General features: G+C 44.6%; 13 protein-coding genes across 29 annotated transcripts in view; 6 read left to right on the top strand and 7 right to left on the bottom strand.

Moving 5' to 3' along the window:
- UBFD1 (ubiquitin family domain containing 1) overlaps positions 1-6,975 on the bottom strand; it is an 11,814-nt gene extending 4,839 nt beyond the window's left edge. Inside the window, exons 1-4 of one of the 3 annotated variants that reach the window (XM_077274638.1) lie at positions 6,838-6,975; positions 4,130-4,393; positions 3,452-3,660; positions 3,131-3,196 (exon numbers count right to left, since the gene is read on the bottom strand). In XM_077274638.1, coding sequence (XP_077130753.1) covers positions 3,131-3,196; positions 3,452-3,660; positions 4,130-4,376 — 522 coding nt within the window. In that variant the 5' untranslated portion in view covers positions 4,377-4,393; positions 6,838-6,975. Of the gene's footprint in view, positions 1-3,130; positions 3,197-3,451; positions 3,661-4,129; positions 4,394-6,570 lie in introns of all 3 variants that reach the window. The other 2 variants (XM_077274637.1, XM_077274639.1) reach the window with 2 other exon arrangements.
- Positions 6,976-7,016: 41 nt separating this feature from the next.
- EARS2 (glutamyl-tRNA synthetase 2, mitochondrial) lies at positions 7,017-15,025 on the top strand. Of its 2 annotated transcripts, none has more exons than XR_013218027.1 (9): positions 7,017-7,293; positions 8,612-8,767; positions 8,854-9,043; positions 10,997-11,469; positions 12,766-12,874; positions 12,971-13,109; positions 13,575-13,668; positions 13,901-14,036; positions 14,686-14,824. XR_013218027.1 is itself a non-coding variant. In XM_077274635.1 (9 exons), exons 1-9 carry the CDS (start codon positions 7,086-7,088, stop codon positions 14,767-14,769), a joined length of 1,626 nt encoding a protein of 541 aa, XP_077130750.1. In that variant the 5' UTR covers positions 7,020-7,085; the 3' UTR covers positions 14,770-15,025. The 2 variants fall into 2 exon arrangements, 1 of the variants encoding a protein (XP_077130750.1); XM_077274635.1 differs by having other exon boundaries at positions 7,020-7,293; positions 13,538-13,668; positions 14,686-15,025.
- A 1,810-nt stretch (positions 15,026-16,835) lies between these two features.
- Positions 16,836-38,775, top strand: TELO2 (telomere maintenance 2). Of its 2 annotated transcripts, XM_077274633.1 has the most exons (21): positions 16,836-17,065; positions 17,690-18,037; positions 18,890-19,170; positions 19,439-19,507; positions 20,003-20,150; positions 20,643-20,745; positions 20,846-20,914; positions 21,163-21,304; positions 21,379-21,515; positions 22,674-22,774; positions 22,854-22,943; positions 27,514-27,602; positions 28,046-28,134; positions 28,235-28,351; positions 28,492-28,563; positions 28,884-29,048; positions 30,815-30,906; positions 31,273-31,372; positions 31,468-31,532; positions 31,619-31,734; positions 37,590-38,775. In XM_077274633.1, the coding sequence occupies exons 2-21, from the start codon at positions 17,709-17,711 to the stop codon at positions 37,694-37,696; spliced, it is 2,481 nt and encodes an 826-aa protein (XP_077130748.1). In that variant the 5' UTR covers positions 16,836-17,065; positions 17,690-17,708; the 3' UTR covers positions 37,697-38,775. The 2 variants fall into 2 exon arrangements, with proteins under 2 accessions (XP_077130748.1, XP_077130749.1); XM_077274634.1 differs by lacking the exons at positions 31,273-31,372; positions 31,468-31,532; positions 31,619-31,734; positions 37,590-38,775 and adding an exon at positions 30,988-31,024 and having other exon boundaries at positions 16,926-17,065.
- A 193-nt stretch (positions 38,776-38,968) lies between these two features.
- LOC143785616 (nuclear factor 7, brain-like) lies at positions 38,969-42,052 on the top strand. The gene has a single exon (XM_077274632.1). It carries the CDS (start codon positions 39,076-39,078, stop codon positions 40,339-40,341), a length of 1,266 nt encoding a protein of 421 aa, XP_077130747.1. The 5' UTR covers positions 38,969-39,075; the 3' UTR covers positions 40,342-42,052.
- A 6,872-nt stretch (positions 42,053-48,924) lies between these two features.
- On the top strand, positions 48,925-57,488 carry LOC143784712 (forkhead box protein J1.2-like). The gene is made up of 3 exons (XM_077273251.1): positions 48,925-49,008; positions 54,227-54,713; positions 56,274-57,488. Exons 2-3 carry the CDS (start codon positions 54,255-54,257, stop codon positions 56,925-56,927), a joined length of 1,113 nt encoding a protein of 370 aa, XP_077129366.1. The 5' UTR covers positions 48,925-49,008; positions 54,227-54,254; the 3' UTR covers positions 56,928-57,488.
- Positions 57,489-65,744: 8,256 nt separating this feature from the next.
- NAA60 (N-alpha-acetyltransferase 60, NatF catalytic subunit) lies at positions 65,745-74,881 on the bottom strand. The gene is made up of 8 exons (XM_077274631.1): positions 74,719-74,881; positions 71,978-72,061; positions 71,461-71,576; positions 71,245-71,374; positions 71,066-71,162; positions 70,758-70,992; positions 69,818-69,980; positions 65,745-68,814 (listed from the first exon to the last, which is right to left on the bottom strand). Exons 3-7 carry the CDS (start codon positions 71,568-71,570, stop codon positions 69,824-69,826), a joined length of 729 nt encoding a protein of 242 aa, XP_077130746.1. The 5' UTR covers positions 71,571-71,576; positions 71,978-72,061; positions 74,719-74,881; the 3' UTR covers positions 65,745-68,814; positions 69,818-69,823.
- A 2,059-nt stretch (positions 74,882-76,940) lies between these two features.
- INTS15 (integrator complex subunit 15) lies at positions 76,941-84,211 on the bottom strand. Of its 3 annotated transcripts, none has more exons than XM_077274629.1 (7): positions 84,071-84,211; positions 83,585-83,780; positions 80,602-80,823; positions 80,313-80,478; positions 79,751-80,236; positions 79,344-79,383; positions 76,941-77,790 (listed from the first exon to the last, which is right to left on the bottom strand). In XM_077274629.1, exons 2-7 carry the CDS (start codon positions 83,771-83,773, stop codon positions 77,475-77,477), a joined length of 1,419 nt encoding a protein of 472 aa, XP_077130744.1. In that variant the 5' UTR covers positions 83,774-83,780; positions 84,071-84,211; the 3' UTR covers positions 76,941-77,474. The 3 variants fall into 3 exon arrangements, with proteins under 3 accessions (XP_077130744.1, XP_077130743.1, XP_077130745.1); XM_077274628.1 differs by having other exon boundaries at positions 84,049-84,162; XM_077274630.1 differs by having other exon boundaries at positions 83,889-84,118.
- Positions 84,212-98,637: 14,426 nt separating this feature from the next.
- Positions 98,638-118,672, top strand: LOC143785613 (deoxyribonuclease-1-like). Its single transcript, XM_077274627.1, has 9 exons — positions 98,638-98,741; positions 102,916-103,049; positions 103,271-103,359; positions 105,170-105,256; positions 107,549-107,664; positions 108,947-109,059; positions 110,127-110,281; positions 117,661-117,757; positions 117,887-118,672. The coding sequence occupies exons 2-9, from the start codon at positions 102,918-102,920 to the stop codon at positions 117,938-117,940; spliced, it is 843 nt and encodes a 280-aa protein (XP_077130742.1). The 5' UTR covers positions 98,638-98,741; positions 102,916-102,917; the 3' UTR covers positions 117,941-118,672.
- A 4,694-nt stretch (positions 118,673-123,366) lies between these two features.
- Positions 123,367-144,594, bottom strand: ECI1 (enoyl-CoA delta isomerase 1). Its single transcript, XM_077274626.1, has 7 exons — positions 144,448-144,594; positions 139,408-139,512; positions 139,037-139,164; positions 137,187-137,333; positions 136,706-136,827; positions 124,598-124,776; positions 123,367-124,021 (listed from the first exon to the last, which is right to left on the bottom strand). The coding sequence occupies exons 1-7, from the start codon at positions 144,497-144,499 to the stop codon at positions 123,858-123,860; spliced, it is 897 nt and encodes a 298-aa protein (XP_077130741.1). The 5' UTR covers positions 144,500-144,594; the 3' UTR covers positions 123,367-123,857.
- Positions 144,595-147,832: 3,238 nt separating this feature from the next.
- Positions 147,833-157,658, bottom strand: DNAJA3 (DnaJ heat shock protein family (Hsp40) member A3). 3 transcript variants are annotated; one of them, XM_077274622.1, is made up of 12 exons: positions 157,428-157,613; positions 156,492-156,613; positions 154,837-154,920; positions 154,129-154,329; positions 153,885-154,037; positions 153,588-153,735; positions 153,027-153,091; positions 152,459-152,587; positions 152,237-152,352; positions 152,056-152,153; positions 150,947-151,058; positions 147,833-148,406 (listed from the first exon to the last, which is right to left on the bottom strand). In XM_077274622.1, the coding sequence occupies exons 1-11, from the start codon at positions 157,603-157,605 to the stop codon at positions 150,949-150,951; spliced, it is 1,404 nt and encodes a 467-aa protein (XP_077130737.1). In that variant the 5' UTR covers positions 157,606-157,613; the 3' UTR covers positions 147,833-148,406; positions 150,947-150,948. The 3 variants fall into 3 exon arrangements, with proteins under 3 accessions (XP_077130737.1, XP_077130739.1, XP_077130738.1); XM_077274624.1 differs by lacking the exon at positions 150,947-151,058 and having other exon boundaries at positions 157,428-157,658; XM_077274623.1 differs by lacking the exon at positions 150,947-151,058 and having other exon boundaries at positions 152,010-152,153.
- Positions 157,659-160,388: 2,730 nt separating this feature from the next.
- On the top strand, positions 160,389-274,844 carry PAM16 (presequence translocase associated motor 16). 6 transcript variants are annotated; one of them, XM_077274617.1, is made up of 31 exons: positions 160,618-160,800; positions 172,533-172,629; positions 173,853-173,927; positions 174,294-174,364; positions 175,231-175,408; positions 182,128-182,204; positions 183,468-183,518; positions 198,013-198,099; positions 201,265-201,347; positions 246,296-246,350; positions 246,645-246,702; positions 246,831-246,976; positions 248,125-248,223; positions 248,583-248,693; positions 250,329-250,425; positions 250,794-250,969; positions 251,531-251,636; positions 251,880-251,966; positions 257,414-257,556; positions 258,079-258,183; positions 258,282-258,367; positions 258,447-258,588; positions 261,871-261,960; positions 262,054-262,170; positions 262,252-262,387; positions 263,227-263,318; positions 263,787-263,873; positions 271,944-272,028; positions 272,113-272,252; positions 272,479-272,544; positions 274,281-274,509. In XM_077274617.1, the coding sequence occupies exons 1-31, from the start codon at positions 160,741-160,743 to the stop codon at positions 274,365-274,367; spliced, it is 3,090 nt and encodes a 1,029-aa protein (XP_077130732.1). In that variant the 5' UTR covers positions 160,618-160,740; the 3' UTR covers positions 274,368-274,509. The 6 variants fall into 6 exon arrangements, 5 of the variants coding, with proteins under 5 accessions (XP_077130729.1, XP_077130728.1, XP_077130732.1 ...); XM_077274614.1 differs by lacking the exons at positions 271,944-272,028; positions 272,113-272,252; positions 272,479-272,544; positions 274,281-274,509 and adding exons at positions 160,389-160,548; positions 265,611-266,426 and having other exon boundaries at positions 160,718-160,800; XM_077274613.1 differs by lacking the exons at positions 271,944-272,028; positions 272,113-272,252; positions 272,479-272,544; positions 274,281-274,509 and adding an exon at positions 265,611-266,426 and having other exon boundaries at positions 160,570-160,636; positions 160,720-160,800.
- On the bottom strand, positions 212,506-233,879 carry VASN (vasorin). Of its 3 annotated transcripts, none has more exons than XR_013218026.1 (2): positions 233,392-233,525; positions 212,506-212,643 (listed from the first exon to the last, which is right to left on the bottom strand). XR_013218026.1 is itself a non-coding variant. In XM_077274618.1 (2 exons), the coding sequence occupies exon 2, from the start codon at positions 219,936-219,938 to the stop codon at positions 217,968-217,970; it is 1,971 nt and encodes a 656-aa protein (XP_077130733.1). In that variant the 5' UTR covers positions 219,939-219,948; positions 233,392-233,879; the 3' UTR covers positions 217,417-217,967. The 3 variants fall into 3 exon arrangements, 2 of the variants coding, with proteins under 2 accessions (XP_077130733.1, XP_077130734.1); XM_077274618.1 differs by lacking the exon at positions 212,506-212,643 and adding an exon at positions 217,417-219,948 and having other exon boundaries at positions 233,392-233,879; XM_077274619.1 differs by lacking the exon at positions 212,506-212,643 and adding an exon at positions 217,423-219,948 and having other exon boundaries at positions 233,397-233,530.
- A 4,897-nt stretch (positions 274,845-279,741) lies between the features above and the next one.
- Positions 279,742-288,005, bottom strand: GLIS2 (GLIS family zinc finger 2). Of its 2 annotated transcripts, XM_077274621.1 has the most exons (7): positions 287,843-288,005; positions 287,404-287,616; positions 287,128-287,276; positions 286,717-286,890; positions 283,461-283,594; positions 282,632-282,750; positions 279,742-281,967 (listed from the first exon to the last, which is right to left on the bottom strand). In XM_077274621.1, exons 2-7 carry the CDS (start codon positions 287,579-287,581, stop codon positions 281,234-281,236), a joined length of 1,488 nt encoding a protein of 495 aa, XP_077130736.1. In that variant the 5' UTR covers positions 287,582-287,616; positions 287,843-288,005; the 3' UTR covers positions 279,742-281,233. The 2 variants fall into 2 exon arrangements, with proteins under 2 accessions (XP_077130736.1, XP_077130735.1); XM_077274620.1 differs by lacking the exon at positions 287,843-288,005 and having other exon boundaries at positions 287,404-287,638.
- Between the last annotated feature and the right edge of the window lie 353 nt (positions 288,006-288,358).

Genomic DNA, 288,358 nt, shown 5'->3' with positions numbered 1-288,358 from the left:
CCCCACAAGTGACCCCATTTTGGAAACTAGACCCCCAAGGAACTTATGTAGATGCATAGTGAGCACTTTAAAACCCCCAGGTGCTTCACAGAAGTTTATAACGCAGAGCCGTGAAAATAATAAATACATTTTCTTTCCTCAAAAATATTTTTTTAGCCCAGAATTTTTTATTTTCCCAAGGGTAACAGGAGAAATTTGACCCCAAAAGTTGTTGTCCAGTTTCTCCTGAGTACGCTGATACCCCATATGTGGGGGTAAACCACTGTTTGGGCACATGCCGGGGCTCGGAAGTGAAGTAGTGACGTTTTGAAATGCAGACTTTGATGGAGTGCTCTGCGGGCATCACGTTGCGTTTGCAGAGCCCCTGATGTGCGTAAACAGTAGAAACCCCCCACAAGTGACCCCATTTTGGAAACTAGACCCCCAAAGGAACTTTTCTAGATGTGTGGTGAGCACTTTGAACCCCCAAGTGCTTCACAGAAGTTTATAACCGTGAAAATAAAAAATAATTTTTCTTTCCTCAAAAATAATTTTTTAGCCCACAATTTTTTATTTTCCCAAGGGTTACAGGGGGTAAACCACTGTTTGGACGCACGTTGGGGCTCGGAAGGGAGGGAGCACCATTTGACTTTTTCAACGCAAGATTGGCTGGAATCAATGGTGGCGCCATGTCGCGTTTGGAGACCCCCTGATGTGCCTAAACAGTGGAAACCCCTCAATTCTAACTCCAACACTAACCCCAACACACCCCTAACCCTAATCCCAACCCTAACCGCAACACACCCCTAACCCTAGTCTTAACCCTAATTCCAACCCTAACCCTAAGGCTATGTGCCCACGTTGCGGATTTGTGTGCGGATTTTTCCGCACCGTTTTTGAAAAATCTGCAGCTAAAACGCACTGCGCTTTACCTGCGGATTTACCGCGGATTTCCAGTGTTTTTTGTGTGGATTTCACCTGCGGATTCCTATTATGGAGCAGGTGTAAAACACTGCGGAATCCGCACAAAGAATTGACATGCTGCGGAAAATACAACGCAGCGTTTCCGGGCTGTATTTTCCACACCATGGGCACAGCGGATTTGGTTTTCCATAGGTTTACTTGGTACTGTAAACGTGATGGAAAACTGCTACGAATCCGCAGTGACCAATCCGCTGCGGATCCGCAGCCAAATCTGCACCGTGTGCACATAGCCTAATTCTAACCCTAATTCCAACCCGAACCCTAATTCTAGCCCTAGCCCTAAGTGCAACCCTAGCCCTAAGTGCAACCCTAGCCCTAAGTGCAACCCTAGCCCTAAGTGCAACCCTAGCCCTAAGTGCAACCCTAGCCCTAAGTGCAACCCTAGCCCTAAGTGCATCCCTAGCCCTAAGTGCAACCCTAGCCCTACCCCTAATGGAAAAACAAAAATAAATATTTTTTCTGTATTTTATTATTGTCCCTACCTATGGGGGTGATAAAGGGGGGGGGGGGGGGTATTTACTATTTTTTTATTTTGATCGCTGTGATAGAACCTATCACTGCGATCAAAATGTACAGGGAATGAATCTGCCGATTCGGCGGGCGCACTGCGCATGCGCCCGCCATTTTCCAAAATGGCGGCACCCATGTGAGAAGACCGAGGACACCGGGACTAGGTAAGTATGGGGGGGGGGGGGTGCAATCGGACAGCGGGGGGGGGGGCGGAGGGGAGAGGAAGGCGCTTAGGACAGGATGGAGGGGTAGGGAACAATGACGGCGGCTGCAGATCGCCGCCATCAGTCGGTGGGGGGGCCAGATCGGGGTCTCCAGCCATGGCCGATGCTATTGCAGCATCAGCCATGGCTGGATTGTAATATTTCACCAATTTTCATAGGTGAAATATTACAGATTGCTCTGATTGGCTGTTGAAAGTGAAACAGCCAATCAGAGCGATCGTAGCCACGGGGGGGCGAAGCCACCCCCCCTTCCCGGGCTGTAGTACCACTCCCCCTGTCCCTGCAGGTCGGGTGAAATTGGAGTTAACCCCTTTCATCCGGCCTGCAGGGACGCGATCATTCTGTGACACAGCATATGCGTCACAGGTCGGATTGGCACCAACTTTCATGACGCATACGCTGTGTCACAGGTAGGGAAGGGGTTAAAGCTGAAAACCATCTGCAAAGAAACAAGGCCCTCTCTACTTGCTAATAGGGCACCCATTTCATCTACCACCTCCTGGAGGACCCTCAGACATCTTCTCACAATAAAACGCCATTAGAGAGATGGAGATGTTACACTAAGACATGACAGGCTTCGTGATGATGGGTCTCATGTCCTGATTTTTCCACTGAAGTTCAGAAAAAGAGATTGCAACATTAAGATCTAAAGTGATGCCTAAATGTCTCCTACTCTGTGTTCTTCCCCACCAGGCTACAGGTCGTTTCTTGGGGTAAAACACATCTTCAATGTCAACCGATATTGAAGGATTTGGCCGTCAGTCTAATGTGTATGGGGATATACTCACAAACATTCTTAATTGGTTTCTTAATTAAAAAAAAAAAAATAATAATGGGTAACACTTGAGAAGGTTGACCACTGTAAGGTTTCTTTGGATGACCCCTTTACAGCAACCTCCTATACCATCTTCTCTCCCAGTTGCCCCCACAGTGCTGAGGTTCTGGGACAGGCATTCGGCCCTTTTAGGTTGATGTTCTAACCCTAATAAACCTGTTGTAAATAACCCGACTTTCTCTTAAAGGAGGAGATGGTCGCACATTCTGTTTTTTTTTCTGAATTAGAGGCTCCAATATTCAGACACAGAGGGAGATAGGATGATGCCTCTTGACGGAAAATCCAAGGGAGCTTGGCTCCTACACCCTCAACTCTCTAAATTATCCCCACGGTTCTCTCTTTCCCTCTCAGATGCCTCATGTTATTTGAAGAAAGGTCTAATGTGTTTAGTTATCCCATGCCATTAGAAGACCTCACAGGTTCCCATTCGTGGAGTGGCTGGATACCTACCTGGACATGTCTGGGATGGGGATCTCCTTGTCTGGGAGCGTCCCCTCCAGTCTGGCTCAGAGGTGGGGTCCTAGGTAGACAACACCCCTGATGGATCATGCCAGCCTATGCCGGGTGCCACAGGTCACCAGAATAAGAGGATCCTTACCTGCACGCCTTTCAGGGATGGCATGATATCTTCCGGTTTGCCCTTGTCCAGTACCTTTCTGTGTTGCTTAAAAATATAAAAACAAAAAGTAGTAAGAAAACGAGTCTTGAAGGAAGCATGCAAAATACAAATAAGTGAACACCAATAAAAAAAAATTAAAAATACTATACTGGAAGGCATAGTTTCTTTTTTGCTATGGCCCTGTGTACAGGAGAATAGTAGAGTAACTGACACAGATCAGTCAGATGGAAGTAAAGAGAACACTAGTTTGGCCTCGGTCTGGTGAAAGCGGGCTATGAACCACCAGACTTGTATCATTACCTTCTGCCGACACAACGGCTCCTTCTTGTTTTCCTCCTCCTTCACCTCTTGCTGGATGGTTTCTTTGGGGGTGGTAACAGCCAGTACGTCATTGATGGTGGAACCTACTACCATGACTTTTGCTCCATTGGTAACTTTGATTTCCCGTAGTGTTTTGTCCTCGGGAAGCAGCCCTTTAAACATGACTTTCTGCATAGCTGGTGGAAGACCTGAAGGAAACACGGATGTGCAGGTATTTAATATTTTGAGTTGCGTTCTACAGTGCAAATATTTGGTCACTGAGGTCTTAAAAAAGGGGTTATCCAACATCATTACATATTTTTACCAAACAGCGAACATTGCTATGTGACACCTAACTGATCCTGGAAAAATGCTTCCCTCGTTACACACCAGTCTCTGTTTTTATGGCTTCACCTCAAAAGTCCTAATTCTGTTTTTCCTGACCTTAAAGGGGTTGTAAATGGACAAACCCTTGAAGTGCTGATGTTATTCATACACACAGTAAGCAAGCGTGTCACATGCGGATCCACAAGAAAGTGAGCAGAATATGTACGCCAGAGCTTGGGATTTACATGGCAGACATAACTCTCTCGGGCCAATGCTTACTAAATCCTTTTCCCCAGAGTTCCGCTTTAAAGGGTCAACCACTGATGCCCTTTAAATCGTTGGAGGCCTTACCTGTGAGTGTATGAATCTTCTGTTTAAGGCTTGCTCCTGTACTGTCCAATGGAAGCTTTACGTCGTACTTGTTCTTATTCCAAATAATCTTAAACTCTACAAGCTCTTTTTCGGACTCAGAGTCCCCTCCGTTACTGAAGGCGCCGTCCTCTTCCGGTTGTCCTGCACTGCTGTCCTGAGAGGCCTGAGGATCGCCGTCTGCAACTTCTTCACAGCTCAGCTGTGCCTTCGGTCCATCCGCCTCCATTCCCAGCTCTTCCACTTCTATAGGGGACAGGGACGAGAGCGGGTTAGTTCAGCCACACACAAAACAGATCATTCCACACGAGTCGGATGATCGCGTCAGCAGAATGAAAGTAGCGGGTCCCGTAGCCATTGCTGAGCTTACGCCAAGGGCAAACGAGCTCATTGCCTGCTACAAAGTGATTTCATGGTAGACGTCCTATATGTACACTTTCAAAGGTTAATTACAAGGTGGAATTAATATCAGAGGATTTCCCAATAGATGCAGTTCTAGAAACTGTCTGTTGAATATATGTGTGCACAGATGAATGGTATACTACAGAAATCAACCTTCATGGCAGAGGCTGGCACCAGTGTCATCGGTCACATGGATGGGTCGGTGACATGGCGTGCAGCAGAGGAGGAGACGTGCCACACTACATCACAGGGAGGCAGCTTCTGGGGGTCAGATGATATCCCAAACACTGGACTAGTGATATAGGACAGCGTCCTCTTCATCAGGTGCCACTCAGGGGATTCGTGGCACATTATGTCACATGCCAAAAGATATAAAATATAAAAGGAACAAAAATATCAGGAGAGCTGTAACGTGTGCACTGATCATAGCAGGAGAATCAAAAAGCCAAAAGGCTCACAGCCTCTTCTGGACACGTCTGCATTACCGGCATCCTATTATTGTGTGCGTCTATTTTGGAGAAATTGCAACATAACGTTAAAAAAATAAATAAATAAACACCTTTTCCTACATTTGAAGCTCTGATCGGTGGAGGCGCCGCCTAACTTTTGTTACAAAGGACTTTAATGTAATACCAAGTGCAACTCTTCTGTTGGCTTCATGCTAGAGAGATGAGGATGGGTCTGATTGTAATAAATAAAGCCAATAGGGGCCAAGAGCAGGCGAAGGGACGCAGGGCTGACAATAGTATTAGTACCCCTTCGTTCTAATAATTGGGGAAAAGGAAGTTCTGCTGAGTCTCCATGGCAGTGGTGACTAACCATTTGTGCTTTAGTTTTTGAAAAACTACAACCCCCCAGCATGCCCCGACAACCTGCCATTGCAGAACCACAACCCCCAGCATGCCCCGACAACCTGCCCTTGAAAAACAACCTCCCAGCATGCCCCAACAACCTGCCATTGAAAAACTACAACCCCCAGCATGCCCCGACAACCTGCCATTGAAAAACTACAACCTCCAGCATGCCCCGACAACCTGCCATTGAAAATCTACAACCCCCAGCATGCCCCGACAACCTGCCATGGAAAAACTACAGCCCACAGCATGCCCCCCGACAAGCTTCCATTGCAAGACAACATCCCTCAACAACCTGCCATTACAAAACTACAACTCCCAATATGCCCAGACAGCTACATGCTGGGTGTTCTAATTTTTCAACAGCTGGAGAGCCACAATTTTGGCACCACTGCTTTCTATTACTTATGGGAGTGTCCAGGCATTAATTCCATTGTTTGCTGCCCTGGTCCGCTCCTCTATGACATAAGGTCTTCACTTTTAAGCCTGCCACTCTACACCCTGCGATGTGACTAGGCTTCACGCAAAGTAATTTAGCCGTTGGGACTGTTTGCTAGAGGTGCCCAGATGGGAGCAAAAGGGAAAACCGCCTGCCATGAAGAAGCAGTCTGGACGCCGGAGCAGGTTAGGGCGAATGGAATTGCTCAGCTCTACCAGGCACACTCTCCTAGAGGCGCTGCGACTGACTGATGCCCGGTTTGCACAGGGCGCATTAATAATAGGTTACATGCACAATACCCACTGGGGGGCAAACAGCTGCCGCACTGCCCCGATTACTACACATACAGGCTTGTCTCTCCACACACTGCAGATACCCGGCACACGTGGTGCGATGAGAACCGTTTGGTGCCGAGGTGAACTCTGCTGTACTGGGATTTCTCGCAGGAGGGCGACACGCGTCATGGGGCACACTGGAGCGGCCGCCTAGGGGACGTGGCGCCTCCGCCATCAGGTGGAGAAACTTTTATGCGACCGGTTTTACTCAAAATGGAAAGAAAAGTTGCAGCAAAGTGTAAGTTGTGAGCAGCGGGCACATGGCCGTCGCCCTGGCGGGGAAGGTGACCTCGGGCACAGGGCATGGCACTGCCCAAGGCACACAATGGGGGGCTACGCCTGGCATATGGCACTAGGAGGGGCAGGGGGGCACAGCAGGCACACAGGACTCACAGATGGCACATGAGCTGCCCACAGAGTTAGGACGTGCTCCTATGAAGGAGGGCATGCCGGGCAGCAGCAGGGGCACCACAGCAGGGAATGGCTATAGCAGCTGGCACAACAGACTAAAGGACAGGGCACCAAACAGCCGCAACTCTCAGCACCGCACAGAGGAGGAGAACACACCGCTCTGCCCTCGGGGGAACCGGTACTAACCGTCCTGGGACGCCATGATGATTGTGTACAAGTCGCCAGCGCTAGTGCTGCCGGGAAACTCACAATCACAAGTTTTTGGTCCTCTTCGGCAACCGTAGGCCTAACCAGAAGCGGAAGAATAGCCGATACCATAGAAACAAGGCAGATGCTAGAATGTACGGGCTACAAGTAGGTATGACGTTGTGGTCACGTGGCCGTAGCTTCCGGTTTCTTCCAGAGCGCTGAGCCGGGATGTTGCAAGTGTTCACTGCTGTAGACGCCATTTTGTTGAAGACTAAAGTCATTGACACATCATATAAATCTACAATAAAATGGCTCCTGCAATGCGGACATTTTTATTTTGTTTTCTAACCAGGCCAGTAATGATGCTGAAGCCCAGGCTTATGAGAAGGACATCATTTGGGGAGATGAGGCTGCTGTTAGGCAGAGTTCTGCTTCCAGCGGTGCGCCGGGGAACCAGGGGGTGTGCAACAGGGCCACATAAAGAGATTCGGGTGCGATTTGCTCCCAGCCCCACAGGTAAATTTACTGACAGGACTTGTACATCACATTAGTATTAGCAGCTTTCACCCTATGAATGCAGGGCTAAACTACACACAGATGGTGTTGCAGTCTGTGTAACCATGGAAACACATAGGCCTGCTCAGGAGCTGTATACACAAAAAACATTCATGTTTTTAACCCCCTATCTGCGCTGTGACATGATTAGTGGTAACATTCACATGGAGGGGGAGGGTAACTATAGTGGCCAGGACCCTGGGGTTTAGATGGGAGGTCTCACTATTATACAGCTTGCATTGGGGCCCCTGAGCTTATGGCTGCACTGACCCCCTGTATCTCCTGCACTGCTGCTTCCTGCTGGGCTCTGATTCCGGGTCCTGTATGGACACGCTGGGAACGATCGCTCAGCCAGCGACTGGCCGCAGTGGTGACCAGCAGGGAAGCATCAGAATGGGAGCTGCATGGGGATTGGTGAGTGAGAGTATTAATGCTTCATTTATTATGTATTTAACCAGTCTTAGCCCATTTACTCCATTACATGCCAATATCCATAGTGCAACTGAAAGAAATTGTAAAAAAAAAAAATTGATAAAGTTTTTTTTTAAACAAAAATGTAAAAAGTTTACAAAGTTTTAGGTCTCTTTCCGACGACCGTGATCATTGGTCCAATCTCAGTGCGTCTCCCAACCAACATATATTTCTGTAAGGCGGGCGGGCAGTCCGTGCATTGTGCTCCGAGATCGGACCGATGATCACCGGCATCTGAAAAATGAAAATGCGCCTGTACTCACCACGTCTGCAACAACACAAAGTATCGTTCCTATCTGCCCCCACTCTGTAGTGTCGGATAGTGCTTATAAATACAAGCAATTTTGCAGTTTACTGATTATTAAAATTGTCATCTGTCCTTGAGATATTAACTCTTTTCTTTTGTTTAACGCTCGTTGCCTTGGAGACCGACCACCGCTGTTAGAATATGCTCTTTTTTTATTGAGCTTGTAAGCTCTGTACTGAAGCATGGCTAGGATCGCTGGAGAGCACTGATAAGCCTTCTTCCCGCAGTGCTTACAAGCTGAACAACAGCGGTGGTCGGTCTCCGAGACAACAACCGGAAAAGTGTTAACATCTCGAGAACGGCTGCAAATGTTAATAAGCAGTGAATTGCAAAAGTGCTTGTATTTACCGACTCTATCCAATAAAATATCCATCAATGAATATGGGAATAACCATTATTTAACCCACACATGGAAGCTACACTCCGCCATTCCTTCATTGCAGTTTTGTAGCTATGAGTACAGCGCCCCCTCTGGTCATTACCATTCCCTTGCCTCCTTAGGATTTCTTCATCTTGGCGGCCTGCGCACTGCCCTGTACAATTACCTGTTCGCTAAGAAACTCGGAGGAGTTTTTATTCTTCGCCTTGAAGACACCGATAGAAGCCGCCTGGTCCCAGGTTCGGCAGAGGGGATCGAGGACATGTTGGAGTGGGCAGGTTAGACCGTCACTTTGGGTAGACGGTATTTTTTTTTTTTATAATGAAAGGCAATCATGAAGACGTAGCTAACTTCTTCTCTCCAGGGATCCCACCAGATGAGAGTCCTCGACGAGGAGGCCCTTACGGACCCTACGAACAGTCGCGGCGTCTGAATTTATATCATGAGGCGGTGCAAACATTGCTGGAAAGCGGAGCGGCTTACCGCTGCTTCTGTACGCCGCAGAGGCTGGATCTGATGAAGAAAGAAGCGCTGAGGAGCAGACAGACGCCCCGGTAAGAGAGCGCGCACTCTAGAAAGCTGGGTGCCATCAAATGTGAGTATCATTAGAGCTCCTGTGTGTAACCCAGCTGTCCCAAACTCCTGAATGACACCTCTGCATAGTTGTGTAACTCATCATTGTTGTCATTCAGGAGCTAAGGACATCTCAAGTGTCAACCCCTAGAGCAGCCATATTGGCCAGGACCCAGATTTTCCTGTTTAACAGATACGACTAAGAAATAACTAAGCTTGTGATTTGCTTTTTCTGTGCTCTCGATATCTGAGACCGTTAAGGATGAGCCACTCATATCAGATTGGTCACTGTCCAGTTTCTAGCAATCCCACCATTCAGCTGATGAAAGGCACAGCGCCATGTGTTTGGTAGTGGCTCTGCCTCATATTACAGCTCAGTCCTATTCACTTGTATAGGAGCAACCTGCAGTACCAGGGACAAATGCACGGTGCAATGAAAAGGCCACCGCACTTGGCCGTAAGTCAACCTCCACCATTTTGCTAAGGAAAGACAAATGATATCGAAAACCACTTTAAACGGGTATTCTCATATGCAGAGAATGCACCATAGATGCCTGATACCTGCACATATGACCTTTACCTACTCAGACCATGGGGGGCAATGGTGTGACCCTTACCTACTCAGACCATGGGGGGCAATGGTGTGACCCTTACCTACTCAGACTATGGGGGGCAATGGTGTGACCCTTACCTACTCAGACCATGGGGGGGTAATGGTCACGTGCTGCTTCCTTCTCCATACACTTCAATGGAGAGCTGACCGTGCTTGTGTTCAGATCTCTTTATTGAAGTGTACCAGGGGTCACGAAAGAAATTGCATCCATGGTGCCTAAAATCTGCAGAGATCTTGGAAAACCCCTTTTAATTGATATCGTCGGAGCTTTGCAAGCAGCAGTGAATAGAGACTGCAAATAATCAGGACTATCCTTCCTACAGTATGTCCGCTGCTTCCACCATGGCTTGTGACATTGCACCTATTGAGGTATTATGCAATGAGGAAGGGGCTTATCCAAAATCCAGGTAGGAATCGGAAAAACCTTAATCTTGGAAGTATACTCACAGTCTAGGCTGATTGTGGCACCGCAGCTCGCTGCCTCCCTTGTTGTGGCAAGCCTTCCGTTTACGTTATTATGTCACATGAACGTGTGATGTGACATTTTTCAAAACTTAAGGATTTTTCATGCTTATTTAAAGGGGTTTTCCAAACTTTGCCCAGATCTTGGAAAACCCCTTAAAGTGATAACTTTTGCTGCACTCCCAAGTATTGCATGTAGATGTCTGAAACTTGCTGTGCCCATTAGAGATGAGCAAATAAATTCACAGGAGCCTAGTCCAGCCGCCATGACAGTAGCCCTGCTAACCACCTCTTGCCAGGCAGAATTGCCCGATTATATTGCCTGGCGCGACATCATCGTCACATGGTGGCGCACACACGACGCACGCCGGCTAATCAAGAGAGTAGCCGCGGATTCCACCAGGTAGGAGGCAGCGTACAGCGCCACCATTTGGAATAGCACCTGTTCATATCACATGTAGGTTTGCAGAAACGTTCGGACCATTCACTCTTTATAGTGATGTCCAGCTTTCCCCAACAGCAGATGTTGGGGGGAGCAGAATTGGGCAGGTTACATTTCAGCATGCCCAATCTTTTGTTCCTATGGAAAGTTGTCTGGCAGCGATATATTTGCTTCTACCTATTGAGAGCACATGCACGATTTGCCTAGACGAGTGTGTGTATAGTGGGAGGACTTGCTGGGAGTGAAGGCTGCCGTCAGCTGTCAGGTGCCCCGATCCTGGGATGGTGCCCACCTTTACAGTCCACTCTGGGCAATAAAAGGGGGTCCTGAGTGGAGCTCCTCCACCCCATCTAGGCGCAGCAGTTACACGGACCCTGATATATAAATGCCTCCATCTTTTATCTTTCTTTTCTAAAGCTACGACAATCGCTGCAGACATCTCACCTCGCGTCAAGTGCAGGAAAAGATGTCCAAGAATTTGCCTTTTGTGGTCCGGTTCCAGTTGCCGAGTGGCGCCCATTCCTTCCAGGACCTGGTTTACGGCTGGACACATCACGACGTGGCCAGTGTGGAAGGAGACCCAGTGATCCTGAAGGGGGACGGCTTTCCCACCTACCACTTGGCCAATGTGGTGGATGACTATAAGATGGCAGTGAGTCACGTCCTGAGGGGAGAAGAATGGCTGATCTCCACCACCAAACATCTGCTCCTGTACCGAGCCTTGGGCTGGCAACCTCCAGCGTACGCTCACCTGCCGCTCCTGCTCAACAAAGATGGCAGCAAACTCTCCAAACGCCAGGGGGATATATATATCCAGCACTTCGCCCAGAGAGGATTCCTGCCGGACGCCATACTGGACATCATTACCAACTGCGGATCAGGATTCGCTGGTAACAATGGAGCGCGAGCGCGGGCTCAATCCGTGCAGGCGAATCAGAGTCCAGGAAAGCTGGGTGACAACAATACGTAGCATTTTACCAGCAGCAATTTTGGGCTCACTTTTTCTTTCCAGCATTTACTTCCAGCAAACATTTGATTTTCTGAGTCTTTGCGTTTTTTTATTTTTTATTTTAGCTTTTTAATATCATTTTAATATTTTTAAAAGCTTTTTCAACTGCTTTATCTTTCTTTTTTGTGTCCCCCCCCCCTTTAGAGGTTACACAGTGTTCTGCAGTATATCCATCCATCTATTTATGCACTTATGTAGCCCTCTCTCTCCCTCCTCCCTCTCTCCCGCCATCGCTCTCTCTCCCTCTCTCCCTCCATCACTCTCTCTCCCTCCATCGCTGCTTTCTCCCTCCATCCCGCTCTCTCCCTCCATCCCTCTCTGTCTCCCTCCATCCCTCTCTGTCTCCCTCCATCCCTCTCTGTCTCCCTCCATCCCTCTCTGTCTCCCTCCATCCCTCTCTGTCTCCCTCCATCCCTCTCTGTCTCCCTCCATCCCTCTCTGTCTCCCTCCATCCCTCTCTGTCTCCCTCCATCTCTCTCTGTCTCCCTCCATCCCTCTGTCTCCCTCCATCGCTCTCTCTCCCTCCATCGCTCTGTCTCCCTCCATCCCTCTCTCCATCCCTCTCTCTCCCTCCATCCCTCTCTCTCCTTCTAAATTATTTATGTGTCCATCTACATTCGTACATATATACTGTACATATCCATCTTGTAGCCTGTAGATGGGTTTCATAGGAAGATGACTGGGTCCTTTTGCAGACTCCCAGCTAGCATGGCAACCTGTCACCAATCCCTTCATAGTTTGGGGGGAAGCAATGAGCTCTGTAATTTATGCCCCACCGGGAACGCGCCACTTATATTTAAGTAGTTAAGCAGCAGCGATCGGAGCAAGCTCCGATTGCTGCCGTTATAGAGACAGGTGCCGGCTGTATATCTTCTGACCCCTCTCCATAAACCGACTCCCTCCTTAGGACATAATGCTACATCCTGTGGAAAGAAATGTTTTGATCGGTGGGAGTCATGGTCCTGAGATGAATGAACAGAAGTTCTCAGATTGTGTTGAGTCTAAAGTCTTGGACCTGGATTTCCACTGATCAAAACTTTTTATTTTTTAAGTGATTAGCGCTGAACCCCAGTACCAGACGGAGCCCATGGAGAAGAGTCGCGCTGTTCTGGGGGGAAAAAAAGGAGCCATGTTTTTCTAATGTTATAGAGCTGTTGTATCTGTTCTTATCATGTAGGCAATCAGGTCGGCCGGACTCTGCCTGAACTCATCCGGCAGTACAACCTGCGGAGCACCAGCACTCACTCTGCTCTCCTGGATCTGGAGAAACTTCCCGAATTCAGCAGGTAAATGTTATCTGCGGCGAGTGTCCACTATGTAGTATTCCCGACCCTCCGTGCCAGTGGATATAGTCGCATACACCCCCACTCACTCTCTTGTAGGGTTCACCTCTCCCGGTGGATTGAGGGTGCTGACACCCGCGCGCAGTTGGTGGCACAGCTGCAGACACTACTGCAAGAGAAGTACAAGGATGTGACGCTCGATAAAGACTATATGGAGAGGATACTGGTGCTGAGGAAGGTAAGAGGGCGCTCCTCTCATCATACCATAAAGGGGTATGCCATCGAAAGCACTCCCGAAAAACAAGGGTCCAACTTTTCTAACAGTCGCAGCAGATGGACCCCCGTTTTCGTCGCATTGCCTAGGGGTAAAATCCTTTAGAGCAGAGTACTCCTTTAATCCGGAATTTGACAATACAACACAGACCTGTAATATAATGTGGAATTATTGGGCACCATTCACATGCAGCGACTTCGTTCCTGGCCGGTTTTATGTCCCCACATTGATCTCGGCTCTTCTGGGCTCCTTCGTTAGACTTCAGCAGCCTGATTGATTTCTGTTGCCAACGACACTACATTTCCTATGCGCCATTCATGAGCCATCCTCAGTGTCTCCAGTCCTTGTATTTTGTTGGTGTAATGAAGCTTTTCTCCCGTTTTATCTTCTAGGGACATTTGAACTTGCTGACTGATCTATTGTCCCCAGATTACTCGTTTCTGTGGATCCGGCCATCGGTGCCGCAGGAAGAACTGCAACGTCTGTCAAGTGAAGCCGGCGAGATCGGGAGTGTTGTGGTGCGGTGTGTATCACTGGCAGTGTTCAGTTTGGGGTTGTGCAGGCAAAATGTCCTGTCCGACCTGATATCGGGCACGGGGTGACGCCGCTGGTTGAAGCGACCTTTGGAAACCCAGAGGGAATCGTCTTATTGGAATGGCATGTGACTTGCTGGGGCGTCAGGTGGTTTCCTCTGCAGTAGTAGGATGTGTTGTCAGTTTCACTCACTTGTCCTCGTGTCATATTGATGTTTTTAGGATTCTGCAGAACAATCCCCAGGACACCAGCCTGGAACTGCTAAGTAAAGAGCTGAAGAGCCAACTGCAGCGGCTGGAAGCCACAAAGTACAGCACGTCCATGAAGCTTCTCCGGCTGGTGCTCAGCGGGCTCGAGGTGCTGTAAAAATCATTGCTGGCATAAACCAATTCATAGAATGCAAATAATCCTATACAATAGGTGCAATCTGTACAGCTCACAGGGGCCCAATAGGTAACGGCCCACTTTCATCTCCGAAGAAGGTAAAATTGGGCATTATGGTGACCGCAAAGGGCCCCTATACTGTTCCTGTGCAGGGTCCTCTTCTGTCTATGTCCGCTCCTACCCAAACTCATTGGCCAAGTGCATTAAATCTGCCCAATGTCGCATTAATACATCAATGTTTCACTGTCCGAGCACGGACCATGATGCCTGGACTGTCCGCTGGTCTACTGATCTACTATGAAGCTATCAAGTTCAGGTCGCGAGACCCTCGGATGGTCCGTACTCGGACGTGTAAATGTGACATTGTAGAAACCCCAACATCCAGCTTTACTTTCTAAACAGCTGCATAAAATGAATTCCGGTTGCTTTGATCTAAAAGGCCATGTTATTTTCTACTAGACCGTTGCTAACGAGGGTGCGGGATGGGGTCATACTGTACGATCGAACCAAGCGGCGCCCATAATGTATAATGCAGAATGATGAAGTATTGTTGTGCTGTAGATCGTTGGTAATTTCCACTTTTGTGTCCCTAATAATAGACATTTCCTTCCTTTTTCTCTAGACCGGACCCAGTGTGGCTGAGATGTTGATGTCGTTAGGACCGGAGGAGTCAATTATACGTTTGCAGAAAGCTTTGTCCGGCTGAATGTGGAAACCCGACTCGAATTCTCCATCCTGTAAAATAATGTATTGAATTATTACTGATCCGCGGCCTCAGGACACCAGTGGCCGGAGCAGTTGGCACATATGTGGCTTTTATTCCGCTGTTAATATGCACTTGGCTGTAATATTTTGTACAAATGGAAAAAAAAATGTAAATATCAGTCTTTAAAAAAAAAATTGCAGATTTTTTTTATATTGGGAGGAAGGGATGTTTCATATTTTATTAAAAGCTAAACTTTACCTTTTGAGGGTCCCACAAGACTGTACACTTGCCCCCTGCTTCTCCATACTAAGGCTATGGCACTAACAAACATAGTAGCGCAGAGCGGATGCACTCCACTGTCTTTGTATCTTCACCACTCCAGACTAAGAGCGGACGAGTAAGGCGCATGCATGACCAGCCGCTCTATTCATCTCCCAGACTTGGGGGAGCTGGAGACATAAGTCCCCCCATTCCGGCCATTAGTGGGGGGGGGTATGACTTATGCAGAGTGGAATAGCTTAGATTATTGTCCTCCAAACCCCCTAGTCTCAGCAGGACCAGTTGACTAATGTGTTGGGGGGGGGGGGGGGGTCTTGACTTTTCCTGATGGCAGATATCGGCAGAAGGATTAGGCTGTTAGATTTTTACATGCCTGATCCTTTGCTGTCAGGGAGGATAAACCAAAGGCTTACTCCGTTCTCGCCATTCAGGACACATGGCTGAGCTGAGCACTCATGTATGGGGGGGGTGTCGTGGGGCAAGCAATTGACCAGCAGCTCCATGGACTTGAATAGAGAGCGGCTTGCACATGCTCAACCACCAATCGAGTCTTTGCATTGACATGCGGTGGCGCTATTAGAGCAGGCGGATATGATGGCGAGGAAATCCTCCTACATTACAATATGGCTTCCATTTACACAGACGTCATTGACTTTCTTCCCAAGCCTCACATACAATGATTCCCCCACAGTACGATACATTGTGACACCCGCACAGACCCCCTATGCGTAATTTGACATCCCATAGTCCCCCATAAGGAGGCAAAAAAATCTCTAGGTCTCAATCCCCTCCGATCACGTCTCACCCTACTTCTTATGACCCCCAAAGCGTTTACCATGTCTCTTCCCGTCCCCTTATGTAATATTGATGCCACCACATCCAGCTTTCCCGGCGATGTCGGCAGCACCTGGGAGAGTTACAGTCTCCTCTCGGGGTCCGGGAGATGTGCCTTTTTTCCCGGCAGAGTTGGCAGGTATGGCGTCGGCTCTCGGACTGACTGGAGGCTGCAAAGTGTGACCACAAGGAGGGAGGCCATTCACAATAGTACTTGTAGTATGTCCGGTCCGGGACTTGTCCCTCCATTACTGTAGTGCTCTGGTTCAGGGGCGGCTGCACAATTTGCAAAATTCTTAGATTCAGAATATTTAAGAAGAGCAAAAAAAAAAGCAGAAGTGGTGTCAATGGGGGATAATGGGGGCAGTGCTCATGCCCTGGGCCAGCGCCATTTTTACTGCGGAGAGCGTCGTATCCTGTGACAGCAGCAAACTACATACCTACGGCCTACAAGACCTCAGCGCACAAGTGGTACAATGATATTCCAGCCCACCCTTACAGGGGAAAAGACTTCTTTTTTTTTGTGGGTGCTGACATTATTACTTGTGGCGGGGGCGTCATTACTTTCTAAAGGGGCATAGTTAGTGGGCGCAATACCTGGCACCCCACTGCTGTACGGGAGCCTTATATTATGGCCCAAAGTGACAGTAGTCCTCTAAATCAGTACTGATGAGACCCCATGTGTCACCTTTCAGGCCCCTGGCACATGATAAAGCCATAGACGAGGCCCAATGATCAATTGCTACTATTTTTGCCAAGCAGGTGGTGCTGATTTTCCATATCTAGGGGGATCTATGCCTTATTCTTGGGAATATAAGGGTTTTGTGCAATGCTGATGGCATTCTCTGAACAAGGCTTTACAGCCCAGTGACTGGATCGGTTTACACACCATAGAAACGCTGCAGATATCACAGACCAGTAGTAATATACAGCGACCACAAGAGGGCGACAGAGTAGCGCTGCCCAACACAACACGGGATCAGGTTAGAGTGTGTCACGTGACTGGAACCTTTCTCCGCCTGCACTGGTTCAGCCCGTTGGGTGTACCAAGATGGCTGCTCATAGCTTCCTGTGAGAAGACCAAGATGGCCGCGCTCACGGTTTAAGCCTTGCAGAGCGATGGATAAGTGACATTTTCGCTTGGAAACGTCTCCCGAGTGTTGTCTGATTATTCCTAGGGCAGGTAAAATATCATTAATTCAGCATGTGACCTGTAATACTTATTACTATGAGGATGAGTGTCAGGTGTGCATGTCTTCTAATGTATGGGACTGGGGGGTTATAGCAGAAGAACAGTTTGGGGCCATTTTCAAGGGTCCCTGAGTGCATGTTTGTTGTTTATACTGGAAATCAGTGCTGGGACTTGTAGTTCCTCATACATTTAAAGGTGTCGTTCCTTCTAACGCTTGTTTCTGTGGAATCGGACTGTGTAGACTGTAAACTGTGTTTGGGCTACTTTTTACATATTCCTTCCTTTGCAGCCCAATATTATTCCTCCAAATTGGAAAAAAAAGCAATTTTTTCTACTGGTTTTAATTTAAAATCCCCTGCTGTTTTATGTACACAGCTCCCATGCGTTCTTATGTGTTTCCATACTATGTGTATCTGTCCTCTACTTCTCTATAACATGTGGTCTGTCAGGGCGGACGGCGGGATCAGACCACGTAGGGCAGTGGCCACCAGCATGCAGAACTACAACTCCCATCATGCCCTGCAGCTGTAGTTTTGCACCAGTTTGAGGGCCATGACACGGGGTTTGCTGTATGCGATCATTATTCTGATCCTTGTGACGCTTTCTGTTTTGTAGGGTTAAAGGTTCTCACACGATGGATCCGGACGTTCTTTCCGTGCGTTCTGCTCTCCAAGACATCATGGCCGAATTACCCAAGATCAGTGATGGAGACCGGCTGGTGGAGGTGCTGTCTGGTGCCAAGCGCTACCTTGGGGAAGGAGAGGACACAGCGTCTGCTCAGGAAATTTCCGAATTCAACAGAACACATTACACTCCTTTCCTTAGGTTTTTGGTGGCTCATATGGGACCCCAGTGGTTTGACCTTTTGACTTCTGACCGTTTGGATCTTTGGGATGTTTTTTTCTTAGGTGGTCCAGCGGACCAGGCTTTCCTAGTACTGATGGACAGCTTGGTAAGAACAGGGTGAGTATATACGAGGCGACTACAAAATGATCATTTTCACACGTCCGGCGTTCACCGCCCAAGTACGGACAATATTGTCCTGACCGTCCGCGGCTCTCCGGACCCCCGAACCAAACAGCCTTATATATGCCAGTGAGGCTGATAAGATCGGCAGACCCGCTGCCAGTCCTGACATTGTGATCCATACACAGCCGAGAACATCAGACATGCGAAACCTGCCCTAGGCCTTGGCCACATGTTACGTTTTTGCCGTGCAGTTTGGAAGGGTAAAAAAAAAAAATCGTATCAGAAAAGTGACATTTTCTAAATCACATGAACATGCTGCGTATTTTTTTTTTCCTGGTGGATTTTAACCATCAAATTTGCAGCGTCTCAATTCTTTCAACGTTTTTCACTAATTCAAATACATTGAAAAGAAAACAAAAGCGTCAAAATCATCCATATTTTACAATTTTTTTCCTCCTAAAACTCTGTTTTGTGGCACAGAAAAATCTGCTGCAAATACTCAACATGTTCACTTATATAGGTCACCTTCAGAGGAACATAAAATGCGTACAAGGAAGAGAATTCCCAGCATTTTCCCCTTTAATATCCCCCTCTGCTTTTGCTGTTATTTTGACTGTTCTGAGAAGAGGAACCATTTAGTTCCTCACAAATCTGTGCCTGGTTGTAAGACATCTGGCTGCACCAGGAGCCTCCCCCCTCTGCCCTTATCTCCAAGAACATAAAGGCCAGACTATTTACTTGTATTGCTCATTTTTTCCTCCTTTGATTCCCTTTTCGGACTGATTTCCATTCTGTCCATGCCATGTTCAGCTCCCTCCAGCACAACCCGCTCTGCTCTCATTCCAGGCCCTGCGTCCGCCTCGATCGCTGTATTCACGTGCTGGAGAAGTTCCTGCAGCGCGGAGCACTCGCCGACGTCATCTGGGAGGTTTGTCAGCAGCAGCTGGAGGCGACACCGACTCCGATTTTGCATGAAGCCGTCCTGACGAGGATCTGCAGCTTACCCGATCACCTGGCCAATTGTCTCCAGAAACACAATAAAGCCGCTTTCTACCCTAAAAACTATTACCCCCGCCTGGGGAACGCCATTCTGCGAGTACTACAGATGGTTTCTGTATCTCTAAGAGGTGAGGGGAGACGTAAAGAAAATATATAGGTGTGAGAGTTACCAAAACTGGTGCAAAGGGAAGGTGGAGCAGATCACTGCCGTCAGTTCCCACAGAGCTGGTACCTGATCGCCTGCACTAGTTTTGGCAAATCTCACCCCATCCCCCATTGTTTGGGCCTTATAGGACTTCTCCGACTGATGGAGCATATCGGGATGATCTGCTCTGCCGTGAAAATGAGGAATTGCTCTGTAACATCAGGAAGCTCACACTATTCTTTTTTTCTTAGACGGGAAAGGTTGCTCCATCTCTTTCGTATCTCAGGTCCTGGGTAAAGTCTGTATGCAGGGTCGGCAGCGTGAGTATCCTGGAGATGATTTCCTAACCACTGTAGTCCAAAAACAAAAAAGGGTGAAACAACCATTTTTCCATATGCCCTATTATGTGATCATCATTGGGGTGGGGCAGGGACTTATTCCTGGAAGTGGCAGCTGCAGTGGGAATGGACAGCTGTATGGTGGGGGTCCGATAATTGCACCAACTCTCATTTAAAGAGTTAACTGGGTCGTCCTATTTCTGTCATTTATTTTATACACATGGGATAGGTCACCGGTGGGACCCCCGCATCAGTCATGAGAACGACTGTCAGTGGAAAGTGGTCGGAGCTCCCATACAGATGAATGTAGAGAGCTGCACATGTGCGGCCACCTCTCCGCTGACATCGGACCATGATGGTGCCCACCCGTATCTGTCATACATTTCTAGTATGCCTTAGTGAATGAGATAAACTTTGCATAAAGGGGTATTTCTATGTCGGTATGTAAGAATTGTGAGGACTTGTATCTGATTGCAGGGGAGCTGTTTTCCGTACTGGTCCCTCGGCTGACCACACTGGTCCAGTCGGACTGCATCTGGCAGAGGATGTGCTGGAGGCTGATCGAGTCTGTCCCTGACAGGTGGATGGAGCCGGTGGTAACTGGGCTGGTTCAGACAGCAGATGGGTAAGTGCCGCATGATTAGTTAGATCTGACCTGATGATCTCCTTCTTTAATTAATGAAAATTATTTAGGTTCCTTAGGACTGTCTTATCACATCTCCTCTATGGGCATTACTATTAAAGGGTATGACCAACTTTGCAGCCATTTTTGTATGGCTTTGACACATCTTAAGGACTCACGCAGACGTCCATGAAATAGGGTCCAAGGACGGACGGATGGACTGTCTGACAACGAGTCTCCTGACCTGAACTCAGCAGCCTCTTATACGCCTAGGAGGCTGGTGAGATCAGATCAGAAGACCTGTGGCCAGTCCGTATTTCACGGACCACTGTATGAGCTCTAATTGGGGGGGAAGCATCTTTTCTATATCGTTTTGATGAAAAAAAAAATCTCCAACTGTGTTGTGTATGCAGCTCTAATGCAGACCATTGTGTTGCCGTGGTTCCAGACTACAAACAGTTCCTGCGTAGTCTGATCCTCCTTTGTCGTTCTCAGGTCGGCGTCTCTCTCGCAGTTACTGGGAGATCTGGTGCTGAAGAATAAGAAGACGCAGTTCTTACTCACGCAGAAGATGCTGTTCCTGCAGTACGGTGTCAAGGTGATGATCGCACTGCGCCCGCATCATTGCTCTGAGGAGGTCGCATCGTTTGGGTTTTAAAGGTGTTTTTTTTTATTTTAATTTTTAATGTCCTTGTTAGAAAGAAATGCTGCAGAGCGTCCTGGGCTACCTGTCCATGGAGAGCAGTCGCCGGCCGTTACTGACGAAGGTAGGTCTGAACAGGGGCGATAAGCAATGACTTTAAACTCCTTTCTACAAAATGTATCCGATCACCGCTGACCATGACGCCGGCGGCTCAAGCCGGGCACCTCTGTGTCCATCACATAGCCGGGACAGCCATGAGGTACCCATTGTAGGACAGCGAGCGGAGATCTTAAAAGTTTGATACAGAAATTAGAAAATTGTCGAACTTTCCATTACACTCAGAATATAACTTTATATATTGTACATTCCCAGATTGTGAAGCAGCTCCTGGACGTGTGGTCGTCGGGCAGCGTGGTCAAGCACTCGCCGTACCCCCAGCTCCTCCACCTCAGCCGCTCCATTTTTATCTGCTTGTTTCTTTTGAACAAAGAAGAAATTGCTGCCTGCAGACCGGGTACGAGCTCGTGAACCGCGGCCGCACTGTGTCCATATTGTTCTCCTTAGCGCTGACTTTCCCTTCTCCTCCAGAGTTGCTCCTGGCCCTGACTGCCGGGACTCGCCTGTATCTGGACAGCTCTGTTCCCCCCGTCAGATGTTTGGGCATGGTGGTCGCTGAGTGTCTGAGCCGGTACTTGGAGCCTGACGGTCCTACTCTAGCTTTCCAAGTGAGACTTTCTGTGGCTTTATTACCAAGGTCACTATCATAAAAAGCAGAGAGACGGGGATTATTCCCAGCATTACAGGGTGGGGTACTATTGTCTGCAACACTGGGGGTCCTGCTATTTGTTATGTCCCCCAATTAGCCAAAAATATATAGATATAAGACACATAAAACATTTACTCTCTGTGTACACACATTACTGATCCTGAGTTACATCCTGTATTATACCCCAGAGCTGCACTCACTATTCTGCTGGTGCAGTCACTGTGTACATACATTACATTACTGATCCTGAGTTACATCCTGTATTATACCCCAGAGCTGCACTCACTATTCTGCTGGTGCAGTCACTGTGTACATACATTACATTCCTGATCCTGTAGTTACATCCTGTATTATACCCCAGAGCTGCACTCACTATTCTGCTGGTGCAGTCACTGTGTACATACATTACATTCCTGATCCTGTAGTTACATCCTGTATTATACCCCAGAGCTGCACTCACTATTCTGCTGGTGCAGTCACTGTGTACGTACATTACATTACTGATCCTGAGTTACATCCTGTATTATACTCCAGAGCTGCACTCACTATTCTGCTGGTGAAGTCACTGTGTACATACATTACATTCCTGATCCTGTAGTTACATCCTGTATTATACCCCAGAGCTGCACTCACTATTCTGCTGGTGCAGTCACTGTGTACGTACATTACATTACTGATCCTGAGTTACATCCTGTATTATATCCCAGAGCTGCACTCACTATTCTGCTTTTGGAAGCATGCATGAGTCTAAGGGTATGTGCACACGTTGTGGATTTGGCTGCGGATCTGCAGCAGTTTTCCATGCGTTGTACAGTACCATGTAAACCTATGGAAAACCAAATCCGCAGTGCACATGCTACAGAAATTTCCGCGCAGAAACGCTGCGGTTTATTTTCCGCAGCATGTCAATTCTTGTGTTTTACACCTATTCCTTAATAGGAATCCACAGGTGTAAAAACGCAGGCAAATTCCGCACAAAATCCGCAGAAAACTTGCAGGTAAAACGCAGGGCGTTTTACCTGCGGATTCTGCAGAATCTGTACGGAAAAATCCGCAATGGAATCCGCAACGTGTGCACATACCCTAAACCTACAAATGTAAAATATTAATCTTATAGTATCAAGAAAATGAGGAAATCAAAGATCTGAAGTCTCTGCTGACTCCTCCATCCGTCTGTGCAGAGGATCCTGCGGTGGCTGTGACGGTCACATCTGAGAGGTAAATGGATGGCGTCCACCTTGTTGGTTCCCCAGACCTCCGCATCTTGTGCTCATGTCTGTATATTACGGCTTCACAGCTCCCGGTCCGCACATGATACGTTTAAGAATAAAGACAAACCGGATGGAGGGCCCAAAGTGGACACCGGAGCGGACTCTGAACTGGATAGGTGCGTGATCAGTGGTGTGCCAGTGTCGTAGTTCTGTGCATATAGCACAGCTGAAGAGGCGGTATTAATTACCGTATGTACCATATTTGACAATAATAGATATATATGAGTTTATGTAGATATTAGTGGTAGCAAACTGGGCAATTGCACTGGGCCCTTTTTTTCTGGTGGCTCTCAAAGACACGGAACCCGAGGCTCAAACTAAAACCAACCAACATCATGTAGCGTTGTATAGCAGTATTATTTAGGAATTTAATTGTAGTTTTATATGCAGCAATAACTACACCTAAACATATCAGGTAGGTGCTGCTTAGTCCTGCACATCGGCTTGAAGGAATTTTACAAAACAGCTTCAGCTTTGCTATGTTGGTTTGTTTTCTCCCATGGACTGTTCTCATCAAGTCCTCCAGCAATATTACGTACTTTACAGGACTTTCTCCTTGTAGTCCTGCCATGTACAATGGTGGACTCACTAAATATTAATATCTAATGTGAGAGAGACCTTTAGTTGTTTAGAAGTGACCTTGGGTTCCTTTGTGATCTCACCGACTACTATACGCTTTGCTCTTGGAGTGATCTTTGTTGTCCGACCACTCCTGGGGGAGGTAATAATGCTCTTCAATTTCTTCTATTCTTAAAAATCTCTTTTGTTCGGGCCGTGATACACTGGCACAAACGTGAAGATCAAACGGTGATAGATCCCGGTTTAATTTCACCTTCAACTCGGGACTAATCACGCTCCATAACGGGTGCCTGCCTCTATCAGCAGCGATCACTGATGGTGGCATTTAAGTGTACTGGTTTTCAGGGTGCACTTGTACTGGTTACCATCGCAAGAAGCAAATGGGCTGGACTTAATAGAAGTATCATTTTCCCTTTATATTGTCGCACAGTTTCGCAGGATACAGATCAAGCAATTTGTGCAAACACAGGTTTAAATCCCCTAAAGGGGACTAAAAAAAGTGAATGCATTTACGTCTGCAGCCGCGGTGCCTGTTTTTTTTGGCTTCCATAATTCTGAAACTGCAGGAAAATGGATCTGGTAGGCCCCATTGTTTCAATGGGTCGTCTCATCATAAATAGGTTACTTTTCAAAGTAACTTTGTGATGATTACAAATGGCACTTATTAAAAATCTGCTACTTTCTCCAGAACAAAGAGATTTTTTTATTTTATATTACTTCTTGCCAAGTTACCGGCCACCTTTACTGTCTAGCAGTGGTGGTCGTATTCGTAGGCTAGGAGAGCACAGTATTATGTGGACTGTATATGGCAGTATTATCCTGTCGGTGTATGGGGGTATTATGTGGACTGTATATGGCAGTATTATCCTGTCAATGTATGGAGGTATTATGTGGACTGTATATGGCAGTATTATCCTGTCAGTGTATGGGGGTATTATGTGGACTGTATATGGCAGTATTATCCTGTCAATGTATGGAGGTATTATGTGGACTGTATATGGCAGTATTATCCTGTCAGTGTATGGAGGTATTATGTGGACTGTATATGGCAGTATTATCCTGTCAGTGTATGGAGGTATTATGTGGACTGTATATGGCAGTATTATCCTGTCAATGTATGGGGGTATTATGCGGACTGTATATGGCAGTATTATCCTGTCAGTGTATGGAGGTATTATGTGGACTGTATATGGCAGTATTATCCTGTCAGTGTATGGAGGTATTATGTGGACTGTATATGGCAGTATTATCCTGTCAGTGTATGGAGGTATTATGTGGACTGTATATGGCAGTATTATCCTGTCAGTGTATGGAGGTATTATGTGGACTGTATATGGCAGTATTATCCTGTCGGTGTATGGAGGTATTATGTGGACTGTATATGGCAGTATTATCCTGTCGGTGTATGGAGGTATTATGTGGACTGTATATGGCAGTATTATCATGTCGGTGTATGGAGGTATTATGTGGACTGTATATGGCAGTATTATCCTGTCAATGTATGGGGGTATTATGCGGACTGTATATGGCAGTATTATCCTGTCAGTGTATGGAGGTATTATGTGGACTGTATATGGCAGTATTATCCTGTCAGTGTATGGAGGTATTATGTGGACTGTATATGGCAGTATTATCCTGTCAGTGTATGGAGGTATTATGTGGACTGTATATGGCAGTATTATCCTGTCGGTGTATGGAGGTATTATGTGGACTGTATATGGCAGTATTATCCTGTCGGTGTATGGAGGTATTATGTGGACTGTATATGGCAGTATTATCATGTCGGTGTATGGAGGTATTATGTGGACTGTATATGGCAGTATTATCCTGTCAATGTATGGAGGTATTATGTGGACTGTATATGGCAGTATTATCCTGTCAGTGTATGGAGGTATTATGTGGACTGTATATGGCAGTATTATCCTGTCAGTGTATGGAGGTATTATGTGGACTGTATATGGCAGTATTATCCTGTCGGTGTATGGGGGTATTATGTGGACTGTATGGCAGTATTATTTGGTCAGTGTAAGGGGGTATTATGTGCACTGTATGGCAGTATTATCCTGTCAATGTATGGGGGTATTATGTGCACTGTATGGCAGTATTATCCTGTCAGTGTATGGGGGTATTATGCGGACTGTATATGGCAGTATTATCCTGTCAGTGTATGGAGGTATTATGTGGACTGTATATGGCAGTATTATCCTGTCAGTGTATGGAGGTATTATGTGGACTGTATATGGCAGTATTATCCTGTCAGTGTATGGAGGTATTATGTGGACTGTATATGGCAGTATTATCCTGTCGGTGTATGGGGGTATTATGTGGACTGTATGGCAGTATTATTTGGTCAGTGTAAGGGGGTATTATGTGCACTGTATGGCAGTATTATCCTGTCAATGTATGGGGGTATTATGCGGACTGTATATGGCAGTATTATCCTGTCAGTGTATGGAGGTATTATGTGGACTGTATATGGCAGTATTATCCTGTCAGTGTATGGAGGTATTATGTGGACTGTATATGGCAGTATTATCCTGTCAGTGTATGGAGGTATTATGTGGACTGTATATGGCAGTATTATCCTGTCGGTGTATGGGGGTATTATGTGGACTGTATATGGCAGTATTATCCTGTCGGTGTATGGGGGTATTATGTGGACTGTATGGCAGTATTATTTGGTCAGTGTAAGGGGGTATTATGTGCACTGTATGGCAGTATTATCCTGTCAATGTATGGGGGTATTATGCGGACTGTATATGGCAGTATTATCCTGTCAGTGTATGGAGGTATTATGTGGACTGTATATGGCAGTATTATCCTGTCAGTGTATGGAGGTATTATGTGGACTGTATATGGCAGTATTATCCTGTCAGTGTATGGAGGTATTATGTGGACTGTATATGGCAGTATTATCCTGTCGGTGTATGGGGGTATTATGTGGACTGTATGGCAGTATTATTTGGTCAGTGTAAGGGGGTATTATGTGCACTGTATGGCAGTATTATCCTGTCAATGTATGGGGGTATTATGCGGACTGTATATGGCAGTATTATCCTGTCAATGTATGGGGGTATTATGCGGACTGTATATGGCAGTATTATCCTGTCAGTGTATGGGGGTATTATGTGGACTGTATATGGCAGTATTATCCTGTCAATGTAGGTAGGTATTATGTGGACTGTATGGCAGTATTATTCTGTTAATTTGAAAAAGAGCCCCAGAGACATATTAATATGGTATCATTACCATGCGTATAATCGCATGTATATGCTAAATTGCATAATATACAGAAGCAAAACGACTCAAACATGTAATAGAAAAAGAGGAGGACAAAAGAGTCTGATGCTAATAGATAGACGAATAGTCAATAAACTTTATTAAAATGTGAATAAATACAGATAAAAATAGTGTAATGAATACACACACATACAGTCCATGGAGCAATCAGGTTAAAGTAACACTATAAGGTACGTGACAGAATTCCAAATACTAGTGAGTGCCGGTATCACCTGCCGCACTGAATGGGTTAGTCAAATAGAGTAGAATATGCCCGCTGTGGAGTAGTGGCCAGTGTTGCATTCATATACGTACAGCTGACTCAGGATAAAGAGGCAGGGGACTATCAAGCTGTACAGCTCCCAAATGAATAGTAACCATACCGCAAAAGAGACAAGCCTAGCATAGCCGGACTACCAATCTAATGATGAAAGCAGCGTAAACCACAGCAAAGGACATCATGACAACCAATATTTACCCATATTAGGTGTGTCAGGCGTCCCGGATCTCACTCCCCAACGCACGTTTCGGTGCGAATCCACCTTCTTCAGGCGCCAAAATGTGGATTCGCACCGAAACGTGCGTTGGGGAGTGAGATCCGGGACGCCTGACACACCTAATATGGGTAAATATTGGTTGTCATGATGTCCTTTGCTGTGGTTATTCTGTAGTAGTATTATATTGGTAATCTTCCCTCATATCATTAGTGAGGACCATATTTTTTTGATATCCCAGCCTGCTACTGGCCTCCATATTTTTTTTTCTTCCATTGATTTTTGTGCTGTAGCTTTTATTTTCTGACCGTTGTCTCCTTATTCCCGTGGACAGTGACGATGACCTGTGTCCATATGACATGAGCACCGACACCGAGCTGAAGAAAGGCAAAATTCCAGCATATATCCGGGACTGTATGGAAGGTGGGTGATCAAACTGGAGAGTAGAAAAAAAATATTTTGCTATCCTCGAAAGTAATGTTATAATGCTATGATATGACATCACGTTCTCATTGGCGGGGTCCGACATCGGGGACCACTGACGCTTGGTCCCAGGAGACTGTTCCCCGCTGTTTAGAAAGTGCTGACGAGTGATGAGCAAATGGGCTGGGATAAGGTGTTATCTGAGCATGCTCTAGTGCTACCGAGTGACTTCGGCGTGCACGAAAAATATGTATGAGTCCCCGCACCTGTTAGACAGCCACAAGACATGCAGCCGCCAGGACTTGCCGAAGACGGTTGTCGACAGCAAACACGTGCTGAAGAATAGAAACACTTCCTAATAAAGTTCTAAAACTTTTTAATTAACGCCATGAATAAACTGGGTTTACCTATAATATTTTTTATAGAATTTTCTATTTTCTTAGTGCTGCTTTCGGAAGATTTGGAAAAACTAGAGGTGACCATGGCCTCAATATCCTGCTTGATTCGATCAAACCCTTCTGCAACCAAAGAGGTAAAAATGGAGACCACGTAAGAAGACGGGAAAGAATAATGAGCAACGCAGCCATGAGTGTGTGGTACGGGGTAAATAGTAATGGTTCTACCTCCGGTAGGTCAGCACCGAGCTTGTCAAAATCCTCCTGCACCTCGATGACCGCCCCGGCGTGGAGAATTGCCCACAGCTGAGATATGCAGCCATGGTGTCGGTCGCGGTTATTGATCCTGTACCCGTAAGTGTCTGCACTCGTTACTTATCCATTAATATGTGTTTTGAAGTTGGGAAACTTTGGTGCGGAAAATCCCCTCTAAGCCCCCTGCATCCAATACCGTTCTTCCATCACAACTAAACCTTCCTCTTTTTTTTCTACAGGTGTCTCAGTATCTCACCGGAGAATTCTACTCCTTAAACTACAGCCTGCGACAGCGGATGGATATATTAGATGTACGTCTGTCCGTCCTATGGTTTTCTGTTGCTGTGTCCCCAGCTGCTGTGCAGTCTGATGTGTCTCCATGGTGACAGACTACAAACAAACCCCCTGTGTTGTCAGATTCCGCAGTCACGCTCCCGTCCATTTGTCCCCTACACATGACGGCAGTGTGACTGCAGGATGGGTCTAACGTAGAGACACATGGAGGCGCCTGGATCTGCTGTGATTTGCAAACTTGCATGATATTTTCGATGCTTAGGGACAATGCAAAAGGGATTGGTTGCAGAGGTAGTGTGGCGGGATTTATACAGAGCGGCTTCTCCTCTTACATCAGGTTTTAGTGGCGGCAGCTAAGGAGCTGGCGGAGGCCCCAGAGGCAGCGACGGGGGAAATCCGGCCTTCAAGGAGCCCACAAAGGAATGTGAAAGATGACGCACCCGAGGACTGGAAGAAACTTGTAGAAGAGAGGATCGCAAACAAGACCAGACGCTTCGCCAAGGTGGATACAACATAAGTATTGTGCGGGATAGTTATCCTGAATGTCTGTATGCAGGGAGCTCCCCCTAGTGATGACAGCAGACAGGATATTATCATGTATCTCTATATGCAGGGAGCTCCCCCTAGTGGTGACAGCAGACAGGTATAATCTTATCCTGAATGTCTGTATGCAGGGAGCTCCCCCTAGTGGTGACAGCAGACAGAATCTTATCATGTATCTCAGTATACAGGGAGCTCCCCCTAGTGGTGACAGCAGACAGGTATAATCTTATCCTGAATCTCTATATGCAGAGAGCTCCCCCTAGTGGTGACTGCAGACAGGATCTTATCATGTATCTCAGTATACAGGGAGCTCCCCCTAGTGGTGGCTGCAGACAGGATCTTATCATGTATCTCTGTATACAGGGAGCTCCCCCTAGTGGTGACAGCAGACAGAATCTTATCATGTATCTCAGTATACAGGGAGCTCCCCCTAGTGGTGGCTGCAGACAGGATCTTATCATGTATCTCTGTATACAGGGAGCTCCCCCTAGTGGTGACAGCAGACAGAATCTTATCATGTATCTCAGTATACAGGGAGCTCCCCCTAGTGGTGGCTGCAGACAGGATCTTATCATGTATCTCAGTATACAGGGAGCTCCCCCTAGTGGTGGCTGCAGACAGGTATAATCTTATCCTGAATCTCTATATGCAGAGAGCTCCCCCTAGTGGTGACGGCAGACAGGATCTTATCATGTATCTCTGTATACAGGGAGCTCCCCCTAGTGGTGACAGCAGACAGGATCTTATCATGTATCTCAGTATACAGGGAGCTCCCCCTAGTGGTGGCTGCAGACAGGATCTTATCATGTATCTCTGTATACAGGGAGCTCCCCCTAGTGGTGGCTGCAGACAGGATCTTATCATGTATCTCTGTATACAGGGAGCTCCCCCTAGTGGTGGCTGCAGACAGGATCTTATCATGTATCTCTGTATACAGGGAGCTCCCCCTAGTGGTGGCTGCAGACAGGATCTTATGATGTATCTCTGTATACAGGGAGCTCCCCCTAGTGGTGGCTGCAGACAGAATCTTATCATGTATCTCTGTATACAGGGAGCTCCCCCTAGTGGTGACGGCAGACAGGATCTTATCATGTATCTCTGTATACAGGGAGCTCCTCCTAGTGGTGACTGCAGACAGAATCTTACCATGTATCTCTGTATACAGGGAGCTCCCCCGAGTGGGACTGCAGACAGACAGAATAATCTTATCCTAAATCTCTATATACAGAGCGCTCCCCCCTAGTGGTGACTGCAGGCAGACAGAATAATCTTACCCTGAATCTTTATATGCAGAGAGCTCCTCCTAGTGGTGACTGCAGACATGATCTTATCATGTATCTCTGTATACAGGGAGCTCCCCCTAGTGGTGACTGCAGACAGGTATAATCTTATCCTGAATCTCTATATGCAGAGAGCTCCCCCTAGTGGTGACGGCAGACAGGATCTCATCATGTATCTCTGTATACAGGGAGCTCCCCCTAGTGGTGACAGCAGACAGGTATAATCTTATCCTGAATCTCTATATGCAGAGAGCTCCCCCTAGTGGTGACGGCAGACAGGATCTCATCATGTATCTCTGTATACAGAGAGCTCCCCCTAGTGGTGATTGCAGACAGACGGATTCTTATCCTGCATGCAGCTTCTTCTAATGGTGGTTGCATAAAAAAGCTTAGAACTCGGTGTTGTGCAGTGTAATGTTGTGGTCGGTATATATTTTCACTGTAGGGTCAAAAAAGTACCACCCCAGCGTCCACACCAAACAGATTTCATGGAGTTGTTGGTCACTTCTTCTTTCCACTTATACAGAATTATGACAGGTACGTTATCCACATACATTTTATGGGTTTTTTTAATTCTTCCGCCAATAGTTAAGGAATTTTTTATTTCATTTGGTCCAGTGACAGAGGTGTGGTCAGATAAGTAAAAACTGGGCGCAAGGAAAAAGTTGATTACCACTGCAGCCAATCACATTGCTTCTTTAAGGTCTTGTAAAACAAGATCTGCAATTTGATTGGCGGCTACTTTTTGTCTTGCGCCATCTTTGATGCGGAGCTTCGCTATCTTGTCTCCCGAGCCTCACATGCGCATCTAGCATATGACCGTTAAGGCAAGTGATTGGCTGCAGCGGTATATGGTGCTTTCTTTTCTCTTTTTTGCCAATTTTTTTTTATACTTCTTTCAAGGCCCATCGTGACATTTGACCTCCTGGGGGAGGATCGTCTGATCCTTGGCCGACTAGTTCACACTCTGGGCATCCTGATGCATCTGGCATTAAATGCGACGGTAGTGTATACACGTGCGGGCTGCGGGAGTGACATGCGGCTTATATAGGTGTATACGGGGGGCTGATGCCCTCACTCTGCTCTTGTGTTTCCCAGATTGCTTCTCAGATAGGGAAGTCGTTGCTGGAGTTTGTCTGGGTCCTTCGCCTTCATACTGACCCGTAAGTGCGTAATAAGTCCATATATCGCCCACACGTAACGCAAACACATGTAAGTGACCGGCTTTATTTTATGTCTTGTTTTACAGCTTTGTGAGACAGGGTCTCCTCTTCTGTGTCTCCACCATCCTTCTAAGTGTCCCCTGGGAGCAACTCATGACCGACATGTCTGATGAGGTGGTGGAAATGAGGTGCTGGTTGGCAGGTGAGATGGATGAGAAAATATCATAAAGCATGGGCGAGTCTCAATGCGTCCTATACCCTGGTCAGGCGTTCAGTCCGATCCTCCATGACAGGTGGTCTTTACTTCTGCGCCAGTAATTCTGGCTGCTCCTTGGACTTAATAGACCCCATAAAGTCGTAATAAAACTCAGAAACCCCCATGATAACGGTGAAAGATTGACGGGCGCAGAAATAAAAATTGCCTGCCACAAAGGTCTGGACTGGGCCACAAATCGCTTTGCCCAACTCTAATCTTGTGTTGTTGCTTCCTCTCTATCAATACTATGTAGATACAGATCAAAATAAAATCTGTATACAGCCGGCTCCCCCTAGTGGCAGCAGCCGAAAGAGAGATTTTTTTTATATTACTCACCTCTACTGCTATGCAAATGGAAGCCAGTGGTATGGGAACTATGAAACAAACTTGGATGTACTCTCTTTTTTTTTTTTACTGCATGTGTGTGTGTATGTAAGTATGTATGTATATGTGTGTGTGTGTGTATATATATATATTATATATATATATATATATATATATATATATATATATATATATATATATATATATATATATATATATATATATATATATATAACATACACACATCCATATTTGTAATTTGTGTATAACCCCCACTGATGTACAGCACCATGGAATCAATGGTGCTATATAAATTAATGATGAAATATATACTGTGTGTATATATATATATATGTATATATATATGTATATATGTATATATATATATATATATATATATATATATATATATATATATATATATATATATATATATACTAGCTGTACTACCCGGCTTCGCCCGGGTTAATGACTGCTGTTAGCAAAATAGAATGTGTTAACAAAAATTTATTCTGCACACAAAAACCACAAAACAAATAGATAGAAATGTAATTATTAAAAGGCAAAAACTAAGCAAATAGAAGCATTTCACAACATATATTAGCTTTGTTATACTGAGAATGTCTTTGTTGCCTATATTAACCAATCAGAGCTCAGGTTAATTAACTGTAGCAAAATAGAAGCTGAGCTGTGATTGGTTGCTATTGGCAGCCTGATAAATCCCCAGCCAACAGGAAGCCCTCCCCCCTGGCAGTATATATTAGCTCACACATACACATAATAGACAGGTCATGTGACTGACAGCTGCCGTATTTCCTATATGGTACATTTGTTGCTCTTGTAGTTTGCTTATTAATCAGATTTTTATTTTTGAAGGACAATACCAGACTTGTGTGTGTTTTAGGGCGAGTTTTATGTGTCAAGTTGTGTGTGTTGAGTTGCGTGTGGCGACATGCATGTAGCGACTTTTGTGAGATGAGTTTTGTGTGGCGACATGCGTGTAGCAACATTTTGTGTGTTGAGTTGCATGTGACAGGTTAGTGTAGCAAGTTGTGTGCAGCAAGATTTGTGCATGGCGAGTTTTGCGCGTGGCGAGTTTTATGTGTGGTGCATTTTGAGTATGTGCAAGTTTTGTGTGAGGCAACTTTTGCATGTGGTGCAACTTTTGTACATGTGGCAATTTTTCTGTGTGTGCAAGTTTTGCATGAGGTGAGTTTTCCATGAGGTGAGTTTTGCACGTGTGGCGAGTTTTGCGTGAGCCTAGTTTTGCATATGGCGAGTTTTGCATGTAGCGAGTTTTGAGTGGTGACTTTTGTGTTTCGACTTTTATGTGGCGAGGTTGGTGTGTGTGTGTGGTGAAATGTGTGCTGAGGGTGGTATATGTGTTCAAGCACGTGGTAGTGTGTGGCGCATTTTGTGTTTGTGTTCATATCCCCGTGTGTGGTGAGTATCCCATGTCGGGGCCCCACCTTAGCAACTGTACGGTATATACTCTTTGTCGCCATCGCTCTCATTCTTTAAGTCCTCATTGTTCACATCTGGCAGCTGTCAATTTTCCTCCAACACTTTTCCCTTCACTTTTTCCCCATTATGTAGATAGGAGCAAAATTGTTTGGTGAATTGGAACGCGCGGGGTTAAAATTTCACCTCACAACATAGCCTATGACGCTCTCGGGGTCCAGACGTGTGACTGTGCAAAATTTTGTGGCTGTAGCTGCGACGGTACAGATGCCAATCCCGGACATACACACATACATACATACACACATTCAGCTTTATATATTAGATATACCTGTATGTAATCTCCTGTATATAGTATATACCTGTGTGTCATCTCACCTATATATAGTATATATCTGTGTGTCATCTCCTGTATATAGTATATACCTGTATGTCATCTCCTCCTATACATAGCATATACCTGTGTCATCTCCTCCTGTATATACTATATACCTGTAGGTAATCTGCTCCTGTATATAGTATATACCTGTGTGTCATCTCCTCCTGTATATAGTATATACCTGTATGTCATCTCCTCCTGTATGTAGTATGTACCTGTATGTCATCTCCTCCTCTATATAGTATATACCTGTGTGTCATCTCTCCTGTATATAGTATATATCTGTGTGTCATCTCCTCCTGTATATAGTATATACCTGTGTGTCATCTCCCCTGTAAATAGTATATACCTGTGTGTCATCTCCTGTATATAGTATATAGCTGTATGCCATCTCCTCCTGTATTAGCCCTCGTTCACACGTTATTTGGTCAGTATTTTTACCTCAGTATTTGTAAGCTAAAATGGCAGCCTGATAAATCCCCAGCCAACAGTAAGCCCACCCCCTGGCAGTATATATTAGCTCACACATACACATAATAGACTGGTCATGTGACTGACAGCTGCCGGATTCCTATATGGTACATTTGTTGCTCTTGTAGTTTGTCTGCTTATTAATCAGATTTTTATTTTTGAAGGATACCAGACTTGTGTGTGTTTTAGGGCGAGTTTCGTGTGTCAAGTTGTGTGTGTTGAGTTGCGTGTGGCGACATGCATGTAGGGACTTTTGTGAGATGAGTTTTGTGTGGCGACATGCGTGTAGCAACTTTTTGTGTGTCGAGTTGCATGTGACAGGTTAGTGTAGCAAGTTGTGTGCAGCAAGTTTTGCGCATGGCGAGTTTTGCGCGTGGCGAGTTTTATGTGTGGTGCCTTTTGAGTATGTGCAAGTTTTGTGTGAGGCAACTTTTGCATGTGTTGCAACTTTTGTGCATGTGGCAATTTTTCTGCGTGTGGCAATTTTTCTGCGTGTGCAAGTTTTGCGTGTGGCGAGTTTTGCACGTGTGGCGAGTTTTGCATGTGGAGAGTTTTGCGCGTGGCGAGTTTTGAGCGGCGACTTTTGTGTTTCTACTTTTATGTGGCGAGGTTGGTGTATGTGTGGTGAAATGTGCACTGAGGGTGGTATATGTGTTCGAGCACGTGGTAGTGTGTGGCGCATTTTGTGTGTGTGTTCATATCCCCGTGGTGGTGTGATTATCCCATGTTGGGGCCCCACCTTAGCAACTGTACAGTATATACTCTTTGGTGCCATCGCTGTCATTCTTTAAGTCCCCCTTGTTCACATCTGGCAGCTGTTAATTTGCCTCCAACACTTTTCCTTTCATTTTTTCCCCATTATGTAGATAGGGGCAAAATTGTTTGGTGACTTGGAAAGCGCGGGGTTAAAATTTCACCTCACAATATAGCTTTGACGCTCTCAGGGTCCAGACGTGTGACTGTGCAAAATTTTGTGCCTGTAGCTGCGACGCCTCCAACACTTTTCCTTTCACTTTTTCCCCATTATGTAGATAGGGGCAAAATTGTTTGGTGAATTGGAAAGCGCGGGGTTAAAATTTCACCTCACAACATAGCCTATGACGCTCTCGGGGTCCAGACGTGTGACTGTGCAAAATTTTGTGGCTGTAGCTGCTACGGTTCAGATGCCAATCCCGGACATACATACATACATACATACATACACACACACACACATTCAGCTTTATATATTAGATATACCTGTGTGTCATCTCTCCTGTATATAGTATATATCTGTGTGTCATCTCCTCCTGTATATAGTATATACCTGTGTGTCATCTCCCCTGTAAATAGTATATACCTGTGTGTCATCTCCTGTATATAGTATATAGCTGTATGCCATCTCCTCCTGTATATAGTATATACCTGTGTGTCATCTCACCTATATATAGTATATATCTGTGTGTCATCTCCTGTATATAGTATATACCTGTATGTCATCTCCTCCTATACATAGCATATACCTGTGTCATCTCCTCCTGTATATACTATATACCTGTAGGTAATCTGCTCCTGTATATAGTATATACCTGTGTGTCATCTCCTCCTGTATATAGTATATACCTGTATGTCATCTCCTCCTGTATGTAGTATGTACCTGTATGTCATCTCCTCCTCTATATAGTATATACCTGTGTGTCATCTCTCCTGTATATAGTATATATCTGTGTGTCATCTCCTCCTGTATATAGTATATACCTGTGTGTCATCTCCCCTGTAAATAGTATATACCTGTGTCATCTCCTCCTGTATATAGTATATATCTGTATGTCATCTCCTCCTGTATTAGCCCTCGTTCACACGTTATTTGGTCAGTATTTTTACCTCAGTATTTGTAAGCTAAAATGGCAGCCTGATAAATCCCCAGCCAACAGTAAGCCCACCCCCTGGCAGTATATATTAGCTCACACATACACATAATAGACTGGTCATGTGACTGACAGCTGCCGGATTCCTATATGGTACATTTGTTGCTCTTGTAGTTTGTCTGCTTATTAATCAGATTTTTATTTTTGAAGGATACCAGACTTGTGTGTGTTTTAGGGCGAGTTTCGTGTGTCAAGTTGTGTGTGTTGAGTTGCGTGTGGCGACATGCATGTAGGGACTTTTGTGAGATGAGTTTTGTGTGGCGACATGCGTGTAGCAACTTTTTGTGTGTCGAGTTGCATGTGACAGGTTAGTGTAGCAAGTTGTGTGCAGCAAGTTTTGCGCATGGCGAGTTTTGCGCGTGGCGAGTTTTATGTGTGGTGCCTTTTGAGTATGTGCAAGTTTTGTGTGAGGCAACTTTTGCATGTGTTGCAACTTTTGTGCATGTGGCAATTTTTCTGCGTGTGGCAATTTTTCTGCGTGTGCAAGTTTTGCGTGTGGCGAGTTTTGCACGTGTGGCGAGTTTTGCATGTGGAGAGTTTTGCGCGTGGCGAGTTTTGAGCGGCGACTTTTGTGTTTCTACTTTTATGTGGCGAGGTTGGTGTATGTGTGGTGAAATGTGCACTGAGGGTGGTATATGTGTTCGAGCACGTGGTAGTGTGTGGCGCATTTTGTGTGTGTGTTCATATCCCCGTGGTGGTGTGATTATCCCATGTCGGGGCCCCACCTTAGCAACTGTACAGTATATACTCTTTGGCGCCATCACTCTCATTCTTTAAGTCCCCCTTGTTCACATCTGGCAGCTGTTAATTTGCCTCCAACACTTTTCCTTTCATTTTTTCCCCATTATGTAGATAGGGGCAAAATTGTTTGGTGACTTGGAAAGTGCGGGGTTAAAATTTCACCTCACAATATAGCTTTGACGCTCTCAGGGTCCAGACGTGTGACTGTGCAAAATTTTGTGCCTGTAGCTGCGACGCCTCCAACACTTTTCCTTTCACTTTTTCCCCATTATGTAGATAGGGGCAAAATTGTTTGGTGAATTGGAAAGCGCGGGGTTAAAATTTCACCTCACAACATAGCCTATGACGCTCTCGGGGTCCAGACGTGTGACTGTGCAAAATTTTGTGGCTGTAGCTGCTACGGTTCAGATGCCAATCCCGGACATACATACATACATACATACATACACACACACACACATTCAGCTTTATATATTAGATACACAATTTACTTTTTTTATTCATTTATTTTTTTTTAGATATAGCAGAGACAGACGCTGATGAAGACTGTCGTCGTCTTGCCATGAGTGGCCTGCTGCTAATGGAGAAATTACAGAGTAACCTCCAGGCATCGCCCGACGTCTGACCCTCTGAGCGGATGTATGGCTGACATGGAGACCCTCATATGTTTGCATTATCCAATATCCGCTTCATACAATCTCCGATAATCCGGCACATGGGATGGGGTCGGTGTTGGATGCCAGATGAGCTGTAATCCCAGAGCTTTGCTATATAATATGTATCTTATTGGTTATGGATTAACCACAGGAGACGAGAGACGGATGAAACTGAGAACATGACGTTACCCGTATGATTATGTGAAATAAAGACATTTTCTACTAAATAAAGAAACATGTCATTTTTTTTTTCTAACTATTTTTGGGGGGTTACTATTACATAATCGTTGGTTGTCGCATGTTTCAGTTATCAAATGCTCATTTTAATACGTCTGACATGTTGTTTGCAAAGTAAGTACACCAGCCTCATCAGGTCCAAGAGATCTATCTAATAATAATGTACTAGCATTACTTTGTATTAGAGAAATCTGTTGATAGATCCATTCTTAAGGGGTAATCGCTTCTGCTTCAGGAGGTGAGCGGAGCCCTGGACTGGAGCCCTGAGATCCAACTCCTTTCTGTCCAAGTTTTTGTTTCACCAGATTTTTTTTTTTTTCATCTACATGCTGCCTTTTATTTTAAGGTCAAAATTTGATCTGTTTTTGCAGATTTTGCAATCCATGTCAATTTTGCCGATGTTTTTTGTGTGCGTCGTTTTCAATTTGCATATCTTACCTATAGACCTAAGTGGCTTAAGTTTGCAGGAAAAAATATCTGAGATTGTTACGGATCTGATGCAGATGTGAAGAAATATTTAAAAAAAAAAAAAAAAAATTTAAAAATATAGAATATAATCCACTTTGTGAGGGATTTCTACCCTCCTAGCAGGACTTCTGTGCTGGTTTCGCCACATTCTGCTACTCAGGGGCTCTAGGAATGTCACTTAAAGGGGTCGTGGTGGAAGTCGCTAATTTGCAACACGATTTTGTGTAGATTTGCTGCAGAAGTGTTTTGATTAAATCAACTAAGTGTGAACATACTGTTATAAAGAAAAGCTGCTCTAGATGTCTTATATTCATTGCTAATAAAAGCATTTATTAAAACAGACATGTCAGGTGAGATGAGCGGACTTCTTAAACACCCATGATGGTCAGAGGTGAATGTAATTTTGGCTGCATAATGTACCGCACATTAACGGAAGTAAAGGCAATAATCCTCGGCTGCATTTTCTGCTGCGTCATCACTTCTGCATATTTTGCTTTCATTTTTAACTGGTAGAACTGGAAATATGAGTCCTTGTTTCCTGGGTTTAATGGTTGACGCCTCTGGAGTGAGTGCAACAGGAGATCTGCGTTAGATCCGGTATTGCCAGCTGCTGTTATCGGGCTTTTGATTGATTTTTGCCACAATGGAGTCGCTGAGCGCCGAGCTGATCTGCCCCATCTGTCTGGACCTCTATGATGACCCCGTGATGCTGAGCTGTGGGCACAACTTCTGCCAGGAGTGCATTAATCGTGCCCTGGATTTTCCCAATGGATCTACAGACTTTAAATGTCCCGAGTGCAATGCAGTGTTTCTCCAACGTCCCGCCCTGCAGCGAAACCTGAAGCTGCGAAACATAGTGCAGCACCTACAAAGGGCTTCTCGCAACAAACTACAACGTTCTCTCTTGGAGCTAAGCAGGGAGCAAGATGCCACCGAAAAAAGGCTCCATGGCCTCAACGAACAGAAAAGTAAAATTCAGGAAAGCTCACAGGCTCTGGAAATCGTCTTAAACACATTTTTTACCATGATCGAAAAAGATATCAGGAGATCCCGGAAGATTGTTCTGGGGGAAATCTCTAGGAAAAAGGAGCACGCGCTGGTGCAGGTCTCCAAATTAATGGAGGAGCTGGAGTTAAGGAAGCACGAGCTGTCCAGGAGGGTACATGAGACGCAGGAGCGGCTCCTCGTGGGCGGTCCTCTAGTGATGTCACAGTTGGAGCCTGAAATAGAGGACGGGAAATTGCAAAGTGATAGCGCTGCAATGTTTTGGGATGAAACGCCCATCAGTTTGACTTTTAAGAAGTGCTTGTCCGGCATGGTTCATATGTTTTCGGAATTAATTCAAATAATGCCCGAGCCAAAGACCTTGGACATAATCCTGGACGTAAACACCGCCTGTAAGGATATACACGTATCGCCTGACCGCAGATCGGCCTCCAATATCGGCGCCCACCAGGGGCATCCGGACGGGCCGGAGCGCTTTACCGTCTGCCAGCTTCTGAGCGCCTGTAGCCTTTCAACGCAGAGTTATTGGAAAGTGGATGTCAGCAAAGCCGAGGAATGGATTATCGGAGTGGCTTACCATAGCATGGGCCGGAAAGCGCTGACCAGTGACGCCTACATAGGGTATAACGACAAGTCGTGGGGTCTGGAGTGCCGCCAAAGCCTTTCTGCTCTGCATAATAACGAGAGGCAAGAAGTGACTGTGAACTCTCCCGTCAAGCTGCTCGGGGTGTATGTGAACTATGAATCCGGACTAATATCGTTTTATCAGCTCAACGATCAATTCAGACACTTGTTTAGCTTCTCTGCCACCTTCACCGAGAGACTTCACGCTGCCTTCTGCGTGTTCCCAAATGGTTGCATAACAATCCGAAAAAGGAAGACGCGGGCAAAGAGGGGTCGTTAAATGTGTCTACGCCCAAAATTATACCCCCTTTCCAACTTTTCCTATGAATCTTTTGCATATGATGTGTCCCTGTAATAGTCCTGGTGGTCTAGAGTAGTTGACCATTGGTTCATAGGGGCTCTGTCTCCTTTATAGTAAGAGTCATATCATTTAACAACAGGGTCAGTGGGGGGGATTTTATGGCCAAACCAAGTTTTTATACCCCTTACACAAGATTTTTAAATGCTGTACCTATCTAATTTTTGTACAGAATAATCTCTCCTGTTCTGTGCACATATAGCACCGCCATTTTATGCACATAAATAGTGCTGCTATGCTCTGCAAATACTGTATATGCCACTGCTACCCTATATACACACTATTACATTATTGACAAAATGCTCATGCCCCGTATTTGCATAAATAATCCTGTTCTGACATACAAATCCTATAAATACTACTACGATGTTATATATACGATATAACATTACGAAAAGAATAATGTTGCCCTATGCATAAATAATGCTGCTATGCCATATACCAACTGTAAATATAACTGCTATACTGTACGTATACACATTACATTACCTAGCAAAAAAAATGTCTAATATATACATAAATAGCGCTGTTATGCCATACACATACTGTAAATACCACTGCTACACTATAAACACAGTATTATATTGCTTAAAAAATACTGTTGCCCCATATACTGTATACATAAATAATGCTGCTATGCCATACACATACTGTAAATACCACTGCTACGCTATACACACAATATTACATTGCTTAAAAAAATACAGTTGCCCTATACTGTATAAATGCTGCTATGCCATAATCCAACTATAAATACCACTGCTATACTGTATACACTATGACACTAGCACAAAACTTGCCCCATATATACATAAATAGTCCAGCTATGGCATACACATACTGTTACGCAATATACGCTATTACATTGCTGAAAAAATACTGCTGCTCTATATACTGTATATATAAATAATGCTGCCATGCCATAAACCAACTGTAAATACCACCGCTATGCTATAAACACAATATTTTATTATCTAAAAAAAACTTGCTCCACATATGCATAAATAATGCTGCTATGCCATACACAAACTGTAACTATCACTGCTACACTATATACACAATATTATATTACTTTAATACTTTTTCCCTCTTTATGCATACATAGTGCTGCTATATTGTGATTCTACTGACTTTTATGCCCTTTGGGAGATTTTGAGGTTATGAGAGGGTAAAAAATGATCTTACCGCAGCCATGTATGCATCATTATTCTGTCTCAGCCTTTGGTATAGGCAGTGTCTATATCAGTAACTTAGGACAAATACCAAGGAGAAATACGGAATAATATAATCATTATTAAATATTAAAATCAAACATTTCTCCATGGCCACTAATCATAATGCTGCCATAATGTACACAGAATGCCGTCATTTATGATATACATACTTTTGCCATATACTCCAATTTAGTAATACCATTATACAATGCAAATAGATAATGGCAGCACACAATAAATTAAGGTGAAACAATATAAAGCTGTCATATAATAAATGTAATTATAAATAATGCTGACATACAGTGCTCATAAATAATATGGTTGTATAGTACTGCTTTATATATATTCAATGTGAATTTATTTAAAAAAATATATATATATGTGTGTGTGTGTGTGTGTATGTATATATATATATATATATATATATATATATATATATATATATATATATATGTGTGTATGTATATGTATGTATGTATGTATGCATATGTATATATATAATTTTTTAATTATTTTTTTAAATAACTTTAGCCCCCTAGCACTAACCCTTCCCGCAATGCTAGAAAAAGTGTAAAAAAAAAAAACCTAAGAGCTGCCCTTATCATTGAATAAAGACCATATTGAATCATGCATTGCAATTTATTTCAGCTCAATTCATTATGCTGAGCTTTGTCATTTCTGCTGCTGCATATACAGAGTGCTGCAATCAAGGTGTGCTTGTCATCGGCTGCTGCGCTCTGCATAGGCAATGACCAAGATGACAAAGCTCAATTCATATGCTGCGCTTTATTTGGTTTGCTACCCCTATAGAGCGCAGAAGTCAAGATGAATATGTTATCAGCTGCTGCGCTCTGCATTAGCAGTGACCAACATGACAACGGTCAATATATTATACTGAGCTTTGTCATTTTGGTTGTTTCCTCTGCAGAGCGCACCCGCAGATGACAAAGTCATACCACCTTCCGGGCTCTGCATAACCTCAGTCGGTAACAAGATGTCATATATGATCACATATAAGCAGGTAACTGTCATCACACAACCGCACTTGCTGTTGTAATTAATAGCTCATTGCCTCTCCAACATGTTTCACCTAACCAGCTTCATCAGGGGTTTAAGATAAAATTGTGAGTGAGCCCCCTCTCTTGGATGAAGAGCCCCCACACCTGAATGGTCTCAAGATGCTTTACTGTTGGCAGACACAAGACTCATTGTAGAGTTCACCTTTTCTTCTCCGGACAATCATTTTTCCCAATGTCCCAGACAGTCTGAAGGGGTCTTCATCAGAGAAAATAACTTTGTACAGGGAATGAACTGCAGAGATATAGGGTTCTGGCATCTTGATTATTTTTCTGATTATGGCAATTACTGTAAGAGTTAATTAATTTTATATTTTGAAAGACCAGGCTTGATGCAGAGATATCAAATATGTTTATTTTTTTTACTTCTTTATTTTTTTAATGAAAGGGAAAAGGTGTTGCTAAAATCCTATTTATTTTTTCCACTTTTATTTTTTACTGTGTAGAGTGCAGCAGTCAAATCGTCACGGCTGCTGCACTCTGCACACTGACTCCGCTCTGCTCAGTAAAGGTGAGGCCTCATTCAGACATAACATTGCCTGTGCAAAGCGCATCAAAGATGGCTTTCACCAGTTACTGGGCTCTGTACATCAAATCTGAATGTGCTGAGCTCTGTAGCCAGTGACAATGTCATCCCTTGTCTGATGTGCTCTGCATAGGCAGAATTAAAGGCTCATTCGGAAGTCCGCGGTGCATCTTGTCTGAATGAGGCTTTACATTGATGGAGCGGAATCCGTGTTCAGAGCTCTGCAGTGTGAGGATTACTCGCCTAAATTCTGAACACTAGAAGTGACAGTGCTGGTGAGAACCCATTGGGCAGCCTGGTATTGTACTCCTAATGCCAGACTACCAACCTGTTCTCACCACTGTGAGAAGAAGTTACCGTTGAGGTGACGTCCTCCAGCTTGGTAGCCGGGTACTAGTACTACAATGTCAGGCTGCCCAACCTGTTCTCACCACTGTGAGAAGAAGTTACCGTTGAGGTGACGTCCTCCAGCTTAGTAGCCGGGTACTAGTACTACAATGTCAGGCTGCCCAATATGTTCTCACCACTGTGAGAAGAAGTTACCGTTGTGGTGACGTCCTCCAGCTTAGTAGCCGGGTACTAGTACTACAATGTCAGGCTGCCCAACATGTTCTCACCACTGTAAGAAGTTACCATTGGGGTGACATCTTCCAGCTTGGTAGCTGGGTACTAGTACTACAATGTCAGTCTGCCCAACCTGTTCTCACCACTGTAAGAAGAAGTTACCGTTGAGGTGACATCTTCCAGCTTGGTAGCCGGGTATTAGTACTACAATGTCAGGCTGCCCAACATGTTCTCACCACTGTAAGAAGAAGTTACCATTGAGGTGACGTCCTCCAGCTTAGTAGCCGGGTACTAGTACTACAATGTCAGGCTGCCCAACCTGTTCTCACCACTGTGAGAAGAAGTTACCGTTGAGGTGACGTCCTCCAGCTTGGTAGCCAGGTACTAGTACTACAATGTCAGGCTGCCCAACATGTTCTCACCACTGTAAGAAGAAGTTACCGTTGAGGTGACGTCCTCCAGCTTAGTAGCCGGGTACTAGTACTACAATGTCAGGCTGCCCAACATGTTCTCACCACTGTAAGAAGAAGTTACCATTGAGGTGACATCTTCCAGCTTGGTAGCTGGGTACTAGTACTACAATGTCAGGCTGCCCAACATGTTCTCACCACTGTAGGAAGGACTTACCATTGAGGTGACATCTTCCAGCTTGGTAGCCGGGTATTAGTACTACAATGTCAGGCTGCCCAACATGTTCTCACCACTGTAAGAAGAAGTTACCATTGAGGTGACGTGCTCCAGCTTGGTAGCCAGGTACTAGTACTACAATGTCAGGCTGCCCAACATGTTCTCACCACTGTAAGAAGAAGTTACCGTTGAGGTGATGTCCTCCAGCTTGGTAGCCGGGTACTAGTACTACAATGTCAGGCTGCCCAACATGTTCTCACCACTGTAAGAAGAAGTTACCGTTAAGGTGACGTCCTCCAGCTTGGTAGCCAGGTATTAGTACTACAATGTCAGGCTGCCCAACATGTTCTCACCACTGTAAGAAGTTACCGTTGAGGTGACGTCCTCCAGCTTGGTAGCCAGGTATTAGTACTACAATGTCAGGCTGCCCAATATGTTCTCACCACTGTAAGAAGAAGTTACCGTTGAGGTGACATCTTCCAGCTTGGTAGCCAGGTACTAGTACTACAATGTCAGGCTGCCCAACATGTTCTCACCACTGTAAGAAGTTACCGTTGAGGTGACGTCCTCCAGCTTGGTAGCCAGGTACTAGTACTACAATGTCAGGCTGCCCAACATGTTCTCACCACTGTAAGAAGTTACCGTTGAGGTGACGTCCTCCAGCTTGGTAGCTGGGTACTAGTACTACAATGTCAGGCTGCCCAACATGTTCTCACCACTGCTGCGCTGTGTGTATACCTCCTATCACTGCTCGCACCTTCTGCCACCGCTCTAAGTAGCAGTGACACATGATATTGTAGCTCAGTGCACAGCGCTGGGCTACGATAACATGGAGCCAGGAATGGGCACAGTTCACAGCTGGTAGGGCAACAGTATAGGAGATGTGGTCGGTGTCTAATTGCAGTCTCCTAACGCCTAGGTCTGTGACTATGGATGCTCAGTGATCGCCTTACAAGCCACCACCATGGACTTGTTCCAGCCAGCTGTACTGATCGACAATGGATCAGGGAACATCAAGATTGGAACATCAGGAGATCTAACACGGCTCTTCTCTTACCAAAATATATTGTCCGACCAGACTACAAGCCAGTACTGATCGGAGCCAGACACATAGATCGGTACTGGCAAAACTACTACCAGAGATATCCGTGTCCATGTGTACGTGTTGTGTTTCATACGTGTGCCATATGTGTGCTGCCTGTGTGCCGCATCAGTATCACATGTACCGGCGCCTAAGAAAAATCGGCCCAGTTTATGCTGTTCTTAGGAGCCGGGTGCTGAAGGCAGCTCACATCATTGTCCCCTGCTCTGCTGCGATCAGCACGAGCAGAGGACAATGCTGAGAGTTGTATTCAAGTGTAAAATTAAGAAGAAAAGAAGAAAAAAATCACATTATAGTCACCTTAACACCTAATCTCCTAAAGCCATAGTCCCGTGTAAAAAAAAAAAAGAAGACAATACCCTCATCTGTCCGAAGTTGAAAGAATCCATAGTGTCCCACGCCGTAATGCTTCTGTGCGGTGGCCAGAGCAGCATATGGGGGGTATGGAGAGTAGCAGTTTGGAGGGTAAATACTATGGAGGGGCATCTTGTGGGGGACAGTATGGAGAGGAGCAGCTTTGGGGGCACAGTCTGGAGAAGGGCAGCTTGTGAGGGACAGTATGGCGAGGAGATACTTGTGGGGAGCACACACGGTATGGAGAGCGGAAGCTTGTGGGGGACAGTATTGAGAAGGAACAGTGTGTGGGGGACAATATGGAGAGCAGCAGCTTGTGGCAGACTGAATGGAGAGGGGCATTGTGGTGTGTAGAGGACAGTATGAAGAGGGAGCAGTGTGGAGGTACAGCATGAGGATAAAAAGTGGAGAGAGGAAAGCATGAAGTGGGGATGGTGTGGAGGCCATAATTCATAAAGGGGCAGTATGGAGGTTATATTTCATAAGGGTGAAGGATATTGTTCATAAGGGCAGTTGGTGTAGTGGTTACTTAAGGGTTGACAGTGTGAACATTACAGCTCATAAGGGGGAATAGTGTGGTGCTCATAGCACTTAAGGAAAAACTGTATGGTGGTTATAGTTTATAAGGGGGGATGGTATGGAGACAATGTTTTAAAGGAGGACAGTGTGGATCTGGTGATGTGTTCATGTACTGCTGGTGGTTCTGGTGCTATTCTAATGTGCTAATGATGGTGCTGATGGTGTGTTCATGTACTGCTGGTGGTTCTGGTGCTATTCTAAGGTACTAATGATGGTTCTGATGGTGTGTTCATGTACTGCTGGTGGTTCTGGTGCTATTCTAAGGTACTAATGATTATTCTGATGGTGTGTTCATGTACTGATGGTGGTTCTGGTGATGCACTAATGATGATTCTGGTGCTATACTAATGTACTGATGATGGTTCTGATGGTGTGTTCATGTACTGATATGATGGTTCTGGTGTTGTACTGATGATGATTCTGGTGCTATACTAATGTAATGATGATGGTTCTGATGATGTGTTCATGTACTGGTGATGTTTCTGGTGCTGAATTCCCCCATTAGAAATAAATACATTAAAAATGGTATTATATATTTGATAAGGCCACATCCATAAATGTTTGATCTATCAAAACGTTAAAAATGTAAAATTGATTAGCTTGTATGGTAAGGGAGAAGAGAGATCAAAATACGAGAATGATTTTTTTTTTGTCACCTTTCCTCCCTAAAAAAAAGTGATCAAAATATCATACGTACCCCAAACTGGTATCAATAAAATCATCAGCTCACCATGCAAAAAAAAACAGAGCCCTTTTGCAGCACCATAAACAGAATAATAAAAAGGCGTTAGAAAATGGCATTACAAACCCAACTTTTTTTTTTTTTACAAAAAAAAAATATCTGAAAGTTTGATATTGCCGCAATCGCACTGACATGGAAAATCATATTCCCAGGTCACTTTTACCATACAATGAATACTTTAAAAGCAAACCCCCAAGAAACGATGACGTAATTGGATTTTTTCACTGCAGGTTTATATTGTACTGCGGGAAGGGGCGCCATTTCAATTTTTGCCTGAGGCAGCAGAGAAGTTACAGTCAGCCCTGTAGTACCACACAATGTCCAGCAAAGGGAGCTCTTGGCCTTCATATTACAGACCTGTCCAGTGTTCTCCCCATGGCACAGAATTCTAGAGTCGTGCACTCATATAGATATGTTCTGTGGGCATGAACTGAGAACACACAGATTTTATGCAAAATGTGCCCTAAATAAATATATTTGAGGAGTGCAGACAGCAGAATATATATATACACACAACGGGTGAAATAAGTGTTGATCACATCACTGATTTTTTAAGCAATCATATTTTTACAGGTGCTATTGACATGAAATTCTCACCAGGTGTCTGTAACAACCCATCCAATCTACACAGGCAAAGAAATCAAACCAGAGATGTCCATAAATTAAGTTATGTGCAATAATGAGAAATGACACAGGCAAAAAAAGGATAGAACACATCAAGAAAGAGAGGAACAAAAAGCCATGGAAAGTCCTGACACCAGCTGAAATCTATCAGTAATTACAAAGCAATCCTGCCACTTAGTGAAAAATAATATCACATGGTCAACTGATGGTCTGTAAAAAGGTGTCTCATTACCAAGGGGCAACACGAGAAACATCTCTTGTTGGGTAAAACCAGTGAGCTGTCTCAATACCTTTGCAACCTTATTGTTGCAAAACAGTGATGGAATTGGTTACAGAAGAATTTCAAAAGGTTCCAGTGATCACTGTTGGGGCCATAATCCAGAAGTGGAAAGAACATAATTTTACTATAAACAAGACTTATCACAAGACTTGTTCAAGAGCCAAGGACCACCTGTGGAGAGATATAGAAAGACATGGAGTCAGCAGGTACAATTGTTTCAAAGAACAACGCCATTGTCCCCAGAAGTTATGGTCAGAGCTGGGTCGTTTGTGGAGGGTGAAGAACCCTGGTGCAGAGCAGGATGGCTGGAAACACAACATAAAAGCCAGGACCATAAATGACAAGAATTAACCCGTACGTTAAACGCTGAAAGGGAATAAAATAGGAAAATGCCAGAATTGCAGTTTTTTGGTTGCTGGCAGCTGCACTTCCCCCAAAAAGATGCAATAAAAAACTTATTTTGCTTATAAACGTCCTGCAGAGATGAACATTTTTTAAAGTAAATTTTTCGATAATTTTTAATTTTTCATGTAACATTGTAGAAAACTTCAAAATTAAATATTATTGTGACATTTCCCAAAACTTTACTTTTAAAAATGTTCATGGAGAGGCTCAAGTTTCCATCCCCCTCCACCTGCAGAGGACACACCAGGCTGCTCTCCTGCGGCCGCCACAGAGGAGGGGTCTGTAGACAATACCTTTAAACGGTTGAAAAATCTCCGCAATCTGATTGGACGCTGCGAGAACAGGGTACCTGGCAACCGACAACCAATCAGATGTCAGAGTTCTGTTTAAAGGACTAAGCTCCCTGGGGAGGTAAGGTGGCAGAGGCTGCAGCTCAGTGTACAGAGGGATCATTTGTCAGAGAACATCGGCCCCAACCGGCTAGTCTCTCCCAGAGGTAAGATCTCCATATGCTCTACATGTCTTTTATGCAATTTTAGCTTTTCATCACTTTTAGATGCCTAGTGCAATGCTTCCTAGAGAAGTTAGAATGCTTCCATAACTGGGGAGGAACTACAAGTCTCAGCATGACGGACTAATAGTGCACACTTACGGTGATGCGAGCGTTAACCTTAAGGATGCAACACCGGCCCCCAAAAAATAATAAAATAAAATGACAAATTCAGCTCTGCTACATCTCTGTATAGATAAAAGTGCATAGAGGGTATAGGGGTGTTATAGGGCCAGGGTCGGGGGGCATCGTGGGTTCGGAGGAGCATTGGACACCTGTTTGCTGATTAGATTTTCAGGTGATTTGATCCTGTCACACACATCCCAGGGGAGCGTCACCTCCTGCACATCACCTGTTACAGGGAAGACCGCCGGACACAGGCGGATACGCATCTGCTATATCATCACCATTGATCCTCACATCAAAGGACAAAATCCTCAACTTTCCCCACTTTTCACGAGCGAGGCACCTTTTTACAGAAAGTATTATATATCTGTAGCTTTCTGTACTGTCCCAGTGCACGGAGGTAGCAGAGCTGAGCTTGTCATCTGGCACACAGCGTTGTGACACCGAGATGTGGCGTCTGTGATAAAGCACAGCAATGTCATGTATCTGTATACTCATTTATTACAATACTCTAATGAGCAGCCTGGAAGAAGTGCACAACACATTCAGCTCAGCTACATCTGAACACTACAAGTACCGTTCTCTTGTTACATTGGCTGTAATACAAACCGCTACGATACTGTACCCTGCCATCATAATATTATGTAACACATTGTGCTGCTATCACATGGACCATCACACTTTACTACTACTATATCACCCTGTAATACCACTACATCTTACTAGCATGTCACACCGTAATACTATATGTTACTAGTGTATAAAACCGTAATACCACTATATCACACTGTAATCCTATCATATGTTGTTAGTGTATAAAACCGTAATACCACTATATCACACTGTAATCCTATCATATGTTAATAGTGTATAAAACCGTAATACCACTACATCAACCATAATCCTATCATAAGTTACTAGTGTATAAAACCGTAATACCACTATATCACACTGTAATCCTATCATATGTTACTAGTGTATAAAACCGTAATACCACTACATCACACCATAATCCTATCATATGTTACTTGTGTATAAAGCCGTAATACCACTATATCACACCATAATGCTATCATATGTTACTAGTGTATAAAGCCGTAATACCACTATATCACACCATAATGCTATCATATGTTACTAGTGTATAAAACCGTAATACCACTATATCACACTGTAATCCTATCATATGTTACTAGTGTATAAAACCGTAATACCACTATATCACACTGTAATCCTATCATATGATACTAGTGTATAAAACCGTAATACCACTACATCAACCATAATCCTATCATATGTTACTAGTGTATAAAACCGTAATACCACTACATCAACCATAATCCTATCATATGTTACTAGTGTATAAAGCCGTAATATCACTACATCACAACATAATCCTATCATATGTTACTAGTGTATAAAACCGTAATACCACTACATCACACCATAATCCTATCATATGTACTAGTGTATAAAACCGTAATGCCACTACATCACAACATAATCCTATCATATGTTACTAGTGTATAAAACCGCAATACCACTACATCACACCGTAATCCTATCATATGTTACTAGTGTATAAAACCGTAATACCACTACATCAACCATAATCCTATCATATGTTACTAGTGTATAAAGCCGTAATATCACTACATCACAACATAATCCTATCATATGTTACTAGTGTATAAAGCCGTAATACCACTATATCACACCATAATGCTGTCATATGTTACTAGTGTATAAAGCCGTAATACCATTATATCACTCCATAATACTATCATATGTTACTAGTGTATAAAGCCGTAATACCACTATATCACTCCATAATGCTATCATATGTTACTAGTGTGTAAAGCCGTAATACTACTATATGACACTGTATGACTACCATATCACACTGTAATACTATCATATCACTCATAATACAATCATATTAAACCGTAATGCTACCATATCATACCTTAATACTATTATATTACTATGCAATGCTAACAATCACACTGTAATACTATCATATTGCACCATAATGCTATCATATCACACAGTAATGCTATCATATGGTGCATCACACTTTACAACTATGTCATCCTGTAATACCATTACATCTTACTAGCATGTCACACCGTAATACTATATGTTACCAGTGTATAAAACCGTAATACCACTACATCACACCAAAATGCTATCATATGTTAGTAGTATATAAAGCCGTAATACCACTATGACACTGTAATACTATCACATCACACTGTAATACTAACACATCACCCATAACATTATTATATTAAACTGTAATGCTACCATATCACACCTTAATACTATTATATTACTCTATAATGCTAACAATCACACTGTAATACTATCATCACATACCATAATACTATAATATTACACCGTAATGCTATCATATCACATCTTAATGCATGGTGCATCACACTTTACTACTTCTATGTCAACCTGTAATACCATTGCACCTTACTAGCATGTCACACCGTAATACTATCATATGTTAATGATTAAAACTGTAATACTAACATATCTTGTTAGTGTGTAAAACTCTAATACTGTATCAAACCATAACACTATGATATCACACCGGAATGCTACCATATCACACTGTAATACTATTATGGCACACCGTAATGCTACCATATCCTAACAATTTATAAAACCGTAATACTATCATATCACACCGTAATGCTATCATATGGTGCTCCACACTTTACTACAACTATGTCGACCTGTAATAACATTGTATCTTACTAGCAGGTCACACAGTAATACTGTCATATCTTACTAATGCATAAAACCGTAATACTAACAAATCTTATTAGTGTATAAACCTGTAATACTATCACATCACACTGTAATACGGTCACATCTCACTCGTGTATCCCACCTTAATGCCATCATATCTTACTATCACTGACGGACACACAGAAGAGGGCCCCTGAGCAGGAGTGATATATGGGCCCTTTGCAGTCCAATAGTTCATCATCCATCAGCCCCTGCTTATTACCGTATTACACCGTAATACTATAAAATCACACCGTAATCGTACCATATCCCATTATCATATCACATGATGCAACTATATCCAGCCAGTGTCAACGTTCTCATCTTACTACTATATCCCGCTATTATACCATACTATCATATCATGCCATTATGTCTTCATATCCATGGCGGACAATGCTGAGATAATGGTACGTGGGCCTCTATATTGTCAATAGCTCTTCATCAATTGCCACCTGTATATGCCAACAAGCATAAAATCCGTCAGTAAATGTGAGCTGTAAAATCCATGACCTCTGCCCCTTATACAGTGTCCTCCTTTATTAACTTCTAGTTTCCTGTGTATCTGCACATTACAAATAGGTTATATCCCGATCAGATCTTATCATCCCACCCTCTTACTTTCATGTCTTACTATTATGTCCGACCATTACCTCCGCCTGACGGGACCCTATAATAGGATATTCGACCCTTATAATTTAGCGATTGCTGGTTACAAGCTAGGAAAGGGTTTGCATTAGCGTGAATATGTAACGCCGCTCCCTGGGTGACCTGGGCACGCGCGCAGGCTGCAGGAACAAGCGCTATTTGTTCTGAGCACATTTGAACAAATAGTCCCTGGGGTGAGGTCTTGGGGGAGGTGGTGCCGCGGTGACTGTGCCCATTGCGGGATATTATCCGGCTATATTTACTGTCATTAGGGAAGAGGCAGCTAAATGGAGAGCAAACGGCAAACAAGTGGGAACAGAGGCTTGAACAAAAGGCCTGCAACCAGCCTGTTATATATGATGACAGCCTATAAATTAATCCGGTTTATGAACACCCTTCTGTAAATTGACCTAAGCTGCAATACCACATGCAACCTGCAGACAGGAGGGCGCTGTTTTTTTTGTTTGTTTGTTTTTTAATGGTGGAAAATCCTCTTTAATTAAATTTGTGACTATTGGTAACTATGCATATGCAACGTATAATACGAGACTCTCCCTCCAGTCTCTCCGGTACCAAGGCATGGATGCCACTGTGGCCCTATGGGGCCCCTCTGTGTTCTTATGACACATGAGCAAGTTGAGTTCATGATCACCATATCTCTGATATAAATAACTTAAATCGTCATCATGATAAAGAGATTAAGGAAATTATAATAATTCCTTAAAGGGATTGATCATGTGAGGAAAACATTTTTTGGTAAGAAGGATCACAGAAAGTGGTCATAGCGTTTAACACTACTTGGATCCCCCCAAAGAATATTGTAATCTACATGGTGCATCCATTCATCACCCACTTTATATCATTTAGAATATTCCTTAAAGGGGCTGTCCACTACCTACAAGAAAAAAAGGTTAAAAATGGCACTGGAAGAAAAAAATAGTAAAAATGATACTCACCTAACAATCCGCTGCTGGTCCCGTTCTGACAGTTACCACCGATCATGCAAGTCTTTACTTCCTGTTCCGTCTGGACAAACAGGAAATGACTGCTCAGCCAATCACTGGCCACAGCAGCTTTATGCCTCAGCTAGTGATTTGCTACCTCGGTCACATGTGCCTGTGTAATGATGTACATGCTGCGGCAAGAATTTAAAGAAAATAGGGGGTCGGACAGTGTCTGAATGGGGTGGGGAGGACAGTATATTTTTGTAACCCATTATGAAACTTAAAAAAAAAATAGTAGAAGTGGACATCCCCTTTAAAATATATGAAAGGAGCATCACTCAAGTATATGGACTGCAGTCGCATGGTACAGTGACCTGGGCATGCATGCAAGGAATTCAGGTTTGTTTTGGAAGTAATGATGATGGGAGTTGAAAGATGATTTCACACATCCCTGGTTTTCTTATACTCCATGACTCAGAAGAGTCATGTAACACTGTTCATCCTAAGCCACCTGGTTCATGCAGACCTACTGAGGTAGTTACACATATGGAACAAAAAAATCAAAATAAGGACCATAGATGAACGTAGATGGTCATATGCCAACAGCTAGGTCTTACTAAATAACTGTGATGCCTTTATTACAGATCTGCCATTGGCCCTCTCCAGGGGACCATGCCTGTTCTTTCTTCCAACCATCAAGCTTCTCACATGGAGAAGGACAATATTCGAGAAGATGACAGCTTAACCAACCTACAGTGGCTTCAAGACTTTTCCATTTGGAGCTCAGACTTGACTTCATTTGCTATTTCTTGTCCTCCTGCAACGAACAAGACCCAAGGTCCGTGTAGCCCTCCAGCTGGAGATACGGCCTCCTTCCAGGCTCCTCGTACAGGGAAACAAAGGTCCAACAACGGATCCAATGCCTGGCCGTCTTTACCGTCTTCTGGACCAAATCCTATTCAGGAAGTGGATTATAGAACAAATCCTAATGTTAAACCGCCATATTCGTATGCCACCCTCATATGCATGGCTATGGAGGCCAGCCAGCAGAGAAAACTGACCCTGTCCGCCATATACAACTGGATCACCCAGAACTTCTGTTACTATAGGCATGCTGACCCGAGCTGGCAGGTAAGATCTGTTCACTATCTAGTTGGAGGTCCTAGCAAGAGGGATAGCTTGAGCTGCCACCTACCTTGTCCCTACCTTATGTGGTCTCCAGAGTCACCACAGTCAGGTATGACTGCTACCCAAAGGTCTAGTAAACCATATTGTGGCCATCAAAAGTAAAGTAAGTCAAGGCCTACTTGGTTTTAGGACTGGTACCAGCTCAAGCTTTCCCACTATCAAGGATGATTGAAGTGTATATGTTGTAGATGTAGGTATGTGGCAGAAGACCAAGGGTAGTCCTGTAATCAGAAAGGTGTCCCCCATAAGAGCTTGTTCATACTATTTTTTGCTGAGTTTTTGGAATGGAAACTGAGCAGAAACTACAATTTTTTTTTTAGGAGTTTTGTGTTTCTGAGGAAAATTTGGAGAGTCACATCTCAGTTTCTGCTCCAAAATCTCTTTAGAAAGCTTAGTGTGAGCATACCGTAGCTGTTCCCTGAAATAAGCCCCCAATCTGTCCCTTATCATTTCGTCCACATACATTGCATAACTAGTTTTCTCCCAGACCTTCCAATTCAAAATTCTAGAAACTCAACGTAGAGTCCTCTAACGGGTCTCTTAAGGACTTATATATCTGGTTCATCTGTAGCATTTAATGGCGCTACATGTACAGGATCAAGGTTGGACCTGATTTGAAAACTTGAGGATCAGCAAATCTTAGCTATATGTCTAAATGAGAAGACGGAGATTGAGATGGTGATGATTGACATGAAGTCTAGGATATTGATGACCCGAAGTATCTGCATACAGAAGGTAATAGCTATAGGACAAAGGTAACTGAGCTTCGTCAGTGACAGGAGATGCAACGCAATAATTGAGAGTCATATCATGAGGTAAAGACACATTTTTGAAGCCCCTTCAGATGTGGTTGCTAATTCTGCATCCCCTATAATTACATCCCCATCGGGCAGCAATGTGGACATAGACTATCTTGCATAGCCTGAAGTTTTGGTTATGCTTCTTCCTAGAAACATATCCTAGGATATTATTACACCTGTCTTTTTATTTTGTTTTGGCCCAGAGAGCATCTGTTTCTACTCTTACGTATTGATAGGACATGAAAGCATGAAAGGACATCAGTGTAAAGGGCATAAGAGGAGTTTTGTATGGAGGAATCAATGACCTGCTCATGTTGAGATGGGAATCCTCCTGTGATTACGGCACATTGCATTATTCATGACTTGCCTCATCTTTTGGTGAGGTCCTTGCCAGGTGTCCTTCTGTAGTCAACAGTAGGCTACCAGCCTGGCTTTGAGAGGCAGCTGCATAATGGAGCACTTTGTCCTGCCGGTAAGGGACACCTGAGCAGGTATGGTGTGGGGGATGACAGAGATGATGGGATCATTCATCTAATTTTCAGTAGTCATACTCCATTAACCAGACCTGAGATAGGCAACGTGTTGCACAAATTGTGGTGGGTCTACACATCTTACTACGGAGTATGAATAGACCTGTACATTAGAGCGTCTGTCTCATCATTCTTTCCATCTTCCATACATTAGTTTTTTTTTCCCATTTCAGAATTCCATCCGGCACAACCTCTCTTTGAATAAATGCTTCATGAAAGTCCCCAGAGGAAAAGATGAACCTGGAAAAGGTGGATTTTGGCAGATGGATCCTCGTTACGCTGATATGTTCGTGAATGGAGTATTGAGAAGGAGAAGGATGCCAGCTTCTCATCTTGACCCTCCAAGGTGCAGCAACGTACCGATCCACCATCCCTACCAGTCATCTGTTCGACCAAATAACCGCCAAAACCCAAATTCTTCTTGCAGTTACAAGCAGCTAAGGAGGCAAGAGAAGCCCAGTCCTGTTTTGCCGGCCCTGAGGTCACAGGAACGACATGGGGACAACTTCTTGTCTTCTGAAAGTGATCATCTGCGTGGAAGCAACTTTGATGACCTTGATCTGCAGACAGCCTTAATATCAATGTGGTGGGAAGAAGACATAGGACCTTCTGGGGTCAATGCGTCAGTTGTGAACACTTCCAATTTGGAAGTGTCCCATCAGGAACCTGCCATAATGGATAGCCAATGGTTCCTGCCTACTGACCACCATCCAACTTGGCAAGAGTTGAAAGAGGAACCAGTGGCGAATCAGTGGTTCATAGACAATGGTTATGTCGAAGATGTTTTGTATGAGTGCCCACCATGGGAACGGGCTGAGACATTATGACCTGTCGACCGGAAACACAAGCCTTAAAGCAGCTTATGGTTGGATTTCAGATTGTAATGACTGATGTGAAAAAAAAACCTGGAACTGAGGAACTTTTCAGGCCTTTGGTCTCCTTGACCTTTCATGGTTGGAAAGTTGCATTTGAGGTGGGTCTTAGGGTCTAAATAAAGCTCACATTGTTAAGGATATGAGGCCATTTGGATCACCAAAAACTAAAGGACCTTAGCCATATGATGACACACAGATCTCTGCAGGTTTTTTTTGTATTCCAGGCCTGGACTTTAGGCCTTTTCTTCATCCTGCACTAATGCGATATCACTACTTCAGAGAACTTGAAGGTCACAGCCATTTTATTACATCAAGCAGAAATATATTTTTACAAATCCTTTAAAATGATAGGATATATATGAACAACGCGGAGATCTATATGGAGAGCAAATATCATAGACTTTATGTTGACAGTACATGGATTTCATATGTGATGTGAAGGATAGTCAGATCTAGATATGAGGCCTATGAATCGGGCCCGTCTGACATATGCAAAATAAATGAAGCATAATTAAACAGTGTCCTTTTGCTTTTTTTCTGGAGTGTTTAATGTTTGTTTGTTTGTTTTTGTTATCGTTTGGTAATAGGATTTTTTGTATAAAAAAAAAAATAGAAAAAAAAGGGCTGTTTTACTTTTATTTCCTGTCAGCAACAGCACCACTTTTGCCCACAGTCTGTATCTGGTACTGCAGCTCAGGCCTATTCAAGGAAATACTGCAATACCGCTCTCAACCCACCGACAAGAGTGGTGCTGTTTCTTGAAAATAACTTTTTTTGTTTTGTTTTGAATCGCATACAACTTTTTAAAGCTTTTATGCACCTGACTAAAACTTATTCTATCCTTGTGTTCCAACGGAGGGGGAATATGAAGGTGATTTATGATGGCTGAGGCTTATCTCTGGACACCAATGCATACTCTGTAATAGGACAACCCTGCACCTGCCATAAACGTATAATGCAAGTGAACGGGGTCACTTTGCAGTCGGTAACGTATCACCGCATGCAAGTCACAAAAAAGTTAGGAAAAGTTTGATTTTTCACAATGTATTTGTCGTGGTATTTTGTGTGTCGCTATACACCTGTACTATTCTGCATACAGCGTAGTTTGGCAGCGTGGCTTGTATCGCAGCAAAAATCAACATGGAAATATTGGTGTCTTTCTATGTGGCAGAGGGGCCATTGGGACCCCTCCAGCACGAAGACCAGGGTACCGCTGCTACCTTTGCACTTCCCCCTATACTTTCACCCCTAACTATTGTTGTTTCTGAATTTTTTATTAGAATCAGGGCCGGCTTTGTTGTTCGTTTATGCCTGGTATTGCAGTATTCACTTCAATAGGGCTGAGCTGCATTACCTAACACAACCTATAGATAATGGTGGCGCTAATGAAGGACAGCATACAAATTAAAGTTTTGTGGGGGGTTTTTTACTTTTTTGTTTTCAGACTGTTCTTCACTGCCGGTAGCTAATAGTCCCATATACCAAGGTCTGAGGACAAGGTATGGGAACCTCCCAGGCGAGCACAGTCCCATTTTATCAGGTTCCCTGTGTAATCCTAGATCTCTGTGTGATTAGCTCAGCAGATGACAGCTCATTATTTCCAGCAGGGGCTCAGTTTCCCGTGGTATAATTACACAGGAGGGAGGGAATGAGGTGTAGGAGTCAGAGCTGGATATAAGGCACCATGTCACCCCCGTGACCTCACATTTAATGAGACTATGTGGGAGTCAGATAAGGTTGGCAGACCCCAAGTATGCGAGTCTCTGAACCTATAGGTTATCGGTGGTCTTTATCTGCGTCTCAGTCCATGCACTTGACTATATTATCCATCAGTCTTAAAAAAAAAAAACTCCCTTCATGGTCAACAGGTCATGTCAGATCAGGGAAGAAATATGGACGTAAACACTTCACTTCTTCTATGTATGGGAAGATTTGACATATAATTCTCTTTATTCACAGATTAATTAATCATCCTGTATAGTATATTCCATGTGCCTTCACTATTAGGTCGATTTCACACATCCACGTTTCACGGCCCGAGTGCGGAACGCGATGTATGGACCGGCCGCCGATCTCCTGGCCTGAACTCAACAGCCTCATAGGCCTATATGTTTGGGTCAGGGTACCAGCGGCCATTTTGTACATGGTGGTCCGTAGTAGTCGGACCATAATATACAGAGATGTCTGAGGCTGCGAGAGATGGTCATGGCCATGTTGATTTCCAGGCCTTACTACATGGTTTCCTAGGTGACCCGCCACAGAGTGTTTCCTCAGGCAACTCGTCACCCACTCGTGACTCCACTCCACCAATTCTCCCACAACTGACAAGTCCAGGGCTAACAAATATATAGAACAAAACATTCTCCTCACACACCAGTACTAAAAACACTCCCATATTTACAGTTTCTTTTGCCCCTCTAAGCCATGTTGTCGCCCTGCACTTCAACACCACTACTTCTAAGTCAGCGCGAGGCCTTTTCTGGTCCCAAACAGACGTTTAGGTCAGGAGATCAGCGCTATTATGACAGAATGACTGCACTTCATGACCCCCCACTGCCTGAACCCTAGAAAAATGGTGGAATTACTGCAAAACAGTTTTGCAATGTGAATGAATTGTGACTTTTTCCCTCAAAAAAGGGAAAATTGAAGTAGTTTTTAAGTCACGCTAAGGTCGGCTGGACATATACCGTTTTTTTTTTTCCTTGTATGTGAAAATTTTTTCCTCATGCATCTTTTTTTTCAGTGTGCTGGGCCCATTTTTCGTCCATGTGTCAGTTTTTACAATCATTGTTGCATCAGTTTTTCACGTATATATATATAAAAAAATCTTAGCTTCCTCCTTAGCTTAGCTCCTACCCATTAAACTTCTGCATGTTATTGTTTTTTTTTTTTTCCTTGGTATATTGACTTGCATTGACGAGTTCAATAAACCAGACAAAAAAATAAAAAAACCTGATGTGTGAAAAAAGCCTAAAGCGGCAGTCTTAGGGTACTTTCCCACATCCGTTTTTCGCCGTCAGGCACAATCTGGCGAATTGTGAAAAAAACGGATCTGGTGAATTATACTGCCGGATCCGTTTTTTTCCCATAGACTTGTATTACCTCCAGATTGCACCTGATGGCCTTCCGTTTTGTCCGTTTTACAAAAATTGCCGGTCCGGAGGCCAGAGAAAACGTTCAGAGGAACGTTTTTTGTTCCGGCGAAAAACCTGACGACGCCAGAATCTATGTATAAATTTCTTAATTGCTATTTCTTATTTCCTGATTTGGTTTTGAATGATTTTTGAAGAGTTATTTTTCCCTGAAGCATTTTTTATTTCTGTAGTCTTTTGATTGGAGAATGCCTATATTGGAGTGAATTCCTTTAGCGCCGGCTTTAACGAACTGACATATACTGTTTTTTTTCCCCACCGGATGTTTTTCATAACCTTTTCAGGAAAATAATTGGCAATAAAATCCTCCTTATACGAATCGCAAAATGGATTTCCCATAGAAATGAATAGGAAAAGTTATCCAAGATTATCTTAAGCAGATTTTGGAAAGGATCCACTCTAAAAAGTCTTCAGAAAGCAAATCAGCTCCAAAATCTTCTTCAAATACTTTAAAAACTCTTTCTATTTATTTCTACAGGAATTCCACTGTTTTTGCTTATTGCATTTTTTAAGAGCATTTTTTGCATTAATTTTTATTGCATATTTTTCAGCTGCGTTTTTTTTGCCTCTTTTTAATATGTCTTGTTTAAAATAAAACTAATTTGTTTTGGAAACTTTCTGTTTGCTCAGTTATTAAACGTTATGTACGTATTACATGAGATTTGACTATGTTTCTGCTGCTGAAACACACTAAAAATATATAAGAAGTAGTGAGGAGCGTTATCCCAGAATGCTCGTGCTTAATTGAGTATTTTCGGTGTGCTCGAAAAATATGCTCGAGACGAAGTGGCTGCATGTCACGTGTTAGTTTGACACCCGCTACACATGCAGGGATTGCCTAACAAACAGGTAATCTATGAATGTGTAGTAGCTGTCGAACATTTGCGCAACATACGGCCGCAGGGACTTGAACATATTTTTCTAGCACGCCGAAATGCTCGATTATCATTCAAGCAAGCTCTCTCATCGCTCATTCAAGTCTATGGCGGAAATTTGCATATAAAGTGCATATTTACTACCAGATATATTGACATGCTTAGGATTTTGAAAACAATGCCCCACAGGTTAATTTCTGCAGCGTAAAAAAAAAGCACAGTGGCATGAAATTTATAAAAATCTGGAACTGTAATATGCTCCATTTTAGGTTTTTTTCATGCACAAAAAAAAAACCTGACCAAATACTCATTGTTTCAGGAATAGAAACCTTCTCCAAAAATTCTTGACAAAGACTTGCATTTCCTGAAGTGCTTTCCACTTGACTGTGGAGCACTTTTGATCGGATTCCAGTGTCACGGCCCAACCCTTACCAGTTGTTCCATACTGGTCTATAACTGGTATACCGGACACCATCTAATTTGAGACCAAGATAACTCACTCTGATGTAAGCAGGAACGCCTCCCCTGGTGAAATGGATCTCGCGGGCATGTGTGGCACCGCTCCCTCACTAACACACAAGCTGTGAGCAAACACAAGCTCGATAAATATTCCAAGACTGAGTGAATTATTAATGGGATCCCGTCACCTGTCAAGGACCTGTCACGCACCTGTCGGCCCCACACTCATCCCTCCGCTCTGTAATGTGCTCTCATCTAGACTTACCCCATAACATGGAGGATGACATAACAAACCCTTCACTGTGGGTAAATTAGCATAGTAGTAGGCCATCAGGTCCCACCGGTGGCTAATATCTAGGCTTCTCTTAAATTGGGTACAAGCCATGACACCAATGATTGTAGACAGGCCAAGATGTACCAGCTGTGGATGGCGTCATGTTAAGACATAGTATTCAGGCATTTTCATAATGGCAGGTGTAATTATTCAACATAAGCCCGGGGCCAATACGTGAGGCTTATATATAGTATTTGTTATATAAAGATTTTCAAACGCAAAAACAAATCCCCAAACTCTAGACTGCAAAATAAAACTTGTTATAGCATCCTATTAACAGTGAGGAACTAGAGTACAGTGAGGCATAAAAGAGTACCAATATTAACACATTATAACTCCACTATAGACCCATTCCCCTGAGGAAGCTGGTGAGGCGAAACATGTCGGGAGAAGATATAAGATTCTTTTAACACCATATGCAACTGTATCATGCATGACTAATAATCTAAGGCCAGGGTCACACTTGCGTGTGCAATACGAGAAACTCGCGCGAGTCTTTTGCATCAATGCCCAGCACTGCCGCCGGCACTTGGGACTGTAGGGTTCAGCTGCATAGAAATACATGCAGCCGCATGCTCCGGTCCTGAGTGCCAGCGGCAGTGCCGGGTATTGATGAGTTTCTCGCATTGCACATGCAAGTGTGACCCCGGCCTAAATGTGATACTGTTTAAGGACTGCAGTCATCCCTGTTATTGATATCATATTACCTCCTATCTTAATGTTCCGCCTAGCCAGCTCAGCGTCCTCAGGGGGTCTATAGCGTACATAATATTTAGCCATTTTCATAATGACGGGTGTGATTATTTAACATAAGCCCAGAGCCAATACGTGAGGTATATATATATATATATATATATATATATATATATATATATATATATATATATATATATATATATATATATACACACATAGTATATACATACATACATATATATATATATATATATACTGTATATACATACATATATATATATATATATATATATATATAGCATTTGTTATATACAGATTGTCAAATGCAAAAATACCTAAAAAGTAGACTGTAAAGCAAAACTTATTTTTTTGTATCCTATTAACAGTGAGGGACTAGAGTACAGTGAGGCATAAAAGTGTACTAGTATTAACATATTATATTATGACACTATTATAAACCCATGCCCCTGAGGACGCTGGTCAGGCGAAACATGCCAGAGAGGTTATGAATAGTGATGAGCGAATATACTCGTTACTCGAGATTTCCCGATCACCCTCGGGTGTCCTCCGAGTATTTTTTAGTGCTCGGAGATTTAGTTTTCTTCGCCGCAGCTGAATGATTTACAGCTATTAGCCAGCTGGATTACATGTGGGGATTCCCTAGCAACCAGGCAACCCCCACATGTACTTAGCCTGGCTAATAGCTGTAAATCATCCAGCTGAGGCGATGAAAACTAAATCTCCGAGCACTAAAAAATACTCGGGACACCTGAGCGTGCTCGGGAAATCTCGAGTAACAAGTATATTCGCTCATCACTAGTTATGAATAATTCTTTCAACAGCATATGAGACTGTATCAAGCATGACAAAAACAATCTAAATGTGATACTGTTATGGGCTGCAGTCATCACATTTATTTTATATTGTATTACCTCCTATCCTAATGTTTCGCCTGACCAGCGTCCTCAGGGGGATGAGTCTAGAAAGGATCTATAAGATCTTAATATTGGCACTCTTTTATGCCCTCCCGATTAATATAGTACTTATATTTACTGTCTAGACTTCAGGGCCTTTTTTGCCTGTTTATAACAAATGTTTTAGCTTACGCCCACCTAAACCTGCTATTATTATTTTACATATGGTAGACTGCCTCTGCCATATTACAGGTGGAGCAGAATGTATTGATACAGGCAGCACGCACCGTGTCCAACCCTTTAGGTCAGTCAGACAATATCGTGTGACGTGACCACGCGACGGTAATTTCCCGATCTCTTCCTTGTGTTACACGTAAAGAATAAAGCCACGTAACCTCATCTTTCAGTCGCGCGCAGATCGGGTGTCGGGAGGGTTAACCCTTTTACAGCCGAGCTGGGTGTAAGGAACTATCACTTGTGGTATTGGAATGAGTTTTTTTTTTGACTGGTAGAAGCTGCTGGGGTTTGTAGTCCCACAGAGAGACATTGACAATCCTTTATGGCCACTTTAATGGTTGTTAATGGTGGGTGCCCGGATTGGGGAAGCAAATTTTATGGTACTGGGTATAAAAAGGTGCACCATATGGTCCCATTAACCAGGTCCTTCCTGGCCGCCAATATTCCATAATACTGCTAATCCACTGGCAGCAAAGGGCTCGGCCATTCTGAACAGGTCCATCAAGTTTTTAACCCTTCATACCATCACCTAGGAATGTTCAGCATGATCGGACCTGCCCGGGTGGTGGACAGCCCCCCTCCGAGTCTTTCTTTGATACCTCCCAGGGCATTGTGACTGGCAGGGACACAACGTGCACTATCACCCGGGCCTGCCCAAACATGTCCCCTTGTGTCACCACATGCATTCCTCCACACATAGGCTTAACTGTTTGATGGCCAAAGAGGTCCAGGGTAAATGTTGTCGCAAATCTGTACAATTCTATGGGGGGGACTAAGGCTTTATTCAGACGGAAGCATCTTAGCTTCCATATTACAGCCGCAAATCCTGGCCTGACTGCGCGTTTACCAGAATCGCAAGATACTAGGAACTCGGATCATAAAACCAGAGATAACGCGGGGACCAGATTCAGATATTAGAATGCACAGTCATCTGAACGCGGCCATTATCTGGTTAAGGGCTCACTCACACGTACTATAACACCGATTATTCTGATCAGAGTTTGGTCCGAGTGTCATCTGTTTTTCTTATATGTGAATAACAAAGTTTCTCCACCTTCTTTCTGCCCATCCGTGAAAATCAGAGCGTACTTGGATGTCATCCAAGCGCAGTCCAATTTTTTCACAGACCCATTAACTTGCAATTTAGTTCTCCAGAGCAGCGGGACCGAGACAGGTTTACTTCTGCGCTGGTGATGCCCTATCTTGCATTCTGGGGTCCTCTGACACTTACTGGCCCCCTGCCACGTCATGGCGGCTGGTGACCATTGTGCCCCCAATACCAGGCAGAGGGAGTGTACACGGTCCAATTTTAATAAGCGCATCAGCTCAAAACAGGTCATGCAAGTCTATGGGTCCCTTAAAAAAAAAATTGGACTGCACTCGGATGACATCAGAGCGTGGTCCGATTTTCACAGATCGTCAATATGGAGAAGGTGCAGAAACTTTTATTTTTCTCTCCTTGTATGAGAAAAACCGATGACAATCAGACCACACTCTGGTCAGAATAATTGGTGCGTTTTTCTCCTACATGAAAAATACTGACAATGTAAATGAGCCCTGAATGAGATATCTGAAATCGCATGAACATTGCTTATTTTATTTCCTTCCAGATTTGTAGCAATTTCAGCCTCCTTCACCTATTTTAATAGGAAAAAAAACACATTAAAAAATACATCAAAATACAAGACGTGTTTTTCCTAACAACGCATAAGTATTTGCAACAGAAAAAAAAACTTAAAGTGGGCAAATACCCTTACACAGATGATCTTATCCCCAAAACAGTGCCACCTCTGTTCACAGGTTGTGTCTGGTATTGCAGATGAGCTGCAGTGCTACAAGATTGCTCCATATCTTCTCCTAAGCTGTAAAGTGTGCTCCCCCTCGTCTACAAAGGCATCGGTATAGGAGATACTCAGTGTGGAAGGGCGTTTGTTAGTATAGGGAAATTGCACAACTAGCAACTCCTTAAAGGCGCCGTATAAATTGAACAGAAATTGGAATGCAGCGCAGTCCTCAAAGGAGCGGTCATGATGCCTTGCAATGCTCCTAGGACGACTTTTTAGATGAGACCCCATCAATACCCAGGAAATCGGCCAGGAAACAATGGTTCTAATATATTTTATTATTTGTCAACACTTTTGTCATAAATAGAAAACATCCAAAGGGTTTCACAATGACTGGTGCAGCGATGGAGCAAAAAGCAACCCAAATGTTGTGTACGCACACTCGATCACACACGCACACTGTATAGGCTGACATACAAGACACATGTATTCATGTACAGCTAGGCGGGGGCAGAAATACCGGAGAAGTGTCTATAGCTCTCTAGATTTACAGAATGACAACTCATAGGATTCTTATATCATGTGCAATTAAAGTGTGCAATACACTACACACAAAACCATATAATGGAGTCCGTACACCCAGGACCGATGCAAAGCAGAACATACTGATATCCCGAGACATTGCTGAAAGTTTATCTGCACGTTCACGAAACATTGGACAGAAGTTGTGTTCTGGAAGCCAAAACGGAGGATCAGAAGTTCCCCGTCCAGTTCGGCTTTCATATACTTTCAATGAAGCCTCATTTTTCGAGTTGGAGGTCAGATGAGCTATTCTGTTCTTTCATTTATACGTGCAATCAATATATAGGACGTGTGAAAAAGTTTTGTGAAAGTGCAGAAACTTTAAAGTTAATTGTCCAGTTTTTTTTTATGGAGGACCCCTCCGTCCAATGTCAAATCGAGCACTAATGGGTGGTCTATTGACGGCGTCCCCGCTGTGGGTCAGCGAGGGAGAGGAAACAATAGATGACCTAATAAGAGATGTGCCCCCTTCTGTCCTCCTTTCTGCTGCTACAAGGAAAAGTGCAATAGGGTTAGATCAAGTGGAGAAGTCCCCAGATTATACTTCTTTTCCAGAGCCCGTTTTTAGGAGGTCATAATGCAAATATAAGACCCTTACACCCCCCCTAATCATTTTACTGAAGTGAGGTTGAATCATTATGGAACCCTATGGTGATCTATAGCTCTGTCCACATTGTGTTCTGTTCCGAGTCCGACCTATAAATGTTGGGCTTTGGCCTAACCCCCCCCCCCCCCATTATACTAGGAGGTCGACCTTTACATTTAATAGGACCCTATGCCTGACATTTGCTACCGTAGGCCTATACAGTGGCATACGTCGGACTCCGACATCAGAAAGCTTTCCAAAATATGCCGTCGATGAAAAGCTTCATGTAGTGTGGAAAGAGCCCAGGCTCGGATTAGGAAAGCCACAGGTTGGGGACGGGGGTCCGAATCTTACAAGGACGAGCAGATTTCTTTAATAAAACCTGGTTCACATATACCAGGAAGAACGGTAAGGTCCACCGTTTTGGCAATACGAAAAAAAACTTACCGTAAGTGTATATGGTAACATGACCATAGCCTTAAAGGGTGTGTCTGGTCCCTAACCATTGAAAGGTGTGTGGATAGGGGCGACTAATGAGAAGACGTCAGAAGATGCCTGCCTGGACAGTGCCACGAGTCCTGCCGCCTGTGAACGCGCCTACGTAACCTCACGACGTTATTGTCACCTGACACCCCCCCTTCACACATAACATGCCTACACTTTCTTTCTTTCTCCCAATCCTGGATCTGCCATGGTTCCAATTTCTGGTCAAACCCACAATACAGAGATGTCTGCATATCCCTCATTATACCTGCCAGTTATGAGCTGCGGCCCACGAGGTACGTTTGACAAAACATTGATCCGCCATCATTTGCCGTCTACGAATCAAAATGACAGCATTGAAGAAGTTAAAACCCGCAAGTGAATAGCACAAAAGTCTTCTGCAAAAGAAGAAAAAATGTTCTTTAAAAACATAAAAGCCGATATTGGGAAATGCAAACTGGAGGGCAATGGGCATACGTAGGTTATTATGGTGCCAGGTTTTGCCACTTTTAAGTGAAGGGCCTGCGATTTTTTTTTCCCCCTTCGCACTTGTTTATTGCCACCCAATTACATAGTATACAGGGTCATCTAGGGCCTTTACGGTATGTGCTGGCGAGATAAGAGCTTGATTTTCTGTAACAGACATTGTATAGATCTTACATTTAATTATGTACTAATATGAGCAAACGCATGTATGTGGACAAGTGCAAATTCAGTCCTAAAGGGAAAAAAATTAAAATAAATTAAAATTGGATGAGCCAAAAATAAAAAATAAAAAAATAAAAATCACAAAAAACATGCTGCAAATATGATACAGGCCATAAAAGGTACACAATATAAATCTATGGATTAGGAAACAACACAAATCTGATTAATAAGCCAGGCAGAGATGTGGCATGATGTGACGGCAGCTATTAAATGCATGAAGCTGAGGTGGGGGGCAGCCATACTTTACCATTATATTAATCAGGTATTTGCACGGTGTAGCATGAGGATAATGAGGGTGGTTTTGCACAAAAAAAAAAAAAAGGCTAACGCTAGGGTTAACAAAGAAAAAAAAAAATTGCATGACGCGATTACTTGGCATCTGCTTTGTCTCAGCTGATAGCAATTCTTGCCAGTTGGCATGTAGATAGGACCCCAATGTACACACCCTGCCTGAAAAGAGGGCGCCATTACTGTACGGGGATGGGTCCTCCGCTACGCTCTGTAGGATAATGTCAGTATTGGTCGGACCGCACACAACACATAAGGAAGACCTGAATGGGAAGGGCGACTGTGTCCTCTACATAGCAGAGGCCTCATAAACCGCTGCATAGTTCCGCACGGCCCCCACCCGTCCCATATATATAGATATATGTAAAACTCTGCAACCATGTAGACACCAACATCAACTGATTGTAAGGAAAAAATAGAAGTCATAAAAAAAAAAAAAAAAAAAAAATTAGACATGCAGCTCCAGGCTACAAAAATAGGGCAGAATGTAGGCTGCTTCCTGTGTCGCTGGAGAGAACGGGATCTTCTTTGAAAGTTTTCATTAGGAAACCATAAGGGTTATATAGCAGCAGCCAGAAAGTAATGAAGATCCCATTATCAGGTCCTGTACATAAAACGTTGGGGGCAGGACAGATCCTGGGCTGCCGAGAGCGTGGAAGGTAAGACCGACCCTGTATCCTATGACCGTGTCGCTCCTCTGGCAGCCGGCGTGCAGTCACGGAGATGTGCAGCCATGGGGATCTGCAGGAAAAGGGAGACATTAGTGTTAGGGTAGTGCCACCAGTGACAAGGTGTCCCACCAGCATAAGTGTATGATCGTTGGGTGCCCCAGCTGCCGAGACCCCCCCACAGGGGTCCTAAAGTCCCGTGTGTGAGCGAGCGTGTGCGACCACCACTTCTACACGGTGAATGGAGCAATGGTCGCACATGCTCATTCACACAAGTGACTTTGAGACCCCTGTTCTAGTGACGGTTGAGAGTCCCCCATGGGTTAACCCCTTTAATCCCGAGAACAAAGGTCTGGTGTCTCTTGTGTGAAATGAGCAGTAAAAGAGTTCATTGCAGGACCCTGGACCAACGGCCATCAAATCTACTAATCGCAGGCGGCTCTGGGGTTAGGAGGAAGATCGCAGGGCTACCGATGTGGCCAATGGACCAGTGTCCTGCAATTCTTTTTGCTCAACTCTGATGACCAATGCTCCACTGCATGTCATGTGCATTCACAGGGGGACCCCCGTTATCAGGATCAGTGATAACCATTAAAGCAGCAGTTTGCATAAAGCCCATAGATTAGAAGGGAAAAAGCTGTGGACACATGCAGCCAGGACTCCCACCAATCAAGGAAGGCTGTCCCCCAGTTCTCTCTATAGATAGGAGAAGGATTTTAAAATGTATGGTTACATCTAATAGGACAGCGCCTCCTGTGGCCATAGGAACATCCGGATTATACACAGCACAGGAGTACCCTTGTGTTTGGTGTTATGTCTAATAGGATTAATTGATGCTTGGAACAACATGACAAAAGAGAAAAAGAAGTAAATGAAATGAGACAGAAGCAAAAATTAGGAAACATGCAAATTGGCCGCAGAAATGTTTTTTCTTTATCATGTAGGCACTAGAGACTTCTCTGAAAATTCTTTAAGCTGTGCAATGGCTGTCCTAGTTTCTGGTAGCACATGATAGACATGAACAGCCATGTGAGTGACAGTGCGCTCGGCACTCCTGCAGTGTCAGTGTGCCATACCTGTTATCACATGGTGCGACTGTACTCGATGCCACTCTTTGCAGAGATGCCGGACCAGGGAAGTAAACTACGCAGCAGAGTGTGGGCCTGGCGGTAGATCCTCTGGGGCAGCGAGCATGGGCTGAGACCGGCCAGGGCAGAACCCAGGTGCTGCAGATAGTCCGTGAAGAAACATTAAGGAAGATAAAGAAAGTATGGCTGACCTCGACATGGTGTAAAAGAATAGCATTAATTCTCCAACTATCTAATGCCTAAAGCCAACTATACAGCTTTTAAAGGGGTCCCGAGTGCTGACATTGATGGCCTATCCTTAGAATATCAGATCGGAAGGGGTCCGACAGTCAGCACCCAACTGATCAGCTGTTTGCAGCTCCAGCGGCGGTAGGACGCATAGTGCACTGTGTAGTGGATGTTTTGGGGTACTGCAACTCAGCTCCCATTCACTTCAACACGAGCTGATCTGCAGTACTCGAGAACGGCCACTATACAGCGTATGAATCTGTGCTATTCTGGCTCCATATATCCAGCTGTCGAGGGAGCTGCAAAAAAAAAAAAAAAATCGGTGGAGTGCTGGGTGTTTGACTCCACCAATCTGATATTCTAAGGAAAGGCCAACAATATCTAAGTAGAGGAAAACCCCCTTTAAGGAGGCCAAACATGCTAATTTTGGTGGAAATGACTGACCAGTAAATGTGTTTGGGGAAGTCCCGACTCTTCTCTGACAGCAAATGTTTTTGGAGGATCAGGCATGTTGGATTTCAACATGCCCGATCCTTTGTTAACCCACTGACAGGGGTGTCCAGCAGCCATTTACATTCCTCTTCCTAGTCAGAACACATGCACGCACAGCCGAAGTGAGAGTGCATGTGTATATGGAGAGGGGAGAAAAACTGTTTGAAGGATCTTCTATCGTAAACCCCCATTAATCTGAGAAGGATATATCACAGTCCAGGGCGGGTGCCCTCCGTTGAGGTATAGCACATACGTGTAGGCATCCTGCAGCACCCCGCGGATGGAGTAGTAGTACGGCAGATAGTGGTGCTGATGGAAGTGTCGGTTCTCGTAAAAGCGAATGGCACTGCTGTTGGTGGTCAGCACGTGCAGGTACAGCGCCTTGCACAGGTCCTGGGCGGTACTGGAGATGTGACTCTTCAGACTTTCCAGCAGCAGGGACCCTGATAGTAAAAAAGCCCATTAGCAAGTGAGTGTGCACAGATGCCAATGTCGGTCTGCCGCCGCGGGTCTCACCAATGCCTTGTTTCCTGAACTCCTTCACCACGCCCAGGCTCAGTATGTATGCCACCTGTGTGTCGCTGGTGAAGCTGGACGCCAAGATGTCCCCATCCTACAAGGAGGGAAATCACAAATTAATTAAGGTGACGACGCCAACAAGGGCGATATAAGAAGATGGCGACGCTTCCACTCACCTCTTTGTGCACTTTGGTCCTGCTCTTTATTTCGGCTACAATCATGCCCACTATTTGCCCATTGTAGGTGGCAGCCAGGGAGAAGAATTTCTTGTTCGATGTGATGTCTCGGTACCAGGAATCCGGGTACCTGCGAGGGATTGTAATAAGGGATGACGTACATAGGATATTCAATACTGCTCGGGGCAATGGCCGCCCCCTCGGGAATAGACTTACTCGATGGGAAACCAGTCGGCACATAGTTCCTTCACCGTGTCTATGTCATCATGGCACAGGAAGCGCAGGACCGTGTCAGCGAGAGCAGCGGGGGAGCCCTCCTCGCTCATTCACACCTGGCAGCGACGGCAGAAAAAAAAAAAGAAAAGTTTCATGAGAAATTCTCCTCCAGGGGGCGGTATACTTTTACGTGAACAGACACTACCACCCCCAGCCTCCTCCGAAGAGGCGAGCTGAAGGATTATACTTCCCGTATCCTGTATCCAACCATTGTAACCCAAGAGCAGTCTCGGGTATCAGGTACCCAAGTCACAGCAGCCTCCTGTATGAAGTGCCAAGGATCGGCCGCCTTTGTCTGCCCAGACACTAAATCCTTGGAGTATGTGCCCAGAGACTGTGATTGTTGCACCCTGGCACAGCAGAGATTACAAGCACGCCCGATAGAGGACGTATCCTACACGCAGTACGGGCGAGGAGGCAGCGGATTATAGGGTGGCGTGAAGGTAAACAGCCTCACCTTGGTTCTGGAGCAGCGAGGCCTCCGATCAGCGCCTCCCGGCCGAGCCCCGAGCTCCTCCACCGTTTACAGAGACTCCATGAGCTGAAGACAAAAAGGAGACGAGAACACAGATTACTCCCGATGGTGCCGCAAAGCCCCCTCACTACTACCATCAGGTGGTGGGATCTCGTGGACCTGGGGTGCTCTAAAAACCCTGAAAGAAGGAAGACAATACTTCTTTATGGGGTCTTTAAAGGGTTGCTCTGGTGCGGTTCACTTTTGCATCAAGTGGGGATGACGTCCCATCGACCAGCGCCCGACAGGTTGCACACGTCCTGGCAGGCACCGGTCCACTGGACTCCATTAGCTGCCACTGAGGCTGTCAGTACTGGTCCAGGGCCGTGAACTGAAGCCATAACACAAAACACGACCTTAATTGCACAGAGGCCCCTTTTATAGGATAATTTCCAAAATTGTATGATATCTCCTTTGCATTGACTAATTGATGGTGGTCCGACTGCTGGGACCCTCAACAATTCCAAAGACAGGACTACAGTCTTCAATGGAGCTGAGGTGCACGTGCTCGACCTCTGGGTCTGCGGAAAATAGCAGAGCCATGTATACAGCTATGTCCTGCAATCCCATAAACAATGGATGGATGTCTCAGCGTTGGGACCCCCAGAGATCAGCAAGTGATCACCTATCCTGTGGATTGGACATAACTTGCTAAGATAAAATACCCCTTTAAGTGGAATTAAAAAGGTTACACAGGTGTTTATAAACTCAGACAAATTAAAGGAAGGTTCCCATAATCTTTCTTCAGAACCTCCTGATGATCATGACGAGGGTCCGAACTGTTCTTTTTCTTTTTGCAGAGACAGCTTTGTCTCTTCAGAATAAGAAGAAAGCAGGGGCACTGAATCTGGATGTATCCCGACAGCTTCAGAGCAGCACTTACAAGCTCTACATCAACAAGCTTGTAAGCCCTGCCCTCTTGCCTATGTTGCAAGTAAAGACAGCTTTGTTTCTGCAGCATAGGAAGACCGCAGCTTCAGAGCAGCGCTTACAAGCTCTACATCAACAAGCTTGTAAGCCCTGTGCTTTTTCCCTTGGAGACCAGCCACTGCTGATAAGATTGCAGCGGTGCACAGCACCCTCGCCAAGGAGCAAAAAGCTGTAAAAACTAAAAATCCTCCTTTCTTGGGAATAAAGAGGATTTTTTTAACCCCTTTCTGCCATCAAATGGAATAGTACATCCAATGTCAGAACCCCAGCTTTGATGCAGGCTCCGGTGGTAAGCCCGCATCAAAGCTGGGACATGTCAGATGTTTTCAACAGCTGACATGTGCCCGCAATAGGCGCACGCGGGATCGCGATCCGCCCACGCCTATTAACTAGTTAAATGCCGCTGTCAAACTCTGACAGCGGCATTTAACAAGCACTTCCTGCTGGATATGAGCGCACCGGTGACCCCGTCACGTGATCGGGGGTCAGCGGTGCATCTGCATGACAACCAGAGGTCTCCTGAAGACCTCTATGGTTGTTGATGCCGGATTACTGTGAGCACCACCCTGTGGTCGGCGCTCATAGCAATGCTGTAATTTAGCTACATAGAGGCGATCTAAGCATCGCCCCTATGTAGCAGAGCCAATTAGGCTATGCCAGCTTCTAGTCTCCCATGGAAGCTATTGAAGCATGGCAAAAGTAAAAAAAAAAATATTTTCAAAAATATGAAAAAAAATAAAAAAAATTATAAAAGTTTAAATCACTCCCCTTTAGCCCTGTTCAAATTAAAACTATTAAAAAAAAATACACATATTTGGTATCGCCACGTTCAGAATCGCCCGATCTATCAATAAAAAAGGATTAACCTGATCGCTAAACGGCGTAGTGAGAAGAGTTTTTGGTCGCCGCGACATTGCATTAAAATGCAATAACGAGCGATCAAACGAACGTATCTGCACAAAAATGGTATCATTAAAACCGTTAGCTCTGCGCGCAAAAAAGTAAGCCATCACCTGACCCCAGATTACGAAAAATGGAGACGCTACGGGCTATCGAAAAATGGCACAATTTTTTTTTTAGCAAAGTTTGGAATTTTTTTTTCACAACTTAGATAAAAAATAACCTAGACATGTTTGGTGTCTATGAACTTGTAATGACCTGGAGAATCATAATGGCAGGTCAGTTTTAGCATTTAGTGAACCTAGCAAAAAAGCCAAACAAAAAACAAGTGTGGGGTTGCACTTTTTTTGCAATTTCACCGCACTTGGAATTTTTTTCCCGTTTTCTAGTACACGACGTGGTAAAACCAATGGTGTCTTCAAAAGTACAACTCGTACAGAAAAAAAACAAGCCCTCACATGGCCATATTGACGGAAAAATAAAAAAGTTATGGCTCTGGGAAGGAGGGGAGCGGAAAACGAAAAAAGCTCCAGGGGTTAAAGGGTTAAAGAAGAAAATTGCCTGTTTACAAGCGCTTTGCAATTTTACCCATTTAAAGGGGGTCCTCTGATGATGTACAGATACACAGCTCAGCGGGGTCCTGCAGGGAATTAAAGATGTAAACAGATACCAACCAAAAGGAGCGTGCTGATTGAGTATTTGGATCCCTTTAATGCAATAGGACCCCTTTAATAAGGAGATGGCAGTTCTGGAGCATGACCTATATGGCAGGTGTATCCTGCAGCCCCCAGGATGGATCTGATCTCAGTGTATCCCTCCGCCTGGGGCCTCACACACTCTCTCGTCTGCATTACCCGTGTCTTCTCCGCGCTGCTCTCTCCTTCCTCCCGGTACTTCCGGTGTGGTGACGTCGCCGCCGGTCCCCCGGTTGTTTTGCTGTCAGCAGCACAGGAACAGGAAGGCGATCTTCCTCTCCAGCTCACGGGCACGCGCGTCACGCGGCAGTCCGCCTGCTGTGCGCAGGGTGCGTGCGTGTGCGCGGCGATCTCCATGGCAACAAAGGCCGCGAGTCCTTCCTCTGCGCGCAGGCGCGACCCGGCCACACTCACTGACACCGTGCACTCACTCTCACTCCCGTGTCCGCTGCGGATACTACAAACGCACCGTGTGAACTGACATAATGGTCTGAATAATACATGGCCACTCTGTGTATGGGAGAGGACATTTGCTTGTGCGCCGTCCATAGTTATTATGGAATCTGGAATAACGCTGGCGGATCAGTCACCGACTTATGGCGTCTGGACCCTCCGGATGCCGCCTGACGCGGGGACATGTGGGGTCCTCCGGTGAAAGACCCTTTGTAATCACTTAAAGGGAATGTGTCGGCCCAACCTGACAGTATAAGCTCAGCGCGCAGCCTTGTATGCATATAGCACCCTGTAATAATCACCCCTGTACTATTCTGATCGCTGCCTCCATTCTGCAGAAACCATGATTAATTATATGTTAATGAGGTTATCAGTGCACCCTGGGCGTGGCCAAGACGATCAGTGCACTATTCTGCCTGCAGGCTTTCGCTCCAGAGCTGTCAATCATCAATATCTGATTACACTTTAGTTTTGGCAGAAATATTGATGTCTAAAAGTGCAGTTTTTACAGGGGCGATGTCCCCTACAAGGCTGTGTGCTAATCCATAGGATGGGGATAACCCGCTGGGGACCGGACTGTCGGGAATCCCAGAGATCAGAGCTCCGTTACCCCATCCTCAGTGCAGTGGTGGCGCCTGTGCTCAATGCCTGCGCCGTTCATTGTCTATGGGACTGTGCTCCGTTATTTCTGGCAGTCCCATAGACAATTAATGGAGCGGAGGCTGAGCAGACAGATCGCCACTGCATCCAGGATGGGGCAACAGAGCCCTGACCTCTGGGGTTCCTAATGATCGCACCCCGGCAATCAGCAAGTTATCCCCTAACCTATGGACCGGCAATAAATGGTTATTCTCCATAAAGATTCCCTTAAAGCTCTGCAGATCGGTGGGGTCTGGAGACCCCTACTGATTGCAGACGAGAATTGTCAGAAGTGCACGGTTCCGCTCCTGCATAAGCGTCGCGCTCCCGCCTGCAGACTACTATTCTGAGTGACCAGCGGGGTAACTGCAGCCAGTCCCTTGCACATTACTGGTCAGGGAATATCATCCCTTTCTGCTCCGTCAGGTCAGACCTCCGAGAGTGCCGGGGCTGCAGCATCAATGTGTCCCCTGCGCAGCAGCCACCCGCCGTGCAGGGAACCGCAGCGCGACCTTGTGTAGGTGAATGGTGGGAGCACAGAAGCAGCCCCACATCTCCCAATGCTCAGGATCGGTGGGGGTCCCAGAGGTCAGACTCCCATCTGCTGGCGTCATATCTAGGGATCTGCTATAGATTGATAAGGCAGCTGAACGATTCCACGAGCTATTTTTTTCCCTCAAGGCAAGATATTTCATAGCCATCAAGAGAAAACAGCCCTAAGATGTAGGCAGGATGCCCAGTCTATATAGCAGTGGTCTTATTCTTGCATCTCTTCAGTACGACTCCCACCAGACCTTATTAGAGCATGTTGGGAGCGTTACTACTAGCAGAGATGAAGAGCGTACGTGCCGTGCAACAAGGAGCTAACACTTTAGATTAGGGAGCAACCAAAGTACAAGCCCACCGGGAAGGTTCTGTATGTGGATCCCCCCCAAATCCTGTGCACCGAGGCAAAGAATGAAGGCCAAGGGGGCCGGAAGTGTGGACACACTTGTTCGCTTTCATACTAACTCCTAAAAGTGAATGAAGACAGCTTTGCACATGCGACGTCCTTGTCCACCTGGCCAGGCAGGACAGGGGTCCGGGACCGCTCTTCCTTCTGGATAAGAGACTTGCATCTATATTAAATGTCTAAGGTTAGCCCACCCCTGTAACATCCATAAAAGACCCTCAATCTGGGGAGCGTAAGACGGGTTAACATTCAAGTCTTATTACACAGATGCAGGAGCAGCCTTACACTGCAGACCGGGCATTGAGAAAGCAGCAGCGCGGGGATCTGCTCAGCCATGTCTGATAATTATCATTTTATTTCTTCACTATATATATTTTATATTTACATAATAAAAAAAGATCCAACCCAATGGCCTCTATGCTCTCTCAATCCAGCTCCAACATGATCGAACCAGGTAAAATTGCCAGAAATCGATAGGGTACGGGATAACTTACTTATTGCTGAGGACCTAGTGATCAGGAAACCTCACTATGGGAGGGTGTGCTCTAGACAATGAATAGAGAGGAGGTGTCAGATCCAGAGCAATCAGTAAGTTTCCCCTACCCCACAGATGGGAGATAACCCCTTTAAAAGAATTGTCTCTTTTGTTTTTTTTCCACCAAAATGTGAATGATATTGACTTTTATTACAGTCCAGAGGGGGTGACTGTGATCCGATGGTGGACGTTTGTCCGTCCCCGGCCTACTGTAGCCTATATGTGATGCCATCCGGTTGTCCTGGAATATCAGTGGTCGACGCATCCCTGAAGACTTTCCGTGTACGTCTGTCCTTTATGACTATGAGTCCTTCTCCGGGAATATTATAGAGGTAATCAACGCATAGGTCGATAAGGAAAAGTCATGCCAGGCATGAACGTCTGCACAGGATGTCCTGGTAGTGTGGGGAGTGTTGGCAGCGCTGCATGGGCGGGCATTGCAGGATGTGTAGGTAGCGCTGCATGGCCGGGTAAAGCAGTGTGTGCTGGAAGAGCAGTATGAGCGGGCAATGCTGCATGTGCTGGTAACGCTGCATGAGCAGGGAGTGTGGGGTAAACCAGAGGTGGCGTATGGATGTGAGGATAGAACGCAGGGGTCAGAGTCGGATGAGCGGGCGGCTGCACAGGGCCGGATACCACCAACTGCATTAAGCTGGAAGAGAAAAAAAAAAATGGAAATATGGGGAAGAAATGGGGGGGTTAAATAAGAGTTGTCTAAATTTTGGGACATTTTTTTTTTACATCAATACATACATTTGCTGCTAAGAATTATTTTTGCAATTGCGTTACATTTACAATTTTGCACCGTTTGTTTGTTTCCAGGTTTAATAATGTGGTCTGAGAGGAGCTTAGAAAAAAAAAAAAAGACATAAAAGATTTACAAACTCCCTTTCAGACCGTCCTAGTGAGCTCACTAACCCAGTTAACTCATTCTGCAGCCAGCGATGGACAGTGCAACAAAGAGGTTATAGACTGCAAGCTGCGCAAAATGTTTAATGAAACCCAATTGTACAGATGATTTTTTTTTTTTAGACCAGAACGCATGCATTTCAGTAAAAAAATAAATAAATTGCAAACACTTTAAAACACAGAATATACAGGGTGGGCCATGTATATGGATACATCTAAATAAAATGGGAATGGTTGGTGATATCAGCTTCCTGTTTGTGGCACATTAGTATATGGGAGGGGGAAACTTTTCAAGATGTGTGGTGACCATTGCTGCCATTTTGAAGTCGGCCATTTTAGATCCAACTTTATTTTTTCCAATGGGAAGTGTCATGTGACACAAACTTATTGAGAATTTCACAAGAAAAACAATGGTGTGCTTGGTTTTAACGTAACTTTGTTCTTTCACGAGTTATTTAAAAGTTTATGACCACTTATAAAATGTGTTCAAAGTGCTGCTCATTTTGATGGATTGTCAATGTAACCATCTTCTCCCACTCTTGACACACTGATAGCAACACCGCAGAAGAAATGCTAGCACAGGCTGCCAGTATCCGTTGTTTCAGAGGCTGCGCATCTCGCATTGTAAGGCAATTGCCTATACTGTGAAGATACGAGATGTGTAGCCTCTGAAACAGATACTGGCAGCCTGTGCTAGCATTTCTTCTGCGGTGTTGCTATCAGTGTGTCAAGAGTGGGAGAAGAGGGTTGCATTGACAATCCATCACAATGGGCAGCACTTTGAACACATTTTATAAGTGGTCATAAACTTTTAAATAACTCGTGAAAGAACAAAGTTACGTTAAAACCAAGCACACCACTGTTTTTCTTGTGAAATTGTCAATAAGTTTGATGTGTCACATGACACTTCCCATTGGAAAAAATAAAGTTGGATCCAAAATGGCCAACTTCAAATTGGCCGCCATGGTCACCACCCATCTTAAAAAGTTTTCCCCCTCCCATATACTAATGTGCCACAAACAGGAAGTTGATATTACCAACCATTCCCATTTTATCTAGGTGTATCCATATACATGGCCCACCCTGTACATACTTATACAAGTATGTGGCCGGCTCCTGTCTAGTCCCATCCAGAGTATAGCTGGGATCCCTACATTTATATTTATTATGTATATGCACACTCCAAGGGTGGACTAAAAAACTATTTTAATGAAGTTAGGTGACAGGAGTTAATTTTTCTATTATTAGTCTAAAACATCAGTGCATGGTCGATAAAGGATACAGCGGGGTACTCACTTGTTATGGGGGAGTCGTGCACAGAGGGTCCTCAGGTCATCTGCAAGGGAAACAAAAGTAATTAACTGTTAAGGATTGTGGTCATACATCTAAGCCTGTAGGACGTGCACTGGGCAATTGAAGCTTCTCAGGTTTGCCATCTCATAAAGTGACGGCCTATTCCTAGGATATGTGATCAGTGGGGAGTGGAGCAAAAACGATTGGCAGGTTCCTGATCTAGCAGCCACGTCGGTAGTCAGTGGCCACCGGATAAGGGCACCGCGACCCTCCTGCAACCTGTGGTATTCCCGGCTCCTGGTAGTTCTCCTGCACAGTAGGCATCAACTCAAGAAGTAGCACCGTTGATTACAATGTGAGTCTCTGCCACGTAACCCATTAGTCCTGGATTTAGCGAATATAAAATTTACCCCGAGTGCAAAGTAACGCTCCGGTAGCCATCGAGACTTGTAACGCTTGCGCCAGCCGATCCAGTGCCAATTCCATCTCTTGCTCAGCATTCAGCGGGTTAAGCTCTTCGCAGAGTTGTCCCAATTCCTCCACAAGAGGCACAAGCTGCTCAAATAGGATCAGTGCTAATCGCCCATACAGGCTTTTCTCTGTCAGGTGAGTCTGGAGGATCATGAGACCTTGCAAGACACTCAAATGTAGCTTGGAGTAGAGGTTCTGATCTACCCCAATAGGACCACCACCAGCGGCCTTCTGTTTGTGTCTGTAGGCCAGAGGGGCTATCACACACCACCTCACCAGACCCATCAATGGGGAGAAGTCCAAGTAACCAATAGGCAGGTTGGCCGTAATAGGAGTGTTAAGGAAAGTGATCAAAATCAGACGAGGATCCTCGAAAATCCAAGAAACGATCATTTCCAGGAGGTCATGAGGAGGAATAAGTTCTTCTGCAAAAATAAAAAAATTGCTTTAGTAAAGGGATCATCCATGATGGCTTAACCCATATAGGATACAATCTCTTACCTGAAGACATATCATACAGTGTTGCAACCGCAGTGATGAACTGGCAGCAAAACCGTGGGCTGACATTAAAGATTTGCTTCAGGGTCTGCACAGAGCCAGGAACTAAGCCGCAGTAGTCACTGACCAGAGCCTTGGCCAAACGTACACAGTACACGGCAGGAGTGCGCTGCATCAGAGGACACAACAGAAGTGTAAGACAACGTGCAAAGTAAAAAAATAGGATTCTGCATTCACTGACAGCAAGCAGAGGTTGAGCATTGTGAGCATTTGATCGCAAATGACTTTGTACCTGGAGCCACGATGCAGCACATTCCAGCACTGGCAACCTGCATACCGCCACTGCCATGGACGTCAGCTTCCCCAGGAGCACCATTCGCTGCTCATCTGCCTTATTCCCCTGCGGGCTGAATAGCGAGGAGAAGATGACCTGGCGGACTGCCTCCTTGGATTGGTCTTGGAAGTAGTTGCAAAGAATCTCCAGCAGCTGCAGCTCTTGCAAGGCCGTGAATCGCTGAAGGGAGAAAAATCGGGTCAAAATTACGTATCAATTATTAGGGTCCATACGTTTCCTTTATGTACGATATAGAACAGTAATATTGGTGGTGGGGCACTGGCCACTAACAAATATTCCAAATGGGTCCTGGTACTTTGTCTACCCCCGGATTACACTAATTTTGGGACACTTACTGACTGAGCCACTTGTCAGTGAAGAGACGAGGTGAGTTGGTGTTAAATAATGCGAGGACAGGATAGACATCGTAGGTTTACTTGCAAGATTTTCATAGCGTGCAGAGTAACAAATTATTCCCTATCTGCATAATAGGGGATTCTTTACGGATCATTAGGGAAAAGCTGAACATGGCACTGGGCCATGTCCAACCGAAAATGAATGGAGCAAAGGTACAAAAAATGCGCACCACCGCTCCTTTCAAGAGGAGAACCATTTTCTCCGAATCACTAGAGGTCTCAGTCGTGGGACCCCCAACGATCAGGAAGAAAATCCCTACCTTATGGATATTAGAGCAAAAAGAAAAAAGTGCTTCATAGAGAAACAATGCTCATATTGGTAATATGGCAACAACGTAAGTGAAAACTCTCTCTTAAAAAAGTTATCAAGTTTTTTCAGGAACCAAAGTGATGATTGGCAGCCTCCTCTCCCTCTCGGATAGCCCATGTGGGTTCGGCCATAGTAAAACGTAAGCAGTATATTAAAAATGAGGGTATGGTAAGGGGCGCCGATGAAAAAAAGTAGATGAAGGAATATAATATTAAAAAATAATAATAATAATCTTTATTTTTATATAGCGCTATCATATTCCGCAGCGCTTTACAGTTTGCACAAAAATAGCTTATTTGAGTGGCAAAAAAACAACTTTTGATTTCGGGGCTTTCCTGTCTCCTTTATCAGGCAGACGCACTAATCAATGCTTGGTAAGCTTTTTTGATGAAGTGGCTGGAGTGCGCCTAAAGCGAATTATTTGAATCCGGTGGCAAAAAGTATCTTATTCCAGGGGCGAACTTGTCCCAATGAATATTTGGGAAGCTTGCTTGAAGTAGGGGGTCCATTCGCACCTTGCTTTCTGCCACCTGAATAAACCAACACGTTTTGGGGCATTCCAGCCCCTTTGTTAAAAAAATAAACACACTAAACAGTGATTGGTGTAGATGGTTTAGCCCCAAAACCCGTTGTTTTCTGCCACCCAAAATAAGCTATCTTTGGATTATATTCCTTCAGCTACTTTTTATTTATTTTTTTAAATTGGCGTTCCTCAGTATACCTTCTTTCTTAACATACCTCTTTAATTTTACTACCTTATGGATAGGAAATAACTTACTATTTTGGAAATACAATTATAATATATTAAATAAATAAAACATTTATCACCTGTCCATGTAATAGGAGATAAATCCTGATTATTTACTCCCTTTTATTAAGAGAGCAGATGTCCCAAATCTCCCTAAGCGGTCACACTTGCAGGCCACCGCTACATTCAGTTTCTTAGCAGTGTTCACACTGACATAGACAGCACTTATCCACCAGTCCATAAACTGTAAAAGACATAGTAGCGTGCATGCATGAAAATCGTTCTATTCAAAGGGCACATGGGATCCTTGTTCTTGTGACTGAGGGGACCCCCATCAATCAGCAAGCATGCTGTACATTTAAGTACTTTTACTCACTTGTAAGGGGTTGTCCCAGAAAAAAAATGTACATTTTAATTAATATATTTTGGAATAATAATATGTTTTACTTTTGGACGCGCTAAAAAAAAAATCTTCCTGTGCTGTGATAATTTTGTAAATGTGTTCCTACTGTGTCTGCTTCTGTTCTTGATCGGCACAACCACAGCTCCTGACCAGGGTAGGAAGCATAAATCACTTATGATAAGGGAGCATACAGACGACGCAGCAGGAGCTCGCAATTGCTTCTGTGAGGTAACACATTTCCCTGCCTGTTTTATCACAGGAGAGTTTCTGCAGTGTCTCCAACTTTCTGAGTCCATCATAAATCAAGCCAGTAACATACAAGTTCTGGTGGCTACTGAGCCAGGGAAATGTGTTACCTCACAGAAGCCCCCTCGCTATGTCATGTGTATGCTTCCTCCCCTGGCCAGGAGCTGTGGCATGATCAGATCAGTGGCCATCGGAGCTTGTATGTCATTGACTTGATATATGATTAGCTCAGAAGGCTGGAGACACAGCAGAAACACTCCTGTGATAAAACATGCAGGCAAATGTGTTACCTCACAGTAAGAAGCAATTGTGAGCTTTTGCAGTGTCATCTGTATGCTCCCTTATCTTAAGTGATTTATGATTGCTCCCCTGGCCAGGAGCTGTGGTATGATCAGACCATGTTCCTGTACGGCCAGACACAGGCTTTACACAGTACAGGGGCACACTTATAAGATTATCTCAGCACAGGAACATTTTTTTTAACGCTTCCAATTGTGAAACGTATTATGTTCATAGGACACCCCTTTAAAGGGCAGAAATCTGCAAAAACAGAAGACAGACAAGAGCAAAGCTGGAAGCAAAATAGGCTGCAGAGATTTTTGCTACTTTGCCTTTCATCTGAATGAGGCTGGCAGATAACCATGTGCTGACTACCCAAACAGTTATGAGCAGCAGAATTTCACACACACACTGTGATCATTTCCCTGTTCTATAACCTTAGATGACACAAATCCCACTGACGGGCTCATTCCCAGACACCAGGGGAGCAGAACCCGGACTTCCTGCAGGGTGATACAATGTAACAAACAGACAGAAACCTTGTGGGATCCTCGATCCTTGGGAACCTGGAAGATGAACTCTTCAAGTAAATCGATGGGCCCCTTCTCCACCATGGGCACGGGGGCGCTCTGGAGCTGGCTGCTAAAATAGATATCCAGGTGGTAGAGAACCTCCTTGGCTGCGCTAAGGGCATCCCGCCGCAGGAGAGAATGGCGGATGTCGCTCATCGCGGTCCTGTGGGAAGAAAACAGATACTTCAGCCTTTAATAAGTGCAGCAGCTACAGTACTACAAGTCCCAGCATACCCCATGCAGCACAATAAGAGTTGTAGTTCACAATTACCAATGTGCCTCCTCTTATATCAATAATACTGAAAACTGTTAAATCGTATATCACTGCCAGCAAGCAGAGGTAGTGAAACTGCAGCAAGTGCATGACATGGCCGCTGTCAGCTGGAGTTAGGGCGCCCCCCTCGGCACAAGCACATATCTCTAGTATTGACCTGCCCTGCTGCCTCTAGTCACCTCTCGCCTCTGACCTCGCTCTTCCAACTACCGTTTCCTTTGCTTTACAGGAACCACGGGCGCCGAAAAGGCTCAAATCGTATCCCTCTCGGCCACCGTAGCTGTGGATGGGCGTGGTTACAACCAAGCCTCGCTTTGGCCAGGTCGTAGAAAGACGGCTTCCTTTTTTTTTTTTTTTCAATTCAAAGATAACTTTATTTAAAGAGTACACTACGAGAAAATGCTCAAGTAATAGAAAGTCGGACCTCTTAACTGTGCTCTGATCTGTGCTCTGTCTTTATACAACGATGAGGTTTCAGTATTCAGTTCAGATTATAGATTTTAATTCTAAAAAATCATAAAGTGAACATACATACATGCTGTGTCGTCTTTTATCCAATTGTAAAAATAAAAATGGTGTTCAGACAATGTATATTATTCTATCAGTGTCTGGGAAAGCTGGGTGGTGGACAATATGGACCCTGAGGGGTGGTCAGTGGTTACCCAGCTTTCCCTAGGTCCTGCGGGCAATCTGGGATTTTGGAGGTGATTTTGCTCCAAAAATCGTAAAGAAAAGTACTAAAGGGCTTGTCCGGCTTTAGGGTAGAAGTCTGCAGTCACTGTGCATGGCGGTCAGGTGCGTGACCGCCAGTATATGATTTGCATACAGGAAATCACATGCCGACTAGACGTGTCCAGCATCGCTGTATGCAAGAGTATTGAGAGGTCGGACATGTCTAGTTGGAATGTGGCTGGAAGTATGCAAATCACATACCTGCGGTCACATGACATCTACTCACAGCGCCGGAGAATCCTCATGGTGTGCAGTGCGCACAATGTGAGGATTCACAAGTCTGTAGACACATAGAGTGAGAGCAGACTTGTAGCCAAAGGCCGGGCCACCCCTTTAACCTTTTCAGGACCGGACAATTTTTTCATTTTTGCACTTTTGTTTTTTTTTTGTTCCTTCCCACCGCCCCTCCAAAAGCCAAAACTTCACCTGGAGCGCCCTCTCTTTTGGTTTATTTTCGCAGGACAAGTTGTAGTCTTCAATGACACCATTCATTTTACCATGAGATATACCGGAAAATGAGAAGAAAATGCCAAATGGGATAAAATAGTGAAAAAAAATGTAATTCCACCATTGGTTTTTGGGGTTTCCTTTTTTTTATTCATTCAATGAAGGGAACAAAAAGTAACCTGATGACATGATGCGAAGATACCAAACTTGGAACAGCTTTTTTTTAAATTATTATAAAGGTAAAAAAAAAAAATCTGACGTTTGCGGAGAATAAATGTGCTTTGTGTCTCCATTTTTTTTTGTGTCGAGCCGTAGTTTTGATTTATACTATTTTTGGTAGGTTTTGATTGCATTTTGTAGCATTTTTGTATGGGGATGTGCAGTGACCTGTAATTGGCAAATCTGACATTTCGATTTTTTTTTTAATTTACGTGATTTACTGTATCAGCTAATTAATATCATATTTTCATAGATTCACTCTGTACATAATACGTTCATACATATTTTCTTTCTTTTCACAGGAGGAGAAGAAGGAAGATCAAGCTTTTAATTTTTTTTCTTTCTTTTTTTTAAAATGTAAACTTTTTTTTTTAAATACATTTTTACTTTATTTTTAGAATCTGATCACTTGTTCTGTATTGTGCAATACAAAAGTGTTGCAGTGGAAACTAAAAACACATTCTCCATTGTGGACTACCAAGATGGCTTAGAAGAGGTTCTTTAGCAGGACCCTCATTGCCATGTTAACTCATCGGCTCCCCATGATCGAGTCACCAGGAAACCTATAGGCACCAGAACAGAGCTTGTGCCAGGATCGGGCCCTTTAAATATGCCACTATAAGCAGCAATTGAGAGAACTGTCGAATTTGACCCAGATTTTAGCGTAGATGCTTTTAACCTGACTTGTTAACATAGCCTAAGCTACAGTAAGTTATTGGTGTGCAGCAGATCCATATGAAAACTAAAGGGTTGTTCCTATATTCACACTAAATGCATTGTCGGATAGATCTTGTAAATACAAGCAATTTTGCAAGTTACTGCTTATTAAAGTTTTCAGGAGTTCTTCAGATATTAAAACTTTTCTTTTGTGAACAAATTGTTTCCTTGGAGACCGACCACCTCTACTAGACAGAAGAACATGTACAGTGTTTACAAGCTCTTTTCTATTGAGCATGTAAGTGATATTCTGAAGCAGACCAGAATCACAGGAGTATGCCGCTACCTGCTAATCCCGGCCAGCTTCAGCGCAGCCTTTACAAGCTAGACAGCAGTGGTGGTCGGTCTCCTAGGCAACAAGCCGTAAACAATTGGTAATATTTGAAAACTATTTCAAATTTTAAGAAGCTTTTCAGTTGTTTCATAATCATAGAGATTTATGGTGGATCAGGTGATAACGAATCGATTAATCGTAAAATTGAATTGGTGTCGAATTTTTACAAATTTGTTGAACACGGCGAATCTGAACAATTTGCAATTCATCTCTGATGGTCAAGGCCATTTTTCACAAGACTTTCAAAAGACTGCATCAGCCATAGAAAGCTCACATGGCCTTGAGAACGGCCAGACCAGCTTCCTCATAATGCAGTTATTACTTCAGATAGTTTGGCACAGCCAATTGGTAGGGACTATCATAGCCTGCTGTATAAAAGCCGAGGCAGGGAAGGCAGACGCTATTTGTAGTGAGAGAACATCACAGTTCACATCACAGCTTAGCCAAAGAGATAGGGACGGAAAAATATAAAACACTGGATGTTCGATGTCTTGGGTTGTCATTATGATTTAAAAAGAGAAAACACAGTAGTTTGACAATAAATGGCTTCACCCAACCACTACCATGAGTGGAGAAAAATTTGTGGTGTTATCATTCATATTTTCTGAAAAAAAGGCCAAGAAAGCCAACATTCTGCCGGGGTATGTAAAATTTTGAGCACAACTGTATATAATGGGGTTGTGTGCAGGCTCAAGCTGTATATCAGGGGTATCACCATACTTAATTCTGCTCATTATTAACCCATTAGTGACAGAGACAATTTGCAGCTTAATGACCAAGCCAATTTTTACAATTCTGACCACTGTCACTTTATGAGGTTATAACTCTGGAACGCTTTAACGTATCCCACTGATTCTGAGAATGTTTTTCCGTGACATATTGTACTTCATGTTAGTGGTAAATTTCTACAATATGACTTGCGTTTACTTATGAAAAAAAAACAGAATTCCACCATTAATTAACGGCGCTGTGGTATAAGTACCCTTAATTGCCGCGGTGAAAAGGCGCATCGGCGGTCGTTAAGGGGTTAAATTATACAATTTCTATTAATATAAAATAATATTTATAATTAATGTATTAATATTAAGCAGAATTAATATCAGCCTATTGATTTGGCCTCCACAACAGCCACGGTCTGTCATGTGGCCCCTTGGGAAAATTAATTGCCCACCTTTGGTCTATAGTCAGTGGCGTAACTTGAAACTCATGGGCCCCCGATGCGAAAGCACCACCAAATATTTTAAGTCTTTAATAGCAATAGTCTTTTTCTATAGGCCAAAGGGACTTTTAGGGCCACCTAGGCTCCAGGGCCTGGGTGCGATTGCCAACCCTGCACACGCTGTAGTTACGCCCCTGTCTATAGTCATAACTATTTGTACAATGTACAGCATTTGGCAGCAAAAAGGATAATGTACCTAACTCCAGGAAACCCTCCGACTAAGGGAAACAGGAGGACGCTGACCAGTGTTTGTTCAGACATTAGTCAAACACCTGCTCTGCAAGGACCTTATATAGGAGCACGCCCAATGTCATAAATCCACAGAGCAGAGGTTACATGTTGGATAAGGGAACATCCAGATAATGTACAGTAGCCGACCCTTCTAGTCTTTATTTCAGGTGCAGTAACAGCTCAGCGTTACATCGATTTGGTGGTGGAGCCACTGGTGCGGCCTTTTCTCCAAGTGTCCCAGGAACCATTTTCCAACACCAGGCTACATGTGCTTGACCTTGTGAGCCACCTATAACGTGCTCCCATGGCTGCAGCGTCTTTGACTTGTCTCTCATCGAGCACATCTGGGACGTCATTGGACGGTGATTACACAGGAGCTGCCAGCAGCGGAGGATCTTGATGATTTGCCAGAGTGCTCTCAGGACACCAAAGCATTCCTCAGATGACTCTTATTACCCTCAGTGATGGCAGCCGAGGCTGTAAGTGCCAGGATTTCTGCACGTGGCGCTCATAATCCATACTGAATAAATCGAGATGTTTTGAATATTATGTTTTCAGTATTTGAACATCAATAAAGTCTCCCTTCTGTGATTTCCATAATCCTAAGACTTTTCCTTCTTGGTGATGCAATTTCAATGTCTTGCTTTTTTCCATATTGGGCCCTTAGTTAGCATTTGGCATAACATTGCCCTAGAAGTCTCATACAATCCCCATAGAAATCCTACTGTCTGTGAGCCAAGTATATTGACTGTAGAAATCCATTACATTCCTGAAGCCATCACCATTATTGATTTGTCTGCTATTAGCAGAGTGTGGAATTTCCATAGCGTCACGTTTTCTGAAATGATTACCTGGAAAGTGTCTCCTCAGTACGGTGAAATGCCGGTGACAAGAGGGAGCTCCTGTCCACAGACAGCCTACTGATGGGTGAGCACGGTGGGACCGTAGTTATGTCATGTCATAATGCCTTATAGTCCTAATTTGGGGTACAGAACTAAATACATCTACTAGGGAAATGTAATGTTGCCAGTAGGGGGTATGAGTGAAAGTGAGGGGTCTGGTGGTGACCGCCCAAGAGAGGCATGAAAATGGGGCTAACACTCGGGTTGCAACTGCTGAAGTCAAGTTTTACTCACTCAGAGGCACAAAGGTGTTTTCCATTACTTTGACAAAGTTGTTCTAGGAGAAGCCACTTCAAAAGGTCTTTTTTCTAAAGCGGCTCATCAGGCGGTTTTGCCAAAGCATTTTTTTTCTGTACCATCCACTATAGTGGAGAGCGAGTGGAAGCCGCCTGGAGATTGACCACGCTACGTCCCTTAACCGCTTCATGGTTTACGAAACAAAAAACTGAATACGTGCGCAGCAAGTTGTTTTTACATTGTTGTGCACTATACTAATTTTTTGCTTTGGTTTCGAGTTGCTTTTTCAGGAGGATTTTGTCAGGAACCCGCCTGAAAAAGCAACTCGAAACCATCGTAAAATTATGTCACACGCACATGTCCTATAGCATAAAGAAAGAAGGGCTACTTACCACTTCAATGGTCCACCACTCTAGCCATGCCACATTGGTGGTCTCCGCCAGGACAGGAAGCAATTATGTAGTGTCCATTAATTCACCTGAAGCTAAGGAGGCCAAAAGTGATGACGTCCCAACCCCATTATGGATCCAACCTATGTTTGCATGGATTTTTTTTTCTAGATACTCCACTGTCCTCTCACTTTCCAAAAATGGCCACATAAGATATCTGAACTTTCATTAAATGGTCAATTTTTATTCCAATCCCATTGTGAGCTGCAGTGATGATACAAACAATAAAAAATGCAAAAAAAAGTATGTCTATATACAGTAAGGGGATTATAAAAGTGACAGATTATTGTCCCATAACAACCCCTAGTGATGTAATAGCATTGGTTGTCGCTGAATATCTGGGCGTATTGAGCAGCGGTGTGACGATGCTCCCAGATTCCATCATTAGGGCGGTAATACTTGTCATACTAGTAATATCTGTCTGCCAGAGCATTGTCCTCCTATACAGGTGTGCCCCGAACCGCAGAGCTGCCTGGAAGGGTGTATGGGGAGAGCAATTCCATCAACACTGATTAATAGCCAAGGATTTTTGTTGTGATGTGCCGGTGATTATCTAATCATGACATGTGCATAAATGACTGTCGCTCACAGGTATGATAAGTGCCAGGATGTGCCGATCTTCATGCCCATACGTATCAGAATGATAAAGCGACTTTCTAGGTTTTGTTTACTTGCGCTCGTTGGAAAAGCATGAACACTTCCGCTATAAATTAGCGTGATTAACCCTTTGGTGATTTCTCATGATCAAAAGCAAAGAAAGAAAGAGACCCCCATCAAAAAATCACCCTATTTATATGATATTATAAAAAAAATATGTTAAAAGGGTTATTCTTATAATCGTAAATGGATAAGATCGCAAAGTGCTTGTAAAAGCAGCAACCTTGCAATTTACCTATTAAAAATTCACTCCGTTCTCAAGATCAGAAGGATTTTTAATTCTAAAGTTTACAGCTTATTGCCTAGGTTACCCGCCGCTTCTGCAGTCTATCAGTGGTGGCCGAGGGTAGCGCTTGCAAGCTCTATGTGCAGCGCCCCCACCGCCGCAGGGCCGAGGGGTACCCGGTACCGGGCCTCTGAGTCTCTGCTCTGGGGTTGTCACGGTGGCTAGGCCCCGGTCCGTGACCCTGCCGAGGGACGCACAGTATCGGATAATGATGATAGGTGGATGTGGTGGTGCGGTGCAGTAAATAACGAGGACACCAGTTTGCAGTCTCTTTACCTCTTTACTGAAGATCTCTGGGTCCTCAGTCCGGAGTCCGGATAACCAGGCTTCGCAAGTCCGGCCGGTCCAATGGCACCTCCAGAGTTCTCTTAACAGGTGGAAATCTGTGCCTTCCTTCTAGCGCTATGTGTTGCGGTCCTTCCCTGCTGTGCTTACGGAAAGTCCCCACAGCTGTTGTGTCTGTTTCTTAAGTTCCCTCACAACTCGATTAGATGATGTTCTGCTAATCCTCCGTCCCTCCCTGATGTTACGGTTAGGACGGCACCCGTATGACGGGTAGGCTCGGAGCTCTTCCGGGACCCTAGAGTCGCCCCTCTCCACAAGTTGCCCCCCAAGACTGCATAGGTGATTTAGATGAGACAGCCCGCCTTTGACTGACTGTCCTGCCGTTGGTTTAGAGTATTGCTTGAAGCTGAATATTGTAATACTCCCTCGGCGTTCCGGCCGCCGGTTATGCGCCTCAGTAGGATGTTGCCTCGGTCTTACAGCACGACTCCTACTGGTATTCTCCTTCTTGCTTTGATCTCGTTTCTCACTCAGCACAATCTATCTCGCTTCCAATCCCTCCTTGGGCACCGCCGCTATACTGAGCAGGCACGGCCCCGTTACGTTCGCTCAAGTTGCCAAGTCTCTGTCAGGATCCCACCCCTGACAGGGACCCTACCGAATCTTCCCCTGCAACACCCTCTGCCACAAGGTGTTGCCTGGTTCCCATCCAGTCGGCTTTCTCCCTAACTTCCTGCCTGACCCCCAGTTTTACCAGTATGTGAGGAGTGGCCTAATGAATAGAACCCTTAGCTCCCCCTGGAGGCCCGGCTGTGAAATGTATTGGTGTCTGTGATACCTGGTCAGATGAACTCCTTCAGTGCCATCAGACGTACCATAGCTCCCCTTAGCGGCGGAGCCACAGTACTGCAACGACCAGGACTCTGGGGCGCTGCACTCCCCCCCGGTTAAATCCAGTACTCCGGGACTGGGAAGAAAACAACAATGCAGGTTAGCAAAAAGACATACAATTTTGTTGAGTGCAATAACAATAAGTATACTTGAACAGAGCTTCCCTTTATGGGAGGTGAGGACACTTGAACGTTACAAACATGATTAAATATTATAAATTACAGGCTATAAACAACTCCTGTTACCCAACCGGGTATTCTACTTAGTGCAAATTCTTGAACAATAATTTAACATCGCCTTTAAGGACGTACACTCTGAATCCACTAAAGACCTTCTTATAACACATTATAAGGCTTGAGCAACTGTGCTACATTCTCCTTCGTTATATCTGCAGGACCGCCTGTCCTAACGGCACCAGACCTACTGCCTCTCCTTTCTTACAGGACCGCTCCTTTCAGCCCGAGCCTTCTGTCTTTTCAACTACTATACATAGTATAGAACATAACATACTTTCAGTTTAAGAGCACTGAGCCATCTCTATATGGCTCCTAGGAGGACTCACCACTAACCCCTACGGGTTCACTTCCTGTCCTCTATTTGTAACACATTATTAAACACTTTCTTTACAATAGACCAGTTTTCTACATTTAACTTCTTCATGCCTACATTATTACTCTCTTTCGAGTAAGCATCATCATCACTTTCTCTTTTAAGACATTATTGCTATCTCTCAGTCTTAAAGCAATACCATTCTTTAAATGCAACAAGTGGATGTCCCCTTTAAGAAGGGACCAAGTCTTTATGAGGTAGCACATCTTCTCAAGCTACCAGTCCATACTCAGCAAAGGCTCCAGTGCGGTATCTTCACAAAGAGTCTTTCTTTAAGTAAAACCAGTAGGGAGCACCTTTAAGAAGGTGCAAACTATTTACAAAAAGTTTGTATCATGCACTGTTCATGATTGCGGCAGTTCTGGAAACTTGTGCAAAACTTAGAAGAAGTAAACAAAACAATAGGGATCCCGGGTCAACAAAGGGATCCCTTTAAGAGTTAACCCTGGACGGGTTTAGCAGCAAAACAGTAGAACAATTAACTATTTACATTTCCATGGTAAAGCGTTTTTGCTTACTCATTCTTGTAGGGTAGGGGGTGGTCTTCTTCCAGGCCTCACCCGGCCAACGGGTCGCCTTGGTGCGGCAAGGGCCGGTCCTGGTTCCAGCAGCGACAGGATCCCTCGCCGGGATGCCCCCCTAGCTTGTGGGCGAGCGCGACCCAGAGGCACGCGGTGGACCCGGACCTCCTGAGGTTCCGCGGGGACGGGCTCCGGCACCTTCTCTACAGAAGGCTCATCCTCTGGCGTTCCAGCAGCAGCCTGCAGGGCGACGCACCGCTGGACACCCCGAGCTATCCAGCCTGTTCCACCCGCTTCCCTCCTCCACCGGGTGTAGGTCACGGCATCGCCAGGCTCCAGGTCGGCGTCATACCTTCCTCCACAGGGTTCAACTTCTTCACGGTCAACGCGGACCTGCAGTGGCTCCCCGATCTCTTGGATAACTCCCTTTCTGTGTCGGGAGTTAAAGGAGACCACCACACCCCAGTGTGACGGTGGGGTTTCTTCCACACTGGTGAGATCAACCTGGGCTGCAGGCTGAGGTCTGTTCCGCCAGGCTGCCATGAGGCGCCGCAGATGTTCGGCCTCCGGCAGGATCCTCAGGCCCGATGCGCGCAGCTCACACTCTGCCGCGGCCTGGATGGAGGAAGCAGGGGACACTGGGGACAAGCGGACCTCCGTAGGCTGGCCCAGCCAAGCGATCACACGGGCATCGGCTTCCAAGCGGTAGGCCATCCGCCGGGCCTCGGCCGCGGCCACGCACTCTTCGGACGGCGGCCGGGGAGGTCGGCCCATCGTTGGCTCCGCAAGGGTCAGCTCCCGCAGTGATGGCGTACCCTGGGTTGCATCGGGCTGCACAGCCTCTCGCCGAGTCTGGTCATTCCCATGCGGTGCTCCCGGCGTCGCCATTTTCGCTTCTTCTCCAGTGTCCTCTTCCCGCGGTCTCTTCCGTGGGCGGCCCCGTCTCCATGGTCTCCACCCTCCAAACAAGATCAGGAGGCGGACCTCGGCTGTTGACGGACACGTCCTCAGGGCACAGAAATATTTAGACTGGGCGGCCATTGTCTTTCGCGCTCTTCAGCTTGTCTACGCCCACTCCACGCCCCTCTTCTTCTCCTGCGCTCTCCTCAGCGCTGTAATGGCGGCGGATTTTGGCGGTAAATGGCGTAGCACAGTCCTTGCAATAAAGTACAGTCCAAGCACAGTAAATCACAGTTCCAAGGCACACATGACCTGATTCTTCAGGCTTAAGTAGATCCTGTTCGTGACGCCAAGTTTGCAGCGCCCCCACTGCCGCAGGGCCGAGGGGTACCCGGTACCGGGCCTCTGAGTCTCTGCTCTGGGGTTGTCACAGTGGCTAGGCCCCGGTCCGTGACCCTGCCGAGGGACGCACAGTATCGGATAATGATGATAGGTGGATGTGGTGGTGCGGTGCAGTAAATAACAAGGACACCAGGTTGCAGTCTCTTTACCTCTTTACTGAAGATCTCTGGGTCCTCAGTCCGGAGTCCGGATAACCAGGCTTCGCAAGTCCGGCCGGTCCAATGGCACCTCCAGAGTTCTCTTAACAGGTGGAAATCTGTGCCTTCCTTCTAGCGCTAGGTGTTGCGGTCCTTCCCTGCTGTGCTTACGGAAAGTCCCTACAACTGTTGTGTCCGTTTCTTAAGTTCCCTCACAACTCGATTAGATGATGTTCTGCTAATCCTCCGTCCCTCCCTGATGTTACGGTTAGGACGGCACCCGTTTGACGGGTAGGCTCGGAGCTCTTCCGGGACCCTAGAGTCGCCCCTCTCCACAAGTTGCCCCCCAAGACTGCATAGGTGATTTAGGTGAGACAGCCCGCCTTTGACTGACTGTCCTGCCGTTGGTTTAAAGTATTGCTTGAAGCTGAATATTGTAATACTCCCTCGGCGTTCCGGCCGCCGGTTATGCGCCTCAGTAGGATGTTGCCTCGGTCTTACAGCACGACTCCTACTGGTATTCTCCTTCTTGCTTTGTTCTCGTTTCTCACTCAGCACAATCTATCTCGCTTCCAATCCCTCCTTGGGCACCGCCGCTATGCTGAGCAGGCACGGCCCCGTTACGTTCGCTCAAGTTGCCAAGTCTCTGTCAGGATCCCACCCCTGACAGGGACCCTACCGAATCTTCCCCTGCAACACCCTCTGCCACAAGGTGTTGCCTGGTTCCCATCCAGTCGGCTTTCTCCCTAACTTCCTGCCTAACCCCCAGTTTTACCAGTATGTGAGGAGTGGCCTAATGAATAGCACCCTTAGCTCCCCCTGGAGGCCCGGCTGTGAAATGTATTGGTGTCTGTGATACCTGGTCAGATGAACTCCTTCAGTGCCATCAGACGTGCCATAGCTCCCCTTAGTGGCGGAGCCACAGTACTGCAACGACCAGGACTCTGGGGCGCTGCACTTGCTACAGAGCTTGTAAGCACAGCTCTGAAGCTGGAAGGATCACAGGTATTTTTTTAATGCTTTTGGTGATTTTTAGGTTTGCTTGTCCAAATACAGTATGCTCTAAGTATGGCATTTTTTTTTAATTAATCTCTATAGGGAAAAAAATACAAAAATATGGAGTAATAAGGACAGAAAACATTGTAATTTATGCTGTTATGTACCTCTGTCTGGACCCCCATTCGCCACTCAGGGGTCGGGACATCCAGTGGCTCATACCGGATATAATTTCTATTTCTTGGCTGCAGGTTCTTTAAAAAAAAAAAAATTCCTTCATTGCCTGATAAAAGAACTTTTCAGTTTTCCTCTCCTGGTTTCTACATACTTCTCTCTCCTCCACCCTTTCCTTACGCTTCTGTTGATGTCATCCGATGACATACGTATGTTTGTGTCCTTCTGCTTTTATACACTCATATATTTTACAAGAGTCACTACGCCATACAGTATAATTATCCCTTCATTATTCATTTCCCAATGATCCTTATATCTTGGGATCTTGAGATTAATTTAGGAATTATTTAACAGGTTCTTTAAAAAACAAACAAACAAAAAAAAAACATTAAAAATGTCACAGTTATAGAGTCATAGCCAAAAGTGTTGTTCCGGTAAATGAAGTATTTCTCACAGAAAATTATTGCAATTATACATTTTTGGTTATATTTTCTTTTGTGTTTATTGGAACAACACAGAAACAAAAATGAGAAAAAAGGGCAAGTTGAACATAACTTCATACAAAACACCCAAAATGGGATGGACAAAATAGTTGGCACCTTTCAAAAAAAAAAAAAAAAAAACAACAACTTTGTTTCAAGCATGTGATACTCGTTCAAATTCACCTGTGGCAAGTAACAGGTGTGAGCAATATAAAAAGTACACCTGAAACCAGATAAAAAGGGGAGAAGTTGACTCAATCTTTGCATCGTGTGTCTGTGTGTGCCACATTATGCATGGAGAACAGAAAGAAGAGAACTATCTGAGGACTTGAGAACCAAAATTGTTGAAAAATATCAACAATCTTAAAGTTACAAGTCCATCTCCAGAGACCTTGAGGTCCACGCTGCGCAACATAATCAAAAAATTTACAACCCTTTACACTGTAGCTAATCTCCCTGGATGACAGAGAACAATTGATGAAAGGTTGCAACGCAGGATAGTCCGGATGGTGGATAAGCAGCACTAATCAAGTTCCGAAGACATTCAAGCTCTCCTGCCGGATCAGGGTGCATCAATGACAGCGCAGACTAGCCGTTGACATTTGAAAGAAATGAAACACTATGGCTGACTCTGCTGACACAGAGATATAAAAAAGCTAGACAGCACATTGCCAAAATGTATGTGAGCAAGCCAAAATCCTTCTGGGAAAGTGTCTTGTGGACAGTTGAGAGCAAGATAGAGCTTTTTGGTAAAGCACATCATTCTACTGTTTACCGAAAATGGAATGAAGCCTACAAATAAAAGAACACAGTACCTACAGTCAAATATGGTGGAGGTTCAAAGATGTTTTGGAGTTGTTCTGCTGCCTTGGGCACTGGGTGACTTGACTGTGTGCAATGCATCATTAAATGTGAAGATTACCAAAGGATTTTGGGTCGCAATGTAGAGCACAGAGTCAGAAAGCTGGGTTTGCATCCTGGGTCATGGGTCTTCCAGCAGGACAATGACTCCAAATATACTTCAAGAAGCACCCAGAAATGGATAGAAACAAAGCGCTGGTGAGTTCTAAAGTGGCAGCAATGAGTCTGGATCTACAGTAAATCCCATTGATCACTTGTGGAGAGATCTTAAAATTGCTGTTGGGAGAAGGCGCCTTCAAATATGAGAGACCTGGAGCAGTTTGCTAAAGAAGAGTGATCTAAAATACCAGGTGAGAGGTGTTAGAAGCTTGTTGATGGTTATAGGAAGCGATTGATTGCAGTTATTTATTCCAAAGGATGTGCAAACAAATATTAAGCTGAAGTTGCCAACAATTTTGTCTAATTGTAATAATTTTCTGAGAGAAATACTTCATTTTCTGGAACAATTTCAAGGGTGCTAATACTTTTGACCATGACTGTATGTTATAAGTCAGTGGACCCCCTTTTGGAGGAAGCGGTTCTTGGCCCTCCTATAAAGCACGCAGAATTGAACTACCGTAAGTCTGTAATATTGTCAGGCTCTGGATGTGTCTAACCTCTGGCACCAAGCAGAGAGATGTTGACGGTAAAGCATAATGGAAAGTTCCGAAACCTTTCATTATACAATGATTAAACCTATTTATATTAAAGGGAACCAGTCAGCTGGCTATTACATGTAGGAATAGTGATGCGGACTTGTAGGTGCTTGTCGCTGATGAAAAATGATACCTTTATTGCCAAAATCCGATGTGCCAGTCATGAGAAATCAAGCATAAAAATCACATGCAAATCAGTCTGGAAGTGCACTGGGGGTGTGTCAATGCACTTGAACTACTTACCCCCTAATTTGTATATCGCTTCTACACTAGATTTCTGATACCTGGCACATTGTATCTCTGCAAAAAAAAATTTTTGAGGATGACAAGTGTCTATATGGCTATACCACTACTCCCATATGTAAAAATATGCTGCCAGAAGCGTCTAAATAATCATATTTAATCAATGCCGATAAAAAAAAAGTCACATTCAAGTTATGAGCTATTAGTAAAATACAATTCTATCAATTACGAGACTCAAAATATCTGAACCTCATCGGCTATGACTCCATGATAACTTTATGACTTGCTTTTTTTCATCTTTCTTCCCACTGGAAGCCCTATTCCCGCAGGAGGTCAAGAAATATGTTGCCAACTGAAACTCAGTTCAGGTAATTGTTTAGAATATGCTGTACGTGAGGGATTTCTGATCTCCTGTCTCTATGTAGCAAACATTCAGAAGCAGCAGCATGGAGGACATTATACATCAGCACTGAGCAGTGTAGCTGTGAATCCAGCTCTGGGGAAAAAAATAAAGCACTTGCTAGAAAGCACAGATCCCTTTCTTCTCCATAGACCTTAATAGGCAGCTTTAATCTGATTTCTTAGTGAGCAGGCAGTTCTTTTTTATCTTGAGTAAGACAGATTTATAGCAGTTTTACAGAATGAATGAGTTCAGGAAGCGGGGATAGAAGTGGCTCATAAGTGGAGATAGAAGCAAAGTTCCTTGCTAAGATATATTACAAAGTTTTGTTTTGTACTATGGATTAATGCAAAGTTTGTTGAAGCAACAGTGATTATTGCAGTTGATTTTGCATTATCTGGTAATTTTGCCTCCATCATTTCCCATATTTCCTTTCTTCTGAAGCTGTCTTCCTCTTACCATCAGCCAATGAAGGTTTTACCTATGAATGGCTGACCAGTATTATACATGCTGGTGCCCTAACTATGGCAATAAATCCCATTAGTACATGTTATACATGATGTTCCCATGGACAACATGTTCTTATCTCTGTGGACCTTGAGTTTGCACAGTCTTCTCCTGGGCAGGTGTGACACTCACTGCCTTTACTATCACCACAAATGAAATTTGGGAGGAGTCGCAGGGCTCGCTGGGTCACCTGTCTGTGTGGGAGGATATACACTATATAACCTGCTGTCTAATAACTCCAATGATAACTCTCTAAAGTCTATCATCAACGACCGGGATCAGGAAGACACATCAGGAAAGCAGAAGCACACAGTTCAGTGAGTATTCAATTTTCTTCTAATCCTTTGGTACCACCACCACTCCCATCCTCCTCTATCTTCTGAAGTAGGCTTCATCTTCTATTACTCTAGTACTTAAAGGTCTATAATGACTGGTAAAGTCTGCAGTCTTATCCTATGATGTCTCTAATTTTCTCTTGGCCCCATAGACCAAGTTGGGCTTTGTCTTCTTCAGTCTCTACTTCTTTCCAAACCCAACAAGGGTTTCGAATTCCTGCCCCAAACCAAATTCTCCTCCCCACGCCATGTCAATGAGGGTCTTCCTCTTTTTCTTACCTTATTTTTCCAGATCAGATTTATTTTTTTACAAAAATGTTTCATTTACAGACTGAAATTAGATCAAAGACAGACTTAACAACCACCCAAAACTTGGCCGACTTCCATCTTCTTTCTCGTTCCTCTTGGACATTGTTGATGAATTTCGCAATGTTGTGATCTTATTTATCGGTATTGTCTGAGACACATGTAATGCCCTGTATGGCTGATATATTCTCCTCCAGCTCCCTAATACTTTATATTTCAGGTGTACTTCGCACTCTTTAGCTGATATCACAGGTTCCCCACATTAGTAGCTTCTTGTGTTCTGCTACTATCACCAGATCTACCACTACTACTACTGCCATCTCCACCACTACTATCCCTACCACTGCTACAACTAATACCACTAATAATACTACTATCACTACTACCAGTACTACTATCCCTACCACTGCTACTACTACCACTACTAATACTACTATCACTACTACTACCAGTACTGCTATCCCTACCACTGCTACAACTACAACTACCACTACTACTACTATCACTACTACCAGTACTACTATCCCTACCACTGCTACAACTACTACTACCACTACTAATACTACTATCACTACTACCAGTACTACTATCCCTACCACTGCCACTACTACTACTGCCACCTCCACCACTATCCCTACCACTGCTGCTACAACTACTACTACTATCCCTATTACTACAACTACTACTACTAATACCATCACTACTACCAGTACTACTATCCCTACCACTACCACTACTGCCACCTCCACCACTACTATCCCTACCACTGCTACAACTACTACTATACCTATCACTACTACTACCACTACTAATACTACCATCACTTCAAGTACTACTATCCCTACCACTACCACAACTACTACCAGTACTAATACTACTATCACTACTACCAGTGCTACTATCCCTACCACTGCCACCTCCACCACTACTATCCCTATCACTACAACTACTACTATCCCTGTTACTACTACCAGTACTACTATCCCTACCACTGCCCCTACCCCTGCAACTACTAATACTACCATCATTACAACTATTACTACTACCATCATCAGTACTAGTATCACCTCCCTACCACTACTAATACTACAATCACTGTTGCTACTACTACCCCTATCACTAATACTACCATCACTACTACTATTCCTACCACTTATAATAGTATCATCACTACTACTACTACTACTACCATCATCAGTACTAGTATCCCTACCACTACAAATATTACCATCACTATTACCAGTACTACTATCCCTATCACTGCTACTACCCCTGCAACTACTACTACTACCAACATCAGTACTAGTATCCCTACAAATACAAATATTACCATCACTACTACTACAACCAGTACTACTATCCCTACCTCTTCTTCTACCATCACTACTACCAGTACTACTATTCCTACGATTACAACTACCCTTTCCACTACTAATGCTACCATCACTACTACTACCAGTACTACTATCCCTACCTCTACTTCTACCATCACTACTACCAGTGCTTCTATTCTTACCATTACAACTACCCTTTCCACTACTAATACTACCATCGTTACTACTACCAGCAGTGCTACTATCCCAACTCTATTTCTACCATGACTACTACTACCATTACTACACTCCCTACCACTTCTACGTTCTGTACTTTCCCTATTTAACTCCAGCACCCTTGTGCCTACCATATATATTCCTCCCTTCATATCTAGTGCTTCATTACTCCATTATTGTAACCCTTTCCGCCCATTATGCCATTACTTCTCCGCTACTCCTCCTCGTATAATATTCCTAATTTCTCTATGTCTGATTGTCACTCAGTTCTAATAGTCCCAATTTATACATTAGTACAGATAATGTCCCTGGAATACTCCCAGTAATGGGTGACCTGTACTCTCTCATCCTTCTATATTACTCCTAATTTATATCTCTCCAGTACAACTCCTAATGCACAGGTCGCTGGCTCTCCTCTTCCTTGTTCGTGTACTAATTTGCAGTCTTATTTTATATAATCAGAACCCCATAAATAAATGATTAATTAGGTGATATATATATATTACTAGCTTCAGCCTTATCTCACTCCTCAACATTGCTTGCCATCCTATTTGCTGAGTGGTTTTGATAATTGCAGCGTGCAGGATGTTATTATGTAAATTCCCGGGTGAATATCTTATGAATCAATAACAGTCGTATTATTATTTCCTGCACTTACCTATCTATATGGGAAGGAAGTTAGATATCACATTATTGAAACAAACATTAATCAATAAATACATAAAGTGATGTTCTTGGGAATTCTGGTAAGAGATCATTCTGGTGTTTTATTTCATATCTTGTGATGGCAACTGTTCATATTTCCTATAGCGCCTCCACAGGGAAAATAAAGCATTACACTTTTCCTACTGAATCCTATGGAGTGTCCATGTAATGTACAGATGTGTCGGTCCTCCAGTGCGAGAGATGCTTTATGGTGCTGCTCACTCCTCTGGCTACTAGATGAGGGTCTTGAACAGGAGACCCCTTCACCGCATAAACTCAACACCTCAATGTCATGAACTTCACAGTTGTCCGACTGCCTTAAAACAAAATAGATTTTAAGACAAATCTTTAAAGAGGTTGTCCAATATGCAAATATCCTCTTCGTAAAGAAGAGATCTTGATCTTTGGCACCAACTATATCAACCCTTTAAGGAACTTTGCCACATGATTTAAGATAAGAAGCCAAACCAGAACCCCATTTACAGAAACATGTTTCCCCTCCTCAGTGCAAAGCAGGAGATCTTATTTGGATAGGTGAGAGACCTCTGACTGAGGGTCCTAGTGGGAATGTTTCTCTCTGCGGAGAGTGCCAAGCCGGCATGAGGAGACTTATAGGCTTGGCACTCTCCGGAAGGAGAAACATTCCCCCTTAGACCTCATCAGGTTGTCCAAGAAATTTGAAACATTGCCAGAAAGCCATTTCTGGTCACCTGGTAATTTTTCTCCTACTCCAACACAACCAGTGTGGTTCTATTGGACTTTCTAAGTTTTCCTGTCGTGATGCCACTGAGACTATGCTCACAAGACCAATCACTGGTCTCATTAGTGATGGTAGCACGGTCAGCACGTGACCGCCAGTGATAAACTGAAGCAGTAGTCAAAATGTTATCACAGCTAATAAACACCAGACACAACCACCAGAAAATTGCCGTTGGGCATTGGAGTGGCGGGTGATTATTAGCTATTTTGTAATTTTAAGAAATTTCCTGCTTTCTGAGTATGATTCAAAAATATTGGAAACTTCTTTATTCGAATCTTATCAGCACTTAAACTCTGATTCATAAAAACTGGCGATTCGTCATATCCTATCCCAACCCCAGCTCCACTTTGGCAGAATTGGGCGAAACTCAAAAGTTGCACTTTTTGTGTTGCCCAAAAATGTTGCCATGTTTGAAAGTGTATTCTGGTGAAAGCATCTTGATGAATCGTGCCCTTAGTGCCTGCACAATTCATACATGTACATATATAGGTGTCCTACAGGTAGCAATCAGTATAAGGTGCAACTTTTTTACATATACTCTGTCCTGTCCCATTGCTGCCTCCCTACCGAAATCATAGGAGGTGCCATGTCCATCTTTAGGCTTTTCCTTAGGAGCACGGAGACTGACAGGTACCTGAGGTGTACAACAATTGATCCTGGTGTTAATTTAGTAAATTTTCTTTAAATTAATTTGGTACAGAATGTTTTTTTGCTGATCCTCACCGAACAGCGACTTCTACAATACATTTTGTATGGTTTTATTTGTTTGGTTTATTTTTTCTAATCTATTTATGACATAATATTTGATGTTTATTGTGTGTTTCGCTCTCATCAGAGATGCTGCGTTTGGTGATTGCGCTCATGGTCGCTTCCTGCACCGTCTCGGCATTCAAAATTGGTGCATTTAACATTCAGGCTTTTGGGGACTCGAAAATAAATAATCCCGAAGTGTGCGCCATTATAATGAAGGTAAAGTGTTTTTCAAATATTTATACTAAATGTTTACATAAAGAATTGAGGATTTAACACTGAAAAATGATTAAAAAAGATAAAGATAAATTCTACTAAACTACATTAATGGAGAAAGACTTTAATGTGAAAACAGGTTTCCAAGCTTCAGTAGATGAAGAAATGTGTTTGTTCCTGCGTCTATGCTTTGTGATAATTTCCAGTAACTTCTATGATTTCAGATATTGCAGCGCTATGATATAGTTCTGATCCAGGAAGTTCGGGACGCCGACCTCAGCGCAGTTAAAACTATGATGACAGAACTGAATGGGTTAGACATTTTTTTTACCATCTCTTACTCCTGTTTATTGCACTACTAGTCTTCATATGAGTCCTATATCACCAGCGTCAGACTGGGGTGACAAGGGCCCACCAATAACATTGACTTTGGGGGGGCCCACTTTTCACCTGCATGCAAATATTATACTAAGTTCATTCACAAATTTACCTATATCTCTATATAATAATAAACTGGGTAGCGTGGTTAATGAATGATGAGATGCTGCTTTTTTCTGTACAGAGTGAATCAGATCGACACAGGGGCCCACCGGGGGATTCCCCTGTTACCCTGTGGCCAGTCCGAGCCTGTATATCACATGTCTCATGTCCAAAAAGGACAAATTACTAATGCTAGAAATAACTTATCCCACGTGTTTCATTTTTCAGAATGTTTAGTCAATGGTGTTCATGTTCTTCTGAATGTGGGCTACTTATAAGCACAGCGGAGGCTGCAGTAGGGCCTGAAAATTCCAAATGAGACAACTGTTAATCGTACAAACACTTGGTGACAATCATTGACCCATCTAAACATGGCAGTGACCACTGGAATCGTACGAACATTAGGTGACAATCATTGACCCGTCTAAACATGGCAGCGACCACCGGAATCGTACGAACACTTGGTGACAGTCATTGACCCGTCTAAACATGGCAGCGACCACCGGAATCGTACGAACACTTGGTGACAGTCATTGACCCGTCTAAACATGGCAGCGACCACCGGAATCACAGGAACACTTGGTGACAATCATTGACCCGTCTAAACATGGCAGCGACCACCGGAATCACAGGAACACTTGGTGACAATCATTGACCCGTCTAAACATGGCAGCGACCACCGGAATCACAGGAACATTTGGTGACAATCATTGACCCGTCTAAACATGGCAGTGACCACCAGAATCATACTAACACTTGGTGACAATCATTAACCCGTCTAAACATGGCAGCGACCGCCGGAATCATGCAAACACTTGGTGACAATCATTGAAAGGTCTAAACAAGGCAGCGACCACCGAATCATATGAACACTTGGTGACAATCATTGACCCGTCTAAACATGGCAGCGACCACCGGAATCGTGCAAACACTTGGTGACAATCATTGAAAGGTCTAAACAAGGCAGCGACCACCGAATCATATGAACACTTGGTGACAATCATTGACCCGTCTAAACATGGCAGCAACCACTGGAATCACAGGAACGCTTGGTGACAATCATTGACCCGTCTAAACATGGCAGCGACCACGGGAATCACAGGAACGCTTGGTGACAATCATTGACCCGTCTAAACATGACAGAGATCACCGGAATCACAAGAACACTTGTTAACAATCATTGACCTGTCTAAATATGGCAGCGACCACGAAATTGTATGAACACTTGGTGACAATCATTGACCCGTCTAAACATGGCAGCAACCACCGGAATCGTACGAATGGTTGGTAACAATCATTGACCGGTCTAAACATGGCAGCGACCACAGGCTCATTCATCGGCTAATCAGATTGTTCATTCTTGGTGTAAAAATTCCTCATATAATTGCCCCATATATACGGAAATATGCTACTGCCAACAAAATGCAAAATCTACTTGTATCAAACAATGGAATTAACCATCATTCATCCTTATCTGCTACCTGCCATCAAACCCAGGATACTGGTTCTGGCTTTAAACAAAATGTTTTCATTCACTTACAGCAAGCAGAAATCTTAAAAATGGTGGGGAACTGAAACACAAATATATAATGATATGCAATATATTATTGCTAATAAGTACAAACCTTTTTATTAATTTTCAGCGATTCGTCTGAACCGATCTACTCCTATGTGGTCAGCGACACTCTTGGAAGAGACACTTATAAAGAGCGCTACCTGTTTGTCTACAGGTAAGATTCCTCAAGCATTAATTACTTTGTGTATAGCGCAAAATCTGTCCCTGTCATACATGGAGAGATATTTATCAGAAATGCCGCCATGTAATACTACATTTTACCAGCAGGGGAAATTGTCAACCCCAACAAAATCAGCTGCTTCCTGGGATTACCAGAAACAGGACCTGGGAGGATCAGCAGCTGATCACCCAAGTGGCAGCATTTTAATAAAAATGATAACCCCTTTAAAAGAAAAGGACACTCATTTTTTACTTATTTATTTACTTAATTTAATTAATTATTCAATTAATTATTTATTATTATTAATATTTTTATTATTATTTTATTATTATTTATTATTATGATTAATTATTTAATTAATTAATTTAATTAATTATATAATTAATTATTTAATTAATTAATTATTTAATTTACTTATTTTATATAATTAATTATTTAATTAATTAATTATTTAATTTACTTATTTTACTTATTTATTTACTTAATTTATTTTTGGAGAAATTTTTTTTTTTTTGTTGCAATTGGATGTCATTTAAATGTATTTTTGCACCATTTGGCTTTTGCCAACTATTTCCTTGCACATTACTGGTTGCAGAATGAGTGAACTGAGTTCTGTCAGTGAGTTCATCCTGATGGAGAGTTTGCAACTGTTTTATCTGTCTTTTTCTGAGCTCATTGGTGCTGATTTATGACCTCTGATCACAACAAGGTTGAGCTGAACTTTGATGTGATCAGAAATCAGCAGAGAGGAGCTAAAAGAAAAAAAAAAGCAAAGATTTTGTAACTCTTCTATCTGTCTTTTTCTGAGCACCTCTTGGCTGATCTATGACCTCAAAGTTCAGCTTAGTTGTCATGTTGTCTATAATCAACAATCAGCAGATGTGCTCAGAAAAAGACAGATAAAAGAGATACAAAATCTTTGTCTTTTTTTTAGCTCCTCTATGCTCATTTATGATCATATCAAAGTTCAGCTCAACTTTGTTGCGGTCAATGGTCATAAATCAGCACCAAAATAGCTCAGAAAAAGACAGATAAAATTGTTGCAAAGTCTCCATCAGAATTAGATCACTGACGAATCCTCAGTTAACTCGTTCTGCAGCTAGCAATGTGAATGAAGACTAAATTCTTATAAAAGCCATACCATGAATATATTTGAAAATGAAACCCTATTGCAAAAATTAGCCAAAAAAAGACCTTTAATCATAATAATAATTTTTAACTTGGCACATGAACACGTTAATTCTAAAACAACATCTATACAGTTTTCTTTGTTGCCTGATACTCTGTAGGCAGAAGTAACACAATCGTAATCCCTCTCATTGGTTTGGATTCTCTCTTGAAAGCATTTGATACATTTGCAAAACATTTATGACTCTCTCAATGCTGTTACTGTAGAGACAACCTCCCTGGTGTAACTTTCTTGTCTTATTTTTAGGACTATGTGATGTGTCGAATTACTGGTTTATCTCTTTGTATTAGCTTTGAAGCATTATTTGCGATATTGTTACAGTTCTATAAATCATATCCCAGTGTTTGAGCTGGCGCACAGCCCAGAGCACAATGAGAAGAGGGCGCAGTCTGCCGAGCCTGGCGCGATGCCCATGGTACCATGTTTATCTGTGCAGGCTGCTGTAGGAGGCATGATGTGTAGCCGTAAAGATATGTTCATACAGGATGACCTATGAATGGTAGGGAATGTGCGCTTAGCACCATCCCTATGTAGTAGGTGGGTCGCCTGTTGAGAAAATAATAAAAGGATATCCAGCTGTTAGGAAACTGTTGGAACCCCCAGAGGTCACCTAGAGCAAGGGACACTCTCTCCACTCTAAAGCGGCTCTGTCACCAGATTTCACAAAACAAACTGTACACATTATTAAAGAGATATTTTAGACCTAATGAGGCTGGTGTAGTTATCTTGAAAATCCATGTCAGAATTGCTGTATAGCGGAGAGTGAGAGTCCAATTGTATTCAGTCGCTGCCTCTTCAGCTGCAGCTTGTACTGGGCAGTGTGAGATATCAGCAGCAACAGAGAGGAGGGACACTGAGGAGCTGTCAATCAGGCTAAGTGGGGGGAGAGGGTGTTAAACTTTCATAAAGAGTTATACATTCTGATGTGGATTTTCACAGTATGCACACCAATCTCATCAGGTCTAAGATCTATATAATAGTGTACACAGTTTGTATTGTGAAATCTGGCAAAATGGATGTAAACTAAGTGCTACCTGACTTCTCACTTGGAGAGAAACTTACCTGACCTGTATTTCTCCCAAACTTCACCCCCGTAGGAATGACAAAGCGAGTGTGCACGACAGCTACCATTACCACGATCACAACATGTACACTGGAGAAGACGCCTTCAGCAGGGAACCATTTGTGGTCACTTTCCATGCTCCAGGGACAGGTCAGAACTATAGGACCATTATATTAATATTTTATGCCAAATTTGGTACCATGGTTTCAATATCTATACACCCTTGTTCTTGAGATCGGTGCAACTAACAGAGCTGCGACTCCCATCAATCAGCAACTGATCATTGATCCTGTGGATAACTGAGAAATTGCAGTCTTGGTACATCCCCTTTAAGGATTAAAGGGAACCTGTCACCACGTTTTTGGAAGATGGGATAAAAATAGCGTTAAATAGGGGCAGAGGTGGGCGTTACATTAGTGTGTTTGTTATGCGTTTATTACCCACCTAAGTTGCCGAAATACCTTTGCAAAGTCTCCGTTTTCGCCTGTCAATCAGGCTGGTCTGGTCAAAAGGGCGTCTTGTCTTCCCCCAGATTTTGCGTACTTTTCCGTTGGTGGCGTAGTGGTGTGCGCATGCCCAAAGTCCTGAATCCTCTGCCAGGGGATTTAAAAGAGCGCGCTGTTCGTTTTCATTGGTGATCGGTGGGCGCGGCCATCTTCCTTTGGCCGCGCGTGCGCAGAAGCGGCGCTCTGCTGGCCGCGGCTTCAGGAAAATGGCCGCGGGATGCCGCGCGTGCGCAGATGGATATCGCGGCGGCCATTTTCCTGAAGCCGCGGCCAGCAGAGCGCCGCTTCTGCGCACGCGCGGCCAAAGGAAGATGGCCGCGCCCACCGATCACCAATGAAAACGAACAGCGCGCTCTTTTAAATCCCCTGGCAGAGGATTCGGGACCTTGGGCATGCGCACACCACTACGCCACCAACGGAAAACTACGCAAAATCTGGGGGAAGACAACGCCCTTTTGACCAGATCAGCCTGATTGACAGGCGAAAACGGAGACTTTGCAAAGGTATTTCGGCAACTTAGGTGGGTAATAAACGCATAACAAACACACTAATGTAATGCCCACCTCTGCCCCTATTTAACGCTATTTTTATCCCATCTTCCAAAAACGTGGTGACAGGTTCCCTTTAAGTCTCCCTAGTGAACACTATAATTTCAATTTGACTCTTCAGAAAAGATGACTTGAACTCTATAGCGCCCCCTGTTGGAAATAGTGATCCTACAAGTCACCATCGACCCTTTAACGAGCCTTGCAATATGACTTAGGATAAAAGCCAAATCAGAATCTCAATTTGCAGACGTGTTTCGGGGTATTGCTCCTCGTCAGCGCAAAGTATGAGATCTGATCTGGCTAGGTATAGCACTTCTGATGGTTGGCACATTATAGCGGATTATTCTATAGTATGATATTTATGATTTTTATTTCCAGTCATCAAGGATTTTGTTCTGGTTCCTTTGCACTCTGCACCTAAAGCTGCGGTTCCGGAGATCGATGCGTTATATGACGTCTATGTGGACGCATGCGAGAAATGCCAAAATGATGTAAGTATTGTGCTGCATATGAAGGACACGGCGGATGTACGGTGACGGTTTATATATCTGTCGTGTGGAGATTTTACAGGATGGTTTCTTCATGTCAACCCTGAAAGTGCATCAAATTTCCATATACCTACAGCCCTAATACAAAGATTTAGGGCAGAATATACAAATCTGACCATAGAAAGTATATGGGGTACAATAGATTCCATTTTCAGCAATAAAGTAACTTGTCCATGCTCGATGTTCAGCGTTTTTGCAATGGGAGTTGTAATACCAGACATGGTCTATGGACAAGAGTGGCGCTGTTTCTGGAGAAAAAAAAAATTGCCTTTTTAAATTTTAAAAATCCTTTCAACCCCTTCTGAGACTGGCGGGAAATTTTTTAATTTTCACATTTTCGTTTTTTTCCCTTACCTTTTTCCAAGAGACATAATTATTTTAAATTTGGTTTGTGTCGCTATTTTCTGAAACCCATTTTTTTTTTTGGTTTTATTTAATTACCTTAAAGGACTTGAACTTGCTTTTATTGCAGTAGATAAAATAGCTGTCTTCTATGAAGCCGAGCCATATTTGTGTGCACAGGGGGGATAAAAATAACAGCGCTGTAACCCATCGGTCACGATAGTGTGGGCCAACGGGAGCCAGTGCAAGCGAGCACCAATGATCTAAACGACTCTTACAGTTATTGAAAGAGGCATTTCAATAGTTAAACAGCAGCGATCAGAGCTAGCTACGGCTGCTGCCGTTACCGGAAGATTCTGACTAAGTAACACAGCCAGCATCTGCCTTGGCATGGTGCAGGCTCAACTCCTGAGCCCGCACCACACACATGGACCTGTTATTTCACGTACTATTATGTCATGTCGGGTAGCGGTTAAAGGGGTTATTTGACCATTTAATATTAATATATTTTTGAATAGATCCCAAACCGCACCAAAGGGTTACAGGGACACAGGGAAGCAAAAAAAGGTTATACTAGAATCAGCGCATGTAACTATTAATCATGGGATCACAGCTTCTTACGATTTAGTAGGAAAATTATTCCCCTTTTATTCTTTGTATTTTTATAGAACATTATTTTCTTGGGCGATTTCAATGCCGACTGCAGCTACGTCACGACATCTGACTGGGACAGCATCCGCATGTACAGCAGTGGGGACTTCACATGGCTCATAGCGGATGATATCGACACCACCGTGGGCAAATCAAACTGTGCATATGACAGGTAAGTGCAAAGATACAGAGGATGATTAAACTAATGTAATCAATGGGATGTGAAGGGGCAATAAAGCACCATTATTTATAATTACCCCAGATCAGTTGTTTGCTGCAATAAGGAGATTTTTGTGTACTCACCGTAAAATCCTTTTCTCCGAGCCAATCATTGGGGGACACAGGACCATGGGTGTTATGCTGCTGCCACTAGGAGGACACTAAGTAAACACAGAAAGAATAGCTCCTCCCCTGCAGTATACACCCTCCTGCTGGCTCTCAGTGAACCAGTTCGGTAACAAAGCAGTAGGAGCTTAATATTTAGCAAGGATGAACTATGTCAAAAACCAAGTTAACTCAACAAAGACCAAAGCCAATAGGCTAACAGGGTGGGTGAAGTGTCCCCTAATGATTGGCTCGGAGAAAAGGATTTTACGGTGAGTACACAAAAATCTCCATTTCTCCTACGCCTCATTGGGGGGACACAGGACCATGGGACGTCCTAAAGCAGTCCCTGGGTGGGAAACAATTAACTGCAATTGCTACTTGCACCCACAAGTTACAGATGCGGCACAGCCGCCTGCAAAATTCGTCTTCCGACGGTCACATCTGCCGAGGCCTGAGAGTGAATATGGTAATGTTTTGTAAAGGTATGCAGGCTGGACCAAGTCGCAGCCTTACAAACTTGTGCTGCCGAAGCTTGGTGCCGGATGGCCCAAGATGCACCCACTGACCGAGTGGAGTGAGCCTTAATCCCTGCTGGGACAGGAAGACCTCTGACTCGGTAGGACTCCTGAATAGCCGAACGGATCCATTTGGCTATTGTCGCCTTGGAAGCGGGAAACCCTTTCCTCGGTCCTTCCGGGAGCACGAATAGGGCATCTGACCTGCGGAAAGAAGCTGTCCGCGAGATGTATCTCCTAACAGCTCTCACTAAATCCAGTGTGTGAAGGGCCTTCTCGATGCGATGGACTGGTGCCGGACAGAGTGACGGTAAGACAATATCCTCATTGAGATGAAAAGAGGATACAACTTTCGGTAGAAAAGACAGGGATGTCCTCAAAGCCACCTTATCCTGATGAAAATTCAGGAACGGAACTTGAGAGGACAGAGCCGCCAGCTCGGAGACTCGTCTGATAGAGGTGACCGCAACTAGAAAAGCAACTTTCCATGAAAGAAGAGACAGGGAAACCTCCTGTAGAGGGTCGAAAGGAGCCTGTTGCAAAGCTCCGAGGAACAGATTAAGATCCCATGGTTCCAACGGCATCCTATAGGGGGGCGCCCGATGGGAGACTCCCTGAATAAATGTCTTGACCGGTAATCTGTTGGCAATCCTGCGTTGGAAGAGAACAGACAGGGCTGGATCGGCCCCTTGAGAGAACTAAGGGCGAGACCCAAGTCCAAACCCGTTTGTAAGGCTAGGTTCACATTGCGTTAGTGGGTGATCGCTAACGGACAGCGTTGCACGGCGAAAATGTCGCAATTAACGCCGTGCAACGGGTCCGTTAGCGCACCCATTGACAGCAATGTAAATTTCGCCTGCAGCGCATCACTAGCGCGTGCCTTTTTCGGCTCGCGCTAGTGATGTGCCGTTCTTCTGTGACGCGCCTCGGACGCTGCTTGCAGCGTCCGCGGGGCGCCCGAGGTCCGTTCCCCGCTCTCGCAGATCGGGGATCTGCGAGAGCGGGGACGTTAACGCGACCCCTGAACGCGGCCCCTAAATAAACATTGCGTTAGCGCAATCCGCTAGCGCTAGCGCTAAACGGATTGCCCTAACGCAATGTGAACCTAGCCTAAGAACTTGAGAATGGAAGGGATGGAAAAATGTAGAGGAGAACGTCCTCGGTCGCTACACCATGGAAAGAAAGGCTTCCAAGTGCGATGATAGATACGCATAGATGTAGGCTTTCTAGCGTTGATCATGGTAGCTATGACTTCTGGAGAGAAACCTGTCCGGATTAGGACCCAGGACTCAATGGCCATGCCGTCAAACACAGGGCCTCTGAGTTCTGGTGGTAAAAGGGGCCTTGAGATAGCAGATCTGTGCGATTCGGTAATCGCCAGGGAACGTCGGCAACTAGTTGAACTAGTTCCGTGTACCACGCCCGGCGCGGCCAATCTGGCGCAATCAGGATTACCGGAACGCTCTACGCTCTGATTTTCTTGATGACTCTCGGTAGGAGAGGAAGTGGGGGAAATATGTACGGAAGCCGAAAATAATGCCACGGGAGTACAAGAGCGTCTGCCCCGATGGCTGCCGGATCGTGGGACTGAGCCATGAAGTCGGGAACCTTGGAATTCAGCCGTGAGGCCATCAGATCCACGTCCGGGGTTCCCCAACGACAGCAGATCTGGTGGAAGATCTCCGGATGGAGAGATCACTCCCCAGAGTCGAGGCATTGCCGAATGAGGAAGTCTGCCTCCCAATTGTCCACTCCCGGGATGTGAACCGCAGAGATCATTGAGCGGTTTTCCTCGGCCCATCGGAGGATGTGGCCTACCTCTGTCATGGCCACCCTGCTGTGGGTTCCCCCTTGGCGGTTGATGTATGCTACTGCAGTGGCGATGTCGGACTGAATCCTGATTGGGCGACCTGCTAGGAAGGGATGGAACTGGAGAAGTGCCAGCCTGATCGCCCGGATTTCCAAGATGTTGATTGGAAGGCGTGATTCCTGGGGGGACCAGCAGCAGTGTGATGAAGGAACACCGCTCCCCAGCCTAGAAGACTGGCATCTATCGTCACAACCAGCCAGTGTACTGGAAGAAAAGACTTCCCTTGATTCAGGGAGGATTTCAATGTCCACCACCTGAGAGGCTGTCTGACTCGCTGGGGAAGAAGGAACCGACTGTCTAGGGAGAACGGGTTCCTGTCCCAAACAGCCAGGAGGACATGCTGTAGAGGACGGAGGTGTAGTTGGGCAAATGGAACTGCCTCCATAGCTGCTACCATCCTGCCGAGGACTCTCATACTGAAGCGCAGAGAGTGAGAGTGAGGCTGAGAGAGCTTCTGAGCTTCTCGCTGTAAGACTGAAATCTTTTCCGGGGGAAGAAGAACCAACCCCAGGACGAGTCGAGTATCATTCCTAGAAAGGAAATTCGCTGATCCGGTACTGGGAAAGATTTTTTGAAGATTATCTTCCAACCCAGACGAGAAAGGGTATATATTGTGATGGCCACAGCTTCCTTGCAGGAGCAGAAAGAGGGGCCTTTGATGAGGATATCGTCTAAATAAGGGCATGCCACCACTCCATGGGTGTGGAGTATGGCCACGGCAGCCGCCATGACCTTGGTGAATACCCTGGGAGCGGTGGCGAGGCTGGAGGGCAGAGCAACGAATTGGAAGTGATCTTCCTGAACTGCGAAGCGAAGAAACCTTTGGTGAGAAGGTAAAATAGGAATGTGGAGGTATGCGTCCTGGATGTCTATAGACGCCAGGAACTCGCCTTTTTCCATGGAGGCAATGACAGAACGAAGCGATTCCATCTGGAATCGTTGTACCCTGACGAACCTGTTCAGCAGTTTTAGGTCCAGTATGGGCCGTACTGTACCGTCCTGCTTTGGAACAATGAAGAGGTTTGAATAAAAACCTTGAAACCTTTCGCTTTGAGGGACCAGAATAATAACTCTGTCTTTTCTCAGAGAGCTTATAGCTTTGAAGAACTCTGATGCTTTTGCCCTGGGAGGAGAAAACAGGAAAAAACGGTTTGGAGGACGAGATAAGAGATCTATCTTGTATCTGGAGGACACTAGATCGCGGACCCACTCGTCGTGAACGACCGAGAGCCATGCGGCACTGAAGGAAAGCAGGCGGCCGCCTACTTTGAGGGTGTCCCCCGGATACCGCAGGGAGTCATTGTGTGGAAGGTCTGCCCGTTCTGGCGCCTCTGGATCCCGGCTGCCTTGGCCTACCTCTCCATGAAGGGGAAGGCTTAAAAGAGGCCTGTGAACCTCTGTCTTCATGTTGTGCCCGGCCGGAACCGGGAGATGTGGAAGTAGAAGACCAGTTTGAGTTGTAACAAAAAAAAAAAAAATCGGGAACGAGCCTGTGGTTGCAGGTTCCGAAAGGGCCAAGAGGGTCTCTGTTGTGGAAGAAATTTACTTTTCCCTCCAGTGGCGTCAGAAATTAACTTGTCGAGCTTTTCGCCAAAAAGGCGACCGCTCTGATATGGGAGAGAAGTCAATGACTTTTTGGAAGTAGAATCCGCACGCAAGTCCCTGAGCTATAAGGACCTCCGGATGGTGATGGCATTTGCTGCTGCTTGAGAAGCGCAGTCAGCGGCATCCAGGGATGCGGTCACTACAAAATCTCCAGCTCTGGCTATCTGAGTAGCGAGGTCTGCTATCTCGAGGGGTATCCAGTACTGCTGAAGACAAGACATCAGCCCAGTGGGTCATAGCCTTAGCAACCCACGTAGCGGCAAAAGATGGAAAGAGTGCGGCCGCTGAGGCTTCAAAGGCTGAACGCGCCATATTGTCGATCTGACGATCGGTTGTATTTTTAATAGAGGCGCCCTCCGAGGAGGATAAAACAGATTTCGTAGCCAGACGCGATACCGGAGAATCTACTGGGGGAGATTGTGACCTATGTTTTCTTAGATCCTGGGCAAAGGGATATTTGGACTCCATAGGCTTCTGCCCTGTGAATCGTTTATCTGGACGGATCCTGTGAGATTCAACAATCTGCTTAAACTCGGGATGAGTGGCGAACACTCTGTGAGCTCGTTTGGTCCTCTTAAAGGACACGGAATGATCCGTTTTAGATGAGGGTTCCTCCTCAAGTCTCAAAGCCTTATTCACTGACTCAATTAGAGAGTCGAGAGTCTCCTGATCGTGATGAAATTCCTGATCTAGGGACGTATCAGAATCGTCCTCTGAAACAGGTTTTCTACTAGCCCCAATGGAAGGGGAGCGAGAAATGGAGCTCTCAGAACCGTAATCCTGGTGATGGTCTGGGGATATGGCATGAGTCCTTTTCCTGGAAGAGTGAGAACTCCTTGGCAAGGTATGACCCCTGGAGTACGAGGGGTTCTGAGCATCGGAAGCGTCGTCCGTATTAGTGCCCTGGTTAGAGGAAGGGTCTCGGAACGAGTCTAACGCTTTTGCCAGGGATGCCATAGACCGGGTAAGGGAGGTAGCCCACTCAGGGGGACTAGGCTCACTGGGACTAGGCTCACTCAGCAACAGGTGGTTCCTAAGCAGTCACCGGTTCACAAGCTATGCACAATGCAGTATTGTGACCCCGGGGTAATGATACCTTACAAGAGGTACATGCAGCGAAAAATACAGTGTGGGTTTTCCCAAACTTTTTGTGAGGCTTTGGTTGAGACATACTGTAGTAAAGCCTGGAGGAAAGCACTTACTAGCAGGGGAATGGTTAAGCTATGTGTCTGCAGCTTACCCAGGTCCTGTGTCTTGAGTCCCCAGGGCAGGTCCGCAGTGTAGGCAGAGAAAAACGCTAGTCCTGAGGGCTGTGATAGGAAATGCTGGAGCAGTGCAGCAGCATCAGGGCTGTGGGTGTCCCAAGATGGCCGCTGAGACCAGGAAGTGGGAGCTCATCACAGGGAACGAGAAGCGCCAGGAAAAGTGGGCGGGGCTAACTGCCGGTGGGCATGGCCAAAACTCCAGCCTGTATTGAGGGAAAATTTTTATTTATTTTTTTTACTCTCTTCTGCGGTTGCGGCCTGCAGCGCCGCGACCGCTATTAGCGCCATCATTAGCTGCACTCCTTCGTGGGGTTGCCGCACTACGGACCACCCACGGACACAGGCTTAAGGTGCGGACCTCCCATACCCCGGGGATCAGGACCCCCCAGCGCCTCGGCCCCCGCAGTGTACTCACGGTAGATGCGGTGGGCCGGTGCTCAATCCACCGTCGCCATAGTCAGGGAGGGGGTGAAGAGCTTCTGCCGCCATGCATCATCCGCTATATCAGTGGTGATGCAGAGGGGGGATGCACGGAAGCCATATATATCATGTCCGGCTGTGCACCTGGCTCCAGGAGAGATAGATGGAGGGCTACTCCATGTGGTCGCCTGCTATGGAAGGGGGAGATCGGAACGCGAAGGAACCGTCGCCCGTAAGGTGAGCTCAGGGCTGGCATCCAACGGTGCAGGAAAGGATACGGGAGGGACGCTCCACGTACTTGCCTGTTGATGGTTCGGGGGAGATCGGAGCCTAGAAAGGATCCGTCGCCCCCATTGGCTCTGTTAAAGGAAAAAATAGAACAAAAAAATTAAAAATTAAAATAAAAACGGTGGGGTCTGAAACAGACCCAAGTGCCTCCTACAGACACTAAGCAAGAACTGGTTCACTGAGAGCCAGCAGGAGGGTGTATACTGCAGGGGAGGAGCTGAGAGCCAGCAGGAGGGTGTATACTGCAGGGGAGGAGCTGAGAGCCATCAGGAGGGTGTATACTGCAGGGGAGGAGCTGAGAGCCAGCAGGAGGGTCTATACTGCAGGGGAGGAGCTGAGAGCCAGCAGGAGGGTGTATACTGCAGGGGAGGAGCTGAGAGCCAGCAGGAGGGTCTATACTGCAGGGGAGAAGCTGAGAGCCAGCAGGAGGGTCTATACTGCAGGGGAGGAGCTGAGAGCCATCAGGAGGGTGTATACTGCAGGGGAGGAGCTGAGAGCCAGCAGGAGTGTCTATACTGCAGGGGAGGAGCTGAGAGCCAGCAGGAGGGTGTATACTGCAGGGGAGGAGCTGAGAGCCAGCAGGAGGGTCTATACTGCAGGGGAGGAGCTGACAGCCAGCAGGAGGGTGTATACTGCAGGGGAGGAGCTATTCTTTCTGTGTTTAGTGTCCTCCTAGTGGCAGCAGCATAACACCCATGGTCCTGTGTCCCCCAATGAGGCGTAGGAGAAATTACCTAATTACCCTAAGTACCCTGGAAATAAACCTTGTTGGTGCCCCCTAGCTATGCCCATGCCCCACACTTTTACAGATTCGGAGTCACTATATAATATCACATGGTATCAAAATTAGGTGGAAAAACTTTGAGGTCTCTCAAATGAGAAGTCATCTTCCACCAATTTTGGCATACTACTGAAGACTTTGCCAACAATATACATGACCCATTCACGAAATGTAGCTTTATTGCCCAGTGTTTTACTTTTACTGAGCCGTTTCCACGTGTCCAACATTACCGATCCCATGTACTTTTATCACGGTGAACGCAACACGTTGCATTGAATGTTGAAGTCGAGTTAGGAGACCAGCGACCGGTTCAGACACCTTGGTCTGTTAGCTGTGAACATCGTACATGTGGTGCCAACCTAAGAAATTAAAGTGGAGTTTTGATTGGTCGCCAAGTTTTTCCGATCAGTTTGGATCAATGACACCAAAAACTGTATTCATGTGTCCAAATTCTATTCATTTAATTTTTTTTTTTTTCAGAATTGTCATCAGCGGTGCCGACCTCCACAACGCCATAGTGCCAGACTCGGCCAAAGTTTTCAACTTTCAGGCAAAATATAAACTGACCCAAGAGCAGGTAATTAAAAAAAAAAAAATAATAATAATATAAAAAGAAATGCAAAAGAATGGATGCCAGAGCCTAATATTACTGCAATATATCTGCATATAATACACTAGTGTTTTATGTATCTGTACCTTTTTACAGGCTCTAGCAGTGAGTGACCATTATCCCGTGGAGTTGGAACTGATGTCTGCTTAACCCCGGCCCTTGGTGACTAAAGGAACAGGACAATGCGACTCCCTACATGAAGATTTAATTGATTTTTTGTACCCCGTTCCATGGTAAAAGCACATGAGAGATGTCCTTTTGCCATGACTTCTCATGTCTGCGTGTTAGACGATTTGTTTAGGACACTGACATTTCATAGACTTATAAATATTATATATGTATAGACAAATATGCACAGTCCGAAAAGTGGTGCCTTAGTGCTATAGGATGGGTCCAGGTCTCCTCTGGTGTTACGCAGCCCTGGCATATGCGCAATGAAGTGAGCAGTCGTAGCCTCAGTCGTGGTGGAGGCAGCAAGAGCGGACTTGTATTTTTAGGACTACATGACTCCAGCAGAGACTAAGACCGCCCCCTTGACTCTTTGCATTTAGGACACATTACGTAGATTTAGATAGTAAGCTATGAGTATTAGGTCATCGGTTTACAGGTAGGATTATGATGACAGGGTTCACTACTAGTGATGAGCAAACGTGCTCGGCTAAGGTGTTATTGGAGCATGCTCGGGTGCTAACCAAGTGACTACGGTGTACTCAAAAAATATGCTAGAGTCCCTGCGGCTGCGTGTCTCTCGGCTGTTCGACAGCCGCAACACATTTTTTTTGCAACTTTTTAATGCAAAAAAAGTCACATTACTTGAAAATGTGGCGAAATTAGTGCAAAAAAAAAAAAAATCACTGATATACTTATAATCACTATGAGGGAGAGGGGGAGAAAAAGGAGGAGAAAACGAGTAGATTTGCAAGAAAATGTAACAATTTTTTTTTTAAAAGGCGCAATTGATCAATTTTCTGAAAACATCTGAAGACCCCCAAACTTTGCCTGTGGCTTTTTTTTTTAATCATCATTCTGCACAATCACATATAGACTTTTAAAAATAGCGAAATTTAGAAAAACAGGGAAAAAAAAGCAGATATAATATTGAATCAAGCTCATAAAGCCATGTCCTACATTTTTGAAACATCACAACTAAGGCTATGTGCACACGCTGCGGATTACTCAGCAGTTTTTTCCAGACTGATTTTGGTTAATCCGCAGGTAATCCACATTGCGGATTTCCCACGGATTTCCCATGGTTTTTTTTGCGTTTTTTGTGCGGATTTCACCTGCGGTTTTACATCTGCGGATTCCTATTATGGAGCAGGTGTAAACCGCTGCGGAATCCGCACAAAGAATTGACATGCTGCGGAATAAACGCTACGTTTCCGTGCGTTTTTCCCACAGCATGTGCACTGCGGATGTTTTCCATAGGTTTACATGGTACTGTAAACGCATGGAAAACGGCTGCGAATCTGCAGCAGCCAATCTGCTGCGGATCTGCAGCAAAATAGGCAGGGGGATATCAGGTATCTGGATGGTTCTCAGAAGGCAGCAGGTCGCTGAGGAAAGCAAACTGGATCCATAGGAGTATAACATGCAGCAAGTTTGATAAACAGTATAGAAAATGAAGTGTAATTATGTATGTAACTACTATGTATATAATCATGTACAACCTGTAAATATCATCTTCCCAGTATTTCTTATGTATTAATTAGTGACATATCTTATAAAAATCTGCAATGTCTATTGAGTGGTTCCATAATTTCTCCTTCCTACCATGAGCCAGTATTACTACACACCTGGGGACTTTGCTTTCCTGTGTAGGCTGAAACAGTATGTAGCAGACTACTGCTGTGAAACAGTGAATATTGTATGTATATATATATATATATATATATATATATATATATATATATATATATATATATATATATATATATATATATATATATATATATATATATATATATATATATTCTCCACAAGTTCATTTAAAGAAGCCTCACATATATATATATTGTAGGAAAGCAAGTTGTAAAGTCCTGGATGGAAGTTGTGTGTCACCAAGGTGGCCAAGTCCCAGAGATGAAGGCTCCAGCAACAGCAGGTTGCAGAGAGGTTTTTTTTCTATTGGGACAGGATTTTGGGTTCGGGTTTTAGGAGCGACCAGGAGAGCTTGGCTGGGAATGATCGCTCCCATATCTGCAGTCCAAGATTTCAAGGTCATATATAAGGCAGCTGCACAGTCTTAGGCCAGTCTCACACATCCAGATATTTCCGGTACTGGAGAACACGGTACTGGAGTTATCCGTGTGGGATGTGTGTGATGTCCGTGTTTAGCGTCCGTATGCTGTCCGTGTATTGAAACAATTTGTTTCAATTTTAACCCTATGACTTTAAAAATGCACACGGACAGCACATGGATGGCATCCAAGTGCGGTACGTGTCTACACGCACCCATTGACTTTAATGGATCCGTGCGTTCCCACGAACACTGACATGTTTCTGTGTTTTGCACACGGACACACGGTCCGTGAAAACACGCTGACATGTGCAGAGACACATTCATTTTAATGGCGTCTATGTGTGTCAGTGTCTCCGGTACGTGTGGTGACAGTTTCCTCACGTACCGGAGCCACTGACATGTGAAACCGGCCTTAGGTCTGTGTGTGGGAGATAGAAAAGACCTCTAGTACTGGCAGTCGCAAGCCGAAGCTGAGCGGGAGAGGACTGTAATCTGAACTGTCGAGCCCATCCTGGTAGTTGTAGCCTGCTGCTGCTTCTGTTTTATCTTTGTAGCCGGAAGAGGCTGTTTTTTTTTTGTTTTGTTTTTTAAGTACTGGAGTTTTATGAAAGCGATAAGCCTGTGTGAAAACTATCGTCTGACCAAAGAGCCAACATAGGTGCTGGTATATGGGCAATTCCTTTCAATAAGACATGTAAAATTAGTGTGGAATTAAAAGTAAAATAAATATGCTTCATAATGTCTGTCTCAAACAATCACTGCCTTTAAACTTGTAAATTATAGATTTTATAGAATTAGCCAAATTGCATAATAAAAAAAGCAATGTAAAAGTAAATTCCTGAAGCCTGCAAATACATTAACTGAATTGCTTGGCCCTTTTAAACAACATGGTAATATATATTTTAACCCAAAAACAAAGACGTTCCTTGTTACTAGGGAAACTCTTGAAAGGGCAATTAAATTGGATAGAGAATTCAGAATTAAATGTGACGGCGATCCCACGGGATGAAACTCCTGTCGAGTGATTCCAATACAACAGGCTGTGTGAACTGAAGTCATCTAAGGACAAGCCGCTCTGTGACAATTAGGAGGTGAGGATGTGGGACGCCTTCATGTAATTCTCAGTAGCAAGCTGCTGGGAGATGAAACCATTTTATAAACCTGTGGTTTCTATTAAGAATACAGTGACATGAGGAAACATTTCAAACAATTGTTTTGCAATTCTAATTACAATTTTCCTCATTAATAAATACCACAAAAGCAGAAAAAGAAGATAAGAGATTTTATGGTGAGTGAGTATTCATTCTTTATTGGAGTATGCAGGAAACCACAGGTATATAGCTTCCACTAGGCAAAAAAAAAAAAAAAAAAGCTCCTCCTCAGCAGGTTACACCCACCAACTAAAGCCAAGCTAATCAGTGTTAGGCCGGTTTCACACGTCAGTGGCTCCGGTACGTGAGGTGACAGTTTCCTCACGTACCGGAGACACTGACACACATAGACACATTAAAATCAATGCATCTGTTCAGATGTCATTGATTTTTTCAGGACCATGTCTCCGTGTGCCAAACACGGAGACATGTCAGTGTTCGTGGGAGCGCACGTATTACACGGACCCATTAAAGTCAATGGGTCCGTGTATAACACAGACCACACACGGACAGTCTCCGTTTGCAGTCCGTGTGGCGTGCAGGAGACAGCGCTACAGTAAGCGCTGTCCCCCCCACATGGTGCTGAAGCCGCCATTTATATCTTCTGTGCAGCAGCGTTTGCTGCATAGAAGATATGAATAATAGCGTTTAAATGAAAGATCTATGTGTCCGCCGCCCCCCCCCCCCCCGCCCGCTACTCACCCGCTTCCCTCGTTGGCTGTCGCTGCTTCCTCTCTGCCCCGCGTCTTCTACTGTATGCGGTCACGTGGGGCCGCTCATTTACAATCATGAACAGTCGGCTCTGCCCCTATGGGAGGTGGAGCCGCCTATTCATGACTGTAAATGATCGGCCCCACGTGACCGCATACAGTGGAAGCCGCGGCCAGACCAGGAAGGAACGACAGCTAACGAGGGAAGCGGGTGAGTATTTTCTGGACAGCGGGGGGGCGCACAGGGGGTGGGAGGGCAGCGGACACATAGATCTTTCTTTTAAACACTATTATTCATATCTTCTATGCAGCAAACGCTGCTGCAGAGAAGATATGAATGGCGGCTTCAGCACGATACAGGGGACAGCGCCAAACTTTAGCGCTGTCTCCTGCACGCTCCGTGTGGTAACCACTCGCCACACGTGTGCCGCACGCATGGCCTACGTGAGCTCACGGGCACACGGATAACTCCGGTACCGATTTTTTCCGGTACCGGAATTATCTGGATGTGTGGGACAGCCCTTAGCTTAGAGTCAGTAGGAGGCAGACCTGTTTCTACCTGAAGTTTGTTTTCAGTTTTTTTCCACTTTTTTGATTTTCACATTCAGTGCGTGTGATAGGGAAACAGTAGAAATGCCACTCTGTCACTCCACATGGAGACCGAGAGCGCAGTGTCTGCCTCCTACTGACACCCAAGCTAAAACAGTTTAGCTTGGTTCCAGTTTGTGGGTGTAACCTGCTGAGAAGGAGCTAGGTTTGTTGTTGTTTTTTTGCACAGTGTCAGCAGCATACACCCATGGTGTCCCGTGTCCCCCAATGAAGCAATAAAAATACAAAAGTTCTTTTGAAGGTCATGGTCCACTTTCCAAAACGGTCTTTAATATGTAAGAAAAATTGTAAAGAAGTAATATACTAATATAGGTGCACTGAACTTTAGTTTTTCATTATAAGTGTCGGGTTTTGGAGTAGCTCCATTTCGGGGCCTGTGCTTGATACAGGAAAGCCTATGATGTGGTGGCTGATCAGTCCGTCATCTGTATGAAGGAGGCTGGTTGGATGCTCAGTTCACTACATAACTCAGATCCTTCTCTTTCACTTCATGGGCTGTGTCAGAGATGGACTAATCAGCCAGCATTCATGATATCTTATTCCACCTTTTTCCAGACATATGAAGCAGCTCATTTACACAAAACAAAAAAAACAACTCTCGTGTATAAAACAAAAAAGTAATGGCGATTATGACTCAGGAAAATGCTGAGATCATTCAGTAGCAGATCTGGCTTTCACAACCGGAGTGCCTCTTCTAGGTGGATATGGCAGTGCTAGACATAAGGGCCTCACAGGTACAAGTACCATCATGAAAAACACAGAACTCGTTTGCGAAAAACGAACATGTGAAGGAGCCTTAGTGGGTTGCATTATGGATCTGTACATTTCTATAGCTTTCAAACAAACAGAAATAAGACTGATGTGGACATTTCCAATTTTTCTTCATTGTAATGACTAAGACATTTCAGAACTTAATTAATCACAAAATATCATTTTTTTTATTTTGTAAAAAGGTCAGAAAGTGTATTGACGACATGAAAATGCCAAAATTGCTGCAGATTTAAAAATTATATTTTATTGGAAAGTGGCAGATAAAGAAGGCAGCACAAGACCATCCGCGCAGAAAGGTTGTGAGTAAGGATGTTAGGGGTTTTAGAAACAGCTTTGCCGACTCCTGACTGACATACATTTTTTTTTTTAAGAAACCTTCTGTTCAGATGACCTAGAACAACAGCTTGTCTTGACTATTTGGAGGGCTACGGTAAAAAAATACAACAGGGGCACAATAGTGGCCCAGTGGACAGAAGAATTATACCACTCTGCCCCATTAAACACTACACAAGTGATAGGAGCGCTCAACCTTTTCATTTCGATATATATGGTTTACTAAATCCAAGCATCAGCTCAGCCTACAGTTATTTCTTCTGTTTCAGTCTGTCCATGTAGACCTGCAGAGACTTCTGGATGGAGTCTTTTGTGATGAAACTGACAAAATTGTTAATGTCGGCTTCGCGATGTTTAACTAGACTGTCGATTGTGGGTTTGCGCATGATGGATTTGGTGATCTGACGGGCATGATCTGTGTGTGAGAAAAACAAACAAAAAAAATAATCACATGGACTGTTTCATGGTGAAACACTGCAGGTCACATATATAAAAATATGAACAGGAAAAAAAAAAAAAAGATCCCATCGCAGAATAGGATAGTCCATCATTGCACCACCATTATCCAGAGAATAAAGGCGCCTAACTGCCAGTAACGATCCTGAAAGCGGCCTCCTACCTCCCGGCATCTGTGGCTCCTCTCTTGGTTAGCCGGCCTGGCGAAAGGTCGTCTTTGCAGCATAACGCACATGTGACTGACATAGCGTCAGGATGACTATCAAAAGAGGAGCTGTGGACTCCAGGAGGCAGGAGTCTGTTCTCAGGGCTCCGTCCATCAGTATATTGGATTTGGCCAATTGACTGGGTCCTTCAGATTAGAATTGGTGTGAATCACTCAGAACCTGTAGTTTTGGGATTGGCGTGAGCGAAGGTATTACTTAGTAATTAGCAAGTGCCTTTGTATGACACAGAGACTTCATTGTAGAGTAATATAAAATGTGTTACTAACAAAGTTGTGTCAGAAGTTATATATGCCATGTGTAGTCCTTACCTGGAACAGCAAGCCACTGGCTCATGGCGGCTACTGCTGTGCTCTGAACCTTTTCTTCGGGGACTAGCTTATCCACAAGGCCAATTTTAAGTGCATCGGGGGCTGGATACATCTGGCCCAGCTGGAGGGACTGTTCGGTCACACGATTGCCTACGGTGTTTACCATGGTCTCCTTGAACCTGAGAGAAATATAGGAAGTTGTAAAAACACTGTTAGAGCTCATGGCAAAGGCAACACAAAAATGTAAAGGGAGTCCATCTGATGATTTGCACCTATAATAATCTAAAACCTTGTATCATGCATGCCTCAGGTAGTGAACTTACAATCTATGGAAGGTACCCTCTCTGCTGTGGGCAATTGCCTCCCTGCTCACTGACTTAGAGTATGTTCACACATCACTTCTTTTATTTCTGCACCAAAAACCAAAGTGGTGGAAGGAAAAACAATGCAAAATGCACGTTTTAATTGCATTTTTTGCCAATTTATTTCAGTGGGTGAAAAGAACAAAACAAATTGACTTGCTGATCTTGAAAAAAAAAAAAAAAAAAAAAAAATCAAACAGGGATGAAAATACCAGCGGGGGGAGAAATTGCAGCATGTGGATAAGATTTCAGAAATCTTATCGATTATGCCGGTACTGTAAAATGCTGCATAAAATACGCAGCAAAACACCAGGTATGTATATACGCTTACTGCATACAACAGGGGAGGCCTACAGCTTATAAAGTAGCGTGCATATGCCTTGCTGGAAATACAAAGCACATTCACGAGATTTCAGTCCAGATTGCAGTGACTGTTGTAATGGTGTAGTCCTCAGTCAAGATCAAGGGGGAAGCATTAGGCAGGGATTAAAGGAAAGGTGCCGCAGTTTATTTTTTGTATTAAAAATGATTGTTTATATAAACAATTATTTTTAATACAAATTTACATTTTTTAACTTTAACATTTTTTTTATTATTATTTTTTTTTTTTCAGCCACTGGGCGCCGCCATTTTGCTTTGCAGGAGTGTAAGTGAAGCTGCACGTCACTTACACTCTGCATTTACGGCAGCCCAGGGCATAGAGATCTGCAGTCGGGAGCCGACTCTATACCTACCATTCTTATCTGCTCCCTGCTGTGCTCTGGCCACGCCCCCTGAGCCGTCCACACCACAGTAGAGGCAGGAGACCAGCGCCATCTTCCTGGAGCTCACACTGCAGCTGTGAGCTCCAGCTTACCAGGATAATCACAGGAGCCCTGCAGTCATAGGAGGAGGAGGAGGAGACCAAGGACGGGAGGGAGAAGGACTCAGCCGGGAGCCGTGAAGTAAGTATCAGTGGGGAGGGGGAGAGGGAATCTAATCCTCTCCTTTGTGGTGCTGACTGAGCAGTTATCTCCTCCCATGTGTGTTACTGTGCTGTGTATCTACTCCTCTCCTGTGTGATACTGTCTGCTTAGCCATGCATCTAATCATCTCCTGTGTGATACTAACTGAGCTGTGTATCTAATCCTCTCCTGTGTGATACTGTGTGCTGAGCCATGCATCTAATCCTATACTGTGTGATACTATGTTGAGCCGTGTATCTAATCCTATCCTGTGTGATACTGTGTGCCGAGCCATGCATCTAATCCTATACTGTGTGATACTATGTTGAGCCGTGTATCTAATCCTATCCTGTGTGATACTGTGTGCCGAGCCATGCATCTAATCCTATACTGTGTGATACTATGCTGAGCCGTGTATCTAATCCTATCCTGTGTGATACTATGCTGAGCCGTGTATCTAATCCTATCCTGTATGATACTGTCTGCTGCGCCGTGTATCTAATCCTATCCTGTGTGATACTATGCTGAGCCGTGTATCTAATCCTATCCTGTATGATACTGTCTGCTGAGCCGTGTACCTAATCCTATCCTGTGTGATACTGTGTGCTGAGCCATACATCTAATCCTATACTGTGTGATACTATGCTGAGCCGTGTATCTAATCCTATCCTGTGTGATACTATGCTGAGCCGTGTATCTAATCCTATCCTGTATGATACTGTCTGCTGAGCCGTGTATCTAATCCTATCCTGTGTGATACTGTCTGCTGCGCCGTGTATCTAATCCTATACTGTGTGATTCTATGCTGAACCGTGTATCTAATCCTATACTGTGTGATACTGTATGCTGACCTGTGTATCTAATCCTATACTGTGCTGACCTGTGTATCTAATCTGCTCCTGTGTGATACTGTCTGCTGAGGCTACTTTCACACTTCCGTCAGTACGGGGCCGTCGCAAACCGTTGGCCCGACGTACCGACGGATGTTGTGCTAAATTTAGCACAACGTCGGCAGCGGATGCAGTCTTACGACGCATCCGCTACCCAGTGTGATGAGCGGGGTGGAGGGTGCGGAGTTCCGGCCGCGCATGAGCGGGCAGAAAAAGCGGAACCGACGGACAAAAAAAGTTACATGGAACTTTTTTTTGCGCGTCGCGGCCGACGAAACACAACGCATCCGTCGCATGACGGATGCGACGTGTGGCCATACGTCGCAATGTGTCGCTAATGTAAGTCTATGGGGAAAAGGCACATCCTGCGGGCAACTTTGCAGGATGCGTTTTTTCTCCAAAACGAAGCATTGTGACGTATCCCTAAAGACGAAAGTGTGAAAGTAGCCTGAGCCGTGTATCTAATCCGCTCCTGTGTGATACTGTCTGCTGAGCCATGTATCTAATCCTATCCTGTGTGATACTGTCTGGTGAACAGTGTATCTAATCCTCTCCTATGCACTCCTCTCCCCCCTGCATGTCTTTCCCCATTGCACACACAACTCAATGCGTGCGATAACAGGAGCTGCAGGGGTCATGCTGTATTATGGCATTATGTGAGATCTATATGACGGTATTATGTGATCTGTATGGTGGTATTATGCTTTATCAGTATTGTGAGAATTATATGGTGGTATTGTGTGTGATCTATAAGGCGGTATTATGTGAGATCTATATGGCGGCATTGTGACAAGTATGTGGCGGTATTGTGTGATCTATATGGCGGTATGTGAGAACACTGGCGGTATTATGTGTGGTCTATATGGTGGTATTATGTGAGAACTGTATGACAGTATTGTGTGATCTATTTGATGGTATTGTGTGTGATCTATATGGCGGTATTATGTGTGATCTATATGGCGGTATTATGTGAGAACACTATGGCAGTATTATCTTCAGAAAGCGGACCCATTATAGGGTGGTTCTGGCTGAGCACCTGCACGCGGGTCTGGGGTAATAGAGGGGGCAGCATGACCTCCAGTTAGGTGCAGTCAGGGGAAGGCTGGTGAGGCAGCTGAAGAGGAGTCTCATTTTTATCGTTACTATATGGCTACATTTCCTTCCCAGCGTCACCCCAGACTGCGCCTGTCGCCTCGCTTTCACACATCGCCAGGACAGGATGGAGAAGACAGGATCTGAGGAGGGGAATGGGGTCTGCATGCAAAGTCTGGATCAGAACAGGCCATCAATCCGCAGAAATGTTTCCTGGATTTCTGAGGAGACGGTCCATCCATGTGTATAAAAGACAGTGCTCTGTGTACAATCCCTGGCTGCTCCGCGCACTAAACAGGGTGCCCCCCATAGACCAGCACACTGCTCTCCTGAAATACTCTGTGCTGCTGTCACCCTGCTCCCTCCACCACATATCTCCCAGAATCCTTGCTGCCTGCCATCCTCGGTGACTGTCTACTTGTCAGTATAAGGGTATGACTCCACGGTACGGATGGGCGGCGGTATCGCCGCAGCGGCGAAGCCGCTCGGCGCTAAGCCCCGCCCCCTTAATGGGACGCGATCATGCCGGATGTGTTAACTCTTCACATCCGGGATGATCGCTCTGTCCCATAGGGCCCTGTGATATGCCTTGCGGGGACGCTGCGTCCCCGCAAGGTGTAAGGGCATGCTGCGATCTGAAAAGACGCGCAGCATTTCCGTAGTCGCAGGGCCGCCGCGTGCGGGTTTCCACGCATAGTGGAGACGGGATTTCATCAAATCCCCTCCACTATGCTGGAACATCTGGACGCTGCTTGTTTGACGCTGCAGCGCTGCGCAGCGTCAAACAAGCAGCGTTTCCTGAACGTGGAAACATACCCTAAGGCTGCTTTCACACTAGCGTCGGTACGGGCCCGTCGCAGTGCGTCGGCCCGACGTACCGACACATGCTGTGAAAGAAATGCCCGACGTGGGCAGTGGAAGCAGTCTTACGACGCTTCCGCTGCCCCATTGTAAGGTCCGGGGAGGAGGGGGCGGAGTTTCGGCCACACATGCGCGGTCGAAAATGTTGGACTCGACGCACAAAAAAAAGTTACATGTAACATTTTTTTATGGCGGCGGTCCGCCAAAACACGACGCAACCGTCGCACGACGGTTGCGACGTGTGGCAATACATCGCAATGCGTCGGTAATGTTAGTCTATGGTGAAAAAACGAATCCTGCAGACAACTTTGCAGGATGCGTTTTTTTTCTCCTGAATGACGCATTGCGACGTATTGCAAACAACGCTAGTGTGAAAGTAGCCTAAGGCTGCGGTCACACATTCAGTATTTGGTCAGTATTTTACCTCAGTATTTGTAAGCCAAAACCAGGAGTGGGTGATAAATGCAGAAGTGGAGCATATGTCTCTGTTATACTTTTCCTCTCATTGTCCCACTCCTGGTTTTGGCTTACAAATACTGAGGTAAAATACTGACCAAATACTGCTAGTGTGACGGCAGCCTTACTCTGCAGTCACCAACAAAATGGCTGCTCACTGGATTCCTGAATATCATCCGCTCTTATCCCTTAGCACAGAGGTCCCCAACCTTTTTTGCACCAGGGACCGGCTTTAAGCAAGACCAGTTTTCCATGGCCCGGTGGGGGTGGGGCAGGGGCGGGGCTTTGGTCATATGGGGGTGGGGTTATGGAGGGATGGAGCTTAGTGCATACTTATCATATAATTATGACATTTATAATGAGAATGTGATTCAACTTACCATAGGTTCAGTGTTGTGAATTTGGATTCTGGGCTCCCCCGGTGGTCGCTTGTGGAATTGGACTTGTCATCCTCCTTCCTGTTTCTCCTGGTTCCATCAGTAGTGGGTGTCGCTATTTAAGCTCATTTCTCTGGTGGTTTCTTGCCGGTCAACAATGTTATCTGATGCCTCTCAGTGCTTGTTCCTGCTTCTAGACAACTACTAGTTAAGTTGGACTTTTGTCCATGTTTTGTTTTTCCTATTTGTTCCAGTTCACAGCTGAAGTTTTGTTACTGTGTCTGGAAAGCTCTCGTTGATCAGGGATTGCTACTCTGGCGTTATGAGTTAATGCCAGAGTTTAAGGTAATCTCTGGATGGTGTTTTGTTAGTGTTTTTCTGCTGACCATGAAAGTATACTATCTGTCTTCTGCTATCTAGTAAGCGGACCTCAAATTTGCTAAGACTATTTTCCTGCTGCGTTTGTTGTTTCATCTGAACTCACCGTCATTATATGTGGGGGGCTACTGTCTTCTTTGGAATATTTCTCTAGAGGTGAGCCAGGTCTTATATTTCCCTCTGCTAGCTATTTAGGTCTTAGGCCAGAGCTGGGCATCTAGCGATAAATAGGAAATGCTACCTGGCTATTTCTAGTTGCGCGGCAGGCTTAGTTCATGGTCAGTATAGTTCCATCTTCCGAGAGCTTGTCCCTCTATAGGCTTGCTATGATCTCTGCCTGCAGAGATCATGACAGTTTGACCGGCCTATAAAGTGTTAAAGACCCAGGTTGAGAAAGGAGAGTTATAAGAAGTCTGCTGGAATTTTTTTTTTTTTTTTTCCTCCAGTCTGCCTTGCTGCAGTCTTTTTTCTCTCTCTCCTCCTAATCTCTGTATGGCTCTGTGTGCACCTGACAATAATGGATCTCCAGAGTGTAACTGCGGGTTTGAATAATCTCATCACGAAGGTACAAAATTTACAAGATTTTGTGGTACATGCTCCGGTATCTGAGCCGAGAATTCCTTTGCCGGAGTTCTTCACAGGGAATAGAGCTAGCTTCCAGAATTTCCGAAATAATTGTAAGCTTTATTTGTCCCTGAAGTCTCGTTCAGCTGGAGACCCTGCTCAGCAGGTTAGGATTGTGATTTCCTTGCTCAGGGGTGACCCTCAAGATTGGGCCTTCTCATTGCCAGCAGGGGATCCTGCGTTACGCGATGTGGATGCGTTTTTTCTGGCCATGGGCTTGCTTTATGAGGAACCTCATTTGGAACTTCAGGCAGAAAAAACTTTGATGGCACTATCTCAGGGGCAAGACGAAGCTGAAGTTTTCTGCCAAAAATTCCGTAAATGGTCTGTGCTTACTCAGTGGAATGAGTGCGCCTTGGCGGCAACTTTCAGAGAAGGTCTCTCTGATGCCGTTAAGGATGTTATGGTGGGGTTCCCTGTGCCTGCAGGTCTGAATGAGTCCATGACAATGGCTATTCAGATTGATAGGCGTCTGCGGGAGCGCAAACCGGTGCACCATCTGGCGGTGTCTATGGAAAAGACGCCAGAAAGTATGCAGTGTGATAGAATTCTGTCCAGGAGCGAGCGACAGAATTTTAGACGGAAGAATGGATTGTGTTTCTATTGTGGGGATTCTACTCATGTTATATCAGCATGCTCTAGGCGTACAAAGAAGCTTGATAAGTCTGTTTCCATTGGCACCATTCAGTCTAAGTTTATTTTGTCTGTAACCCTGATTTGCTCTTTGTCATCCATTGCCACGGACGCCTATGTTGACTCTGGCGCCGCTCTGAGTCTTATGGATTGGTCCTTTGCCAATCGTTGTGGTTTTGATTTAGAGCCTTTGGAGACTCTTATTCCTCTGAAGGGGATTGACTCCACCCCATTGGCTAATAATAAACCACAATACTGGACACAAGTTACCATGCGTATCTATCCGGATCACCAGGAGATTATTCGTTTCCTGGTGCTGTATAATTTACATGACGATTTGGTACTGGGATTGCCATGGTTGCAGTCTCACAACCCAGTCTTGGACTGGAGAGCAATGTCTGTGTTGAGCTGGGGATGTAAGGGTATTCATGGGGACTTACCTTTGGTTTCTATTTCGTCGTCCATTCCCTCTGAAGTCCCTGAGTTCCTCTCTGATTATCAAGACGTCTTTGACGAACCCAAGCTTGGGTCGTTACCTCCGCACCGTGAGTGCGATTGTGCCATAGATTTGATACCGGGTTGTAAATATCCAAAGGGTCGTTTGTTTAATCTGTCTGTGCCGGAACATGCTGCTATGCGGGAATATATAAAGGAGTCTTTGGAAAAGGGACATATTCGTCCATCTTCTTCTCCCTTGGGAGCTGGGTTTTTCTTTGTCTCAAAAAAAGACGGCTCTTTGAGACCATGTATTGATTATCGGCTTCTGAATAAGATCACTGTTAAGTATCAATACCCATTGCCATTGCTTACTGATTTGTTTGCTCGTATAGAAGGTGCTAAGTGGTTCTCTAAAATTGATCTTCGTGGGGCGTATAATTTGGTGCGGATCAGGCAGGGGGATGAGTGGAAGACCGCATTTAATACGCCCGAGGGCCACTTTGAGTATTTGGTCATGCCTTTTGGTCTTTCTAATGCCCCTTCAGTTTTCCAGTCTTTTATGCATGATATTTTCCGCGATTTTCTGGATAAATTTATGATAATATATCTGGATGATATTCTGATTTTTTCTGATGACTGGGACTCTCATGTCCAGCAGGTCAGGAGAGTTTTTCAGGTTCTGCGGTCTAATTCTTTATGTGTGAAGGGGTCTAAGTGCGATTTTGGGGTCCAGAAAATTTCCTTTTTGGGGTATATTTTTTCTCCCTCTTCCATTGAGATGGATCCCGTCAAGGTGCAAGCTATTTGTGACTGGACTCAGCCCTCCTCTCTTAAGGGTCTTCAGAGATTTTTGGGCTTTGCCAACTTTTACCGCCGATTTATTGCTGGTTTTTCGGATGTCGTTAAACCACTGACTGATTTGACCAGACAAGGCGCTGATGTTGCTAATTGGTCCCCTCATGCTGTAGAGGCCTTTCAGGAGCTTAAGCGCCGTTTTGCCTCTGCCCCTGTGTTGCGTCAGCCTGATGTGAATCTGCCTTTTCAGGTTGAGGTTGACGCTTCGGAGATCGGAGCTGGGGCAGTGTTGTCGCAGAAAGGTTCCGACTGCTCCGTCATTAGGCCTTGTGCCTTCTTTTCTCGCAAATTTTCGCCCGCAGAGCGGAATTATGATGTTGGGAATCGGGAGCTTTTGGCCATGAAGTGGGCGTTTGAGGAGTGGCGCCATTGGCTCGAGGGGGCTAGGCATCAGGTGGTGGTATTGACTGACCACAAAAATTTGATTTATCTTGAGACTGCCAGACGCCTGAATCCTAGACAGGCGCGCTGGTCTTTATTTTTTTCTCGCTTTAATTTTGTGGTGTCATACCTACCGGGTTCTAAGAATGTTAAGGCAGATGCCCTTTCTAGGAGTTTTGACCCGGACTCTCCTGGTAATTCTGAACCCACAGGTATCCTTAGGGAGGGAGTAATTTTGTCGGCCGTTTCTCCTGATCTGCGGCGGTCCTTGCAAGAGTTTCAGGCGGATAGACCGGATCGTTGTCCGCCTGATAGACTGTTTGTTCCGGATGATTGGACCAGCAGAGTCATCTCTGAGGTACATTCTTCTGCATTGGCAGGTCATCCCGGAATTTTTGGTACCAGGGATTTGGTGGCAAGATCCTTCTGGTGGCCTTCCCTGTCACGAGATGTGCGAGTCTTTGTGCAGTCATGTGACGTTTGTGCTCGGGCCAAGTCTTGTAGTTCTCGGGCTAGCGGACTGCTGTTGCCCTTGCCTATTCCTAAGAGGCCTTGGACACACATCTCGATGGATTTTATTTCAGATCTGCCTGTTTCCCAGAAGATGTCTGTCATCTGGGTGGTCTGTGACCGTTTCTCTAAAATGGTCCATTTGGTTCCTCTGCCCAAGTTGCCTTCTTCTTCTGAGTTGGTTCCTCTGTTTTTTCAGAATGTTGTCCGATTGCACGGTATTCCTGAGAATATTGTTTCTGACAGAGGTACCCAATTTGTGTCTAGATTTTGGCGGGCATTCTGTGCTAGGATGGGCATAGATTTGTCTTTTTCATCTGCTTTTCACCCTCAGACTAATGGCCAGACCGAGCGGACTAATCAGACCCTTGAGACATATCTGAGGTGTTTTGTCTCTGCTGACCAGGATGATTGGGTTGCTTTTTTGCCATTGGCAGAGTTCGCCCTCAATAATCGGGCCAGCTCTTCCACCTTGGTGTCCCCGTTTTTCTGTAATTCGGGGTTTCACCCTCGATTTTCCTCCGGTCAGGTGGAATCCTCGGATTGTCCTGGAGTGGATGCGGTGGTGGAGAGATTGCATCACATCTGGGGGCAGGTTATGGACAATTTGAAGTTGTCCCAGGAGAAGACTCAGCGTTTTGCCAACCGTCATCGTCGTGTTGGTTCTCGGCTTTGTGTTGGAGATTTGGTGTGGTTGTCTTCTCGTTTTGTCCCTATGAGGGTCTCTTCTCCTAAGTTTAAACCTCGGTTCATCGGCCCTTATAGAATATTGGAGATTCTTAATCCTGTTTCTTTCCGTTTGGACCTCCCTGCGTCCTTTTCCATTCATAACGTTTTTCATCGGTCGTTATTGCGCAGGTATGAGGTACCTGTTGTACCTTCAGTTGAGCCTCCTGCTCCGGTGTTGGTTGAGGGTGAGTTGGAGTACGTTGTGGAGAAAATTTTGGACTCTCGTGTTTCCAGACGGAGACTCCAGTATCTGATCAACTGGAAGGGTTACGGCCAGGAGGATAATTCTTGGGTCAATGCATCTGATGTTCATGCTTCTGATCTTGTTCGTGCCTTCCATAGGGCTCATCCTGGTCGCCCTGGTGGATCTGGTGAGGGTTCGGTGCCCCCTCCTTGAGGGGGGGGTACTGTTGTGAATTTGGATTCTGGGCTCCCCCGGTGGTCGCTTGTGGAATTGGACTTGTCATCCTCCTTCCTGTTTCTCCTGGTTCCATCAGTAGTGGGTGTCGCTATTTAAGCTCATTTCTCTGGTGGTTTCTTGCCGGTCAACAATGTTATCTGATGCCTCTCAGTGCTTGTTCCTGCTTCTAGACAACTACTAGTTAAGTTGGACTTTTGTCCATGTTTTGTTTTTCCTATTTGTTCCAGTTCACAGCTGAAGTTTTGTTACTGTGTCTGGAAAGCTCTCGTTGATCAGGGATTGCTACTCTGGCGTTATGAGTTAATGCCAGAGTTTAAGGTAATCTCTGGATGGTGTTTTGTTAGTGTTTTTCTGCTGACCATGAAAGTATACTATCTGTCTTCTGCTATCTAGTAAGCGGACCTCAAATTTGCTAAGACTATTTTCCTGCTGCGTTTGTTGTTTCATCTGAACTCACCGTCATTATATGTGGGGGGCTACTGTCTTCTTTGGAATATTTCTCTAGAGGTGAGCCAGGTCTTATATTTCCCTCTGCTAGCTATTTAGGTCTTAGGCCAGAGCTGGGCATCTAGCGATAAATAGGAAATGCTACCTGGCTATTTCTAGTTGCGCGGCAGGCTTAGTTCATGGTCAGTATAGTTCCATCTTCCGAGAGCTTGTCCCTCTATAGGCTTGCTATGATCTCTGCCTGCAGAGATCATGACAGTTCAGAATGAGTGGGAGCACCATGCTTGTTTCCCTGGTGCTTTGCACCATTATTGCCCCATAGCTGTGCCATATAGTGCTCTGCACCATTATTGCCCCATAGCTGTGCCATATAGTGCTTTGCACCATTATTGCCCCATAGCTGTGCCATATAGTGCTCTGCACCATTATTGCCCCATAGCTGTGCCATACAGTGCTCTGCACCGTTTATTATTGCCCCATAGCTGTGCCATACAGTGCTCTGCACCGTTCATAATTGCCCCATAGCTGTGCCATATAGTGCTCTGCACCGTTCATAATTGCCCCATAGCTGTGCCATACAGTGCTCTGCACCATTGCCCCATAGCTGTGCCATATAGTGCTCTGCACCATTATTGCCCCATAGCTGTGCCATATAGTGCTCTGCACCATTATTGCCCCATAGCTGTGCCATATAGTGCTCTGCACCGTCCATTATTGCCCCATAGCTGTTGCTGCTGCTGCAATAAAAATAATAAAACACATACTCACCTGTCTTGCTTGCAGCTCCTCGGCGCCATCTTCCCGGCGTCTCTCTGCACTGACTGATCAGGCAGAGGGCGGCGCGCACACTATATGCGTCATCGCGCCCTCTGCCTGCAGTCAGTGCGGAGAGACGCCGGGAAGATGGAGACAGCGCCCGGCGTGTGGAACGAGGACAGGTAAATATGCGATACTTACCTGCTCCCGGCCTCCCGCTCCTTCCCCCGGACAGCTGGTCTTCGGTGCCGCAGCCTCTTCCTCTGTCAGCGGTCACCGGCACCGCTGATTAGAGAAATGAATTATGCGGCTCCGCCCCTATGGGAGGTGGAGCCGCCTATTCATTTCTCTAATGAGCGGTCCCACGTGACCGCTGAACAGGGGCGCCGCGGACCGGCTGAAAAACCCCAACGGCCCGGTCCTGGTCCGCGGACCGGCGGTTGGGGACCTCTGCCTTAGCAGACACTCAGAAGGGAAGGAGAGGAGTGACATCACACACATGTCAGCAGACTCCGCCCATAATTACTGCAGTGCTGTAATGTGAGCTAGTTGTACACTAGGTTTTTCTGAAATTTCAGCAGCTGCTCCCCCTAGTGTTTAAAAGTGGAAATTCCAAAACTTTTCAAATTATTTTTCATATTTTACTAAATTATAAACAAATGATAATATTTTTTAAGAAAATGTAAACATTAATTCTTTACATTTTTACAATTGCTGCAAAAAAATTTTTTTTGATGGCACCTTCCCTAAGTGTGGGAGCCGTTGGAGGACTTGTCAGATCATTAACACCATGGAACAAAATAGATTTTCCGTACAACGCTAAAAAGGTTCACACAAAGAGCACGTGTAATTATATGAACAATGGAAAAGATCAGAATCCAGACGCACCCTCAGTGTTGGGTAAGGTCAGAAGAAACATATCATTAATTTATTTCTGCAAAATTCATACATTACCAGAAAGGAGCAACTATGCCAAGTTGGGTCTCGTTCAAGCCAATGGCAAATTTCGGATTGTCAGCCATAATTCTGTAATCACAACACATTGACATGAGGCAGCCACCGGCCGGACTGGAACCCTGTGTAATTAAAGGATGTGATTAGTGCCTTATATTGAAATCATATTGTTACTGTTTCTAAAATATTCGAGGTTTTCACTTGATTGCAAGCTGATGGGGAGATTTTTATATAATGCACAAGTCTGAATTGTAGTTGGGTCATATAACATTTTTTTCCATGTGGATATACTCTAGAAACAGAACAAAGTTACTGGAATACTTTTCTAACTATAATAAATACATTTTAAAGGGGGTTATGTAATGAATAGGACAAGCACAATTCCTGCATTATGGCAGATATGCGATGATGGGAAGTCATCGGTGCATAAGTGGGCAGCACTGGAGAGTCTCTCCAATGTCAATAGGACCCAAACACTTACATTGATGGCTGCGATCGTCACCATATTGGACCCGTATAACTTCAGCCACATTTCCTGCACAGCTCTCCAGAAAGCGGCGTAGTGCTCGGCACTTTTCCCACACATCTCTGTGATGTCCAGCCCAGCAGAGAAGATTTTGGGAAATGCCTGGAATAAAAAAAATAAAAATATAAAAAATTGCTATATATTTAAACACAATTCTTGATCTCTATTACTTTAATTCGTTCTTGACCAAATGATTTACCGTTCCCCCCGCTTTTGGTTTTTTTTTTCTCCCACCCCCTCACAAGAGATAATTTTTTTTTTCTTTTTTTTTTTTTTTTTGGGGGGGGGGGGGGGGGTGTTTAAAGAAGTCACATGAAGGATTGCTTTTTTTTGCCTGATGAGTTGTAGGTTGGAACGACGCCATTAATTTTACCATAAAATCCACTGGAAAACTGAGGGGGGTTGACAAATAAATTCGATTTTTATAATAATAAATATTTTTTGAATTTTTGGGGAGTTTTAATTGTGTTCTTTGCTTACATCGTTTTCCATACAGTTTGTGCAAATAATACATTTTGATAGATCAGACTGTTACTGACGGGGTCCTTAGGGCCTACAACCTGCGAGATTCTGATGACTACAGTATTACAGCATGTAGTTAAATTGATAGTCTCCCAAAATGATAGCTATGGGGCCCCTGGTAATCCGTGGCACCCCACAATCACATAGCGGAGGAGGATGATGGGTGTCCAATATGGAATACATGCCTAAAATGCCGCTGTCAGAGACAAACAGCTGCATTTAAATGGTTAACAGTAGTTATCAGACCGATGCTGAAAGAAGTGAATGTCGCCTGTATAGCACAGCTGGCACCCGCCATGTGTGCAGAGGGCTCAGCTCTTGATCTTGCTCCATGCACTGCTACCCGATTTACATGTGCGTTACATCTGGGAGGGGTTAAAATAATACATAAGAAGCCAAAACAGTGAAATGCCTTTAATCCAGAAAGCCCCCCAAACTGACCCTTGTTTCAAACACAGAATTAATATGATATGGAATTTCACATTATAGCACAACCAGATTAGCTTGCATGGGAGAAAGCTGCTAAGCCATTTTGGGTGCTGGGAGTCAGCCCCCCTTCAATCTGATATTCTAATAATAGGTTAAATATATTAAAGTCCTAGAAACCCCCTTTAAATGGAACCTGTCACCCCCAAAATCGAAGGTGAACTAAGCCCACTGGCATCAGGGGCTTATCTACAGCATTCTGTAATGCATTCTGTAATGCTGTAGATAAGTCCCCGATGTATCCTGAAAGATGAGAAAAAGAGGTTAGATTACACTCACCTGGGGGGGCGTCGCGGTCCGGGGCCTCCCATCTCCATAGGATGACGTCCTCTTCTTGTCTTCAGGCTGTGGCTCCGGCGTACCTTGTCTGCCCTGTTGAGGGTAGAGCAAAGTACTGCAGTGCGCAGGCGCCGGGCCTCTCTGACTTTTCCCGGCGCCTGCGCACTGTAGTACTTTACTCTGCCCTCAACAGGGCAGACAAAGTACGCCTGCGCCAGAGCCGCAGCGTGAAGACAAGAAGAGGATGTCCTCGTAAGATGATAGGAGGCCCCAGACCGGACCGCGACGCCCATCGGACCAGAGCAGAACCAGGACCGCCCCTGGGTGAGTATAATCTAACCTCTTTTTCTCATCTTTCAGGATACATCGGGGGCTTATCTACAGCATTACAGAATGCTGTAGATAAGCCCCTGATGCCGGTGGGCTTAGCTCACCTTCGATTTTGGGGGTGACAGGTTCCCTTTAATGGGAATTATCATCAGGAAATACATTAGTGTGGTACAAGTTGCAGCACCTACAGAAGTTAGGATAACCCCCCGGCAGCCGCGGTCGATTTCCAGCTTCTCCAGACTTATAGAGAATTCTGTCAGGACGTCCAGGCTGAGGCTGTTCACCGGTGGGTTCTTCATTTTCATGACTGCCACCCCTGAGAGACATACAAAGCTTCATTATGTCTTACTTATCAGAAACATGAGACTTCAGCTGCGACCTTTGATCAAAAAGCAAATCATCCACAGCAGAAACCAATTATTTTTTTTTTTTTACTTTTGTTGCAAGGTATTAGGTATTAGACTACTTTTATTACCAATATGAGCAATGTTGATTGATATATATATATATATTTTTTTATATAAATATTTTTCCATGTGACTATATTTGGGAGCCATACCTGTTGATTCATCCAGTTCTACCAAAATCTTCTCATTACTGAATGGTCTCCGGCTCTGGTAGTGTTGCCATGATGCCAGCCCACCTTTTCGGATGTAGAACGAGCCTGTAGAATTAAGACAGTAATCAACCATCTCTTCATCATTTGTATTACTGTAGACAAGTCTCTCTGAATTTGCCTAAAGAAAATGTTTCATAGTGATTGCTCCACAAACCACACTTCGTATGTTCTCTTAGGGTATGTTTCCACGTTCAGGAAACGCTGCGTTTTTGACGCTGCGTTTTTCCGCAGCGTCAAAAACGCAGCGTCCAGATGTTACAGCATAGTGGAGGGGATTTCATGAAATCCCGACTCCACTATGCGTTAAAAAACGCATGCGTTTTTGCCGTGAAAACGCATGCGTGGTGCGTTTTTTCAAAACGCAGCATGTTGCTACAATGAGCAAAACACGCAGGCACACCGCAGGTGACCTGCCAGTGACCTCAGGTGCAGTTTTGGTCAGGATTTTACTTGCATAAAATCCTGACCAAAGCCTGAAGCAAGCCTGAACGTGGAAACATACCCATAGTATATCTTTAAAAGTGAGCAGCTTTGCAATTTGTTTTTTTTCCATTTTGTGCTGTGTGCATCTCAGCTATGGAGCTACCACACTGATATAAGTGGCATTTATCGCTGCAGAAATCTTTGCAAAAAAACCTGTGAATTTTAACTTTTGCACTGAAAACAGTGAGAGATGTGCACTTACATTTGTAGCACAAATTGACTAAGAAGATCTCAGTCCACAGCTCCTGTCAGTTTATGCTGCAGATATATTTTGCAGCATGAGAATGAAATTTCTTATGCACGATGCTGGCTCTAATAAACGCAGATTTTCCACAGGTGAACACTGGGCAGTATGCTTTTTTTTTTTTTAATGGGTACTTTCTACAGAATCAGCCCCAGGTGGCAGATAATGCAAAATGCTCTGTGAATGTATTCGCACAATTCGTTTTGGAAATTAGTTTGCAGACTTCAGAAATGTCATTTTTCTTTAGTCCACATTCACATCTTTTTTATGCCATGATGGAAAACAACACTGTATTTTTTTTACTCTGAACAGCAACGATCGGAGCTGGCGCTGATCACTGCAGCTGTCACTGTGTAGATTCTGCTGTCCACCTCTGACGTCGGCTTATAAATGGTTTTACTGCGTGGGCAACAAAATCACGGGGTACTAATGGGCTACAAAAACAGCCAGGTGACTAGTGAATGCTGTGTCGAAAGCACCATCGTTGATCTCATCGTCAAGCCCAGCCTGTGGATGGTTGAATTCACCATATACTGTCGACACCGCCATCTTTGATGTCACCCTAAAGCTAAGTATGAAGATGTGTAAATCTACTATATAATTGCCTAAGGGTACTTCCGTCTGTCCTTCTGTAACGGTTATTCGTTCGCTGATTGGTCTCGGCAGCTGCCTGTCATGGCTGCCGCGACCAATCAGCGATGCGCACAGTCCAGAAAAAAATGGCCGCTTACTCCCCGCACTCACTGCCGGCGCCCGCATACACCGCTCACACAGGGTTAATGCCGGCGGTAACAGACCGCGTTATGCCGCGGGTAACGCACTCCGTTACCGCTATTAACCCTGTGTGTCCCCAACTTTGTACTATTGACGATGCCTATGCGGCATCAATAGTACAAAATGTAATGTTAAAAATAATAAATAAATTAAAAAAACCTGCTATACTCACCCTCCTCCGCCTTTCTCGCTCCTCGCCATGCTCCCCGGACCGCTCCATTACAAGCATCAGCTTGCGGTGAGGTCCCGTCCCAGGGCTGGCGTGCGGCAAGGACCTGCCGTGACGTCACGGTCATGTGACCACGACGTCTTCATAGGTCCTGCTCCCACCAGCCCTGGCACTTGCAATGGAACTCGGCTTCAGGAAAATGGCCGCCGCGATCTCGATCGATCTCGATCTGCGCAAGCGCGGCATCCCGCGGCCATTTTCCTGAAGCCGAGCACTACCATCTGCACAGGATCCCAGGAAGAGGAGACACGGGATGCAGAGGAGCAGCGACAAGAATGGTGAGTATGATACACTACAAGGGGCCCTTGGATCGTTAGGTGAGTATGTTTAGTTTTTATTTTTTGGCCCTGTGACATACATGCCTCGGTAATATACTACGTCACTGGGCAATATCCTACGTGGCTCTGCTGTATACTACAAGGCTGGGCAAAATACTACAAAGCTGTGCAATATATTATGTGGCTCTGTGCAATATACAACGTAGCTGTGCAATATCCTACGTCGCTGTGCTATATACTATGTAGCTGGGCAATACACTACGTGGCAGGGCAATATACTACAAGGCTGGGCAATATACTACGTGACTGGGCAATATACTACGTGGCTCTGCTGTATACTACAAGACTACGTGGCTGGACAATATACTACAAGGCTGAGCAATATACTACAAAGCTGTGCAATATACTATGTGGCTCTGCTGTATACTACAAGACTATGTGGCTCTGCTGTATACTACAAGGCTGAGCAATATACTACAAAGCTGTGCAATATACTATGTGGCTCTGTGCAATATACTACGTAGCTGCGCAATATCCTACGTCGCTGAGCTGTATACTATGTAGCTGGGCAATACACTACGTGGCAGGGCAATATACTACATCGCTGGGCAATATACTACGTGACTGGGCAATATACTACGTAAATGGGCAATATACTACGTGGACATGCATATTCTAGAATACCCGATGCGTTAGAATCGGGCCACCATCTAGTTCACTATATACTGCTGACACCACCACCATCTGTGATCTTATTGTAAAGCCCAGTCTGTGTATGTGTAAATTCACCATATACTGTGACACCGCCATCATTGATCTCATCCTAAAGCCAAGTATATGGATTTGTAAATACACTATATACTGTCGACACCGCCATCTTTGATGTCACCCTAAAGCTAAGTATGAAGATGTGTAAATTCATTATATACTGCTGACACCACCACCACCATCTGTGATCTTATTGTAAAGCCCAGTCTGTGTATGTGTAAATTCACCATATACTGTGACACCGCCATCATTGATCTCATCCTAAAGCCAAGTATATGGATTTGTAAATACACTATATACTGTCGACACCGCCATCTTTGATGTCACCCCAAAGCCAAGTATATGGATGTGTAAATTCACTATATACACTGTCGACACCGCCATCTTTGATGTCACCCCAAAGCCAAGTATATGGATGTGTAAATTCACTATATACACTGTCGACTCCGCCATCATTGATCTCATCCTAAAGCCAAATATGTGGATGTGTAAATTCACTATATACACTGTCGACTCCGCCATCATTGATCTCATCCTAAAGCCAAATATGTGGATGTGTAAATTCACTATATACACTGTCGACTCCGCCATCATTGATCTCATCCTAAAGCCAAATATGTGGATGTGTAAATTCACTATATACACTGTCGACTCCGCCATCATTGATCTCATCCTAAAGCCAAATATGTGGATGTGCAAATTCCCTATATACTGTCGACACCGCCATGTTTGATCTCACTGTAAAGCCCACCCTGTGAATGGCTAAATTCCCTATATACTGTCGACACCGCCATCTTTGATCTCATCCTAAAGCCAAATATGTGGATGTGTAAATTCACTACATACTGTCGACACCGCCATCATTGATCTCATCCTAAAGCCCATCCTGTGGATGTGTAAATTCACTACATTCTGTCGACACCGCCATCATTGATCTCATCCTAAAGCCAAATATGTGGATGTGCAAATTCACTATATACTGTCAACACCGCCATGTTTGATCTCACTGTAAAGCCCAGCCTGTGAATGGCTAAATTCCCTATATACTGTCGACACCGCCATCTTTGATCTCATCCTAAAGCCCATCCTGTGGATGTGTAAATTCACTACATACTGTCGACACCGCCATCATTGATCTCATCCTAAAGCCCATCCTGTGGATGGTTAAACTCTCTATATACTGCAGAATATAGTACAAGCAATCAGAAAATCACAGGTTCAAGTCCCTTAGGGGGATAAAAAATTATAATATATAAGAATTTGAATCACCCTTTTCCCAATAATATAAATTTAAAACAATATTTGCCAATATTTTATCGAGAAGATAATCAGATTGATTAAAACAAAAATTAACATGTGGGGTAATACGCAAATTGCCTCGTCAGAGAAAATGCTTTTTCTTCCCTCACATTTCTCATTCCCCCTCAAAAGTGGGATAAAAATTGTCAAAACATCATGTACCCCAAAATTATATCAGTAAGTAGTACGGATAGCTACTTGAGAAAAACAGTCCCTCAAAAAGAAAAACGGGTCTCCAAAAATGGCGGCACAAACCTAACTTTTTAGTATTTTTTGGAAAGGTTTAAAAATGTGTTTAGGTGCTAAAACGACGTTTGGTATCGCTATAATTATACAGATGAGGAAAAAATAAAAATAAATGTCATATCAAAATCCACAAAAATAAATGGTGGAGTTGCATTTAATTCACCTCACTTGGAAATGTTTTTCATGTATTTCAGAACAGTACATGAGATAGTGAATGGCGTCATTAAAACAGCAAATTGTCGCACACAAAAATATAATAAAAAAAGAAAACAGGCCTTGTACGGCTCGGCTGCCGGAAAAATGTTAAAAAAAAATTAGGACATTGATGAATATTGGCGGAAATGACAAATATTCGTGTATTTTTATGTAACTGCCATGTTTGTTACCAGAGTCACAGTAATGGCTGCCAGACAAGAACACTAGTATTACTGACATCTGTCATTACGTGGCACGTCTCCATGGTGGGGCACCGTGCCCTCTAATGACAGATGTGAGAAGGAGCCCGGCTTCCTCAATGTCACTTGAGTGATTTAGCCGCTTCGCTTATACCGCGCAAAACCGCGGGGATAGCGGGGCTGAGGTAATTTTGGCGCCACCAGAGCGGGCCGTGAGCGCTCGGAAAGTGGCGCTCGTTTTGGGCGGGAAACAAACACACGCACCTGACAGAAGCCGGGCGGGAGCCGAGCTCCTCAGCACAGCCTGCGCCGCCATCTTGTGTGACCTTTTCTCCAGGCGTCAGCCCTCTATACAGCTGGATAGTAGGAACAAATCTGCTTTTAAAAACAAAGAGTGACGCCTGGTGGAAGCAGAGGGGCACAACAACGAACATTATAAATTATTAATAAAAATTCAGAAAATAAAATGTTCTTATACTTTTCCTTGGTTGACCGTGCACACATTAACCCCGCCATATTCTGACAATGAGGAATGTGGCTCCAGATCACTCCCAATATCTGGTCCACAATGGCGGAGTTCATTCATGTCAGTTCTGAAAATTGGCAGACATGCTTTCTTGTAATTTTTCAAGCTCCCATAGAAATAAATGGAAAGAATGGGGGGTCTTTCAGCCATAACTCCAAATCTGAAATCTCTTCAAAAACTTGTGAGTTTCTGCCCCGAAAAAAATCATCAAAATGATTCCTTGTGGTCATAGCCTTTGGGAGTTTTTTCCTGAAGCGTTTTTTTTTTTGCATCCTTTTGATAAAACAGTGCCAATTCTGTCACAATCCTCTTCATCGCCACAAGGCGTTTTTTGAGAAAAAAAACTCATATGAACAGCAAACTGAGTTTGCCATAGAAATTAATAGGAAGCGTTTTCCAAGTGTTCATGTCACTGCCGACCTCAATGCATATAGACCATTATCATGTCCCAAGTGATGTGGCGAGGCGCTGACGTTAAAAATGGCGGCGGGAGCGCAAAGGCGCTAGGTAGGAAGCTACGTATCTATAAAGTGCAGATATAGAAGAATAAAGCAGGAAGCCATGCTCGCATCAGGCGGTGCAATGATGTTTTTGTGCCGCCATTGAGGTGCCGCTGTGTCCAATGTCAGGCCTGTGGGGTTTTATTCCTCCATAGTATCTCTTAAGACACATTTGTGTGGTGTATTTTTTCTTCTTTACATTCGGAGGGCACAGTGGATAATTTTATATATTTACGCCTTTGGCCAGAACTTTCGAGACTGAGACAAAGTCACACCATTTGCTGCTTCAGTGTTTTTCGATTTTTTTAGTTGGATGTTTCCGTGGTTATTGACGTATAGTTATCAAGATTTCATAAGTTTTTACACTTTTATTGACAAACCCATCAAGTTTATATGAAGGCTCAATAGCTAGTGTTGACCCTCATTTTTGAATACTAAAGCAACGCGCCACGCCGGATATCCACTTTTTGGCCAATGTTGCATCTAACGATTTTCTATGGTGTCGCCCTGTGACTCAAATATTTCCAAATATGTTGGATTCTCTATAGCCCGTCACACATTCATTTCCATAGACATCAATGGATGGATGGGGCGGCACGGTGGCTCAGTAGTTAGCACTGTATGTTGGCTCACTGGTTAGTACTGCAGCTTTGCAGCACTCTGGTTCTTGGTTCAAATCTGCAAGAAGTCTGTCTGTTCTCCCCGTGTTTGTGCGGGTTTCCTCCGGTTTTCTCCCACCACCTACTAATAGGGAAATTAGATTGTGAGCCCCAATGGGGACAGTGATTATGTCAGTAAAGCGCTGTGGAATTAATGGCGTTATATACGTGAGAAAAATAAAAATAAGTCACCCGCGGTATAGCCATTTTATTGCACTTGGTTGCCCACTGGTCTAGGAATTAACTCTGATTCTGCAGAGACTTGCATAGCAGAACAGAAAAACTAGTTGGATCCTTGCAGAGCGATTGTTGTGACCCTGGAAAATGTCTAAGCAGATACGGAAATCAATGTTTTGGTGACGTTTGGCACCTTCCTCCAACCCCAGTGGAGAACTTTGAGTGCTGACCGAGTGACTTTGGCGTGCTCAAATAATGTTTGAGTCCCCGTGGCTGAACAACAGCTGCAACACAGGCAGAGATTGCCCGTTTGTTAGGCAATCCCCGCATGTGAATCTGTGAATGATCGTCGGGTATTGTGGTTAGAATGTAATGATCGTGCCGGCATCCCAGCAAATATGTTTACTGATTGACAAGTCTATCAGTCAAGCCAAGACGAGAAGGGAGAAGATAGCAGCCGACCAGCAGACTCATTTCTACTCTTTTTTTCAAGATATGTTGCGCATTTCCATAAACAGATTTTACAGTCCATGATGCCTACGATGCCGTTCAGTCCTACGATGCCGTTCAGTCAGACTTCGAAAGCCACGGTTGTGTTGGGAGTTGCAGCCTGAACCTAGTTGATGTGGAGGGATGGTCCCCGGGAGCAGGGGACCATGGACATTGTGGTTTTCATTACCTGCAACAAAAATTCTATGCAAAAAAAATAAAACGCTGAACCCTGGATAGCAGATGGATTTAATGTAATTTTCAACAAACTCAGCAGAAGAACATTAAAAACACGGCCTGCAGGACACAATGTGCTGGAGTCACAGTCACTTCTCCGACATCTGATCGGTCTCTGTAGTATTGTAGCTACATCCACTCCCCACAAGCGTAAAGTGATACCGAGCGCAGTGTATAGCTCCAGTCTCCAGCAATAACCCGACCATAGGAGCATGCATGGCTTTTAAGTCTCCTCACTCACTCTGATATGCCAGGCTTGGCGCTCTCCACAAGGGGAAACTGACCCCTTATATATCAGAAGGTAAATTCTATTACTTAAAGGAGTATCCCAGTTGGAAGAAGCCTTCAGGTAACCGACCCTGCCGCTTCTGAGCTTTCCTTAGCGGTCAGCGTTGTGCCGCTCCTCTATCATTCTGCATAGAAATGTAGGAATAATCTGACAATTCATTGTTAACCCTTGCCCAATACACCGACACTGCTCAATCAGTGCTGACAGTGTGAGGGCACATCCCCGTAATAATTCCAGGAGGAATAACATTAGAAAAACACAATGCAATACACTCCAGCATTGCTATTACATGTGTAATACATTTATTAACTAAGAATATATTTTGCTTATTCTTCCCTGCTGCTGCTTCCTGTTTGTGATTGTCTCCAGTGCTGACATCAATCAACAGAGCAGCAGTCAATAATGGAGCTGCTGGTGGCATCAACTCGGGAAAAGCTGCTGAGTTCAATCTATTTATTGGCTGCAGACAATCATGGGAGACTCATATCTGGACCCGGTGAAGGAGAGTAAAGAACTTTCTCTTTTTTTTGTTTTTAAGAAACTACACTGGAAGGAAAGGAGTTTTTCAGAAATGTTTGCGGGGATTGTGACTCCATCCTCCATCTGAACGGGACGTGCAGAAATCTATGTTCTTGGAACCAAAAGGACGTCATTCGGATGGAAGATGATCTTTAGATGTAGAAGTTTCTCAAAGTATCTGCGGCTAAGGTTATTTTTTTAAGGTATGTTTAAAAAACAAAAACAAAAAAAAACAAAACTTAGATACATGGTGTTTGCCGTCAGCAATTTTATTCACATGTATAGGACATAGGAGTCTGTACGCTGTCCGGCACTATGGCCGCATATTAAGGAATATTATAAGGTGCCAGGACATATCCGATGCTGCAAAAAAGCACAGAAAAGCAATCAAATATGCATCATGAGAAGCCTAGAGAGCAAATCTTCCTTCTTCCCATGTGTTGTACATGTTCTAGACGTCTCCTGTTCACAGTCAGGTACAATATAGAGCAGAGTGCCTGCGGTGTATTGTGGATGTGTAATAACCCCATATATTATACACTAAGTGTAGACGACAGGGACGCACAGGATCTGAATTACAGGGAGGCACCAAACATAAAAGGAAACATGTAGCATTAGATTAGTCTGATTCAGATAATCCGTCATCTACAGGACAGGAAGAATTCTTTAATTCTGTGCAGATAAATTCGACAGGTGGCAAAACTGAGAAATGTCGTTTGTCCATCCAGTATCACACGGGACATTTTCAAGATGTAACGACGCCACAATACAAGGCCTTTGTCTCCACGGAAAATCCAAACTACGTCAGTTTCCCGTCGATCTCTTTCCTGTAGAGTAAAACATTAAAATGTCACAAAATATCCAAAATTGCAGATACTAATTATTGCAAATCATGGCATGTTATAATGATAAAAGATAACATTACTGCACGTCTGTAGGGTTTGCACAAAGCAGTGGGACTGGAACAACACAACCACAAAAGTTACAAAGTCTGCAGTCAGTCAATGATTGACAGCAGCAAATAATACACCATTGCCGCTGTGTGCACAGACTGCCCGCGGAGAGGTCGTGGGGAACTCGGGCTAATATGGTCGCCTACTGGAGGCCTTGTAACTTATCTTGGTCCTCCTATGAAGGAGAACTATGACTCCACTATATACTGTGGTACTGAAATATTTAATATAAGCGATCAAACTATCACAGGTTAACCCTTAAATGGAACCTGTCAGCAGGATTGTGTGGAGTAACCTACAGACAGTGTCAGGTCGGAGCCGTTATGCTGATTACAATGAAACCTGGTGATGAAATCCGTCTTGTGGTTGTTGTTTTATCTTTATTTTCAGTTTTGAGTTAATGATATGCTGGTGCACCGGGGTGGCCTGTGGGGGTTCTTCATGTGGTGCTCCGATTATGCTGCAGAGCAGGTGTCACGGCTGGCGCCTGCCTGCAGAAGGTTTTGTTTTTTTTCATTATGTATATACACTCACTGGCCACTTTATTAGGTACACCTGTCCAACTTCTTGTTAACACTTAATTTCTAATCAGCCAATCACATGGCGGCAACTCAGTGCATTTAGGCATGTAGACATGGTCAAGACAATCTCCTGCAGTTCAAACCGAGCATCAGTATGGGGAAGAAAGGTGATTTGAGTGCCTTTGAACGTGGCATGGTTGTTGGTGCCAGAAGGGCTGGTCTGAGTATTTCAGAAACTGCTGATCTACTGGGATTTTCACGCACAACCATCTCTAGGGTTTACAGAGAATGGTCCGAAAAAGAAAAAAAATCCAGTGAGCGGCAGTTCTGTGGGCGGAAATGCCTTGTTGATGCCAGAGGTCAGAAGGTAATGGGCAGACTGGTTCGAGCTGATAGAAAGGCAACAGTGACTCAAATCGCCACCCGTTACAACCAAGGTACGCCTAAGAGCATCTCTGAACGCACAGTGCGTCGAACTTTGAGGCAGATGGGCTACAGCAGCAGAAGACCACACCGGGTACCACTCCTTTCAGCTAAGAACAGGAAACTGAGGCTACAATTTGTACAAGCTCATCGAAATTGGACAGTAGAAGATTGGAAAAACGTTGCTTGGTCTGATGAGTCTCGATTTCTGCTGCGACATTCGGATGGTAGGGTCAGAATTTGGCGTAAACAACATGAAAGCATGGATCCATCCTGCCTTGTATGGAGCATCTTTGGGATGTGCAGCCGACAAATCTGCGGCAACTGTGTGATGCCATCATGTCAATATGGACCAAAATCTCTGAGGAATGCTTCCAGCACCTTGTTGAATCTATGCCACGAAGAATTGAGGCAGTTCTGAAGGCAAAAGGGGGTCCAACCCGTTACTAGCATGGTGTACCTAATAAAGTGGCCGGTGAGTGTATAATATTCATTATGTAAACTAAGGGGGCAGGTCAGTGAAGGATCAGTCAGGAGTTTGCATTATAAATACCTAATGAGAGCACCACATAAAACCCCCCACAGGCCGCCCCGGGGCAAGTGTATATCATTAACTCAGAACTGAATATAAAGATTAAACAACAACCACAAGACAGATTTCATCACCAGGTTTCATTGCATTCAGTATAATGGCGCTGACCTGACACTGTCTGTAGGTTACTGTGCACAATCCTGCTGACAGGTTCCCTTTAAAAAAGAAATCAGAACTCTAGAATTATCATTTTTTTGATCACTGCACTTACACCTCCCCTCCAAAAATGTAATAAAAAGCAATCAAATTGTCATATGTACCTAAAAACGGTATAAGTAAAAATGTCAGGCCAGGGTGCAAAAAAAAAGAAAAAAACAAACAAAAAAAACAAGAACAAAAAACCAAGCCCTCACCCAACTCCATCAAAGGGAAAAAAATAAAATCACAGGTCTCAGAAAATGGTGACAATTTTTTTTTCTTTACAATTTTTTTTTATTTTGTCACCACTAAAATAATAATAATAAAAAAAAGTTTAGCATCACCGTAATTTTGCTGAATTATTTATACACACAATGAGCGCCAAAAAAATACAAAAAAACAGATTATCACAGATACTGAATTAAAGCACTTTGCTCATAGCAGAAAGCTGCAGCTGGTAGAGCCGAGTGTCCGGGGCATGAGCTCAGGCCGGAGGGGTCTACATTTACGTCCCAGAAGGATCTCAGATATCTCCCCGGGATGTAAAATAATGGCGACATTCATCTATTATATGTGTAATCACAGAAAAAGCTGCCATCAAGGCAACTGACAGATCGGGCTCCGACTATTGTTAGATCAGTCTAAAAACTCCCAAACCGTGCACACTTACAGCCAATGGAAGTAAACAGCTGTAATACAATGCGGCTTGTTCTAGAGAAATAAAAACAGCTAATTCCTACCGTCAAGAAATAAACATTTTCTTTAGTTTGCTTAGGAATCCCTCCTTGTTTTTCCCTGCCTGCTCAGCCTCAGGCCTCTCCTCATCAGCTGCAGAGCTCTGCCGTGAGCTGCCTGGTGGGCACAAACAGTAAATAGGCGTCAGACCCTCATCCTCCCCATCCACCAGCATGTATCACATTCTTAGTGCTACGTGTATGTGTAATACACATGTGTATGTGTATGGACAATCGTTCCCCAAGCAGGAGCAAACACCTCCCCCACCCCGAGCAGGCGCAGACGCCCCGAGCAGAAACAGACGCCCCGAGCAGAAACAGACACCTCCCCCACCGCGTCCCGGGCAGGCGCAGGCGTCCCGGGCAGGCGCAGACGTCCCGGGCAGGCGCAGACGTCCCGGGCAGGCGCAGACGTCCCGGGCAGGCGCAAACACCTCCCCCATTCTGTCCCGAGCAGGGCAGGCGCAGACGTCCCGGGCAGGCGCAAACACCTCCCCCATTCCGTCCCGAGCAGGGCAGGCGCAGACGTCCCGGGCAGGCGCAAACACCTCCCCCATTCCGTCCCGAGCAGGGCAGGCGCAGACGTCCCGGGCAGGCGCAAACACCTCCCCCATTCCGTCCCGAGCAGAGCAGGCGCAGACGTCCCGGGCAGGCGCAAACACCTCCCCCATTCCGTCCCGAGCAGAGCAGGCGCAGACGTCCCGAGCAGAGCAGGCGCAGACGCCCCGAGCAGAGCAGGCGCAGACGCCCCGAGCAGAGCAGGCGCAGACGCCCCGAGCAGAGCAGGCGCAGACGCCCCGAGCAGAGCAGGCGCAGACGCCCCGAGCAGAGCAGGCGCAGACGCCCCGAGCAGAGCAGGCGCAGACGCCCCGAGCAGAGCAGGCGCAGACGCCCCGAGCAGAGCAGGCGCAGACGCCCCGAGCAGAGCAGGCGCAGACGCCCCGAGCAGAGCAGGCGCAGACGCCCCGAGCAGAGCAGGCGCAGACGCCCCGAGCAGAGCAGGTGCAGACGCCCCGAGCAGAGCAGGAGCAGACGCCCCGAGAAAGGCGCAATTGTTCTGAACACATACCTTTCTATACTCTACTAGATCTACTTGGATCTCAGCTCTAAGCTACCTGTGGTTGTGGTGGTGATGCCATTCACCGTGCCCTCCACATCATTTTCTTCTTCGGCAAAGCTCTGCATCAGTGTGCGCTGCTTGTCGGTGAGTTGCCTAAAGCAGGACAGAAGAGAGAATTGGATAATCTCACATCAGAAATGTAGCAGGCAAACAAAACCCTCTCTAAACCCACTCACCGAGGAACTTTCAGCTTGACATGTATGTAGTGGTCACCGTAGCCATAACTGTTCATTCTTGCTATGCCCTTGCCGCTAATTCTGATACTTTGGTCTGCCTGTGTGCCCGGCGGTATCTGAAATACACAAAGATGGAAGGGTCAGACAAGCAAACAACATCAGGTCACAATAAGATAACAACATACTAAATAATAATAATATTAAAAAAAAAAAAACACCCACCGCAACATTGATGGTTTCATAAAGTCCTTGTGCCCGGGACGTACCACCCAAGATCGCTTGTGCAATAGATACATGTAGATCAGAATGGATATCGGCCCCGGTCCGTCTGAATATGGGACTCTTCTGCACCTGTATTACGTGATATCACACAGCAATGTAACACAAACATAAAATAGCAAAAAAACAGACACATTTAACCAATCTACTTTGTGTATGCGGGACCTATTACATTACTTTTTTTTCTTTTTGCTCTATTGAAATTATACATAGTCATGTTTAACATCAATCAATCTGCGGATAATTATAGTCGTTTCTATACCAAATTGTGTGTACATTTTATGACTTTTTTTCAGTTGTAAGTCATAGTTTCAGCCTCCTGGTGGCAGCAGCGTACACCCATGGCGAAGTGACCCAGAAATGTACATTACTGTGCAGCAATATCTGCAATCATGTGTGCTACACTGCCCTCTGCTGTTCAAAATGAAGAAGTCAATTTCCAAATTTTCGCAACATCGTCAACTTATATGGGATATATACCGAGAGCAAAAGAATGGACAAGTGTACCAACCCTAAATGTAATAAAGATTTCTTTTCTGCCCACTGGCATCCGGACAGTCTGCCCATCTTCTATACCTGTAGAAGAATTATATTTCTATAAATGTAATTATACAATAAAATCCTAAATAAGTAGAATAAACAAAATATTTTCTTTAGGTAAGACGAACTTCCGAGAAGAGGTTCTCCCCATTTATTAGTCAGCGTAGCGAGCCAAGAGGTGCAATCAAGGGCACCGGGTAATAGTGCATTTACCAACCAGCATCTTAATTAATTGCAAAATTAGACGTTTTAATATTATTTAGATTATATTGCACAATATGTATTAAGTCGAGACACTGATAAATGTACATGACACTATCCACATAAATAAAAAGCATTTTCTACCTGCATAAGAAAATATGGCAAATCTAAGAGATTGATACAAATATAATGATAATGTGTGCAAACTGTAAAGAACTGCGGAATATGTTAGCACTATATAAAAAAATAAAGATTATTATTATAATTCCCCTTCATTGTAATAGAGATTTGTTTTTTTGGGAGGGGGGTCTGTCATCCCCTTCGCACTTACCAGCAGGTACTGGCACAGTCACAGATTTCTTCTGCTTTGTCTGTCCACTACCATGGCAAGAGAGACACGGATTTGTCATAGTCGTACCCTTCCCACTGCAACGTCGACATGTTGATCGCATGACGAAGGGACCCGTGTTAATAGTCTCCTACAAAGATAAGCAATTGTGTCAATGAAATTAAAAATAAAAAAGATTAATAAAAATAAAGAGTTAAAAACTAACAATCAGCACCAACAAAAATGTATGATGAAAACACATCAATGTTTATATATCCAGGGGACATCGGGCAGACTTACCATGCCCGTGCCGTTGCAGTAGTGACAGTGCTGCAGTTTTGTGCCGGGTTCATTGCCTTTCCCATTGCACCGCTCACACGTGTCCGTGATGTTTACAGACATTTCTTTGTTCACTCCCTTGGCCGCCTGATTAAATGTCAGGTCCATGATGTACTGCAAGGAACAAGAGCAGATCAGGCCCACCTCCGAAATATAGACTCGCAGCTCCTATAGAACCTCCAGGGGATGGATAAGCGGCACTCACCTCCTGGGGTTGATCGAACATATTATTTAAGTCCCCGAAAGGCGAGCCGGAGAACTCCCCAAATATCCTGCGGAACAGCTCCTCTGGATCAACAGTAGGGCCACCTCTCCAGTACTGTTGCCCACCTCCCCCGGCCCCTGCTGCAAAATCGGCAGTGCCATATGCATCATACTGCTTTCTTTTCACTTCATCGCTGAGCACCTAGGTACAAATAGGAAATAAACAAGTTAAGGAAAGTCTGTTGTCAATGCCACAGATCGGCGGGGGTCCGGACCTGCTGCATTAGCGTGCACAGATAGGGGTACTGTCTTACTCTTCAGTGAAGAGCAATTGAGGGGAGAGTCCACCATCTCAGAAAACCACAACAAAAAAAAAGATACAAAAAGCATGGCAGGCACTCTGTAACCAAGGTCTAATAAAAAGGGTTACCCAGGCTTTCGCTATTTCAGATCGGTGGAGGGGTCTTCACCCGGCACACCAATCGTTCAGTGGACGCAGCTAGAATAGCACTGCCCTGATCACGGTGTAGTGGCCATTCCCAAATCCTGCCCCTCGGCTCCTAATGAACTGAATAGGAGCCGAGCCGCAGCACTTGGGAACGGCTGCTATAGAGAGTATGGAGCTGTGCTGTTCAGATGGTGGGGCACATCAGACCTCACTAGTGCGGGGGGCACACGGCCGTTCACATAACCCACTTTAATCAGTTACCTCATAGGCTTCAGCCAGCTGAGAGAACTTCTCCTTGGCCTGGGGATCGTCTTTGTTGGTGTCTGGATGGTATTTTTTGGCCAGCTATAGTAATAGACAAAGGCAGATTAGATCACATCACCGAGAATCACATAACAGTATAGGACCAGGAATAATTGCAATCATAAAAATAAGTGTAAAAAAAAGAAATTTATTAAGGCAGAGACACGGAAAAAGAGAACTGTAGATGCAAAAGGATGAAGCTGCCAAAGACCGTACAACCTGTCAGCAGCTTTCTGCCCTGTTTTATATGCATGTTATAAAGCAGAGGAGATAAAGGAAGTTCAGTGGTTGTCAGGCATCTGTGATCTCAGCAAAATCACCGAGCTGAACCCCCCTCTCTCCAATTAAGATCTGTCCAGCAGCCATCAGGCGGAAGGGTGATTATAAGCCCCTCTTATAAGTCGCTGGTAGTAAATAACTGCATTTCCCATAAATTCTGCAGCTTCTTTTCCTAAATCTCTAGATTGACATGTAACTCAGTTATTCTTCCTGGAAATATAAACATAAAATGGGACCTTGATGCCACCGACAAAGACAATGGCGGTGTCCAGTGCCCTCACTTCCGCACAGGTGAGTAGTGCCGACGACATTACAACACCGCGTACCTGCCAAGAGCGCATGGCCGTCAGGTATCAAACATGTGCACGATAACGGCTGATTGTACCCGCGTCTCGACAGGTAACGTCTTTGGCACTGCTTGCTTTAAATGTAGGAGTTGCCGGATAAACTCTTTTAATATAAATTTGCAGGAGGAATAAAAAAAAGGAAAGGCCCAATGTAAAATACTGAAATACCGTAACTACTTGCTGTGCTTGTGCTTTTTCATGGGGAATACAAGAATTTACCATTGTAAGCCTGATGGGCGGATACTTACATGGCGAAAGGGGGCAGTAAAGTTGTCTCTATAGGTCATCTATGTGGAGCCCACCAGCAAGCTTAGGAAGACCAAGGCCAGGGAATGATCGTTGCAAAAAATAAGTGTATTAATTACTAGTTCTCATCTATGGGGGATGAAAATTGGTTTTCTAGGGCGATCTACTAGAGAGCAGCCACGTTTTAAGCTAACATAGGAGCATGTAAAGAGAGATCATGCTCGGATAAGGTGTTATCCAAGGACGCTTATATGCTAATAAAGTATCTTCGTGCTCTATGTTCGAGTCCCCGCGGCTCTTCGACAGCTGCAGCACATGCAGGGATTGCCTAACAAACAGGAGAGACGCAGCCGCAGTGACGTGAACATAGAATTCAATCACACTGAAGATACTCTATTCGCACACAAGCATGCTCAGATAACACCTAATCTCAGCACGCTCATCACTAGAGGCTTGTCACATAGTAAAACCAGACAATGACCCCCAACTACAGACAGCAGATTTGGGGTTCCTGCAGCTCGTCAGGGCAGACAAGGATACTGGATGACTGGGTGAGAGGCCCTCGATAAAGGTTTACTATGTCTCCGTGTGAAACCGCCCAGTCACAGGATTGTTTGCCCATTTCACAAGAAGGTGAAACAAGTCCCCGCAACACTAATCAATACATCCAATATGAAAAAGTGCGGACCGTTAGCACCGGGGCTGTGGCGCAATCCAGTCACGTCTGACCATTCATCCCACCTGGTAATACGCCTTCTTGATTTCTTTCTGGGTCGCACTCTTCGGGACTCCTAAGACCTGGTAATAGTCCGACTTGTTAACAGATGAACTGGTGTGAAACTGGGAGACGTGTCCTGAGAAGGCTGCAAAGACCGGAGAGAAGGGAGGTGATAGTGAATACGAGGAAGTCCCCAGAATGACCAGCCTTAGACATTACACCGTGCTACTAGATCCCTGCGATCACACAGAGAGCCCGACGCCTGCCTCCTTAGAGGGAATGTTCAGAATTAGAAAAACATGGCTGATTTTTTTCCACCCTCAAAAATCAGGGTCACACCTGTCTGCAAGCAGTATGGAGCATTAACACTCAATTTAAGGCTGCTGTCACACTAGCAGTATTTGGTCAGTATTTTACATCAATATTTGTAGCCAAAACCAGGAGTGGAGGCGTCACGCCGGGATCTGCCGCCCTACGCGGAGGCGTCGCGCCGGGATCTGCCGCCCTACGCGGAGGCGACGCGCCGGGATCTGCCGCCCTACGCGGAGGCGACGCGCCGGGATCTGTGGCTGTACAGAGCGAAGGCGACACAGCGGGATCTTTAAACCTACAAGAGAGTGACAAGCTGGGATCTGTAGTCCTACACGGAGACCACACTCCACGATCATCAAGTCTGCGCAGTGGAGATAAACCAGGATCTGAAGTTGTATGCAATAGTGGCATGCTGGGATCTGTAGTTGCACACACTGGCGACATGCTGGGATCTGTAGTCCTGTACAGCGGTGACAAGCCAGAATCTGTAGTCCTGCACGGTGGGAACATGCTGGGATCTGTAGTCCTGCAGCAGTACCGCACCTACTCTTCCCCAATAATCAGCCAGACTCCCCAGAGAAGCATAACCTTGAGTGTCCAGCACACATGGGAGCACAGGCCGGACACCGGGTCCCTCCAGCACTCACCTCCTGCAGATGCCCGGGTTATTGCCGCCCTCAGAGCTAGACGCAGAGCTCCTTCACCCCGAGGCCATCGCTGTACCCCGGGAAGCAGCGGTCCCCGGGCCCCGGACACAGCAACTGACAACCAACGCGAGGAGCAGCGAGCCGCCATCTTGCCGGGGAAACTTTCTCCACTGCGCATGCGTCCTGGACACCACTATGGAGGAATGTCATTGGGGCACCGGAAATGCGCCCTCTTACTCCACCCAAATCCCATCACTTCACCGACGTCCAGAGCTAACTGGTCGCCATATTAGTACTCCCATAACTGCGCTGAGAGAAATCTCTAGAAATCTCTATTTTTCAAGAAAGTTGCGTCACTTGTGCCCGAGCTGTGTAATAAAGTTATGTCAATTAATGGCCTACTTACTGAAAACATTATAGAAAATATATGGGGTTTTTTTACCATTTTTTGTGTATTTGGTGTATTTTTTATTTCTGTGAATTTCATCTATTTTTTTAAAGTCACTATGTGTTTGTCTTTTCTTGTTAGGTTTTCCAGATGTAGTCGCTGTATCCAACATTTGCGACCTTTCGAATGCTCCCCTAACCCCATGAGTGATTTTATGCACAACTATGTTGATAAAAAACATGAAAAGGTTACCCCTATGGGATAAGGGAGGACCTGCTGCTCGCGGGGGTCCAACCCTGGGTCCCCCCACAATCCTGACTTTGAGGCTTTAGATCTCTTCCCTATGGGATAAGGGAGAACCTCCTGTTCGCGGGGGTCCAACCACTGGGCCCCCCACAATCCTGACTTTGAGGCTTTAGATCTCTTCCCTATGGGATAAGGGAGAACCTCCTGTTCGCGGGGGTCCAACCACTGGGCCCCCCACAATCCTGACTTTGAGGCTTTAGAGCCATTATGTATGGGACTGCACTTGGGTATGGACAATTAGGTTCTACGGACCTCATTGGGCTTTCTCAGTTTGATAAAAAAGTATGATCAAAACTTTTTTGGGTCCTAATAATAACATTGCTCCATGTTGTTCCCCCAAAATTGCAAGGATGACCTGTGAAAGACTTAGAATAGTAATGGGCATTACAAGAGAACCAACATGTCAGGGCCAGACTGGCCATCATTGACTGCATGACTGAAGTCAGGAGGAGATCACCGTGCCTCATGTGTGTGCGGGGAGGAGAGGGAAAGCTTATTTTTAGGTGAGGATAGGTAACTGTTATATGGGTACAATACAGAGGACACAATTACACTGTGGAGGCACAATAGGGGCGTCGGTACTATGTAAAGTTACGCAGAGTGCAAAATGCATTATTACTTTGTAGAAGCACATTTGGGTCATTATTTTATTGCGAAGGCATGTTGATGACACTATTACTATTTGAAGGCACAGAGAAGGGCACACGGCAGGTACTATTACAGTGCGGGGTATCGGAGGGGTATTGTTACTGTCTAGGACGTTTTGCATCGATATAGCAATATGGTCTCAATTCATTAAGACTGGTATTTTGAACACAAATCACAAAGGACCCAGGAGTTTGTATGGAGGTGTGGACAATTGGATAGGATGGTGGAAAAATTATGAGCCAAAAATGTCTGTGTGTTCAATTTTGCAGAGACACATAATAGATGGAAGAAGCTGTCATAATGGTCTGGGAAAAAAGGAGAAGAAAAAGTAAAGTGAATAATTCTATTAGAGACGTCACCTGGAAGTCAATAAATATACCTGTAAAGTATCTGTGTATATGGTCTATACAGCACCCCTGTAAGACTGATATCTACTACTATATGCCCACTTTATGGTGAGATTATTGACTTTAGTACAGTGGTTTTATCAATTATCAGCATATAATGATTTTTTAATAATTTCTTTTTTTTTATTATTTTTTTAATCTTTTTTTTTTCTTCAGACTACCTCTCACCTCCAATATACTACTGTGCCTATACTGTATTTATAGTCCGTAAAATGAGAATTTTTTACCGTAGGGAGAGAGAAGTTTTTCCTACTCATCACAAGAGAATGGAACGTCCCCTGCTAATATGAGCCGCCCCTGCTTAACCCCCTTCTGCTATAGAAAGCCCAACTACAGCGAAGATTTAAGAGATTTACCCTGATAAAACGGCTTCTGCCCCTTTTCCCAGAAGCTCATTCGCATACGTCACTGATGGAGCACTGTGATTGGTTGACAAAGTAGCTTAGTATTTAGTGCAGCCCCGCCCACACGGAGCCTTATTTTAGTCTTCCTCCTGCCGCCATAGGCCCGGGCTGCAGGTAAGGATGTGCTCTGCTCTAGGAAATGCCCCAGACATTATCCAGCAGGGACAGTTTTAATGCCGTCACAGAGGAATAATTAAGGAAGGAGAGAGAGCGTGTGTATGAAGATGTTCCATGTATTAAGAGACCCGTTCATGAAGTTTTGCCCCCGTTATCTACTGTATATAATTCCCACCGAGTTATTGTTCAGTAAAAGACAGTTCCTTTTGGAGTGGTGGTCTCCCTCATTGAGGGCCAGCCAAAGTCACCAGCATGATGCAGCCTACAAGGGCGTAGCGCCCCTGGTAGACACACTTCACACACCCAACTAGGACCCCCATTTTCATGTAGCGTGCCGTGGAGTGGAAGATGAATACCTCGCCCACGGCTACCGATCCGCGCCAAGTGGCGCTCATGACACACGGCCAAGAACCACCGCCGGGGCCGCTGTGGATTTCAAATTGCCTATTTAGGATGGATTCATCCAAGGGGTTAAATTTGAGATATTGGAATTACCAATTATACAGTTTTATAATAAAAAGAAATTGTAAATCAGTTGATTTTAAAAAAAAAAATGAAAAAAAAAAAAATTGAAAAAATAAATCTCTAGAAATGGAAAGTACTATGGTGAGACATGCAGAGAAGATGACAGATGAGCTGCAGGGCAGGAGCAGACTGGAGCAATAGATCGCAGAGCTCATCGCTGCATGCTGTCTCAGGGGCTGGGAGGGACTCTGGGGAGGTAAGAGAGTGAAAAAGGAAGAAGAGACTGAGAAGCAGCGAGACAGTCCCAGATCTCAGGGACTGAGAGACAGCCCCAGATCTCAGGGACTGAGAGACTGACAGCCCCAGATCCCAGGGACTGAGAGACAGCCCCAGACCTCAGGGACTGAGAGACAGCCCCAGATCTCAGGGACTGAGAGACTGACAGCCCCAGATCCCAGGGACTGAGAGACAGCCCCAGACCTCAGGGACTGAGAGACAGCCCCAGATCCCAGGGACTGAGAGACTGACAGCCCCATCCCAGGGACTGAGAGACAGCCAGGCGGCCTCCCTGCATCACCATGAACCGCTTTAAGACCTCCAAATACAAGAACTGCATCCCTAAGATCCCCAAGAAGGAGGTAAGACATGAAAAGTGACAGCTTGAATCTGTGCTCTGCAACCTGCAGATTTCCAGCTGTTGCGAAACTACAGCTCCTAGCGTGCAAGGCAGCTGTCAGGGTTTGCTGGGAGTTGTAGTTCCATAGCAGAAGGAGACGTGCAGATTGCAAAGCCCTGGTCTCAATGAGCGGTGTAGCTATATGCATCTTAAGGGGTTAATGCACGGGAAGTGGCGCATTCGTGCAATGCGTATGCATGCTGTCGTTTATTTTGAAGGTGTGGGTACACGCAGGGTTAACTCCGCATGATGTGCAGTGATAGGCGTGCGTGGGGTGAGGGCACGCTTCATACCGCCAGATAGGGAGCACCGTCTTGTACCTGCACATAGATGCACAGGTCACCACGGTCTGGGGCGCAGAGATTTGGGGCATGTTCTGCCCAGAGGAACCTCGATGCCTAAAACGGATCGGTTCCATAACTGATACAAGCGAAAGCAGAGGGGCCCCATTGATTGTTATTATGGGGTCCATCTGGGTTACGTTTGGTGTCAGTTTTTGGAATGGGGGAAGAAAAAAAAAAAAAAGTCCTGCATAGTAGGAGCCCCTCTACGTTGTTCACATCTGTTCTGCTAGAAAAAGCCGAATGCAGCGCTCAGTAGCCCCATAGGGAACGAACAGAGCGGCGGTCGGGCATGTTCACTGCTCCATACTTAGGGCGCAGTCAGATGGCCGTATAAATCAGACCGCAGAGCACGGACTGGCCGGCGGCTCTCCCCACCCGAGTGACCGCTTCATATAATTCTATGCAGCTGTCCGGCTCGGGTAGGGAGAGCTGCCGGCCAGTCCGAGCATTGTGAGTACACGGTTGTCTGAAAGCGTAAGGCCGGGGTCACACTTACGAGGGCAATGCGAGAAACTCATACGAGTCTCTTGCATCACTACCCGGCACTGCCGCCGTGTATTTCTCTGCAGCCGCACACTCCGGTCCCGAGTATTGATGTGAGAGACGCGCGCTGCACACGCAAGTCCGACCCCAGGGATAAAACAGGGATAAAAGTGTCCCTTTCTGCCAGTCGGTGAGGGTCCCTATGGTCGGACTCAACACATTATCACCGGACTAACCCTTTAATTTCAGGTCACTAGAACAAGGAACCTGTCTGAGAATTTGGGAACATTTTTTTTTTTTTTTAAAGAAGGTTTCATATATGGCCTCATTCAGACAGGCAGTTTTCACGGTTATGTTCTATCCGTGTTTTTTACAGATTGGACACGCACCCATTTTAGTCCCTGGGGCTTTCACATGTTCTTCTAATGGACTGACTGGCAAAAAAAAATAATATTCTCCATTTACCCTCCATTTATACCACCCGAATGCTGTCCGTTTTTATTTTTGCATACTAGAAAAATCCATAGCTTTCTTTTTTTTATTTTTGGGTGTACTGTATATATTCATGTAAGGGCTTGTTTTTTTTTTTTGTGCCGAGTTGTACTTTTGAATTACACCATGCACTTTACTATATAATTTTCTGAAAACAAGGAGAATATTACAAATGTAATAAAATGGTGTAAAAAGAAATACAATCCCACCGGTGTTTTTTTTTTGTGTGTGTGTTTTTGTTTTTACTACATTCATCATGTGCAAATAATGACCTGGAAACTTGATTTTCTTAGTCAGTGTGATTTATGTCAATGCCAAACTTGCAATTATTATTTTTTTCTATTGAAATGATGAAGAGAATTTCAGATTTTTGTAGAATAAATAATAAATATATATAAATATAATATATATAATTTTTTTTTTTTTTTTTTTTTTGCTTTTTCAGCACCATTTTCTGAGTTCCATAACATTATTACTTTCTGTTGGTGGAGCTAACTGAGGGCTGTGTTGTTTTTTTTTTTTGCATAATTTTATTTTATTTTTTATACCAACTAGGGGTACATACGAGGTGTCGGTCAATTCTTATTGCATCTTTTTAGGGCGGTGAGGTGACCAAAAAACTACAATTCCGGTGTTTTGACTATTTTTTTTTTTCTCCTTTAAAGTAAGGGTTAATTTATATATATTTTGAAAGACATTTGTGGATTCAATGATTACAAGTAAGCTTATTTTTTTCCCCCCTTTTTCCTTCTTTTTTTTAATGGGGGGGAAAATGGGAGTGATTTGAAATGTTGAATATATATATATATATATATATATATATATATATATATATATATATATATATATATATATATATATATATATATATATATATATATATATATATATATATATATATATATATATATATATATACTGTACTACCCGGCCTCGCCCGGGTTAATGACTGCTGTTAGCAAAATAGAATGTGTTAACAAAAATTTATTCTGCACACAAAAACCACAAAACAAATAGATAGAAATGTAATTATTAAAAGGCAAAAACTAAGCTAATAGAAGAATTTCACAACATATATTAGCTTTGTTATACTGAGAATGTCTTTGCTGCCTATATTAACCAATCAGAGCTCAGATTAATTAACTGTAGCAAAATAGAAGCTGAGCTGTGATTGGTTGCTATTGGCAGCCTGATAAATCCCCAGCCAACAGTAAGCCCTCCCCCCTGGCAGTATATATTAGCTCACACATACACATAATAGACTGGTCATGTGACTGACAGCTGCCGTATTTCCTATATGGTACATTTGTTGCTCTTGTAGTTTGTCTGCTTATTAATCAGATTTTTATTTTTGAAGGATAATACCAGACTTGTGTGTGTTTTAGGGCGAGTTTCATGTGTCAAGTTGTGTGTGTTGAGTTGCGTGTGGCGACATGCATGTAGCGACTTTTGTGAGATGAGTTTTGTGTGGCGACATGCGTGTAGCAACTTTTTGTGTGTCGAGTTGCATGTGACAGGTTAGTGTAGCAAGTTGTGTGCAGCAAGATTTGTGCATGGCGAGTTTTGCGCGTGGCGAGTTTTATGTGTGGTGCGTTTTGAGTATGTGCAAGTTTTGTGTGAGGCAACTTTTGCATATGGTGCAACTTTTGTACATGTGGCAATTTTTCTGTGTGTGCAAGTTTTGCATGAGGTGAGTTTTCCATGAGGTGAGTTTTGCGTGTGGCGAGTTTTGCGTGAGCCTAGTTTTACATATGGTGAGTTTTGCATGTAGCGAGTTTTGCGCGTGGCGAGTTTTGAGTGGTGACTTTTGTGTTTCGACTTTTATGTGGCGAGGTTGGTGTGTGTGTGGTGAAATGTGTGCTGAGGGTGGTATATGTGTTCGAGCACGTGGTAGTGTGTGGCGCATTTTGTGTGTGTGTTCATATCCCCGTGTGTGGTGAGTATCCCATGTCGGGGCCCCACCTTAGCAACTGTACGGTATATACTCTTTGGCGCCATCGCTCTCATTCTTTAAGTCCTCATTGTTCACATCTGGCAGCTGTCAATTTGCCTCCAACACTTTTCCCTTCACTTTTTCCCCATTATGTAGATAGGGGCAAAATTGTTTGGTGAATTGGAACGCGCGGGGTTAAAATTTTGCCTATGACGCTCTCGGGTTCCAGACGTGTGACTGTGCAAAATTTTGTGCCTGTAGCTGCGACGGTGCAGATGCCAATCCCAGACATACACACATACATACATACACACATTTAGCTTTATATATTAGATATACCTGTATGTAATCTCCTGTATATAGTATATACCTGTGTGTCATCTCACCTATATATATAGCATATACCTGTATGTCATCTCCTCCTCTATATAGTATATACCTGTGTGTCATCTCTCCTGTATATAGTATATATCTGTGTGTCATCTCCTCCTGTATATAGTATATACCTGTGTGTCATCTCCCCTGTAAATAGTATATACCTGTGTGTCATCTCCTCCTGTATATAGTATATACCTGTATGTCATCTCCTCCTGTATGTAGTATATATCTGTATGTCATCTCCTCCTGTATATACCTGTGTGTCATCTCCCCTGTAAATAGTATATACCTGTGTGTCATCTCCTCCTGTATATAGTATATATCTGTATGTCATCTCCTCCTGTATTAGACCTCGTTCACACCTTATTTGGTCAGTATTTTTACCTCAGTATTTGTAAGCTAAATTGGCAGCCTGATAAATCCCCAGCCTACAGGAAGCCCACCCCCTGGCAGTATATATTAGCTCACACATACACATAATAGACTGGTCATGTGACTGACAGCTGCCGGATTCCTATATGGTACATTTGTTGCTCTTGTAGTTTGTCTGCTTATTAATCAGATTTTTATTTTTGAAGGATAATACCAGACTTGTGTGTGTTTTAGGGCGAGTTTCGTGTGTCAAGTTGTGTGTGTTGAGTTGCGTGTGGCGACATGCGTGTAGCAACTTTTTGTGTGTCGAGTTGCATGTGACAGGTTAGTGTAGCAAGTTGTGTGCAGCAAGTTTTGTGCATGGCGAGTTTTGCGCATGGCGAGTTTTATGTGTGGTGCCTTTTGAGTATGTGCAATGTTGTGTATCCGCTTTTTGGGCTCCCCTGGTGGTTGCTGGTGGTACTGGTGACTTGTTTGCACTTTGCTTCTTCTGTTCACCTGCTTCCATCAGTGTTTGGGAGTTTCCTATTTAGCCTTGCTCTCCAGTCATTTCCTTGCCGGTCATCATTGTAACCAGAGCCTTCGGTTGCATGTTCCTGCTACTAGTCTGCTGATCAGCTAAGTGGACTTTGTCCTTTTGTTTTGTACCTTTTGTCCAGTTTGCAGTTTTTGTAATTCTCTGTAGCTGGAAGCTCTTGCGGGCTGAAATTGCCACTCCTGTGTCATGAGTTGACACAGGAGTCTTAAAGTAATTTCAGGATGGTTTTTGAAAGGGTTTTCAGTTGACCGTGAAGTCCTCTTTTGTATCCTTCTGCTATCTAGTAAGTGGACCTCTCTTTGCTAAATCTACTTTCATACTGTGTATGTCTTTTCCTCTTAATTCACCGTTATTACATGTGGGGGGCTGCTATCATCTTTTGGGGTATTTCCCTAGAGGTAAGCCAGGTCTGTTTCTTCCTCTACCAGGCGTAGTTAGTCCTCCGGCTGGCGCGTGGCATATAGGAAGCCGTAGGTATGCTCCCTGGCTACTGTTAGTTGTGTGGTAGATTTAGCTCACGGTCAACTCGAGTTTCCATCACCCGAGAGCTCGTTCGTTACTTATGTGTTTTTTTACGTTCCCTTGCCATTGGGAACCATGACAGTGCAAGTTTTGTGTGAGGCAACTTTTGCATGTGTTGCAACTTTTGTGCATGTGGCAATTTTTCCGCGTGTGCAAGTTTTCCGTGTGGCGAGTTTTCCATGTGGCGAGTTTTGCACGTGTGGCGAGTTTTGAGCGGCGACTTTTGTGTTTCGACTTTGATGTGGCGAGGTTGGTGTATGTGTGGGGAAATGTGCGCTGAGGGTGGTATATGTGTTCGAGCACGTGGTAGTGTGTGGCGCATTTTGTGTGTGTGTTCATATCCCCGTGGTGGTGTGGTGATTATCCCATGTTGGGGCCCCACCTTAGCAACTGTACAGTATATACTCTTTGGCGCCATCGCTCTTGTTCTTTAAGTCCCCCTTGTTCACATCTGGCAGCTGTTAACTTGCCTCCAACACTTTTCCTTTCATTTTTTCCCCATTATGTAGATAGGGGCAAAATTGTTTGGTGAATTGGAAAGCGCGGGGTTAAAATTTCACCTCACAACATAGCTTTGACGCTCTCGGGGTCCAGACGTGTGACTGTGCAAAATTTTGTGCCTGTAGCTGCGACGGTTCAGATGCCAATCCCGGACATACACACACACACACACACACACACACACACACACACACACACACACACACACACACACACACACACACACACACACACACACACACACACACACACACACTCAGCTTTGTATATTAGATATATTTTTCCGTTACGGGACATAAACCTGCGATTGTTTGATCACTTGTATTATATACTTTAGTACTGTAGTATTGCCATTATACCTGTGGCTGAGCTTCACAGTAGTACCAAGATGGTACAGATTACAGACACTGGGGCTTTCAGCAAGCCCCAGATGTCATTATGGCCCAGCAAGCCCCCGCGTTTATGTCACTGAGTGCTGATTGGCATTTACATGGAACGTGCACCGATGCTTCCTCCGTACTGACTCCACTGTCAGAGATAACTAGCAGCATCTAAATGGTTAACAGCCACAGCCAGAACTGTTAGGTCTCTCTCACTTGCGATGAAATCTGACAGATGCTACCCGATTTACAAAAAATCTGATTGCATTCAGACCAATGTTATTCAATGATTCAGTGCTCATCTGTAATTTATTTATTTATTTATTTATTTATTTAAATAATCTCTGATCGGATTGCGATCAGACTGATAAAAATTCACAGCGTGCTGCAAGTGGATGCAAATTTCGTATTGTAATCGCCAATACAAGTCAATGGGAGCAAGGAAAAAAATCGCACGGCACTTGCTCGTGTTCCGCCCAATTTTTTTATGCACTCAATTTATAGGATACCTGAGATTTCATCAGCCGAGCACAGTAAACTCACAGCATGACCCGTCAGAAAAGAACGTATTTAAACATAGAATAGATCTCTACAAATATGTGTGTCGTATATATTTAGTGCAGTTCGTGTGTAGTTTAATGTTCATGTATTTAATAAATCAATAAATTACAGAAAAGAATGGCGTGTGATCCTCCGAAATTCTGTAAAGCAGACAGAGGTAAAACTTTCTAAACCCTGGGCTTGATGTCAGCTGCCAATACAAAGCTGACCTCAACCCCAACCTCATCACCCCACTTGCCAATGCCCCAGGGCAAGTGGGAAGAGCGGAGGCTAAGCACCAGAATTGCCGCATTTTATGGATGCGCCATTTCTGGGGCGGCTCAGAGCTGATGTTTTTAGTCTGTGTGGGAGGGCCAGTATCCATTGCCCCTTCTTATGCAATTAATATAGCCCTCAGCCATCTGCTTAGGCTTTGCTACTTATTATAGGAAGGCCCCATGAGATAGATAGATAGATATATATATATATATATATATATATATATTATAATCTCACTAAAGCCTAAGTATACAACTGTGAGCTGATATTAATAGCCTGGGAAGCTCCATGTTAATTACTCCTTTCTCAGGCTAATAAACATCAGCCCCTAGCTGTCCGCTTTCCCTCTGCTGGTTAACAAAAATTTCGAGGGGTCACCACTCAATTTTTTTTTCTTTAATTTATTGATTTCTTACTTAAATGCATGTACAGTAAGCTACACACACACACGCACACACACTGCACTAATTATATATGTCACTCACATATATCTATTTATTTATCGACAGTGGGGAAAATAAGTGTTTGATACACTATCGATTTTGCAAGTTTTTCTACCTGCAAAGAATGAAGAGGTCTGTAATTTTTATTGTAGGTACACTTTAACTGTGATAGAATGTAAACAAAAAAAACCAGAAAATAACATTGTATGATTATTACATAATTAATTTGCATTTTATTGCATGAAATAAGTATTTGATACAATAGAAAAGCAGAGCTTAATATTTGGTACAGAAACCTTTCTTTGCAATTTACAGAGGTGAGATGTTTCCTGTAGTTCTTGACCAGGTTTGCGCACACTGCAGCAGGGATTTTGGGCCCCTCCTCCATACAGATCTTCTCCTGATGTTTCAGGGCAACATTGAGTTTCAGCTCCCTACAAAAAACTTCTATTGGGTTCTGGTCTGGTCACTGGCTAGGCCACTCCAGGACCTTGAAATGCTTCTTACGTAGCCACTCTTTTTTTGCCCTGGCTTTGTTTTTCGGGTCATTGTCATGCTGGAAGACTCAGCCACGAACCATCTTCAATACTCTTACTGAGGGAAGGAGGTTGTTGGCCAAAATCTTGTAATGCATGACCCCATCCATCCACCCTTCAATACATAGCAGATGTCCTGTCCCCTTTGCAGAACAGTACCCCCAAAGTATGATGTTTCCCCCACCATGCTTCACAGTTGGGATGATGTTTTTGGGGTTGTACTCATCCTTCTTCTTCCTCCAAACACGGCGAGTGGAGTTGATAACAAAATGTTCTCTTTTGGTCTCATCTGACATGACCTTCTCCCATGCCTCCTCTGGATCATCCAGATGGTCATTGGCGAACTTCAAATTGGCCTGGACATGTCCTGGTGAGCAGGGGGACCTTGGGTGTCCTGCAGGATTTTGATCCATGACGACGCAGTGTGTTACTAACGGTAATGTTTGAAACTATGGTCCCAGCTCTCTTAGGGTCATTGACCAGGTCCTCCCGTGTAGTTCTGAGCTGATTACTGACCTTTCTCAGAATCATCATCCCACGAGGCGAGATCTTGCATGCTGCCCCAGACCGAGGAAGATTGACAGTCATCATGTTTTTTTTTTTTTTCCAATTTTTAATAATTGTGCCAACAGTTGTTGCCTTCTGCCCAAGCTGCTTGCCTATTGTCCTGTAGCCCATCCCAGCTTTTGTGCAGGTCTACAATTTTGTCCCTGGTGTCCTTAGACAGCTTTTTGGTCTTGGCCATGGTGGAGAGGTTGGAGTGTGATTGAGTGTGTGGACAGGTGTCTTTTATACAGGTAAGGAGTGCAGAGTAGGAGGCTTCTTACGGGAAAACTAAAGTGCAATTTAATTATGTAAGAATCATACAATGTGATTTTCTGGTTTTTATTTTTAGATTCTGTCTCTCACAGGTGAAGTGTACCTACGATAAAAATTATAGACCTCTCCATTCTTTGTATGTGGGAAAACTTGCAAAATCGGCAGTGAATCCAATACTTATTTCCCCACTGTAGAATATTTACTGTGTTTTACTTTAATGACATTCTATGTAAAAGCTAATGTTAAAATCGCATCACATATTCATATCATATACAGATGCTAGGTGAGAAAAATCGCATTATACTCGCATGACAATTGAATGACGCTCATCGGACTGACTTTTTAACCACTAGTGTGATTCCGGCCTTAGGGACAGATTTTGGTTATGTATCATAGTCGGCATCAGACATGTGAAGAAATCTCAGCTCCCGAGCCCCCTACACACATGCAGACCACTACCCAGGATGTCAAATCGAGAAAGGGTTAAAAGGATCTTCTGGTAATACACTGACTATTCAGGATCCGAACCTCTACAATCTTCACCGATCAGCACAGCATTACATTTCTGCCATCTTTTTTTTTTTTATATTTATATTACCCTCTCTGCATTTCATATCTACAAGCAAAATCTCGCATAATTGTATTAACCCTCCGCTTCCTTTGCGTTAGTCCTTTCAGCCTTTTTTTTTTTTTTTTTTTTTTTGATGGCTTGATATAACGAGAATCAGGATAATTCAGGAAAGGAGAACTAAGGACAACGAAGCTCTAAAAATAAGCAGATGCGACATGGGAGCTGGGCACCGAGTCCTCCCACGCCGAGCTCATGTAAATGTAGACCTGCTGTTAGTATTTGTGCCCTCGTGATGTAAAATTTCCGGAGTTTTGTCTGTACGGCCATGTCGTAATAATCTCATTTCCTCCTGCATTTCCTGTACTACAAGTCATCTCGTGGCTGTTACCCGGACAGAACCCAGCAATGATGGCGGGTCCAAACACCATAGTATATTGCTTCTGATGGACTTTACCTCAGCTGTATGAAGGCACCATATGGCGGCACATCTCCTCTATACATAAACTGTGTGTGTGTGCCGCCATATCAGCTCATGTTTGCTGCCTGGTAATGGCCTTCTTACATGATAATTTCTATGGCTTTTTTGTCCTTTGCAGATTGTCAGGTGACACAAAACACATAATCCCATGGAAAGTTTTTGTGAGGTAAAACTGTAGCTGACATACATGTGGTTGGCATCCTTTAGTAATCTGCTGGCGTGTGTGGCCGTGACCTGGAAGTCCAAAGTAAAATATTTTTAGTGTTTTGAGATATAAATTATATGTACTGTCACCAGCAGAGAAAATGAGTGAACGGCACCAGGGTTAATAGTCCATATGCATAGTAAGTCGGATCCTTCTACATGAAGATCAGTGGTAATATGCAAGCGGTGATGCGGCTCTCACCCAGTTTCTCTGAAAAATACTGCGCCCCGCCAGAAGCTTCATGGCCGAGCAGTTGCATGTAGTCGTACATCACCAAGCACAATGCCAATCGATGGATGGAGTGGTGTAAAGCTGCCACCACTGGACTCTGGAGGAGACGTGTTCTGTGCAGTGACAGATCACACTACTCTATCTGGCGTCTGATGGAGGAGTCTGGGTTTGGTGATTCCAGGAAAACGTTACCCCCTGACTGCATTGTGCCCGCTGTACAGATGGTGGAGAGATAATACTATGGGCTGTTATCAGGGGTTAGCCTCAGCCCCTTGGTTTCAGTGAAGGGAAATCTTAATTTTTCAGCTCAAGACATTATGGACAATTGTAGGAACACTTTGGTGAAGACCCTTTTTCTGTTCCCCATGACTGTGCCCAGTGCACAAGGTCCATTAAAATATGAAGGGGGAGGTTGGTGTGGACTCCTGACCTCATCCCCAACCAACCCATGGATGAGGTAGAGCAGAGATTGTGAATTCAGCTTCTCCCCATCATCCGTATCTGACCTCACAAATGCTCTTCTGGACGAGGGAGCAAAAATTTCCACACACTCCTCCAAAATATTATAGAAATCCTTCCCAGAAGAGCGGGAGCCGTTATATCTGCGGAGGGGCGACTCCATATTAGGCCGGTTTCACATGTCAGTGTCTCCGGTACGTGTAGTGACAGTTTTCTCACGTACCGGAGACACTGACACATGTAGACAAATTAAAATGAATGTGTCTCTGCAGATATCAGTGATTTTTCCCGGACCGTGTGTCCGTTTTCAAAACACGGAGACATGTCAGTGTTCGTGGGAGGAACGCACGGATCACACAGACCCATTAAAGTCAATGGGTCCGTGTAAACACGTACCGCACACGGATGCCGTCCGTGTGACATCCGTGTGCATTTTTCCTGTCATAGGGTTAAAATTGTAAAAATTGTTGCAATATAATGACACACGGACAGCACATGGACAGCACACGGACCTTAAAAACGTACTCACGGACATCACACGGATGACCTACGTGAGCACAGGGACATGGATAACTCCGGTACCGTTTTCTCCGGTACCGGAATTATCTGGATGTGTGAGACTGGCCTTAATGTCTATGGTAAGATGGGAGGTCAGGAAAGCTCCTGGAGGTGTAATGTGGAGGAGGCACATACTTTTCTCCATATAGTGTATATACCACGCCTGTCAATTAGAAGTTCATGTGTAGCCACTCTCTCTAGATGGATTTTTGGAAAAGAGAAATGAAGTCAATTAATGTACTGATGCAATAAGCGCTATATAACCTGTGACACCGCGTCCATCCAGTGCCACCAAATAAAGCGCAAATACTGGTGTCAGTGACCAAAAATAAAAGCTCCATACAACGTCCAACCATATTTGACTGTGACGAGAGCACAGACCTGCCGGATCTAGGGAAGGGGATGTGGGGGCCGATAATATCTCAGGCTCTGGGGCAAATACCCCAGTTGCCTCTACCATAGCCCGGCCCTAATTAATGGTAGGATAAAGATTCTTAGTGGTACATTAGTAGCCGTTCTGCCTCCCAATACTCCGGAGGTGATGAGAGAGAATACCGCGGCAGAACAATGGCTGCCATATCGCCATGTGTTTTATACATATTGTGATCCTATATGTCGCCGTTCATCTTTAGGGCTGGATTACGGACATTGGCGGTGTATCTACTTCTACCAGTGGGAACAACATCAGATGTGGACACAGACGTATTGTGTACAGCACTGACAGTCCAGGTACGTGACCATCGGTGCTGCGCTCTATGGCGGCCATTGGACTTCCATAATACACCTGTATGGAGGCATCACAATATGGAAAGCAGTATAACAAGTAGCGCTGATCAATTCCTCCTTATTACAGGAATCAGAAAATTACCTATAGTTAAGATTGGGTTTTTATGTTAAATATTTTTTTTTTATTTTTTATTTTTTTAAATAACGCTGTCCATATTAGAAGTAAAACAAAATGTACAATTTTCACACTGGCCACTTAGCCTAATATAGACTGTTTGGAAAGGTGACTATGAATAGAGGGGGAGGAGGTGAGCTGTGATATCACCTGTTGTGAATGGTGGATCCTGTGTTTTCTACTGTATATGGAGGTGTTATTAGTCATTGTACAGGAGGAGGAGGTGAGCTGTGACATCATCTATTGTGAATGGTGGATCCTGTGTTATCTACTGTATATAGAGGTGTTATCAGTCATTGTACAGGAGAAGGAGGTGAGCTGTGACATCTCCTATTGTGAATGGTGGATCCAGTGCTATCTACTGTATATAGAGGTGTTATCAGTCATTGTACAGGAGGGGGAGGAGGTTAGCTGTGACATCACCTATTGTGAATATATATGTGCTACCTGTCATTTTAATCTTGCCTTTGATGATAATGAGACTGCTGAAAAGTCTTCTGTATGGGACAGGGAGAGTGAGCCTATTATTGGGTCAAACGGCAAATTTTCAAATTGCTAGATATATAATATAAAATAATTAAAAAAAAAATCATGGAAAAAAACTAATAACAATAAAATCTAATTTAAATACTGCGTTATTTTCGGATAATACCTTTCATTTGCTGTCAGCTGTCCATGATGGGAAGTGACCTGTTAGCTCTGGGTGTCTCTGCTGCCATGTCACAGTAGTTGTTCCTACTTTGAGTGGATCCATATAATTGTTTGTGTTTATGGTCTAACCTTTCTCTGATGTTTCTTGTGCTGAGCGCCATCTGCAATGTCTGGACCGGCCGCAGGACTATTGACCCCAACTCAATAGCCTCCTCTATGCCTGTTTGTACATTGAGGTTTGGTCAGGAGACCAACCACTGGTTCCGACCTAGCGATCACAGGGAATGTCTGACAGATGAAATCGGCCTCATTGTGATATGTATTGTAGTCAGATCAAAATCGCGATCTGTCAATATTTTTGCATTTGATTAATTCATCCTCATATGTGATTTATTTTCAGGGGTGCTGGGGCTGACCTCTCTACAGGTGGAGCAAGGAGAGAAGAGGAAGATATCCCGGCTGCATTGTCACTCAGGTGGGCGCTACGTTGGGATGAACGGTTTTGTCAATCCCTTTATCAATTCACTTTGTCCCCCGTGGTGCAATAAAGGGGTGTCGATGGGTTATCAAGGTAGTTGGGGGCCTACTTTAAGCCCCCATGATTGCTATCTCTTGGTACTCCAGAAGTATTAAAGTATGTCATCAAATAATTGCATGTCGCAATAATCGCCTGCCATGGTGCCCCCTGGTGCAAATATACGGTACATAAATATATATATTTAACCCTCCCTTATATATTTACTTTGTAGTTCACAGTTTTCAGTTCTGGTTGTAGGATGTTATTTGTTGCACATGCGCCCCATTATGTCTCCTTCTCACCCGTTTTCTATTTCTCCCGCAGACGTGGTGACGGATTTTGCGTTTTCACCATTTGATGACGATCTCCTGGCCACTGGATCTGCGGACCAGTCTGTGAGTGATGACGCTCAAAAAATCTGAAATAAAAAAAAAAAAAAAAAAAAAAGCGAGACCTGTAACTTTTTTCCGTTGATAGGACTTGTCTTTTTGCACTTTGAGCTGACATCTATGTTGACACCACTTTGGGGTAGATATGGTGTTTTGGTTGCTTTGTATTTACATTTTTTTTTTTTTTTTTTTTTTTTTTTAGGAAGTGCACAAAAAAATGGCAATTCTGATGTTCAGATTCATCTTTTCGGCATTTAACGCGCTGTTTAAGTTATTTTATATTTTCCTAGATTGGACTTTTTTTGGTCACAATGCCAAATATATTATTATTTTTTTTCCTTCTTGGAGAAACGATGCAGGAGCTTCTAATCAAACACTGCAAAGCTGAGATATAGCTCTGTCCTTCCCAGCTATGTTGCATTACCCTCCTTATTATATTGATGGCCGTACCACACAATACAAGCACATTTTACCATTTACCTTTCGTTTCTCCCCTAATTCCTCATAGATTGTAACTTTCGAGCATGACTCTCTCTCCTCTTGGTATCTGTTTAATTATATGTTACTCTCTAATGTCTTTTTTGTCAGTACAAGTCCCCTAAGAAATGTTAAAGAGCTGCGGAATATATTGGGGCAATAGAAATTTTTAAAAATATGTATAAATATATATATTTTTTTGTCCCCTTAGGGGACTTGAACCTGCAACACACAGAGGCAGATCTGCTAGTGTCCATTACAATATCAATACAGGTTTTCAAAATCCGGTTATATATAATGTCTCCATTCACTGACTGCAAGCAGAGATCCTACGCACTGTAAAGCTCGTTAATATCCAGGCGTATTAATAAGTAATTTGAAATTTTGTTTTGTAGGTGAAATTGTGGCGCTTGTCAGAGACTGGCGATGTGGGCGACTCTGCGGCGACTCTGACGGTGAAAGGCGGCCATGTGAAAGCTCTGCAGTTCCATCCATCCGCTGATGCCCTGCTTGTCTCCGCGGCTGGCAAATCCGTACAAGTCTGGGATCTCTCCAGAGACTCTGCCCTCGCCGGTAAGGGCAGATACACCTCCAAAACTGTTCTGAATCAGCATGTTTTTTTTTTTTCAATTTAACACCCTAAATGACTAATTTGTATAAACATAAAGCACATATATATTTGTTGTTTAAAACATATAAATATTGAATTATTTTCTTACTTAATGTTCCCTTATTTTAATATATATGTCCATTATTTCTTCCTCAGAGCTGCATCACATTATTAATAAATATATTATACCCTGTATACACGAGTATAAGTCGAGACCCCTAATTTTGCCACAAAACTGGGAAAACTTATGTAACAACTCTGCTGGCATCACTACATGACCTCCCGTCCCTCGCACACCATCTTACTCACTGCTCCAGGTCATGTTGTGTTCTGTCTGTTGCCAGCTCCATATTCTGTGCCTCTGTTCTCTGCATGCTTCCTGGCTGTGTGCATAGGGGGGCGGCGCCAGAACTCTCTGGTTCTTATGGAATCAGGGCGCACCTGTCTAATCTGTTCCTGACCAATTACCAAGAGGCCTCCAGTATTTAGGGCAGCTTCACCCTGTGGACTGGGCCTGTGCAATGTGTTAACTCAGTTATTGTTTTGCTTCTGAGTTGCCAGGCCTTGCTCTGTGTTCCTCCTTCTCTGGAGGCTCTACTCTTAGCTTTGCCTTGTTCTTGTTGGCCTGCCCTCCAGGAGGCTGTATATCCTGGTCTCTGTGTCTGTGTCCTTGCTTTGCCTTGTTTTGGTCTGTCCGCCATCCAGGAGGCAGTATATCCTGGTCCCTGTGTCTTTGTGCTTGTGCCTTGTCTCGTTCCATTACCTTGTCTGAACTTTGTCCTATCTCTGTCTCCCTGTCTGTGGCTTCTTTCCCTGCTGTGTCTTTCTTTGTGTCCTCTCTGTTTGCTTATGCTCCGCACTCTTGCGGCTCTGCCTGCTCTGTACCCTTGAGACTTTGCCTGTGCTCTGCTCTCTTGCAGCTTTACCTCTGCTCCACACTCCTGCGGTTCTGCTCCATTCAGTTCTGCTCCATTCCTGTTGCTGCAGGAATCTCTTGCTGCAGCTCCTCTCCGCATTCCTTGCGGTTCCGCTCTGCTTGGCTTCTGCTGCTGCAGAAATCTCTTGCTGCTCTATCGCTCCTATGTGCAGGCTTGCGGTTCTCTTCCTGTGTGAACAGGTCCCAACCTGTTCCTTCATACTCCTTTCCTTCCGGCTTGTTTCCTTACCTGCACCTCCTGTGTGAACAGGTCCCTTCCTGTTCCTTCATACACCACACCAACCAGCCCTGTGTCTCTGCCGTGCCTGCCAGCCCTGTGTCTCTGCCGTGCCTGCCAGCCCTGTGTCTCTGCCGTGCCTGCCAGCCCTGTGTCTCTGCCGTGCCTGCCAGCCCTGTGTCTCTGCCGTGCCTGCCAGCCCTGTGTCTCTGCCGTGCCTGCCAGCCCTGTGTCTCTGCCGTGCCTGCCAGCCCTGTGTCTCTGCCGTGCCTGCCAGCCCTGTGTCTCTGCCGTGCCTGCCAGCCCTGTGTCTCTGCCGTGCCTGCCAGCTCTGTGTCTCTGCCGTGCCTGCCAGCCCTGTGTCTCTGCCGTGCCAGCCTACTCGTCTGAGTTTCATCCGTGCTCATCTGCTAGTCCTGACTGATGCCCGCACCTGTCCTAATGTTCCTGTTCTCCAAGTGGGATCAGCAGCCACAGCCAGACACCACCCTGGAGTAGCACCTGGCAGCTGCCTGCTGCACAAGTCTGATCTCACCATCAGAGGCTCCAGCGAAGACCAAGGCAGCTGTCATAGTCACGCCCCTTCCAGGGGTAGTTTGGTTCGTGGCACAGTGGGGCCACAAACCACCCGAGCTCACGCCCACCAGTCAGGGCGCGAGCGTGACAACTTATTGACTCGAGTATAAGCCTAGGGTGAAAAATGCAGCAGCTACCGGTAAATGTCAAAAATAAAAATAGGTACCAATAAAAGTAAAATTAATTGAGACATCAGTAGTCTAAGGCTAGGTTCACATTGCGTTAACAGCAGCCCGTTAAACACATACGTTAATTGGCTGCTGTTAACGCAAGTGCCGGAATGGGAGCGCGTTAGCGCAGATAGAGCAACTGCTAGCTCTATCTGCGCTAGCGTTGACAGACCTGGAAACGCTGCAGCCCGCGTCTCGGGGTCCGTCACTCAATGACGGCACATCGCTAGCGCACGCCCATTGTGGGCGTGCGCTAGCGATGCGTCCGACATTGGATTAAATGGCGGCGTTATCGGACTGCGTTACACCGCGTTATGCCGCGGTGTAACGTAGTCTGTCTAACGGACAGGTTCAACGCAGTGTGAACCCAGCCTTAGTGTTTTTGAATATCCATATTGAATCAGGAGCACCATATAATGCTCCATACAGTTCATGATGGGCCCCATAAGATACTCCATATTAACATATGCCCCATGTAATGCTGCACAAAGGTTAATAATGGCCCCATAAGATGCTCCATAGAAAATGTGCCCCATATAATGCTGCATAAAGGTTGATTATTGCCCCATAAGATGCTCCATAGACACATTTGACCCATACAATGCTGCACAATTCTTGATTATGGCCCCATAAAATGCTCAATTGAGACATTTGCCCCATACAATGCTGCATAAAGGTTGATTATTGCCCCATAAGATTCTCCATACAGACATTTTCCCCACACAATGCTGCACAAATGCTGATTATGGCCCCATAAAATGCTCCATAGAAACATTTGCCCCATATGCTGTTGCTGCGATTTAAAAAACAAAAACATCACATACTCGCCTCTCGTCGCTCAGGCCCCCAGCACTTGCAATATTCACCTGTCCCCGTTCCACCGTCGGGCGCCACTCTGTCTTCCGCGTCCTCTGCACTGACTGTTCAGGCAGAGGGCGCGCACTATACACGTCATTGCAACCTCTGACCTGAACAGTCACTGTAGAGGAAGCGGAAGACGGAGCGGCGCCCGGCGGTGGAACGGGGACAGGTGAATATTGTGCAGTGCTCACCCTCCCCATTATATACTCTGCTTCTTTCTTACAGATGGTCTCCGGGCGCTGACAGCTTCTTCCTGCGTTGAGCGGTCACATGGTACCGCTCATTACAGTAATGAATATGTGGCTCCACCCCTGTGGGAGTGGAGTCGCGTCCATATTCATTACTGTAATGAGCGGTACCATGTGACCGCTCAACGCTGGTAGAAGCTGTCAGCGCCTGGAGACCATCGGAGATTCTGGGACCTTGCCAGGAGCAGGTGAATATGTGACAGCCGCCGCACCACCTGCCCCGCCGCTCCCCCCTCCCCCGCCGACAATGATTCGAGTATTAGCAGAGAGGGGCACTTTCAGCCTAAAAAAATGGGCTGAAAATCTCGGCTTATACTTGAGTATATACGGTGTGTGTATGTATGTGTATATATATATTAGTCCTTGATTGATTTTCTCTTAGTGTAGAACTTGTGAACATAATCTAGCTTATTGTCGTTTGTGTTTTTTAGAATTTAAGCGCAATTCAATTTATTTATTTTTTATTAAAAAAATTTCAAATTCTTTTTTTCATATATTTTTATTACATTTTTTTTTTTTTTTTTTTTTATACCCGATCATTACCATTTTATTGTTTATTTAACACTGCACAAGAGTTACCCCAGACATTTTATGTTGTCACCATCAGACCCAATAATCCAACTGAAGACAGGAGACTGCCTTGATTAAGAATGACTATGGCAAACAGCGGCTTGACTGTCCCGGGTCAGAGCTTTCTCCGATCCCACCCGTCAGAGCAGCAGCTCGGCAGTCATTAGCCAGTCTTGCACCTATTGCAGGACGGCATGCGACACCCATGCATTGCTGTAAAATAGAAATGACCCTATAAGGCTTCTTAAAGGGGTTTTTCTGTCTGAATGTACATATCTGCAGACGTTTGTATCTGGTTTGAATTCATGTAGAACTTTTTTGCCCTTGACTTGCAATACCAGACACTTTCTTGTAGGGGAGTGGCGCCATTTCTGGAATATGGAAAACAAAAAAAAACCCTTGTTTGTAAGACTTTTTTTTTTTTTTTCCCTTCTTCCAGGAATTTTTTGGGCTTTTCTCGGTGCTCAGGTTTCCTTCGCATTCCTGTAACATACGTGTTGGCTAGCTGGTTTCCTATAAGCCTGGTGTACAGAGACGACTGTTTATTTTACTGTGGCCGCGGAGCTGGGTTATAAGCACGTCTTTATATGAACAGATGGGAATTTATTATTCTTTGTATAAACCTGTATAACATCTTAAAGGGGTATTCCTAGCTTATAAAGTGATGGCATATCGCCTTCCCTTTACTATCGACTTATGGGACCCATATTCATCCTTTGAATGAAGGGGTTTCAGCTCTGGTGTGGCACATCCCAAGGCCATCCGCTGTGCAGGGATATGTGGCGTGGACCGATTCACGTGGCTGCAGTTTCTTGCACAGCCATCATTACTGTATTACAATGGTCGCTTCAGTCTCCGGACCGAACATATATATCCTAGGGATATGCAACCCCTTTATAAATCAGAATACCCCTTTTGGAGGGGTTTTAAATATGTAAATTTGCAAAGTGCTTGTAAAAAATCCTTTCTCTCTCCTCGAAATCGGTGAGATTTTTAATTACATTGTTGTCGAGGTTACCGGCCACCTCTGCGGTCTATCATCGTTGGTCGCTCTCCTAGGCAAATAGCACAGTGCCTCCAAGATCTTTGCTATACAGCTTGTAAGCGCTGCGCCGAAGATGGCTGGAGTGCACTGTTGGCTCCCAATCTGGGCAGCTTCAGTGTCCCTGCCCGCCTCTCACGCTGCCTCTGCTTGTAACATGGAAGAGAGCACCGTTCAGGGCAAGTGTAGTTAGTTAATCAGGCGTTCAGCACTGCTGATTAGCCGGGAGACAGGGAAGTGGTGCGCTCCTGAAACTAGTACATGAGACATCCCCCTTAAATCTAGTGGGATAAATATATGACCCATGTAATTCCCTTGAAATTAGGAAAATAAAAGGCGCCATTACATCAGGGGCGTAATCAGTCAGAAGGGCCTCTGTGCAAAAGTTAGTCCTGGGCTCCCGCATGTTGGTTAGATGTATGAGCCCTTATAGTATTCTAAATCCTATAAGGACATACGAGTCGTACCCCCTCCCCCACATTATGTAGCAAGTTCCCCCATCCTGGGCCTTGTATATATGACCCTCATCCTGGCCCCATCCTTGTGCAATATACCAAGATTAAGGACATCATACAGTTGAAATCAGAAGTTTCCATACACTATATAAAAAGGGACATCTGCATGTGTTTCTCAATATCTGACCTGAAATCAGAATAAACCTTTCCCGTTTTAGGTCAATTAGGATTACCATAATTATTAATATTTGCCAAATGAGAGAGAGACTGTTTTAAGGCATTTTTATTACTTCAAAGTCAAACGTTTCCATACACTAAGATTACTATACCTTTAAACAATTCTGGACTGCCCATATGATGATGTCTTGTGTTTGGAAGCCTCTGTTTTTTTGGCAACATCTGAGTTTAAATAGAGGCACACCTGTGGATGTGTTTTAATGCACACCTGAAACACACTGCTTCTTTATGTAGCATCATGGGAAAGTCTAAAGAAATCATCCAAGATATCAGGAAGAGAATTGTGGACTTGCACAAGTCTGGCTCATCCTTGGGTACAATTTCACTTTAAAGATACCTGAAGGTGCCTCGTTAATTTCTACAAACAATTATATACAAGTACAAAGAAGATGGGAATGTCCAGCCATCATACCGCTCAGGAAGAAGACGGGCTCTGTGTCCCAGAGATGAGCGTGCTTTGGTCCGGCGTCTTCATATCAACCCAAGGACAAAAGCAAAAGCCCTTGTGAAGATGATGGCGGAAGCTGGTAAGATTGTGTCAATATCCACAGAGAAACGAGCACTGTATCAACATGGCTTCTTCCTGGCAGAGTGGCCTTTCAGCCCATTACTCCAAAAGAAACATAAAAAAGCCAGATTAATATTTGCAAATGCACACTGGAACAAAGACCTTCATTTTTGGAGACATGTCCTGTGGTCTGATGAAACTAAACTTTAACTATTTGTGCATAATGACAGTCGTTATGTTTGGAGGAAAAAGGGAGGAGCTTGGAAGCCTAAGAACACCATCCCCACTGTGAAACACAGTGGTAGCAAGTGCAACATCATGTTGTGGGGTTGTTTTGGTGCTGGAGGGACTGGTGCACTTCACAAAAATAGATGGCATCATGAGAAAAGATTATGTGGCAATACTGAAGCAACATCTCAACACATCAGCCAGGTAGTTAAAGCTTGGACGGAAATGGGTCTTCCAAATGGACAATGACCCGAAGCATACTACCAAAATGGTAACAAAGTGGCTTAATGCGTTCTCTTCTGAAACCGGAAGCTGACTTCAGTGTGGGAACGCATGACGCCACTGTCATATGCCCCCAGTCATGTGCGCGCTGATGTCAGCTGCTGGCCTCTTGCAGCGTGTATCGCAGCGCATGGACCTGGCGGGTCTCTGCTCCACATTACACTTACGTTGACGTTTGTGCTGGCATCAGCAGACCACTCACCCGCAAGGGCTCGATTGCTACTTCTGTGACCACTATCATTACTTCCCTGATGAGTGCCTGAGCTGTGGGTGCCAGACGAGCTTTACTACGTGTGATCGAGAACAGATACGGGTCACTAGAATCTTGATTTCTCTTTCTTTTCTGTATAGCTTTGGATGATCATGGCGACCAGGTGCAGAGTATATGCTGGAGTCAGGATGGGGTACTGATTGGAACCACTTCTAAGGTGAGAAATAGAAGGGACTTTAAAATGGGGATTACATTTTTTACTCTTTGCATAGATAATAAACAAATAATAATGTTTTCCATTTACTGACTGTTGGAAAATCAATGCAGTGAAGAGTTACCGTATATCATTTACTTCCATACTCTGGCGCCACCTAGTGTCCAAAGTGGATAACAATGTGGACGTGCATCTTATGAGATGAGCAGAGGTGGTCGCACACGCTCAGTCACTCTTCCCACAGCCCAGTCTGTACATTGTGAACCTCAGCTTTCTGCCCTGGCTGGACTTCATAGGGGATAGTTATTTTCGACATGTATTGCCATAGATGTAAAAATATTACTGGTTCCATTCCCCTATACTAGGTGAAAAAAAAAAAAAAAATTAAATAAGATTATTATTATTATTTAACTCTTATGGTAAATACTATATAATTTAGGAGTCTTGCCTCCCCCCCCAAAAAAAAAATAAAAAAATAAATAAATAAATAAAGGAATAAAAAAAACTATGTACCCCAAGAATGTTGATTCACCAGGCAAAAAAAAACCCCGTCCATCTCCATCGACTGAGATATTAACCTGAATGGTTTTCAAGCTGTCCGGGATCGCTTGAGCACAGGGTTGGCTCCTAATCCCAACCCAGCTTCATCACAGCACTTACAAGCTAGACAGCAGCGGTGGTCGGTCACCTAGGCAACGAGCTATAAACAAAAGAAGAAGTGTTAATATCTCAAGAACGGCTGCAATTTTTAATAAACAGTAAATTGCAAAAGTGTTTGTTTTTACAAGCCCTATCCAACAATACCCTTATAGAATTTAAAGGGAATAACCCTTTAAATTCTAGTTTTACGTTGGTATTTTCTGATGTGTCCATTAGGTGGCGCTCTTAGTATACTGAACTGACTTTCTTGTCCTAACTTTACAATTGTTTTACCCCTTATTTACTATATTTAGTTGCCTACTATCCAATTTTCAGGTCGTTTATCAGCGTGCCTCTTTATTGATTTATTCCTTTGGATATAAGTTTATTTATTTTTTAATATAAAATTTATGGGAAAAATATAGTTAAAGGGGTTTTACATAAGTTTTGAAGCCTTTTAATCCCTTTTTATGCACGTGATGATCTGACATTGTATCATATGATGATGGCGGTGTAATGGCAGAACGCTGGCATTGGACATAACGGCGTGATTTCAACTTGCGTCTTAATGTTTTGTTATTGCTTGATTTCCCCATTTTGATATATTTTCCGCTTTCTTTCTTGCAGGACAAGAGACTGAGGATTTTTGATGTCCGGAAAAGCACAAAAGCCATTCAGGTATTGCTGCATATTCTCATGGCGCTGATGCCATGGGGGGAGGGGAGGCTGTAGGATAAATCTCAGGGAGATCTGCATTCAGGGTCTATGGCTGTCACCACATAAGTGCTGGAGGAATCTGTCCGCTTGTGATTACATGTTGGTACCACACATAAACAAATGACACATAGACAAGATCCAGCCAGCGTGTCACAACAGGAGATAAGGGCATTCATGTGAGAGCTTTCTGGAAATGGCTGCTATTTTACACTGATCCTTTGATATCTGATCTCTCTGTGTACATGTTATGGACTCTATACATCCCCCCCATTGTCTGGGTCCTCCCATGCCTGCAGCCTTGACCAGGGACATAACAGGAAATTATGCCCCCCTGTACAAAAAAAATGTTATTCCTAATTCACACAGTGGTGATGTCACAGTACAGGGATAATGCACACAGTGATGTCACAGTACAGGGATAATACACACAGTGATGTCACAGTACAGGGATAATACACACAGTGATGTCACAGTACAGGGATAATACACACAGTGATGTCACAGTACAGGGATAATACACACAGTGATGTCACAGTACAGGAATAATACACACAGTGATGTCACAGTACAGGGATAATACACACAGTGATGTCACAGTACAGGGATAATACACACAGTGATGTCACAGTACAGGGATAATACACACAGTGATGTCACAGTACAGGGATAATAAACACAGTGATGTCACAATACAGAGATAATACACACGGTGATGTCACAGTACAGGGATAATACACACAGTGATGTCACAGTACAGGAATAATACACACAGTGATGTCACAGTACAGGGATAATACACACAGTGATGTCACAGTACAGGAATAATACACACAGTGATGTCACAGTACAGGAATAATACACACAGTGATGTCACAGTACAGAGATAATACAAACGGTGATGTCACAGTACAGGGATAATACACACAGTGATGTCACAGTACAGGAATAATACACACTGTGATGTCACAGTACATATACACAGTACTATATATTTTTATATAGCGCTAACATATTCCGCAGCGCTTTACAGTTTGCACACATAATCATCACTGTCCCCGTTGGGGCTCATAATCTAAATTCCCTATCAGTATGTCTTTGGAATGTGGGAGGAAACCAGAATACCTGGAGGAAACCCACCCAAACACGGAGAGAACATACAAACTCTTTGCAGATGTTGTCCTTGGTGGGGTTTGAACCCAGGACTCCAGCGCTGCAAGGCTGCTGTGCTAACCACTGCGCCACCGTGCTGCCCACGGTGTGACAGTGATGTCACAGTACAGGGATAATAAACACAGTGATGTTACAGTACAGGGATAATACACACAGTGATGTCACAGAACAGGGATAATACACACAGTGATGTCACAGTACAGGGATAATGCACACAGTGATGTCACAGTACAGGGATAATACACACCGTGATGTCACAGTACAGGGATAATAAACACAGTGATGTTACAGTACAGGGATAATACACACAGTGATGTCACAGAACAGGGATAATACACACAGTGATGTCACAGTACAGGGATAATGCACACAGTGATGTCACAGTACAGGGATAATACACACGGTGATGTCACAGTACAGGGATAATAAACACAGTGATGTCACAGTACAGGGATAATACACACAGTGATGTCACAGTACAGGGATAATAAACACAGTGATGTTACAGTACAGGGATAATACACACAGTGATGTCACAGAACAGGGATAATACACACAGTGATGTCACAGTACAGGGATAATGCACACAGTGATGTCACAGTACAGGGATAATGCACACGGTGATGTCACAGTACAGGGATAATAAACACGGTGATGTCACAGTACAGGGATAATACACACAGTGATGTCACAGTACAGGGATAATACACACAGTGATGTCACAGTACAGGGATAATACACACAGTGATGTCACAGTACAGGGATAATACACACAGTGATGTCACAGTACAGGGATAATACACACAGTGATGTCACAGTACAGGGATAATACACACAGTGATGTCACAGTACAGGGATAATACACACAGTGATGTCACAGTACAGGGATAATACACACAGTGATGTCACAGTACAGGGATAATACACACAGTGATGTCACAGTACAGGGATAATACACACAGTGATGTCACAGTACAGGGATAATACACACAGTGACAGCACAGGACAGGGATAATACACACAGTGACAGCACAGTACAGGGATAATACACACAGTGATGTCACAGTACAGGGATAATACACACAGTGATGTCACAGTACAGGGATAATACACACAGTGATGTCACAGTACAGAGATAATACACACAGTGACAGCACAGGACAGGGATAATACACACAGTGACAGCACAGTACAGGGATAATACACACAGTGATGTCACAGTACAGGGCCACTACACTCCTGATCTCAGCCTGTTGTGCATTATCTAGTCTATTATTGTGAAGCTCTATAGAAACAACCACACGAATCCCTTTATTATACAATGAAGTTGAGTATAATTTGGGGACATTCCGTCTGTTTTGTATTAATGATTGTATGTAGGAATTCTCGGGTATTTGTCTTTTAGTTAATGATCCATTATTGCACTGAAACTAGGCCAAGGACAGATCCCAAGACGATCAAGTGCAAAAAACAACAACCCCTGTTTCTACTATAATAATTAAACGCAGTACTCGTTAAATACAAGCACATCATCTACCTCTATCTTGCTAATTAAAAGCAGAGAACTTACTATAAGCCTGCAAATATACATGTGGGGGGCATCCCAGGTTTTGGTTGGGGTCTGTGAGCAGGAACAGTCATTGCTAGGCTCATGGCTCCTTCATGTGGTATGATCTGATATTTGGGCCACATGAAGGGGAAATCACAAGCCTCGGGATTGTTTATGAATGCCTCCAATTTATCCTTGAAATGATGGAGAACTGTGTGTGTTACTGGTAATATCTGGTTACAACCTCCAGATATTGCCCAGATCATGTCAGGTTATAACCTCCAGAGGGCCCTCTTTAGGTATATTTAGCACCTTTTTTGTTCTTCCATGTTTTTCTAGTACCATCACAATGTAGACTGTCTTTTATTTTATAGCCTTATAAACCAGATATACGACCTGCTAGAAAAGAATTTGGGGCAAAACTTTATTTTAAAGGAAACCTATCGGCACATTTTTATACATGGAAGAAGTGGTACAGCTTTATAGGCGCTTGTCTGCCAATAAAAACGAGACCTTTTTTGTAGAGATCCGATGAGCCATTGATGAGAAATCTAGTGTAGAAGCCATATGCAAATGAGGCTGGAAGTTTACTGTGGGCGTGTCTGCAATTGAATTTTTTTTTTCATGACGCCCCCAGTACACTTTCTGCCTCATTTGCCTATGGCTTCTACGCTAAATATCTAATGACTGGCAGATCGGATCTCTACAAAAAAGGTATCGTTTTTATTGGGGGACAAGCGCGAATTCAGCCATAACACTAAAAAACCGTGCTGACAGGTTCCCTTCTTATGGTTTTACTGGGCTCTATGTTAGGATTTATAGCCCACTGACCTTCTTAATTACATTTTTGTGAATTAGTTTCCTGATAGTAGGGTAAGGGAACTCGGCTCGTGGTCAATGTGCTCATATATTTGCTGGCATAGTGTTCAGCGCCACATGCAAGAAGATAAAATGGGCAGCCGCATCCCAGAGTGTGTGGGTGAATTGGCCGCAGAAACTGCTTCCAGATGTTGCAGGGCGTCCTAGCATCCTTCATCATTCTGGGCGGGAGGAGGAGAGAAATTCTTTCCTTCAGCATCATAAAATTCCTCCTAACCTCCTCTCCCTTCTCTGTCCAAATACTCTCAATTTCCTCTTTCCTGACGGAATGGTCTGCAGGTCCGGATCCTGTGCACAGGCGAAGTGCCGAGGAGGGGGAGCAGAACTTGTAGATCTCGCAGTTTATGACTGCTGTTTGTTTAGTTTTATGAAGCTTTTTGCACATGCAGGGAATTCTAGTTCTGCTGGCAATTAGGGGTTAATGCCACGATCTGCGTGTTGTAACCATTAGGGCAGGAATGTTCTGCAGATCTGGCTTTAAAGAGAGGGCTTAATTTCAGTATAGTCTTCTGCTGGCGCAAAAATGCTTCAGCACATGTTCTCTATTAAGTATTGAAACCAGGCTTCTCATGAGAAAACCATCACTCCCCCTCCTCACAGAAGCCTGTGTGTCCTCCTAATATAAAGGCAACTGCACAAAGACCAGCTCTGTGCACCTAATACACAGACGCATGCCTACACCATTACACAGGGCACTGGCGGTATTATCCCCTATATACAGCAAGCTCTCCTAATACACAGGGATCAGGACACGGCCCCGTCCTCCTCCTCCTAATACACAGGGATCAGGACACTGCCCCTTCCTCCTCCTTATACACAGCTATCAGGACACGGCCCCGTCCTCCTCCTAATACACAGGGATCAGGACACGGCCCCGTCCTCCTCCTCCTAATACACAGGGATCAGGACACTGCCCCTTCCTCCTCCTTATACACAGCTATCAGGACACGGCCCCGTCCTCCTCCTAATACACAGGGATCAGGACACTGCCCCGTCCTCCTAATACACAGGGATCAGGACACTGCCCCGTCCTCCTCCTAATACACAGCAATCAGGACACAGCCCCGTCCTCCTCATAATACACAGGGATCAGGACACAGCCCCGTCCTCCTCCTAATACACAGCCATCAGTACACGGCCCTGTCCTCCTCCTAATACACAGGGATCAGGACACAGCCCCGTCCTCCTCCTAATACACAGGGATCCGGACACGGCCCCGTCCTCCTCCCAATACACAGGGATCAGGACACGGCCCCGTCCTCCTCCCAATACACAGGGATCAGGACACGGTCCCGTCCTCCTCCTAATACACAGGGATCAGGACACGGCCCCGTCCTCCTCCTAATACACAGCCATCAGTACACGGCCCTGTCCTCCTCCTAATACACAGGGATCAGGACACAGCCCCGTCCTCCTCCTAATACACAGGGATCCGGACACGGCCCCGTCCTCCTCCTAATACACAGGGATCAGGACACGGCCCCGTCCTCCTCCCAATACACAGGGATCAGGACACGGTCCCGTCCTCCTCCTAATACACAGGGATCAGGACACGGCCCCGTCCTCCTCCTAATACACAGGGATCAGGACACTGCCCCGTCCTCCTCCTTATACACAGCCATCAGGACACGGCCCCGTCCTCCTCCTAATACACAGCCATCAGGACATGGCCCCATCCTCCTCCTAATACACAGCCATCAGGACATGGCCCCGTCCTCCTAATACACAGGGATCAGGACACGGCCCCGTCCTCCTCCTAATACACAACCATCAGGACATGGCCCCGTCCTCCTCCTAATACACAACCATCAGGACACAGCCCCGTCCTCCTCCTAATACACAGCCATCAGGACACGGCCCCGTCTTCCTCCTAATACACAGCCATCAGGACACGGCCCCGTCCTCCTCCTAATACACAGCCATCAGGACACGGCCCCGTCCTCCTCCTAATACACAGCCATCAGGACACGGCCCCGTCCTCCTCCTAATACACAGCCATCAGGACACGGCCCCGTCCTCCTCCTAATACACAGACCTCTCCTCGTCGCCCTTCTCATACAAGGTTCTTTGCGCACATCTTTAATGTCTGGCATACTGTCACTTCCATGACACCAGCTAGGTGGGGGTATTACAGAGCCAGTCCTGTGATGAATCTGGACGCTCCTCTACATTGGGAGTTACTTGTTTATAGTGAATCTAGTATCTGGTCCCTGCGGTTTCATTGCTCCGACTGATTCATCATTTATTTTAGCATTCCTGGACGATGCAGAACTCTTTCACAATTGTGAACTTGAGAAATCAAAACATCCAATGTCCGTCCTCCACGAGTCAGTACAATCCAGACTAAGATGCAGAATCCTGGACGCAGCTACATTACAATCGAGACTTTGCCGCGTATCAGCGCGGGAACTACAACTTCCAGCATCCTGTGCTGGCATTCTAATCGTATTCGGATGTCATGTAAATACCTAATTGCTTCCGATTGCAGGTGGATGTAATGATTTTCTATTCTAGGTGTCAGGAATATATATTTTTTAATACATTCTCCCTTTTGAAGGCGACGTGATACTTGCCATAAATATACATATTGCTTTGCTCGGTGTAAATGCCGCTGTTCTCCTGAATCCGGCGTTGTTTTTCTTTCATTTCTGCGCCTCTCCGTTCCTGAGATATGGCTTCTTCTTTGCGATATATAAAATTAGTCTTTTTTTTTCCCAACTGGGTGTGGTTTTCAGGAAGGCTCCAGCAGAGAATAGTGCAGAACCACACCCACTTGTCTAACAAGACTAGAATTACGTGCAGGGAAGATGGGGCCATATCTCATGAACGGAGAGGCCCAGGAAGAAAAAAACAACAACTCCGGATTCAGGAGAACAGCGGCGTTTACATGAGGTGAAAAAAAAAATGCATTTTTATGGTGACCGGTCTTTCTTAAAGGGGAACTCCATCTTGGAGCCAATTAATTTATTACATTTACCACCTCAAAAGAGGGCGACGTAGGGAAGATTTTCTTCTGCATTACTTCATAATGGAAATATAAGAGTTTTTTTTCACAAAATTTTGCCAAATCTGCACAAATAAAGGGCCATTTAAAGGGTTATTTCCTATTTCATAACCAAGTGCCTATTTTTTTTAAAAGGGACATATTAAAGGGGTTGTTTCATGGCAGACATCAAGGGCGTGTTAGTAGAAATCCAGTCTACGCTATACTTTGAAGCATTGCCAGTCGCTCAATATTAGCTGTACCGTTACCGGGGGGTGGTATTTGTTATCGGGGGCTCTGTGACAGTCACAGCTGTGCCCCCAGATAGCCATTCCCAAGGGTTGGATGTTTGCCCGGCCTTGTCTCTACGGGGTGTCAGCCATGTCTGGTCTCTGTCGTCATGACGACACTTTAACAAGAGGAGAATATTTAAGTAATGGTCTGGGCCTATGTACTGAGCAGGGGCTGATCAAACACTCGCCAAATTACTTTCTATGTATTAGAGGATTTTTGGGGGGCTCCTGGGAGCTGAGGTGATATTTGGAGGCCAGATGTTACACATACATTGTCCCCGTGATCGCTGGGACTTCAGTGTGACAATGGGAATCTGGCGACATTTCTGTAGTATCTGTGTATAAGTGCATCCCTAGAAGTAAGTGTGTCCCCCCTCTGCCGGCAGGAAGTGTGTGGGATTAGAGGATTTGGGGCCGTGGGAAGTTCGGACGGAGCTGAGGTGAAGGCTATAAATAGGAACCGTGACATCTTATTGCGGTTTACACCATGTGTCACTGTATGTTTGTATTAATTTGTTAGACAGATTAGCATGGTTAGGTATTTATTTAATGTACGCCGGAACGCAGACGTGTCCGGCAAGTCGTCCGCAGGGGCGCAATGTGCAAAAATTGTTATAATCGCAGTGAATATCGTCACCAGCTACTCGGCGTCCCTGGCTTCTCTAATCTCTGGGGAAACAAGGGATTGGACATGTTGAATTTTAACATGCCTGATCCCCGTTTCTGTAATAATAATAATAATAATTTTTATTTATATAGCGCCAACATATTCCGCAGCGCTTTACAACTTATAGAGGGGACTTGTACAGACAATAGACATTACAGCATAACAGAAATCACAGTTCGAAACAGATACCAGGAGGAATGAGGGCCCTGCTCGCAAGCTTACAAACTATGAGGAAAAGGGGAGACACGAGAGGTGGATGGTGACAATTGCTTTAGTTATTTGGACCAGCCATAGTGTAAGGCTCGGGTGTTCATGTAAAGCTGCATGAACCAGTTAACAGCCTAAGTATGTAGCAGTGCAGACACAGAGGGCTATTAACTGTATAAAGTGTATGAGAACATGATGAGAGGAACCTGATATATATATATTTTTTTTTGAATGGGCCACACAGGGATGGTTAGGTTAATGCATTGAGGCGGTAGGCCAGTCTGAATAAATGAGTTTTTAGGGCACGCTTAAAACAGTGGGGATTGGGGATTAATCGTATTAACCTGGGTAGTGCATTCCAAAGAATCGGTGCAGCACGTGTAAAGTCTTGGAGACGGGAGTGGGAGGTTCTGATTATTGAGGATGCTAACCTGAGGTCATTAGTGGAGCGGAGGGCACGGGTAGGGTGGTAGACTGAGACCAGGGAGGAGATGTAGGGTGGTACTGAGCCATGGAGTGCTTTGTGGATGAGGGTAGTAGTTTTGTACTGGATTCTGGAGTGGATGGGTAGCCAGTGTAATGACTGGCACAAGGTAGAGGCATCGGTGTAACGGTTGGTGAGGAATATGATCCTGGCAGCAGCATTCAGGACAGATTGGAGCGGGGAGAGTTTGGTAAGAGGGAGGCCGATTTGTAGAGAGTTAAGGTACCTTCACACTGACCAACTTAACAACGATATCGCTAGCGATCCGTGACGTTGCAGCGTCCTGGATAGCGATATCGTTGTGTTTGACACGCAGCAGCGATCTGGATCCTGCTGTGACATCGTTGGTCGGAGCTGAAAGTCCAGAACTTTATTTTGTCGCTGGATCTCCCACAGACATCGCTGGATCGGTGTGTGACGCCGATTCAGCGATGTCTTCACTTGTAACCAGGGTAAACATCGGGTTACTAAGCGCAGGGCCGCGCTTAGTAACCCGATGTTTACCCTGGTTACCAGTGTAAATGTAAAAAAAACCAAACACTACATACTTACATTCCGGTGTCTGTGGCGTCCTCCGGCGTTCTGCTGTCCTGCACTGTGTCAGCGCCGGCTGGCCGTAAAGCAGAGCACAGCGGTGACGTCACCGCTGTGCTTTACGGCCGGCACTGACACAGTGCAGGGAAGTGGACGCCGGGGGACGCGACAGACACCGGAATGTAAGTATGTAGTGTTTGGTTTTTTTTACATTTACACTGGTAACCAGGGTAAACATCGGGTTACTAAGCGCGGCCCTGCTACCCGGGGACCGGCATCGTTGGTCGCTGGAGAGTTCTCTGTGTGACAGCTCTCCAGCGACCAAACAGCGACGAAACAGCGACGCTGCAGCGATCGGCATCGTTGTCTTGATCGCTGCAGCGTCGCTAAATGTGACGGTACCTTTACAATCGTCCAGACGAGAATGAATAAGTGAGACAGTAAGAGTTTTTGCAGAGTCGAAAGTAAGAAACGGGCGAATTCTAGAAATGTTTTTGAGATGCAGATAAGAAGAGTGAGCCAATGATCGGATGTGGGGGGTGAATGAAAGCTCGGAATCAAGGATGACCCCAAGGCAGCGGGCATGTTGCTTTGGAGTAATGGTGGAACCGCACACGGAGATGGCAATGTCAGGCAAAGGTAGGTTAGTAGAGGGAGAGAACACGAGGAGTTCAGTTTTTGACAGGTTCAGTTTCAGATAGAGGGAGGACATGATGTTAGAGACAGCGGTAAGACAATCACTGGTGTTTTCTAAGAAGGTCGGCGTGAAAGCAGGAGAAGAGGTATATAATTGGGTGTCCTCAGCATAGAGATGGTACTGGAAACCAAATCTACTGATTGTTTGTCCAATAGGGGCAGTATACAAAGAGAAGAGGAGGGGGCCAAGGACTGATCCTTGAGGAACCACAACAGTAAGGGGAAGGTGAGAGGAGGAGGAACCAGCAAAACATACAGTGAAGGATCGGTCAGAGAGATAGGAGGAGAACCAGGAGAGAACGGTGTCCTTGAGGCCGATGGAGCGGAGCATAGTGAGGAGGAGCTGATGATCCACAGTGTCGAATGCTGCGGAGAGATCCAAGAGAATTAGCATGGAATAGTGACCATTAGATTTAGCTGTTAGTAGATCATTAGAGACTTTAGTGAGGGCAGTTTCAGTAGAGTGTAAAGAGCGGAAGCCAGATTGAAGAGGGTCGAGAAGAGAGTTATCTGAGAGATAGCGGGTAAGACGGGAGTGGACCAGGCGTTCGAGAAGTTTAGAGATGAAGGGAAGATTTTTTTCGCCTTGAAAACCTTTTCACGTATTCACTTTCCAATCTTTCATGAAATTGCCTTAGTTTTTCATCACTTTTTCTTTTGCTGGACATTTGGATTTATTTTCATGTATTTTTCAACTCCACTTGTTTGAAAACCACCTTAGATGATCGCTTATCTAGAAATACCTATCTAATGGGGGGATGCAGTCACAGATGTATTGAAGGAGCAGCACAGTGGCGCAGTGGTTAGCACAGCAGCCTTGCAGCGCTGGAGTCCTGGGTTCAAACCCCACCAAGGACGACATCTGTAAAGAGTTTATGTTCTCTCCATGTTTGCATGGGTTTCCTCCGGGTACTCCGGTTTCCTCCCACATTCCAAAGACATACTGATAGGGAATTTAGATTGTGAGCCCCATCAGGGACAGTGATGATAATGTGAGCAAACTGTAAAGCGCTGCGGAATATGTTAGCGCTATATAAAAATAAAGATTATTATTTATTAAGATTAGAGACAGGTCTGTAATTAGCGGCACAATTTTGGTCGAGGGAGGGTTTTTTAAGTAATGGATGTATGATGGCATGCTTAAATGAGGAGGGAAAATACCGGAAGTGAGGGTAAGGTTGAATATTTTTGTTAGGTGAGAGGTGACAGCCGGGGAAAGGGACTGGAGGAGATGTGACGGAATGGGGTCACTGGTGCAAGTGATCGGGTGAGAAGATGCAAGGAGCCTGATTACTTCTTCTGTAACTGGTTCAAAGTCAGAGAGTGAACTAGATGCAGTGGGGGAGGGAGGACAGTGCATGGTATGAAGAGATTGGGAGATGATTTCCTGTCAAATGTGGTCAATTTTTTCTTTGAAGTAATTGGCCAGATCGTCAGCGCGGAGATCTGTGGTTGGGGCCTGCTCTCTTGGGTTGAGTAAGGACTGGAAAGTGTCAAAGAGACGTTTAGGGTTATTTGACAGTGAGGTGATGAGGGTGTTGAAATAGGTTTGTTTGGAGAGGTGAAGGGCAGAGTTGTATGTTTTTAGCATGAACTTATAATGGATGAAATCTTCGGGTAGATTAGATTTTCTCCACAGACGTTCGGCGCACCTGGAGCACCGCTGCAGGAAATGTGTTTGCAGCGTGTGCCACGGTTGTCGCCGTCTGTGCCGAGTTGTTCTATGTATAGGAGGTGCAGCTTCATCCAAACACATAGCAATAGGGGGTGAAGTTGCTGTCACATTTTGACACTGAACCAAGACCCCACTGCTTCATAAGAAGATGCATGTGGCAGGTTGGGGCCTAAAATTAATTTGGCAGTGATGCCAAAGAACTTAAAGCTGCATCTTGTGATGTGTTTCGGTATATGGCATGCTTTTTTGGGTGTTGCCAGTATACGTCAGGATTCACGGTGTTCCCGATATACTGCAGGTCTTGTGGGGTGTTCCTTGCATATGGCAGGTCTTGTGGCCCCTTGTGGGGTGTTCCCGATGTACTGCAGGTCTTGTGGGGTGTTCCCGGTATACGGCAGGTCTTGTGGGGTGTTCCCGGTATACGGCAGGTCTTGTTGGGTGTTCCCGATACACGGCAGGTCTTGTGGGGGTGTTCCCGGTATACACCGGATCTTGTGGGGTGTTCCCGGTATACGCCAGATCTTGGGGGGTCTTCCCAGTATATGCCGGATCTTGTGGGGTCTTTCCGGTATACGGCAGGTCTTGTGGGGTGTTCCCGGTATAAGGCAAGTCTTGTGGGGTCTTCCCGGTATACGGCAGGTCTTGTGGTGTTTTCCTGGTATACGGCAGGTCCTGTGGGGTGTTCTCGGTATACAGCAGGTTCTTTTGGGGTGTTCCCAGTATACGCCGGGTCTTGTGGGGTGTTCCCGGTATACGGCAGGTCTTGTGGGGTGTTCCCGGTATACGCCGGGTCTTGTGGGGTGTTCCCGGTATACGCCGGGACTCGTGGGGTGTTCCCGGTGTACACCGGGTCTTGTGGGGTGTTCCCGGTATACGCCGGGTCTTGTGGGGTGTTTCCGGTATACGCCGGGTCTTGTGGGGTGTTTCCGGTATACGCCGGGTCTTGTGGGGTGTTTCCGGTATACGCCGGGTCTTGTGGGGTGTTTCCGGTATACGCCGGGTCTCGTGGGGTGTTTCCGGTATATGGCAGGTCTGGTGGGGGGTTCTAGGTATTTGATTGGTTTGTGGGGTCATTTCAGTATATAGCTCGTTTTGTGAATTGTTTCCGTTCATATCTATCAAAAATCGTCCAAGGAAGGAGAACCAGTGAACTTGGGATAGGGGCATGGAAGACCAAGCAAGGTTTATTATTTTGCAAGGGATGGCAATTCCCTTGACTTCCTGTGTGTTCGCCCCTTAAGGATTAGTAAATCCAGTATCTTCTGGAGACATTTGGGAACCTATACACAGGTCCTGTCCTTTTCACTAGGACACATGAAAAGAACCAAAGACAAATATAAATGGAATCCTAGACTACAAAACCAAAACCAAGACACAAGGATTCCTAAAATATAACTTTTAATATATAAAGTTAAAATGACAAAGTTCTATGATTGAGGACAACACAATGAAATAAATACCAGCAGGGGAAGCATATCCCATGGCAGCCATATTCCATGCGGCTACAGTAGTCATTCCGCCGTAACAGGCGCTCTTACTCATCTGATTAATCGGAATCCTTCAACGGCATAGCAGACCAAATCAGCCAACGATAAGCCTCTCCATAGGATAGTTATTTCTTGGATAAAAAATTAGTAGACCACCGTAATTAGCAAATATGGTATGCAGTGTGTCTGGAGGGGCTCTGTTTGATTGAACGGCTCTGTGTTAATGAGAGAATAATACCTTTCTTCTTTATACTCTATAAAAATTATATATTTGTATACGAAAACCTTACTAAGGGCCCCCAGCCTGTTGGCTATACAACTATTTTTGTTTTTTTTGTTTAGTTTGTTTTTTCTAATTTTTTCTGATTTTCTTTATAAACTATTTTGCTAATTTTTTATAATAGGTTCATTATGGTATTACTGTGATCTGGGTGGTCCTTTTTGATTGGATTATTCTGTATAAATAGGATAATGGTATTTTCCTTTTTGTATACTTCATAGATACTATATATAATATATATGAACTGTTCTGTATAAATGGGATAATAATTATTTTTTGTATATTTCATAAAAACTATATACTGTAGATGAATACCCTATTAAGGGTCTTCAGCCTTTGGCTATAACTATTTTTTGAGTTTTTCTGCTGGGTTTGTTTTTTTATTTTTTTCTTCTTATTTTGTATATTTTTTATGATATTTTTGTTTTTTGGGTCGATGTGTTATCTGTGACACTACCTTTTAGGGACTATAGGGTATTTGTAGGGCCAACAGGGCCAGTCTTCGTGGAGCGGGGGCGCCAACCGCAGAAATCTAGGGTGCCTACCCCCGCAAATAGGTAGTGGATAAGAGTAGGGAATTTGGTAGGGGTCAGTTAGTTCCCCTGCTGGTATTTATTTCATTGTGTTGTCCTCAATCATAGAACTTTGTCATTTTAACTTTATATATTAAAAGTTATATTTTAGGAATCCTTGTGTCTTGGTTTTGGTTCACTAGGACACATGCAATTCACACATGAGACATAAATATTTACGTGACGCGTTTCGCAGCCCATGATCTGTCTATCTGTCTATACACCAGTGTACACAGTCATGCTGCTGCGCCTGCATGCAGACGTTTGACAGATGTGCCTGCTCACTACCACGATGTGGCGATGGCAGCACAGCCCAGTGGCACACGGCGCGCCAGAGGCAGCAGGCACACAGCAAACTATTGCGTTTGAGTCACAGCAGGAGCTACGTGGCCTGAACTAGATGGGTTTGGAGATCACATTACAGAAGTGGCAGCGCTGCAGCCGGCTCAGTGTGGGGTCACAGTGAGTGACAGAACGATTTGTTGCCGCCTAAGGCACACTGACAGGTCCTGTGCTGGCACCGCTCCGGTCTACAGCTGGCAGCAGGTTCTTGCGCGCTGCCTTAAAGGGACATTCAACTTTACTAACCTGTGATTTGTATGTTTTCATACAGGGATTAATTTGCTTCAATTTACCTTTTACATGGTGGCCGCATGCAAATGCAAAATATCAGTCAATTCTCCAATGGGCCTTCCCTAAATTCTGGAAATGTTGTGACTGGCTGTAGACCCTACCTAACCGTCCCGTACTAGCCTTGAGCGCAGCTCATTTCTTCAGTGAAGCCTATTGTTTTCGGTCTACAGCTCCAATGCAGACTTATGTGTCTCCATGGTAACAGACTACAAACAAACCCTGATTGTGGATTCTGTAGTCCTACTCTCCTCCATGGGCGACGCATGAATATGGTGATGATTTATGATCCACGCGCGTCTGGTTTTATCATTTTTGCACAGTAACGTCTTTGTTTTTTTTTTTTCAGGACGCACAGGGTCACGACAACAATAAAGATTCTCGTGTGGTCTGGACCAATTCCAGCAGCCACCTCCTAACATCAGGATTCAACCAGGTAGCGTACGCCCCGAGGGGCCACATATCCTCTGTATGCATTGTCTGCTTCCTAGCAAGGTGATACTTTTTCGATGCAAGTCACGGGTCACATAGATGCACCATTGCTTTATAACCTTCCATTATCCGTGAGCAGCCGGTGGGACCAGTTACCGTGGACCAATCTGTAACCTTATAGCTTCACTTCTCTGTTTATTTTTGCTTTTTTTTTCAGGTTTCTTTTTTTTTTTTCTGCAACATTTATAAGCTACAGCTTTGAGTTCTTGGGCCAGAAACTATTAGAAAAAGGTTATGTTGTACAATGGAGTCTGTGGGGGTTGTCGTAGATAGCGAGGGACACAAAAAAGCCTTGGACGCCCGCCAGTTGGCTAGCCCTCCTTTGGACAAAAGTTATATATTGTATCCCAGGGAATTGCAGTTCTGCTGCAGAGCGTTTGACACTTGTTCATCTGTATCAAACAATACACACAGTGGGGAAAATAGGTATTTCATACACTGCCGATTTAGCAAATTTTCCCACCTGCAAAGAATGGAGAGGTCTGTAACTTTTATTATACGTACACTTTACCTGAGGGAGACAGAATCTAAAAAAAAAAAAAATCCAGATTATCACATTGTAAGAATTTTACATAATTAATTTGCATTTATTGCATGAAATAAGTATTTGATATACGGTAATAGAAAAACAGAACTTATTATTTGGTACAGAAACCTTTGTTTGCAATTACAGAGGTCAGATGTTTCCTGTAGTTCTTGACTATCTTCGCACACACACTGTAGCAGGGATTTTGGCCCCCTCCTCCATACAGATCTTCTCCAGATCTTTCAGGTTTCTGGGCTGTCACTGAGCAACATTGAGTTTCAGCTCCGTACAAAGATTTTCTATTGGGTTCAGGTCTGGAGATTGGCTAGGCCGCTCCAGCACATTGAAATGCTTCTTACAGAGTCACTCCTTAGTTGTGTGTTTCAGGTCATAGTCACGCTGGAAGACCCAGCCACGACCCATCTTCAATGCTCTTACTGAGGGAAGGAGGTCGTTGGCCAAAATCTTACAATACATGACCCCATCCATCCTCCCTTCAGTACGGTGTAGTCATCCTGTCCCCTTTGCAGAAAAACACCCCCAAAGTATTATGTCTCCCCCACCATGCTTCACGGTTGGGATGGTGTTCTTGGGGTTGTACTCATCCTTCTTCTTCCTCCAAACAAGGCGAGTGGAGATGGTACCAAAAAGTTCTATTGTGGTCTCATCGGAGCACATGACCTTCTCCCATGTCTCTTCTGGATCATCCAGATGGTCATTGGAGAGCTTCAAACAGGCCTGGACATGTGCTGGCGTGAGCAGGGGGACCTTGTGTGCCCTGCAGGATTTTAATCCATGACGGTGTAGTGAGTTATTAGCAGCAATGTTTGAGACTGTGGTCCCAGCTCCCTTCAGTTCATCCCTTACATTGTCATCTGGTGTTTCTTCCATTTTCTAATAATTGTTCCAAGAGTTGTTGCCTTCTCACAAGCTGCTTGCCTGTGGCCCATCTCAACCTTATGAAGGTCTACAATTTTGTCCATGGTGTCCGTAGACAGCTCTTTGATCTTGGCCATGGTGGAGAGGTTGGAGTGTGATTCAGTCTGTGGATAGGTGTCTTTTATACAATGTAATGAGTGCAGAGTAGGAGGCTTCTTAAGGAAAACTAACAGGTCTGTGAGAACTAGAATTCTTTCTGGTTCTTAGGTTATCAAATACTTACGGTAATTAAATTGCATTTTATTGCATGAAATATGTAAAAATCATACAATGTGATTTTCTGGATTTTATTTTTAGATTCCATCTCTCACAGGTGAAGTGTACCTACGATAAAAATTACAGACCTCTCCATTCTTTGTATGTGGGAAAACTGGCAAAATTGGCAGTGCATCAAATACTTAATTTCCCCACTGTATATTCAATGAAGGAAAACTGTTCACAGTTCACATGTATACACGAATTACACTCGAGAGCTGTATTCACGATTCTGATGGGTGTTCTTGGAACCAGTCAACAGGCTTGTTGACATAACCTTCACAGCTGAAATCTTCAAATGCAATTTTTTATTTATTTTTTTTACAGCAATACTACACAAGGAGTGCTGCTAGATGTTAGCACTGCACCAGCAGAATAGTGAGTGCAGCTCTGGAGTATAATACAGGATGTAACTCAGGATCAGTAATGTAATGTATGTATACAGTGACTGCACCAGCAGAATAGTGAGTGCAGCTCTGGGGTATAATACAGGATGTAACTCAGGATCAGTAATGTAATGTATGTACACAGTGACTGCACCAGCAGAATAGTGAGTGCAGCTCTGGAGTATAATACAGGATGTAACTCAGGATCAGTAATGTAATGTATGTACACAGTGACTGAACCAGCAGAATAGTGAGCGCTGCTCTGGGGTATAATACAGGATGTAACTCAGGATCAGTAATGTAATGTATATACACAGTGACTGCACCAGCAGAATAGTGAGTGCAGCTCTGGGGTATAATACAGGATGTAACTCAGGATCAGTAATGTAATGTATGTACACAGTGACTGCACCAGCAGAATAGTGCATGCAGCTCTTGAGTATAATACAGGATGTAACTCAGGATCAGTAATGTAATGTATGTACACAGTGACTGCACCAGCAGAATAGTGAGCGCAGCTCTGGGGTACAATACAGGATGTAACTCAGGATCAGTAATGTAATGTATGTACACAGTGACTGCACCAGCAGAATAGTGAGTGCAGCTCTGGAGTATAATACAGGATGACAAATGTACCTGAGTATCATCTGTGTGAACATTCTTGGAATCCCTCCATCAGCTGATCAGATGTTTTATCATCGGCAGCTCATTGTCCTGTGTACACATGGGATGTGCTGCTGACATCTTGATGTTCTCGTTCTCTCGGTCGGTAACGAGCTGACCGCTGTCTTAGGTATATCGGTGCCTTAACATCCACTTCGGACTAAAATGTGTAGGGCTGTATCAACACAAAAACCATTCATCAGACATTCGGTCATTCGGCACCCTTACCCAGCTTCTATGGTCTGCATGAGGTTTTGCCATTTATTCTGATTTATTACTTGTACAGTAGTTGTTGTTGATTTTTCATGTATGATATTGTACCTCTTACATGTTACATTAGGTCCGGGAACGAGAGCTGCTGCTTTGGGATCTTCGTAACTTCAGTCGGCCGGTGTCATCCTTATCGCTTGATGCATCCTCAGGGTAGGAAAACAGACGCACATTTCTTCTTGCATTTGTTTTTTTTCTGCCTGTTTATACCTGATTCGTACAATCGTTCCATTGTCACTGATTCCGCAGCAATTAGCTTTGTTTTCCTGATGAAGATTCGCCTTGGAGCCACTGTTATGTATACTGAATAAGGCAATGTGTGGAGTGTATGTATAATAGAAATGGCCCATGGGGCCCTGGGAGAGAGGTTGAGGAGAGAGTTGGGGAGAGCCTGAACAAGTTTCCCCTCTAAGAGAAAGTCATTGTTGGCAAGTGTATGGCTAGGAATTTGCCCAAAAGTCGTTACGCTTCACTTTAAACATTACCTAAAATGTCTGTCTGGCGGACATAATCTGGTCATATACAAGACATAGCTGTCGGGAGAAGGTTTGCTTTGCAGGCAGCCATCTCTCCTCTCCACATAAGTGGCGTGGCTCGGCTGAGTGTTTTTCCACTGGGGGATCGGAGAAAACCGCTGCCAGACTCCCCTGGCAGAGACTCGTCGTCATTGAAATTCCAATTCCCAATTTTTATCTCTTCCAACATAAATTGGCGGGTTCGGCCAACTTTCATCTAATGTGTAATGGGGTCTTATAGATATTGGATCTTATAGATATTGGGAATCTAAAGGCTGAAACTGGAGGCGTCACCCATTGCGAGAATTTAATTTGGTCCCCGTCCTCCATTACAGCTCATCGGGTGATAAAGTGGCTTTCCAATTCGTCTAACCAATTAGATACCGAGGCCACTAACGACCACAGCATCAAGGGTGTTAAATTGCATTAATTTGGAGGCAAGTGTTCCCATCATAATGGAAACGAGCAGTTCAATTCTCGGTGTCCAATTTGGACCTTCATGGCCGCCAGACTTCACTTCTGTGCCCGTGATCCTGGGCGTCTCCGGCACTTGCCACGTTCGTGGTGCCGTAACGTCGTGGCATCCAGTAAGCGAAAGAGGCGCCTAGTGAGGTGCAAAAGTGAATCCTTGCGCTGAGCAAAGACCACTATGCATTTAATTCCGCTAATTTAAATATTATATAATAAATTGCGTCCCGTCCATGACGCCATTTTTGTGAAACTGTATTTTTACTCCACTTACTATGGCACAGAGGAAGGGCTTTGTGTCTTCTCCAATCGAAAAGCCAGAGAAAACAAAAGATATATATATTTTTTTTTTTTCTTGCATGGTAGTTGTGTATTTCATTAAGAGAGAATGGGAACATCTTGAAATAATGGTTAACCTCATTAGGGGCTTTCATCCAAGAATTCGACGTCCTTCAAAAAAAAAGACAGAATGACGGAGGGGCTTGAAAGTGCAGTTCTTCAAGTTTGACCTTTCAGACTCACAAAGTACTTGAATGTGACTACAAATATTTAAGACCGTTCCTTGTGAAATAAGAACCACGTGCTTCTTGTAAGTCGGACCTAATTCACTTGGCAAATATGGTAATGGATTAGGAGAAAGTCCCCTGGACCTATTTTACCAAATCTCTGGGCCAGAGGGCTTTGTAAAGGCTTTCTGGAAAGCCCATTGAGACACTGTCTGTGCTGGATTGTCTCACAATAAGAATGGTCTCCCCCCAAAGGAGCCAATTCTAGAATCCACCTGAAAAAGCACGGCGAAACCGCTACTAAAAGTGAGCATATTGTACACCAATGTCAAGCTTTTTTTACTGGAAACGTAAAGATGCTACGTTCTGCTATATTTCATGCTAGATGCCTGGCTTGAAACGCGTCGTTTGAGCATAATGAATCTGATGACAGCAGTGGTCTCGCATGCTCACTAACAATCCTCACACTATGGGTGGGCCTCTCATTTTTGGGATCAGTTGTGGTCTCAGCAGCTGGAAACACAGCAATCATACATATCATACACTTCTTCATTGATGAAGAAACGGTCCTCATCACAACTTTTGGCCAAAGCAAAGCAAAAGTGATCTTCAGACATGTCGTCCAGGATTTCGTTGATTAATTCCATGTGTTTTGACCCTCTCCGCTTCCAGAAAAATACAGTGGACAAATCCCTTTCACACAGTTATTGCACATTTCAAAGCCCAGTAATTTTTTTTTATTTTTGGCTGTAAGGGCATGAAGAACCAGTGCGCTCTGGTGAGGTCAGCACAAATAATAACCTACAAAAAAAACTAAAAATGATTGAAAGCCAAAAAGGTTAGTACGCCCCTGGCAAAAACCAGCAAGGAGAGGACGGTTTAGTGGAAATTGAAGATATGAATTTTTCATTCTTTACCCCCCACGTCTGGTTGCTTGCAGCAAATTTTTAAGTGAGAAAAGTGAAAAATGTGAAATATGTGACACAGGTTGTGCAAGAATATTGATGGTGTCTTCCTACACCGCGGTCTCGCGTCTCTGTGGAGGAACGAGCAATGTTTTCTACCTATCATTCATCACCGTAAAGAATCAGTAAGATGTCGCCGCAAATTCACACTATTGTCCAACATCTAAAATGATCGATACTTAACGCGGTACTCTTAATAAAACCAGATCCGAATGTGGAGCACAGGTATTTCCCTTTAAGACTTTGCACCTTTTAAGAATTGACAGACCTCCTGAACATTTTTGAGGCTTCAAAAGCTAAGGAGAGCTTCAGAGCTCAGCCAAAACTTTTTGGAATCAATTTCAGAAAAGTTTCTTGTGCCTTTTTTTTAATATCTCTGGAGGGCATGGCCAAAGGGTTTAGAGAGGCAGAATATTGGGGTGGAGAGGACGGGGAACAGGTGTAGGTCACTCTCCACAACGTTTAGTTACTATCCGGTGCCAGATTCCATAAGTGATCCGTAAGATTAATAGCGTTCCGTAGGTATTGTTTATTCCTTCCTGTAAACCCCAGATAAGCCTGATGGCGGTAGGACAACTACCTGCAGCAGAAGCCTCCCCCTACTATTCTACTCCCTTCCCTCCACAATTATGACCAGACTCCATCAGTTGGTCAATATGACTTCTAAAGTCACATATTGATAGTTCTTCTTACAAACACAAGATTAGCCTTTTCTTGGCTGTAAGGAAATTCTGCAGCAGGAGCTTCCCCACCAGCAATCTCTTCTGCCCCTTATACCTTCCCACCCCCCCAATAATCTCTTCTCTTCTGCCCCTTCCCCCCACGATTATGACCGTCTTCTAAAATTTGATCTATATGACTAATAATCACCCGTGGATATTTCTTCTTACAAACCCCAGATTAGCCCGTTCTTCACTGTAAGGAAACTATCTGCAGCAAAAACTCCTCCCTGGTGTTTTTTCTTCTTTTTCTTTTTTTTTTGCCCCTTCCCTCGTCCTCCCCAATTTTCACCAGCTTCCAAACATTGGCCCTTATGACTTATAAAGTCACGTATTGATATTTTTTTTCTTACAAACCCCAGATTAGCCTGTTCTTGGCTGTAAGGCAACTAGCTGAAGCAGAAACTTCCTCCCACGTTTCTTTTGCCCCTTAGTTCAACTGTACTCCAACACTTCCATGATCGTTTCAACACAACACAGCAGGCAGTTTTCTACGTTGGCGCATGACAAGTGAACTAGTTTGAATAGATTAGCCTTCCCCTTCTCCTTAATGGCTTATTTGAATAGATTAGCCAGCCCCCTTCTCCGTAATGGCTCATTTGAATAGATTAGCCTGCCCCATTCTCCTTAATGGCTTACTTGAATAGATTAGCCAGCCCCCTTCTTGATAATGGCTCATTTGAATAGACTAGCCAGCCCCCTTCTCCGTAATGGCTCATTTGAATAGATTAGCCTGCCCCCTTCTCCGTAATGGCTCATTTGAATAGATTAGCCTGCCCCCTTCTCCGTAATGGCTCATTTGAATAATTAGCTAGCCCCCTTCTCCTTAATGGCTCATTTGAATAGTTTAGCCAGCCCCCTTCTCTGTAATGGCTCATTTGAATATATTCGCCTGCCCCTTTCTCCTTAATGGCTCATTTGAATAGATTAACCAGCCCCCTTCTTGATAATGGCTCATTTGAATAGATTAGCCTGCCCCCTTCTCAGTAATGGCTCATTTGAATAGATTCGCCTGCCCCTTTCTCCTTAATGGCTCATTTGAATAGATTAGTCTGCCTCCTTCTCCGTAATGGCTCATTTGAATAGATTAGCCTGCCCCCTTCTCCGTAATGGCTCATTTGAATAATTAGCTAGCCCCCTTCTCCTTAATGGCTCATTTGAATAGTTTAGCCAGCCCCCTTCTCTGTAATGGCTCATTTGAATAGATTCGCCTGCCCCTTTCTCCTTAATGGCTCATTTGAATAGATTAGCCTGCCTCCTTCTCCGTAATGGCTCATTTGAATAGATTAGCCTGCCTCCTTCTCCGTAATGGCTCATTTGAATAGATTAGCCAGCCCCATTATCTGTAATGGCTCATTTGAATAGATTAGCCTGCCCCCTTCTCCTTAATGGCTCATTTGAATAGATTAACCAGCCCCCTTCTTGATAATGGCTCATTTGAATAGATTAGCCTGCCCCATTCTCCTTAATGTCTCATTTGAATAGATTAACCAGCCCCCTTCTTGATAATGGCTCATTTGAATAGATTAGCCTGCCCCCTTCTCAGTAATGGCTCATTTGAATAGATTCGCCTGCCCCCTTCTCAGTAATGGCTCATTTGAATAGATTCGCCTGCCCCCTTCTTAATGGCTCATTTGAATAGATTAGCCTGCCTCCTTCTCCGTAATGGCTCATTTGAATAGATTTGCCTGCCCCCTTCTTAATGGCTCATTTGAATAGATTAGCCTGCCTCCTTCTCCGTAATGGCTCATTTGAATAGATTAGCCAGCCCCATTCTCTTTAATGGATCATTTGAATAGATTAGCCTGCCCCCTTCTCCTTAATGGGTCATTTGAATAGATTAGCCAGCCCCCTTCTCCGTATTGGCTCATTTGAATAGATTTGCCAGCCCCCTTCTCCGTAATGGCTCATTTGAATTGATTTTCCAGCCTCCATTCCGTAATGGCTCATTTCTAGGCAGAAAAAGGGGCTTCTTTAACTGAAATGATCGCTCAGCCAGCCCCCTTCATACACATTACTGGTCATGTGGTGACATATAAAGCTCTGTCATATGTTTATCCCAACACCAAAGTGAAACCCCTGAGACCGGTGCTGACATTACTGGATAGTGCAGTATATCAGTGGGTTGTGTATATATTTTGATTCTAAAACACATATATACATTATTTTTCTTTTAAAGTGGGTCATCCAGATAGGGGAAAAAAAAAAGTCACCCTTGTTTTTCAGGGGTATGAGAGTAGAGCGAGCTGCAGCCTTATAGCCATATACCGTCAGTAGCTCTCCTCCCATACATGTATGATCAGTTAGGCTGAGCATCCACGTGTTGTCAATAGGAAAATAAGCTCCGGACCCCTCTGGCTGCTACTTCTATTCCCAGAGAACACAAGGTTCGTCTTTTGATACTCTACATGTACAGAGCTCCTTTCCTTTGATACAGTTTGTCGGGGGATAGTGGGGACATAAGATAGTGGTAAAACTCCAATATATGTGAATTGTGGGGGTCACCGCCACACAACACTGAAAAAGTTACATTAAACTACAATAAGTTCCTTGTTTTCAAGAAAACATCTGAACTAAGGAGAGACGGAAACAAAAACGCAGCTACAGACGGTGATCCGACCCTGACCTTCACCACGCCAAAATATTCTGAGAAGGAACAGAATGCTGTCATCCCGAGCAGTACGCCGGGGGGCCGAGTCTAGACCCCCGCACAGGACTATTAGGCCACGTTCATACTGAACCTGTGAGCGTGGCCTTATAGATTTTTTTTTTTTTAAAGGGTGGTAAAAGAAGCCATACTTACCCCTAGAATCCATATGGCATGCTCTGCTGGACTGTCACTGACAGCGGGGCATTGAATGAGCTCTCAGTAATTGTTCAGTTTCCCTGCAGCTCCCCCACAGGAGAGATGAGGCATTACACAGCACAAATTTAAATTTATCGATTACCTGTATAATACAGGACAGGATCTCTAGAGCATCTTTAACCGAGGATTTTCCCCCTCTACTAACTCGGGATACTATCTCTTTTTCAGGCAGATTCTGCTATGGAAACCGCCTGAAAAAGCACTGGCGAAACACTGAAAAGAATGAACTTTTCTATGTAAAAACAGCTTGCTGTGCAAATATTCGTCTCTGAAGCGTCTTTTAGCCACTTCAGGATTCCACAGGTGCCAAGTTGTTAAAAGAAGTGAGCAGACCATTCTTCACATGGTTTCTGCTTTGGTGACACTCTATACTTTATAATAGAAGTAATTGGGAAGGCTCAAAGGATTTTTTTTTTCCAGCATTTTTACTTGGAAAAACCATTAGCAGTTTTTCTTTAGAACTGAATGGAGTTAAAACAACAGCTGAAAACCTCTAGTAAGATTATGTGCGTACAATGTCTTTTTCAGGCAGTTTCTGCCTGGAATCCACCTGAAAAAGCGCAGTGAAACCCTTGCAAAAAATGAACGTAATGCACAGCTTTTTTTTTCCACTGACAACTTAAAGATGCTATGTGCTCATACCCTATAAAAAGACACACAAAAAATGCTGGAAAAATCCTCAAAAAAAAAAAAAAGCAACAACAAAGTTTTGAAAAAGTTTTGAAAAACTTGTCTATTTCGCCCGCCTTAAATAGGTGTGCACATAGTCTTAGGGTGTATGGACCTGGGTTGTCTAAACTGTACAGCCCCTGTAAGATGTATAGTGGGGGGTTCACGGATATACACATGGTATAGGTATAACATATCGGGTTTTGTATTAAATCTGTATCACTTTTTTGTGGTTGGTTCTCTAACTTGGGCAGCAGCTTTTCCAATGTCGTATTGGGGCATGAAAAATGGTGTAAGGAAGCTATTGTGCTCTGCTATCTACCACTGTCAAACTTTTTTTTTTCTTTTTTAGCGGTATTATTTATTGTCCAAAATCCAGATCGGCGCTGTTACTTTAAGCTCCTAAGACGGATCTCCATGTGTTCCGGCTCTTGGTGTGTGAGGTAATGGCCGTTCTGCGCCTGCCCTGGGCTGAAAATGAATTTTGGCTGTTTTCAGAATAGACTTTCATGTCCGCCTGGCCCCCTCTTTCCTCTGTACACCACCGCTCCCGTCCTCCACTGGTCTCCAGGAGTGGAGTTTATTTAGCAGGAGCTTAGCCTGCGGGCCCCAGCCGATCTCCATAACTACCCTAAAATAAACAGGTCACTGCCAGGCCTGAGGCCCCCCCAATACTAATCCAGCCGGGGCAGACGTCGCCACCTCGCCAGGGTTTTGCCCATTGTGCGGCGTTCACAGCTTTAAGTATATGTATATAGATTACAGAGTGGTGAGTGCCCAATTCTGGCACTGCAGCTCCACCTCCCTCTTCCCCCCCCCTTTTCTTCACCTCACCCTCCATCTACGTCCCACCGGGACTGAACTGACCCCATAATTAAACCAGAAATAAGTTTTCTTACCTCACCCGCCGCCCTCCTCCTCCCTCTAATCATAGTTCTGGCAGATTTTAATGTCAGCTCAGAAATGGCTCCCAGATGCTGAGGTTGGTCCAGTTAATGAACTTAAGGCATAAAACCTTACAAAAACTTTTTAACTCCAGGTTTGCCAGGTTTACTTTGTGGCGGCCGCAAGGATCCGACAGCGATCGTCACCCGTCTATTCATGGCGAATATTATCATTTACGCAGATACGTATTCTCCGTCCCCATATCACACCATTACTGGATCCAATATGGCTGTGTAAGGGATTTTCACCCAGGTTTTTCAGGGTAAATATTCCTATTTAGTATTACGAAATTACAGATTTTTATTAAAAAAAACAAAAACGTTTTATGTGCTTTGGAAAGCAGCATAGAAAAAGATTTATAATCATCATCATTGCCATTCAGTAGCCTGGGAAAGCTGGGAGACAGCTAATATGGCTCCAAAAATGATTTTCACCCAGGTTTTTCAGGGCAAATATTCCTATTTAGTACTATAAAGTGACTTTGCTTTTTTATATGCAGCTATGGGACAGTTTTCCAACGCAAAGTTGTTTTGGTTTTTTTTACTGTCAGTTCGTATTGTCATTTAGCAGCCTGGGAAAGTTAGGTGACTACCAACATGGCTTCAAAAAGGATTTTCACCCAGATTTTTCAGGGTGAATATGATTTAGTAATATAAAGTGATAGATTTTTTTTTTTATTTTTTTTTAATTATTTATTTTTTTAACTTTTCTTTTATTTGCTTTGGAAAACTATGGTATTCCTACACATAAAAGGAATGAACTAGCCAACATCACTTCCTAGTATTGCTATTCAGGAGTCTGGCAAAGCTGAGTGACAAATAATAAGGCTCCAAAATGGCTTTTCACCCAGGTTTTTCAGGATAAATATTCTTGTAAGTGGCAGATTTTTTTATTTATTTATTTTTTCTTGAGAAAACTATGGTACTACTACCCATAAGGCTATGTGCACACGTAGGAAATGTGGTGCAGAATATTCTGCACTAAATCTGCATCTCCTGGCAGAAAATGCAGGTGCAGATTTGATGCAGTTTTTGTGCGTTTTTGTTGCAGATTTTGTGCAGTTTCTGTGCAGTTTCTGTGCAGATTTTACCAGTGCAGATTTTTATCATGGAGGGGTGCAGAAACGCTGCAGAACTGCACAAAAGAAGCGACATGCACTTCTTTGAAATCTGCCGCGTTTCTGCGCTGATTTTTCTGCACCATGTGCACAGCTTTTTTTTTTTTCACATTGATTTACATTGTACTGTAAGGCTATGTGCACACGTTGCGGATTAGGCTTAGGAATTTCTGGTGCGGATTCTGCCTCTCCTTGCAGAAAACGCACCTGCGGTTTTTTGTGCGGTTCCGCAGCGTTTTTTTGTGCGTTTTTGCTGCGTTTTTTACCCCTGCGGTTTTCTATACAGGAATGGGTACAAAAACGCTGCAGATTCACAAAAAAGAAGTCACATGCTACTTCTTTTAAACCGCAGTGTTTCCGCAGCGGATTTTCCGCAACGTGTACACTGCATTTTTTTTTTCTCATTGATTTACATTGTACTGTAAATCAATTGCGGATCTGCAGCGTTTCTGCACTGCAAAAAACGCTGCGGATCCGCAGAGAATCTGCAACGTGTGCACATACCCTTAATCACAGTGCGTTTCTGCAGCAGAAAAATCTGCTGCAGAACTGCACTAATTCTGCACTAAATCTGCATCGTGTGCACATACCCTAAAGGTAATGATAGTCACCCAACGGTGCTATTCAGGAGCATTGGCAAGCTGGGTGACAGACAGTATGGCTCCAAAAGGGATTTTTCGCCCAGGTTTTTCAGGGTAAATATTCTTATTTAGTATGATAAAGTGACAGATTTAAAAATTGTTTTTGTTTTGGAACGCTACGGTGCTGCTGTATATAAAATAAGTGATAATCGCCCAACATTGCTATTCAGGAGCCTGAAAAAGCTGGATGTCAACCAGTATGTCTCCAAAAAGGTATTTTCACCCAGGTTTTTCACAGTAAATATTTTTATTTTTTACTATAAAGTGGCCGATTTTTCACAATTTTGCCTTGGAAATCTGCTGCATGTAGCTGGAACGATAACCACCCGGCATTGTTAGCTGGTATTACCATTGTGGAGCCAGGGAAAGCTGGATGGCTACCAGAATGGCTTCAAAAAGGTATATTCACCCAGGTTTGTCAGGGTAAGGAAAACAAATAAAAAAAAAAAAAAAAAAAAATATATATATATATATATATATATATATATATATATATATATATATTTATTATAACCATTTTTATTTATATATTTATTATTTTATTTTTTTTCTAGAGTTTTGCTTTGGAGATCGGCGTGTAAAAGGAACGCTGATCACCCGGCGGCTTTGGCGGAGGGTATATAAGTGAAAGTTAATGATCTAGTTAATCGGCACGTCTCTTGCTGACAAGGGGTTAAATTACAGGCGCACACCGCAAGCCTCTGGCAATGTCCCAGCCCGCAGAGAGTTAATAACAAGGCATAAGAGAGCTTTGTGCGGGGATACAATATCCCAGCATGCTTTTCTGCAGAGTCTGGTTTTTAATTTGAGGCTAGAAGTTGGCGCAGATTTAAGGGGATTGGAAGAGAGACGCGTCCAGAGCGAAAATATTTACACAGCAGCAAATTCCAGCAGGAATCCAGGGGCCGGTGTCTGAGAGCCAAACAAAGGCTTCTTTCTGAGGTCTCACTCCTCCGTATTGTGCTCCTCACTCCTGTGCATTGTGTCCTGCACTCACTTCATTGACTGCTCATCCCTATCTCTGCAGATCGATAAAGCCCCTTCTAATAACTCTCCGACCCCCTAAATGAACGGATCAATTCCCCGATTCAACTTTGCCTCTTCCAAAGGAACTAAATGGACTCCCCCCAAAACATCCCAATGCACAGGTCACGGATTTACTATGTATTTTCCATCGCACTCGAAATCTGCACCAAAATCTGCACGGAAATTTGCAAGCGTGACGTGTTGATTTTTGATGCTGATTTTGTTGCAGATTTCACCCAGTGCAATGCAATGAATGAGATCTGCAATGAAAGCATTGACCAGGTACAGATTTCCAAACACGTAGGTGAACAATTTCCACATACGGTATATAAAATCTCATCTACTTAACTGGTTACTCTATTACGCTGCGGATGTTTCTGCACCAAACACCAACTTTGTGCAGCGACTCCCTCAGGATATGTTGGGAAATCCAGAGAATATAAGGCTACGTTCCCACGATGAGCTTTTTGATGAAGCAGATCCTCTGCCCCATTAAGTAAAATGGGTTACTTACATTTTTCCAAATTCCTAAGCGTAAAAAAAAACTCACCAAAAACTCATCACTTAACAGTACAAGCAAAAAGTGGAGGGTTCCCTATGGTTTTTGTAAAGTCGTTTTTTTTTTCCCCTACTCTATTGATGAAGAAACCAATAGTGTTTTACTTTATTTTTTTTTTTAAACGATGGCAAAAGGCTCCAAAAAATGTCAGGGTGCCATTTGAGCTTTCCCATTGATTTGTATTGTAAAAGTACCAAGGGTCTTCGGAGCAGAAAACGCCAGAAGAATGGACGGGTCACTTCTTTGATAATCTTTTGATGTTTTTCAGGTGGTTTCCCTTGCAGAATTCACCCCAAAAAACCGTCGTAATTTGGTGTAGTTTTTGCAGAGTAGTCGCTCATGTGCATTTACCCTTAGAGACTCGGCGACATTTACTATTTGCCATAGGAACAGACAATCCTATAAATATAGCTGGTTTTCTAAGCCAATCCATGTTTCTTCCAACATAAGGATCTGGAAACCACAGAAACATTAGATTATTGTCAGATCTTGGCTGAATCTGCAATCAATTATTACATTTCTATGGACACAATCGTAGGAAATCTCCTGGGATTTGTGCATAGAAACAATACAAATAAGTGAGCAAAGCATGAAAAATCGCCAAAAAAGAAAGGTTGTGGAATTACAGAAATCACAGGGTGGACAGACCTATTGTGAAAAATGGAAAAAAGTGTCCAAACTTCTCGGTTTATGGAGTATGAGTAAGACCACACCAGGCTACGTGTTGCTCGTGCTCCTGTGAGCATCCCGCGTGGCCTCAATGTGCTACTATGGCTGCAGCGACACATCTGGGTTGTCATTGGTTGGCAATAGTAAAGGTAGCTGCCAGCAGCGGATCTTGGTGATTTTCCCAAGTGCATTCAGCATGGGAGATCCTTCCTCAGACAATCATTAAAGGGTCTGTACACTACTAGGACAACCCCTTGTTGATCAAAATCTTTGACCCCCATAAATTAATAAAGCTTATGCTCCCCTCCCGTGCCGGCGCTGTTCTCGCGGTGTTGGCTCTGGCTCTCCCGGTGCTTGTTTTGACTCCGACGCCCAATCAGTGCTGGCATCGCTGTCACCGCCTTCAGACAAATCTTACATGAAGAGGAAGTCCAGGCTGCGGCTCATCTCTGACTTCCTCTTCCAGCTCAATTTGACAGGAAGTGAGGACAGTGACGCCAGCTCTGATTGGGCGCCAGGGTAACGTGTCACAACAACAGCACGGGAGCCCTGGGGAGAACGAGTGCCGACATATGAGACTAGTATAGGCTTTATTATTTATGGGGGCCAGGCGAGGGGTATGAGAAGTTGTCCAAGTAGTGGACGACTTCTTCAATAACCTCAGTGATGGCAGCCGAGGCTGTAAGTGCCGGGTTTCTACACTTAGAGCTCATACTCCATACTGAATAAATCAAGATGTTTTTAAAATGTTAATTTTTTTTTTTTTACATTTCCAAATTTGCAAAATCAGTAACACATCTACCCATTCTGTGATTTCCAAAACTCCAGGACTTTAACTTCCCAGCGTTGCAATTTCAGTTAATGCTAATGGAGGGTTATATAGACTGGCAACAATAAGAAAAGCATGAAGTTCATCATGGAAACTCTGTTCTCTTTTAGGGAGACTCTGTGAGGGAGGCTTGGAAGTTAGGGGGCAGTTTGAAGCGATCAGCAGCAGAAACGGTTTAATTGTGGGCATTATAAGAGGACCTGTCACTTGCAATAAATACGTAATTTTTCCTACTTGTTGTAAATGCCGCTGTTCTCCTGAATCCGGCGTCGTTTTTCTTTTGATCCTGCTCCTCTCCATTCCTGAGATATGGGCCCTCTCTTCCCTGTATATAAATCTGTTGTTGTTGTTTGTTTTTTTTAACCAACTGGGCGTGGTCGAGAAGACGACGCCCACAGAGAAGTGTTGAGGACCACGCTCCCTTGGCTAAAAAGACTCGATTTATACATAGACCATATCTCAGGAACGGAGAGGCGCAGGAAGAAAAGAAACACAACGCCGGATTCAGGAGAACAGTGGCTTTTACACCAGATGAAAATTACATATTTATGCAAAGTTCCCCTTTAACTGTAAATATTTATATTTGCAGACTATGGACACTCCAATTTGCAGGATAGGACCCATTAATCCTCTCTGCGACAGTCTCTCCCTGTCTGGCTTTTCTCTGCCCCAGCCATACTTTGCCCCTACGTCTCTCCCTCACCCCACTGATATTTGGATAATATCTCTATTCCTTCACAGAGAGACCTTTCTTTCCATGTAATATAAAACATCGCCTCAGGATGCACACACCTGCCCCCACCTCCCTCCGCTCGCTCCATGTACACTCGCCACAGATTAGCCGCAGACCTCCTGCCCAGTTTGGATAATTACTTCCAGACCCCTCCATCCCCCCTACCCTTTTCCCCACCTCTTTATTTTTTTATTTAATTTTTTTTTAGTACTAAACTTTTGGCTCAAGAACTCAAATCAGTGCCACAGAGCTGCAGGTAAAGGGTCTACAGATCACCGGTCACGTATCATTGTCACATTCTGACCCTTGCACAAATTATGTCTATATACAAATTTATAATATTATTAATAATAAATAAAAAAATAATTATAATAAAAATAAATCTATATTATTATTGTTATTTTTGTTATTACTTTTATTATTGATAATATTATCAATAAAAAATATATAGAAATAATTTCCTGCATTGTGCATGTCTCAGAATGTGAATATATATATATATATATATATATATATATATATATATATATATATATATATATATATATAGTGTGTGTGTGTATATGTGTATATATATGTATATGTGTGTATGTATATATATATATATATATATATATATATATATATATATATATATATATATAATGTATATATACAGTACAGACCAAAAGTTTGCACACACCTTCTCATTTAAAGATTTTTCTGTATTTTCATGACTATGAAAATTGTAAATTTACACTGAAAGCATCAAATCTATGAATTAACACATGTGGAATTATATGCTTAACAAAAAAGTGTGAAACAACTGAAAATATGTCTTATATTCTAGGTTCTTCAAAGTAGCCACCTTTTGCTTTGATGACTGCTTTGCACACTCTTGGCATTCTCTTGATGAGCTTCAAGAGGTAGTCACCGGGAATGGTCTTCCAACAATCTTGAAGGAGTTCCCAGAGATGCTTAGCACTTGTTGGCCTTTTTGCCTTCACTCTGCGGTCCAGCTCACCCCAAACCATCTCGATTTGGTTCAGGTCTGGTGACTGTGGAGGCCAGGTCATCTGGCGTAGCACCCCATCACTCTCCTTCTTGGTCAAATAGCCCTTACACAGCCTGGCGGTGTGTTTGGGGTTATTGTCCTGTTGAATAATAAATGATGGTCCAACTAAACGCAAACCGGATGGAATAGCATGCCGCTGCAAGATGCTGTGGTAGCCATGCTGGTTCAGTATGCCTTCAATTTTGAATAAATCCCCAACAGTGTCACCAGCAAAGCCCCCCCACACCATCACACCTCCTCCTCCATGCTTCACGGTGGGAACCAGGCATGTAGAGTCCATCCGTTCACCTTTTCTGCGTCGCACAAAGACACGGTGGTTGGAACCAAAGATCTCAAATTTGGACTCATCAGACCAAAGCACAGATTTCCACTGGTCTAATGTCCATTCCTTGTGTTCTTTAGCCCAAACAAGTCTCTTCTGCTTGTTACCTGTCCTTAGCAGTGGTTTCCTAGCAGCTATTTTACCATGAAGACCTGCTGCACAAAGTCTCCTCTTAACAGTTGTTGTAGAGATGTGTCTGCTGCTAGAACTCTGTGTGACATTGACCTGGTCTCTAATCTGAGCTGCTGTTAACCTGCGATTTCTGAGGCTGGTGACTTGGATAAACTTATCCTCAGAAGCAGAGGTGACTCTTGGTCTTCCTTTCCTGGGGCGGTCCTCATGTGAGCCAGTTTCTTTGTAGCGCTTGATTGTTTTTTTGCAACTGCACTTGGGGACACTTTCAAAGTTTTCCCAATTTTTCGGACTGACTGACCTTCATTTCTTAAAGTAATGATGGCCACTCGTTTTTCTTTACTTAGCTGTTTTTTTCTAGCCATAATACAAATTCTAACAGTCTATTCAGTAGGACTATCAGCTGTGTATCCACCAGACTTCTGCACAACACAACTAATGGTCCCAACCTCATTTATAAGGCAAGAAATCCCACTCATTAAACCTGACAGGGCACACCTGTGAAGTGAAAACCATTCCAGGTGACTACCTCTTGAAGCTCATCAAGAGAATGCCAAGAGTGTGCAAAGCAGTCATCAAAGCAAAAGGTGGCTACTTTGAAGAACCTAGAATATAAGACATAATTTCAGTTGTTTCACACTTTTTTTGTTAAGTACATAATTCCACATGTGTTAATTCATAGTTTTGATGCCTTCAGTGTGAATGTACAATTTTCATAGTCATGAAAATACAGAAAAATCTTTAAATGAGAAGGTGTGTCCAAACTTATGGTCTGTACTGTGTATATATATGTTTGTTTCACAAGTATTTTGTAACACCAGCAGCGGGATAGTTCAGGAGAGTCAGTCCTAAGTTTTATGTAGGGTTAAGCCATGAACATGATCTGGTAAATGTTACACTCCTGCCGACATGAGCACATGGCGGTGATAATACACAGGTCTCCGACAGGAAATAGTCTGACACCGGGATACGCTACATAATCAACTGCGCCTCATAATGGATGAAAGCCTTAATTCGAGAGTTCAGACTCTACCTTCTTAAAACAAACCCCATCTATCCCTGCCGGCGTGGGCCATACTGTTCTGCTAGGGTTGATGAGCGCTCATAATTCTCCAGTGGGCTCATATTTTGGGCTCGCCCCCTCCTCCATTGACCATACGCACATGCTTTCCAGTGGAGCGGTCTGAGCCTAATGGCTTCAGCAGATACCTCACTTTTTCCCTCTTGACTTTTAGTGGCTGGAAAAGCTGAAAGTGAGACCTTGGCAAGAGATTAGAGCTCAGAAATGGCCACGTAGCCTGAAGCAAAAAAAAAAAAAGGGAACGGTATAATATATGTGGATTCTGCAAAAATAGTGATTGCGCTATGTCTGAGACCAGAACAGAAGGCAGACAGACATTCTGCGGCTGATGACCGTAACATAATGCAGGTTTAGCTGCCCCCCCCCCCCTGTAGATCTGAAGGTGAAGAATGAAAACCAGACGCTTAAAAAGAATCCATATTTATTACATAGCAGTCAGTTATTAACAATCGGCACCACTTTGACCAGCAATCGGTGCCTTGTACTTCGCCATCATCCAGCAATCATTGACATTTAACACTCGTATCAGAAAAAGATATTGACCACCCCTTCACAGGAATAGGGTGCATGCATTATTTCGTAACCTCATCTCCTCTAAAAATGAGGTTCTGTCCAGTCCTGTAAGTGCCATTTCATGTCAGAAGCCACTCCGAACCCAATTATGCAGGCGCAAGCCCATCCGAGCTTTCAGTGCATGGGATCTCATCGGGAGTCCAGCTAAGAACATGTCTCCTTGACCCTCAGATAGTGGATGATCAATAATTTCAGTGACCAGCAAGGTCCCGTTTTGCTCGCATGCAATTGCTCCAGTATAGTATCCCTGCTCGTCGCTTTATCCCTTCATCTCCTACCCGGACACCTAGACAGCACTGCTGTCTTCTGGACAGGTCTCCTGGTATGCTCAGACATGGAGGAAACATATCTTGTAAGTCCATAGTTTTGGAGTCCCTCCCCTGCTTAAAAGTAAGAGTGAGGAAGCCGTCCGATTGGTGTATCATTATTATTTCCCACCCTAGAGGAGTCCATGAGAGGTTCTTCTGACTCCCAACCTCTTTCGGTACCATTTGAACTCTCTGATAACTTTTTTAACTCTCTTTTCTCATCTAGACCTGTTTTTACACCTTCCAACTCTAGAGGACCTCCGTTCTCACATGCGTGTGCTTTTTCCTTACGCCTCCTTGTATAGCAGATTGCGCTTACTATAACCACCAAGAGGAGGATACCAGCCGCTACAGCAGGCACCAACACTAAAGTTAGGCTTCCATCTTTGGTTTGTGTAATATGGGCACTAGGCGTTGGAGTTTCTCCCATGGTCTGTGTTTCCGAGCATAGTTCAGTCTCTCCACTTACATCGGTCATCGATCTAAGGCAAATTCTGTATGTGCTATTAGAGTTCAGTCCCATTAAGGTATAGTGTGGGAGAGATGGAGGCAACTGGTATCGGTCCGGCCTATTGTCTGAGCCAGAAAGGTTCTGCACCGTGAGTCTTAGTCCCAGTAGATGTCCCTTACTTTGGATAAAAGTTTGTAGATCCACTTTCAGTGAGCTACTAGTCCTTTCTAGGACTTGCAACTGAATTTCGGGAAGCTCTGTGAAATCTGCTTGTGTTAGTGATAGCATCTCACAGTACATGCCGTAAAATCCTGATGGACATTCACATGCCACTTCTCCAAGGACATCTAAACGGCAAAACCCACCATTCAAGCATGTTTGAGGTGGACAGAGCTGATCATATTGGGTTGGTTTGACAGGCTCCTCCGTTGGGTCATTGGGTTCAATTGTTGTTGTGGTGGGGATAGTGGTCAGTGCCATTGTTGGACTTGGATTGGTTGATGTAGGTGGTGCTGGTGTACTGGTAAGTGCCAAAGTTGTAGGCACAAAGACTGTTGTTGGTATGGGGCATCCAAAGTCAGAATTTTGCAAATTACGTAAAATTTTGCCTGCATTTTTAGGAGGGAAGTGGCAACGAGTTTCTTCTGAGCGTTGTAGAACAATTCCATTGACTCTCAGCCATTCTGTTAGCCAGCTTAATACACATACACAATTAAAAGGGTTTTGTGCCAGACTAACACCACGTAGGCGTGGTGTAGACTGGAAGAGGCCTTTTGGCAAAGTACGAAGGCTCATTCTACTTAAATCTAAATCTTGTAATCCACTAAGGCTTGAAAAGTCATCAGTTTGAAGCTGGGAAATTGCCACATTGCCAGCTAGATTGAGTTTGGTCAAGCCTCGTAGACCTGGAGGCACCTTAGTTAACTGATTATCGGATAGGTCCAGCTCATGGAGATTCTTGAGTTCATTCAACAGATCTGCGGGCAACTCTCTCAACCCAAGACCTGCCAACCGTAAAGTCTCTATGTTTTTTACATGGAAGATGCCAGGCTGGATGACAGGGATAGCATTATAACTAAGATCCAGGAGCAGAAGATGAGGTAATGAGAAGGCTGGAGGGACTACCAATTGATTTTTGGTCAGTTTGAGCTCAAGTAATTTCTCGAGACCTCTGAAAGCATCTTGATGAATGCTCCGAATGTGGTTCTCGCTGAGGTACAGCCTTTCTAGACGACTCAGACCTTGAAAGGTTTCGGCAGAGATTTCGGTGATTTGGTTCGATGAAAGATCCAGGTTGCTGAGATTGGTCAGCCTTTTGAAGACTCCTCCAGGTAGGTTGGACAGCTTGTTATGGGATAGATCCAAGAGCTGAAGGTCCCACAAACCTGAGAAACTGCTTTCCTCTACTGAACTGATTCCATTCTCAAACAGGTATAAAGTGATAGTGTTCGGAGGTATGGCGCGAGGAAAGCCAGGGTTTCTGCGACTCATACAGAAGACGATAGATGGTTGGTTGCATTGACAGCCTTCTGGGCAACCTTCTGTAAGGACTGTGTATGCAGCGCAGAGGACCGTCCAGACCAACAGGAGATGCATGGTGCAAGATCTGCAAGAAATAAACAAAAAATTATTAATAACCCTGGTAAAGTTTTTGAGTTTCAACCTACAAATTAAATAAATTCTGGACAATCCTGACTCTATCCAGGACTATTCTATGGGATCTGTTCAAGTACCGACTTGGAGAAGGGGTTAAGGGTTAACGTTCTCTCCTCCAAGCTTGTGCCAGACTTAATTTTCATCTGCTGCATATTTTCTGGGATGTAATCTTATAAGGTTCCCCGTATGATTGGCAGATTCCAATTTCTTACTTGAACCGTTACCACCGAGCATGAAATGATCTGAGAGGTTCCTGGTGAGGCTTGTGTGGACAGGATCCTTCTGCCTCCTAGAGAATCGGCTGGTATTTGTACCCCTATCATTTAGGTTACATGAACTTTCAACTCCTGTACAAAAAAAGGCTTGTGCCTGTCAGGCCATGCCCCATGTGTATAAACAGAGCCCCGACTGGTATGCAGACCCCCCTTCCCTATCTGTCACTTGTAAGACACGGTGTAGATAAAGTCCTAGGCCACACAACCTGGCAATGGTGCAGCTTGAGGACCCTCTTCTTGGTGCACAACCCATGATGATCCCTGTCCAGGGTGCCCTGTACATCCATCTCACACCCCAGTCCTCACCCTTATCTCGGCTTCTGTTTGCACAATGTGATTTGCTTAGACACATGTCCTTATTTTTCTTCCGTAAAGACGTTATCGTTATCGTCGCCATTCATGGACACGCGCAAAGTGGCGGCAGACACTAAGACAATTCTGCCAATCTGGTTGATCAAGGGCATCTGAAAGAGTCCTAACCCTCAAAAATACTGAAGTGTGAAAAAAGCCCAATAAAAATTAATTATTTTATTTTTCTATTTGCAAGAAATAAATACCACACTGGTGGCAAAAATAACATTTAAATAAAGATGCGGATCAAAAATAGCTCACAATCGGATACAGCAAAATGTAGCTCTGCTTCTTCTAACAAACACAGCTCTGCTACATCTGAGAAATAGCGCCGGGGATATTAACCCACAGGAGGAGACGAAACCGACACAGTATTACTTAGCAGTATATGGTAGTATTATATAGGCACAATAGAATTATATAGCCTGGGTTCATAGCACATGTGTAACGTAAAGGCCAAGGGTATCTGTTACAAGCATCCTTAGGCCCTTATTCAATCATTTTAGAGTGGTAGATTGCACAATTCATTTTATACACCATAAAATAAAGTATACATGTGGTAACATATTATTTTTCTACAATGGATCCATTTGGGCGCCGTGTGCCCGCTGTATGCCTTTACAACGCCAAATGTTGAGTATATACCTCCAATGCAAGGCTTTATATACAGATCATAATTTGAATGCTGCATTTGATTTTGATGCAGCATGTGAGCCTTGGGAGTTTAGTATTACCATGGCACTATATGGCGGTATTATGCAAGCTGAATGAAAACTGCCTAAAATGACAAGCGGGGGAGAAACTCTAATGGGCAAATTCATACTCTCCACATTTGATTTCGATGCAGCATGTGAGCTGAGTAAGGCTACTTTCACACTAGCGTTTTTTGTCCTCTGTCGCAATGCGTCGTTTTGGTCAAAAAACGCATCCTGCAAAAGTGCTTGCAGGATGCGTTTTTTGTCCATAGACTAACATTAACGACGCATTGCGACGAATTGACACACGTCGCAACCGTCGTGCGACGGTTGCGCCGTGTTGTGGCGGACCGTCGGCTGCAAAAAACGCTACATGTAACGTTTTTTTGCCGCCGACGGTCCGCTTTTTCCGACCGCGCATGCGCGGCCGGAACTCCGACCCACCTCCCCGCACTTCCCCGCACCTCACAATGGGGCGGCGGATGCGCTGGAAAAATGCATCCGCTGCCCCCGTTGTGTGGCGCAGAGAACGCTAGCGTCGGTAACCTCGGCCCGACGCTAGTGTGAAAGTAGCCTTAGTTAGTATTTCCGCAGCACTATATGGCGGTATTATGTGAGCTGAAAAACTACCCAAAATGACAAGCGGAGAACCCTAAATGGGCAAATTCATCCTATCCACATTTAATTTCGATGCAGCATGTGAGCTGAGTAAGTTAGTATTACCGCAGCACTATATGGCGGTATTATGTGAGCTGAAAAACTACCCAAAACGACAAGTGGAAAACCCTAAATTGGCAAATTCATCCTAGCCACATTTACTTTCGATGCAGCATGTGAGCTGAGTAAGTTAGTATTACTTCAGCGCTGTATGGCGGTATTATATGAGTTGAAAAACTACCCAAAATGACAAGCCTGCGTTTTTCAAATTTGGTTACAACCTCACATCTGCAGCTTATGACGCACTCAGGTCTACTCCATCTGTACAGTCATAAAGCCTCAGCTGCGCGCTCCCTCCAGCCCCCCACCCGCAGCGGGCGCAAGAAGTACTCATCCGAAAATTCATAAGATCTGCGATTCTGTAAATCCCTTTGCGGAACAATATGTGGAGCTTGTATTTTACATCCGCACCAAGAGTTGCCCTCCGCATGAATACATCTCAGATGAGGAGAGATGGTGTCTGTGAGATCTGCGCCTCCACTGACAGAGTTAAGTAGGGGTCAGTAGGAGGCAGGTAATATTCTGAGGAATGTGCAGCTGTGAGAAGGGGGAGACCGAGGTGAGAGAAGGGAATAGGCCCGAATCTAAAGAAGAAAAGGAGAGGAGATGTTGCAGATGGTGAGGAGAGGAGGGGCACGGTGGTAATTGCTGTCCAGGAGGAGGAGGATGGGGGCACAGTGTCTGGGAGAAGGTGGGGTGCGGGGTGTCATCTTGTAAGAAGTAAATGTCATACAGAAAATACCCTGATATCTTTTTTTTTTTTTCTTTTCTTTCCATTTATAAAAGCTTCACGGTGTGTAAAGATGGGGTATTCTGGCTCTTTGTTTAGGATCAAGTTAAAAGGAAACTTATTGTAAGCGATGTATCAGCCACAATACATGGAAGGCCGCTCTCATCATGGCTCTGACTTCCGGTGATGGTGCTTGTTCCAATACTGTAATGCAAGGGAAAAAAGAATACAAATGTACATCTGTTATCTCCCTAGAGAAAACGCAACATCGCCCAGACCCCAGAGAGGTTTTTTTTTTTTCTTTTCGGGATGATAACTGGAGACGTACCCTCTGGTGATCAGAGTCTTGATGAAACAGACCTTAAAATGGGAAAAGTAGAATGAAAAGGAGTTTTGCAGTTTATTAAAAAAAAATTGTTTTATCACCCTCCCTTGGTCCATCACAAAGTATTTGGTGTCTGCAGCATTGACCTCATTTTGACAGCACTGCAGCCAATCAGCGAGCTTAGCAACTCTAACCGAGCCACAGAACTTGCTAATTGGCTGCAGCGCTGTTGACGTGAGGTCAGCGCTACAGACATTGGAGACTTGGTGCCGGACCAGGGGAGGGTGGGTAAAGCAGTGTCTTTTTAAAACAAACTGCCACCACAGTATGGGAGTTTTAGTCCCAAAATATTGTCCTGGACTACAAAAAATAAAAATCTTGTTTTGGATAGTGCCACTCTTTCCCTTGGGTTGTGTTTGGTATTGCTGTCTATTGTAAATGGAGCCGAGTTGTAGAGGTGAGAGCGGTACTGCATATGGGGGAACTAAAGTGCCAAGTCTTTGCAGCAATTGCAAAAGTTTTTGCCTTGGTTTTTGGAATTTTAGAAAAAAACAGCAAGAACTGGGATGTTGTGTGGGATAAACCCAAAAGACCCCTCCATACACATTAGCTGAAAGTCAGCCGGACCCGCTGTACAGTGGGGACCTCCCAACTAAAAGGTCGACCAAGCCAAGCGCCCATGTGTTTGGGGGAGACAGGACGGATATAACGTTTGTTTGACATCTAGACAAACCCCTACGAAGAAACCAAAGCCCCCGTCCTACTCCAGCGCTGCGGCACACAGTAGGATCCTGTTAATTTGTATTTACCAAGCTTAATCTTATTTACTGAGCTCGCTTCCGTCACATATCCAAAAAAACAAGGTAATCCCCACGTAACAATAGTGGGCAGTGGCATCCACATTGTTCCTTTATGCTCCTGCGGCCGGGAATTCTATAAAGATTCGCCCCCTTAAACATACAAAATCAGCCCAGCAAATATGTTTATGACAATAGGGCTGCACAGAAGGTTTGGGAACGGAGGATCCTTATTCCCCCCTCCCCCCCGATATCGGCTTTAGGCCTCATTCACACGTCGTTTTTTTTCACAAAAGAAAAAAACAGATCGCGTCTACATCAGTGAGTTTCATCCGAATTTGGTCTGAGTGTCACCAGTTTTTCTCATACTTGGGGGAAAAAAAGATAAAAAGACAAACAATGTACAGAACTGTGCATTGCTCACCTTCCCCAGGTCCAGAGTTGAGTTTCTGCTGCTTGTCTACAGTGCTGATGTCATCATGTCGACAGCGCTGCAGCCAATCCATAAGCTCAGTAGCTCAAACCATCGATTCCACAGGGCTCAGTGCTGGACCGAGGTGGATGAGTAAAGTTCTGGGGTTTGTTTAGGGTTTTTTTTACGTAAATTGCAGCAGGGAAACAAGGATTTTTTTGAAACTGGAAATCCCCTTTATAGGTTCCAGCCGAGACATTGCGAAATATAGTAGAAGTCCCCTCTGTTTCCACATTCACTAGGATTTTTTTTTCCCCCCCAGAGATGGCGCCACCGCTGTCTATAGGCTGTTTCTGGTATTGCATCTCTGGGACATTTTCTGGATCCTCTTACACAGCCTAAATTGCCTCCAAGATAATAATTAAAAAAATAAATAAATAAATTAAAAAAGGCAAGCCCCTCCCCCTGGACTCCTAAGGAACAAAACTCTTTTTCCTTTTTTTTTTTAAGGCAAAAGTTGTATAATCCCTTGCACCTACTCAATAGCAAAGCAAGCTTATAGGAGAATACCTGGCAACGGTTTGGCACAATGACTCCCTCGAGAAGATGCCCCAATGGGCCGGGCAACATTTCTGATAGTATGGTACATACATTGGCCGGTGTAGAGGGATAAGGAGGACGAGGGGAACAGCAGGATATACTGGCCTCAACATTATTAATTATGGGGATATCCCATTGGTAAAGGACTGCAAGGAATCCACAAGTATTACCACCAGCGTATCGCCTGCCCTCCACCTGGGGGCATCCCGTACATACCACAGTCCCTTAGCAATTAGGCATTAAAGCCTTTGAAATGCCAGCTTAGGCATTTATTCCTGCCCTTGGGTGTTATTGGAAATGAAATCAGTAGGATTCTGCAGGCCAGGACATGATAAACCTTCTGGTCTGGAGTCAGGCTGTCCATCTAGTTCACTCACTAAGTCACACCTGTTACGGTGCTCCTGGTGTCTGCGCTGTCACTTTAAGACCTTATATACCTGACAGGCACATCTGGAGCGGAGAATATTGGGGAACCCGGCGTTGGCTCGCTTAGATTTCGGAAGTACGTTAGGAATTTTAGAAATTGATATGAAACGGGTGCTAGAAACCGCTGGGGTGCGAAGGGTTAATGGGCGAAAAGCATTAAGGGTCACTGATCCTAGGAACACTTGTGAGCGGTAAGGAAAACAAACTGTAGGACAGTGACATCCATGGACGATCATTAAGCTTCCTTTTTCTCATTGGTAGGTTCATAGACCAGAAGCCTGCAGAGCATCGCGCCTGCAGATGTTCGCCCCAAGCGTCTGGGCCAAGCAGCGACCCTCCCTGGTTTATGTATACAGCACATCACCGGTGTATGACATAGCACCGCGACCCCGCGTGTGTATCGCAGCCAAGTATTACACATTATTAACTGGCGGGACTTTCCAGAAAGAGAGATGGTGGAAACTAGCGGTTCATGAGTGAGTGATATCACCATTCCGCTTGGCTGAGTATATATGTGTTCTGAATGGGGGATAAGTGAGTAAATGGCTTCCAGAAACACTCTGGTGTCGACTTATCTTCCCTGAAAACAGGATCAGGCATGTTGAAATCAATCAGCCCAATCCTTTATCCCCCCTAGCATAAGCTATAAGGAAGAAGCTATGGACCCCCCCCCATACACCTCTGAGGTCCATCAAGTCCCACTGAAGTCGTTGATTTTGCCTCTTCTGTCAAGATGTCACCACTGTTTCAGCCACCCAGCTTTCCCAGAGCATTCAATACTTATAGTTTTGGAGGTGGGGTATAACTACTTATTTCTTCATACAAATAATAAAACGTACCTTCCAGGGGTGTTAGTTATGCAGAGATATGGGATTATTAGCTATTTAAAGGGGACTTGTCACTTGTGTCAAATATGTATTTATTTTAACCTGGTATAAATGCCTCTGTTCTCCTGAATCCGACGTTGTTGTTCTTTTGTACCTGCGTCTCTCCGTTCCTGAGATATTGTCTTCTCTTCTCTGTATTCAAATTTAATCTTTAAAGCAAAGTGGGCGTGGTCTCTAACTCTTCTCAGCGGTAGTCTCGATAATGAGCATGCCCAGTTAGCTAAAAACACTAGATTTATATACCGGGAAGAAGAGGCCATATCTCAGGAATGGAGAGGAGCAGGAACAAAAGAAAAACTGCGCCGGATTCGGGAGAAAAGCCTCATTTACACCAGGTTAAAAAAAAAAAAAAAATTATATATAATATATATTATAATTCTGGCAAGTGACAGGTCCTCTTTCCTCTTTATGCTTCTAGGAAAGCTGACCACCAACCTTTTGTAGGTTTGGTAGGGGCGGCCTTTTTGGTTATCACTCAGCTTTGCAAGGAACATATATATATCTATGATACGCCGGAGTAGAAGTTTTTTGACAGAAGAGGACGACTCGAGTGCTAGAAATAATGTCTACCCTTTACCCCCGCAGACCGCAGTTCACATAGACCTGTTTGCTTCTGCATGAACTTGTACGTCTGCAGAGCATCGCGTGTTCAGAATTCCTACTAACTAACCATAAACCTATTTACGGTACCTATTATATCCCCGGGCTGCATATAGATAATTACGATGTGTGATTTCCTAAGACTTTTGCTATACAATAGGTATTGTGAGCGAGATCGGATCCGTTCCAGCCTCCCACTCCACTGCTACCTATTGTCAGCCGCACATATAGGTAGGGCGCCATTACTCCTCTGTATGTTTTGGCTGTAAAATCACAGCAGCTTAAGATATTAAAGCTTTTCTGTCCTTTGTAACGCTGCTGAGGAGACACAGCCCTTCATTTTTATGGCAGTGATGCTCTTGTGATGCCGCCTGGTTTTATTAACACCTTGTTTGCCCTATAGGATTGATTTATATGCTCCGCTAAGACCCAACCCAAGAAGTGGGTTCCCATCTTCCATGATTAATCTCGTGATGAGACTACCCCTTTAACTTTCCATATAACGGAGTAGAAATTATAGTAGGTCATGGTCGACCGCTGTAGATCTGTTCAATATTCTGTTTCAAGGAATACATGGATAGGTTATGGAGTCTCTAACAGAAAAGCTGGGTGCTATGGATGCACAAGTTGTCAAGATGAGCTTCCCTAGCAACCAGTCCATCTCAGAATACTCAGGTCATACTTTTACTTAGACTTGTTGCTACGGATACCCCACGGATTGTTAAGCATGGCTTCCCTAGCAACCAGTGTCTCAGACTGTTCTGGTCTGTAGTTCATACTTTCACCTAAACTTGTTTCTGTGGCTACACATTGGTTGCTAGGGAAGCTTTGTTCATCAACCTGATCTGTTTTTGACTACTTAGGTCTTTAGGCCAGATTTTGTTCTAGACTTCTTGCTATAGATACACGTCGGTTGCTAGGGAAGATTTGGAAGTGAATCTATAGCAACTAGTCTAGGAAAAAATATGACCTAAGTAGTCTAAGACAGACTGATTAGTAGGGAAGCATTGCTTGTCAACCCGCTCTGTCTTATTTTGGTCATATTTTGTTCCTAAACTAGTTGCTATGGATACACATAGGGTTGACAAGCAAAGCTTCCCTAGCAACCAGTCTGTCTTAGATTACTTAGGCCTTTAGGTCACAGTTTTACCTAGACTGGTTGCTATGCATACAAATGGGGTTGACAAGCAAAGCTTCCCTAGTAACCAGCCTGTCTTAGATTACTTAGGCCTTTAGGTCACAGTTTTACCTAGACTGGTTGCCATGCATAAAAATGGGGTTGACAAGCAAAGCTTCCCTAGCAACCAGCCTGTCTTAGATGACTTATGTCTTTAGGTCACAGTTTTACCTAGACTGGTTGCCATGCATACAAATGGGGTTGACAAGCAAAGCTTCCCTAGCAACCAGCCTGTCTTAGATTACTTATGCCTTTAGGTCACAGTTTTACCTAGACTGGTTGCTATGCATACAAATGGGGTTGACAAGCAAAGCTTCCCTAGCAACCAGCCTGTCTTAGATTACTTATGCCTTTAGGTCACAGTTTTACCTAGACTGGTTGCTATGCATGCACATTGGTTTAACAATGTCTCTAGCAATTAGTCAGTACAGTCATCAAATTATTATCTCAGTACTCTGAGACTAATACTATTTTTTTTTGGAGTTTTTTTCACATGTCCGACATTCACTGTCCGGGGTTATAATGAAGGTTGCTCTTGAATGACAGCAAGCAGAGGTCTTAGAAAACTTTGCACTATATTTTCTCCAGCAATTTCTCATAGTTTATAACACTGTCCAATGCATAGAATAATATTAATTTCCTAAGGTTGGAATACTCTTTTCCAAGGGTAAAGCCCTTTTTGTGAGGGTATCACTAGGGTCAGTGACTGCGGGGACTTGGAATAAGCACTGATAAGCGCGCAGCCATGTTTGCCTCATCTCGTGTTTGAAGACGAGAGATATTTGGCAGAAATTGTCACATGCGTTAAGCCACTCGCGAAAGTACGTCCGGATCTGTGCCAGAATAAACGGCAGGGTGTGAGGAAGCACTTAACGAAAAAGATGGAGTCACCCAGAATAATCCAAGCTGATCTGGACTTGGCAGCTTGTACCTTTATGGAAGTGCCAGCATGTTGGGCACGGAGGTAGCCAGGGGGCATGCATTACAATTCTGGAAAGATAACTTATTTGCATCATATCCTGCTTGTACTTGTAGTTCCACAGATGCTAAGAAAGGTGCTCATGGCTATAAAAGAGATACCTGCCCTTTTATAATAGATCTATTGAATGCTGGGCATTGTAGTCCTCCAAGATCTGTAGGGTAGACTGTGCAATGCAGTGGAAGAGGCTAAAATATATATATGGGGTTCTAATCCTCGCTATTCTAGGTAGCGCTTCAGTCTAATTTTCATCCACACCCCGAGGTTCAGCCGCAGAGACTTGGATAAAGCCCCTATCTGGCAGCTGTATTATTACACCCACTCCAAGTAAAAATAAATCTAGGGGTCCTGGGGGGGAGAAGACTTCCAGGGTCTGACCCCTCGGATGTTGGAGATTATGTAGACTTGCTACTCGCCGCATGTGTGACCCCCCCACCAATAGTGTCCCTTGGCCTATTTCTGTGAACCCCATCCTGTATGTAGGAAGCTGCGCTAATCCGGCTCTGCCGCACATGGCGTTAATCTAAATGTTGATGTGAAGCCGGCGTCTGTACATGATGTGTGTCACCGCCTGACCCGTCACCGTCAGCCGGGTCCTGGCCCTGCCGCAGCCTCTGAGTAATCCTGGGTGTTGGTCCTTACAGACCTGTATCTGTCATTTGCTGAATTGTTCTTCTTAAATGCTCAAACTACCCGACGAGCTTCCTTGTGTCTTCACTAAGGATCCCGAGCGACTTCCTGGTCTTGGGTTTTTTAAGGCGTAAAAAAAAGTTTTTTTGGAGCAGAAACTCCAAATCCTCCTGAAAAAACTCAAAAGCCTAAAAAACTGCTCCGTTTCTGCTCCAAAAACTCTGCATAAAGACTGTGCACATGGCCACTGGACAGTTTTTTGAAGAGTTTTTATTTTATCCTGAAGCATTTTTTGCAGCCTTCTGATCCCATACTACAGATTCTACCTGGAGCCGCTGCAAAGAAGGGACGTGCACTTTTTTTTTTTTTCTCCCCACCAGACATTTTTTTAGCACATTTCAAAAACTCCTGGAAAACTCTTCCAATTAATTTCTATGGTAAATCCACTTTGCTGTTTAAATATGCGGAATTTTTTGAGCTTTTTTTTTTTTTTCTTTTTTCTTGAAGAGGTTTTAGGAATAAAAGTGCATGTCAGCTCTTTTGAAGAAGATCCTGGAGGAAACCTCTCGTGTCCATTGAACACACTGAAATTCGGGGGAGAGAGAAAAACTTCCAAAACAGCTTCCGGAAAATAAAAACTCCTCCAAAAAGTCTCCAAAGAAGGAGCATTTCCTGAAGCCGTTTTGGCTTGATAGAAAAAAAAAAAGTGGTTCTTGATCTCGTCAAAAGAACTGATGGTGTCTATACACGTTAGATCTTAATTAGTGATCAGCGAATGTGCTAGGATAAGGTGTTATCTGAGCATGCTTGTGTGCAAACTGAGTGACTTCAGCATGCTCAAAAAATATGTTTGAGTCCCCGCGGCTGCATGACAGCCGCAACATATGCAGGGATTTCCTGTTTGTTAGGCAATCCCTACATCTGTTGCGGCTGTCGAACAGCCACGAAACATGCAGCCACGGGGACTCGAGCATATTATTCGAGCACGCCGAAGACGCTTGGTTAGCACCCGAGCATGCTCAGATAACACCTTATCCCAGCACATTCGCTCATCACTAGTACTAATCCTCTGAAATGGTCTATTTCGGCCACAACAAACTCCCTTCGGCTGTTTCGCTGAAATTAACGATCCCTTATTTCAACTGACGACAGAACGTTGGCGAATGATTAACTGATACCTTCTTCAGCACTACTTCATAGGGGCCTACCGGAGGATTTTCCCATTCTCCAGTGGGCCAGTCCGAGCCCGCTAAGATGGAACAAGACAATACTCAGTTCTATAAACTTTTTAAAAAGCCAGCGCATAAGTTTCAGAAAGAGGGAAAAAAAACCTCATGGCCAACACCTACGTATATGTGTTTAATCTGCATGTGAGCAGGAAAAGGAGGAAGAGACTGACAAGTGAGGAGATGGGACAATACAATCGCACAACTCATAAATACCTTTGATAACTGTAAAAAAAAACTGAGCAGAAAACACTATGGTTCTAGAGAAGACTATAAGTATGGCTCTGGGTTTTTGGTTGACAATTTTCCCACTGGTTTCTCTATAGGATATGAAAATCAAACACAAAAAAACTAAAAAATTCATGCAAGTGATGCCAAACTAAAACTGTAAAAGTTACTAAAACTTCGTAACTTCATAGCATTGGTTGGTACCTCCAAAAAAAGTAAGTGTGATGGAGGCCTTAAAGGAACAGCCAATTAACATCTTTTTATGTCTGCTGTGCAGAGGAATGCGGATCTGTTCTCTGTTATCAGCCATGTACCGAGATGCTGACTTAATATGATTAGTGATAACAGAAGCATCTGCCCCCAGTGCTGGCCACCCCCATAACCATTTCTATGGCTGCTAATAGCCGCAGTTTGGGTTTTAGTGACGCTTCAGGTTATGTTCACACGTTGCATATTTGGTGCAGATTTTCCGCTTGGAAAACTTACAACATTTTCACAGAAGCAGCAAAGTGGATGAGTTTTAAGTTAATTTCATGCATTTTCTGAGGTTCATGGAGGTGGAAGGGGTTGGTTGGCGCCAAATCCCTTCAGAATTTTTCAAACTTTTTTTTTTTAATCTCATCGTATAGTTTTATCACCTTTTTTTTTTTTGTATCTTTTTGGTATGTTAAGTTAGAAATTAAAAATCGCTTTGTTTTGGAGATTGTATTGATAGTCACGTTTGGATTGCATGTGTTTTTACTACATTTCCATTGCGAAAAAAACACACCAAGTCTATGTTCACATGTTGCATTTTGGCTGCGTTTTTTTTTTCTGCAGGCAAAACCTCCTCAAAGCTGCAACTAACAAAAGAGCAGGTTTGTTTTGGTGCGTTTTTTTCTGCGTACTTGTCTTTTTTTTTTTTTGACAAAGTTTAGTGCCCCCCCAAAAAATCATGATTTAACTTCCTTAAGGTTTTTGCACCAAAAACGCAGCAAAAACTGATGCCTGCGGGTTTTTTTGCTGCGTTTTGCACTTACCCATTGTTACCCAGTTATCAAAAATGCTACAGCTTTTTTTCCAAATCAGTCAGGAAAATAAAACCAATGTGTGTGCGTGAGACTTCTGAAATCTCATAGACTTTGCTGGTACTGTAAAGCACATCTTAAAATTTGCATTAAAAAAATGCAAACGTCTGAACATAGCCTTCAAACACAAGTTCTTTTTCTGATCATTTTTGGCCTCTTGTTGAAGTCTATGGAAAAATTTGCAAATAAAACGTATATTTACTGCAAGAGGGATTGACAAAAAAGCACCATGGGTCAATTTTCACCCCCCCCCCAAAAAAAAAAAGAAAAAAGCACAAAGTGAATGAGCATCTCATAGTCATTGCATTGCAGCGCAGGAGCCTGAATTTGCGATTTTGCGCCATATTCGAATATCCTCCCTATAAAGCCACAACTACACATGGAAAGTCCAGCACGGTCGCCCGTGACCCCCTGCATAAATGGGGTTATTTCCCCCCCGCCACAGATGTGCGGTATGTATTAATAGAAAGCAGCAGTCCTGTGTAACGCCAGGCCCTGTGTGCTCTCTGTATGTGTGAGCTTTGTACAGCGTCCAGGCTGCCTCCCCTGCACGGCTGCTTGCGCTGTGTGTGGGAAGCGCACAGAGGGTCTCTCTGTGTGGTGTGTGTATCTATGCACTGCTGTGCAGCACTATCCCACCACACCGCCATTGTGGTACTTACAGATGACGCTGGGTCCAGATGTGGCAGAAGTCAGCTTGGCATTTAACCCTCACAGAGAGAGATCTACAGGCAGTCCTATGTAAAACGACTGACGACACCATGCAAGATACAGTTAAAGTCCTAATTGCAGGTTCCCCTATATGTTGCATCTAATATCAATAAAGGTGGGTGGTCCGTGATTTAAGCCCCTAACTGATGGAGCAAAAGTCACCTACTTCCCCCCCATCTCCTGTAAGTTTCAGCACCTGCTGAACAGTACTGTTCTGTTAATGAAGATTAGGTCCCTTTAAACCAGGATACAACAAGATGCCAGCCCTCCGAACTCCTGCTGCCATTGACTTCTATTGTGGAGGACAGACCACCCCCCAAAAAGGAGCCTGCTCTATTTTTTTATGTGTAAATTGGATTTACAAGAAAACTTAATTAAAAATGCCCTTTATCAGGATAAAAAAAATGTGATGGCCGTCATCCCAGCCCCAAAACTGTACATGAGATGAAGCCGCCACATCTGCATCCAGCGTGTGCCTTGTATATGTACAGACGGTATATAATCACTATCGCAGCGAGTATACGGGGTGGGGAGGATATAAAATGAGCATCGAGCTTTACCGTACGTCCTGGGACTGTCTGCAGCTCCAGGCAACCAAATGACATCCAGATGAGTAAAGTTTTGAAACTTTTCTGAAGTCGCCTTCCTCTTCTCACACCTCTGTACAAACTTCTTTGTCTTGTTCTTTTTTTTTCTCTCTCCTTACTTTTTCTCCTGCCCCTTTCCCTCTTCTTTTTTTTTCCTTTTTTTCTCCTTTTTCCTTCCCTCTTTCCTCCAACCTCTCCACTCTTTCTGGCAGTGGAAGTGATAGTTTAGCTATTCCTATGCTATTTGCCTGGGGCAGGGAAGGCGTTACCAGGACAGAGGCAGGACTAAGGCTTCCCCTCCAGTGCCTCCAAATCCCAACTATTGGCTAAAATTACCCCCTCCTGCCCTTTTCTCCCAGTCCAAATCACAGACCGTCCCACCTCCACCTTTCCACTGGCCGACCCCACACCTACAGGGCTGCAAACACCCCAAATTTTGCAGTTTGCACAGTACGACCTGCACGCGCCCGGCTGCACAGAGACCTAGACATTGCTTCACTGTCAATATCAGGATGGTGTCACCTTATCTCCAAAAACTATCAAACGAGGGGTGAACTTTAACTAGCGCCATGCGAAACGTAATCCTGACAGATACTCTTATGGCGGCTTTTCCTAGTTATTTTCCAGCCACGAAGACCTAAAATATAATAGATACAGAACAATGGCCACATAATTATTGGTTTTCTTTTCATCTGAGGTCATAAAGAGATTCGTCAAAATCCTACAAAATTATTTAAAAAAAATTGCATTCTCACAGCTGAGGGTTTGCTACAATTGAATCCAGTTCAGACAAATCTTTGTAAAAGTATCAACTAAACTCTTGTTCTCTGTTGATATTTTGCTACATTGTATCGAATAGACTGGATACATTGTAACAAAGCTGTGATCAGACTGGATCAGAAAGGGGTTTGCAGCAGGGATGACTGAAAATAATTGCGTTACCCCCTTCTGGCGTCCAGTTGGGTTCTCTTTGACAGCCGAATTTGGGTGTATCCTGGACCCCTGATTTACTAGGCGTCGTGACATTGTGGGGTCCTAGTTAGCGGCAGGGATTGCTGGCGGAGGAGTGAACACTTCCCTGGTTCCGCTGCCGGGGGGGGGGGACCAAACCGGACATCAGACCTTGGTACTTCGAAGAAGTGCAATACCCACTTTTCAGCCTTTAGTTATAGAGTTTACTATTCACTGACAGCTAGCACAGATTGTGTTATACTTCCACATTATTTTCCCAAAGTTTATTAAAAAGGGTTGTTAGCAAGATCATTTTTATTCAAATGTTCACGACCTCTATTTCAGTTGAATTCCACCTGAAAAAGCTCAGCGAAACCGCCACAAAAATGAACATCATACACATTACTGTTCACATTGTCAGTTTTTTTTGCCACTTCTTTTAACCACTTCAGGGTTCCGGAAACCGCAAAGCAGTTAAAAAGAAGAAATCTTCCTTTAAAAACTCTTGGAAAACTTTTCCTGTTTATTTCTATTGTAAAACTTATTTGCTGCTGCCGGTATGTTCTGTCTTTTGAGCATTTTTTCCACGTCAGGTTTCATGTGGGGGGGGGGGGAGGGAATAAGTTGATGTATTTTCTTTGAAAACGGATCCTAATGGAATCTGCTTCAAACTGGCCATTGTCCAATCAAAAGGCTGCAAAAAAATATATATATTTAAGGGGGACGAAAACTTTTCCAAAGCACTTTAAAAACCGCTTCATGAAATGAAAAACTTCCCGAAAAAACTTCACCGCACTGGATGACTCAACTTTTGCTAATTTAAGCACAATTAGGGGCAATAGATATTTTTTATCTGGACAACCCCTTTAAATATACCTGAAAATGAGCAATCCGTGTTATACATAGATCACCCTCGAAATGGACCAGACGAGTGCATTGGATTGCATTGTCTCGTGTCTGACAACAAATGTCTGGATATAAGAAGTCACCGTCTCTTACGTTTTTACTTTCACAGCTGCTTGTAATTGAAAAGAAATACCCCGGACCCGATCCGCTAAAGTGAAATTACAGATTTCCTCTCCGAGTTCCGTTAAATCAGTTTTTCAGTAGGTTTTGGCAGAAATCCACAGAATTTCATGGACTCTTGTTAATATATCACCTGAAGTATTGACGCGGCCTCAAATTGCTGGCAGTCCTGGACAAATCTATAAAACTATCTGTTTTTCTACTTTAGTCTGAACGGTTGACCATACGCCACGGGATTTTCATTATTTTTTTTACATTTTCTTTTCGTCTTTTTTTTTTTTTTGTTTCTTCATCTAAAGTAAAATGGGGCTGTAATATTGCACTCTGAAACATGGCCAAGTTGTCTCCTGACCCTCCGGACCATCAGGGCCAAGTCCACACCGAGGGTCCATTTGTTTTTGAAAGATCACTTAAAAACATCCTCCTAAAGAAAAAGGATGGCCACGACATAAGCCAGCGTACTCGAGACTTTGAAACGATTGCCCAGGATTAGAAAAAAAAAAATCTGCTTCGCTTTCTTTGTAAAAAGCCCCACTCTTGTCCATGGACTGTGTCTGTCTGACTTAAAGAGAGTCTGTCGGCAGGTTTTCGCTATGGAATCTAATGTAGGGCAAGAGACCCTGATTCCAGCGATGTGTCACTTACTAGGCTGCTTGGTGCAATTTTGAAAAAAAACCCTGTTTTCTCTTCTGTAGATGTAGCAGCACTATGAATATGAAGTTGCCTAATCCTCTGATTGTTCATAATCTGCCAATCACAGTGGTGGGGGAGGGGTTACATAGATTAACTGCCATGCACGTGACACCTAGTCCTGCAGTGATAATCTCCTGCTGATAAAACACTGATTGTATTGAAACTACAACACAAAGCCTAATAAGTGATACATCGCTGGAATTGGGCTCCTGGCCCTACATTTTGCTGCTCTCAGATTCTTCCTTTGTATTGGTATGGAATGGACCTGCCCCATGACAACAGTCCTAAGTCCAACTTATAGCTGAGAAAATGCAGGGAGACATAGTTATGACTTTTCCCAGCCTTCTCTATGCCTCTGTGGTGGCATGGAGCGGGTCATCGAATTCACAGGGAGGCATCAGGATGGAGGGCACCGGGTGGTGTGACGTTACATGGAAAATGTATAGTGACATTTAGATCTATAGGTGGAGGCTCACTTTAAGTTTTAAAATGGATGAGTGGATTCCTATAAAAAAATCAGATTGCACCCTGACTAATGTTAGTCAGTGATTATGTTCATTTGTGATTTATTTATTTTTTCTCAGCTTGGATTGGACTAAGAAAAATAATTGCAGTAAGTTGCGAGTGGTCGCGTACGCTGAACGAGGCTCGCCAGTGCAAGTCAATGGGTGCGAGGAAAACAATTGCACAGCACATGGACCATGCGTATGCCATGCAATTTTTTTTTTCTTAAAGCACCCATCTCATAGGAAACCTGACATTTCATCAGCCGAGTTCACTAAATTCAGAATAGAAGATATAATATATATACAGCTGCGGGCTGATATTAATAGGCTAGGAAGGGGCCATGGATATTGGCCCCCTCCCAGACTAAGAACATCAACCCTCAGCCGCCCCAGAAATGGCGCATCCTTTAGATGCACCAATTCGGGCGCTTAGCCTCCACACTTCCCACTTGCCCTGGTGCAGTGACAAGTGGGGTGATAGTATTGGGGTTGATGTCCGCTTTGTAATGTCCTCTCACATCAAGCCCAAGGGTTAGTAATGGAGAGCCGTCTAGAAGACGCCCCCATTACTAACCCCATAGTCAAATGTAATAAAGACACAGACCGAGTAAAGTTCTTTAATTGAAATAAAAAAAAATCTACGACCCTCTTTTACCCATTTATTAATATCTCAAGAAAAATAAGAAACTAAAGACATCCTCACCTGTCTGCCGATAATCTATTTGTCCCATGAGGAGCCCAACTCGGCTAGATCTGGTTGCTTTGCTGAGCGTCCCATAAAATATGACCACTCAGCCCGGCATCCAGGAGACGAACATAGCTCCAGTGCTGGGTGAGAAAAATCACATTGTACTTGCATGACAATCGTCCGACTTTTCAGGAACAACATCGGACCAATTTTATTTATGCTGATGAGTTCCGAGTCCTTAATGGGGATAAACTGAAATACTAAAAACACCCTATAAAAAAGTGGCATTGTTTCTGTAAAAATAAATAAAATAATAAAAATGACCCCTTTATCTAATCTTGGATATTCCCTTAAAGGGTTATTTTCTTCTTCATAAATGGGTTATCTTTGAATAGTGCTTGTAATTATGGGCAATTTTTCAATTTACTACTTATTAAAATTTTCAGCCGTTCTTGAGATATTCACACTTTTCAGCTCGTTGCCTTGGTGACCGACCACCGCTGCTAGGCAGCAGAACATGTGCAGTGCTTATAAGCGCTTTTCTGTTCCGTTTGTAAGCGCTGTTTTGAATCTTGCCAGGATCACTGGAGCGCGCTGTTACCTCCTAATCCCAGCCAGTTTCAGGGCAGCACTTACAAGCCAGACAGCTGTAGTGGTCGGTCTCCTAGGCGACAAGCTGTATGCTAAAGAAATGTGTTAGTATCTCAAGAACTGCTGCCAGTTTTATTAAGCAGTAAATTGCAAAAGTGCTTGTATTTACAAGCTCTATCTGACAAAATATCAATCTATGAAGATGGGAGTAACTTTAAGGTTTTTCCTGACCTGATTTAGTATGTTAAAACTTTTCGCGGTTTGTCGCCTTTAAGCACACCATGTATACAAACGACATAAGCCAAGCTGAAACGTGTGAGCTAAATTTTTCATAAAGGAGCAGTTTCTTGTCGTATCGGGCAATATTCTACATAATCCCATACCAGCATGTTATGGGTTAGTAGTAATCTTTACCCCTCCCTTCTCGCCAGATTATACTCTTGCCTTGATTGATGCAAAGTTCAGTGATTAGTACTCGCTGATTAGGTCACTGTCTCCACCTTTGACTACAGCAGCCTGGAAAATCTACAGCCACTTAGTGCTACGTTTTTTGTTTTTTTTTTCCATTTAGCTGCTATAAAAATGATGTGCTATAAAGATCTCGTATGCAGCGTTGCTGTGTGTGATGACATCAGGAGTTCTGATTTTTTGATTACTTCATGTTGTATAGGATTTATATACAGTATAATTATATTTTTATACCAGCTTCTAATCACACAGACCCAGGGATTATGACCAATACTTGACTAAACCCTCATAAAAACGGGTAAAGGCTTCATTCAGACGTGCGTTTCTCTCACTAGAGAAAAAGGACGGATTAATTTGATCGGAGTGCTGATCGATCAGCACTCGGATCAGCACTCGGATCAGCACTCGGATCAGCACTCGGATCAGCACTCGGATATTTCTGTGTTTTTTTTTTGTTTGCTTGTTTTTTGCGGACATTCTGTTCCGAATAAACACTGACATGTGAACAGCCCCATAGATTCTAATGATGCATGTTCTAAAATGTGTATAGGAGACGAAAGTGAAAAACGGACGTCGGATTGAGGACTAAACCTACAGATCAGCGTGTGCAGTAATACCAAGAGAATGGACGCGATGCAATATGACAGTGATGAGACTTCCAGGACTGGTTGGTTGAGGAATCCTCCTTACCGGTATTAAGGACGGGGCGGAGGCCCACAACAAGCAAAGCTTTCCTGCAGCAGTTCCTCAGATACATCTCACAGATTTATGATGTTTAAACCAATAAAAGTGGGTGAGCCGGAGAGGGAGAGGCCGCTCTGCTGTTTGCAGCCTGTAAATCTGCGGAGTATCAGGATGCTGAGCTCATGACCTCCATGAGTGGACGTCTGAGGAACATCTCATTAGGTGACTGGTGTCGTCTGTGGGTGTTAAGACTGTCATCGACATCAGCAACTTTATTTGCTTGGTACTAAAACTGAGGATGTAAATAAGGCTGGGGCTTTGATCGGGCAATATTAAGTCTCCGACAAGTTGCACAAATAATTTTTGCAATTTGTTTGGGATTTTCGAGCCGTAAGACCGAAATCCAGCAGGTCACAATTGCGTTATGTCTTGTGCTCCAAGGCAATAGCATTGACCATTATGAGACTCGGGTGTCGTTTTGCATAGACTTCCATGAACTATGGCTGCGGCACTGTTCTGCGTCTACCCGTAACACTTGTATGTTGGCGGCTGTCACTGTCTAGCCCTAACCACAAAGCCCTCCGACCTCCGAGATATAGGTCAGATCCCGATTGTCTGCCTCCTAATTATAGAACGTCTTGTTCCACTTCAGCTGATATTAAATGAATTTCGTCAGGTGCATGCCGATTCCTGCCAAGTATCTAAGTGACATTTCTGGACCGGCAAGACCTGTTCTGTGTGCCGGGGACGGCAGGTGTAACACGTGTATGTCTGAGCGCTGACACATAGGACAGGTGTGTGCAGGTGTGGGGGGGACCATTGCTCATCACAAAAGAAGCAGTGATTTATCTGACATTTATAGATAAAAGATCTGAACACTTCGGTCACGTCTTTGGAGCAAATACCAGATTTATTTAGACAAATGGACTTCTGCTGGGAAAGTCAAGAAAATAAGTTAATGAGTAAAAAAGTTACTTGTGCCATTCGCACAAAGGCTTATTTCATGTGGTTAGCGGCAGGCTCGGGGTGTCTAATATCAGATGAAAAAAAGGCAACCCAGCTTTTGTCAAGTCCTGACAAAAGGGAAAAAAGTATATATAGAATGAAAAATTGGGTTATAGGTCCACTATTCCATGAAAAATAATTTCTTTAATACATTTTTATGGTGGTTGTAGTCCAAATCTTCTATATAACCCAAAGTTAAAGAATAACATTTTGGCTTTTTGCAGCCACCACTAGAGGGAGCTTGTGAGCATACCGCATACAGTGCTAAAAAAAAGTCGTATCATAGGGTTGGCATATAGAATGGTGGGGGGTCACTTACAATTCTGCCCAACAACTCCAGGCCATGGATTAGGTCACAGGCAAAGGTTCAAATGGAATCTAAAGCTTAGAGAAAGCCTCCCGCACAGTGGCCTGATTTCTGATACACCCGGTCGTGATGGCGTCAGTGCACCGATCAATATCATATAGGACACAAGGCTAAAAACCATATTTGTTAATAGCCCTAATTTTGCTGGGACTTTCACGATTTTTTTTAGATACAGTCCTATGCAATCAGGGATGAAAAAAGGACTAAAAAGGAGAGCAAAGTTTGCCCATCTTCACCCAATCACTGCTGCGCCACTGTAATGGTCCCACGCGACCCCGTTTCTGGTTGGGAAACGCTGATACAAAATCTTTTACCTCCCTTAATGGCAGGCGCCAGCCGTCACAATATTATGATTCCACAATTTTGGGTGGGTGTCAGCGGTGCTCAGGTTTATAAGCTTGGATTATTTTGGGTAGTTTCCCCTCAAATTAGATTTTTACTATAATTTACTATTATTTTATGGTGTGAATTATAGAAAATCCCAAATTCTCCGTTCCATCGAGCATGCATCGATACTACATTAGCTTCCATGACATGTGAGAGATGGGGGGGAAAAGTGTGAAAGACCTTATGTTATAAATACATTCTCTACCCTAAGATGGGGCCTATGTGGTTCCTAGAGAGGGGCCCCAAGCTGAGTTTTGTTACGGGGCCCTGACTGTGTAACCCTCCGAGCTTTCCATGTTGCTGTAAGGCTACGTTCACATTTGCGTTGTGCGCCGCAGCGTCGGCGCCGCAGCGCACAACGCAAACGAAAACGCGGCAAAACGCACGCTAAAACGCTGCGTTTTGCGCCGCATGCGTCGTTTTTGGCCGCAAGTTGGACGCAAAAAAAATGCAACTTGATGCGTTTCTTGCGTCCAACGCTTGCGGCCATGCGGCGCTAAACGCAGCACAACGCATGTCCATGCGCCCCCATGTTAAATATAGGGGCGCATGACGCATGCGGCGCCGCTGCGGCGCCCGACGCTGCGGCGCTGACCGCAAATGTGAACGTAGCCTAAGTCAGACTATTCTTCCCTACAAAGACAAAACAGCCGTGTCACATGAAGTCATCTGTACCGAGAAGCTAGACTAAACTGACATTTACAAAGGAGATAATGTCACTTTTCTGACCTTTGTGCACAATTGGGGAGTAATATCATTATATATACAGTCTGATGGGTCAGATCCTATTACTGGAATCCATATTAGTAACGGATTTTCCAAAATCTCATCCACGCTGCTGAAAAAATCTGCAACATAAATTGACTTTTGGTGCAGATGGGGTTAAAACTGCAGTAAATCTGCAGCGAAATGTACACCATTTTGTGCAGATTTTTTTTCCCCTGGAGACTTTCTGCTGCGGAAATCGTGAAGTCCGGAGAAGGAATCGGTTACTGCCGACTCCTCTTATCTCCAGTAAAAACAAAGGGTTTAGGCATGTTGAAATCCAACAGCCCGATCATTCTGATGCCCCCATATGTATTTTGGCAGTGACAGTACGCTGAGTATGGCCACTTTTAGGGTATGTACACATTGAAGGGTTTTTTTTAGGAGGTTTTGGAGCAGAAACTGAGCGGAATCTCTCCAAATCCTCACAAAACTACGCAAAAACTTAGAATCTTCACTCAACTGCTACATATGTGCACACAGCATCTGGGGTTTTATTCACAAAACCTGACATCTTTTTCCTGAAGTGATTCTGCAGTGTTTTTTAACCCTCGTTTTTTCGTTTAGCTCTTTCCAATAGCAAGCTTTTTGCAGAGTTTTTGGAGCAGAAACTCCCAAGTTTTTGAGTAGTTTTGCATTTTAAGGAGGATTTGGAGAGTTTCCATCCAGTCTTTGCTCCTAGAACGCCTAAAAAACCCTGGTGTGGACATACCCTAAGTTTATGTGAACACTGAATCCTTTGGAGCGGAAATTGAGCAGAAACTCAAAGCTTTTTGTGGCGTTTCACATTTTGAGGAGGATTTGAAGAGTTTCCGCTCAGTTTCTGCTACAACAATTGCGTATGCACAGACCCTCAGGGTGTGTTGATATAGAGTTTTCCTAGTTTAATTTTTGCAGTGGAAACGTCAAGTTTTTAAGGAGGATTTTGGAGACTTTCCACTCCAAAAACGCAACAACAACAAAAAAAAGCTCCGTGTGAATCCATCCTAAACGGTGATGATTCTAGGAAAGCTGGATGGTATCCATTATGTCACAGGGTTTTTATTTTGCTTTTCCAAATGATTGTCAGACCATCTTGAACGCTCGGTGGGAAACGCTCTTTAACCCTTTATTATCTAGTTCTACATCTGAAATCACATGCAATACATCTCAACATCCCGCCATGTTAATATCACATCGTTAGGCGTTTGGATTATAGGGAAATAACTATATTTTTATGTCTGGGATTTCAAGAGAAAAAGGGGAAACTGAGACATATGGGAGCCTTATGTTTGCCGCCATAAAGTTATATGTTGTTATAGATGTTTGCTGACGGCCAGGTCTGGAATTTATACAGAGGGACAAGTGAGTCGCCACTTGTGTGACGTGTCTGGGGTGGTGGACTCTCAGCAGAGGACAAATCTACAAAACTAACGTGTACATATAGGCCCTGGTCTACGAAAACAACTGAAGGCAGAAATTGGGGTAGTTTCATGTAGCAACCAATCAGATTGCTTCTATCATTTTCAAATATACTATGAAAAAATGTAAGCTAGAGTCTGATTGGTTGCTATGGTTGATTGCTTCATGCTCTGTTTGCAGTGGAGAAATGGAATATAATATTTTTTATAATATTTTATAGCGCAGAGAACGTTCTATGGGACAACCTTTGCATAAAAAAACTGAGGAGACATCTTTTTTTTTCTTTCTTTTATTTATGTCATTCTCCTCTTCTCACAGTTTGTTTTTGTCCCTCTCACGTGGCTCGTCCTGCGTTATTCCCTCAGACATCCATGTTCTCGTTTCTTTTTCCCTCCCCTCTCTCACGGCCCCCACTATACATGAGATATTTCCAGAGATAAATCTCTCCCCGAATGTTTGACAAGAGAGAAAGCGAGATGTGTGAGAGAATTCCTTCTGGGACCAAAAAGAAAGGGGGTCTCTTAAAAAAACATAAATAAATAAAAAACATGGCCGCCCTCCTCAGTATACCTTCCCATTCACAAACAGTAGACGGATTAGCCCGCGGTTTGTACGCGCACGTTCACAGCGGTGAAAATGTAAACATAGGCCGCACTTTCCAGCCGCTAGGCCTCAGAATAGGCCTCAGAATACTGCGAAGCACATCTCCATGGCGACCCGTAGCGAGACCCCTACTTCTTCTTCTGTGGGACCGGGCTGTTTGTTTAGTTTACATGGTGTTTGTTTATCCGCATTTTCGGGTTTTATAGGGATAAATGGCGTAACGTCAGCGCTGGAGAATTTCGTTCAGAATTTTTAATTTTTTTTTGCTCATTTTTATTTCTCATCTCTCTGAGGGAAAGTCGTTTAAAGTGTTAAGGGATTTCCTGATGGGGAGGATTTTTAATCATTTCAGTCGCTGGCGAGTCTACGTAACGTGGGTGAGCGGTAGGACTCACTTCCCACGGGCCTGGATTTTTATTTTTTTTTCGTAGGGGGAAGATTTCCCAGCCCTGGGGGGCGCAGAAGAAAGGAAAAGAAGGAGGTGATGAGAGCAGAGGTAGAGGATGGGGATCTGGGAGAGCGGAGAAGTGTGAGAGAGGTCTGTACGGGGTGACGTTAGGATGGAGAGGACACCCGGCAGGAAATGTCCCCTTCTATAGGGGGGGAAAACATAGGATCCCCCTAGCGACTCTACTGTCTGTGAGACCCCACCAGAGCACCCTGTCCCTGCATCCCCTCTGGACTCGCTGACCTCACTTCATGGCGGATTCCCACTAAAACTGAGGCCTAAAACTGCACTCCTCGCCCCTAGCATAGCCCAATAGGTGAGAACGAAATTGGTGGAATCTGTAAAACTCCATTTAGGGTCTTTCTCTGGAATATTTTGGGGTTTTTTTTTTTTGTAGGGACGCTCCTTTTAATGCATTATTCTTGTGTCGTAACGGATGCAGCAATTTCCATTTTATGTAATAAAACTTTTTTTTACTTTTTTTTTTTTTTTTTTCATCATTTTGATCTCTTCTCTAAAACTCCATTACTTCTGTGTGCCCAGATTCCGGCAATGCCTAGTAGGAGTATATAGATGGCAGAGCAGAGAGCCTTTATAAGGCCCCTAAGTGCCACATCGGCACCCCGCTTCAGGGGGCAATCATTGGGGTGGTCCTTCCCACTGTAAACCACTTAGGTGCCTCTGTCTGTATTGGCTGCAGCAATTTAGGGGTTAAACAGTATCCATTGTCCCTCTGATTCTGGCCTTTTTAGAACAGGAGCCTTCTTCACCCCTCACAAGACACACCTGATAGTTGGCATATTTTTATGCCACGTAAAAAAGAGAAAAATACTTTTTTTTTCTTTTTTTTAGTGGGTTAGCAGATATTTTTTCCTAATTTTTTTCATTTGCGACTTTTTAATAAGTTGCCACAGATATTCTCTAGGTACCTTCCTTGGAGTGAATTTATGTGCCCCTGAAACTTTGGTGTAATTTTTCTGACATTTTAGCAGAATATTTAACCTGTTTTGCAAGTTTTTTCAAAGCAAAAAAAAAAGTCAAAGGCCGAAATAAAAAGCATTTTAGATTTTGTGCACAATTCTTGAATTGCATGCGACATGCAAAAAAAAAAAAAGTCACATTCCACAAGACAAATACAGAAAAGAGACTTAAAAAAAAATCACAAATAATAAACCGGGAAACTTTTTTCTCTGTACCTTTTGTGTGGACGATATAAGGCTGCGTTAAAGGCTCATGCAGACGACCATAGTTTCAGTCTGAGTGCGATCTGTCAAAACGTCGGATCGCACTAGGACCTATGAGGTTGTGCACATGTTCGATTTTGGCCTCGTATTGAGTGGTTCTAGGAAAAAATGAATAGCATGTGAGATTTGCCTTTGATAATCGGATGGCACTCACCCATTCATGTCTATGGGTCCGTGGAAAACACCGGACTGCACTCTGATGACATTTGAGTGCAGTCCAATATTCAGACTGCTAGAGAAACTTTTTTTCTTTTTTCTCTCCACCTCCGAGAAAATCTATCTGATCACACTTTGATCAACATCTGATGTGGAAAGTACGGGGCTGCAAAATTGAAAAAGTTGAAAGAATTACTGTACTTTCTGCGAAAATGACTTAACACTTGCAACTTTTTTACGCCTAATGTATCAGAATTGATCCATTTTCCTCCATAGTGTAGGAAAAAAGTTGACCAATCAAATTCCAGTTCCCCAAAACAAAATTTTCAGATTACCTAATGAAAACCGAGATCTGATTGGTCGGCAAGGGGAGCTGCACAGTCTCTTTTTTTTTTTTTGGATAAGACCCCGCTCATCAGCTCGTTGCCTTTTACTGCCAAAAGTAAAAGATAATGAGCTGACAGAGGAAGCAGTGCTGTAACCGCTGGCTACTTTTGTCAGATTTTGTAGTAATACTGATAACATTTGTGAGGCCTGTTTTCTATCCAATGAAAATTAAATTTGGGAGATGTTCATCCGCAGCGGCAGAGAATTTTCTGAACTCTTTGCAGGATGCTATGTGTAGGGAGTGCGTTACTCCCTCATCCGAAATTATCTGTGTCCACGAGCCAAAATGACACCCAGAACCATATAAACCATATATAATGATTATTACTGGTGTACAATGCCAGGACGGTGTATCTCCGCTGCCCCCTGGTGTTTAGGTCATACTAGTGCAAGGCTGGATTGGGGGACGATCATCTGTTCTTCCTATCCTGAGGGGGTCTACACATGCAGGACTCAGGTCTGGGGGGCATCACGGCTGGTGTAACCAGATTTCTTTTCTTCTTACAGGCTCCTTATCCCTCTCTATGATGAAGACACCGGCCTCCTTATTCTGGCCGCACAGGTAAAATTGTCTCCATCACCCAGCACGGCCATTAAACAAACTTGTCCTAATGCTATGACTTATATTGATCAGGTGGATCATAGAATGTCATACTGATCAGATCATCTGTGATCGGCGAGGGAACCTAGCTGTAAAGTATTCCGTTTCCCTGTAGCGCCACCACAGGGGGGGGAGGAGAATTACATAATTCACATTAAATCAAAGGATTGAGAAAATGACTGTTCCTCCAGAATTTAAAACTGTATAATTATCTGTATATATGCGTTACATCAGTCTGTCCATTACCATTTGCAGGGTGAAGGCACGGTGTACTGCATGGAGGTCGGCACAGAACCCCACTCCCTTGCACAACGTAAGGAAGCTTTATAATATATATATATATATATATATATATATATATATATATATATATATATATATATATATAATTTTACAATTTTAGCTCAGTGCTGCACTATGTCACCTCTCTGTATCTCGCAGTGTCGCAGTGTGTCACGGAGCAGCAGTCCCGCGGCCTGGCTTTGGCTCCCAAGCTGTGCCTTGATGTCATGGGCTCTGAAGTCCTACGTCTCCTCCAGCTGACTGACCGATTCATCATCCCCATCAGTTATACAGTTCCACGCAAGGTACCGTAGCTGATCTGTTCCATGAGCCTCTATCGATCCACAGGCAGATTGCAGAATCCATTCCCTTCATAAAGTATATGACTTCTGATCATCACTTATTCACGAAGGCCCCAATACACACATCAGACTAAAGTAAAGTCGGCCCAACCGGGATCATCCGTTTTCTATGTAAGGTGTACGGGGGCTTTATACAGATGCGCATCGTATATTATATAATACGCCGTCGCTGTGTGATTGAGAATGCGGCCGAAATCTCACACTTTGGTTACATTGATTTCTATTGGAATGTCGCCCCAGCAAATCAGATTTGTGCATTTTGATATCAGTTGGATGTACCGATAATTATCTAGTTTAAAGGAATTTTCCACTATTTTAAAGGGACTGAGTGTTCAAACCAAGCACAAGCGCTCGGAGCACCCGTGCAAGGGCCGAGCAGTTCCGTGCACCTTCCTATCTGCTTGTTTTTCATCTGTCTCCGCCCTCCTCTAGCTTGATTGACAGCACTGGCTTTACAGGAGCAAAAGAAAGGTGGAGATAGATGGGAAACAAGTAGGTGGGAAGGGTGCACCACTGCGCCAAGGGTGCACCGAGCTCTGTTTGAACAGTCATCCTATTCTGACAGACTCCCAGGTTGGTACAAAAACTAATTATATATATATATATATATATATATATATATATATATATATATATATATATATATATATATATATATATATATATATATATATATATATATATATATATATATAATGTGTATATGTATCTCTCCTGCAGGAACGCAGTTCAAAGTATGGAGGAACAACGCGGGTCACCCTGGACCTATTAATAATCTCTCCTTTTAAAGGGGTTGTCTGAGATTACAAAACTAATATCTGACTTCTTCCAGAAACAATGCCACCCTTCTCTGATGTGCCTGGAATTTCATCTCAAACCCATTAAAGTGCATGACGCAATACCAGACACAACCCATCGAAAAAAAGTGGCGCCATTTCTGTAACAAGGCAGCCATGTTTTTCTAATCTGATACTTATTCACTAAGGGGTCCAGCAGACCATCATCTGAAGACCGCCATCAGGCAAGACCTAAGATCCATACCTCTTACTCTCTATTTTATCCTTACGGGTTCGGATTTTGTCTCCCACCAGCAAACAGGAGCCGAGTTTCCAAGTGACCTTTTTCCCGATACAGCGGGACGCACAGCGGCGCTCTCATCCCAGAGCTGGTGGGCTGGAGAGAACAAACAGGTATATGGCGGCTGTGCACATAATGATACAGATCTAGTTACCGGTCATATGTAGGGTGCATATATATATACTGACACATTGCAGGCTGATCAGCGCTCCTTTACTACAGTAATGCGGCCAGTCGTGATTTATCGTAACTGCCGAAAACTGTTTCGGCTACTGCCACTTACTGCATACCCCATTGCTAGTGTTGACTGCCATGTCTGCATGATGACTGTAGCCACAGTGTAATATTGCAAAATGCTAAATTCCTGACTACAATGTCTACTGCACAGATGATGTTGACAGAACTAATCGTTAGAGCCCGGATCTTTAAGTTTCTGTATTTATAACTATATGTATGTAATGATTGCCCTCAGGTAGGAAAGGTCTCATTAAATCCAGCGAGAAGAACCCCTCCTACTTGCCTCCCCAGCAAAGAGAAAGTGACCAACCGCCCAGAACCGAGCATTGCATCTCCTGAGCCAAGTGTGAGTATCCATCCATCCATCCATCCATCCATCCATGATGTCTATGTATCCATCCGTCCTCTCTATCCAACCATCCATCCATCCATCATCTCTATCTATCCATCTCTCCATCCATCATCTCTATCTATCCATCCATCCATCATCTCCATCCATCATCTCTATCCATCCATCCATCATCTCCATCCATCCATCCATCCATCATCTCTATCCATCCATCATGTCCATCCATCATCTCTATCCATCCATCCATCATGTCCATCCATCATCTCTATCCATCCATCCATCATCTCCATCCATCATCTCTATCCATCCATCCATCATCTCCATCCATCATCTCTATCCATCCATCATGTCCATCCATCATCTCTATCCATGTATCCATCCATAAAATATATCTATCGATCTTATCTATCCCATATCCATCTTGCACGGTCTATGAACATTGCGCGGTCTGACCATTCAGTACATTTGCCCGGACATCTACTCCTCAGAAGATTGTCCGCTGTCTTGATTGCTTTCCCACTTGTGAATAATCTTTCTAAATGTATAATGGACCCCAAATTGATTGGAAATGGCCCTTTAACACTTCTAAGATCATTGCCAGTGTCTTTCCCCCGTGGCATTGTGTTATCATGTGACAAATTTTTCCAGACCAGCACAGTGCCAAAACTTCTGCTTTTATGTTGTTGGTCACACTTGCTGATGAACATTCAATCATGGGTATTTGATTGGCAGTATCTGGCTACTACTTACCCTTTTAATTTATTTGAAAGCTGAAAAGGTGTGCTTAATTTTTCACACGCTGTTTTGATATTTTAGCCCGTTTTTTTAATAAATAAATAATGACGTAGTGTAATCTGTCTCCTCCGTCTACTGCGCTGTTCAGTAGCTTTATGTGTTTACAGTATACTGATGTATACGGCCCAATGAAGACCAATAGGACAATGTTTGCGCCTGCATTGGGTTACCTATACATACACTTGGCGTGTACGCCTGAAGCCTTTCACGTGATGGGAACAAGACTTTTTTTGAGTGGGGTCCAAATCTGCAGTCACTCTATGTAACTGCAAACTATGGAAGCCTCACAGTGTGCACTGTCAGGAGTCTCCAAAATGCCGAAGCCGGGAGCAGACGGCTGTGTGAGTGCAAGCATATGATTTGCATGCATGCGGTCACATTCTGACTAGACGTCAGTGGCCTCACTGAATAAAAGTGAATTGAGAGATGCCGGACACGTCTAGTCAGAATGTGACCGGAAGTATGCAAAACGCATACATGCGGTTACATGAGCGTCCGCTCCCACCACAGGAGAATCCTGACAGGACGGTCATGTAACCGCACGTATATGTTTTGCATACTTCCGGTCACATTCTGACTAGACGTATCCGGCATCTCTCAATTCACTTGTATTCAGCGAGGCCACTCATGTCTAGTTGGCACGTGACTCCCTTGCATGCAAATCACATACTTGCGCTCACATACTCGGCTTCAGCATTTTAGAGAATGCTGACAGTGTGCATTGTGCGCGCTGTAAGGATTCACAAGTCTGCACTCGCACAGAGTGACTGAAACTTCAAGTTTCAAGCCTGGACAATCCCTTTAACTCATTGCATGTTGCAACTGTGTTTTTCCTAGGATGGAAGTGTCCTGACTTCTCCGTCCAGCTCCGTCACCTCCCCCTCTAGCGGGATCGTGTCCAGCGCCAGCCAGCGCTCCTTGCAGAGCATTCTGGGTAAGTGTTGCTCACTCCTCTCTGGGGCCGCTAACAAGACCAGACCGTAGAGAATTAACTACTTACTCGGTGCCGTGCAGATATTTTTGGGATTCTCTGTCGTCCAGGCCTCCAGAGGACAGCGCTGCCCTTAGTTTGGGCAGCAGGAATCTAATGACTGGTTCCCTTTAATGTGATCTAACAATCATCACACGGTTTCATTATTTTTCCAAAGACTCCACCACCCATGCTCATGTGTGAAGCCGAGGGGATTTATTTAATAACGGCATTTTGCTCAGAGAAAGGAGATCAGCAGCTGCCGTACAGCGCTGCCGCTGCTTATTAGTCAAAACTAGTAATTTTACTGACTCGCGGTCTGATCCTCCTAGGTCCCAGCTCACGACTCCGTCATACCCAGGGCATTGTGCTCCACCGGGACCATCACATTACCAACCTGAAAGGTGTGAGCCAGAGTACGCCAGGAGAGAGCGATGGCTTCTGCGTGAATCACCAGCGGCTGGCAGTCCCACTGGCCGTTGCTGGGGGTCAGGTGGCTGTACTGGAGGTAAATTAATGACTTTAAAATAGAAATACCTTTTATCTAGGTCTCTCATTATTATTGTGCCATAATTTAATCTTTCATGACCAGGTCTTTACCGTGCTCAGTGCTCCAATTTTTTTTTTCTAATCCAGAGCTCTGAAGTTAAGATGCAGCCACCACTAGAGGGAGCTCTCTGCAGACAGATTTATTATGGAGTTGAGTGTAATAACTGTATGCAATGAGCTCAGAAGCTCCCCCTAGTGGTGGATGCCGGCAGACAGAATTTTATGATTTTACTCTATGTTTATGCCGGGGATTAGAAGCTCAAACTGAGCACCAACCACTGTAAAGTTACAGAAAAATAATGATAAGCACAAAATATTGGGGCCTATTTAGTTCAATAGAGGAAATGGTGTTTCGGAGCGGTCCTGCGCCCCATACTAAGCATCTACAAGGCTAAAATCCTTCTGTTATGCAAAAGTAACCCTAGTTTGGAAGCTCCATAGTGAGGACTGAGGATCATAGACTAACAGCTGCAATCATCTGATTATGTGTAATTCTACAGATATTCTATGTCTCTTGCAGCTGTCTCAGGCGGGACGTCTCCCTGACACTCTGCCCACTGTCCAGAACTCTGTTCCTGTCACCGATCTCACTTGGGATCCATTCAACCCTCATCGGCTGGTCATCGGTAGGACAATACTATTTCCTATGGTCTGATTTGAACTGTGATTTTCAATATTATTGATTTTGTATTTGATTTCCCCCAAAATCATGAAATTATAGAGAACTGCAAACTCCATATTGCCAAAATATGGGACTATAAGAAGTAATTTTGGGGTCATTAAAAAAAAGTAATACCGTAATTTAGTGATTGGAAATATAATCGTAACATTCCATTAGACTCGTGTTCTTTCATATCTTAACATTTCAGGTGGGGAGGATGGACGGATACGGGTGTGGGAGATTCCACCGGATGGACTCAAAGAGGTCCTGACTGAACCTCAGAATACACTTGCTGGTAAGTCGTTGCATGTACTGAGGAGATCCAGTCTTACAGGCAATGCTTCTTGGAGGGAAAAGTATTTAAATGAGCTTTCCATCATAAGGATAATAATAATAATAATAATAATAATTTTATTTATATAGCGCCAACATATTCCGCAGCGCTTTACAACTTATAGAGGGGACTTATACAGACAACAGACATTACAGCATAACAGAAATCACAGTTCAAAACAGATACCAGGAGGAATGAGGGCCCTGCTGCTCGCAAGCTTACAATCTATGAGGAAAAGGGGAGACACAAGAGGTGGATGGTAACAATTGCTTTAGTTATTTGGACCAGCCATAGTGTAAGGCTCGGGTGTTCATGTAAAGCTGCATGAACCAGTTAACTGCCTAAGTATGTAGCAGTACAGACACAGAGGCTATTAACTGCATAAAGTGTATGAGAACATGATGGAGGAACGTGATTATGTTGTTGTTTTTTATTAATAGGCCACACAGGGATAATTAGGTTAATGCGTTGAGGCGGTAGGCCAATCTGAACAAATAAGTTTTTAGTGCACGCTTAAAACTGTGGGGATTGGGGATTAATTGTATTAACCTAGGTAGTGCATTCCAAAGAATCGGCGCCGCACGTGTAAAGTCTTGGAGACGGGAGTGGGAGGTTCTGATTATTGAGGATGCTAACCTGAGGTCATTAGCGGAGCGGAGGGCACGGGTAGGGTGGTAGACTGAGACCAGAGAGGAGATGTAGGGTGGTGCTGAGCCATGGAGTGCTTTGTGGATGAGGGTAGTAGTTTTGTACTGGATTCTGGATTGGATGGGTAGCCAGTGTAATGACTGGCACAAGGTAGAGGCATCGGTGTAACGGTTGGCGAGGAATATGATCCTGGCAGCAGCATTCAGGACAGATTGGAGCGGGGAGAGTCTGGTAAAAGGTAGGCCAATTAGTAGAGAGTTACAATAGTCCAGACGAGAATGAATAAGTGAGACAGTAAGAGTTTTTGCAGAGTCGAAAGTAAGAAAAGGGCGAATTCTGGAAATGTTTTTGAGATGCAGATAAGAAGAGCGAGCCAGTGATCGGATGTGGGGGGTGAATGAAAGCTCGGAATCAAGGATGACTCCAAGGCAGCGGGCATGTTGCTTTGGAGTAATGGTGGAACCGCACACAGAGATGGCAATGTCGGGCAAAGGTAGGTTTGTAGAGGGAGAGAACACGAGGAGTTCAGTTTTTGACAGGTTCAGTTTCAGATAGAGGGAGGACATGATGTTAGAGACAGCGGTAAGACAATCACTGGTGTTTTCTAAAAAGGTCGGCGTGATAACAGGAGAAGAGGTATATAATTGGGTGTCGTCAGCATAGAGATGGTACTGGAAACCAAATCTACTGATTGTTTGTCCAATAGGGGCAGTATACAAAGAGAAGAGGAGGGGGCCTAGGACTGATCCTTGAGGAACCCCAACAGTAAGGGGAAGGTGAGAGGAGGAGGAACCAGCAAAACAAACAGTGAAGGATCGGCCAGAGAGATAGGAGGAGAACCAAGAGAGAACGGTGTCCTTGAGGCCGATGGAGCGGAGCATAGTGAGGAGGAGCTGATGATCCACAGTGTCGAATGCTGCGGAGAGATCCAAGAGAATTAGCATGGAATAGTGACCATTAGATTTAGCTGTTAGTAGGTCATTAGAGACTTTAGTGAGGGCAGTTTCAGTAGAGTGTAAAGAGCGGAAACCAGATTGAAGAGGGTCGAGAAGAGAATTATCTGAGAGATAGCGGGTAAGACGGGAGTGGACCAGGCGTTCCAGGAGTTTAGAGATGAAGGGAAGATTAGAGACAGGTCTATAATTAGCGGCACAATTTTGATCGAGGGAGGGCTTTTTAAGTAGTGGATGTATGATGGCATGCTTAAATGAGGAGGGAAAAATACCGGAAGTGAGGGAAAGGTTGAATATTTTTGTTAGGTGAGAGGTGACAGCCGGGGAAAGGGACTGGAGGAGATGCGACGGAATGGGGTCGCTGGTGCAAGTGGTCGGGCGAGAAGATGCAAGGAGCCTGCTTACTTCTTCTTCTGTAACTGGTTCAAAGTCAGAGAGTGAACTAGATGCAGTGGGGGAGGGAGGACAGTGCTTGGTATGAAGAGATTGGGAAATGATTTCCTGTCGAATGTGGTCAATTTTTTCTTTGAAGTAATTGGCCAGATCGTCAGCGCGGAGATCTGTGGTTGGGGCCTGCTCTCTTGGGTTGAGTAGGGACCGGAAAGTGTCAAAGAGACGTTTAGGGTTATTGGACAGCGAGGTGATGAGGGTGTTGAAATAGGTTTGTTTGGAGAGGTGAAGGGCAGAGTTGTATGTTTTTAACATGAACTTATAATGGATGAAATCTTCGGGCAGATTAGATTTTCTCCACAGACGTTCGGCGCACCTGGAGCACCGCTGCAAGAAACGTGTTTGCAGCGTGTGCCACGGTTGTCGCCGTCTGTGCCGAGTTGTTCTATGTATAGGAGGTGCAGCTTCTTCCAGGGCACTTTGCAGGGTTTCATTGTAATGCTTCAGAGCAGAATCAGGACAAGAGATGGAGGAGATTGGGGCCAATGAAGACTGCAAGTTCTTCATAAGTTTCTGGGTGTTAATGGCCTGTATGTTTCTATAAGTGTGGAAAGTGGGGATGACCTGAGCGGGATGGCAGTTCTTGATAGAGAATGAAAGAAGGTTGTGGTCAGAGAGTGGGAGAGGGGAGTTTGTGAAATCATCCAGTGAGCAAAGCCGGGAGAAGACCAAATCAAGGGAGTTTCCATCATCATGTGTTGGAGAGTTAGTATGCTGCGAGAGGCCGAAAGAGGAGGTTAGAGATAAAAGGTGAGAAGCAGATGGGGAGAGGGGAGAAGCAATTGGGATATTGAAATCACCCATGATGAGGGTGGGGGTGTCACAGGAGAGAAAGTGTGGAAGCCAGGTGGCAAAATGATCCAGGAACTGGTGAGAGGGGCCGGGAGGACGATACACCACCGCCACTCGCATGGAGAAGGGGACGTAGAATCTGACAGCATGGACCTCAAAGGAAGGGAATACAAGTGAGGGTACTTGGGGGATAACTTGGAAGGTACATTTGGGTGAAAGGAGCAGACCAACGCCTCCACCTGCTCTGTTGTCTGATCTTGGGGTATGAGAAAAGTGTAGTCCACCAAATGAGAGAGCAGCAGCAGCGGTGGTGTCTGACTGCTGGATCCAGGTTTCAGTAAGAGCCAAGAGATTAAGAGAGTTAGAAAGGAAGAAGTCATGAATGAAGGAGAGTTTATTACACACAGAGCGAGAATTCCAAAGAGCACAATTGAAAGAGACAGAAGGCATGCATGGAATATTAATAAGGTTAGAGGGGTTTCTGGGTGTAGCAGTTGGGAGGTTAGACTGGCTATAACATGGGGGGCCGGAAAAAGGGACGCTTTAGTGCTACCATATGATCTTGAAGAAAATTTTGTGTGGGCATAACGGAGATAGTTAACTAAGGTGAGGTGATAAGGCCAGTCTAAAGAAGTGCGTTTTTAGGCCACGCTTAAAACTGTGGGTATTTGGAATGCACTACCCAGGACAATTAGATTAATTCCAGAGAAGTGGCGCAGCTTGGGAGAAGTCTTGGAGACGGGAGTGGGAGGTTCGGATTATTGAGTATGTTAACCTCAGGTCATTAGCAGAACGGAGGGCACCGGTAGGGTGGTAGACCGATATAAGGGAGGAGATGTATTGCGGTGCTGAACCGTGGAGCACTTTGCAGGTGAGAGTAATTAGTTTATATTAGAATCTGTAGGGGATGGGTAACCAGTGCAATGACTGGCGCAGGGTAGAGGCATCAGGGTAGCAGCTGGAAAGGAATATTATCCTGGCAGCTGTATTCTGGGCGGATTGGAGAGGGGAGAGATTAGTGCAGAGTTGCAATAGTCCAGACGAGAATGAATAAAAGCAGCTGTAAGAGTTTTTGCAGAGTCAAAAGTAAGAAACGTTTAAATTCTAGTGATGTTTTTGAGATGTAGGTGACATACGCGATCAAGTGAACGGATGTGGGGAGTGAATGAAAAATCTGATCAAATATGAACCCAAGACAGCAGGCGGGCATGTTGCTGGGGAGTAATGATAGAACCTCACATGGAATTTGCAATATCGGGCATAGGTAGGTTAGTGGAGAGAGGAAACATGAGGAGTTCAGGTTTTGACAAATTAAGTTTTGAATTTTCAGCCAGACTGGATTTTCACCATAGACTATCGGAGCACCGCTGGAGATAATGTGCTTGCGGCGTGTGCCAGGGTTGTCGCCATCTCTGCCGAGTTGTTTTGTAGGAGATGCAGCTTCATCCAGGACACATTTCAATGTCTCATTATAATATTTCAGAGCAGAATCGGGACATGAGAGGGAGGAGATTGGGGCTAATGATTGCAAATTCTTCATAGGTTTCCGGGTTTTAAGGGCACATAAATTTCTACAAGTGTGGTAAGTGGCGGTGTCGTTAGCAGGGCGACAGTTCTTGACAGAGACTCAATATCTCACCGTTTAACAAGCCTCACATCCTGACTAGGGTCATTAGCCAACCAGATACCATTCTGTAGACCACTGTTTGGGGGATGATTGCCCCTCATCAGTACAGAGCAGGGTACTAGGTGGATAAGTGAGATGCCTGGCTAATAGTACCTTCCTCATATTCAATTTATTGGGGGGTTCTGATGAATTCTCTATATTAGTTCCAACTATAGTTGAGCAGAAGAGATTTGCAGGACCCTGGTCCGGCCGCCACATTGCATGTTGGTAGCCCGTGACCAGCGGAGCAGAGCCTTACGAATCTCCTACTACCTGCCGGCATCTGCAGCGCCTCTTCTGATTAATAAGCATTCACAACGTCAAGCATGTGTCGCAACGCAACTTAACGATGTCACAGGACCTACTAATCCGGGATGTCTTGGGTAGGAGCAGATTTGCAGGGCTCTGCTCCGGGGGCCACGGACCTGATGGTGCAAATCTTCTTTTCTCATCTTTTCCCAACCTTTGGATGAGACACCATCATCAGGCCAAGGCTCGTGTGGCCCAGTGGCAACGTTGGATGTCAAACTACTGATCACACCCCGGGACTGACATCGGAATGAGGCGATCAATCATCATCCGCTGAAAGAATCACCGTGACTGAGGAATGCTCCCGCACCGGCACGGGCAGCCCATCGCCCTGAATAGGGGGCTTACACACCTCTCAATGTCAATACATGCAGAATAGCTTCACTATACGGACAAAACAAATGTTTATTCTCCGCATATTTCTAAAGTTAACCCTTTCGTGTTTCCACAACGTAAAGAGATAATCTGTGTCGCCCCCTGGTGAGAAGTTCTTATTTATTACAGGCAAGATGAGAAGTATCATTAAATCTAACACTGGCGGTGAGATAAATGAAAGATATACGGCTAATTGATGTATTCTTATTCCACAGTTCATAACGAGAGAATTTATACTGTGCGGTTCCACCCGTGCGCTTCCGATATCCTCGCCTCCTCCTCGTACGACCTTACCCTGAGGATCTGGAACCTGAAGACTGGAAAAAATGTCCTGACCCTTCAAGGTCATGATGATCAGGTGACCACCTCTTTAGGGAAAAACATACATGTAATGTCGGTATAGATATTACAGAGATCATCGCCCTTCCAAGCCTATTGATAGACGTAATGTGTTTGTATCATGCATAAATTAAGAAATCAGAGATATTACCATTAATTCAGTAGTTAAAGGTAGTCCTGTAAACCCGATAGATAACTATTTGTACGATCAGTGGGGATCCGACCAGTGGGACGCCTTCTGATCATGTGTGAAATACTGGCAGAATATCGCACACATCATCAAATGATCACACATTCAAGTCCCCTACAAGGAGTAAAAAAAATCAATTGAAAGTTTACAAAAGAAGAAAAAAGTTTCAAAAATATATATATATAAAAAAGTTGAAAATCCTAAACTTAAAAAAATAAAAATAATAAACAAAAAAATGAAATAAAAACAGTTGGTATTTCTGCATCTGTAAATGTAGTATCAAAATATAGTGGAATATAGGGGTATATAATAGTGGAACATTGAAGTCTATCGAGCTCTTATTTTCTACAGATCTTCTCTCTGGCATGGAGCCCGGATGGGAAGCACTTGGCGACCTGCAGCAAGGATCAGCGCATTCGTATATATGAGCCGCGCGTTTCCACCGAGGCACAGCAGGTTAGATAGAGCGCGGTGATGGTGCCATGCGCCGACATTTCTATATACTATTCTTTCCTGCCGTGGTAATGCGCTAATGTGACTGTCGCTCCTTACAGGAGGGAGCCGGCCCTGAAGGTCCTCGCGGAGCTCGTATTCTCTGGGTGTGTGACGGCAAATATCTGCTGGTGTCTGGGTTTGACAGGTGAGGGCAGCCTGATGTCCGCTGTATAGACATGGACGTGGCGCAGGTACAGTGACCGTCATTATGTGATTGTTCACAGCCGAAGTGAACGGCAGCTGACTCTGCACAGTGCACAGGACTTGTCTCAAGGTCCTATCGCTACAGTCAGCATCGATGTGTCGCCGGCCACCCTTATCCCGTACTACGACCCGGACACTGGGCTCCTGCTGCTTACTGGGAAGGTGAGCCAACCAGCCATTACCAGCCAAGAGTCCGCAGGCCAACCTGGTGCCCCGGCTGTGAGCGGCTATGGGGGTCCTGGCATAGGTGGTCATCAGATAACTATTATCTGTGCTCCTCCGACGATGACTTGTAACTCAAAGAGTAGGAAGCTGGGAATGGGGAGATCACATAACATGTCTGCTCAATAGAGACCGCATTATTGGGAGCAGAAATAAGGGTATAGGCCCCGACTACTGTGGGAATAGGGGTATAGGCCCTGACTACTGTGGGAATAGGGGTATAGGACCTGACTACTGTGGGAATAGGGGTATAGGCCCTGACTACTGTGGGAATAGGGGTATAGGACCTGACTACTGTGGGAATAGGGGTATAGACCCTGACTACTGTGGAAATAGGGGTATAGGCTCTCACTACTGAGGGAATAGGGGTATAGACCCTGACTACTGTGGAAATAGGGGTATAGGCTCTCACTCCTGAGGGAATAGGGGTATAGACCCTGACTACTGTGGGAATAGGGGTATAGACCCTGACTACAGTGGAAATAGGGGTATAGGCTCTCACTACTGAGGGAATAGGGGTATAGACCCTGACTACTGTGGAAATAGGGGTATAGGCCCTGACTACTGTGGGAATAGGGGTATAGACCCTGACTACAGTGGGAATAGGGGGATAGGCCCTGACTACTGTGGGAATAGGGGTATAGGCCCTGACTACTGTGGGAATAGGGGTATAGGCCCTGACTGCTGTGGGAATAGGGGTATAGGCCCTGACTGCTGTGCAAATGGGGATATAGACCCTGACTACTGTGGGAATAGGGGTATTGACCCTGACTACTGTGGGAATAGGGGGATAGGCCCTGACTACTGTGGGAATAGGGATATAGACCCTGACTACAGTGGGAATAGGGGGATAGGCCCTGACTACTGTGGGAATAGGGGTATAGGCCCTGACTACTGTGGGAATAGGGATATAGACCCTGACTACTGTGGGAATAGGGGTATAGACCCTGACTACTGTGGGAATAGGGGGATAGGCCCTGACTACTGTGGGAATAGGGGGATATGCCCTGACTACTGTGGGAATAGGGATATAGACCCTGACTACTGTGGGAATAGGGGTATAGACCCTGACTACTGTGGGAATAGGGGGATAGGCCCTGACTACTGTGGGAATAGGGGGATATGCCCTGACTACTGTGGGAATAGGGATATAGACCCTGACTACTATGGGAATAGGGGTATAGACCCTGACTACTGTGGGAATAGGGGGATAGGCCCTGACTACTGTGGGAATAGGGGTATAGACCCTGACTACTGTGGGAATAGGGGGATAGGCCCTGACTACTGTGGGAATAGGGATATAGACCCTGACTACTGTGGGAATAGGGGTATAGGCCCTGACTACTGGGGGAATGGGGTATAGACCCTGACTACTGTGGGAATAGGGGGATATGCCCTGACTACTGTGGGAATAGGGGGATATGCCCTGACTACTGTGGGAATAGGGGGATATGCCCTGACTACTGTGGGAATTGGGTTATAGGCCCTGACTACTGTGGGAATAGGGGTATAGGCCCTGACTACTGTGGGAATAGGGGTATAGACCCTGACTACTGTGGGAATAGGGGGATAGGCCCTGACTACTGTGGAAATAGGGGTATAGGCCCTGACTACTGTGGGAATAGGGGTATAGACCCTGACTACTGTGGGAATAGGGGGATAGGCCCTGACTACTGTGGGAATAGGGATATAGACCCTGACTACTGTGGGAATAGGGGTATAGGCCCTGACTACTGGGGGAATGGGGTATAGACCCTGACTACTGTGGGAATAGGGGGATATGCCCTGACTACTGTGGGAATAGGGGGATATGCCCTGACTACTGTGGGAATAGGGGGATATGCCCTGACTACTGTGGGAATTGGGTTATAGGCCCTGACTACTGTGGGAATAGGGGTATAGGCCCTGACTACTGTGGGAATAGAGGTATAGACCCTGACTACTGTGGGAATAGGGGTATAGACCCTGACTACTGTGGGAATAGGGGGATAGGCCCTGACTACTGTGGGAATAGGGGGATATGCCCTGACTACTGTGGGAATAGGGGTATAGGCCCTGACTACTGTGGGAATAGGGGTATAGGCCCTGACTACTGTGGGAATAGGGGTATAGGCCCTGTCTACTGTGGGAATAGGGGTATAGGCCCTGACTACTGTGGGAATAGGGGTATAGACCCTGACTACTGGGGGAATGGGGTATAGACCCTGACTACTGTGGGAATAGGGGTATAGGCCCTGACTACTGTGGGAATAGGGGTATAGACCCTGACTACTGGGGGAATGGGGTATAGGCCCTGACTACTGTGGGAATAGGGGTATAGGCCCTGACTACTGTGGGAATAGGGGTATAGACCCTGACTACTGTGGGAATAGGGGTATAGGCCCTGACTACTGTGGGAATAGGGGTATAGACCCTGACTACTGGGGGAATGGGGTATAGGCCCTGACTACTGTGGGAATAGGGGTATAGGCCCTGACTACTGTGGGAATAGGGGTATAGGCCCTGACTACTGTGGGAATAGGGGTATAGACCCTGACTACTGGGGGAATGGGGTATAGGCCCTGACTACTGTGGGAATAGGGGTATAGGCCCTGACTACTGTGGGAATAGGGGTATAGACCCTGACTACTGTGGGAATAGGGGTATAGGCCCTGACTACTGTGGGAATAGGAGTATAGGCCCTGACTACTGTGGGAATAGGGGTATAGGCCCTGACTACTGTGGGAATAGGGGTATAGGCCCTGACTACTGTGGGAATAGGGGTATAGACCCTGACTACTGGGGGAATGGGGTATAGGCCCTGACTACTGTGGGAATAGGGGTATAGGCCCTGACTACTGTGGGAATAGGGGTATAGACCCTGACTACTGGGGGAATGGGGTATAGGCCCTGACTACTGTGGGAATAGGGGTATAGGCCCTGACTACTGTGGGAATAGGGGTATAGACCCTGACTACTGGGGGAATGGGGTATAGGCCCTGACTACTGTGGGAATAGGGGTATAGGCCCTGACTACTGTGGGAATAGGGGTATAGACCCTGACTACTGTGGGAATAGGAGTATAGGCCCGGACTACTGTGGGTTATAGGCTCCTGCTCCAGAGTTGTAATTTTATGGGAATACAGGTATTTATTGTCGGCTCCTGTTGTCCTGGGTTTAGAGAAGCTCTTATGTTCGTCTGCCTATTATTTTACTAGCCTGCTTGTGCTGCTTCTTCTCTAGGGTGACACCAGAGTGTTCCTCTATGAGGTGGTCCCGGAATCCCCCTATTTCCTGGAATGTAATACCTTCATCCCCAGCGATCCACATAAGGTGGGACCCCGCATCTAATGATATATCTGGTGCCCGCAGGAGACATCTGTGTATAATGATCAGATTACGGTCTTGTGTTTTCTCTACCGCCAGGGTTTCCAGTACCTGCGGAAGGTGGATTGCTCCGTGCCGGACGTGGAGGTTCTGCGCGCCCTTCGCCTCTGTTACAGCTCTGTTGAACCTGTGGCTTTCCGGGTGCCGCGTGTTAAGGTGGGCGCTGCTTCATAGTTAGTAGGTTGCATATAACTGTGTGAATGGAGAGTCAGCTGTCGTGTTATTTTACCTACACAGAAAGAGTTCTTCCAAGATGACGTGTTCCCACCATCCCGTGTCACCTGGGAGCCGGCACTGACTGCGGAGGAATGGCTGAGTGGTAAAGACAAGCAGCAGCCGAGCATCAGCCTCTGTCCTCAGGGCATGGTTCCTGGTAAGCGCCAGTAATACTCCGAGGGTACCTGTCCACAGAAGCCGGACACTCGCTAATGATTGTCCACTGTATAGGCATCTGCATATGATATAACCAGATATAGAACGAGCAAAGTCCCCGATGGGGACTAAAAATAAAAAAAAAATACAGTAAAAAGTAATAAAGTTTGTCATAAATAATAACAGTACAAAAAATAAAAATCAGAGTCCTCTCATCCTTTTCCCCATCCAAAAATTACCATAATTAAAAAGTAAAAAAAAAAAATATTTTAAATTTGACAGAATGGAAACAACAAATATGGTGAGTTTTTTTTGGTTGCAATGCAATAAAATGATCAAAGCCCCAATAAAATTACAGCTCACCATGCAAAAAAAAAAACAGTCACGCCATCGACTAAAAGTGCAAATTGGCAACATTTTTTTATTTTTTTATTACATTCCAAATTTTTTTAAGTTACTAAAATAATAAAAATAATAATAATTAAATAACTATACAAGTTTGGTGTCACTGTGATCGTACTGACCTGAACAATCCTATTACCAGGTAATTTTTCCCCCACACAACAGACAACATAAATACCAATCACCAAAAGCAATTTTGTTTTTGTGTTTTTTTTCTTCATCATTTTTATTTTTTAGGTAACATGAATGGTGTCGTTGAAAACTACAACTTGTCCCCCAAAAAAAGACAAGCCCTTATACTGTATGACAATGTGGACAAAACAGTAAAAAAAAGTTATGCCTGTTGGAAGAAGGGGAGCAAAAAAAAACAGGATGCAAAAATCCAAAATGGCTGTATCCTTAAAGGGTTAAAAATATTGTTTTTTTCCCTGCCCGCAGTCAGCCAAGCTCCTAAGGAAGCACCGAGCAAGAAGTTTGTACCGGCTGCTGTGTACCTTCAAGAGAAGACAGATGAGCAGAAGAAGGAGGAGGTTAGATCTGCAGGCTGACGCTCATTTTATGTTTTACCCAATCACTTAATAAGGGTAGGAGATAACTAGTGATCCCTCTGGCAGCGGGAGAACAAAAGGATTACAATTCAGCGCTCCGGATCCTTCTCTCCACCGATGTCTCCTGGGGAAAGAGTCTGGAGACTCCATACATATTAGACTGTCACTGACCCCGGCGATATCAGCAGGTTTAGCACACAGTGTATAAGGGTAGACAGTACAAAGTTGTGGAATTACAAGACCAGTAGGGTCCTACTACTTTAGCCTCTGGGATACAGCAGCCTGGCGCTAATGCCAGGACCTTGGGTATCTGGTCTTAATTTAGGCCTTGTGTTTTCCGAGTGTGGCCTGCCACGAAGTTGTCAGCAGATATGGCAACCAAGCTAAGTCTTCTACTGCAGCAGAGAACCCCTAATGACGACTAATCCATGTACGTCTTCTATTCCTCAGCTTCTAAGTGCAATGGTTGCAAAACTGGGGAACCGGGACGACCCTCTGCCCCAGGACGCATTTGAAGGCGTTGATGAGGACGAGTGGGTGAGTATCAAGCACTGTGAATATCACAGATACATTTCTGTGTTCTTGGTCTCTAAGCTTCCGACACAGAATGAGAAAGGTTCTGCTTGATTTGCTGGAATCCATTTCTTCTCCGGGGTCAGCCGAGGACAAGATTCATAAGATAATCCATCCTGTGGGTTTCACCGTCCTCTGAGACTCCAGAATTGTAGGTTCTCCTTTTCCTTAGCCCCGGGTGAGCCTACACATGGAGATACTTCCATCGTTGTGCTTGCGGTCACCAGACTCGGCTTGTATTGTTTCCATGTCACAGAGCACACAGGCTGCTGGCTCCGGCTGATGTATATGGCCGGCCGTATCCTGATGACTAATCATAAGGACGACTTTAGGATCTAGTTTTTACCTTGCTAATCCCTGATCAAGAGAGCAGTTCTTATTCAGTTGCTCTCAGAAGTTCCGTTTTGATGCAATATTTTATGCCTTTTTCAAGGCAATGTCCCAAGTAGATGATAATGGGAGGGGAAGTATTTAGGATCCATTCTACTTCTTTCTTTTTTTTTAAACCTCTTACTGTTTTGGCTTCAAAAGTTGCATCAAAATGGCACCTTAAAGGGTCCTGGGACCTGCACCGATCAGCAGAACGGGGAACATTTATACACATTAGTACAGAACATCATTGCGCTTGCTCGACCTGTGCTCCATTCATTCTCTATGTGGCTGTGGAGCCTCATAGAGATCGAATGGAGTGGTGGTTGGGCATCTGTTGGAGCCAGAGAGCTGCTGAGGTCTCTACTAAGTGTTTTATTTCACTCTTGGGCTGTATTCACAGTTACACAGCTTTTTAGTGTTTTATCTCACCTCATTGTTAGAAACACAGCTACACTGCTCAGTACTGCTTTGAAAAGTCCTCTTCTTTCTACTGTTTTATCTCACCCTAGTGTTAGATTCACGTTTACACTGCTCAGTACTGCTTTAGAAAGTCCTCTTCTTTCTTCTAAGTGTTTTATCTCACCCCAGTGTTAGATTCACGTTTGCACTGCTCAGTACTGCTTTAGAAAGTCCTCTTCTTTCTACTAAGTGTTTTATCTCACCCCAGTGTTAGATTCACAGTTACACTGCTCAGTACTGCTGTATAATGTCCTCAGCTTTCAGATGTTTTATCTCACCTCATTGTTGGATTCACAGTTATACTTCTCAGTACTGCTGCATAATGACCTCTGTATTTAGTAAGCGTTTTATCTCACCCCAGTGCTGGATTCACCACTACACTGCTCAGTACTACTGTATACTATCCTCCATAGAACTCCTATAATGGCCAGAGATAGTGTTATTCCTCATGTACGCACATAGGACAGCTTATTCTGAAAAGTCACTTAAACGGACAGGTACACTATAAAATCAGTTACTCCACACCAGTCTGTTACTAAGGAGCAACTGAAAAGTTGGTGTCTTTTTTTTTTTTTTTTTTTTAAAGGGAAAATGCTCTCTATACACATTTTTGGGTAAAATGCTTCCAGATTGTCCCCATGGACGAGCCCTCAGTGTCTCTTGCTGCAGATGTTAAAATAATAATTATACAGAATGATTAATCAGAGGTAATACGTCCCCGCCATACCCTGCACACGTGCTGCACACCTGGTCGGAATGTGTCTGCATGTTGGCTTGTTCTTCTCCATGTACACAGCAGAGCAGCGCACACCGGCCTCTGCACAGAACGCTCTTTGTTCTCCTTACAAGTCTGCATTTTGTCTCTTTCAGGATTAGCGGTGACCTCCGGTAACCCCAGCTGCCTGCTCACCCCTCACCTCTCTCCCGTGTAACTGGAAATGTCTTGGCGAAACCTCTGCTTCTGATACATTCCGAGCCCAGGGAAAAATAAACTCAGGCCGATTGTTTACACACTCCCAGCATTCCTGGCCCTCCAGAAAACTGGAGCATTGCCTACCATGGGGGCCGCCACAGCATGGGCACTCTGGGACCCCCTGCCTTCTAGCACTGGGCACACTGGCATCCCCTGCCTTCTAGCACTGGGCACACTGGCATCCCCTGCCTTCTTGCACTGGGCACGCTGGCATCCCCTGCCTTCTGGCACTGGGCACACTGGCATCCTATGCCTTCTAGCACTGGGCACACTGGCATCCCCTGCCTTCTTGCACTGGGCACGCTGGCATCCCCTGCCTTCTGGCACTGGGCACACTGGCATCCTATGCCTTCTAGCACTGGGCACACTGGCATCCCCTGCCTTCTGGCACTGGGCACGCTGGCATCCCCTGCCTTCTGGTGCCATTTTTCGTCTACCTGCATATCGTGTTTATGATCTGCAGAATATTGTGATGTTTACAGTATGGCGGTGTATTCCATGACTGCATGAGTTTATTCTAGTGACTTCCTTGCTTAACCAGTGTCAATCAGGGGAACAGGTCTAATAAGATGCCCGGGTCATACCTCGTCTAATGTTTACCTGCCGTGTAGAAGCCATATATTTTACTAACACAGGGACCACTTGTGGCACTGCCAAATGTGCCCTGCAGAGCGGGGTCTGCCTTATACTTCTAATAAAACTCTCAAAACATGTCTCGTGTCCATCTCTTGTCTCTGCTTCAGATAGATGATAGGAAATATCTGCTTCAGATGAACGTTCTGCCACGTCTGATATTCCGTGTTATGTGGCAAGGCTTATTAATGGGGTTCTCTGATTTAGGAAACCCCCTGTCCCCGGCTGCAAATTGCTTAAAAATCCTTACTCACCCTCCCCAGGTCCAGCGCTGTCATTGTCATGTGGACATCACTGTGTTTAGCTCCTCTGCCTGAGTTGGACACCAGGAGCCGCTAAAGTCACTGACTGGCTGCAGGGCTGTCTACGTTACATCAACACTGCACATAACTGCAGCAGAGCAGTGGCTTTGGACCGGAGGTGGGTAAGGGTTTTTTTTTTTTTTTTTTTTAAACCAACTGCACCCATAGGATAGAGGTTTCCCGAAACCATCAAACCCTCTACAGAAATAAAGAGAAGTGGAGGGCACCTACCACAATACTTGCAACAATAAAGGGGAATCAACCCAAGGTATGTCAAAATATGAACAAATAAAATAAAAAAGAGACATAACCAACTGGGGAACACCCTAGATAATAATATCACATATCATAAATTAATAGAAAAAGTGTTTTATTTATTTATTAGAGTCCAAAACACACAAAAAAACAATAAAAACATTTAAAAACAATACAATAACAAACCCCATAAAGAGGTAGACCCCCCTGGAGCCACACATACAAAGCCAGTGGTAGTACTATATCAAAAAAATATAATAATAAATAGCATAAGCAATCAATGCTAGAGAGCAGACCTTATACCATGAGCCTATATCAGCCAAATTTATGGGCATGCAGTGCATATATATATATAAGCCAGTCACTATTAGTCTTAGCAGGACAATTGGTTATGTCTCTTTTTTTCTCTTTTTTATTTTATTTCATCAATCCCTCTACAGGTTGCACTTTTTTCACATCTTATAAATGCGCCATTTCTGGGGCGGCTGAGAACTGATGCTCTTAGTCTGGGAGGGGGCCAATATCCATGGCCCCCTCCCTGGCTATAATTTACTGTACTCAACTGATGAAATGTCAGGTTTACTATAAGATGGGTGCGTAAAAATAGGACGGCTCACACATGGTCTTGTGTGCCTTGTGATTTTTTTTTTTTTTTTCCTGCACCCATTGACTTGCATTGGCAATTCTCGTCTGACATATGCTGCGATTTTTTTTTTTTTTTTCTCCGTCTGATAAGTTTGATTTTTTTTTTTATCAGCTTGCACTCGTCCATTTTTTAATGCAGATTAATATGAGCCTTATACTGCAGTATACAACACAAATTATTGCAAGTTCTCATCCTATTAGGGGGAACTTAAAAAATATAAATGCAAAAATGAATTAAATAAATTTGAAAAAAAAAATAAAAATTTGGTATTGTCTTGTCCATCAAATTCCGATCTATCAAGTCATTAAATTACTTAACTCGTATAAGAGAGAGTAACCGTCGCTGTAATAAATGGAAATAAACAACATTGTAATAGATCGTATCGGAGAAATCGGCTTCTTTCTCCTCTTGGAGCGATCCTTCCACTTTGATTTCATGATGTAAGATCTGTATTCAGTGAGAACAGATTCTCCAGTTACTGAGAGCTGACAGTTGGTGCTTATAAACTTCTATGGAGGAGCCAGAGTTCTTCCGAAATGACAGGCCATGTGCACACGCTGGGGATTCCATTGCGGAATTTTCTGCAGCGGTTTTGATAAATCCGCAGTGCAAAACCACTGCGGTTTTTCCTGCAGATTTATCGCGGTTTTTATTGCAGATTCCGCTGCGGGTTTTCACCTGCAGTTTTCTATTGGAGCAGGTGTAAACCCGCAGCGGAATCCGCACAAAGAATTGACATGCTGTGGAATGTAAACCGCTGCGTTTCCGCGCGTTTTTTTCCGCATGTGCACTGCGGTTTTCGTTTCCCATAGGTTTACATTGTACTGTAAACGCATGGGAAACAGCTGCGGAAATGCTGCGGATCTGCAGCAAAATCCGCAGCGTGTGCACATACCCTTACAGTTTAAGGCTATGTGCACACGTCTGGAATCTTTGCAGATATTTCCTGACAAAAAACTGACTTTTTCCGCAGGAAATCCGCACGCGTTTTTTCCTCGCGGTTTTTGCACGTTTTTTTTTTTTTTGCAGATTTTTTGCTTTTTTTTCCAAAGCTTCCCCAATTGAATACTGTAGAGGGGAAAACGCAAAAAATCCGCAAAATTAATGAACATGCTGTGTTTTTTTCCCGCAATGTTTTTTTTCTTGCGGGAAAAAAATGCAACATACGCACAAAAATTGCGGATTGCATTCTAACTATAGGATGATTAATGGATGCGGGTTTTTTTTTTCGCGGTTTTATCTCGTTTTTTATAGGGGGAAAAAACGTGAAAAATCCAGAACGTGTGCACATAGCCTAAAAGAAAAGTTCAAAATGTACCGGTCATTTCAGAACTTGCAGCAGAAGGTCGGGGTTCCCCGCGCTCCATAGAACTTTATAAGCACCAACTGTCCAAGAGGAGAAAAGCAGATTTCTCTAATTAACATATGTTAACGTTTATTTGTCTTATTTTTTTTTTTATTTTTTTTTAAGCCTCAGACTTGCAGTTTGGTGGCTGCATCTCCCCCAAAAAATGCAATAAAAGGTGACATCTGCAAGGAGTTTATGTTCTCTCCATGTTTGCGTGGGTTTCCTCCGGGTTCTCCGGTTTCCTCCCACATTCCAAAGACATACTGATAGGGAATGTAGATTGTGAGCCCCATTGGGGACAGTGATGATAATGTATGCATAATAATAATAAAGTGCTGTGCAGTTAATGGTGCTATATCAATGAGTAAAATAAATAAATAAAAAGTGATTGACAAAAACATTGTATGTATCCCAAAATGGTTTTGATAAAAACGACGGCTCGTCCCGCGAGAATACAAGCACCGCACGGCTCCACGGATAGAATTTTTTTTTAAAAAAATAAGTTTAAAAAAATAATAATCTGTTAAAATAATGAAAAAATATCTACAAGTTTGGTGTTGGCGCCTTTGTCGTGAGCCGGAGAATCACGAACCAGATGATCACTTTTAGAATAATGGTTTTTAATTTTTTGGTTGGTTTTTTTTTTTTTTTTTTTCCATCATTTCGCCAGATTTGGAATTTATGTCTTGAACGTTGTAAAGGGAACGGTGAAATTAATAACTACGTCTCGTCCAGCAGAATCTATGGAGAAAAAAAAAAAAGAAAGAAAACCTTTCTGGCTCTTAGGAAAGGGAGGAAATAAAGGAAGTTTGAAAAATGGCCAGGGCAGGAAGGGGTTAATGCAAGGATTAATCTGTCTAATAACGACCAATCGGGAGACATCTTTCATTTTTCAAAATGTTAAAAAAAATGAGAGCGGATATCTGATTGGCTGCAGTTGGCTACGCCTCCTTTCCCTTCTATGGTAACAATAGCGCCCAATCCAATCTCCGTTTTCAATTAAGTGGAGAGATAAAAGCTGAACTCTCATTGGTTGGTCTTCACGCTTCAGGATTTACACACGATGGCGGCTGGAAGATAGATGCACAGTCATCAAGCGCCAGTGACGGCGTGAGGCGCGTGCTTCCTCGTCCAGGCCGCTGGGTGATGACGTGTTCACATCTAAACTCCCATAATTCAATGCTCCCGCAAGCTTTCCAAAATGGCGCCGTCACGTGGTGTCTCAGCCCCGGTCACCTGACTATGACGTCATCATAGGTCCTTGCACCGCACGGAGAGTGGACGCCGCGGCCGCACGTGTAACCTTGACGGCAGCAGAGCAGGATGGTAAGAGACCGAGCCGTGACCCAGCGAGCCGGGGGGTGTGTGCGGGTCACTGCCGTGTGTGCACTACAAATCCCAGCATGCCCTGCCGGCGTGCTGCTCATTTGACGGCAGTGACGTGAAGATGACATGGGTGACTGTGCTCCCGGGTTTTCCTTTGATAGAATTGTATCTTTTTACCCCAAGAGTTGATTATCATTAATGACAAATGTTATTAGGGCCGTCGTGCTCACGTTACCGTAAAGCAGCGCCGTGAGGTTACTATGACAACGATGCCTCTGATGGGACCAGGACGGGGACTGCGCCGCGTCACACATAGACCCGACCTCATGGGGTCATTCCTGCCGCATAAACATCAACACTTGTCATATATGACCCCGACTCGCCCCGGTCACCCGTCACCTCTGCGGGGCCATCGGCGAACATGACGTCATCAGATAAACCTTTTTTTGGACTCCTTGTCCTTTCAGGAACGTTTTTTCAGCAGTCTCATTACCACCAGAGTCAGTGACGGCTCGCACCTTTCTACAGAAGTTATAGCACAGGATCCATCAATCGTAGCAGGCGACGTCACTTCGCACACGCTCATGAGATGCCTCAATACAGCAGATCGGGGTGTGATCATCGCAGCTAATGTTCATGTGTTTCCTGAGACAGGATGTTAAGACTGCAAGACTAAAATACCCGACCGGTGGGAACATTGAAAATTTCAGGGTTTTTTTAAAATACAAATTGTGATATAGAAAAAAAAAAACATTGCCAAAAATGTGTATAAAAAATACCTGATTTAAAGGGAACCTGTCTTATCCCCCACAAGCTATTAACCTGCAAATATAGGGTTAATCTGCAGGTTAATAATTATTTTATATAATTCTGCCCGGCCGCCTTATTGAGAAAATGAGCTTTATTACTCTCAGGAGCCGCCGGCTTTCAGTCATAGAGGAGAGCGACAGAACGATGTAACTTCTCCCCAACACTGACTGACAGCGTGCAGTACATCGCATTTGTGCAGAGCGAGGTGTCGGTCAGTGTGGGGGCGAGGTTACAGCCGCCGCTCACATCGTTCTGTCAATCTCAATGACTGAAAGCCGGCGGCTCTCGAGAGGAAGAAAGTTAATTTTCTGATGGTCGTTGCATTTTCAGTAATGCAATTTACCTGCAGTGCTCGTGGCTGGTTCCCCTTAAACAATAAGTAGTTTCCCGATGATGACCCCCTTTAAGCCCTAAGATGCTGCTGCCAGTCGTGACATTTAAAAGGATGGAAATGGGGGGGGTGTAAGTTTCACTTCCCAGCCCAATGGCCTTCATAGAAAGTGATCATAGGGTGCCAACGATGTCATTGTAGTTGGGGGGGGGGTTGCCAATGATGTACACCTATGTAATCCAGCAATTTGGGGAGGAGGGGGACCAATATAAAAGTGTGGAGGGCAATATATATATATATATATATATATATATATATATATATATATATATATATATATATATAATTTATTTACATCACCCCACCCCCTTTTCCCAGAAAGTAAGGCAATTCTAATAAAGAAAAAATAACATATTAATCTTTTTTTTGGTCACTAATTAAACCCAGCGCTGACCGAGCTCCGCACACAGACAGATACATAAAGTTGTAGCTCCTGAAAAGGGAAGAATCAAAAACGAGTCGGACCCACAAGGCCTGCAGCTGTCCCGATACTACTGATGTACGTTGTCTCCTCTATAGGCGAAGTATTTGGCTCAGATCCTGGTGATGGGGGCGCAGGTGGTGGGCCGGGCATTCACACGGGCCCTGCGGCAGGAGTTTGCTGGTAAGTGCTCAGCGGACAGTAGAGGTGATGGGGCAGTGTACTGTATACACGTCTTACATGGCCCCCCCCAAATGTCATCTCCAGCAAGCAGAGCAGCCGCAGAGGCGAGGGGGGGACGCGCAGGAAAAGAGTCCGCAGCCGCCAGCAGCTTGTCAGGAATAAGCCTGCAGGAGGCGCAGCAGATCCTGAACGTCTCCAAACTGGAACCTGAAGAGATCCAGACGGTAAGAACGGCCCGGAGGGGCCGCAGTCCAGTGACCTCAGGACTCATTGGGCTCCTTATACGTCACCTCATGTACATTTAGTTGAAATATGGTATTTGGGAAAACTGCACAAATAGCAATTTTGTAATTACCTATATTGAAAGATGACCCACAGGGGGCGCTAGACGCTCCTTGCAGGTCACGATTAAAACTTTACTGAGGATCTGATCTTGTCTCTCTCCTCTAGAAATACGACCATCTTTTCAAAGTGAATGACAAGGCGGCGGGAGGATCCTTCTACTTACAGTCAAAAGTGAGTGCAGTGCAGTGACATTTATCAGCAAGATACTCCCCGGACTGGTGGTCCCATGTCCCCTGTGTGCACATGTGTGGCCATCGCTCCCAAGGGCAGTGAATGGAGCCTGCATGCACTACAGCTCCATTCACAAGGGACCTGCAAATACATGATCGGGGGGAGAGCCAGCAGTCGGCCCCCTAACGATCATATATTACTCGCCTGTCCTATTGCTGGGGCAGCCCTTTTAACGGGTTAGTCCCTAAGTTATCCCATATCATCAGAATAGGGTATAATTTACCGATCTCTGGGGTCCAACCGCTGAGACTCACAGTGATGCTCCAGAGCAGAGGTGTCAAACTGCGTTCCTCGAGGGCCGCCAACAGGTCATGTTTTCAGGATTTCCTTGTATTGCACAGGTGATAATTTAATCACCTGCACAGAATGATTCCAGCACCTTGTGGAATGCTAAGGAAATCCTGAAAACATGACCTGTTGGCGGCCCTCGAGGAATGCAGTTTGACACCTCTGCTCCAGAGCTCCATCTTGGATGAAGCAGACGTGCCTGTGCTCCACCACTGCACCCCCTGTGCATGAGCCAAGTACAACGCTCTGTTATTTCCTGCAGTCTCATAGACAATGAATGGAGCTGAGCATGAGCAACTCTGCTTCATCTGTCCAGCCCGTTTCTGAGGATCCAAATCCCCAATCTCCACATCCCTGGGAGTCCTGGTAATGGGACCCCCATTGTTCGTCATCTCGCTCCTGTTTGCCGTGTTTGCTGCCACGTTACGCTCTGCACACATGACTGTGCTATGGATCCGTGCTGGAGCTGCCTATGTAGAGGCCGTGGTGAGAAGCCATCCCATCCTTAATTGAACCCCTTGACAACATTCGTCGTACATGTGCGACTGATATTCCCATTGCCTGTATGGAGGAGCCGGCGCCAAAGAGAAACTGCTGCTGTCAAAGCTGCCTGCAATCATAGCATTTTAACCTCTTAAATGCCACTGTCCGAGGTCCATTTAAAATAGGTTAGATTTGCATTTTTTATTGCAAAGTGAATGCTGCAAACACCTACAGCATGATCTTTGTTTTGTTTTTTTTTCAATTCCATGCCACCTGGAATTTTTTTTTTTTCAGTGCATTATGTAGTAAAATAAATGGTGTAATTCAAAACTTCAAATCATCCCACAAAATATAAACCCTAATATGGCTATGTCTCCAGAAAAAAAAAAACTAATGAAGAAGTAGAAGAAGAGGAGGCAAAAGTAAAGGCAACAAATGGCTGCATCTCCGAAGTGAAGCTACAGCTGACTGAGCCTCAGATACAAAGCCAGATGTGCAGTGATAAGCTTTAACCTTGAGGGGCCCCGCAGAGACCTGAGTGCCCCCCCGCAGAGACCTTGAGTGCCTTTTATTGACCGCCTCGTTTACATTTTTAGGAAGTTACACCAGGTCCAGTATCTGACTGTCATATTGGTCCGTGGACTGGATTTGAACCAATCTAGTTTAGTCCGTTTTGCATTAGGAAGTTGCTGGTTTCAGTGGTGCCACATGTTGTGAGCCCCCTGCTCATGCTCACAGAGCTACATACAGGCGCAGTCACAGCCAGAATTTGCAGACTTGAATTCGGCCTTGGAAGGATTCTGCATATTGTGTACGTGGTCGAGCGCCCACCCACGGGCCGGCTCCTGCACAATAATCTTGTGATGTCACTTTATTCTGATTTTTATGTGTTCTACTTTTTCTAGGTCGTTCGAGCCAAAGAGAGACTGGATCAGGAATTACAGATCCAAAACAACACGATCGACTCGGGAGAGGAGTCCAAGACCACGTGACTGAGACCCTTCCAGATGCCTCCTGCCAATAGACCCCTGCACGGCCCCAGGGGTGACGACACATAAGGTTATCCCCTCTGATGGCACAAGACGGGAAAAGCCTTCATGTAATATATTGCTGAGATAATAAAGCTTTATATTTTTGTAGGTGGTTGTGAGGAGTGGTGTACGGGATCGCACATGCCAGGTGCACAGCCATGACAGTCCTACGTGGCTGAGTGCTGTCCAGGTTCTCACTGACCAGACAGCCGGGGTGTTCCCCCATCCCAGCACTTACACTGGACGCAGCCATTGTATGTCGCTGGTTACAGTCGAGCATTTTTACTGCTGATGCTTGAATGTCCAAGAAGGTTAGGATGATTGAATCTGGGGCACTGGTTCCTCCCGGACGCCATGTTATGTTCTACCCAAGCAGTGTGGGGTATTAACGGCCCTGATGATGCACAAATGATCCAAATAAAGTAATTTCCTACCCACAGTAATGCTTCATGGGCTGTGATTAGTAGAATTTATAAAATCTCGCCTCTCTGTAGGCCGTATGTTGACAACATAGCACATGGTTGGCCTAGGAAGCTGAACATTGAGATGTTGTTTGGCCTCTAGACCTGCTTTAAGCGTCCTTGTATATGGGGAATGGGCCCTAAGTGGAATTTATCAGGACAGGAGGATTTCACATGTTAAATATGGGCACGGTTGCGAATGGGGTTGAGTAGATCTTGGACCAAGTGAGGCTGCTGACTTTACTTTGAAAAATGACTGCATGATCTATTGAGAAAGTTTCCCTGCGTATTAATTCCAAGGCAGACTTTAAATGTTTGTTTTAGCTTTGTACAGCAATTTTAACAGGTAGTTTCAAGTTACTGTAAGTAGACCAGCCTCATCAGGGCTAAAATCCATTTGCTGCTTGTATTGTGAAATCTAGTAAGTTATTGGAGGTGGTTGCACCCACGTGAGGCCGTGATAGTCATTTTCCTCCTACCACTGAGCTGCGACACTTTAGGTTACCAATCTTACATTAGTAACCTAAGATTAAATATAGAAACCTTATTTGCAGAGCCAGATCTATATCCAAAAATATTTGCCAAGCTCAAAAAAATAAGTGTGTGTATAAAATATGTGTTAAAAAAAAAAAAAACAAACATAATTTTTTGTTTTTTGACACAATTAAAAACAATTAATGGACATACAAAGTCAGACACATAAAATGACAACTAGGCGAACAATGAGACCACCCTGCATAGACGTTAGTCAAAACATTAGATATTATGAGCAAATGATATAAATCGGAGATGGATACTCACAGAAAAAAACAATAGAAGAGCGCAGGGTAATCGATGGGAAAAAGAGAAGGGCTCACATATAATCACGTACATACACTGCTCACCTATTAAGAAACAACCACTTGATTCGCATGAAGCTTAGTCCGGGTGCTGGATGTGAAATGTGCATTTTTTTGTTATTATTATGGATGAGGCTTTACCAATACTGCTGTGTATGTGCGTCATTATGGGTGAGCCCTTCTCTTTTGCAGTATTTGCCTCTGAGCATTGATGTCTTTGCGCTCGTTGACTCTTTCCTTTTCCCAATGCTGAGATGGTGCGAGCAACTGATCTCTAATGTTTTGTGTCACATCTAAGAGGGTGGTCTGGTCTCGGGGATCACCTAGTTGTTGTTTTATGGTGTCTGACCTTGTAGGTCTATTAATTTGTTTGTTTTTTTAATCAAGTTAAAAAATAAAAGTACATTTTTATATTTTTTTTTTAAATTGTGTCCCCAATTTTTAAATGGTTAAGGGAGCTGGCGTGAAAAGCCCAAAAAGTCGGCAATGTCTTGCTAAAAAAAAGAAAAAAAAATTGCAACATTTCCATCCAGTATATAACCAAATCCTTCAGAAATCTGCTGTATGTGTTGCGACAATTACATTTAGGCCTTATGTCCGCGGACGGATGGATGATATCCAGGTGCTGTCTGTTTGTATCAAGGAGCCTTTCATTAGAATGGAAGAATTTGATCTGGAAACTGCGCTAAATTCCATCACCTCCCCGGTCATGAGAACAGATCCATATAGACCCGGATTCATCATTGTCTCTGTACTATTTTTTGGGAATAAAAATGGTTTTAATAGTGACGTATGTTTGCAGCGTATTTATTATGTAATTTGCGCCTTTAGATGCGAGCGGAGGTCAGATCGTCACTTAGGTATAGAATTCCCAGTCCTTGATGTCACCACTAGGGGGAGCTTGCTGTGTGCTGGTCACTGTCTGTAGTAATCTCTTTTGCTCCCCCTAGTGGTGATGAGAAGGATCTCTAGATCAGATCAATTACTCCATATCCCTTTAATTTTCCCGCTGTTGGGTTTCCCCATCGATCTGATATTAATGACCCATCTTTAGGCCTTTAAATTCCACTACATAATATACAGTAACTTGATATGATCTAAAAAAAAAACAAGCATGGACTTTTTTTGTGTTGTTTTTATTGTTTCTTTTAATGGTTGAATAAATGCCCCCGACTCGGGGAGGCATCTCGTTGGCAGCTTTGCTCCCATATGGAGCTCACTGGACAATCTCCGCACTCATGGGGCGGTCTCGTCATGTCGCAGTCACTCAGGATCTCCCACGCACACCGATGCAAGAGCTGTCTTCACTTGGACAATGAGGAGTTAAAGACAAACGGGGGGAAGGAGGGATCGGGAGGTTCATCCTGATACAGAAGGCACGTTATGTGGCTCCTGCACCCGAGGGCCACACAGAGCATCACTCCCTTTAAGCTTGGCATTGCTGTACTCGAGTGTCTCCAACACAGTAATTCATGCACATTAATGGTGCAGGGGCTAGAATGGGTCATAGACAGAAACGCTGGCTGACGCAGTGACCCGTCCGTCTCCGGCCTCTTAACATTACATGTGTGTGAATGAGAATTTAGAATATCCAGCGTGCGACTTTTACTTGTGGTCCCACCAGCAGAAATTAAAGCACTGCCTCCTAAAATCACATCTTGAGAAAGTCCCCACCCCCCCACAGGCCTCTAAACCTGCACAGAGCCAAATGATAAAATTCTCACTACCTGCAGCCACCATTAGGGGGAGCTCACTGCATACACTCAATAATAAAACTATGCTATGAGCTCCCTCTAGTGGTGGCTGCAGAAATGTATCATGTGTAATTGGGGTCTTTAGAGGATATATACACACGCACCAGGATGAAAATCAGTACCGTACATCCGAGTGTCATTGTTCTGGTGGCAAACACATGATTATTTGCAAGCCGCGGTGAGATAATTAGGGCAGCTTAAAAAAAATAAAAATTCTGCTTCGTGTGAATATCTGATCTCTGACCCCTATAAATATCAGAATTAATTTACAGATTGCTAGACCTTTGCCAAAAGTTGGAAGCTTACGTTGAAGTGGATCTGCACCAGATTTCACAGTACAAAACCCTATATTAGTAAATAGATCAATGACCTACTGAGGCTGATGTACTTACTAGGAAAACCCATATGAGTTACTGTATATATATATATATATTTTGTTAATGTTTTCTTACCTGATCTTAACATGGAGTCCTAAAATACTAATTTTAATAGCAGGGTTATACAGCCATTCTCAAAGTAAGTACACCAGCCTCATCAGGTCTTAGAGGTTTATTTGATAATATATTGTGACGTCTGATGACAGACGCTTTAAAGAATAAATAGTAACAAAAAAACAATACGTTTTAGTTGAAGATCCATAGGTAATAACATTTTCTGAAAAGCGTCAGTTCACAATAGGGTCCTCAGATGTATATGTCAGGAAAAGCTCCTGTGCGTTTACCCCTGAAGGAAGACGGCAACAGAATAGAAAAAGGCCACCTGTAGCTGTATATTGGGGTCGGCTTTTTCATGGACGTCATTAATGAACCATAAACGCACTCCTGCCATAGACATCAATGGGAAACCATCAGCGGATCTGCCTTGTGGTGGACACAGGGTCGGTCATCTGAATCATATGTGCAAAGTAAATCAGAAGTTTACCATATTGTCATAGAAGATCTGGCTCCAGGGTGAATCGAGACTGCGGAAATCCTGCACCCACCGCCGCAATGCCAGAGGACCCCATAACCAAGAAGTGATAAATGCTACAGGGCTGAGATTGGAAAAAAGGGGGTCTTTTTCTCCAAAACGCTGCCACTCCTGTCCATGACCTGGTAGACTTATCCTATCAACAACCCATGGGAGTATAATGGCCCCTCTTACAGCGACACAGAATGACTGTTCAAACCACGCACAGAAACAGGTGCACCCTTGGTGTGGCCGAACAGTTCAGTGCTTCCCTGGCTATATAAACAGGGGAGGTGGAGCTAGAGGGGAGACAAGCAGGTGGGAGGGGGCACTGAGCTGTTCGGCTGCACCAAGGGTGCACCTGTTTCTGTGCGTGGTCATTCTGTGCCAACAGTCCCTTTAAAGATCTTGAATCAAAACTGTAGCTAAATAAAACAACATTTCTCGTAATTAAAGGCATTGTCTGAGATAGTGATGACCTATACTTAAAGGGATTGGGCATTACACAGTGTATGGAGCAGTGCTTTGTACACTGTACGGCCAGGGTTGTGTGGTGCAGCGTGTCATACCCCACCAATTTGATATGGATGACCTATACTACAAAGGCATCAATATCTCAGTCCTGGACAATCCCTTTAAAAGTGGTGGATGGGGGACTGGATTATTGGGGAGAGGCCACTTTGGCTTCTTCCCCCCCAGGGAAAAGAGAAATTAATATACCAGATAAAAATGGGGTTCACGTTCTCACGCAGCGGCGACACAGGCATTCTGGCAATTGCCCAGCGCCGCTGCGACGAGCCACATGCCTCACAGACGAGTCCAGGTCGTCCATGTACAACATGGAAAGTAACGCGGGCCGGGCTATGTGGAATGTGCTGTGGCTGCATCTGCCCGGATCGTACCCGGAGCCATAGACGTGTGTGTGGAATGCACGGGGCCGCTGACGCACACAGAAGCGTGATTGCTGCTCTTGGAGCCAGGACGGTTTTCATTCCCCACTGTGACAAATTGGATTTCAGAGCGCGGAGCTTACATAAGACAGACGCCGCTTATCACAAGGGTCCTGGCAGTAAATGTTCCAACAGCCCAAATCAGCCCCATCCCCACTATGGCAAGAATCACAGCGTTGCAATATCAGACCCAGCCTAAAGGCAAAAGGGGGCGCTCTTCCTGGGAGAAAACGGCCATGTTTTTCTAATCTCATACGGTCCGTATATGTACAGCAATGCCTGGACTGACCGCGGGTTTCATATGAGGCTCTAAGTTCGGCTTCCAGACCGACCATTAGGGGGTGACAATGACAATGATGTTATTATTTTCCCTTTTTTTTTTTACTTAACTTTACCCAAAAAGGATCCCTCTCACATATTAAACATTAGTTTAGTAATCCAGTAGCCTTTCCAATCATTAAAAGGATCAAAAAGATGTCTACTTTACTCCAAAAACAGCACCTCCTTTGCCCTGAGGTTGTTTATGGTATTGCAGCTCAGCCCTCTTTGATAAAGCGGTGCTGCAATACCTGACACGACCTGTGCCCAGGGGGTGGCGCTGATTTCAAATGAAATCAGTCCTGTTTTTGTAATATTTTGACAACCTCTTTAATTTTTTTACCTTAAAGGATTTGTGCACAATCCCTATTTACTGGAAGGGTCCTCTAATAATAAATTGATGACGGGAAATCACGCTGGGATCTCCAGCGATCAGGGGAGATCCTGGCAGCCAGTGTTCAATTTTCTCTGCAGCGCCACCACAGGTAAAATGAAGCATTACACAGCGCTCATTAAAATCAGTGAGCGGATGGGACGCGTTAGGCCTCTGTTAATGCAGAATTTTCTATCATTTGGAAATCAGACGACCCCTTTACCTCAAGGACTTCAACCCGAACCCCAAATCGTGACCTAGGGGACCCAAGTGATACCAGCAGAGCATCGAACTCACACACCACTCGCAGTCTATAAAATAGCTTGTTCGGCTCCGTCGATGGCGGAGCCTGCGGAGAACCATCCTCCTCCTCGCTCACTGATAAATGCCGGATATATAGGGATTTGATTGTTGTTTTTTTTTTCTTAAAGCGAAAAATTTTCTGCGCGCTCTGAGGACAAGCGAAAGAGAAGCGGCATTCATTGCGCCTGAATGCGTTGTCACAGGATATGTATTGTGGGGGAGCAACTGGGTTGTGAGAAATGGAGCGGCGTGGAGAAAGTGCAGAGAGCAAGTTAGTGCATAGGTACGTGTCAAAAAAAAAAAAGGAATGAGCGGAATGTGATATAAGAGAGACCGGGACGATACAAGTCCGAGAGGGGAACAGTTCTGGAATGAGGATGGAGCATGTGAAAAGCCGCAGAGAATCGGAGGGCGGATGCGAGAGCGGACGTTTCGCAGACTCCCCCACGCTCCTCTCTTGTCGTTTCGCAGAGTCAGCTCCGCTCCCGAGCATCTCCATTATTATTGCTTTTCTCGGAAGGCGTCAAAAATAAAAACCTTCTCTCGTGAATTCTGAGAAACAAAAGTAAGTTCACCTTGGCCTCTGACAAAGTGCTTCGTTCTACGTCCCCGGGGGAAGTTGTCTTTACTGTTCAGTGTTTGCCGTCCATCCATCTTTGCCCATTTTAGACGCATAAAGGGGAACAAAAAAAGCAAAATTATACAGATCCGGTCGGACTTCAGCGCAGAGGCTGAAAAATGCACGTTCTTCTGTATTGGTGCTTGTGCCGGACGTCCGCTGGGAATGTAAGTGGGTCACGCTTTTTTCGGCAGAGGAGGAGCCCCTGTTGTGTGCGTCGGTTTGGTGGGCACAGGTGGAAAGTTACAGGGGCACGGCCTTCTCAGTTGACCACCGCTGGTTTCAGTAACAAGGACCCCGGAGGGATGACCACCCATCCAGGCAGTAGAGAATCTGAGCCCATGCCAGGCGAGAGATCTAAGACCCCGCTGGGTAGCAGAGACAGTGCATCTGCTGAGCTAGGCCTCATTTTTGACCCTTCAGTCCTTTCACCGCTGTCTGACCTTTGACTCTTAGGTCGTTTTTCATTTTCCGATTTCCCTGCTGCAATCAGAGAGACTAAAGGCAATCCGAGCCCCGCCGCGGAGTAAGCCTGGGACAGCAGGGAGCCCTTGGCCAAGTTGAGAGGGGACCCTGCAAGTGTCAACATGGGGTTTGGTAACCCCGCCAGAGCAGACGCTACACCGCTGCAAGCCAGCGAGCTCAGGTCTAAAGGTCCCGGTGCCAATGGGATGGGCAGGGTCTGACTGCCAAAGATGGCTGCTGGGTTGGGAATAATGAGCTGGGCACCGCCGGCGTAGCTGCCGTCCCCGGACGCTGGTAATTTGGGTGGCTGGTGTATCTTCAATAACTGGCGCTGCTGATGGGAGATGAAGTGGCCGTGCGCCTTGATGTGTTTCCGTAGAGAGCTGGGGTCCGTGTAGCGTTTCTGACACCCGGGCATCTTGCAATAGTAGGGCTTGTCCACGTAGTGGGTGCGCGTGTGCTTGAAGCGGTCGCTGGAGTTGGAGTAACGCTTGTTGCAGCCCTCGTAGGGACACATGTAAGGTTTTTCACCTGTCGAAAGAAAAATGGTGTCAAGCAAAAAAAAAAAAATAATGGCAGGAAAATACACCCCATGTTGTCAGGGTGCCCCCTAAATCCAAAGAAGAAGGATAGCTATGATATTAAAGGGGAACTCCACCCAAATATTACACACAGGCGGCGCCACGAACAGCAGGTACGTAAACCCAGGAGATTAGAGAGAGGGAGGAAGATTCCTTATCTGCCACAGAAACACATCTGGGGGTCCCGAGGAGGTGATAAGGGGCCTAGAAAATGGCTGCCCACCCACTGCACCTATTCCGTCCCGCCAGAAGCACCGCCAATAGGTGGCGGGATAATACACAGCAATACAAACGTGGCGCGGTGTATTTTATGAGTGCTCACGTATCGCAATGGGACAAAAAAAGTTCAAAAATATTTTTAAAAAATCCCTTTCCCCTTATTAAAACACACACAAAGCTATAAAGTGATCACAGTGGAAGCCCCCCGTCTCCGAGATAGAGACCCTCCTGTGTCTGTATGGCATCCATCTTTTTTCTACACACCCATTAGACGAGTGCACGCTCATCTGAACAAGCCCAATAATGACACTGGCCTGCGTGCCATGCATTTCGCACACGGGGCCTCCGTCAGAAGAGCCCCCCGGCCCCGGACAGGGGGCTGCCATTACACGTACCTGTGTGTGATCGGTTGTGGATCTTCAGGTTTTCCAGCCGTGAGAAACTTTTGTGACAAGTCGGGCAGCAATGCGGCCTCTCGTTAGTGTGGGTGCGGATGTGAATCAGCATCTTATACCTGCGGGCACAGGAGGCATCAGATGTATATTAGTAGCAGTCTGCCGTTGTTGGAACTACAACTCCCAGCGTGCCCTGACCACCTTCACCACAGCTGGAGAGTTGAAATTCACAATAGTTCCTGCAGGGGGCGTTGTGGGTTCCTTGGTCCATACCTATTACTTACTTTGCTGTCAGTGAATGGAAACCTTACGATTTACACCTAGAGACTGCAAATCAATGGCACCTAATATAGACAGGGGGTCCTACTGCTGAGACCCTCGCCGATCCTGAAAGGGGGGTCCTAAAAATCCCTTGGTGCATGTGTAATCTCTGCTTTATCACTTCTATCTAATCACTTCTAATGTTTAAATGAAAATTTTTCATTAATATCAAAATATGTATATTAGGTCAAAAGTGGATTTTCAAAGTCAGTACACCAGTGTCATCAGGTCTACGAGATCTATTTAAAGGGGTTGATGACTGGTGGGTCTCAACCGATCGACAGAACGGGGGAACCTTTATCCTTGTTAGAATAGAGCGTCAGTGCACGTGCCTGACTGCTGCTGCATTCACTTCCTGCGGAGCTGCGCTCGGCTTTTTCAGCAGCGGTGGTCGGGCGTCCAACCTGCGGTGTCTTTGAGCCCCATCGGGAAAATAAAATCCCGGTTGTGCCGATTTCGGGAGGGTCCCAGCGGTCGGGCCCCCACAGATTAGCAAGTAGGGCCTCACCTGGCATTGAAGCCTCGTCCCCGGCGGGCACATCCCTCCCAGTGGCAGCAATATCCGGCATCTTTTTCTGGCTTCACATGGAAATCATTAACGTGATCCACCAACTCTTGCAATAACTCGAACAGGCGGTTGCACTGAAAAAGTCAGAGGTCAAAGGTGAAGCTGAGAAATGATCTCTAGTGGGCAGAGCGAGGGGAAGGGGCGGCCGGTCACCGGCTGACAGATTTCTGCTCTTCCTCCCATAAAACACGTTATTCGCAAACAGAAAAGTTCTCTGATCTTTGCAAAATAATGGGATTACCAGGACTAGAAAAGATCATCAATATGAGATCAGCGCGGGGGTCTGATCCTTGGAACCACCGTCGATCAGCTGATTTAAGGGGTGAGCGCACGTCGCCCTCGTAGGTTACAGCGCCCCACATTTAGCAGTGGCTGTGTTTGGTATTGCAGCTTAGTCTTGACCGTAAAGGGACTGAACTGCTGCAAAACGTACAGCTGTGCCAACGGAGCGGACGCGGCGGTCGCTTCTATCAGCTGATCGGCGATGGTGCTGAGAATCGTCCCTCTGCCACCGATCTGATACCGACACGGCCTGTAATAAGGGTTTGTGATCAATGGGCTGGATGTTAGAGAAGAGCTAATTGATTTCCCCAGGTGACACTTTGCCTCCTGCTGGCTGGACTCTGTTACTGCAGTATATCATGACCATAGATATATACACATATACCACTCATCTAATATGTATAACTATAAGAAATAGCGCCACATATGTCCGTGGGTTGTGTCTGGTATTGCAGGACTCGCGTGAAGGATTATCCAGCGACATCCAGAGTCGCTCACTTCTGCATCGGTGCCGACGACGTTACGACCTGCCGACTTTGCCGCGATAGTACAGTGTCATGCACCGGGATAGGCCCCATGCACATTACCCTCCAATCGCCCATCTTGGGGCAGGTGTGAGGGTCGTAACGCCATTGGCACCGCTAGCTTCTGATAAGGGAGGGAGCATTACTGGACGTCGCTGGATACCCCTCTAAGGAGCTGAAATGCCACATATATAGGGGTCTCACTACTTTTCTCTGACAGATGGTGTTGGGGAAGAGAAGGATCGGGCGGTCAGAATTTAAATGTCCCATCTTTTTGTCTTCTGTGGTGATAATGATAACACATCTCTGACTGCGGCTTTCTTCCTTCCGCAAATAGGAAGCACATGCATGTCACGCCGACAGAGCAGCGTCTTCTCTTTCGCGCTGCTCTGTTGAAGAGGTGGACGTTACTGCTGATGTCATGCTGATTGACAGCTGGCTCCCTGCTGCCTAACTGCGGGGAGGCAGTTGTCAATCAGATTGACATTGACGCCCTGTCAACATAAAGCAGAAGAGGATGAGCTGCTATGTTGACGCGAGGTCAAATACAGTAGCAGAATCACCAGCTTTGTCATAGAGAAAAAAATTCAAGAAAAATTAGGATCCATAAAGACATCTCCAGAGAAGAAGACTTATCACCCTAACATTAAACATATGGGGAAATGAGAAAAAGTAATTATAACAGGGGAAGCAAGATAGAGAGCTAACACCTTCATTTCCATCGAAGTAGCAACCCCCTGCAGTAACCAGGTAATTACAGCTGGGAGATTTCCTAGTAAGAAGGCCCCGCGGCTGAGATTCCTTTACGCAGAGGCATTAGCTTTCTCTGATCAAAGTGACCAGGTAATTAAAACAGGAAGGTCTGCTCTGGGAACCAGATACCAGAATGGGGATTTGATTATACAGAGGCATAAGCTGCTTCCTCTGATCCTCTTCTCGCAGCCCAGCTGTTGCCAGTGGTCAATGATGAATATTTGGGTTTGCATCAATACAATATTTATGGGAGATATATTTTCGAAGTTGTTGTGAAGGGATGAACATAACGCATTCACTCACATCACTGTACGGCCATTGTAACCCATCCAACTTAATAACAGTCCGATGGATGATGTCATCCAGACCATAAATTGCGATAAGAAACACGACGACAATATCTGCTGCCTAGGACCTCCAGGGGTGACGATATCCTGGGGATATCATAAAATTCTGAAAGACCTAGTATATCCCACAACCAGCCCCCACATGAGCTCATCAAGGGGAGGTATGTGGGCATAGCATTGAGCTAATAAAAATGAAAGTTTGGGTCTCTTGTGTTTGTTCATTCTGGGGTCATAGTTTGCTGTGAGGGTGGTCTATTTTCCCATTTGGAGTGCTTCCCTCTGAGCCATTTCTGTGACATAAGGTTTATTAATTTTCTTTTCATTATTAGTTTTTATTTTATGTAATTGCATATATCGTAGTGTTTTGTTCAAATAATGTATCATCTTTGTATATTTTTTATAAACACTGCTTAACTTTCTGGACTAAATATATAAAATTTAATAGCTCTGTTCCTCTTGCTCTGTAAAGCGCACCCTTGAAGTCATACGCTACCTGCAACGGGCGTCCAGCCGGCCTTTATAATGTTATTATGGAGTTGGCAGTGACCGTGCCGGGGTATATATTCCATGCGTTAGAATCGGAGGTCTATATACCATATGCTCACTGTGAGCTCCCCAATAATCGGCCTAGTAGTTGAAGCTGACACGGTCTCGTCCATCACTCGTCAGTTAATTGCATAATTGTCCTGACGATTGGAGGCAGCGGAGTTGTGTTCCCCTGACAAACTGGTGGCAGCGGTGAGATCTGCGTGACCTCTCCGGTGTCATCTGTGACAAAGTGGTGACCGCGGTGGGATCTGTGTGACCCCTTCCCTGGCTGTTATACTTAACAACTGGTGACAGCGGGTGGATCCCTAACAGGCTTCTTCTGGGGCTTCTTCCACGCCCCAGAAGAAGCCAAAAAGGTGAAACTTGAGGGTTTTTTTCAGAGGAGGGACAAGGCTACTCCTGTTTTATAGACAATGATATTTGGTTTAAAAAAAGTCTGTGCTGTGAGTACTTTGATACAAAGGGAACCATACTTCACTATCGGTGACCCTCATTTTCTTTCCTGATACAGGGATTGGGGAAGAAGAGAGGAGAGTTCAGGCTTCGGTGAATTAGGACTCTATGGCTACTTTGCTGAAGACACATTTAACATATTATGGGCTTACAACTCTGGAGAAAATTCCTATCTATCTAGGCACGCCATATTGTGCTGCCTGTGGATTTTATTTGCCCGACCACAAGGGGGCGTGTTGAGGCTGTACTTTTTGATAAATCTCTGCAATTAATTTAGTGTTATATTACCTTTGCCCACTGACACACCAGCTGTTTTTGTTCTGTGTACTCCAGGGACAGACGCTTCTCCTTAGGTGGGGTCAGGAACATGGATGGGGGTAGCTGTAGACCAGAGCTGAGAGGCAGGAAAAACTGGAACGGGCTGGGAGCCATATCACCCCTGCAGCGCAGTGATGGAGTGTCCTAGGGAACACAAGATATTTTAGATGAGAAGGAAATGGATGGAGCCGAGGGTCATTTCCAGAAGAAATCTGCGTTTCCCCTGAGTAGAAAAAGGCAGAAGAGCTCTGGCCTAGATACGTCCTCCTTATATAACATATAGGGACAAAGCAGGGGTCTGACTCTGCCACCTACTGGCGGGGGCAGGTATAACAATATTACAATGGACATCTGTGATTAGCGTTGGCGGAGAAGACTTACCAATGGAGTGTCTCCACCAGTCACCCTTTCTGGGGACAGAGACGCCCGGCTGGGGGAGTCCATACCAGAAAGGGGAGACAGACTGAGGTCCACGATTGGTGGAGTAGAGAATGGGGGGCTGTCTCCCTCCCGAAAACGAGGCAGGAACCCTGTAAAGTAGGAAAGCACGACATTGGAGAAGGATCAGAAGGACGGCACAATCTGGGTACAGAGGGGGCAACGGAGGGCTTTAAGCAAAAATTAAAAGGGGGTCCCATGGGAAATACAAAACGTTACCTGGAGGGGGTGAGGGGCAGATAGGGGTGATGACAGTCGTTCCATCGTCCCGTATCATCAGCTCGTGGTGCACAGATATTTTCTTCATGTTACCCCCATTGCGATCTCTCTTCTCTCGTGCTGCCCGCAGCTTAGAGATACTCAGCTTCAGGTCCAGGGGCTCGTCCAGTGAGTGCATGATCAATGGCTACAGCCAGAGCGCCCCCCGCCGTCCTGCGCAGAGAGGAGAAGGCGATTAGAACAATATGCATACAGTCATACACTCAGGCCTGGCACTAATCTGCAGCACATCGCACCATTAACCCAACGCAGCCTAACCCCACATGCATGCAGGGGGTTAAACACATTTTTGCGCCTGGGTGCAGTGTCAATACCAAATGCCACGTGTGGCTTCCTGACGGGTGAGGGGTGTAGGATCCCCCTAGGAGATGTAACATACCCCCTCTCCTCAGGGAATCTGGCAGAGGGAGGGTCACCCAACCAGTGCCATGTGGGGATAAAGGCGTGTCCCCCCACCCTCTGCGCCACCCCCATCCTGGGCAGAGGGCCAGCCAGGGCCAGACACTGAGGAATGTTGGAGGCCTGGGAGCACGGTGGAGTGCAGAGAGAATGGGAGGGTGGAGAGAGATGGTGAAGGGGAGGGCGACAGAGGACACCGCCAATGTGAAGGGGAAGGACATGGAGAAGAGGGGCAGAATGACAGGAGAGAGAAAGACAGTGGACAGGGAGGAGAGACAGGAGCAGGAGCTAGAGAGACAGGCCAGGAAGTCAGGAGGTGACAGGTAGCCAGAGGTGTGATGAACAGAGAGTGCTGGGATCTAGAAAAACAGCCCATTACAGGAGAGGAACCACAAAATAATGCAAATGTGTACACACACCTAACAATGCCTGTGTACATAAATACAGAACAATGCACAGATAAAGAACAATGCCCGGATACATAAATACAGAACAA

The sequence above is a fragment of the Ranitomeya variabilis genome, chromosome 7 (assembly GCF_051348905.1).
Source record: "Ranitomeya variabilis isolate aRanVar5 chromosome 7, aRanVar5.hap1, whole genome shotgun sequence".
In the NCBI taxonomy this organism is placed as follows: Eukaryota; Metazoa; Chordata; class Amphibia; order Anura; family Dendrobatidae; genus Ranitomeya; species Ranitomeya variabilis.
Note: the sequence above shows the minus strand (reverse complement) of the source record. Positions and strands in the feature narration are given on the sequence as shown.

Coding starts and splice junctions, on each gene's coding strand:
- EARS2 (XM_077274635.1), top strand. CDS start 7,086: ATGGCTCCTGCAATGCGGACATTTTTATTTTGTTTTCTAACCAGGCCA. Junction 8,768..8,853: donor GGACATGTTGGAGTGGGCAG/GTTAGACCGTCA, acceptor TCTTCTCTCCAG/GGATCCCACCAGATGAGAGT. Junction 13,110..13,537: donor GGATACTGGTGCTGAGGAAG/GTAAGAGGGCGC, acceptor TTTATCTTCTAG/GGACATTTGAACTTGCTGAC.
- TELO2 (XM_077274633.1), top strand. CDS start 17,709: ATGGATCCGGACGTTCTTTCCGTGCGTTCTGCTCTCCAAGACATCATG. Junction 20,915..21,162: donor GCCGGCCGTTACTGACGAAG/GTAGGTCTGAAC, acceptor GTACATTCCCAG/ATTGTGAAGCAGCTCCTGGA. Junction 31,373..31,467: donor ATCTGGCATTAAATGCGACG/GTAGTGTATACA, acceptor TGTGTTTCCCAG/ATTGCTTCTCAGATAGGGAA.
- LOC143785616 (XM_077274632.1), top strand. CDS start 39,076: ATGGAGTCGCTGAGCGCCGAGCTGATCTGCCCCATCTGTCTGGACCTC.
- LOC143784712 (XM_077273251.1), top strand. CDS start 54,255: ATGCCTGTTCTTTCTTCCAACCATCAAGCTTCTCACATGGAGAAGGAC. Junction 54,714..56,273: donor ATGCTGACCCGAGCTGGCAG/GTAAGATCTGTT, acceptor TTCCCATTTCAG/AATTCCATCCGGCACAACCT.
- NAA60 (XM_077274631.1), bottom strand. CDS start 71,570: ATGAGCGAGGAGGGCTCCCCCGCTGCTCTCGCTGACACGGTCCTGCGC. Junction 70,993..71,065: donor GTTCAGGAAACAAGGCATTG/GTGAGACCCGCG, acceptor TTTTACTATCAG/GGTCCCTGCTGCTGGAAAGT. Junction 69,981..70,757: donor CACCCGCCCTGGACTGTGAT/ATATCCTTCTCA, acceptor ATGTTTCTTCAC/GGACTATCTGCAGCACCTGG.
- INTS15 (XM_077274629.1), bottom strand. CDS start 83,773: ATGAGCGACATCCGCCATTCTCTCCTGCGGCGGGATGCCCTTAGCGCA. Junction 79,384..79,750: donor AGCGTTACTTTGCACTCGGG/GTAAATTTTATA, acceptor TTTCCCTTGCAG/ATGACCTGAGGACCCTCTGT. Junction 77,791..79,343: donor GCACGACTCCCCCATAACAA/GTGAGTACCCCG, acceptor TTTCTCTTCCAG/CTTAATGCAGTTGGTGGTAT.
- LOC143785613 (XM_077274627.1), top strand. CDS start 102,918: ATGCTGCGTTTGGTGATTGCGCTCATGGTCGCTTCCTGCACCGTCTCG. Junction 103,360..105,169: donor ATGATGACAGAACTGAATGG/GTTAGACATTTT, acceptor ATTAATTTTCAG/CGATTCGTCTGAACCGATCT. Junction 110,282..117,660: donor TCAAACTGTGCATATGACAG/GTAAGTGCAAAG, acceptor TTTTTTTTTCAG/AATTGTCATCAGCGGTGCCG.
- ECI1 (XM_077274626.1), bottom strand. CDS start 144,499: ATGGCGGCGCAGGCTGTGCTGAGGAGCTCGGCTCCCGCCCGGCTTCTG. Junction 137,334..139,036: donor GGGGGGTTATCCTAACTTCT/GTAGGTGCTGCA, acceptor TTTTTATTCCAG/GCATTTCCCAAAATCTTCTC. Junction 136,828..137,186: donor TGACGATCGCAGCCATCAAT/GTAAGTGTTTGG, acceptor TTAATTACACAG/GGTTCCAGTCCGGCCGGTGG.
- DNAJA3 (XM_077274622.1), bottom strand. CDS start 157,605: ATGCGCAGTGGAGAAAGTTTCCCCGGCAAGATGGCGGCTCGCTGCTCC. Junction 156,614..157,427: donor AACCCGGGCATCTGCAGGAG/GTGAGTGCTGGA, acceptor CGGTCTTTGCAG/CCTTCTCAGGACACGTCTCC. Junction 152,588..153,026: donor AAATCTTTATTACATTTAGG/GTTGGTACACTT, acceptor CACGTAATACAG/GTGCAGAAGAGTCCCATATT.
- PAM16 (XM_077274617.1), top strand. CDS start 160,741: ATGAACCGCTTTAAGACCTCCAAATACAAGAACTGCATCCCTAAGATC. Junction 173,928..174,293: donor CCGGCTGCATTGTCACTCAG/GTGGGCGCTACG, acceptor TTTCTCCCGCAG/ACGTGGTGACGGATTTTGCG. Junction 272,545..274,280: donor CCTTCTACTTACAGTCAAAA/GTGAGTGCAGTG, acceptor TACTTTTTCTAG/GTCGTTCGAGCCAAAGAGAG.
- VASN (XM_077274618.1), bottom strand. CDS start 219,938: ATGCATCTCCTGTTGGTCTGGACGGTCCTCTGCGCTGCATACACAGTC.
- GLIS2 (XM_077274621.1), bottom strand. CDS start 287,581: ATGCACTCACTGGACGAGCCCCTGGACCTGAAGCTGAGTATCTCTAAG. Junction 283,595..286,716: donor TGGTGTGTCAGTGGGCAAAG/GTAATATAACAC, acceptor TGACTTTTTCAG/TGCAACCGCCTGTTCGAGTT. Junction 282,751..283,460: donor GGACGAGGCTTCAATGCCAG/GTGAGGCCCTAC, acceptor CTGTGCCCGCAG/GTATAAGATGCTGATTCACA.